This window comes from Bufo bufo, chromosome 7 (assembly GCF_905171765.1).
Source record: "Bufo bufo chromosome 7, aBufBuf1.1, whole genome shotgun sequence".
Classification (NCBI taxonomy): domain Eukaryota; kingdom Metazoa; phylum Chordata; class Amphibia; order Anura; family Bufonidae; genus Bufo; species Bufo bufo.
In genome coordinates this window covers 225327935-225616292 of record NC_053395.1, presented here as the reverse complement: position 1 = coordinate 225616292, position 288358 = coordinate 225327935, and the positions used below count along the sequence as shown (strand labels likewise).

General features: G+C 45.7%; 2 protein-coding genes across 3 annotated transcripts; both read left to right on the top strand.

Moving 5' to 3' along the window:
- Positions 1 to 66048: 66048 nt before the first annotated feature.
- On the top strand, positions 66049 to 212837 carry TNRC18 (trinucleotide repeat containing 18). 2 transcript variants are annotated; one of them, XM_040440936.1, is made up of 29 exons: positions 66049 to 66263; positions 96620 to 96840; positions 98410 to 98535; positions 104602 to 106173; positions 110937 to 111033; positions 116217 to 116416; positions 121589 to 121735; positions 133225 to 133571; positions 135194 to 135485; positions 138148 to 138951; positions 140228 to 140406; positions 145936 to 146072; positions 147353 to 147478; positions 149454 to 149613; positions 151500 to 151608; positions 155133 to 155393; positions 161794 to 161988; positions 171594 to 172006; positions 176095 to 176238; positions 180240 to 180375; positions 180487 to 180604; positions 183107 to 183182; positions 189529 to 189637; positions 191091 to 191207; positions 194929 to 195093; positions 199942 to 201164; positions 204863 to 205099; positions 209923 to 209997; positions 211857 to 212837. In XM_040440936.1, exons 2-29 carry the CDS (start codon positions 96663 to 96665, stop codon positions 212061 to 212063), a joined length of 7950 nt encoding a protein of 2649 aa, XP_040296870.1. In that variant the 5' UTR covers positions 66049 to 66263; positions 96620 to 96662; the 3' UTR covers positions 212064 to 212837. The 2 variants fall into 2 exon arrangements, with proteins under 2 accessions (XP_040296870.1, XP_040296869.1); XM_040440935.1 differs by having other exon boundaries at positions 199939 to 201164.
- Positions 212838 to 221802: 8965 nt separating this feature from the next.
- XRCC5 (X-ray repair cross complementing 5) lies at positions 221803 to 254006 on the top strand. The gene is made up of 21 exons (XM_040440601.1): positions 221803 to 221929; positions 224806 to 224919; positions 228555 to 228738; positions 229019 to 229067; positions 229175 to 229297; positions 230436 to 230624; positions 230890 to 231004; positions 232106 to 232244; positions 232498 to 232610; positions 232933 to 232995; positions 233175 to 233312; positions 233722 to 233812; positions 233896 to 234023; positions 235761 to 235957; positions 245843 to 245927; positions 249171 to 249240; positions 250721 to 250830; positions 251216 to 251312; positions 251930 to 251997; positions 252206 to 252277; positions 253439 to 254006. The coding sequence occupies exons 1-21, from the start codon at positions 221912 to 221914 to the stop codon at positions 253451 to 253453; spliced, it is 2178 nt and encodes a 725-aa protein (XP_040296535.1). The 5' UTR covers positions 221803 to 221911; the 3' UTR covers positions 253454 to 254006.
- The last annotated feature ends 34352 nt before the right edge of the window (positions 254007 to 288358 follow it).

Below are 288358 nucleotides of genomic sequence, written 5' to 3'. Positions count from 1 at the left end.
CCTACAGTCATCCTCTCCCCTGAAATGGCTGATAACAGGAGGCAATAGACTGTATTCTCCTGTCCTACAGTCACCCTCTCCCCTGAAATGGCTGATAACGGGGCAATAGACTGTATTCTCCTGTCCTACAGTCATCCTCTCCCCTGAAATGGCTGATAACAGGGGACAATAGACTGTATTCTCCTGTCCTACAGTCATCCTCTCCCCTGAAATGGCTGATAACAGGGGGCAATAGACTGTATTCTCCTGTCCTACAGTCATCCTCTCCCCTGAAATGTCTGATAACAGGGAGCAATAGACTGTATTCTCCTGTCCTACAGTCATCCTCTCCCCTGAAATGTCTGATAACAGGGGGCAATAGACTGTATTCTCCTGTCCTACAGTCATCCTCTCCCCTGAAATGGCTGATAACAGGGGGCAACAGACTGTATTCTCCTGTCCTACAGTCATCCCCTCCCCTGAAATGGCTGATAACAGGGAGCAATAGATTGTATTCTCCTGTCCTACAGTCATCCTCTCCCCTGAAATGGCTGATAACAGGGGGCAATAGACTGTATTCTCCTGTCCTACAGTCATCCTCTCCCCTGAAATGGCCGATAACAGGGAGCAATAGATTGTATTCTCCTGTCCTACAGTCATCCTCTCCCCTGAAATGGCTGATAACAGGGGGCAATAGACTGTATTCTCCTGTCCTACAGTCATCCTCTCCCCTGAAATGGCTGATAACAGGGGGCAATAGACTGTATTCTCCTGTCCTACAGTCATCCTCTCCCCTGAAATGGCTGATAACAGGGGACAATAGACTGTATTCTCCTGTCCTACAGTCATCCTCTCCCCTGAAATGGCTGATAACAGGGGGCAATAGACTGTATTCTCCTGTCCTACAGTCATCCTCTCCCCTGAAATGGCTGATAACAGGGGGCAATAGATTGTATTCTCCTGTCCTACAGTCATCCTCTCCTCTGAAATGGCTGATAACAGGGAGCAATAGACTGTATTCTCCTGTCCTACAGTCATCCTCTCCCCTGAAATGGCTGATAACAGGGGACAATAGATTGTATTCTCCTGTCCTACAGTCATCCTTTCCTCTGAAATGGCTGATAACAGGAGGCAATAGACTGTATTCTCCTGTCCTACAGTCATCCTCTCCCCTGAAATGGCTGATAACAGGGGGCAATAGATTGTATTCTCCTGTCCTACAGTCATCCTCTCCCCTGACATGGCTGATAACAGGGAGCAATAGACTGTATTCTCCTGTCCTACAGTCATCCTCTCCTCTGAAATGGCTGATAACAGGGAGCAATAGACTGTATTCTCCTGTCCTACAGTCAACCTCTCCCCTGAAATGGCTGATAACAGGGGACAATAGATTGTATTCTCCTGTCCAACAGCCATCCTCTCCCCTGAAATGGCTGATAACAGGGGGCAATAGACTGTATTCTCCTGTCCTCCAGTCATCCTCTCCCCTAAAATGGCTGATAACAGGGAGCAATAGACTGTATTCTCCTGTCCTACAGTCATCCTCTCCCCTGAAATGGCTGATAACAGGGGGCAATAGACTGTATTCTCCTGTCCTACAGTCATCCTCTCCCCTGAAATGGCTGATAACAGGGAGCAATAGATTGTATTCTCCTGTCCTACAGTCATCCTCTCCCCTGAAATGGCTGATAACAGGGGGCAATAGACTGTATTCTCCTGTCCTACAGTCATCCTCTCCCCTGAAATGGCTGATAACAGGGGGCAATAGGCTGTATTCTCCTGTCCTACAGCCATCCTCTCCCCTGAAATGGCTGATAACAGGGGGCAATAGACTGTATTCTCCTGTCCTACAGTCACCCCCCCCCCTGAAATGGCTGATAACAGGGACCAATAGACTGTATTCTCCTGTCCTACAGTCATCCTCTCCCCTGTAATGGCTGATAACAGGGAGCAATAGACTGTATTCTCCTGTCCTACAGTCATCCTCTCCCCTGAAGTGGCTGATAACAGGGGACAATAGATTGTATTCTCCTGTCCTACAGTCATCCTCTCCCCCTGAAATGGCTGATAACAGGGAGCAATAGACTGTATTCTCCTGTCCTACAGTCATCCTCTCCCCTGAAATGGCTGATAACAGGGAGCAATAGACTGTATTCTCCAGTCCTACAGTCATCCTCTCCCCTGAAATGGCTGATAACAGGGGGCAATAGACTGTATTCTCCTGTCCTACAGTCATCCTCTCCCCTGAAATGGCTGATAACAGGGGGCAATAGACTGTATTCTCCTGTCCTACAGTCATCCTCTCCCCTGTAATGGCTGATAACAGGGAGCAATAGACTGTATTCTCCTGTCCTACAGTCATCCTCTCCCCTGAAGTGGCTGATAACAGGGGACAATAGATTGTATTCTCCTGTCCTACAGTCATCCTCTCCCCCTGAAATGGCTGATAACAGCGGGCAATAGATTGTATTCTCCTGTCCTACAGTCATCCTCTCCCCTGAAATGGCTGATAACAGGGAGCAATAGACTGTGTTCTCCTGTCCTACAGTCATCCTCTCCCCTGAAATGGCTGATAACAGGGGGCAATAGACTGTATTCTCCTGTCCTACAGTCATCCTCTCCCCTGAAATGGCTGATAACAGGGGGCAATAGACTGTATTCTCCTGTCCTACAGTCATCCTCTCCCCTGAAATGGCTGATAACAGGGGGCAATAGATTGTATTCTCCTGTCCTACAGTCATCCTCTCCCCTGAAATGGCTGATAACAGGGAGCAATAGACTGTGTTCTCCAGTCCTACAGTCATCCTCTCCCCTGAAATGGCGGATAACAGGGGACAATAGACTGTATTCTCCTGTCCTACAGTCATCCTCTCCCCTGAAATGGCTGATATCAGGGGGCAATAGACTGTATTCTCCTGTCCTACAGTCATCCTCTCCCCTGAAATGGCTGATAACAGGGAGCAATAGATTGTATTCTCCTGTCCTACAGTCATCCTCTCCCCTGAAATGGCTGATAACAGGGGGTAATAGACTGTATTCTCCTGTCCTACAGTCATCCTCTCCTCTGAAATGGCTGATAACAGGGGGCAATAGACTGTATTCTCCTGTCCTACAGTCATCATCTCCCCTGAAATGGCTGATAACAGGGGGCAATAGACTGTATTCTCCTGTCCTACAGTCATCCTCTCCCCTGAAATGCTGATAACAGGGAGCAATAGACTGTATTCTCCTGTCCTACAGTCATCCTCTCCCCTGAAATGGCTGATAACGGGGGGCAATAAACTGTATTCTCCTGTCCTACAGTCATCCTCCCCCCTGAAATGGCTGATAACAGGGGGCAATAGATTGTATTCTCCTGTCCTACAGTCATCCTCTCCCCTGAAATGGCTGATAACAGGGAGCAATAGACTGTATTCTCCTGTCCTACAGTCATCCTCTCCCCTGAAATGGCTGATAACGGGGGGCAATAAACTGTATTCTCCTGTCCTACAGTCATCCTCTCCCCTGAAATGGCTGATAACAGGGGGCAATAGACTGTATTCTCCTGTCCTACAGTCATCCTCCCCCTGAAATGGCTGATAACAGGGAGCAATAGACTGTATTCTCCTGTCCTACAGTCATCCTCCCCCTGAAATGGCTGATAACAGGGAGCAATAGACTGTATTCTCCTGTCCTACAGTCATCCTCTCCCCTGAAATGGCTGATAACAGGGGGCAATAGACTGTATTCTCCTGTCCTACAGTCATCCTCTCCCCTGAAATGGCGGATAACAGGGGGCAATAGACTGTATTCTCCTGTCCTACAGTCATCCTCCCCCCTGAAATGGCTGATAACAAGGAGCAATAGACTGTATTCTCCTGTCCTACAGTCATCCTCTCCCCTGAAATGGCTGATAACAGGGGGCAATAGACTGTATTCTCCTGTCCTACAGTCATCCTCTCCCCTGAAATGGCTGATAACAGGGAGCAATAGACTGTATTCTCCTGTCCTACAGTCACCCTCTCCCCTGAAATGGCTGATAACAGGGGGCAATAGATTGTATTCTCCTGTCCTACAGTCATCCTCCCCCCTGAAATGGCTGATAACAGGGGGCAATAGACTGTATTCTCCTGTCCTACAGTCATCCTCTCCCCTGAAATGGCGGATAACAGGGGGCAATAGATTGTATTTTCCTGTCCTACAGTCATCCTCTACCCTGAAATGGCTGATAACAGGGGGCAATAGACTGTGTTCTCCTGTCCTACAGTCATCCTCTCCCCTGAAATGGCTGATAACAGGAGGCAATAGACTGTATTCTCCTGTCCTACAGTCATCCTCTCCCCTGAAATGGCTGATAACAGCGGGCAATAGACTGTATTCTCCTGTCCTACAGTCATCCTCTCCCCTGAAATGGCTGATAACAGGGGGCAATAGACTGTATTCTCCTGTCCTACAGTCATCCTCTCCCCTGAAATGGCTGTTAACAGGGGGCAATAGACTGTATTCTCCTGTCCTACAGTCATCCTTCCCCCTGAAATGGCTGATAACATGGAGCAATAGACTGTATTCTCCTGTTCTACAGTCATCCTCTCCCCTGAAATGGCTGATAACAGGGGGCAATAGATTGTATTCTCCTGTCCTACAGTCATCCTCTCCCCTGATATGGCTGATAGCAGGGAGCAATAGACTGTATTCTCCTGTCCTACAGTCATCCTCTCCCCTGAAATGGCTGATAACAGGGGGCAATAGACTGTATTCTCCTGTCCTACAGTAATCCTCTCCCCTGAAATGGCTGATAACAGGGGGCAATAGACTGTATTCTCCTGTCCTACAGTCATCCTCTCCTCTGAAATGGCTGATAACAGTGAGCAATAGACTGTATTCTCCTGTCCTACAGTCATCCTCTCCCCTGAAATGGCTGATAACAGGGGGCAATAGACTGTATTCTCCTGTCCTACAGTCATCCTCTCCCCTGAAATGGCTGATAACAGGGGGCAATAGACTGTATTCTCCTGTCCTACAGTCATCCTCTCCCCTGAAATGGCTGATAACAGGGAGCAATAGACTGTATTCTCCTGTCCTACAGTCATCCTCTCCCCTGAAATGGCTGATAACAGGGGGCAATAGACTGTATTCTCCTGTCCTACAGTCATCCTCTCCCCTGAAATGGCTGATAACAGGGGGGCAATAGACTGTATTCTCCTGTCCTACAGTCATCCTCTCCCCTGTAATGGCTGATAACAGGGAGCAATAGATTGTATTCTCCTGTCCTCCAGTCATCCTCTCCTCTGAAATGGCTGATAACAGGGAGCAATAGACTGTATTCTCCTGTCCTACAGTCATCCTCTCCCCTGAAATGGCTGATAACAGGAGGCAATAGACTGTATTCTCCTGTCCTACAGTCACCCTCTCCCCTGAAATGGCTGATAACGGGGCAATAGACTGTATTCTCCTGTCCTACAGTCATCCTCTCCCCTGAAATGGCTGATAACAGGGGACAATAGACTGTATTCTCCTGTCCTACAGTCATCCTCTCCCCTGAAATGGCTGATAACAGGGGGCAATAGACTGTATTCTCCTGTCCTACAGTCATCCTCTCCCCTGAAATGTCTGATAACAGGGAGCAATAGACTGTATTCTCCTGTCCTACAGTCATCCTCTCCCCTGAAATGTCTGATAACAGGGGGCAATAGACTGTATTCTCCTGTCCTACAGTCATCCTCTCCCCTGAAATGGCTGATAACAGGGGGCAACAGACTGTATTCTCCTGTCCTACAGTCATCCCCTCCCCTGAAATGGCTGATAACAGGGAGCAATAGATTGTATTCTCCTGTCCTACAGTCATCCTCTCCCCTGAAATGGCTGATAACAGGGGGCAATAGACTGTATTCTCCTGTCCTACAGTCATCCTCTCCCCTGAAATGGCCGATAACAGGGAGCAATAGATTGTATTCTCCTGTCCTACAGTCATCCTCTCCCCTGAAATGGCTGATAACAGGGGGCAATAGACTGTATTCTCCTGTCCTACAGTCATCCTCTCCCCTGAAATGGCTGATAACAGGGGGCAATAGACTGTATTCTCCTGTCCTACAGTCATCCTCTCCCCTGAAATGGCTGATAACAGGGGACAATAGACTGTATTCTCCTGTCCTACAGTCATCCTCTCCCCTGAAATGGCTGATAACAGGGGGCAATAGACTGTATTCTCCTGTCCTACAGTCATCCTCTCCCCTGAAATGACTGATAACAGGGGGCAATAGATTGTATTCTCCTGTCCTACAGTCATCCTCTCCTCTGAAATGGCTGATAACAGGGAGCAATAGACTGTATTCTCCTGTCCTACAGTCATCCTCTCCCCTGAAATGGCTGATAACAGGGGACAATAGATTGTATTCTCCTGTCCTACAGTCATCCTTTCCTCTGAAATGGCTGATAACAGGAGGCAATAGACTGTATTCTCCTGTCCTACAGTCATCCTCTCCCCTGAAATGGCTGATAACAGGGAGCAATAGACTGTGTTCTCCTGTCCTACAGTCATCCTCTCCCCTGAAATGGCTGATAACAGGGGGCAATAGACTGTATTCTCCTGTCCTACAGTCATCCTCTCCCCCTGAAATGGCTGATAACAGCGGGCAATAGATTGTATTCTCCTGTCCTACAGTCATCCTCTCCCCTGAAATGGCTGATAACAGGGAGCAATAGACTGTGTTCTCCTGTCCTACAGTCATCCTCTCCCCTGAAATGGCTGATAACAGGGGGCAATAGACTGTATTCTCCTGTCCTACAGTCATCCTCTCCCCTGAAATGGCTGATAACAGGGGGCAATAGACTGTATTCTCCTGTCCTACAGTCATCCTCTCCCCTGAAATGGCTGATAACAGGGGGCAATAGATTGTATTCTCCTGTCCTACAGTCATCCTCTCCCCTGAAATGGCTGATAACAGGGAGCAATAGACTGTGTTCTCCAGTCCTACAGTCATCCTCTCCCCTGAAATGGCGGATAACAGGGGACAATAGACTGTATTCTCCTGTCCTACAGTCATCCTCTCCCCTGAAATGGCTGATAACAGGGGGCAATAGACTGTATTCTCCTGTCCTACAGTCATCCTCTCCCCTGAAATGGCTGATAACAGGGAGCAATAGACTGTATTCTCCTGTCCTACAGTCATCGTCTCCCCTGAAATGTCTGATAACAGGGGGCAATAGACTGTATTCTCCTGTCCTACAGTCATCCTCTCCCCTGAAATGGCTGATAACAGGGGGCAATAGACTGTATTCTCCTGTCCTACAGTCATCCTCTCCCCTGAAATGGCTGATAACAGGAGGCAATAGACTGTATTCTCCTGTCCTACAGTCATCCTCTCCCCTGAAATGGCTGATAACAGGGAGCAATAGACTGTATTCTCCTGTCCTACAGTCATCGTCTCCCCTGAAATGTCTGATAACAGGGGGCAATAGACTGTATTCTCCTGTCCTACAGTCATCCTCTCCCCTGAAATGGCTGATAACAGGGGGCAATAGACTGTATTCTCCTGTCCTACAGTCATCCTCTCCTCTGAAATGGCTGATAACAGGGGGCAATAGACTGTATTCTCCTGTCCTACAGTCATCCTCTCCCCTGAAATGGCGGATAACAGGGGGCAATAGACTGTATTCTCCTGTCCTACAGTCATCCTCCCCCCTGAAATGGCTGATAACAAGGAGCAATAGACTGTATTCTCCTGTCCTACAGTCATCCTCTCCCCTGAAATGGCTGATAACAGGGGGCAATAGACTGTATTCTCCTGTCCTACAGTCATCCTCTCCCCTGAAATGGCTGATAACAGGGAGCAATAGACTGTATTCTCCTGTCCTACAGTCACCCTCTCCCCTGAAATGGCTGATAACAGGGGGCAATAGATTGTATTCTCCTGTCCTACAGTCATCCTCCCCCCTGAAATGGCTGATTACAGGGGGCAATAGACTGTATTCTCCTGTCCTACAGTCATCCTCTCCCCTGAAATGGCGGATAACAGGGGGCAATAGATTGTATTTTCCTGTCCTACAGTCATCCTCTACCCTGAAATGGCTGATAACAGGGGGCAATAGACTGTGTTCTCCTGTCCTACAGTCATCCTCTCCCCTGAAATGGCTGATAACAGGAGGCAATAGACTGTATTCTCCTGTCCTACAGTCATCCTCTCCCCTGAAATGGCTGATAACAGCGGGCAATAGACTGTATTCTCCTGTCCTACAGTCATCCTCTCCCCTGAAATGGCTGATAACAGGGGGCAATAGACTGTATTCTCCTGTCCTACAGTCATCCTCTCCCCTGAAATGGCTGTTAACAGGGGGCAATAGACTGTATTCTCCTGTCCTACAGTCATCCTCTCCCCTGAAATGGCTGATAACAGGGGGCAATAGACTGTATTCTCCTGTCCTACAGTCATCCTCTCCCCTGAAATGGCCGATAACAGGGAGCAATAGATTGTATTCTCCTGTCCTACAGTCATCCTCTCCCCTGAAATGGCTGATAACAGGGGGCAATAGACTGTATTCTCCTGTCCTACAGTCATCCTCTCCCCTGAAATGGCTGATAACAGGGGGCAATAGACTGTATTCTCCTGTCCTACAGTCATCCTCTCCCCTGAAATGGCTGATAACAGGGGACAATAGACTGTATTCTCCTGTCCTACAGTCATCCTCTCCCCTGAAATGGCTGATAACAGGGGGCAATAGACTGTATTCTCCTGTCCTACAGTCATCCTCTCCCCTGAAATGGCTGATAACAGGGGGCAATAGATTGTATTCTCCTGTCCTACAGTCATCCTCTCCTCTGAAATGGCTGATAACAGGGAGCAATAGACTGTATTCTCCTGTCCTACAGTCATCCTCTCCCCTGAAATGGCTGATAACAGGGGACAATAGATTGTATTCTCCTGTCCTACAGTCATCCTTTCCTCTGAAATGGCTGATAACAGGAGGCAATAGACTGTATTCTCCTGTCCTACAGTCATCCTCTCCCCTGAAATGGCTGATAACAGGGGGCAATAGATTGTATTCTCCTGTCCTACAGTCATCCTCTCCCCTGACATGGCTGATAACAGGGAGCAATAGACTGTATTCTCCTGTCCTACAGTCATCCTCTCCTCTGAAATGGCTGATAACAGGGAGCAATAGACTGTATTCTCCTGTCCTACAGTCAACCTCTCCCCTGAAATGGCTGATAACAGGGGACAATAGATTGTATTCTCCTGTCCAACAGCCATCCTCTCCCCTGAAATGGCTGATAACAGGGGGCAATAGACTGTATTCTCCTGTCCTCCAGTCATCCTCTCCCCTAAAATGGCTGATAACAGGGAGCAATAGACTGTATTCTCCTGTCCTACAGTCATCCTCTCCCCTGAAATGGCTGATAACAGGGGGCAATAGACTGTATTCTCCTGTCCTACAGTCATCCTCTCCCCTGAAATGGCTGATAACAGGGAGCAATAGATTGTATTCTCCTGTCCTACAGTCATCCTCTCCCCTGAAATGGCTGATAACAGGGGGCAATAGACTGTATTCTCCTGTCCTACAGTCATCCTCTCCCCTGAAATGGCTGATAACAGGGGGCAATAGGCTGTATTCTCCTGTCCTACAGCCATCCTCTCCCCTGAAATGGCTGATAACAGGGGGCAATAGACTGTATTCTCCTGTCCTACAGTCACCCCCCCCCCCCGAAATGGCTGATAACAGGGACCAATAGACTGTATTCTCCTGTCCTACAGTCATCCTCTCCCCTGTAATGGCTGATAACAGGGAGCAATAGACTGTATTCTCCTGTCCTACAGTCATCCTCTCCCCTGAAGTGGCTGATAACAGGGGACAATAGATTGTATTCTCCTGTCCTACAGTCATCCTCTCCCCCTGAAATGGCTGATAACAGGGAGCAATAGACTGTATTCTCCTGTCCTACAGTCATCCTCTCCCCTGAAATGGCTGATAACAGGGAGCAATAGACTGTATTCTCCAGTCCTACAGTCATCCTCTCCCCTGAAATGGCTGATAACAGGGGGCAATAGACTGTATTCTCCTGTCCTACAGTCATCCTCTCCCCTGAAATGGCTGATAACAGGGGGCAATAGACTGTATTCTCCTGTCCTACAGTCATCCTCTCCCCTGTAATGGCTGATAACAGGGAGCAATAGACTGTATTCTCCTGTCCTACAGTCATCCTCTCCCCTGAAGTGGCTGATAACAGGGGACAATAGATTGTATTCTCCTGTCCTACAGTCATCCTCTCCCCCTGAAATGGCTGATAACAGCGGGCAATAGATTGTATTCTCCTGTCCTACAGTCATCCTCTCCCCTGAAATGGCTGATAACAGGGAGCAATAGACTGTGTTCTCCTGTCCTACAGTCATCCTCTCCCCTGAAATGGCTGATAACAGGGGGCAATAGACTGTATTCTCCTGTCCTACAGTCATCCTCTCCCCTGAAATGGCTGATAACAGGGGGCAATAGACTGTATTCTCCTGTCCTACAGTCATCCTCTCCCCTGAAATGGCTGATAACAGGGGGCAATAGATTGTATTCTCCTGTCCTACAGTCATCCTCTCCCCTGAAATGGCTGATAACAGGGAGCAATAGACTGTGTTCTCCAGTCCTACAGTCATCCTCTCCCCTGAAATGGCGGATAACAGGGGACAATAGACTGTATTCTCCTGTCCTACAGTCATCCTCTCCCCTGAAATGGCTGATAACAGGGGGCAATAGACTGTATTCTCCTGTCCTACAGTCATCCTCTCCCCTGAAATGGCTGATAACAGGGAGCAATAGACTGTATTCTCCTGTCCTACAGTCATCGTCTCCCCTGAAATGTCTGATAACAGGGGGCAATAGACTGTATTCTCCTGTCCTACAGTCATCCTCTCCCCTGAAATGGCTGATAACAGGGGGCAATAGACTGTATTCTCCTGTCCTACAGTCATCCTCTCCCCTGAAATGGCTGATAACAGGAGGCAATAGACTGTATTCTCCTGTCCTACAGTCATCCTCTCCCCTGAAATGGCTGATAACAGGGAGCAATAGACTGTATTCTCCTGTCCTACAGTCATCGTCTCCCCTGAAATGTCTGATAACAGGGGGCAATAGACTGTATTCTCCTGTCCTACAGTCATCCTCTCCCCTGAAATGGCTGATAACAGGGGGCAATAGACTGTATTCTCCTGTCCTACAGTCATCCTCTCCTCTGAAATGGCTGATAACAGGGGGCAATAGACTGTATTCTCCTGTCCTACAGTCATCCTCTCCCCTGAAATGGCGGATAACAGGGGGCAATAGACTGTATTCTCCTGTCCTACAGTCATCCTCCCCCCTGAAATGGCTGATAACAAGGAGCAATAGACTGTATTCTCCTGTCCTACAGTCATCCTCTCCCCTGAAATGGCTGATAACAGGGGGCAATAGACTGTATTCTCCTGTCCTACAGTCATCCTCTCCCCTGAAATGGCTGATAACAGGGAGCAATAGACTGTATTCTCCTGTCCTACAGTCACCCTCTCCCCTGAAATGGCTGATAACAGGGGGCAATAGATTGTATTCTCCTGTCCTACAGTCATCCTCCCCCCTGAAATGGCTGATTACAGGGGGCAATAGACTGTATTCTCCTGTCCTACAGTCATCCTCTCCCCTGAAATGGCGGATAACAGGGGGCAATAGATTGTATTTTCCTGTCCTACAGTCATCCTCTACCCTGAAATGGCTGATAACAGGGGGCAATAGACTGTGTTCTCCTGTCCTACAGTCATCCTCTCCCCTGAAATGGCTGATAACAGGAGGCAATAGACTGTATTCTCCTGTCCTACAGTCATCCTCTCCCCTGAAATGGCTGATAACAGCGGGCAATAGACTGTATTCTCCTGTCCTACAGTCATCCTCTCCCCTGAAATGGCTGATAACAGGGGGCAATAGACTGTATTCTCCTGTCCTACAGTCATCCTCTCCCCTGAAATGGCTGTTAACAGGGGGCAATAGACTGTATTCTCCTGTCCTACAGTCATCCTTCCCCCTGAAATGGCTGATAACATGGAGCAATAGACTGTATTCTCCTGTTCTACAGTCATCCTCTCCCCTGAAATGGCTGATAACAGGGGGCAATAGATTGTATTCTCCTGTCCTACAGTCATCCTCTCCCCTGATATGGCTGATAACAGGGAGCAATAGACTGTATTCTCCTGTCCTACAGTCATCCTCTCCCCTGAAATGGCTGATAACAGGGGGCAATAGACTGTATTCTCCTGTCCTACAGTAATCCTCTCCCCTGAAATGGCTGATAACAGGGGGCAATAGACTGTATTCTCCTGTCCTACAGTCATCCTCTCCTCTGAAATGGCTGATAACAGTGAGCAATAGACTGTATTCTCCTGTCCTACAGTCATCCTCTCCCCTGAAATGGCTGATAACAGGGGGCAATAGACTGTATTCTCCTGTCCTACAGTCATCCTCTCCCCTGAAATGGCTGATAACAGGGGGCAATAGACTGTATTCTCCTGTCCTACAGTCATCCTCTCCCCTGAAATGGCTGATAACAGGGAGCAATAGACTGTATTCTCCTGTCCTACAGTCATCCTCTCCCCTGAAATGGCTGATAACAGGGGGCAATAGACTGTATTCTCCTGTCCTACAGTCATCCTCTCCCCTGAAATGGCTGATAACAGGGGGGCAATAGACTGTATTCTCCTGTCCTACAGTCATCCTCTCCCCTGTAATGGCTGATAACAGGGAGCAATAGATTGTATTCTCCTGTCCTCCAGTCATCCTCTCCTCTGAAATGGCTGATAACAGGGAGCAATAGACTGTATTCTCCTGTCCTACAGTCATCCTCTCCCCTGAAATGGCTGATAACAGGGGGCAATAGACTGTATTCTCCTGTCCTACAGTCACCCTCTCCCCTGAAATGGCTGATAACGGGGCAATAGACTGTATTCTCCTGTCCTACAGTCATCCTCTCCCCTGAAATGGCTGATAACAGGGGACAATAGACTGTATTCTCCTGTCCTACAGTCATCCTCTCCCCTGAAATGGCTGATAACAGGGGGCAATAGACTGTATTCTCCTGTCCTACAGTCATCCTCTCCCCTGAAATGTCTGATAACAGGGAGCAATAGACTGTATTCTCCTGTCCTACAGTCATCCTCTCCCCTGAAATGGCTGATAACAGGGGGCAATAGACTGTATTCTCCTGTCCTACAGTCATCCTCTCCCCTGAAATGGCTGATAACAGGGGGCAACAGACTGTATTCTCCTGTCCTACAGTCATCCCCTCCCCTGAAATGGCTGATAACAGGGAGCAATAGATTGTATTCTCCTGTCCTACAGTCATCCTCTCCCCTGAAATGGCTGATAACAGGGGGCAATAGACTGTATTCTCCTGTCCTACAGTCATCCTCTCCCCTGAAATGGCCGATAACAGGGAGCAATAGATTGTATTCTCCTGTCCTACAGTCATCCTCTCCCCTGAAATGGCTGATAACAGGGGGCAATAGACTGTATTCTCCTGTCCTACAGTCATCCTCTCCCCTGAAATGGCTGATAACAGGGGGCAATAGACTGTATTCTCCTGTCCTACAGTCATCCTCTCCCCTGAAATGGCTGATAACAGGGGACAATAGACTGTATTCTCCTGTCCTACAGTCATCCTCTCCCCTGAAATGGCTGATAACAGGGGGCAATAGACTGTATTCTCCTGTCCTACAGTCATCCTCTCCCCTGAAATGGCTGATAACAGGGGGCAATAGATTGTATTCTCCTGTCCTACAGTCATCCTCTCCTCTGAAATGGCTGATAACAGGGAGCAATAGACTGTATTCTCCTGTCCTACAGTCATCCTCTCCCCTGAAATGGCTGATAACAGGGGACAATAGATTGTATTCTCCTGTCCTACAGTCATCCTTTCCTCTGAAATGGCTGATAACAGGAGGCAATAGACTGTATTCTCCTGTCCTACAGTCATCCTCTCCCCTGAAATGGCTGATAACAGGGGGCAATAGATTGTATTCTCCTGTCCTACAGTCATCCTCTCCCCTGAAATGGCTGATAACAGGGAGCAATAGACTGTATTCTCCTGTCCTACAGTCATCCTCTCCTCTGAAATGGCTGATAACAGGGAGCAATAGACTGTATTCTCCTGTCCTACAGTCATCCTCTCCCCTGAAATGGCTGATAACAGGGGACAATAGATTGTATTCTCCTGTCCAACAGCCATCCTCTCCCCTGAAATGGCTGATAACAGGGGGCAATAGACTGTATTCTCCTGTCCTCCAGTCATCCTCTCCCCTAAAATGGCTGATAACAGGGAGCAATAGACTGTATTCTCCTGTCCTACAGTCATCCTCTCCCCTGAAATGGCTGATAACAGGGGGCAATAGACTGTATTCTCCTGTCCTACAGTCATCCTCTCCCCTGAAATGGCTGATAACAGGGAGCAATAGATTGTATTCTCCTGTCCTACAGTCATCCTCTCCCCTGAAATGGCTGATAACAGGGGGCAATAGACTGTATTCTCCTGTCCTACAGTCATCCTCTCCCCTGAAATGGCTGATAACAGGGGGCAATAGGCTGTATTCTCCTGTCCTACAGCCATCCTCTCCCCTGAAATGGCTGATAACAGGGGGCAATAGACTGTATTCTCCTGTCCTACAGTCACCCCCCCCCCCTGAAATGGCTGATAACAGGGACCAATAGACTGTATTCTCCTGTCCTACAGTCATCCTCTCCCCTGTAATGGCTGATAACAGGGAGCAATAGACTGTATTCTCCTGTCCTACAGTCATCCTCTCCCCTGAAATGGCTGATAACAGGGGGCAATAGACTGTATTCTCCTGTCCTACAGTCATCCTCTCCCCTGAAATGGCTGATAACAGAGAGCAATAGACTGTATTCTCCTGTCCTACAGTCATCCTCTCCCCTGAAATGGCTGATAACAGGGAGCAATAGATTGTATTCTCCTGTCCTACAGTCATCCTCTCCCCCTGAAATGGCTGATAACAGGGAGCAATAGACTGTATTCTCCTGTCCTACAGTCATCCTCTCCCCTGAAATGGCTGATAACAGGGAGCAATAGACTGTATTCTCCAGTCCTACAGTCATCCTCTCCCCTGAAATGGCTGATAACAGGGGGCAATAGACTGTATTCTCCTGTCCTACAGTCATCCTCTCCCCTGAAATGGCTGATAACAGGGGGCAATAGACTGTATTCTCCTGTCCTACAGTCATCCTCTCCCCTGAAATGGCTGATAACAGGGAGCAATAGACTGTATTCTCCTGTCCTACAGTCATCCTTTCCCCTGAAATGGCTGATAACAGGGAGCAATAGACTGTATTCTCCTGTCCTACAGTCATCCTCTCCCCCTGAAATGGCTGATAACAGCGGGCAATAGATTGTATTCTCCTGTCCTACAGTCATCCTCTCCCCTGAAATGGCTGATAACAGGGAGCAATAGACTGTGTTCTCCTGTCCTACAGTCATCCTCTCCCCTGAAATGGCTGATAACAGGGGGCAATAGACTGTATTCTCCTGTCCTACAGTCATCCTCTCCCCTGAAATGGCTGATAACAGGGGGCAATAGATTGTATTCTCCTGTCCTACAGTCATCCTCTCCCCTGAAATGGCTGATAACAGGGGGCAATAGACTGTATTCTCCTGTCCTACAGTCATCCTCTCCCCTGAAATGGCTGATAACAGGGGGCAATAGACTGTATTCTCCTGTCCTACAGTCATCCTCTCCCCTGAAATGGCTGATAACAGGGGGCAATAGATTGTATTCTCCTGTCCTACAGTCATCCTCTCCCCTGAAATGGCTGATAACAGGGAGCAATAGACTGTGTTCTCCAGTCCTACAGTCATCCTCTCCCCTGAAATGGCGGATAACAGGGGACAATAGACTGTATTCTCCTGTCCTACAGTCATCCTCTCCCCTGAAATGGCTGATAACAGGGGGCAATAGACTGTATTCTCCTGTCCTACAGTCATCCTCTCCCCTGAAATGGCTGATAACAGGGAGCAATAGACTGTATTCTCCTGTCCTACAGTCATCGTCTCCCCTGAAATGTCTGATAACAGGGGGCAATAGACTGTATTCTCCTGTCCTACAGTCATCCTCTCCCCTGAAATGGCTGATAACAGGGGGCAATAGACTGTATTCTCCTGTCCTACAGTCATCCTCTCCCCTGAAATGGCTGATAACAGGGGGGAATAGATTATATTCTCCTGTCCTACAGTCATCCTCTCCCCTGAAATGGCTGATAACAGGGACCAATAGACTGTATTCTCCTGTCCTACAGTCATCCTCTCCCCTGAAATGGCTGATAACAGGGGGCAATAGACTGTATTTAGTAGCACAGCAATGGGCTCCACATATTACTAATGTCAGATCTGCAGACGAGTCTCTCGATATCCTCCGGGCACACCGCTGTCTGCTCCTCTCAATGTCTCATTGTTCTGCACCTCGCCAGGCTCAGGGCTGCGGATCTGATGACTGCACAATGAGAGCCGCCTCATGACAGATATCACCCCGATGCCTCCTCTCCAGGACATTCCCTCTCATCTCAACATAACTCCGTTTCAGTCTTTTTAAGATGATGGGTATGCGTGCAGACACAGACTTCTGTTTCTTGTCATACTCCACTCACATTTAAAGCTGCATTAAAATTTTGATTATTCTTTTAGAAGCTTTCATGCTGCAAAACGTTGTCTCCTTGCTGCCCTCTGCTGATCTGGAGTGAGGTAAATCATCAAGCAGAGTAGCCGCTGTTGATGGATCCTATATGTTAATGAGTTGCAGATGAGCTCATTATCACATAAACATCTGCAGAATCTGATTAACATATGAAGACTTCTTATAAGCTGCAGGAAACTGTGAGAACCAAAAACGCAACACATTAAGATGGGATGTGAGAACAGAGTCCAATGAATGAGGCTATGAAAGAGTTAACACTACTAAACAGCTCCATTAGCATTTCCAGATAGGAAAAGGAACATTATATACAAAAATAGACAGTTGAAAAGATAAAGATATACGGTATGTGTGTTATATACAGTGCATAGGAATATACAGATGCTACATCCTATAGTTACTGATAGGTAAGCCACTGAAACCGGAGGATCACTTCAAATGCTTTTCCTTTTCTGGAAAAATGATTTGCAGATCTGATGAAACAGAAGTCGCCCCATCCTGACCACAAAGAGAATGCATCGTATGAATGATTGATGGCAAATTAATGTTCCTAATGGACAGAGAAATGTATCTTGTGGTCGTCCACAGCACATATTGTAATACTAAATGGAAATCGTCTGTTATCAGACTGTATAATAAAGATCAGGAGCCAAAATATCACATGAAATGGCTATATCAACGCATAAATCCAATCATCATACTTACCCTGTACTGATCCTGAGTTACATCCTGTATTATACTCCAGAGCTGCACTCACTATTCTGCTGGTGGATTCTTTGTGTGCATACTTTACATTACTTATCCTGTACTGATCCTGAGTTACATCCTGTATTGTACTCCAGAGCTGCACTCACTATTCTGCTGGTGCAGTCACTGTGTACATACATTACTTATCCTGTACTGATCCTGAGTTACATCCTGTATTATACTCCAGAGCTGCACTCAGTATTCTGCTGGTGCAGTCACTATGTACATACATTACGTATCCTGTACTGATCCTGAGTTACATCCTGTATTATACTCCAGAGCTGCACTCACTATTCTGCTGGTGCAGTCACTGTGTGCATACATTACTTATCCTGTACTGATCCTGAGTTACATCCTGTATTATACTCCAGAGCTGCACTCACTATTCTGCTGGTGCAGTCACTGTGTACATACATTACTTATCCTGTACTGATCCTGAGTTACATCCTGTATTATACTCCAGAGCTGCACTCACTATTCTGCTGGTGCAGTCACTGTGTACATACATTACTTATCCTGTACTGATCCTGAGTTACATCCTGTATTATACTCCAGAGCTGCACTCACTATTCTGCTGGTGCAGTCACAGTGTATATACATTACATTACTTATCCTGTACTGATCCTGAGTTACATCCTGTATTATACTCCAGAGCTGCACTCACTATTCTGCTGGTGCAGTCACTGTGTACATACATTACTTATCCTGTACTGATCCTGAGTTACATGCTTTATTATACTCCAGATCTGCACTCACTATTCTGCTGGTGCAGTCACTGTGTACATACATTACGTATCCTGTACTGATCCTGAGTTACATCCTGTATTATACTCCAGAGCTGCACTCACTATTCTGCTGGTGGATTCTTTGTGTGCATACATTACATTACTTATCCTGTACTGATCCTGAGTTACATCCTGTATTGTACTCCAGAGCTGCACTCACTATTCTGCTGGTGCAGTCACTGTGTACATACATTACTTATCCTGTACTGATCCTGAGTTACATCCTGTATTATACTGCAGAGCTGCACTCACTATTCTGCTGGTGCAGTCACTGTGTACATACATTACTTATCCTGCACTGATCCTGAGTTACATCCTGTATTATACTCCAGAGCTGCACTCACTATTCTGCTGGTGCAGTCACTGTGTACATACATTACTTATCCTGTACTGATCCTGAGTTACATCCGGTATTATACTCCAGAGCTGCACTCACTATTCTGCTGGTGCAGTCACTGTGTACATACATTACTTATCCTGTACTGATCCTGAGTAACATCCTGTATTATACTCCAGAGCTGCACTCACTATTCTGCTGGTGCAGTCACTGTGTACATACATTACTTATCCTGTACTGATCCTGAGTTACATCCTGTATTATACTCCAGAGCTGCACTCACTATTCTGCTGGTGCAGTCACAGTGTATATACATTACATTACTTATCCTGTACTGATCCTGAGTTACATCCTGTATTATACTCCAGAGCTGCACTCACTATTCTGCTGGTGGATTCTTTGTGTGCATACATTACATTACTTATCCTGTACTGATCCTGAGTTACATCCTGTATTGTACTCCAGAGCTGCACTCACTATTCTGCTGGTGCAGTCACTGTGTACATACATTACTTATCCTGTACTGATCCTGAGTTACATCCTGTATTATACTGCAGAGCTGCACTCACTATTCTGCTGGTGCAGTCACTGTGTACATACATTACTTATCCTGCACTGATCCTGAGTTACATCCTGTATTATACTCCAGAGCTGCACTCACTATTCTGCTGGTGCAGTCACTGTGTACATACATTACTTATCCTGTACTGATCCTGAGTAACATCCTGTATTATACTCCAGAGCTGCACTCACTATTCTGCTGGTGCAGTCACTGTGTACATACATTACTTATCCTGTACTGATCCTGAGTTACATCCTGTATTATACTCCAGAGCTGCACTCACTATTCTGCTGGTGCAGTCACAGTGTATATACATTACATTACTTATCCTGTACTGATCCTGAGTTACATGCTGTATTATACTCCAGATCTGCACTCACTATCCTGCTGGTGGAATCACTGTGTACATACATTACTTATCCTGCACTGATCCTGAGTTACATCCTGTATTATACTCCAGAGCTGCACTCACTATTCTGCTGGTGGATTCTTTGTGTGCATACATTACATTACTTATCCTGTACTGATCCTGAGTTACATCCTGTATTGTACTCCAGAGCTGCACTCACTATTCTGCTGGTGCAGTCACTGTGTACATACATTACTTATCCTGTACTGATCCTGAGTTACATCCTGTATTATACTGCAGAGCTGCACTCACTATTCTGCTGGTGCAGTCACTGTGTACATACATTACTTATCCTGCACTGATCCTGAGTTACATCCTGTATTATACTCCAGAGCTGCACTCACTATTCTGCTGGTGCAGTCACTGTGTACATACATTACTTATCCTGTACTGATCCTGAGTTACATCCGGTATTATACTCCAGAGCTGCACTCACTATTCTGCTGGTGCAGTCACTGTGTACATACATTACTTATCCTGTACTGATCCTGAGTAACATCCTGTATTATACTCCAGAGCTGCACTCACTATTCTGCTGGTGCAGTCACTGTGTACATACATTACTTATCCTGTACTGATCCTGAGTTACATCCTGTATTATACTCCAGAGCTGCACTCACTATTCTGCTGGTGCAGTCACAGTGTATATACATTACATTACTTATCCTGTACTGATCCTGAGTTACATCCTGTATTATACTCCAGAGCTGCACTCACTATTCTGCTGGTGCAGTCACTGTGTACATACATTACGTATCCTGTACTGATCCTGAGTTACATCCTGTATTATACTCCAGAGCTGCACTCACTATTCTGCTGGTGGATTCTTTGTGTGCATACATTACATTACTTATCCTGTACTGATCCTGAGTTACATCCTGTATTGTACTCCAGAGCTGCACTCACTATTCTGCTGGTGCAGTCACTGTGTACATACATTACTTATCCTGTACTGATCCTGAGTTACATCCTGTATTATACTGCAGAGCTGCACTCACTATTCTGCTGGTGCAGTCACTGTGTACATACATTACTTATCCTGCACTGATCCTGAGTTACATCCTGTATTATACTCCAGAGCTGCACTCACTATTCTGCTGGTGCAGTCACTGTGTACATACATTACTTATCCTGTACTGATCCTGAGTTACATCATGTATTATACTCCAGAGCTGCCCTCACTATTCTGCTGGTGCAGTCACTGTGTACATACATTACTTATCCTGTACTGATCCTGAGTTACATCCTGTATTATACTCCAGAGCTGCACTCACTATTCTGCTGGTGCAGTCACTGTGTACATACATTACTTATCCTGTACTGATCCTGAGTTACATCCTGTATTATACTCCAGAGCTGCACTCACTATTCTGCTGGTGCAGTCACTGTGTACATACATTACTTATCCTGTACTGATCCTGAGTTACATCCTGTATTATACTCCAGAGCTGCACTCACTATTCTGCTGGTGCAGTCACTGTGTACATACATTAGTTATCCTGTACTGATCCTGAGTTACATCCTGTATTATACTCCAGAGCTGCACTCACTATTCTGCTGGTGCAGTCACTGTGTACATACATTAGTTATCCTGTACTGATCCTGAGTTACATCCTGTATTATACTGCAGAGCTGCACTCACTATTCTGCTGGTGGAGTCACTGTGTACATACATTACTTATCCTGTACTGATCCTCAGTTACATCCTGTATTATACTCCAGAGCTGCACTCACTATTCTGCTGGTGCAGTCACTGTGTACATACATTACTTATCCTGTACTGATCCTCAGTTACATCCTGTATTATACTCCAGAGCTGCACTCACTATTCTGCTGGTACAGTCACTGTGTACATACATTAGTTATCCTGTACTGATCCTGAGTTACATCCTGTATTATACTCCAGAGCTGCACTCACTATTCTGCTGGTGCAGTCACTGTGTACATACATTAGTTATCCTGTACTGATCCTGAGTTACATCCTGTATTATACTGCAGAGCTGCACTCACTATTCTGCTGGTGGAGTCACTGTGTACATACATTACTTATCCTGTACTGATCCTCAGTTACATCCTGTATTATACTCCAGAGCTGCACTCACTATTCTGCTGGTGCAGTCACTGTGTACATACATTACTTATCCTGTACTGATCCTCAGTTACATCCTGTATTATACTCCAGAGCTGCACTCACTATTCTGCTGGTACAGTCACTGTGTACATACATTAGTTATCCTGTACTGATCCTGAGTTAGAAACATAGAATGTGTCGGCAGATAAGAACCATTTGGCCCATCTAGTCTGCCCAATATGCTGAGTACTATGGATAGCCCCTGGCCCTATCTTATATGAAGGATGGCCTTATGCCTATCCCATGCATGCTTAACCTCCTTCACTGTACAGGGAGTGCAGAATTATTAGGCAAGTTGTATTTTTGAGGATTAATTTTATTATTGAACAACAACCATGTTCTCAATGAACCCAAAAAACTCATTAATATCAAAGCTGAATATTTTTGGAAGTAGTTTTTAGTTTGTTTTTAGTTTTAGCTATTTTAGGGGGATATCTGTGTGTGCAGGTGACTATTACTGTGCATAATTATTAGGCAACTTAACAAAAAAACAAATATATACCCATTTCAATTATTTATTTTTACCAGTGAAACCAATATAACAGCTCAACATTCACAAATATACATTTCTGACATTCAAAAACAAAACAAAAACAAATCAGTGACCAATATAGCCACCTTTCTTTGCAAGGACACTCAAAAGCCTGCCATCCATGGATTCTGTCAGTGTTTTGATCTGTTCACCATCAACATTGCGTGCAGCAGCAACCACAGCCTCCCAGACACTGTTCAGAGAGGTGTACTGTATTCCCTCCTTGTAAATCTCACATTTGATGATGGACCACAGGTTCTCAATGGGGTTCAGATCAGGTGAACAAGGAGGCCATGTCATTAGATTTTCTTCTTTTATACCCTTTCTTGCCAGCCACGCTGTGGAGTACTTGGACGCGTGTGATGGAGCATTGTCCTGCATGAAAATCATGTTTTTCTTGAAGGATGCAGACTTCTTCCTGTACTACTGCTTGAAGAAGGTGTCTTCCAGAAACTGGCAGTAGGACTGGGAGTTGAGCTTGACTCCATCCTCAACCCGAAAAGGCCCCACAAGCTCATCTTTGATGATACCAGCCCAAACCAGTACTCCACCTCCACCTTGCTGGCGTCTGAGTCGGACTGGAGCTCTCTGCCCTTTACCAATCCAGCCACGGGCCCATCCATCTGGCCTATCAAGACTCACTCTCATTTCATCAGTCCATAAAACCTTAGAAAAATCAGTCTTGAGATATTTCTTGGCCCAGTCTTGACGTTTCAGCTTGTGTGTCTTGTTCAGTGGTGGTCGTCTTTCAGCCTTTCTTACCTTGGCCATGTCTCTGAGTATTGCACACCTTGTGCTTTTGGGCACTCCAGTGATGTTGCAGCTCTGAAATATGGCCAAACTGGTGGCAAGTGGCATCTTGGCAGCTGCAGGCTTGACTTTTCTCAGTTCATGGGCAGTTATTTTGCGCCTTGGTTTTTCCACACGCTTCTTGCGACCCTGTTGACTATTTTGAATGAAACGCTTGATTGTTCGATGATCACACTTCAGAAGCTTTGCAATTTTAAGAGTGCTGCATCCCTCTGCAAGATATCTCACTATTTTTGACTTTTCTGAGCCTGTCAAGTCCTTCTTTTGACCCATTTTACCTTTCCTGGTAAGTTTTATCCTGCAATCCATGGACCAGTTTAGTAGCTCTTCTCTGAACTTTCTCCAAAGTATCAGTATCCTTCTGGAGATATGGTCTCCAGTACTGCGCACAATACTCCAGATGAGGTCTCACTAGTGCTCTGTAGAGCGGCATGAGCACCCCCCCCCCCCCTCTGTCTACTGGTAATGCCTCTCCCTATACACCCCAGCATTCTGCTAGCATCTCCTGCTGCTCTATGACATTGTCTGCCTACCTTTAAGTCTTCTGAAATAATGACCCCTGTATTATACTCCACAGCTGCGCTCACTATTCTGCTGGTGCAGTCACTGTGTACATACATTACTTATCCTGTACTGATCCTGAATTACATCCTGTATTATACTCCAGAGCTGCACTCACTATTCTGCTGAAGGAGTCACTGTGTACATACATTACATTACTTATCCTGTACTGATCCTGAGTTACATCCTGTATTATACTCCAGAGCTGCACTCACTATTCTGCTGGTGCAGTCACTGTGTACATACATTACATTACTTATCCTGTACTGATTCTGAGTTACATCCTGTATTATACTCCAGAGCTGCACTCACTATTCTGCTGGTGCAGTCACTGTGTACATACATTACTTATCCTGTACTGATCCTGAGTAACATCCTGTATTATACTCCAGAGCTGCACTCACTATTCTGCTGGTGGAGTCACTGTGTACATACATTACATTACTTATCCTGTACTGATCCTGAGTTACATCCTGTATTATACTCCAGAGCTGCACTCACTATTCTGCTGGTGGAGTCACTGTGTACATACATTACTGTCACGATCCCTCCCGTGACAGAGGTTAGAAGATCTGAGAGATTGGTTACACGTTAGGTTATCTGACCGCCACTTTGCAGTGTTGTTGGTATGACCACACCTGTTGTTTCAGGTGCAGCTTGTGGTCATTACTGCTACTCTATTTAGTCTGGACTCACACTTCTTACAGTGCAGTTGATATTCTCTGCCTAGAGTTGGAAGATCTGGTGTGCGTTCCTGCTCATCCATTTTCTATTTAAGATAAGTGTACTTCTCTTGGTATTTTGTTGCTCCCATTTGCTTGTTGTTACTAGGCCTCAGGGAGACGCTGGTTCGTTCATCTGGGAAGGAACCAGTAGTTTCGGACCCTGTCACCAATCCTATTGGTTTCTAGGGCCTAGGTTTCCTTCAGGGTCTATTCATACTGACAGGAGTCCCTGTCCCTAGCCTTGAGGCCTAGTTCCTGGTCATTTTCCTTCTGTTGTCTTTCTGGTGTTCCTCCCCTTACATTGTGACAATTACAGAGATCCCTCAGATACAATGGCCTCAGGATACTATATTTCCAGCATATAGGGGTCTTTTCTGACCCATCGTAAGTTGAAACCAGACTCAACATACAAGGTCTCAGACTCGGATCCAACCAATCATGGCCACTTCTCTGGTAACATAGCTGGATTAGATGCTAGTTAGCAGCTATTCCTGACTGTTATATGTAAGGACTAGTTTTATCTATCTTAGTTATCTGCTTATTTTTCTTATCTTCATTTTCTCCTATCTTGGATGACATTTTGGGGCTTTGGAACCAATTACTCAGCTTGTAGATGACATGCCTTATATATACGGCTCTGTGTGTATCTATATACTCTTACATCAGTGCACCGTCAGCAGCGATCTCCTGCATCTTGTGAGCACTGGGCATACGCAGGGCTGTCTTTAACACGGGGCAAAAGGGGCAGCTGCCCCGGGCCCAAGGCAGCTGCCCTTTGAGCCATGCTGGCCACTGGTGACGTGGGGGGCGGCGGCAGGGCACAGGGAGATGAGCGCTTCCATTATGGAAGCGCTCATCTCCATAGTCCTCTGATTATGCGGTTGATAGCTTCATTTGGGTTTGGCTGAGCTGGTGTGAGTTTGTCTCTGGTGTTCCTGTTCTTCCATCTCTACAGAAGTAAAGTGTCACGTTTGTACACTGCGTGCAGAATTATTAGGCAAATGAGTATTTTGACCACATCATCCTCTTTATGCATGTTGTCTTACTCCAAGCTGTATAGGCTCGAAAGCCTACTACCAATTAAGCATATTAGGTGATGTGCATCTCTGTAATGAGAAGGGGTGTGGTCTAATGACATCAACACCCTATATCAGGTGTGCATAATTATTAGGCAACTTCCTTTCCTTTGGCAAAATGGGTCAAAAGAAGGACTTGACAGGCTCAGAAAAGTCAAAAATAGTGAGATATCTTGCAGAGGGATGCAGCACTCTTAAAATTGCAAAGCTTCTGAAGCGTGATCATCGAACAATCAAGCGTTTCATTCAAAATAGTCAACAGGGTCGCAAGAAGCGTGTGGAAAAACCAAGGCGCAAAATAACTGCCCATGAACTTTTTACTAGCACATTATTGGGTGGCACTAAGGGGGTATCTATGGGGGCACTTCTTACTGCCACATTATTGGGGGCACTATGGTGCATCTACTGAGGCCACAAAGAAGGGGCATTTTATATGGGGGGCTATGTATAGGGGTATTTTATACTGGGGCACATTATGGTGGGTACTATGGGGAAGGGAAGAGAGGGGTCCTATGGGCTCATCTATGGGGGGCACCAAGAAGGGGTATTTTTATACTTGCAAATTATGGGGGACACTGAGGGCATCTACTGGGGCAGTATATATGGGAATTTTATACTGGTACATTATGGGGGGCACTAGGAGGGAGGGGGGAGAGGAGCACTATGGGGCATTTACTGGGGGTACTATATAGGGGTATTTGATACTGCCACATTATGGAGGCACTATGGGGACATTAGCTAAACTTGGGGCATTAAAAGGGGGTATTTTTTGCACTGGCACATTATAAGGAGAATTATTACTACTGGGGGGATTCTGATGGGCTTTATTACTACTGGGGGTCTATGAGAAACATGATTACTAGTATGGGCACTATGGGAGCATTATTACTTCTGGGGCACAGTGGGGACATGTTGGGGGCCCTGTAGGAGCACTATTACTACCATGTTTGCTCTAGCAGAGAATTATTCCTATTGGTAGGACTTTTGGGAGCACTATTACTGTGGGGGCACCTTGGCACAGTATCAGCTTACCACAATTATTTTTGGGGGACGTTATGTTTACACTATTAGTGTCAGAGGCACTATTTGCTGGGCGCAGTTATTTTAGGGCACTGTGTGCCAATAAAGGGCACTATCTGCATGGTACTACTATTATCAAGGGATTTATCTGTTTCTGCAGTATAGTATTGGGGGCACAGCGGGACAGTATTGGGGGTGGTAGGATGGTTTGTCCAGAAGATGGGAGGATGATGGAAAAGTAGTAAACTAAGATTTTGTTTGTAAAACTGCAGAGCCGAGAAATGGCTGAAAAAGAGCGTCTGGTCTGAAGGTCTGAAAGGAGAAGATGAGGAAAGAGAACATCTACATCAAAGAGACGTCACTGGATGTAAGAGGTTCGGGGCGCTGTATTATCCTGGATGTAGGAGGTAAGAGGCGCTGTATTACCCTGTATGTAAGAGGCGCTGTATTACCCTGTATGTAAGAGGTATGTGCGCTGTATTACCCTGTATGTAAGAGGTATGGGGCGCTGTATTACCCTGGATGTAAGAGGTATGGGGCGCTGTATTACCCTGTATGTAAGAGGCGCTGTATTACCCTGTATGTAAGAGGTATGTGCGCTGTATTACCCTGTATGTAAGAGGTATGTGGCGCTGTATTACCCTGTATGTAAGAGGTATGGGGCGCTGTATTACCCTGGATGTAAGAGGTATGGGGCACTGTATTACCCTGTATGTAAGAGGTATGGGGCGCTGTATTACCCTGGATGTAAGAGGTATGGGGCGCTGTATTACCCTGTATGTAAGAGGTATGAGGCGCTGTATTACCCTGTATGTAAGAGGCATGGGGCGCTGTATTACCCTGTATGTAAGAGGTATGGGGCTGTATTACCCTGTATGTAAGAGGTAAGAGGCGCTGTATTACCCTGTATGTAAGAGGTAAGAGGCGCTGTATTACCCTGTATGTAAGAGGTATGGGGCGCTGTATTACCCTGTATGTAAGAGGCATGTGCGCTGTATTACCCTGGATGTAAGAGGCATGGGGCGCTGTATTACCCTGTATGTAAGAGGCATGTGCGCTGTATTACCCTGGATGTAAGAGGTATGTGCGCTGTATTACCCTGGATGTAAGAGGTATGAGGCGCTGTATTACCCTGGATGTAAGAGGCATGTGCGCTGTATTACCCTGGATGTAAGAGGTATGAGGCGCTGTATTACCCTGGATGTAAGAGGCATGTGCGCTGTATTACCCTGGATGTAAGAGGTATGAGGCACTGTATTACCCTGTATGTAAGAGGTATGAGGCGCTGTATTACCCTGGATGTAAGAGGCATGTGCGCTGTATTACCCTGGATGTAGGGGTGGATGGAGGGGTTAGTAGAACAGTACTATCTGCACATTGTAAAAAAAGTAATCTGCAAAATACTACCGGATTTTTCTCCATATAAGACGCAACGGCCTATAAGACGCACCTACATTTTAGAGGAAGACAATAAGAAAAAAAAAAATTTCATTTGACCTAAGGTGAAACCAGCAATCAGACCCGTAATATTAATCAGATATCAGCTGACAGCCCCAATCAGATCTCGGCTCAGACCCCATGGTGTACGACCCCCAATCAGACCTCAGATAAGAGCCCCAATATAAATGAGACCCCCATTCAGACCTCAGATCAGCCCCCAGCCTCTCATCATCCCTCACACCTTGTACACGGGAGCAGACAGAGGTGGAGCAGGCACGTGTGGCAGGAAAGCCTCCTCCGCCCCTCATCGGACTCTCCTGCCAACGTTGTCACTGAAATCTGCCGGCCGGTCCCTGTCAACCAGCCCGAGACAGGTCTCTACCAGCGTACACCAGCTGCCCTGCACCCTGCACCCTGCGGGCGCTGTGGGGGGGTATATGCAGAGCAGCCTGCGATGTACTGCGCATAATCAACACGGCGCACATTTGCAATTTGTTTGCCCTGTATTCACCCTATAAGACGCACTAGCGTTTTGGGGGGGGGGGGATGAGTCTTATGGGGTGACAAATACAGTATATACTTGTCTCATAAGTTGTGCTTTTTTAATTTTTAGAATAATGATACAGCCAATTTATTTAAAGGATAACTGTCACATTTAGACCTTAATTTCAATTTTCATATATGTAGTTACTAATAACATGATATTCCAGAATCAGTTACTATTAGACGGACTTACCCCATATTTACCGTATATGCCGGCGTATAAGACGACTTTCTAACACTAAAAATTATTTTCAAAAGTCGGGGGTCGTCTTATACGCCGGGTATACTCAGATCCGATGGTATATTCTAACCCCTAGGCGTTCCCATGGGGACGGGGACGCTTGCCTGGGGGTTAGAATACACAGGGCCCCGCCGCTCAGAGGAGTATACATTTATTAACTGTAATCTGTAACTTTAAATGAACGCTCATCTCTTTACTAGGGTACCTTACTCTCAGCTCCGCTAACAGGCAGTGCAGGCGGCGCTCACTCACTGACGTTACGTGCCTGCTCCTCCCACTTGGCGGCGCAGGCGCGTGACGTCAGTAAGTGAGCGCCGCCCGCACTGCCTGTTAGCGGAGCTGAGAGTAAGGTACCCTAGTAAAGAGATGAGCGTTCATTTAAAGTTACAGATTACAGTTAATAAATGTATACTCCTCTGAGCGTTGGGGAGGGGGATCTGTGGATGGCACTGTCATGGCGGGGTGGGGGGGATCTGTGGATGGCACTGTTATGGGGAGGGAGATCTGTGGATGGAACTGTCATGGGGGGATCTGTGGATGGCACTGTCATGGGGTGGATCTGTGGATGACACATATAGCATAAGATGCTATATAGTGTCATCCATAGATCCCCCCATAAGCAGTGTCATCCACTGATCCCCCTCCCCATAGCAGTGTCATCCACTGATCCCCCTCCCCATAGCAGTGTCATCCACTGATCCCCCTCCCCATAGCAGTGTCATCCACTGATCCCCCTCCCCATATCAGTGCCATCCACAGATCCCAGTCAGTTCCCTGGACTGGAGAAGATCGTCTTGAAGACAGGGAGGGCTGAACATTCAGGGGTAGTCTTATACGGCAAGTATACCCCAAACCCTATATTTTAAATGGAAAAGTTGGGGGTCGTCTTATACGCCGGCATATACGGTAATAAGATTCAGCCCTTAGCAACCAGTCTGCATAAAACTGCAATTTCACTATTCAGTTAAGATGGCCGCCACTGTCCTCACCCTGAGGCTAATCCCGCCTGCCCTCACTAGCCAGTAACAATAGCCCCCCAAAAGTGTCAGTAACCAGAGCCCTCCCCCATAAAGGGTTAATCTCCTGCAGCACAAAGGGGTCCTCTTACCACATGTTGCTTTCATTTATACACTGAGCAGACGGCAGATCTCCCTTCCCTGGTCTGCGCTGCTTCCACTCTGCATCCTTCAGCTCTGCTGAGTGAGGGAACGTCTGCCAAGCGCAGGGACAGGGAGAAGTGCACACAGCCCAGGCACTGTTATCAGCTGCTGGGGAGGACCTGGCTTTAATAATTTACTTACAGTCCCTGGCTGTCAGTAATGTGACCCTGCACGATGCTGCGTGCTCCGTCCTTCAACAGATAGACGGACCGTGCCTAGCAACAGATAGACGGACCATGCCTAGCAACCCTATTTTAAGCACAGGTAAAAATAGGCAGTACAGGGAACAAAAATGTGGAATTAAGGGGTAATTGAATACACAGTGAAAAGTTGAAATAGGGCCACCAAGGTGATATTAATCACCACAATCCAATACTCCCAAAAAAAAAATTCTTGCCCAATGTCCAATCAATATTAAAGATGGCCCTGGGCATACGGATCACGCGGCCACTGCTGACCGTACTGATGACAGACAGGGCAGTACAGAGATATATACATATAGTATTTATGGGCAGCACAGCTCACAGGTAGCGCACTGACAAAATAGGCAGATACACTTCAAGAGGTTTGAAGCTACATTGTATCCACAATATGTGCTACATTGTATCCACAATAACCATCCTCTCGGTAGGGACTGATACACATGTGAAGGGGCTCTGATGCTGTAGGATCAGTAACGGTCAGTAAATCTGACACCCCAGTCTGGGAGCATCATTGTCAGACCCCTGCCCATAGCTGAGAGTTGTCAGTGTGGATCTCAATCTCCTGAATTCTGATATAAATGTAGACATCCCCAGACTGGCCACTAGGGGCTGCTGTTTGAACGCCTTTCATAGAGCCGCAACCTAAATGTCCACTTTCTGTAGACGAAGGGGAAGAATAAGACGAGACACAAGCGGAAAAACGAAGGTTTCCTCTAGAATGAAGTTGGTCCTGGCAGCTCCCCCCTCCAGCCGCTCCATTCTAGCCTCCTCACTACTGGACTGTGTATAGCAGGGATCCGCAACCTCCGGCACTCAGGCTGTTCTGAAACTACAACTCCCAGAATCCTCCGTTCACTTGTATGGGAGTTACAAGAACAGTGCTTTTTCATGCTGGGAGTTGTAGTTTCCCCCTGGATTATAGAGTGGAGCTGCAGTAGGGCGGCGCTGCCAGGAGCAACTTGTTTTTTCCTCCCTGCCTTACAAGACCCATAAGTCTTTAAACTTTTCCGCTCACACAGCCTGAAGGCTTATTTGTTTGCAGGACAAGTTATGTTTTTTTATGCCACTTTTTTTATGTTACGGTGTTCACTGTGCAGGAAAAATATTTTCATAGTAATTTTTGGACATGGCGATACACATTATGTTTTTATTAATGTAATTTTTAGTCCCCTTAGGGGACCTGTACATGTGATTTTCTGATCGTTTGTACCATAGATTCAGGGCTCCAGATGGCGACCAATATGGTTGCCAATGCAACTTAGAATTGCAAAATGGCAACAAGACTTTGTAGTCTTGTCGCCATTTGCGCCTAGACCCTCCGCTGCTCTGCCTCTTTCACACACGAGTTGAACTGACATGGGACGCGCCAGCGCGTGCCATGTTCTCCTACACAGCACCCCTGAGGGGTTAATTGCGGCGGATCGCAGCGCACAGTCATAGAGGCCGGGTATGGGATATGGCCGGCACCAGCAGCCTGGGTTTGTATTCAGGCACAAACTATATTCATTGGTGGCACAGTGCGCCCCCCCCAACCCCAGTATTATAAAGTATAATCATTGGTGGCACAGTGCGCCCACCCCCATCGCCAGTATTATAAAGTATAATCATTGGTGGCACAGTGCGCCCACCCCCATCGCCAGTATTATAAAGTATAATCATTGGTGGCACAGTGCGCCCACCCCCATCGCCAGTATTATAAAGTATAATCATTGGTGGCACAGTGCGCCCACCCCCATCCACAGTATTATAAAGTATAATCATTGGTGGCACAGTGCGCCCCCCCCCATCCCCAGTATTATAAACTATATTCATTGGTGGCACAGTGCGCCCCCCTCAACCCCAGTATTATAAAGTATAATCATTGGTGGCACAGTGCGCCCACCCCCATCCCCAGTATTATAAAGTATAATCATTGGTGGCACAGTGCGCCCACCCCCATCCCCAGTATTATAAAGTATAACCATTGGTGGCACAGTGCGCCCCCCCAACCCCAGTATTATAAATTATAATCATTGGTGGCACAGTGCGCCCCCTCCAACCCCAGTATTATAAAGTATAATCATTGGGGCACAGTGCGCCCCCCTCAACCCCAGTATTATAAACTATATTCATTGGTGGCACAGTGCGCCCACCCCCATTCCCAGTATTATAAACTATATTCATTGGTGGCACAGTGCGCCCACCCCCATTCCCAGTATTATAAACTATATTCATTGGTGGCACAGTGCGCCCCCCCCAACCCCAGAATTATAAAGTATAATCATTGGGGCACAGTGCGCCCCCCTCAACCCCAGTATTATAAACTATATTCATTGGTGGCGCAGTGCGCCCACCCCCATCCCCAGTATTATAAAGTATAATCATTGGTGGCGCCATGCACCCCCCCAACCCCAGTATTATAAAGTATAATCATTGGTGGCACAGTGTGCCCACCCCCATCCCCAGTATTATAAAGTATAATCATTGGTGGCACAGTGCACCCCCCCAACCCCAGTATTATAAAGTATAATCATTGGTGGCACAGTGCGCCCCCCCCCCCAACCCCAGTATTATAAAGTATAATCATTGGTGGCACAGTGCGCCCCCCCCAACCCCAGTATTATAAAGTATAATCATTGGTGGCGCAGTGTTAGCCACCCCTCCCCAACCCCAGTATTATAACTATTATAATCATTGGTGGTAGTGGCCACAGGGTCCCCTCTTCCTCATTGGTGGCAGTGGCCACAGGGTCCCCTCCCCTCCTCCTCATTGGTGGCAGTGGCCACAGGGTCCCCTCTCCCCTCCTCCTCATTGGTGACAGTGGCAGTTCCGATCGGAGCCCCAGCAGTGTAACCCTGGGGCTCCGATCGGTTACCATGGCAGCCAGGATGCTACTGCAGCCCTGGCTGCCATGGTAACCTCCCTGCTGCTGTGTGCACTATGCACAGGGCAGCAGGGACAGTGTGAAGTCCTATTCCCCCTGATAGAGATCTATTAGGGTGAATTGAACAAGGGAAGAAAAGATCCCAGATTCTAGCCCCTAAGGGCAATAGTTAGCAAATAAAAAGTATAAAAAATAACAAAAACACCAAAATACTAAAAGTTTGCCCCCTTTCCCAATTTTACATATAAAATATATAAACAATAAAAAGATTAACATATTACATATCGCCACGCCCGAAAAAGTGCGAACTATCAAAATATTAAAAAATATCTCCTATGCGGTGAACGCCGTAACAGAAAAAAAAAAACATGCAATTTGCCATTTTTTAGTCACCTTGTCCCGACAAAAATTAGGATCAGATTGTTCTATTATGGTCCAGACATTCCATAAAATGCGGAATGCACGCGGCTTTTTTGGTGTTTTATTTTTTTCGTGTGGTATCGAGTATCGCATTACTTTTTTATGGTATCAAAATCAAAATTTTGATATTGTGACTGGGGTTGTTTCGGGTATCGAACTTTCGATACTCAATCGATTCTTTTATGTCAGTATCGATTCGGTATCAGGATGTTCATTTTTCGTGACAACCCTAGGTAAGAAATTTTTTTTTTTTATCATACCGTAATTATATGTATTTTAAATTTGGCGACTAAATTTTTCAGGTTAGGAGCCAATGGCTCCTTGATATTTTTTTTTTTTGTCTGGAGCCCTGAGATTGCAGTCTATGGGATTCTGACAGGTTGTCTGTGAAGCCATGCCTCAGGCTCAGCTTTGCAGGAAGCTCGATATGACAAGCCTGGGAGCTCCTCCATACAGCCCCTCCATTCTAGCTGGTGACTACTGAACTGAATAGAATGGAGTTGCTGCAGAGAGGTTCTACATGTCGGCGCTCTGATGAGTTCCTTCCATACAGCTACTTCGTTAATCACCTGTTGTCTGGTCACGATATTACAGGTAGATATAATCCATTATTTTGGCTTATTGTTTTTGTAGGTGAAGTTTTGGAGTCTGTCATCCCTTTTGCCCACCTACCAGTTACTAGTAGGGTAAAATGTTCCTCCACTTCTGTGAATGGCATCTTCGCTCCAGTAGTCTGGTAGGAGTTATACTCCGGTCACATAAGAGATATGAGAGGGGTAAATCGTCATCTGCTTTTGCCCAAAATAAAGCCCCGTTTCTGATGCCACCAACAGTCTATAGTGGATATTATTGGTTCCTCATGTGTTATGTTCTCCATATTCATGCCCCCCCCCCCATTATAACATGCCGCAATAGTGGTCTTGCTTAAAGGGGTTATCCAGGAATAGATAATGATGACCTAGTCTCATCACCCTGCCGATCAGCTGTTATAGGGAACCTGCCAGGCCCGTCGTACATTGTATGGAGGCTGTGCTCCGTTCAGCTTCATTCATATCAATGGGGGCCGAGCAGCAACCATGTGACTGATGTACTGTGACATCACATGGCCTCAGAAGAGGCTGCTGCGCTCACGGACCTCCGGCCTCTTCTAACAGCTGATCGGCAGGGGTTGGAACCTCACCAACCCGATACTCTTGCAAAACACCAAGCACAGGCAAAATACAGGCGAGAGCCAAAACCAGGAGCACCGGCAGAACAGGAACCCAGGTAGACTTGAGGAACACACCACAGGAACTAGATCAACTTCAGGAACAGACAAAGCCAGCAAACAGACAGGAGGCTCAGTACAGACTCAGGCAAAGCACCGACAGACTCCAAATGGATAAAGACAGACTTCAGGAGATTGTTCAGATACAACAGGAGCCTCAGGAAGCCGCACAGATACGGCAAGAACCTGTTCACACTAAAATAGCACCAAACATTTTTGGTGACCGAAGGGTGGCTGCACATGGACGGTTGCTCTTCATCCCCTCCGGGGGTCCTGTCCCAGAGATGGGGGCCCGCATCTATCTGACATTGAAGGCATATCCTAGTGATATGCCATCAATTTTCCAGATGGAAATAACCCTTTAACATTCACACGTCCGGAATTTCGTTCCGCATTTTGCGGAACGGAATTGCGGACCCATTCATTCCTACCGTGCTGCCCGGACACGGAATTGCGGACCCGCACTTCCGGGTCCGCAATTCCTTTCCCGAAAAAAATAGAACATGTCCTATTCTTGACAAGAATAGGCATATTCTATAGTGCCGGCAATGTGTGGTCCGCAAAATGCGGAACACACATTGCCGCTGCCCGTGGATCCGCAAAACACGTTGCGGACGTGTGAATGGAACCTAAAGGGAACCGGTCACCTAGAAAATGCTTATTAAACCGCCAGCAGTCCCTTATTGCAGCCTGTAGTATGATTATACAGGTGTCTGTGTCTTTTCTGTGCAATGTGGCAAAAGTATGAAAAAAGACTTTTATTCAACGGGTCACGCTATGTAAACGATAGTCTTGAAGTCAAGGGGGCAGCGGCTTTCTCGCCTGATAGGATGCCCGATTCCTTCACTGCCGGTTGCTTGAATGTAGTCTCGCGCATGCGCGAGTGCCTGAGCATTGAGCTTTTGAACAATACCTCATAGCGGAATAGAACAGGCACAGCGCAGGTATTGCAGGGACACAGTACACGCGCAAGACTACATTCAAGCGTCCAGTAGTAAAGGAAATCCTATCAATCAAACGCTATGGGGAGGTAAAGGGGACGGGGGGCGGTTGACTTCAGGACTATCGTTCACAAAGCATGGTCCGTTGAATAAAAGTATTTTTTTTAGACTTTTGCCGCATTGCACAGAAAAGACACCGACACCTGTATAATCATGCTACAGGCTGCAATAAGGTACTGCTGGCGGCTTAATAAGCATTAAAATCAGTTGATCTCACCATTTTCTTAGGTAAAAATTGGCTGTGACCGGCTCTGCTGCGACCGGACAGATAACAGCCAGAGAGGAGGAGACGCCCGCTGAGAAAAGATGGCTTCTCCTCATCCCTGTACCAATGCTGTCTATTAGCATATAGGTCGCAAAACCAGAATGGGGGGCACAGCTGGGCAACAGAGCAGCCGATCTGAAAAAAAATATATATATATGACAGCCATGACATCTAATAGTGCCAGGTACTTATACTGTAATGTCAGGACCCGTAAAAGGTCCTCTTTAAAGGCTATGTACACCTTTGGGGGCAATATATATATTTTATTATTGCATTGTACTCATTTTGAGCTAAAAATTATTATTTCAATTGGTCTTCATTGAAAAATTTGAACCCCTGTCTCTGTGCAGACTTTAGATTCTCTAGTAGCAGGATCTGTATTTTTACTGTGTTCTGTCAGACAGCTCAGCTGATGGCTCCTCATCTCTGATCGTCTAAACACTTATTATAGGTCAATTCTTATCTAACTGATAATAATGTGGCTTCCATAAGTGTTTATGACCTTTTAGTAACTTAGAGATAAGGATTATTAGATGTAAAAGAATCAGTCACACGGCTAGTAAAACAGTTAACCTGGCTTAATATTTTTTATAAAGACCAATTGAAAAAATAGGTTTTAGCCCAAAATGCAATCATAAATAGGTTGCAGGAGGTGACAGATTCCCTTTGACATGTCCTGTGCTGGGCCTACAGCAGTCACGTCCTGTTCATCGGTCCTAGGACGCAACTGAGGCCAGTGATTGCTGGGACTAAGGAACCTGACGTCATCAGTACAAGTCCAACAGGGATCAGAGTGATGACTCTGAAGGTGCGGGATATTTAAAAGGTAAATTTTCTTTTTTTCTTAATTTTAATAAGTCTTGGAGATTTGCGGAGGAAGGGGGCCTATCTCAAGCTCACAGACATCAATACTAAGGTCCCTACTGGAAGTTAAAGGGGTTTTCTGGGATTTTTATACTGATGGCCTGTCCTCAGGATAGAGGTCCAGAACCCCCCGATCAGCTGTATGAAGAGGCCACTGTGCTCCGCGAGTGTTTTGGGCTCTTCCTAAGCATTGTCACGTCAAGTTCATTGGTCATGTGGCCCAGGTGCAGGTCATTCAAGTGAATGGAGCTGAGCGCAATACTGAGCACGACCACTATACAATGTACAGCGCTGTGCTTCGCGGCCTCCTCAAACAGCTGATCAGCGAGGTGCCAGGAGTCAGAATTTCCCCCCTCCACCCCACCAATCTTATCCATCCTGATGATAGGCCATCAATATTAAAATCCCGGAGCACTCATTTAATTTTCATTCCAGTTTTATTGCAAAAAACAAAACAAAACTTTCTCGTCCAACAGTTTTATTGAAATACATTACCACAAACCCCACATTGATAAAAATAGAAACATGTATAAATATCTGTCACCTTGATCAAGCGTATTAAAGCGGGCATACTGCCTGGGAGGGCCGGTCATGGAGAATTAAACGAGCCCTCTATTACTGCAATGTGATGTACGGTTGCAGCAAAATCTTTACTTTTATTTTTGTTCAAATGAGGTGCTCAGAGCACAAGGGGGCTGGCCTAGCACCTTGGAGCACCGCTTTACCTCCTCTTCCCAATTGCCATTCCTCTCATGGCCTGATTAACAGGGCCAGGCATCCTCACTGCTTAGACCCCTGCCCCACAAATCTCACACTTGGATCAGGAAGACTTCTTCGACACTTGCGCAGTTCAGCTTCCTAGGCTCTTTTCGCCGCGATCTATGCTGTGCAAGCGCCTATGACATCATGGGAATGGTGACGGAGCAAGAGGAGGTAAAGTGGTGCTCCGAGGGAATAGGCCAGCCCTCAGTGCTCCGAGCACCTCATCTGAATAAGAATAAAAAATACACATGGCGGTAATAGTGGGCTCATTTAACGCACTATGATCAGCCCTACCAAGCAGTATGCCTGCTGCAAAGGGAACCTGTCAGCACGATCTGGCGCTATTATGTGCAGCACTACATATAATACTGCAGATCACTTTTTTTCCCTAATGCTCTCCTCTCCATTACCCCACTGTCAGCACTCAGAGAGGTGCCGAGATACAGTGTGGCCCTGTGCTTACGTAACGGAGCAGACTCCCATCAGCAGTGCGGGCGGTGCACTCTGAGCGCTGACAGCGGAGGAACAGGGCGCAGTAGGAAAACTAAAAAATTGCCATCACATGGACGGCCCTGTGCTTAGTAAGTAGCGAGGCGGCCACAATGTTGACCAGAGCTCCCCGGACCCCTCAGACTGCTGACTGGCGGGGTGCTGGGAGTCAGACCCCCTCTGATCAGATACTAATGACCTCTCCTGACAATATGAAAATCAATATGAAAATCCCAGAGATCCCTTTAATGGGGAAGATCAGGGCGACAGACGCTGGGGGCGGCCGTCCAGCGAGTACGTCAGGCGCTGATCAGGCTTCTTCAAGTAACGGCGCAGCGGGACGATCGACAGAGCGGGGGATGATCGACAGAGCGGGGGATGATCGACAGAGCGGGGGATGATCGACAGAGCGGGGGATGATCGACAGAGCGGGGGATGATCGACAGAGCGGGCGGAAGAGACAAGAGGGAAGAGAAAACCGGGAAAAGTCAATCATCAGCGACCCTGCGAGCTCGGCATCCGGAGCAACGGACCGACATACATTCTGCAGAACAGCTCCACCCCCAACGTACAGTCCCATGTAAATCACATCACTCCCCTCCATACAGTCCCATGTAAATCACATCACTCCCCTCCATACAGTCCCATGTAAATCACATCACTCCCCTCCATACAGTCCCATGTAAATCACATCACTCGCCTCCCTCCAGTCTTCTCTAACATACAGTCCCATGTAAATAACATCACTCCCCTCCCTTTATCCTCCTTCCACATACAGTCCCATGTAAATAACATCACTCCCCTCCCTTTATCCTCCTTCCACATACAGTCCCATGTAAATAACATCACTCGCCTCCCTTCAGTCTTCTCTAACATACAGTTCCATGTAAAAAGCACCACTCGCCTCCCTCCAGTCTTCTCTAACATACAGTCCCATGTAAATAACATCACTCGCCTCCCTCCAGTCTTCTCTAACATACAGTTCCATGTAAAAAGCACCACTCGCCTCCCTCCAGTCTTCTCTAACATACAGTCCCATGTAATGAAGGCTCCGCTCCGACCTGCAGCGCTGCCCCCTCTTCACCAACCTGAACTCACGTTCCTACGGTAACCTGGGAAGCCCCGCCCATTAGACGGGAATCTCCGCCTCTTCCTGTGACATCATTACCTACCAGGACCATTTCCATTCCAGTCACCGCCCTCCTCAGACGTACACAGTGCAGTCGTCCCACCACTAGGTGCCGCTAGGCTACTGCGCTCTGACGTCTGCTCTGTTCTCTGTGCTGTCTCACTGGTTCAGCGCCATTTTGTGAGCTGTGAAGTGAAGGAAGCTCTTAGGGAAGGTTTTCATGGAGCGTTTTTGAAGAAGGTTTTGAGGCACATTTTCCTGCAGGATTTTTACCTAAAGCCAGAAGTGGGTTAAAAAGGAACTGGAAATATAAAGGCAGGACTTAGACTGCCCCTTCATGTTATATCCACTTCTGGCTTTGGCTGAAAAATCTGCCTCAAAACCTCCTCCAAAAAACTCAGTGTGAACCTTCCCTTAGAACTTTGTGGGTGCTTAGGGTACTTTCACACTTGCGGCAGAGGATTCCGTCAATCCGGACGCAAACGGATGGCATTTGTCAGGCGGATCCGTCTGACAAATGCAGTGAAATACCGGATCCGTCTCTCCGGTGTCATCCGGAAAAACAGATCCGGTATTTTTTTTTTTTACAGATTTAAAGGTCTGCGCATGCGCGGATCGGAAGAACGGATCCGTCAATGCGGAAACTTTAATGGCGGCACTAATACATTTCAATGGTAATTAATGCCGGATCCGGCATTCCGGCAAGTGATCAGAATTTTTGGCCGGAGAGAAAACTGCGGCATGCTGCGGTATTTTCTCCGGCCAAAAAACGTAAGAGGGACTGAACTGATGCATCCTGAACGGATTGCTCTCCATTCAGAATGCATTAGGATAAAACTGATCAGTTTTTTCCCTCGGTATTGAGCCCCTAGTACGGAACTCAATACCGGAAAAGAAAAACGCTAGTGTGAAAGTACCCTTAGCCGGGCAGAAAAACGTGTTATTGTGCATGTGGGCGCCATTACCCAGCAGCAGAATGCTACCTCTGCATTACATTATACATCTTAGTGTAAGAGGCATATTTGTGAGGGAGGCGTTTGCCGTAAATGAGGTTTATCAGGTGAATTTTACCTCACACAATGGGGGTCATTTACTAAGCCTGCTATGCCAGTTTTCTGGTACAAAAAGAAAAAAAGCCATACGACCCCATTTTGCAATTTTTCAAAAGCCCATGTGACAATATGATGTCGCATATGTGTTTTTGCGCTGTGTTCACCAGTTGGGAGTGATGGGAGCGGGACATCGGGCCGGAACTTTTACAGAGAGCAGGTGTAAAAGCGGAGTGACCCCCAATATGTTTTGTATTTTTTTAATAGAATTGCAGGCAAAGCTTTAAGTCCGCAAAAAAACACGGATGATGTCCATTCTTTATTTTCCGGAACGGAACAGCTGGCCCCTAATAGAACAGTCCTATCCTTGTCCGGAATGCAGACAATAATAGGAAATGTTCTATTTTTTTGCGGAACAGACATACTGAAACCAAATGCACACTTCTGTTTTTTTTTTGTGGACCCATTGAAATGAATGGTTCCGTAAACGATCCTCAAAAAAAAGGAATGGACACAGAAAGAAAATATGTTTGCGTGCAGGAGCCTTAAGAGTAAGGCTAAATGCACACGATCAGGATTGCGTGAGGATTTTCTGTGCCGATTTGCGTGCGGAAAATCTGCACCGTAGGTCATGTACATTGTATTCTATGAGAATTTGATATTCTCAATGCACACGATACAGATTTTTTCTGCGCCGATTTTGACCTGCGGTGCGGATTTAAAAATACGCAGCATGTCAATTAATTTTATTTTTTCTGACCGGATTTTCTTCATTCACTTAGTAAAATCCGCATGCAAATCCGCACCAATTGATTGACCGCACAGATTTGCCCGCGAACACCTGCGGATTTCAGTGCGGATTCTCTGCACATGAATCCTGAATGTGTGCATTTACCCTAAGGGTAGTTTATCGGATAGAAATAGGAATGGCTGCAGGGTCTAGGACTGTACCTTAACGCATAATGCTCCCTCATTCGTAAGGGCTGCTGCTGTGATCTTGCTCCATATGTATAAGGCCTCCTGCACACGAACGTATTTTTTTGCGGTCCGCAAAAATGGGTCCCGTTTTTCCGTGATCCGTGACCGTTTTTTCGTCCGTGGGTCTTCCTTGATTTTTGGAGGATCCACGGACATGAAAAAAAAGTCGTTTTGGTGTGCACCTGGCCGTGCGGAGCCAAACGGATCCGTCCTGAATTACAATGCAAGTCAATGGGGACGGATCCGTTTGACGTTGACACAATATGGTGCCATTTCAAACGGATCCGTCCCCATTGACTTTCAATGTAAAGTCTGGAGTCCCTTTTATACCATCGGATCCGAGTTTTCTCCAATCCGATGGTATATTTTAACTTGAAGCGTCCCCATAACCATGGGAACGCCTCTATGTTAGAATATACTGTCGGATATGAGTTAGATCGTGAAACCTCATTTCCGACAGTATATTCTAACACAGAGGCGTTCCTATGGTGATGGGGACGCTTCTAGTTAGAATATACTACAAACTGTGTACATGACTGCCCCCTGCTGCCTAGCAGCATCCGATCTCTTACAGGGGGCTGTGATCAGCACAATTAACCCTTCAGGTGCCGCACCTGAAGGGGTTAATTGTGCTATCATATCCCCCTGTAAGAGATCAGGGCTGCCAGGCAGCAGGGGGCAGACCCCTCCCCCCTCCCCAGTTTGAATATCATTGGTGGCCAGGGCGGCCCCCCCCCCCTTCCTCCCTCTATTGTAATAATTCCTTGGTGGCACAGTGTGCGACCCCCCGCCCCCCCCCCTTCCTCCCTCTATTGTAATAAATCGTTGGTGGCACAGTGTGCGCCCCCCCCCCCTTCCTCCCTCTATTGTAATCGTTGGTGGCACAGTGTGCGCCCCCCATTGGCCCCCCTCCCTCTATAGCATTAACAACATTGGTGGCCAGTGTGCGGCCTCCCATCTACCCCCCCCCCCCCCCGATCATTGGTGGCAGCGGGTTACTAGCAATAGTACAATAGTAAAAGATTCATACTTACCTGGGAGCTGCGATGTCTGCTTCCGGCCGGGAGCTCCTCCTACTGGTAAGTGACAGTTCATTTAGCAATGACACTTACCAGTAGGTGGAGCTCCCGGCCGGACACGAACATCGCAGCAGCCGGTAAGTATGAATCTTCTACTATTGTACTATTGCTAAGTAACCATGGCAACCAGGACTGTAGTAGCGTCCTGGTTGCCATGGTTACCGATCGGAGCCCCAGCGATTAAACTGGGACTCCGATCGGAACTCCGCTGCCACCAATGATGGGGGGGGGGAGATGGGAGGCCGCACACTGGCCACCAATGTTGTTAATGCTATAGAGGGAGGGGGGGCCGATGGGGGGCGCACACTGTGCCACCAACGAATTATTACAATAGAGGGAGGGAGCGGGGGGCGCACACTGTGCCACCAACGAATTATTACAATAGAGGGAGGGGGGGGGCCGCACTGGCCACCAACCTATTATTACAATAGAGGGGGGAGGGCCGCACTGGCCACCAATGATATTCAAACTGGGGAGGGGGGGGAGGGTCTGCCCCCTGCTGCCTGGCAGCCCTGATCTCTTACAGGGGGCCGTGATCAGCACAATTAACCCCTTCAGGTGCGGCACCTGAAGGGGTTAATTGTGCTGATCACGGCCCCCTGTAAGAGATCGGGTGCTGCCAGGCAGCAGGGGGCAGTCTTGTACACAGTTTGTAGTGTATTCTAACTAGAAGCGTCCCCATCACCATGGGAACGCTTCTGTGTTAGAATATACTGTCGGTTCTGAGTTTTCACGAAGTGAAAACTCAGCTTTGAAAAAGCTTTTATACAGACGGATCTTCGGATCCGTCTGTATAAAAACTAACCTACGGCCACGGATGCCAATCTTGTGTGCATCCGTGTTCTTTCACGGACCCATTGACTTGAATGGGTCCGTGAACCGTTGGCCGTGAAAAAAATAGGACAGGTCCTATTTTTTTCACGGCCAGGAAACACGGATCACGGATGCGGCTGCAAAACGGTGCATTTTCCGATTTTTCCACGGACCCATTGAAAGTCAATGGGTCCGCGAAAAAAAAAAGGAAAACGGCACAACGGCCACGGGTGCACACAACGGTCGTGTGCAGGAGGCCTAAGAGTCTCTGAAGTGAAATTGCAGGACATCCTAGACGCTGCTGAAGCCTCCCAGGCCTGCCATGGTAAGACCCCTACTGCTCTGTGCATGAGGCACAGCTCAGCAGGGACAGTGTCAGAATCCTATTCACCCTTATAGATCTCTATTAGGCTATATTCAGACATCTGTAAGTGTTTTGTGGTCCGCAAATACAGATACTAGCCGTGTGTGTTCGGGACACTGTGATCACATCGCGGGGGCCCGATGGGGGAAAGAGGGAGATCGCTTCCTCTGTAAACCCGGGGCAGCTGCCTCGGTCTCTACTGAGCACAGCATCAGAAGGGACTGAGGCAGCTACCCCGGGTTTACAGAGGAAGCGATCTCCCTCTTTCCCCCATCGGGCCCCCGCGATGTGACCACAGTGTCCCGATGTTTGCTATGACAGACGCGGGCCTTATAAAGGCCTGCCATGTTCTGAAACCGACCAGGGCCTGCCAGAGGTGCCACAGAAATTAATGGGTCTGCGTGCAATTTGAAAAAAATGTGGATTGGATGCGGACTGAACATACACTCGTGTGCATGAGGCTTTAAACTGACAGGTCACAATACACTAATAGAACACAGGAGAGCCGGGTGTGTAGGACCGGGGTAACGGGGGGGGCGAGACAGGAAGGGATGAGCGTCTCACCTGGAAACGTTGTGCTCGATGCACAACAACCACAATGGCATGTCGGCGAATGGATGCTTGCCGCTGGGAGCCCTCCTGCCGGTACTCAAGGTTCCGGTAATCGCAGCGGTGCTGCAAGGAGGAGTCGCGAGGAATCCTTGTTCAGAGAAGAACGCAATTTTATTGATGAGACTACAACGTGTTTCGGGGTTGGACCTCTTCCTCAGGTAAGTACATCCAAATGATGACTATTGTACCAGCCGAGTTCAGTTTCAAGTTTTAAAGTGGTTTTCTACTTTTAAAATCAATTACCGAAGTTATTCAACGAAGTCACTCACGACTTTGTGAATAACTAACTTCGACTCATAGGAGCCCATACATTCTAATACTGTACGGAGACGAATCTCCGTACAGTATTATTCCGAAGACTTGAGCAAAGCGACTTCGGATGAAGCATCCTTAGTTCGCTTCGCTCAACACTAGCATCTAGGTTTTAGAAGCGGAGAATAAGAAAAAAACAAATCATTAGACCTCCATATTACAAAATCCAAATCCCTTCTGTGTTCCAATTTTGGAGGTGCTTTTTCATTAACCCCTTCCCGACACATGACGTAATAGTACGTCATGATGGCAAGTGACTTGCCGCATTTTGAAGTACTATTACGTCATGGTAATCGGGCGGGCACCAGAGCGGTGCGTGCCCGATTACTGCAGGGGCCCGGCAGTCCTTGATAGCCAGGTCCCTGCTATACAGTGATGCTGGCGGATTAACCCCTTCTATGCCGCGGTCAGCGGTGACCCTGGCATAGAAGGTGCATACGTCGGGTGAGGGAGCCCATCGGGTCCCCGCGCTGCTGTGGCGGGGACCCGATGGGTGACAAGGCAGCCCGATGCCATGCATAGGCTGCCCAATGCCTTGCACGGCATCAGGACCTGCCTTCTACGGGGGCCGAGGAGATCCAGGCCTGGTCTCCTAGGCAACCTGTTAGGGTCCATTCACACGTCCGCAGAATGGGTCCGCACGTTCTGCGGCCGCGCAAAAAAATAGAACATGTCCTATTCTTTTCAGCAGACACGGCCAAGAAAAGGTATTTTCTATTATAGTGCCTGCCATGTGCGGTCTGCAAAATGCGGATCGCACATGGCCGGTGTCCGTGTTTTGCGGATCCGCAATTTTCGGACTGCAAAACACTTGCGGACGTGTGAATGGACCCTTAGGCTCCATTCACACATCTGTGGTGTGTTGCGGATCCGCAACACACCCGGCCGGCACCCCTATAGAAATGCCTATTCTTGTCCGCAGCTGCGGACAAGAATAGGACATGTTCTATCTTTTGCGTAGCTGCGGACCCGAAGATTGGGGCCGCGCTCCGCAAATGCGGATGCTGACAGCACACTGTGTGCTGTCCGCATCCATTCCGTCCCCATAGAAAATGAATGGGTCCGCACCCATTCTGCAAAATTGCGGAACGGATGCGGACCCATTTGCGGACGTGTGAATGGAGCCTTAGGGCTCATGCGCACAACCGTATGCACTCCGAGACATACAGTCCGTGAGTGGGCCATATGTCCCGGAGCGGTATACATTGTGTGCACGGGAGCGCACAGCATCAAAGGTTACTATGATGCTGTGCGCATGAGGCCGTCCGCGGGACTATTGTCCCGCACTCATAATATCATAGGACGGCGGGACAATAGTCCAGCGGGCAGCCCGATGCGCACAGCATCATAGTAATCTATGATGCTGTGCGCTCCCGTGCGCAAGATGTATGCCGCTTCGGGACATATAGCCCGCTCACAGACCGTATGTCTCGGAGGGCATACGGTCGTGCGCATGAGCCCTTAGTGTATGACTCAGTGTAATACACTAACAGGCAATGCATTACAATACAGATGTATTGTAATGCATTGCAGAGGGGATCAGACCCCCAAAAGTTGAAGTCCTAGAGTGGGACAGAAATAAAGTTTAAACAAAAAAGCAAAAAAAATTGTTTTTAATAAAAAAATAAAGTTTGAAGTAAAAAAAGAAAAAACGCCCTTTCCCCTGATTTTATAATAAAAAAAGGAAAAAACACACATATTAGGTATCACCGCATGATCCACCCCATCCGATAAACACCATAATAAAAGAAAACTTTGTCAAAAAAAGCCATTTTTGTCACCTTACATCACAAAAAGTGCAACACCAAGTGTTCAAAAAGGCATATGTCCCACAAAATGGTACCAATAAAACCGTCACCTCATCCCGTAAAAAATGAGCCCCTACATAAGAAAATCGCTAACAAAATAAAAAAAACTATAGCTCTCAGAACATGGACACTGTTCTATTTTTTTGCGGTGCGGAGGCACGGACTGAAACACCATGGGGTTCTGTGCCTCTGTTCCACACCGGAGTGAATGGGTTCGCATCTGCGATGCAGGGAGCACACACCCGATGCCCGCATATTGCGGATCCGCTGTTTGCGGGCCGCAATGCGGCCACGGCCGGGTGCATAAGGCCTTAGGGCTTTTTCACACGAGCGGATGCCGTGCGTGTCATCCGCAGCGTGAATGACAGCCAAGCTCCGCACTGGACATGATTGATTTTGCTCTTTGCCTCTCTGTGATCTTTTTACTACAAAATCTCAGTGACAACTTTATCTCACTGTGATTTTGTAGTAAAAAGATCACAGAGAGGCGCGGAGCGTTATCAGTCATGTTACTGCTCCGTGTCTCTGCTGTCCAGTGCGGAGCTTAGCTGTCATTCACACTGCGGATGACATGCACGGCATCCACTCGTGTGAAACAGCCCTTAGGTCTCTTTCACATGGGCATCCCAGATCTGCTCTGGATGCATCGCGGGAAACCCGCGCAAGGGCGCACGCAATTTAAGTCAGTTTTGACTGCGATTGCGTTGCGTTCAGTTTTTATCGCGTTGGTGCAATGCGTTGTGTCAGAAAAAACTGATCCGTCCCCATTGACTTACATTCTGTGTCAGCTCTGCACCACATCGCGGACGGAAAAACGCTGCAGGCAGCCTCCAAGGTGGAATGGTGACTGAACGGAGGCGAACTGATCCGTTGTGGACCGCTGAGCCCTGAACGGATCTCAAACGTAAAGCCAAAACACCAGTGTGAAAGTAGCCTTATGTAAAAGTACTCCCAGGCTCTCCTCCGCTTTATCAGCCTTCCTATTCAGTATGGAGGCACTGCTGACACCACTGTGGAGCCCTGCTGCTATGAGAGGAGGACACAACAGGATGCTGCAGCCACAATACACATGCCAGAGAGGGCCACCATATCAAGTAGGTAAGGGAAATCTATACTGTCCAGTATGTAGTGCAGTGTTAAAGGTGCCTTTATATGTACAAGTGTGTATAAAAGCATGCCTTCTTGTGTAAAAGTGTGCGTTAGGGCTTGTGCTACACACCAACTTTGGCTCACAACACACACTGTGCAGCCAAAGATTTTAGCAACACAAAGCTACATTGCAACTAATGAAAGTGAATGGTGTTGTGACTCAACAGTCAGCCCATTCAATGAACTGTAGCACCGCATTGCTGTACAACATGTGTCACAGGCCAATGATGCTGTGTAGCCCAAGCTTTAATGTGGGTCTATGTGGGTAAAAACGCCTGCCTGTGCATGTTGTATATAAAAGTGTGCCTTTATGTGTAGAAACAGAAACATAAATGCATTACCATAAAATAGTAGTACTGTGCTACACTGGTTTTCCAAGTTATATTTCTTTTGGGGGCAATGGAAGGAACATGAATAAAATAATAAAATAAACTCACCCTCCCACTCCTCTCCAATCCAGCACTACCGCGTCCTGTTCTTCCCCAGGCTACAACACTGATATACTGTTGTGGTTGCAGTGGTGATGTCCCATATACCGCTGCAGCCAATCACTGGTCTCAGTGGTGTATGCCATTTGACGGCTGCAACCATTTCAATACGTCACTATTGCAGCCTGAGGAAAAATCCAAATTATTGCATATAAACGTATGCTTGTGTGTAAAAACAGAGCATGAAAGTTGCTTATGTGTGTGTGAAAACATGCATCTTAGGCTCCATTCACACGTTCGCAATTTCGTTCTGCATTTTGCGGAACGGAATTGCGGACCCATTCATTCCTATGGGGCAGCATGATGTGCTGCCCGGACACGGAATTGCGGATCCGCACTTCCGTTCCGCAAAAAAATAGAACATGTCCTATTCTTGTCCGCAATTGCGGACAAGAACAGGCATATTCTATTAGTGCCGGCAATGTCCGGTCGGCAAAATGCGGAACGCACATTGCCGCTTTCCGTGTTTTGCAGATCCGCGGCTCCGTGTATCCGCAAAACACGTTGCGGACGTGTGAAGGGAGCCTTAGACCTCATGCACACGGCTGTTGGGCGGCCGTTCCGTGCATTGGGGACCGCAATTGCGGTCCCCAATGCATAGGCAACATCCGTGCAGCAGGCCAGACCCATTCAACTTGAATGGTTCCGTGGTCTATCCGCACCGCAAAAAAAATATGACGTCATATTTTATTTGCGGTGCGGAACAACGGAAAGAAACACCATGGAAGCACTCCGTAGTGCTTCCTGTGTTCCGTTCCGTGACTCCGTTCCGCATCTCCTGAATTGCGGACCCATTCAAGTGAATGGGTCCGCATCCGTGATGCACACGGCCGGCGGCCGTGGATTGCCGACCCGCCGTTTGCGGGCCACAATATGGCCACGGCCGCCGAACGGCCGTATTTTTCATTCATGTGCTAGCCACATTTCATGCACTCCAGTCCTCCTTTTTATCTAAAAACATTTAAGAGAAAACAATCTCCCAAATGTGATTTCATAAGAAACAATATATGAGTTGTATGGAACAGCTGACAAATTTTGCATCAAAATGAGAAGTTTCTGTGGCAGTTGCATGCAATGTAATAGAACACATGTAATTACTGCAGAATCACTATTTATTATGTGCTGGTTGGTCTGATTGTGTTCATATTTAAGACTTCTGTTGCTTTATCTAAATGAGCTTGGTTCTGTTACTGTATCTATGCACAGAGCTCGGTTCTGTTACTGTATCGAAGAACAAAGCTTCATTCCATTCCATGCATGCACAGAGCTTGATTCTGTTATTGTATCTACAGTCGTGGCCAAAAGTTTTGAGAATTATATAAATATTGGAAATTGGAAAAGTTGCTGCTTAAGTTTTTATAATAGCAATTTGCATATACTCCAGAATGTTGTGAAGAGTGATCAGATGAATTGCACAGTCCTTCTTTGCCATGAAAATTAACTTAAGCCCAAAAAAACCTTTCCACTGCATTTCATTGCTGTCATTAAAGGACCTGCTGAGATCATTTCAGTAATCGTCTTGTTAACTCAGGTGAGAATGTTGACGAGCACAAGGCTGGAGATCATTATGTCAGGCTGATTGGGTTAAAATGGCAGACTTGACATGTGAAAAGGAGGGTGATGCTTGAAATCATTGTTCTTCCATTGTTAACCATGGTGACCTGCAAAGAAACGCATGCAGCCATCATTGCGTTGCATAAAAATGGCTTCACAGGCAAGGATATTGTGGCTACTAAGATTGCACCTCTGTCACGGAACCATGAACCAGACGTACAACAAGAGATAAGTGAAAATAAGAAGGCTTTATTGAAAATAAAGCTGTAAAGCAAAAGTCCAAACGGATGGTGAAACCGAGCAGTCTTTGCGAAGCCAGAGGTCAGGAACCAGAAGGGTAGTCAGACGAAGCCAGGATCAGGAACCAGCAGGGTAGTCAGACGAAGCCAGGATCAGGAACCAGCAGGGTAGTCAGACGAAGCCAGGATCAGGAACCAGCAGGGTAGTCAGACGAAGCCAGGATCAGGAACCAGAAGCAGCAGCAGTCTTAGAAGCATGTGAACACAAGAGGACCAAGCAAGGAACTGAAGCCACAGACCTCCTATATATATGAGCTAGTCATCCAGCTCCTCCCAGGGGAAGGAGGAGCCGCAGGGTGGAAGGCTACAAGAAACCCAGAAACCAAGATGGCCGCCAGCACATGTCAAACGAAGGAGAGCAGCAAGCAGGTAAGACCATGACAGTACCTCCCCCTCAAGGGCCCCTCCTCCGCGGAGCACAAAACGGTTTCTGAGGGAAGCGTGCGTGGAAGGCTCGGAGCAAGGCAGGAGCATGGACATCTGCGGAGGGAACCCAGGAACGCTCCTCTGGACCATAACCACGCCAATGGACCAATAACTGCAACCGACCGCGGACCAGGCGTGAGTCCAGGATATTGCTCACCTCATATTCCTCACGATTGCCCACTTGGACCGGACGAGGCCGAGGAACCGAGGAAGTGAAACGATTACACACCAGAGGCTTCAACAGGGAGACATGAAACACGTTGGAGATCCGCATGCCAGGAGGAAGCGCAAGGGCATAGGCTACCGGGTTTACCCTGCGAAGCACTCGGAAGGGACCAACAAAGCGAGGCGCCAGCTTGGGAGTGGGCACTCGAAGGTTGAGGTTGCGGGTGGACAACCATACACGGTCTCCGACCTGGTAGGAAGGAGCAGGCGCTCGTCTGCGATCAGCCTGGAGTCTCTGGCGCTGCGCAGAGACCTCAAGGGACTTCTGGATCTGTACCCAAGAAGCACGTAGGACGGAAAGGTGATCCTCCACAGCCGGAATATCCTGGGGAGAGAATACCTCCGGTAACACGGCAGGTTGGAACCCATAATTGGCCATGAAGGGAGACGTCCCAGAGGAAGAGTTCACCGCCGTGTTCCTGGCAAACTCAGCCCAAGGCAGGAGGTCAACCCAATTGTCTTGGTGATCGGAGACATAGCAATGAAGGAATTGCTCCAAGGCCTGATTGGATCGTTCTGCGGCCCCATTGGACTGAGGGTGGTAGGCCGAGGAGAAGGAGAGATGAATCCCCAACTGGGAGCAAAAGGCGCGCCAGAACCTGGACACAAACTGACTCCCCCGATCCGACACAATCTCCTTAGGCAAACCGTGCAACCGGAAGACCTCCCTGGCAAAAATCGTGGCCAACTCTTGTGCAGAGGGTAACTTCTTGAGAGGAACACAGTGGCACATTTTGGAAAACCGATCCACAATCATGAGAATGACCGTATGGCCTCGGGATGCAGGGAGGTCCACAATGAAATCCATCCCCAGGTGTGACCATGGGCGCTCCCCGGTGGCTATGGGTTGCAGAAGGCCCAACGGAAGGTGCCGAGGGGACTTACTCTGGGCACAAACGGAGCATGCCGCTACATATGCGGCGATGTCGGAACGTAGGGAAGGCCACCAGAACAGACGTGAAACAGCCCAGGACAGCTGATTCTTTCCAGGATGCCCCGCGGTCTTGGAGTTATGGTAGGTTCGCAACAACCGAGTGCGCAACTCCTCAGGCACAAAACATCTGCCGTTGGGTCTCCCAGAGGGAGCACCAGATTGAGCCGCCAAAATCTGCTCACCCAGGGGAGAGGTCAGGCTAGTGCGAATGGCGGCCAGGATCTGATTCGGAGGTATGACCGAAGTCGGAATCGACTCCTCCCTGGACAGCTCGGAGTACTGCCGTGATAAGGCATCCGCCCTGATGTTCTTGGAACCGGGTAGGTAGGAGACCACGTAATTAAAACGTGACAAGAACAGAGCCCATCTGGCCTGACGTGGTGTCAATCTCTTGGCCACAGAAAGGTAGGTCAGATTCTTGTGGTCCGTCAGGATGAGAACCGGAACCACCGAACCCTCGAGCAAGTGCCTCCATTCTTTAAGGGCCTGCACGATGGCCAATAACTCCCTGTCACCAATCTGATAGTTGCACTCCGCGGAAGACAGTTTCCGGGAGTAAAACCCACAAGGAAGCAGAGGACCCTCTGGTGTTCTACGCTGAGACAGAAGGGCGCCTACTCCCGTCTCAGACGCGTCCACCTCGAGGACAAAGGGCAACCCAGGGTTGGGATGCGACAGAATCGGAGCCGACACAAAGGCGGACTTTAGGGCCTCAAAAGCTCGGATGGCCTCGAGCGGCCAGACCTGGGAATTACTGCCCTTCCTGGTCAGATCCGTGAGAGGCTTGGCTAGCATGGAAAAGTCCTTGATGAACTTCCGATAATAATTGGCGAAGCCCAAAAAGCGCTGCAGGGAACGAAGACCACTGGGCTGGGGCCACTGTAAGACAGCCGAAACCTTCTCAGGATCCATGGAGAACCCCTCAGCGGAAATGATGTAACCTAAGAAGGTTACCTGGGATCGGTGAAATTCGCATTTCTCAAGCTTACCGAACAGCTTGTTCTCTCGTAACCGTTGCAACACTCGTCTGACATCCAGAATGTGGGCCTCCATGGATTCAGAATATACCAAGATGTCATCCAAATAGACTACCACACACTGCTGCAACAGGTCACGGAAAACATCGTTGATGAATTCCTGAAAGACTGCGGGCGCATTGCACAACCCAAAGGGCATAACCAAGGATTCGTAATGACCGGTCCTGGTGTTAAACGCGGTCTTCCACTCATCGCCCGCCTTGATCCTTACCAGGTTATATGCCGCCCTCAGGTCGAGTTTGGTAAAGACCGTGGCCCCTTTAAGGCGATCGAACAGCTCGGAAATCAAGGGTATCGGGTAAGCGTTCTTGATCGTGATGCGATTGAGACCCCTGTAATCGATGCAAGGCCTCAACTCATGGCCCTTCTTTTTCACAAAGAAAAATCCAGCCCCTGCCGGGGACGAAGATTTGCGAATGTGTCCGCGTGAAAGCGCCTCCCTCACGTACTCCTCCATGGCCTCATTCTCCGCTACCGACAGTGGATAGACTTTGCCAGGAGGAGGAACGGCACCAGATTGTAACTCTATGGCACAATCGTATGGGCGGTGCGGAGGTAGGGCAACCGCGCGCACCTTATCTAATACATCCCGGTACTCCTCGTATTCAGGAGGCAACAGAGAGTCCGAGGAAGTACACAGCAACTTGACAGACCCATGGATGCAACTAGCCCCACACTGCGGTGACCACGAGAGGATCTCGACCGATCTCCAATCGAAAGTCGGATTATGCTTCTGGAGCCAGGGGTACCCCAAGACCACCGAGTAGTGTGGAGACGAAATAACCTGGAGGCAGACCGACTCTCTGTGAACGGCACCAATGGCTATCCCCACTGGAAGGGTCTCATGAGTCACGTGTGGCGGCAGAAGGGGTCTGCCGTCTATCGCCTCAAGAGCCAGTGGGGAACCTCGAGCCTGCAGAGGAATGGAATTGGCGGCAGCGAACACACTATCAATGAACAAACCACCAGCACCAGAGTCCACCAACGCCTGGGTCGTCACCGAGCCCCCGACCCAGGAGAGGACAACAGTGATCAGTGGTTTGTCAACACGGGAAACCGGGGACGAGGAGACTCCACCCAAGATCTGCCCCCGACAGGATCTCAAGGTACGAGCATTTCCCGGACGGTTCGGACATGCCAACCGAAAATGCCCACCGAGACCACAGTACATGCATCGGCCCTCGCGTCTCCGGAGTGCCCTCTCCCCCTCGGACAGGCGAGCAAACCCCAGCTGCATGGGTTCACCCCCAGACAAGTCATCCCCAGGAGGCGTGGGAGGAGAGGGAGGCACGGGTGGGACAGCAAACGTAGGCACCAATCTGTTAGAAGACCTCCGCAGGTTCTCCTTAAAGGAAGGTCTCTCCCTGAGTCTGGTGTCAATCAAAATCAGGAAAGAAATAAGAGACTCGAGCTCAACTGGTAGGTCCTTAGCTGCAACCTCATCCTTCAAGGCATCCGAGAGACCATGAGAGAAAGCAGCGACCAGAGCCTCATTATTCCAGCCCACCTCTGCTGCCAGGGTACGAAACTCAATGGCGTATTCAGCTACGGATCGTGAACCCTGTCTGATGGACATAAGGAGCTTCGCAGCAGAGGCAGCACGAGCCGGCACATCGAATACCTTCCGAAGAGAAGCAACAAAACCGGAAAACTCGGCAACCACCGGATTGTTGTTCTCCCATAAAGGGCTGGCCCAGGCCAAGGCCTTGTCCGAGAGCAGCGAGATCAAGAAGCCCACCTTTGATCTCTCAGTAGGAAAGGCATGTGGCAGCAACTCGAAATAAATGCCCACCTGGTTAAGGAAACCTCGGCACTGAGTTGGCTCTCCCCCAAAGCGCTGTGGAAGAGGGGCAGAACCGGTCATACCCCGAAACACCGCAGGCGCAACAACAGGTGTCGGGGTAGACTCTGGCGCAACAACCGGAGCGGCAGTAGGAGCGAGCCCAGGAGCGACAACCGACCCATCGGCAACGGGAGCGAAATGAGCCGTGCGTTCAAGCAGGGTTTGCAACGCCACAGCGAACCGACCCAACAGGTGATCCTGCTGATCAAGTCTGGCAACCAGCGTGGGTAGCGAGGATGGCCCTGTACCGTCAGAATTCATGGCTTGGTCCTAATGTCACGGAACCATGAACCAGACGTACAACAAGAGATAAGTGAAAATAAGAAGGCTTTATTGAAAATAAAGCTGTAAAGCAAAAGTCCAAACGGATGGTGAAACCGAGCAGAGTCTTTGCGAAGCCAGAGGTCAGGAACCAGAAGGGTAGTCAGACGAAGCCAGGATCAGGAACCAGCAGGGTAGTCAGACGAAGCCAGGATCAGGAACCAGCAGGGTAGTCAGACGAAGCCAGGATCAGGAACCAGCAGGGTAGTCAGACGAAGCCAGGATCAGGAACCAGAAGCAGCAGCAGTCTTAGAAGCATGTGAACACAAGAGGACCAAGCAAGGAACTGAAGCCACAGACCTCCTATATATATGAGCTAGGCATCCAGCTCCTCCCAGGGGAAGGAGGAGCCGCAGGGTGGAAGGCTACAAGAAACCCAGAAACCAAGATGGCCGCCAGCACATGTCAAACGAAGGAGAGCAGCAAGCAGGTAAGACCATGACAACCTCAATCAACAATTTATAGGATCATCAAGAACTTCAAGGAAAGAGGTTCAATTCTTGTTAAGAAGGCTTCAGGGCGTCCAAGAAAGTCCAGCAAGCGCCAGGATCGTCTCCTAAAGAGGATTCAGCTGCGGGATCGGAGTGCCACCAGTGCAGAGCTTGCTCAGGAATGGCAGCAGGCAGGTGTGAGCGCATCTGCATGCACAGTGAGGCCAAGACTTTTGGAAGATGGCCTGGTGTCAAGAAGGGCAGCAAAGAAGCCACTTCTCTCCAAAAAAAGCATCAGGGACAGATTGATCTTCTGCAGAAAGTTTGGTGAATGGACTGCTGAGGACTGGGGCAAAGTCATATTCTCCGATGAAGCCTCTTTCCGATTGTTTGGGGCATCTGGAAAAAGGCTTGTCCGGAGAAGAAAAGGTGAGCTCTACCATCAGTCCTGTGTCATGCCAACAGTAAAGCATCCTGAGACCATTCATGTGTGGGGTTGCTTCTCATCCAAGGGAGTGGGCTCACTCACAATTTTGCCCAAAAACACAGCCATGAATAAAGAATGGCACCAAAACACCCTCCAACAGCAACTTCTTCCAACAATCCAACAACAGTTTGGTGAAGAACAATGCATTTTCCAGCACGATGGAGCACCGTGCCATAAGGCAAAAGTGATAACGAAGTGGCTCGGGGACCAAAACGTTGACATTTTGTGTCCATGGCCTGGAAACTCCACAGATCTTAATCCCATTGAGAACTTGTGGTCAATCCTCAAGAGGCGGGTGCAGGGGCGTAGCTAGAAATGCATGGGCCCCATAGCAAAAATAATTTTATGCCCCCCCCACAGTGCCATCCACAGATCCCCCTCCCCTAAACAGTGCCATCCACAGATCCCCCTCCCCTAAACAGTGCCATCCACAGATCCCCCTCCCCTAAACAGTGCCATCCACAGATCCCCCTACCCTAAATAGTGCCATCCACAGATCCCCCTCCCCTAAACAGTGCCATCCACAGATCCCCCTCCCCTAAATAGTGCCATCCACAGATCCCCCTCCCCTAAATAGTGCCATCCACAGATCCCCCTCCCCTAAATAGTGCCATCCACAGATCCCCCTCCCCTAAATAGTGCCATCCACAGATCCCCCTCCCCTAAATAGTGCCATCCACAGATCCCCCTCCCCTAAATAGTGCCATCCACAGATCCCCCTCCCCTAAATAGTGCCATCCACAGATCCCCCTCCCCTAAATAGTGCCATCCACAGATCCCCCTCCCCTAAATAGTGCCATCCACAGATGTCCCTCCCCTAAATAGTGCCATCCACAGATTCCCTCCCCTAAACAGTGCCATCCAGAGATCCCCCTCCCCTAAATAGTGCCATCCACAGATCCCCCTCCCCTAAATAGTGCCATCCACAGATGTCCCTCCCCTAAATAGTGCCATCCACAGATTCCCTTCCCTAAACAGTGCCAAACACAGATCCCCCTCCCCTAAATAGTGCCATCCACAGATCCCTCTCCCCTAAATAGTGCCATCCACAGATCCCTCTCCCCTAAATAGTGCCATCCACAGATCCCTCTCCCCTAAATAGTGCCATCCACAGATCCCTCTCCCCTAAACAGTGCCATCCACAGATCCCTCTCCCCTAAATAGTGCCATCCACAGATCCCCCTCCCCTAAATAGTACCATCCACAGATCCCCCCTCCCCGACGCTCACAGGAGCACATTTATAAACTAATTAGTAACTTGAACTTTAATCATTGACATTGCTGAATGCTGATCTCTTTACTTGGATACCTTACTCTGTCTTAGCTCTGGTAACAGTACAGCAGGCAGTGCGGGCGGCTCTCACTCACTGACGTCACGCGCCTGCGTCGCCTAGTGGGAGGAGCAGGCACGTGACGTCAGTGAGTGAGCGCCGCCCGCACTGCCTGCTGTACCGTTACCAGATCTAAGACAGAGTTAGGGCTCTTTCACACTTGCGTTGTCCGGATCCGGCGTGCACTCCATTTGCCGGAGGTGCCCGCCGGATCCGGAAAAACGCAAGTGAACTGAAAGCATTTGAAGACGGATCCGTCTTCAAAATGCGTTCAGTGTTACTATGGCACCCAGGACGCTATTAAAGTCCTGGCTGCCATAGTAGGAGCGGGGAGCGGGGGAGCGGTATACTTACAGTCCGTGCGGCTCCCGGGGCGCTCCAGAATGACGTCAGAGCGCCCCATGTGCATGGATGACGTGATCCATGCGACACGTCATCCATGAGCGTGGGGCGCCCTGACGTCACTCTGAAGCGCCCGGGGAGCCGCACGGACGGTAAGTATACTGCTCCCCCGCTCCCCACTACACTTTACCATGGCAACCAGGACCTGGCAGCCATGGTAACCATTCAGAAAAAGCTAAACGTCGGATCCGGCAATGCGCCGAAACGACGTTTAGCTTAAGGCCGGATCCGGATTAATGCCTTTCAATGGGCATTAATTCCAGATCCGGCCTTGCGGCAAGTGTTCAGGATTTTTGGCCGGAGCAAAAAGCGCAGCATGATGCGGTATTTTCTCCGGCCAAAAAACGTTCCAGTCCGGAACTGAAGACATCCTGATGCATCCTGAACGGATTTCTCTCCATTCAGAATGCATTAGGATAAAACTGATCAGGATTCTTCCGGCATAGAGCCCCGACGACGGAACTCTATGCCAGAAAAGAACGCAAGTGTGAAAGGGCCCTAAGGTATCCAATGCAAGTAAAGAGATCAGCAATGTCAATGATTAAAGTTCAAGTTACTAATTAGTTTATAAATGTGCTCCTGTGAGCGGCGTGGCCCTGTATATTCTAACCCCCAGGCAAGCGTCCCTGTCACCATGGGAACGCCTGGGGGTTAGAATATACCATCGGATTTGAGTTTTCATGCTCAGAGCGTGAAAACTCAGATCCGATGGTATATTCTAACCCCCAGGCAAGCGTCCCCGTCACCATGGGAACGCCTGGGGGTTAGAATATGATCAGATCTTCCTTACTCAGTGGCCTGGCTGGAGACTCCCCAGCCTCTGTGTTGGCCCGGCCCTGCGTGCGCCCTGCTCCAGTCCTGACTCCTCCCCAGCCAAGCCTGAGCCGCGGACCGCCCGCGCCCCGCCCACTACACTAGTGTAGTGGGCGGGCGGTCCGCGGCTCGGGCATGGCTGCTGTTTGTAGTGTGTGTGTGTGTGTGTGTGTAAAAAAATAAATAAAAAATCAACAGAAGGCGGCCCGGACGGGCCCCCAGTGGCGTAGGGCCCCATAGCCACTGCTATGGTTGCTATGGCGATCCCTACACCACTGGGCGGGTGGACAAACAAAAACCCACTAATTCTGACAAACTCCAAGAAGTGATTATGAAAGAATGGGTTGCTATCAGTCAGGAATTGGCCCAGAAGTTGATTGAGAGCATGCCCAGTCGGATTGCAGAGGTCCTGAAAAAGAAGGGCCAACACTGCAAATACTGACTCTTTGCATAAATGTCATGTACCGTATTTTTAGCCCTATAAGACGCACAGGCCCATAAGACGCACTTAGGTTTTTGGGTAGGAAAATAAGAAAAAAAATATTTTTAACCAAAAGGTGTGCTTTTGGTGGGTTTGGAACTAATGGTGGTCTGTGGATGGCACTATTACTGGGGATCTGTTATGGGGGGATCTGTGGATGACGGACACTGTTATGGGGGGATCTGTGGATGACGGACACTGTTATGGGGGGATCTGTGGATGACGGACACTGTTATGGAGGGATCTGTGGATGACGGACACTGTTATGGGGGGATCTGTGGATGACGGACACTGTTATGGGGGCATCTGTGGATGATGGACACTGTTAAGGGGGGGATCTGTGGATGATGGACACTGTTACAGGGGGGATCTGTGGATGACGGACACTGTTACAGGGGGGATCTGTGGATGACGGACACTGTTACAGGGGGGATCTGTGGATGACGGACACTGTTACAGGGGGGATCTGTGGATGACGGACACTGTTACAGGGGGGATCTGTGGATGACGGACACTGTTACAGGGGGGGATCTGTGGATGACGGACACTGTTACAGGGGGGATCTGTGGATGACGGACACTGTTACAGGGGGGGATCTGTGGCTGGCACTGTTACAGGGGAGGATCTGTGGCTGGCACTGTTACAGGGGGGATCTGTGGATGGCACTGTTATTGTATCTATGCACAGAGCTCGGTTCTGTTACTGTATCTATGCACAGAGCTCGGTTCTGTTACTGTATCTATGCACAGAGCTCGGTTCTGTTACTGTCTCTATGCGCAGAGCTCGGTTCTGTTACTGTATCTATGCACAGAGCTCGGTTCTGTTACTGTATCTATGCACAGAGCTCGGTTCTGTTACTGTATCTATGCACAGAGCTCGGTTCTGTTACCGTCTCTATGCACAGAGCTCGGTTCTGTTACTGTATCTATGCACAGAGCTCGGTTCTGTTACCGTCTCTATGCACAGAGCTCGGTTCTGTTACTGTATCTATGCACAGAGCTCGGTTCTGTTACTGTATCTATGCGCAGAGCTCGGTTCTGTTACTGTATCTATGCACAGAGCTCGGTTCTGTTACTGTATCTATGCGCAGAGCTCGGTTCTGTTACTGTATCTATGCACAGAGCTCGGTTTTGTTACTGTATCTATGCCCAGAGCTCGGTTCTGTTACTGTATCTATGCCCAGAGCTCGGTTCTGTTACTGTATCTATGCACAGAGCTCGGTTCTGTTATTGTATCTATGCACAGAGCTCGGTTCTGTTACTGTATCTATGCACAGAGCTCGGTTCTGTTACTGTATCTATGCACAGAGCTCGGTTCTGTTACTATATCTATGCACAGAGCTCGGTTCTGTTACTGTATCTATGCACAGAGCTCGGTTCTGTTATTGTATCTATGCACAGAGCTCGGTTCTGTTACTATATCTATGCACAGAGCTCGGTTCTGTTACTATATCTATGCACAGAGCTCGGTTCTGTTACTGTATCTATGCACAGAGCTCGGTTCTGTTACTATATCTATGCACAGAGCTCGGTTCTGTTACTATATCTATGCACAGAGCTCGGTTCTGTTACTGTATCTATGCACAGAGCTCGGTTCTGTTACTGTATCTATGCACAGAGCTCGGTTCTGTTACTGTATCTATGCACAGAGCTCGGTTCTGTTACTGTATCTATGCACAGAGCTCTGTTCTGTTACTGTATCTATGCCCAGAGCTCGGTTCTGTTATTGTATCTATGCACAGAGCTCGGTTCTGTTACTGTATCTATGCACAGAGCTCTGTTCTGTTACTGTATCTATGCACAGAGCTCGGTTCTGTTACTGTATCTATGCACAGAGCTCGGTTCTGTTACTGTATCTATGCACAGAGCTCGGTTCTGTTACTGTATCTATGCACAGAGCTCGGTTCTGTTACTGTATCTATGCACAGAGCTCGGTTCTGTTACTATATCTATGCACAGAGCTCGGTTCTGTTACTGTATCTATGCACAGAGCTCGGTTTTGTTACTGTATCTATGCACAGAGCTCGGTTCTGTTACTGTATCTATGTACAGAGCTCGGTTCTGTTACTGTATCTATGCACAGAGCTCGGTTCTGTTACTGTATCTATGCACAGAGCTCTGTTCTGTTACTGTATCTATGCCCAGAGCTCGGTTCTGTTATTGTATCTATGCACAGAGCTCGGTTCTGTTACTGTATCTATGCACAGAGCTCGGTTCTGTTACTGTATCTATGCACAGAGCTCGGTTCTGTTACTGTATCTATGCACAGAGCTCGGTTCTGTTACTGTATCTATGCACAGAGCTCGGTTCTGTTATTGTATCTATGCACAGAGCTCGGTTCTGTTACTGTATCTATGCACAGAGCTCGGTTCTGTTACTGTATCTATGCACAGAGCTCGGTTCTGTTACTGTATCTATGCACAGAGCTCGGTTCTGTTACTGTATCTATGCACAGAGCTCGGTTCTGTTACTGTATCTATGCACAGAGCTCGGTTCTGTTATTGTATCTATGCACAGAGCTCGGTTCTGTTACTGTATCTATGCACAGAGCTCGGTTCTGTTACTATATCTATGCACAGAGCTCGGTTCTGTTATTGTATCTATGCACAGAGCTCGGTTCTGTTACTGTATCTATGCACAGAGCTCGGTTCTGTTATTGTATCTATGCACAGAGCTCGGTTCTGTTACTGTATCTATGCACAGAGCTCGGTTCTGTTACTGTATCTATGCACAGAGCTCGGTTCTGTTACTGTATCTATGCACAGAGCTCGGTTCTGTTATTGTATCTATGCACAGAGCTCGGTTCTGTTACTGTATCTATGCACAGAGCTCGGTTCTGTTACTGTATCTATGCCCAGAGCTCGGTTCTGTTATTGTATCTATGCACAGAGCTCGGTTCTGTTATTGTCTCTATGCACAGAGCTCGGTTCTGTTATTGTCTCTATGCACAGAGCTCGGTTCTGTTACTGTATCTATGCCCAGAGCTCGGTTCTGTTACTGTATCTATGCACAGAGCTCGGTTCTGTTACTGTATCTATGCCCAGAGCTCGGTTCTGTTACTGTATCTATGCACAGAGCTCGGTTCTGTTACTGTATCTATGCACAGAGCTCGGTTCTGTTACTGTATCTATGCACAGAGCTCGGTTCTGTTATTGTATCTATGCCCAGAGCTCGGTTCTGTTACTGTATCTATGCGCAGAGCTCGGTTCTGTTACTGTATCTATGCACAGAGCTCGGTTCTGTTACTGTCTCTATGCACAGAGCTCGGTTCTGTTACTGTATCTATGCACAGAGCTCGGTTCTGTTACTGTATCTATGCACAGAGCTCGGTTCTGTTACTGTATCTATGCACAGAGCTCGGTTCTGTTACTGTATCTATGCACAGAGCTCGGTTCTGTTACTGTATCTATGCACAGAGCTCGGTTCTGTTACTGTATCTATGCACAGAGCTCGGTTCTGTTACTGTATCTATGCACAGAGCTCGGTTCTGTTACTATATCTATGCACAGAGCTCGGTTCTGTTACTGTATCTATGCACAGAGCTCGGTTCTGTTACTGTATCTATGCACAGAGCTCGGTTTTGTTACTGTATCTATGCACAGAGCTCGGTTCTGTTACTGTATCTATGTACAGAGCTCGGTTCTGTTACTGTATCTATGCACAGAGCTCGGTTCTGTTACTGTATCTATGCACAGAGCTCTGTTCTGTTACTGTATCTATGCACAGAGCTCGGTTCTGTTATTGTATCTATGCACAGAGCTCGGTTCTGTTACTGTATCTATGCACAGAGCTCGGTTCTGTTATTGTATCTATGCACAGAGCTCGGTTCTGTTACTGTATCTATGCACAGAGCTCGGTTCTGTTACTGTATCTATGCACAGAGCTCGGTTCTGTTACTGTATCTATGCACAGAGCTCGGTTCTGTTACTGTATCTATGCACAGAGCTCGGTTCTGTTACTGTATCTATGCACAGAGCTCGGTTCTGTTACTGTATCTATGCACAGAGCTCGGTTCTGTTACTGTATCTATGCACAGAGCTCGGTTCTGTTACTGTATCTATGCACAGAGCTCGGTTCTGTTACTGTATCTATGCACAGAGCTCGGTTCTGTTACTGTATCTATGCACAGAGCTCGGTTCTGTTATTGTATCTATGCACAGAGCTCGGTTCTGTTACTGTATCTATGCACAGAGCTCGGTTCTGTTACTGTATCTATGCACAGAGCTCGGTTCTGTTACTGTATCTATGCACAGAGCTCGGTTCTGTTACTGTATCTATGCACAGAGCTCGGTTCTGTTACTGTATCTATGCACAGAGCTCGGTTCTGTTATTGTATCTATGCACAGAGCTCGGTTCTGTTACTGTATCTATGCACAGAGCTCGGTTCTGTTATTGTATCTATGCACAGAGCTTGGTTCTGTTATTGTATCTATGCACAGAGCTCGGTTCTGTTACTGTATCTATGCACAGAGCTCGGTTCTGTTACTGTATCTATGCACAGAGCTCTGTTCTGTTACTGTATCTATGCACAGAGCTCGGTTCTGTTACTGTATCTATGCACAGAGCTCGGTTCTGTTGACTTATCCAAGTACAAAGCTTATTATGATGCCATCTGTTAGTGTATGATAGTTCTGATCATGGTTCTGTTAGCATTTCTTAGGCCTCTTTCACACGAGCGTGTCCGGATGTGTTGTGGCAAACCCGTGCGAGTAGGTACCCAATTGCCGTCAGTTTTGACTGCGATTGCGTTCCGTTGTTCAGTTTTTATTGTGCGGGTGCAATGCATTTTGCACGCGCGTGATAAAAAACTGAATGTGGTACCCAGACCCGAACTTCTTCACAGAAGTTAAGGTTTGGGTTCCAGGTTGTGTAGATTGTATTATTTCCCCTTATAACATGGTTATAGGGGAAATAATAGCATTCAGAATGCTTAGTACAGTAGGGCTGGAGGGGTTAAAAAAAAATAATTTAACTACACCTAGCAACCGTGCGTGAAAATCGCACCGCATCCGCACTTGCTTGCGGTTTTCACGCAACCCCATTAATTTCTATGGGGCCTGCGTTACGTGAAAAACGCACAAAGAGGAGCATGCTGCGATTTTCACGCAACGCACAAGTGATGCGTGAAGATCACAGCTCATGTGCACAGCCCCATAGAAATGAATGGGTCCAGATTCAGTGCGGGTGCAATGCATTCAACTCGCGCATTGCACCCGCGCGGAATACTCGCCCGTGTGAAAGGGGCCTTAGTGTTCATCTTGGTTCTGATATTGTATGTTAGTACTGAGCTTGGTTCTATTACTGGGTCTAAGTACTTGGCTCTTCTGCCATATCTTATTGCTGAGCCTAGTCCGGTTAGCATATCTAAGAAGCAGCTTAGGATAATATAGATAATTTTGTGTATATATCATATGGATATGTTGCCCGGCATTAACTTTACTAACACGTACTCCAAGGACAATAACTTCTATGGACCTCAAAATGGTGGTAACAAAAACTGTAACAAACCTCGTTCAGCTACACTGCTAGAAAAATAAGGTTATGGCTCTTGGAATACAAAGACCTAAAAATGACTCTTTCTCCACAAAACATGCTTTTACAGTCCAAAATTAGTAAAATATGAAATAATCTACACAAATCTTTTTTAATAATGTTATTTATACTGCACTGTTCATGCAATAGAAAAGCCATGTAACGATAGCGGTTTTACGATTTAAAAAGTTATGTGTCCTGGAATTCTGTGTAAAATTCCTGCGTCATAAAGGCCTAACAATGAACTAGCAATATTTGCATGCAAACTGTAGGGTGGGCCCCCAAAGTCACTTCCACTGGTGGGCCCTAGGGTTCCCAGTCCAACACTGCTGTGGCGGCCTCTGTGCGAGCAAATGGATGAGGCGAGTATGTTTTTGGTTTTTCTTTTACTCTCCTTTCAGGGGGGACACTCTTGGGGAGCATTATCACTTGTTGGGGCCCTATTTAGTACTGAGGGTACTCTCGGAGTGAATCATTACTATTGGTGGGGAGCACTGTTTCTATGCGGGGACTATCTGTATGGTACTGTTATTTCTGCAGTATAGTGTCTGGGGACATTCGGGAGCACACTGCGGGCACAGTATTGGGGGTAGCAGCAGGATGACAATATTGGGGCACCAGGATAGGAAGTTTGTATTGAGAAAGTGAGGAGCATGATGAAGGTAAAATGAGGCTTTACCAGAACGGGCGCAGGCAGAGCAACAATGTTGGGGTCCATTCACACGCCCGCAGAATGGGTCCGCAAATTGTGGAATGTGTGTGGACCCATTGATTATGGGGCAGGAATGGATGCGGATATCACACAGTGTGCTGTCCGCATCCGCATTTCCGGAGCGCGCCCCCGGAAAAAATAGAACATGTCCTATTCTTGTCCGGACAAGAATAGGCATTTCTATGGGGGTGCCGGCCGGGTGTATTGCGGATTGTGTATTGGGCAGACTAGATGGACCAAATGGTTCTATCTGCAATACACTACAGATGTGTGAATGGACCCTAATATGGGAGCTCCTGCGCTGCGCTCGCTCTGATAACAGCCTGCATCAGTGCAGTGTATGATCAGCGCAGGCGCTCCCATATCTCTCTGCTAAAGCCTCAGTTGCTATGCTTATCCCCAGGGAGCCGGCGGAGGTGACCGGTCGGACACCTCCAGACCCATCCACGCCAGCGAGCCTTTAGAAGAGCAGCTCTGGTGCAACGGTGTACGACCGTACGGATTCTAAAGTGCAACAAGCACCTAAACTTCAGACCTAGGAAAAAAAAATATATAATATTAATAATGAAAGTATATTACAAAAATCATTTCCATCACATTTAGGACCGGTTTTAATAAAGCGTGTGACGGTCCAGGTTGACCCGTCTCTGCTATTATCTATACAATGGAGTAAGGCCTCGCTCCCACGTATGTGACGTACACGTTGCGCTGACGCATTTCAGGCCCCTGATAGCAGTCCATAGGTGAATCCCCATGCCGGTCTCCAGTTTTTCACCCCCTGCCCTCCAGCTCCGTATTCTAGTTTGACGCTGTTCGTTTGGACACTTTCTTCATATAGAACATTATATTGTATCCCCCAAGACTGAATACGTCCCACCGTAGACGCACTGGGTTCCGGTGTCGCGCCGCACTTCCCTGCACTGCTGTATGTTCTGCATACGTCATACACCCGATATCCTTCCACGTATATATATGACGCGTTTCATGCATCCCCAGCTTTCAGTCCGCAGTCGACTGGGTGTCTTGAAACCGCCATTATGGGTTTGGTCGAGGGGCGACTTGAAACTACTGTTAACTCTAATTCGTTTACTATAAAATAAACGTTACTTTTCGCTCAGGGTGATAATTGGCGACAGAAAATGACGCGGTTTACGCTGAACTGGTGTCGCTGTTTGAGGGACTATTTTGAAGGCCGGTTTTTTTAGGCCCCCTGAGATGCTGTTAGTACCCCCATTAGTTAGCAGAGATCCACACAAAGCTTCCCCCAGGCCCGGAGAGGCGGCAATGCCCACAGAGCCGTGTACAGCCTGACAGCGGGGAAGAATCGCATTTTATCTGACGAGAGCTTGTCCGGGCCCGGGGGGGGGCCTGGAAACCTTCCTCCAGAAATTCTCACCACCCGTTTGAACCATTCAGTCACGTTGGGGGAGCCTTGAAACAGAAGCGGCTCTTACTCCATAACTGGCTTGATGCAAATGGCTGCGAGCCAAAGTGTTGACACGGCGGTGATTGACAGCGGCGCGGACCAATGGCGGGGCGGCTGCGGGCCGCGTCACGGGGCTGCACACAATGCTGGTTTCAGTTCTAGTCAGTCTCCTCAGGGCTTTGGCGCAGGCTCTTGTCGTCGTGCGCAAGATGCGTCTTTTCTGCCTTCGCTCGTCCATTGCGGGGATTTGTGGATTGTAAATGACAATGTGACGCCCTCCGTGTGAGGAGCGGGAGGCCTCGCCGTCAGCCGGGGCGGCGCGTCTAATAACGGGGGAAGAAACCGCAGGAATCATCTGAAGGTAAATGCTCGTCGTCCGTATTATGTCCGTATATGATGGCTGGTGGTGGAGGAGGAGGAAAGCCGCCTCTGCCTGTCCGCGTACGTGCACTGTGGAGGAGAAGCCGTGACAGCGGAGCTTTTTACCGCTTCAAGAAACGCAGCCATTTTTACTCCCTGCTGCCCAGATTGCCATCCCCGAATAGAGCCGCTCACCGTTCAGCCCCAGCCTGTGGGGACTCGGCCAAATACAGGAGGTGTTGTCTTTATAATGTATTCAAAAAATGGATAAATTAAATAAAAAAAATTACAAATAGTTGTCTTTTTAAGCTGGGTCGTACCTGCCGCGGAGGTGGCGGTGCAGTATCCGAGCTCCTTGCGGAATGTTTTTAGTTCTTGTTGCGGCTTCTTTGTCGCTTGTATCTGAATGGGACGTTGTAACGATTGCAAAATGTTCTCTGTTAAAGCGGGAACGTGAAAAGTTCTGTCGGCGACAGTAATGCCTTGGTATCGCTGAGCTGCCCCGGTGTTTAGGATGTTTTTCTGTCAGTTGATCAGGTCCTACTGCTGCCCCCAGCCTGTCTGCTGCCTGAGGCAAAGAGGCAAATGCCCCCAACCCCCCTGCACTAAAAAAAAATAAAAAATTAAAAAAGTGCCACAATTATTATTGTTGCTAGTTTTGCTTTTCTTGGTGACCGCAGTTATTTGTTGGCCCTTTATTTTTCCTAGGTGTTAATAAGTAACACAATTATTAAAGGTGCCCGGCTCTACCCGATTGTGGTGCAGCCTGGCAAGTCCCAGCCTCAGCCCAGAAATCTATGCCAGCTGGCACCGGTCAAGGCAGAATATAGGACAATCTTGTCATGTAAATTCTAGGCCTGACCCTGCACCGACCCGTTCCACACACACACACACAGGAAAAGTGGCAAATATTGTCAAAAAAACCTTTTTTTGACACCGGTGGACTTGCCTGGGTGTCCGATGAAGGTCGGCCTTCGGGCCTGGGGCTTTTTGATAGATTTTTTTAACTATTAAACTGAAGCTGCGTCTAAAATGAATGAATTCAGTTGTGGACTGCCGCTGTCATTCGATAGTTAAAATCAATCAAGTCGCGCGCTACAAAAAGTTAAAAAGGTAATGTTAAAAATTCTGAAGTAAGAAAACTTCTGGTGACACATGGAAGGTTTGAGTGCCGAGGCCCCAGCGCTTACGCAGGGCGCTCTCGCTGCTGAGGATGGGCTCTATAGGAAGTCTACAAGTCTGTCCCCAGCAGCGAGGAGCGACAGAATCGTTGGGGCGGTGGTTATGAAGGTGCCCGTACACGGTCACCCATTTGGCCAGCTGCTATCCTCCGTGGCCCCGCACACATGCATGCCTGGCTCAGTGCAGAGTAAAAAGCTGCTGCTGCTGCCAGACCTCTCTGTGACATTTTTAACCCCTTTCTGACAAAGTTTTGGTGGAGACCTTTTCATATATATATATATTTTTTTTCCCTATCATTCAAGAGCCATCACTTTTTTTTGTGATACTTTTTGTCAACTTGGCTGTATAATGGGCTTGTTTTTTTTGACAAAATTGTCTTTTTTAACGGTGACATGTAATATATTAAGAAACGTAAAAAAATAAAAAATTGTCAAGTTGAATGGTAAAAAATTTAAATTCCGTCATTGTTTTTACAGCATGCTCTGTGCAGTAGCAAATTATGTTTATTCTACAGGTCAGTATGATTACAGCAATAGCAAATGTATATATCATTTTTATGTTTTATTACGTCGTAACCTTTTTATATTTCCATCTGCAGAGCAGTGTGAGGGCTTGTCTTTTTGCAGAGTGAGATGTAGTTTTTATCAGCACGAACTACATACAAGTTCAAATTTTATTTTTTTTATAAAATTTTGAAGCAGATAAGGTGACCAAAAAATTCTGTAATTGTGCTTTTTTTTTTTTACTTTACAGTTTTCATTATGCAACATTAATATTGTGATGTTTTAGTAGTTTGGACTTTTATGGAAATTGCAATATCAGTTATGTTAAATGTTTTTTTTTTACAAAAAAATGGGTAAAACATTTAATAGAAACCTAGAATGTGTCGGCAGATGAGAACCATTTGGCCCATCTAGTCTGCCCAATATACTGAATACTATGGATAGTCCCCGGCCCTATCTTATATGAAGGATGGCCTTATGCCTATCCCATGCATGCTTAAACTCCTCCACTGTATTTGCAGCTACCACTTCTGCAGGAAGGCTATTCCAGGCATCCACTACTCTCTCAGTAAAGTAATACTTCCTGATATTACTGTTAAACCTTTGCCCCTCTAATTTAACACTATGTCCTCTTGTAGCAGTTTTTCTTCTTGTAAATCTTCTCTCCTCTTTTCCCTTGTTGATTCCCTTTATGTATTTAGCAGTTTCTCTCATCTCCCCTCTGTCTCGTCTTTCTTCCAAGCTCTACATGTTAAGGTCCTTTAATCTTTCCTGGTAAGTTTTATCCTGCAATCCATGTACTAGTTTAGTAGCTCTTCTTTGAACTCTTGCCAAAAACTTTGTTTCTACTTATGCTTTTTTAGTCCTACTAGGGAAGTTTACTATGTGATCACTTGTTTGCTTGTATAATACAATATAATAAAGTATAGTATTGTACTGCACTGCAGTGTATTGGGATTTCAGCTTTATCCTATTAAACCTTGCTTCTAGCAGGATGTAATAGGAGGGGTAAAATGGCAGCCCCGGGCTTCAATTACAACCCTTTCTCTTATCTGCTCAGATACTGCAGTCACTATGGACTGTGACATCTATGGGATTAAATGGTCTCTGATTCACACCATAGATGCGCCTAGCCTTTTGCATGAGACGAAAATTGGTGCTTCTTATCCGCCCCCAGCCAAATTCTCATCCCAGCCCTACTCTTACAAACATATGTGGATGGACATAACATACATGTGCTATGAAACATGCAGGAGAATACAGCACTACATGCCTCTTACATCCAGTGATGTCTCCGCTTTCCTTATCTTCTGTATTCGGACCAGACCGCTTTGATCACTTCTTTCAGCCGCATCTCATCCCTGCAGTTTGCCTCACAGACATCTCACTTTTCTGTCATCCTCTCCTCCTGATGCCCAAAATTGTTATCCTGCTGCTACCCCAATATACTACCCATAGTAATAGTGCTCCCAGACTGCCTTCAATAGTAATAGTAAGCCCTAAAGTACTACCAATAGTAATAATTCTCTCCCATAGCGCCTTCTTTAGTAATGGTGCCCCTAAAAGCATAAATGCTCCTCAAAACTACCCCATTAGTAGTAGTAATACCCTCAATTATGTGGCCCATAGTAATAATTCCTCCACAGTACCCCCAGTAGTAATAATGCCTCCATAGTGCCCCCAGTGGAAATAAGGCCCACCTATAGGAACAACCCCCCTATATAGGGCACCCCCCTTTAGAGCCCACAGTAGTAATGAGACCCCCTATAGTGCCCCCTTTAGTTATGCCCCATGTAGTAACTTCAGACCTTTATAATGCCCCCTATAGTAGCTCCAGTATTTATAAAATCCTGCTGTAGAGCCCCCCTGTAGCATAATGCCCCCTGTAGTCCTCTGGCCTTTATTATAATGCTCAACCCTGTAATGCCTGTATTATAATGCCCCCTCTTACCCTGTGTAGTGCCCGTGTGGATAATGTCCCCCCATAGTGCCCCCAGTATTATTTTCCCCCCTGTAGTCCTAGTTTGTAGCATTCTCTCAACTCTATCGCCCCTGTAATATAATGCACCCTGCAGTGCCCCTATATATAATGTGTCCTGTAGTCCCTAATGTAGTTCCCTGTGTAGTATGCTGCATCCCTGTAGTCCCCCACTTAGTATATTGTGCCCCTGTATAATTCTCTCCCTCCCACACTAGTGCCACCAGTAGTTTCAGCATAAATATATAAAATTGTGACCTCCTGCACCAAATCTGGGGTCGTGTGATGAGGTGGTCTCCAGACCCGGTGCAGGAGACATTCTGTGCCATTATACTGCCTCATAGGCTTCAGGCCTAGTGCCCTGCGGCCTATGAGACAGAACAGCGGAGATGGGAGCCATAGGGTCCTCTTGCCACACTGGAAATTGCCGCCCCCTCAGAAGCTGGTCGGCTGCCGCCTGAGGCGAGGGTCTCATCCCGCCTCATGGCTGATGCAGTCCTGATTATACAGCCGGCACCCGCCATGTATGAAGCAAGCTCGGCTCACAAGCCCATTCTATACATTCCCCCTAAATGATAATGATGTACATGCACATGATTTTGCATTAAGGGTTCTTCCAGCTTTGAGCCCTTTTTTAAATTTGAAGCCCCACCTGCTGTACCTAAGGGAAAAAAGCATTCATCTGCCTCCTGTTGCTCTGTTCTGGGTCCCTGGCGGCTGTGCTTGATAAGCTTTGAGGAGGCCACGCGCTCACCAGATTGGCATGGGTGACTCCTGGGCCCCCACCAGTCTCATATTGATGACCTATCCAGAGTACATCAATATTAAAATCATGGAGAACCCCTTTAAATGATGCCATTGGAAAGTACAAATTGTCTTGCAAGAAAACAAGCTATGTGAAGAGAAAAATAAAAAAAAGCTTTGGCTTTTAGAAGACAGAGTAAAAAAAAAAAAACAACTAAAGCACAAAAATGGAAAATGGCTGCATTGGGAATGGGTTAATCAGGGCAATTACTTAATGTTTTTTTTATTGCAGGTGCTTGAAATATAAAAAATAAAAAAAAGTAGGTCACAGAGTTGTAAACAATCGGGCGATTTCTCAAGACTGGGATGTGCTGCACCTCCATTACGTGTATGACGAGGCGCACTCCTCGTCATCCTCTGGTCGTCCATGCTCCAGATTGAAATCTACAGCGGCTTGTAGCTGGCATAGACTTCAGCTAGAAAACTGGTGATAAATGTGCCAGGGCTGATGCCCACGTTCTGCCCTCTCCATACCCACTTATTTGGAATGCCGCAAAAGTGGTGTAGAAACAGCAATTGGGACTACATTTAGCATTTTTTTTTTTTTACCCTGGAAAACTGGTATATGGGGTAGATGAAGCTCCCCCTTTGGTTCATTCAGTAACCCGAGGCTGGAGGGGCTGATATTGATTTAGGTTTCTTAGAGTATACGCAGACAGGCGGTCAAGGGCAGGGAGACATATCATTATGTAATATAGTATTCTGTATGGATAGGACAAAAACCTCTCTGTATGTCTTTGTATAAAACTGACATTATGCAGAGGCGCTGATCGGCCCCATATATACTGTGTGTCCTTACTTAAACTGGCTGTGCGTTTTAGCCTACAGCTGTCTGTTCCGGCGCCCCCCATACACATCGTGTCTACAGAGCCATAATCTGTGCGGCTTATCTCCCTGGGAACAAAAAGACTGTGCATGTTGTAATCCATCTGCCCGATCCTTCTTTCCCTATAGATCTGCTATTGGGGTGAAGTCTGCACCCCTTACACATTAGAAGGGTTCTGGTCTTACTGAAGTCAGCGTGCCTTTCATAATCGCTTAATATATTTTGAGATAAGGCTACTGTCACACTTGCGTTATTCTTTTCCGACATTGAGTTCCGTCCTAGGGGCTCAATACCGGAAAAGAACTGATCAGTCATATCCCCATGCATTCTGAATGGAGAGCGATCCGATCAGGATGTCTTCAGTTCAGTCATTTTGCCTTTTCAGGACGGAGATAATACCGCAGCATGCTCCGGTTTTATCTCTGGCCAAAAATCCAGAACACTTGCCAGACTGTCATTGATATGCATTTGCACAGAAATTTTGGGACTTTTTGGACACCACTCCAGTTTCGGAAAGTGGACATGGTTCTCTATGTTAATGAGTTTCGCTCTAGATCTATCATTGGGACTATTTTGCAACTTTTCAAAAAAAAAATTCAAAGTGTAGAAAACTGGAGCAGCATTTCTAGACAGAAGTGATGGGTTTAAAGAGACTCCAGATTTAACAAACGACGTACACAGTTTGATAAATTTGGCGCAAAGTACCCCAGACTCAGACAAAACTGACTTTAAATATACCCTCCTGGTAAATTTCCCCCCAGTGTCTTCCCCCTGATTCCATACAGTCCAAGATACTTTTCTTTCAATATTTTCTGGAATTTAATGTAGATTGTGGCATAACGTGGGAGATTTATTTGTAGATGCTTTTAGGAGTCATCATGAATGGTGCCAAATTTAGCAGAAGGGGGCATGTGGCATGATAAATGTGGTGCAACTCGTAAGACACATTTCTCCTACTTGTGCTCCCCTTGATAGACACCATACAGTGTATATATGTAGCGATGACACCTGCTCTGTTCATCATGTGGTGCTCTGTTTAGGGCTCGTGACAGTCAAGAGTCGTCAGATGGAATTCACAGCACACAGTAACAATGTGTTATTTATTTACACAAGCGTAAATCGGAGCCGGGAAAGGGCGAGACGTGTTATGTGGACTATAACTGAAGAATAAGCATCAATGACCGTGCATGTCTGTTGTGTGCCGTTGAAGTCAACTGATGATTCTTGACAGTCACAAGTACTTTATATAGCAGAGACCTTATTAACCCATTTTGTGCTTTTTGCATCTCCTCTCAGCTAACCCCATTGTCTTGAATTTCTAAAAACTGTTATCTTACCTGTAGAGGACCCCCACCATACATGTACGGCACTGATGGACTTGACTTAAGGACCAGCGCCGTACAGCTACGGCTCAGTGATCGGGCGAGTGCCGATCAGCAGCACAGACTCGCCAGTCACTGACAGACGGGCCCCTGCTGCATACGCTGGCATCGATGAAAATACAGATGCCGGCATATTAACCCCCTGTATGCCGCGGTCAAAGCTGACCGCGGCATGCAGGGGGTTTGCAGGGGGTGCTTCCTTGTCCACTATTGGGTCCCCGCGCTGCAGTGACGGGGACCCAATGGCTGAAATAGCAGCTCCATGCTACGGAAGCCTGTGACATCCAGCCCCTTAGGCTGGGCCTCATAGGCTCCCTGTCAGTCATGTATTGTAATGCATTGCAGAGGGGATCAGAGACCCCCAAGAAGTTGAAGTCCCAGAGTGGGACAAAAATTAAAAAGTAAGTGTTTTTCACAAAAAATAGTTTCAAGAAAAAAAAGTCTGTATGAGTAATATATATATTTATTCAACCATCCGGTGCAACGTTTCGGGCACATGGGACTAATCGATGCATGTGTCAATGATGCTGGAAGTTCTATTGGTCCCTGATTGGTGTAACGCCGCGCCTGCGTCTTGATGCGCCGAACAGCCGCATGGAATATGCCTCCAGCTGATGTCTGGTATGTCCATACGATTGTCTCCCTGCTCCGCCCTTGTTCTATACACACACCGGATACATGCATCGATTAGTCTTATGTGCCCGATCGATGGGTCTGTCCTTATATTTATATGAAATATGCAATTATGGGACATGTGTGTTCCTTTCTTTTGCTTTATCACTTACTGTTCTGTTCTTATTTGTTTTCACTTGTCATTGCTGCACTGATATTTATTGTAAACACTCCCATTGTGGGGTCTGTCTATATGATCTGTTCACTAATTGACTCACCTATAAAATTGTCCTCATTCACATTGTATCTCTGCTTGAAAAAGGCTCATTCCAGAGCCGAAACGTTGCACCGGATGGTTGAATAAAGGAATCACTATTTTTTTCATCTGACTGGAGTGCCGTCCATTTTCTGTGTGTGTGTGTGTGTGTATATATGTATATTTCTCACATGATCCACCCCCCGAAAAAAAAACTCTGCTAAAACAACCTTTTTTTTTTTTTTGCCACCTTACATCACAAAAATTGTAATACCAATGATCAAATAGTCAATCAAACCATCACCTCATTCTGCAAAATTTTAGTCCCTATATTAGACAATCGCCTGGAAAAAAAAAAAAAAAAAAATGGATTTCAGAAAGTGGAGATATAAAAACATGATTTTTTTTTTTCTTAAAAATGCTTTATTATGTAAAACGGAAACAAAAAAGGAGTCATATTTGGTATTTTTGCGTCCCTATCTGCTCTATAACCTGTCAGGTGAACAGGACAACAGTACCAGAACAGCAATTTTTTTGTTACCTTACCTCACAAAAAGCATAATAAAGAACAATCAAAAATCATATGTACCCCAAAATAGTACCAACAAAACTGCCACAGTATCCCGTAGTTTCCAAAATGGGTTCACTTTTTGGTTGAGTTTCTACCGTAAGGGTGCATCAGGGGGTCTTCGAATGTGACATTGACAGCTTAAAATTATCCCAGTGAAATCTGCCCTCCAAAAAACATATATTACTCCTTCTCTTCTGCGCCCTGCCGTGTGCCCGTACAGCATTTTATGACCACGTTTGGGGTGTTTCTGTAAACTACAGAATTGGGTAATATGGGGTTTTGTTTAGCTGTTAACCCTTGCTGTGTTACAGGAAAAAATTGATTAAAATGGAAAAATATGCCAATAAAGTGAAATTGAAATTTCATATACATTTTCTTTTAATTCTTGTGGAATACCTAAAGGGTTAACAAAGTTTGTAAAATCTGTTTTCAATACCTTGAGGGGTGTAGTTTCTATTATGTAAGCCCAACCGGGACTCCATAACTGTATTGCTTCTAAAATTCTAAGCCCAACTAACGTCAAACAAAAAATAAAATGGTATTTACAAAATTATCCAAACATAAAGTAGACATATGGGAAATGTAAAGTAATAACTATTATATGAGGTATCACTATCTGTTTTAAAAGCACAGAATAAAAAATTTGGAAAGTTGCAAGTTTTTTAAAATTTTGGTAAATTTGGGATTTTTTTAATAGAAATAAGAACAAAATATATTAACTCAAATTTACCACTGTTATAAAGTACAATGTGTCACGAAAAAACTGTCTCAGAATGGCTTGGATAAGTAAAAGCGTTCCAAAGATATTACCACATAAAGTGACACATGACATATTTTCCAAAAAACAGCCTGGTCCTTAAGGGGAAATATGTCAGGGTCCTGAAATAGTTAAAGGGGTTTTTCAGTTTAGGATTGATGTCCTGTCCTGAGGATAGATCATCAATATCTGATCGGTGGGGGTCCAACTCCCAACAACCAGTCTGATCAATTGTTTGAAGAGACTGTGACGCTCCTTGAGTGCCGTGGCCTCTTTCTGGGCCTGTGATGTCACATTCATAGGTCACGTGGCCTAAGTGAACGTGCTTGAGCTGCAATACCAAGCACGGCCACTATACAATAGACAGCGCTGTGCGTGGTAAGCTGCGAGCAGGCCGCAGCTTTTTTTGCAGTGGCAGATCATCAGGGGTGCTGGGTGTTAGACCCCCACCAATTGGATATTGATGACCTAAATTATTTTTTTCGTTTTGGTTGTTTACTTCCTGCCTTCCCAGAGCCATAAAAAAAAATAATAATTCTGTTCACATAGCCATATAAGGGTACTTTCACACTAGAGTTTTTTTCTTTTCCGCCATAGAGTTTCGTCCTAGGGGCTTTATACCGGAAAATAACTGATCAGTTTTATCCCCATGTATTCTGAATGGAGAGCAATCTGTTCAGGATGCATCAGGCAAAAGATAAAACTGCAGCATGCTACGGTTTTATCTCCGGCCCAAAAAAAACTGAAGACTTGCCTGAATGCCGGATCCGTCCTTCCGGTCTGTGCATGCGCAGACCGAAAAAAAGGTGGAAAAAATAATTGCCGGATCCGTTTTTCCGGATGACACCGGAAAGACGGATCCGGCATTTCATTGCATTTTTCGGACTGATCAGGATCCTCATCAGTCTTACAAATGCCATCAGTTGGCATACGTTTGGCCGGATCCGGCAGGCAGTTCTGGCGATGGAACTGCTTGCCGGATCACTCTGCCGCAAGTGTGAAAGTAGCCTAAGGGCTTGTTTTAAAATGTACTTTCTAATGGTCCCATTGCATATACGGTAATGTAGTGGGAAGCTGTAAAGAAAATTCCAAATGGGGTGGAACTGGCTAAAAAGCAATTCCGCCATGGGTTTCGTTTTTACAGTGTTCCCTGTGCGGTAAAACTGACTTGTTAACTATCAAATTTTTATAGTGTGTGTGTGTGTGTGTGTGTGTATATATGTATACATACAGTGGATATAAAAAGTCTACACACCCCTGTTAAAATGTCGGGTTTCTGTGCTGTAAAAAAAATGAGACAAAGATAAGACACTTTTTTTACCTTTTTAATGTGACCTATAAACTGTACAACTCAATTAAAAAAACTGATAACCTTTGTGCTGTCCGCATCAGTTTGTCTGTTTCGTTGCTCCGCAAAAAAAAGTGCATGTCCTATTTTTTTCCAGTTTACGGACAAGGATAGGCATTATTACAATGGATCCGCAAAAAAAAAAAAAACGGATCCGCAAAAAAAACTGATGCCATACGGAAAGTCATCCTTTTTTTTGCGGATCAGCAATTTGCGGACCGCAAAACACCATACGGTCTTGTGCATGTAGCCTTAGAAGGTATCAGTCAGGAGAAGGGGACAAAAGAATTTCCAAGGCATTAGATCTACCATGGAACACAGTGGAGACCGTCATCATCAAGTGGAGGAAATATGGCACAACAGTGACATTACCAAGAACTGGACGTCCCTCCAAAACTGATGAAAAGACGAGAAGAAAACTGATCTGGGAGGCGACCAAGAGGCCTACAGCAACATTAAAGGAGCTGCAGGAATATCTGGCAAGTCCTGGCCGTGTGGTCCATGTGACAACAATCTCCCGTATTCTTCATATGTCTGGGCTATGGGGTAGAGGGGCAAGACGAAAGCCTTATCTTACCAAGAAAAACATCCAAGCCAGGCGACATTTAGCAAAAACACATCTGAAGTCTCCCAAAAGCCTGTGGGAAAAGGTGTTATGGTCTGATGAAACCAAGGTTGAACTTTTTGGCCATAATTCCAAAAGATATGTTTGGTTCAAAAACAACACTGCACATCACCAGAAGAACGCCATCCCCACAGTGAAGCATGGTGGTGGCAGCATCATGCCAAGGGGCTGTTCTTCTTCAGCTGGAACTGGGGCCTTAGTTAAGCTAGAGGGAATTATGAACAGTTCCAAATACCAGTCAATATTGGCCCAAAACCTTCAGGCTTCTGCTAGAAAGCTGAACATGAAGAGGAACTTTATCTTTCAGCAGGACAACGACCCAAAGCATACATCCAAATCAACAAAGGAATGGCTTCACCAGAAGAAGATTAAAGCTTTGGAATGGCCCAGCCAGAGCCCAGACCTGAGTCCGATTGAAAATCTGTGGGGTGATCTGAAGAGGGCTGTGCCCAGGAGATGCCCTCGCAATCGGACAGATTTGGAGTGTTTGTGCAGAGAAGAGTCAAAATGTGCCATGCTGATAGACTCCTACCCAAAAAGAGTGCTGTAATATCATCAAAAGGTGCCTTAACAAAGTATTAGTTTAAGGGTGCACACACTTATGCAACCATATTATTTTATTTTAATATTTTTCTTCCCTCTACCTAAAATATTTCAGTTTGTTTTTCAATTGAGTTGTACATTTTATATGTCACATTAAAGATGGGAAAAGTTCTGAAATTATTTATCTTTGTCTTATTTTTTTTATTTTATTTTTTACATCACAGAAACCTAACATTTTAACAGGGGTGTGTAGACTTTTTATATCCTGTGTGTGTGTGTATATATATATATATATATATATATATATATATATATATATATATATATATATATTTTTTTTTTTTTGTTGCATTTCCATATTCTGACCACCACACAGAGCTGTGTAAGGGGTTGATAGGTACTTTGCTATGACAGGCCCCGGAGCCTTCAGAGCCCTGAGGTTGTCATAGCAACCGAAGTATCCCGCCATTTTGGCACAAGAAGCTGTTTGGTCCCTGGCAGCGCAGCTGTACTGGGAAATGACAGTGCCCGCTCATTTCCTGTTGGGAAGTGGTTAAACACCTGGAAAGCCCCTTTAACCACTCCGAGACCTATCAAATTTTGGCCTTGTGGACCCAGCCGGATTGAACTTTTTTGCAAGTGTCACTTTATGTGGGAATAACTTAGTAATGCTTTAGTGCATACAAGTAATCCTGATGTATTTTTTGTGGAAATACAGTACTTTCTGGTGCTGTTAAATTCTGGTTGATTTGGTTTGTTTAGTTTTAAAAAAAAAATGTGAAAATTGTCTGACTAATTTTTCCATACATAATATGTAAAATACTCCAACAAATGTTACAAATTATGTAACTAAATATAGTGTACCTTTTTATTTAGGCAAGCGTTAACCCCTTCCCAACACATGCTGTGCATGTATCACAAGCATGGAGGTCCCGCATTCCACTGTACATGTATAGTGCTCGCTAGATCAGGACAAGAGCTGGCAATTACTGACAGCATCGACAAAAACACTCTGCCAGCAGATTAACCCCTTAGACGCAGTGTTCAATGCTGAACTTCGCATCTAAGTGATTTCCAGAGGGGGGGGGGGATGTCCCTCACTCCATCGGCTCCCTGCAGTGTGATGGGGTGCGATGGTTGCTGTGGCAGCTGGAGGCCTTATAAAGGCAGGGTCTGATGGGCGTGAGTGCCAGTCACTACAATACAGTGTGGATTGTAGAAGCGCCTAGTAGGACTAAAGGAAAAAGTAATAAAAAAAGTCTTTCCCCTCCAAGCCATTTACTATTGTAAAAAGACATGTTAGGTATTGCTGCGTCTAAAACGACCGGCACTATAAAAATGTCACATTACCTACCCTGTCAGGTGAACAAGATTAAAAAAAATGCCAGAACAGCCATTTTTTGGGGTAATTTTGCCTCCCAAAAATCATATCAAGCAATCAAAACGTTGTATGTACCCCAAAATAGTACCAATTAAAACATCAACTGATCCTGCAAAAAAAGAGCCCTCACACAAGACAATACAAGGGGCATAACGTATTGGGCACCGAAATGGCAGATCTGTGGAAAAATATAAATTTTCACTTTGCTCCATCTTCTGTGCATTCATTTATGGAAAAGACTTGTGGGGTCAAAATGCTCACTACTCTCCTTGGTATATTCTGTGAAGGGTGTGATTATAAAATGGGGGTGGGGGGGTTATTTTTCGTTATTTAACCTCAGAGCCTCAGCAGCAGTTGTCGGCCAGTGCTGTAGAAATCCCCACACTAGGCCTGAATGCACGTGGTGCGCTTTCTCTTCTGCCCATACATGTTTATCACCACATTTTTTGTTTGTTAAAAAAAAAAAAAAAGATCTTAAGACATGATGCTAACCGTGACGCCAACCCTGTCCTAAATAAAAAAAAATATGAAATGACCTCTGGACCTTTTATCTGCTTATTGTAATTGGGATAATGAGGGAATAACACACACCTGGCCATGGAACAGCCGAGAAGACAATTGTCCCATTACTTTTGGTCCCTTAACAAGTGGGAGGCACATATGCAAACTGCTGTAATTCCTGCACCGTTCACCTGATTTGGATGCAAATTAAGGCCGGGTTCACACGAACGTGTGTGACCCGTGCCTGTGCAGCGGCCCGCAAATAGCGGGCCGTAATGCACGATCGCCGGCCCTAGGTCAGCCGCATCGGATCGCGGACCCATTCACTTTAATGGGTCCGCGATCCGCCCATTCCGCTAAAAGATAGGACTTGTTCTATCTTTTAGCGGAACGGAAGTACGGGACGTAACCCCACGGAGGCACTCCGTAGTGCTTCCGAGGGGTCCCGTCCCGTGCGGCCGTTCCGCGATTCCGGATTAGCGGACCCATTGAAGTGAATGGGTCCGCATCCGTGATGTGGAATTCACACGGAACTATGGCCGTGTATTGCGGCCCGCGATTTACGGGCCGCAATACGGCCACAGATCACACACGTTCGTGTGAACCCGGCCTAAAGCTGACAGTCTGCAGGTAAAGCACATCTTGTTTGGTTCAGTTCAAATCCATTGTGGTGGTGTATAGAGCCAAAAATGTTACAATTGTGTCGATGTCCCTATATATATATATATATATATATATATATATATATATATATATATATATATATATATATATATATATATATATATATATATATATATATATATATATATATATATATATATATATCTATATCTATATTTCAGAAAATGGACAAAAAAAATATTTAAAAAAAAATTTGTGTAAATCTAAAATAAAATTATAATAGAATTATTAGGTATCGCCGCATCGTTACGACCTGCTCTGTCAGGTGAACATTGTAAACAAACAAATAATAAAAACTGTGCCAGAACAGCCATTTTTTTGGTTACTTTCCTCATAAAAAGAGGAGTAATGTGTGTAAAATATAATATATATATTTATATTTTTATATATTTTTTTTTTTTTGTTTGGGTGATTGTCTTAGGTAGGGTCTAATTTTTTTTGCTGGAAGAGATGATGGTTGGATTGGTACCATTTTGGGGCATAAGAATTTTTGATCACTTTTTGTGATGTAAGGTGATAAAAAATGGCTTTTTTGGCAGATACATATATATATATTTTTTTTTACGGCGTTCACCAGACAGGTTGGATCACATACTATTTTTATAGAGCAGGTTGTTACGGACACAGTGATGCCTAATATGTGCATTTGTTTTATTTTATTTTACACAATAAAAGCATATTTGAAAGAAATTATGTTTTTGTGTCTATTTTCTGAGAGCCATTTTTTTAATTATTTAATTTTTTGGGCGATTGTCTTATGTAGGGGCTCATATTTTTTTTTTGTGGGATGAGGCCATTGTTTGGTGCTAATTTTGGATCGTGCGGTGGGCAAAATTGCAATTCCATCATTAGTGTTTTTTTTTGTTTTTTTTTATGGTGTTCACATGTGGTAAAAGTAACATGATTCTTTTATAGATCAGGTCCTTATAGACGCGGTGATACCAAAAATGTTTAGTGTCTTTTTTTATTTTTTACATTTTTAACTAATTAGGTGTGGATATAGGAATTATAAATTTTTTTATATTTTTTTTTTTTACTTTTTTTCCACTCTGTATTTTTTACTTTTTTTTTTTTGGACCCAGACCCACTTGGTTCTTGAGGATCCAGTGGGTCTGATGGCTTACAATACACTGAAGTACACTATATAGTGTACTGCAGTGTATTGAACTCACACTAAGGGCCCATTCAGACGGCCGTAGTGCTTTGCGAATCCGCAATTTGCCATAATAGAAAATGCTTATTCTTGTCTGCGATTGCGGACAAGAATAGGACATGTTCTATCTTTTCTGCGGAGCCGCGGTACGGAATAACTGATGCAGACAGCACACGGTGTGCTGTCCGCATGTTTTGAGGGCCCATAGAAATTAATGGATCCGCAGACCTTCCGCAAAATTGCCAAACGTGTGCGGATCCATTCATACGGCCGTGTGAATGAGCCCTTAGCCTGATCAGTCTCCTGCCTTTAGCAGGAGCCTGATCAGGCTTAGATATACCACGGCAAGCCGGATGCCTGTGAAGGCGTCCGGTTGCCATAGTAACCATCGGGCCGCTGACACAGCGCAGCGGCCCGATGGGGGAGCTCCCTCCCTCAGTTTACCCTTCATGCATCGGCCGCTGCCACAGCAGAGCAGCAGCCCGATGGTTAATCTCTCCATACAGCGGTCCCTAAGGACCACTATCGTCAGGCCCCAGAGCGGAATGGAGGCGGAACGGAGCCAAACTGATGAATTCTGAACTGATCCTTATCCATTCAGAATGCATTGGGGCTGAACTGATCCGTTTTGGGCCGCTTGTGAGAACCCTGAACTGATCTCACAGGCGGACCCAGAAACGCCAGTGTGAAAGTAGCCTAACACTCTACCCCCCTGTGCAGCTCTGCCATTCTGAAGGGGGTGGGGGGGGGTGCTGCGTGCTCTGCCATTCTGAAAGGGGGGGGGAGTGCTGCACGCTCTGCATCTTGAAAGGGGGGGCATTAACTATTAAAGCATCAGGCCACTGCCAGCACAAACCAGCGGCCCTGATGGTTCGCCCCTTCCAGACAGCGGTCCCTAAGGACTGCGGCATGGAAGGGGTTAAACTGTTATTTGAGTGTCAGCGCCATGACCTGATTAGATATATAAATTGGGGTTGGCATGTCGGTTGGCACTGTCATTTTCTTTTCTGGTCATGTGTCCGTTTTTAATGTCCATTTTGCATCCGTTTTGCATGTCCTTTTTTTAATCCCTCCTGGGTAAAGTGTACCCGTTTTTTAACAGCCGTTAGACGGGTGCACTCCTGTCAATCGGCCGTTTCAATGGGTTTGTCTGACAGTGAAAATGGCCAAAAATAGGACATGTCCTATTTTTGGACGGACGCTATTCACTGGCCGTTAAAAGAACGGTCATGTGAATAGCCCCATAGACTTTCATTGGTGCTAAAAGGCCGTCTGACGGCCATTATTCACTGTCGTGTGCATGAGGCCTAACGGTGCCAACAGACATGCCAACCCTAACCTAACTCCTAAATTGCTAACTAAAAATTTTTTTTTTCAGCGCCAACCGCCATGCAACGCTTATGTGCCAATCTAAATTACAAACTAACTATTTTTTTAACTTTATTTTTTGTATTTTTTCAAATGAGATCCGAGCTGTTAAGTGAGGAATCTCCCCGGCTCCCGCCTCTTCTAGGCTGCGATTGCTCAGTCTGCAAAGGTCAATTGCCAGCAAGGAGACGCTGTACGCTGTAAAGCTGAAAGCCATAAAATATGCTGGAGAGCCGGATGCCATTATAGTGAATGGGGATCCAGCGGCTCAAAGTGGTATCCGGCTATGCTGAACAGACGCAACGCAACGCAGATGTGAATGTGGCCTAACAGAGATGGTCAGCTGGCAATGTAATGTACTATTTCACCCTAGCTCTAGAGATCCGACGAACAGCCTGCTGGATCTCTCTGCATTGCCGGAAGCTTGAATGTCTCCGTCCAGCCCCTTTAACTATAATGGGGATCGGCAGAGATCCGGCCGTGACCCGGCAAAAATGCAGAGAATCGGCCAGAAGAACACCACTAGCCTTACAGTGCAGGTCCTCAACAGGTTAGGCATAAAAATTGGTAAATCACACAACAAATAACATACAAATGACAGTCCTGCTACATTTTGCTTGTTACATAATTTTTTTATCTCTTTATTAAAGTAAAAAAATATAAAAATTTACAATATAGTAAAATACAATACATAAGAATTATCCCTTATCCCCATCCTAAACCCAAAAGCCGCGCTGGAGGAAAACGAAACAAAACAGAAAAAGCCTTATCCTTCTCACTTACTCCATTCTTCACAGTTCCAAGAGGCTGAGGGATTTATCTTTACGTGATGTATTTTCACATTGCATCAGTCTACCATCCGTCAGCAGATTTCCCTATCGCACTGGCTGACCTGTGACTCTGAGGCCCCTTTTACACGGGCGAGTATTCCGCGCAGATGCGATGCGTGAGTTGAACGCATTGCACCCGAACTGAATCCCGACCCATTCATTTCTATGGGGCTGTCCACATGAGCGGTGATTTTCACGCATCACTTTTGCGTTGTGTGAAAATCGCAGCATGCTCTATATTGTGCGTTTTTCACGTAACGCAGGCCCTATAGAAATTAATTGGGTTGCGTGAAATTCGCAAGCATCCGCAAGCAAGTGCGGATGCGGTGTGATTTTCACGCACGGTTGCTAGGAGACGATCGGGATGGAGACCCGATCATTATTATTTTCCCTTATAACATGGTTATAAGGGAAAATAATAGCATTCTGAATACAGAATGCATAGTAAACTAGCGCTGGAGGGGTTAAAAATAATAATCACCTTAATCCACTTGATCGCGCAGCCGGCATCTCTTCTGACTTCTTTCTTTGCTGTGTGCAGCAACAGGACCTGTGGTGACGTCACTCCGGTCATCACATGGTAAAAGATCATGTGACGGACCATGGTGATGGATCATGTGATGACCGGAGTGACGTCGCCACAGGTCCTGTTGCTGCACACAGCAAAAAAAGAAGTCAGAAGAGATGCCGGCTTCACGATCAAGTGGATTAAGGTGAGTTACATTTTTTATATATATTTTTTTTTTAACCCCTCCAGCGCTATTTTACTATGCATTCTGTATTCAGAATGTATTATTTTTCCTTATAACATGGTTATAAGGGAAAATAATAGCAATCTACAGAACACCGATCCCAAGCCCGAACTTCTGTGAAGAAGTTCGGATTTGGGTCCTAAACATGCGCGATTTTTCTCACGCGAGTGCAAAACGCATTACAATGTTTTGCACTCGCGCGGAAAAATCGCGCATGTTCCCGCAACGCACCCGCACCTTTTCATGCAACGCCCGTGTGAAAGAGGCCTGACCGGCAATGAAAACGTTCTCACACCTGACCCTGTCAATAAAGTGCAGAGGGCGCAGCAGTTGCAGAGAGAGCAGAGCCTCTAAGTGTAATGACAACGCCCCCGTTGCTCCTAGAGGCTCATTTGCATACAATAAAAACATTATTTTTCTCAGTAATGCGGGCACATATGTACATGGGACTAACACAGAGGCCTTCCGCTGCCAAGCGCACATGTAACAGGTCAGTCGGTGTCATAGGGACAGATCTGCTGACAGATGCCCTTTAAACACCCCAGATTCCAATAAAGTAAAAAAAAATTATTATATTATTCCCATTCCTTCAACCTATGAGAAAGATCTATTTATGTCCATGGCATGCCGATCAACAAAGTGCTGCAATTGTGACACGTGAAAAAAATGCCCTAAGGTCAGGAAGTTTAAAACCACACTTGCTTGTTACAACATTTTATCATATGTTCACAGAAAACGCCATACTCCGTGCGCTGCAGGGATCTGGTCGGCACAGCTGTGCTTGCATGAACACTGCAGGGGACTTGCTGTGACTGACAACCAGGCTTCTGTCTGAATAACTCACATCCTGGCTTTTTAACCCCTTAGGCTACTTTCACACTAGCGTTTTGCTTTTTCGGCGCTGAGTTCCGTCCTAGGGGCTCAATACCGGAAAATAACTGATCAGTTTTATCCCCATGCATTCTGAATGGAGAGCGATCCGTTGGTCTTCAGTTCAGTCTTTTTGACTGTTCAGGACGGAGATAATACCGCAGCATGCTCCGGTTTTATCTCCGGCCAAAAATCCGGAACACTTGCCAGAATGCCGGATGCAGCATATTTGTTTTTACATAGGTACATATTAGTGCAGGATCCAGCATTAAAAATACCGGAATGCTGGATCCGTCCATGCGCAGACCGAAAAAAAATGTGAAAAAAATAAATGCTGGATCCGTTTTTCCGGATGACACCGGAAAGACTGATCCGGCATTTCGATGCATTTGTAAGACGGATCAGGATCTTGATCAGTCTTACAAATGCCTTCAGTTGGCATACGTTTTGACGGATCTGGTAGGCAGTTCCGGCAGATTCCTCTGCCGCAAGTGTGAAAGTACCCTTAGATGCCACGTTCAGTGCTGATCGCTGCATCTAAGTGGTTCACAAGTGGGAGGGGGCTTCCCGGCAATGCAATTGCTGGTTGCTATGACAGTCTAAGGGTCCATTCACACGGCCGTTGTTTCTTTCCTGATCTGTTCCGTTTTTTGCGGAACAGATCTGGACCAGATCTGGACCCATTCATTTTCAATGGGTCCTGAAAAAAAATCAGACATTGAGCTGTCCGATTTTTTTCAGGACCCATTGAAAATGAATGGGTCCAGATCTGGTCCAGATCTGTTCCGCAAAAAACGGAACAGATCAGGAAAGAAACAACGGACGTGTGAATGGACCCTAAGGCCTCTCGGTCTGCCATGTTTGGGTGACAGAGGCAGGGTCTAACACTCAAAATTCACACGAACATGTGCTGCCCGTTGCCGTATTGCGGACCGCATTTGCGGATCCGCAATACACGGGCACTGTTTCGTGTGAATTCCGATGCGGAATGAAAGTACGGAACGGAAACACTACGGAGTGCTTTCTGGGGTTCTGTTCCGTGCCTCTGCACCGCAAAAAGATAGAACGTGCTCTATCTTTTTACTGAATGGAGGGATAGCGGACCCATTCAAGTGAATGGGTCTGCGATCCCCATTTGACTGCCCCACGGATGGTGCCTATGCATTGCGGACTGCAATTTGCGGTCCACAGCACAGTCTTCACACGTTCGTGTGAACAAGCCCTAACTCCGCAAATTCTGCAACCAGTATTGATTGCAGCATCTCAGCCCTGTGCCCTGACATCATGGACTCTGCTCTCTGAAATCCCGTGACAGCTCGCGTCAGTGCTGGGCCCAGGCATGCGCAGTCAGTTTACTGATGACTATGTGTGCCCTCATGTGAGGGGTGATGGCGGCGTGTGCCCTCATGTGAGGGGTGATGGCGGTGTGTGCCCTCATGTGAGGGGTGATGGCGGCGTGTGCCCTCATGTGAGGGGTGATGGCGGCGTGTGCCCTCATGTGAGGGGTGATGGCGGCGTGTGCCCTCATGTGAGGGGTGATGGCGGAGCGTACCCTCATGTGAGGGGTGATGGCGGTGCGTACCCTCATGTGAGGGGTGATGGCGGTGCGTACCCTCATGTGAGGGGTGATGGCGGTGCGTACCCTCATGTGAGGGGTGATGGCGGTGCGTACCCTCATGTGAGGGGTGATGGCGGTGCGTACCCTCATGTGAGGGGTGATGGCGGTGCGTACCCTCATGTGAGGGGTGATGGCGGTGCGTACCCTCATGTGAGGGGTGATGGCGGTGCGTACCCTCATGTGAGGGGTGATGGCGGTGCGTACCCTCATGTGAGGGGTGATGGCGGTGCGTACCCTCATGTGAGGGGTGATGGCGGTGCGTACCCTCATGTGAGGGGTGATGGCGGTGCGTACCCTCATGTGAGGGGTGATGGCGGTGCGTACCCTCATGTGAGGGGTGATGGCGGTGCGTACCCTCATGTGAGGGGTGATGGCAGCATAGGGCCAGCATGAGAAGTATATGCATGACCTCCCATAGATGCTCCAACATTTTGACCATAAATGATGTTCTTGGTTTGGTCCTCTATTACACTTGGAAGCAGTGGAGCAGAAGGTGAATGAGATGGTGGTATCACTGGTCTGGTAAGAGCATCAACCACATCTTCTGAACTTTGACATTTTACTCTGTTTGAGCTTGATGCTCAAGAGTCCTGACATTCTGGATGTCCGAGTCCTGAATGTACGCTGACTTTCTCAATTTGGTAACATATTATGTTATATTTGCCTCGTCTTGAGTTGTACCATGACTTGTGGACAGTGTCACAATCGGTGTAGCTTGCCTGGTAACACGAGTTAACATGGAACCAGAGACATTTGGGCAGATTTACTAAGATTGGTTCGAGCCTCTTAATACATTTGCCGCATCTTCTGGCTTTCAGTGTGCAAGAAACTGAAATCTACACGAGCTAGGAGCCAGCTCCTGACCTAAATTATAGTAAGGGTGCTCTCGCATGTGGCAGAAACGTCTGCAACACCAAGACATTCCTCATGTTCTCCTAGGGGCGGACATTTCTCTCTCCCTGTATTGTGTTCCGCTGCGGAATTTACATTCTACATTGTAAATAATGCTGTGTCGTGAATTTCCTGTATGACAGTCTCTCCATTCACTTCAATGGGAAATTGATTCTGCAGTGGAAAACGCTGCAGAAAGATCCATGTGGACTTTGTTGCAGATTTTTCTGCAGCATTTTCCACGGCAGAGTCCATTTCCCATCAAATTTAATGGAGAGATTCTCCTAAAGAAAGTCTCAACAAAATCCGCACCATAATTCACACCAAAAAATCTGCAACTACCACCTGTCAGGGTACCCTAAATCTGATGGACTGTATGAGACCACACTCCTCCCGCTAAATCTGCCCCTTTTCTCACCACTTTTGAAGCCTTGTTTTGGTCCTCAGGATGCAGCCCCAATTTTCAATTCTGACGTGTCACTTTATGTGCTAATCACTTTGGAATGCTTTTACTTCATATCCAAGCGATTTTTAAAATTTATTTTTGGGACATATTCTGCAATCCAGAATTCTGTATTCAAATAGTCGAAAAGCACAGTCATTTGCACAAAACTTTTGTGGCTCTTTTTTTTGTATTTTTACACCACTCACTCCTGTTCTGAAAAGTGGGTGTTGTTAGCTATGTTATTAAAGGGGTTCTGCACTTTCATTTAACTGATGATCTATCCTCTGGATAGATCATCAGCTTCTGATCGGCGGGGGTCCGACACCCGGGACCCCCGCCGATCAGCTGTTTGAGAAGGCAGCGGCGCTCCAGCAGCGCTGCGGCCTTCTCACTGTTTACTGCCGGCCCACTGACGTCACGACTAGTATGGGCGGGGCTAAGCTCCTTTCACTTGAATGGTCACAGCTGATCGGCGGGGGTCCCGGGTGTCGGACCCCCGCCGATCAGAAGCTGATGATCTATCCAGAGGATAGATCATCAGTTAAATTAAAGTGCAGAACCCCTTTTAATATGCAAAAAAAGTCTCAAATCTACTCCAATAGGGGGTGGTGTAGAAAACTGGCCTAGCATTTCTAGAAATAAGTGTTAAAGGTTATGTACACCTTTTTGGGGAAATTATTATTATTTTTTTCCCCTATGATTGCATTTTAATCATTTTGGGCTAAAAACAGTTTTTTCAATTGGTGTTTCACTTTTACTTTGCGCCGGTCATCTAATAAACCTTATCTCTAAATTGCTAAAAGGTCATAAACACTTATTTAAGCCACATTCGTATAAGGCCGCCTGCACACGAACACCGACCGTGGGGCAGCCACACTTTAATGGGTCCGCGATCCGGCCGTTCCGCAAAAAGATAGGACATGTTCTATCTTTTTGCGGAACGGAAGTACGGGACGAAACTCTCACGGAAGCACTCCGTAGTTCTTCCGTGGGTTTCCGTTCTGTGCTTCCTTTCGGCACCATTCCGCATCTCTGGATTTGCGGACCCATTGAAGTGAATTGGTCCTCATCCGTGATGCGGAATGCCCACGGAACTGTGCCCATGTATTGCGGATCCGCAAATGCGGTCTGCAATACGGCAACGGGCAGCACACGTTCGTGTGACGGAGGCGTAAGTAAGATAAGGACTGAGCTATAATGAGTGTTTATAAGGTCAGAGAGCAGAGATAAGGAGCCCGTCAGCTCCCTGCCTGACAGAGCAGAGAGAAAATACAGATGCTGCTAGCAGATAAACTCAAAGCTGTGCAGGGAAAACGGCTCATCATTTTTAATAAAGACCAACTGAAAAAAAGATTTTTAGCTCAAAATGAGTATAATGCAATAATAAAAAGAAATGCCACCAAAGGTTTAAATAGCCTTTAAGTTTAAAGCTAAGCCAAATTTAATCAACCACGTGCACCATTTGATAAATTTGGCGCAGAGTATTCCAATGCAGATTCAAGGAAAATTTAATTAAAAAATTACCCTTATAATAAATTCCCCCCATAGTAGTCCAAAGGGTAGTTTGTTAGTGGTAAATCCAAAATTGAATTAAAATTTGGAAAATGTCCAAATTAGAATTTACCATATGTCCACTTTGTGTTGGCCTCATTTTTCAATCGTGTTTTTTATTTTTTGGAGAGGTTAAAAGGCTTACAAGGTTAGCAGCAATTTTATACATTTTCAAAATGGCTTTTAGGAAGTTTGTTAACCCTTTGGGTCACAGATTTTAAGCTCGTTACAAAACCACAACTTTCAGCATGCCCTGATAGCTGTAGGACAGGGATGGCCAACCTCCAGCTGTTGTAAAACTACAACTCCCATCATGCCCTGTTGTAAGCTGATAGGTGTAGGCTGTCCGAGCATGCTGGGAGTTGTAGTTTTACAACAGCTGGAGGGCCACAGGTTGAGCATCCCTGCTGTAGGGTGTCCGGGCATGATGGGAGTTGTAGTTTTGCAACAGGTGGAGGAGCCGCTAGTTTGACTTTTATATATATATATTTTTTTTAGATGTTGAGGTCTCCGTTTTTAGGGAGTTTTTCCTGCACCATTTTAGGTTTGCAGAGGCCTTTTGGTGCCAGAACGTAAGAAACACCCCCAAAAAGTCCCATTTTGGAAACTATACCCCTCAAGGAAGTAATATAGAGGTGCAGTCCGCATTTCGACCCTACTGGTGTTTCATAGTTTACTAGGGTTGGGGCATGAAAAACAAAAATGGCATGTAAATATTGATATGTAGTTTTAGCTCAAAGTTTCTTTTACAAGGGTTAACATGAGAAACAACGGGGCTCAGAAGGGAAGTAGCATTTGGATTTTCCTGGTATGGGTTTCGGTGCCATGTCACCCCTGAGGTACCAATGCAACAGAAACCCTAAGGCCCCTTTCACACGGGCGTTGCGGAAAAATGTGCGGGTGCGTTGCGGGTACACCCGCGATTTTTCCGCGCGAGTGCAAAACATTGTAATGCGTTTTGCACTCGCGTGAGAAAAATCGCGCGTGTTTGGTACCCAAACCCGAACTTCTTCACAGAAGTTCGGGCTTGGGATCGGTGTTCTGTAAATAGTATTATTTTCCCTTATAACATGGTTATAAGGGGAAATAATAGCATTCTGAATACAGAATGCTAAGTAAAACAGGGCTGGAGGGGGTTAAAAAAAATAAAAAATCATTTAACTCACCTTAATCCACTTGCTCGCGATGCCCGGCATCTGCGTCTGACTCTTTTACTGTATAGGACCTTTGGAGAGCATTAACTATAGTTTAAGGACCTGGGATGACGTCACTCCGGTCATCACATGGTACGTCACATGATCTTTTACCATGGTGATTCACCATGGTAAAAGATCATGTGACGTACCATGTGATGACCGGAGTGACGTCATCAAAGGTCCTTAAACTATAGTTAATGCTCTCCACAGGTCCTATACAGTAAAAGAGTCAGACGCAGATGCCGGGCATCGCGAGCAAGTGGATTAAGGTGAGTTAAATGATTTTTTTATTTTTTTTAACCCCCTCCAGCCCTGTTTTACTTAGCATTCTGTATTCAGAATGCTATTATTTTCCCTTTATAACCATGTTATAAGGGAAAATAATAAGGTTCGGGTCTCCATCCCGATCGTCTCCTAGCAACCGTGCGTGAAAATCGCACCGCATCCGCACTTGCTTGCGGATGCTTGCGATTTTCACGCAACCCCATTCATTTCTATGGGGCCTGCGTTACGTGAAAAACGCACAAAGAGGAGCATGCTGCGATTTTCACGCAACGCAAAAGTGATGCGTGAAAATCACCGCTCGTGTGCACAGCCCCATAGAAATGAATGGGTCAGTATTCAGTGCGGGTGCAATGCGTTCACCTCCCGCATCGCATCCGCGCGGAATACTCGCTCGTGTGAAAGGGGCCTAAGGGCTGTTTCACACGAGCGAGTCCATTGCGGGAATCATGCTCCGTGTGCGATCCTCCGCTCTGGACTTGCAGGAGCGGGCGGCATTATCATGATTTATAATGCTATGTGCCTCTGTTTGACCTTATTTCTACAGAATCCTACTGACAGCTTTATGTCACTATGATTCTGTGGAAATAAGGCCATGCAGAGACACACAGCATTATAAATCATGATGATGCCGTGCGCTCCTGCAAGTCCAGAGCGGAGGCTCACACCCGCAATGGACTAGACTCGCTAGTGTGAAACAGCCCTAAGGCCTCATGCACACACTGCAGTCCTGACATGCATTCAGGATGCGATTTTCAATTTAGTCAGTTTAGCAGTCTCGTTTAACCCCTAATGTTCTGCATAGTGGAAATGATTTAATTAATGTCAGCTAGCTACAGTAAAAAACTGCATGTTAGTCTAACCGTGGTTTTGACCCACAGGTGTTTCATAGAATTTATTAACATTGAAAAATTCCATTTTTTTTCCAACAATACGTTGCTTTAGCACCAAACTTTTCTTTTTTTGCAAGGTCTAAAAGGAGAAAAAGCACCACACAATTTTTTATGCTGTTTCTCCGGAGTACGGAAATACCCTAAATATGGTCATAACTGCTGTTTGGGAACTCGGCAGCGCTCAGAGGGGAAGGAACCGCATCTGGGTATTTGTAACATGGAATTTGCTGAAATGGATTTAGGAGCCATAACTTTTTGACTTTTTTCGTTGAGTTCTGTGAGAGCTTGCTTTTTTTTGCAGGACAAACTGTTGTTTTTATTGGTATCGTTTTAGAGTACATTTGGCTTTTTGATTGCTTTTTATGAAATTTTTTTGGGAGGTGAATTCTGTAAATGTTTTTTATTTTTGGCGTTCACTACCACACCTCCATCCCAGTCGCTGGACACTGTGAGTGGCTCTGCTATGAGCCGTTTGATTGTGATCACATCTTCAGCATGCCCTTCCTGCTGTTATGTTTTTGATATTATCTGTTGACTTTGGGTATTGGTCCCTGTTGCCTACATGGATATGGATTATGAATTGCTTATCATTAGTGGTACTTACACCCTAGGGGTATTAGCTGCAGTTTTCTATTTCGGCTATTGTAACATTTTATATTCCTTGGGTATCTTCCTGAGTTGGGCAGTGTTTCCTATATAAGATGTCGACTTGGGACTTATTAATCTTGACCCCTTTAATCCTCTGTTGTTTTCCTGAGGAACCGGAATAGGAGAGTGTCGTGGTGGGGCCTGATGAGGGAGAGAGGGAGCCCATTCCCTCTGTAAACCCCATAGATTCCGCAGTCACTACTGACAGTGGCATCTAAGGCGTTAATCAGTTGGGATTGACACTAGCTCCGATCTCGGCCATTGCAGCAGGGTGTCTGCTGTATGTTACAGCTGATACCCATTGCTGATGGCTGCAGCTCAGTCCCTGAGTCGGCACCATCGCTATGTCGTGAATGTATTGCATGGTGTGGGAAAGTAATACTTGCCATGCTGTGCATTTATGGCATGGTGTGGGAAGGGGTTAAAACGTGGTGAGCTCGTAAAATAGAGTGCGCCATGTCACAATAGTGGAGTAAAACAGTTGATAAATGTCCCGAATTGTGTGCCTTGCAGTCAGATTCACTGGAGTCTTCTGGATCATAGTCCTTTCCAGCAAAGTGTATTTGGTCATTGCTAGACACAGCATTGGTTGTCATTTCACAATCGGCATGTGCATCATCTACAGTAAAATCCAAATTTGATTGGACGCTGAAAAATTACATCAATAGGTTTAAAAAGATTATTTTAAAAAGGTTATTGTCTCAAATTTCTGGAAGGTGCTAAAAACATCAGCTGGCCATAGTATTTATATTTTTGGGGTTTGGATGTAGACAAACCACTTACATGAGAGCGGTTTCAGTCCTTGGGAAACCAGTGCCTTATTGAGCGCCATCTGGTCCTGATATTTGTCTCCAGAACTGCACAAGAATGAAAGTCAGATATTTATTATGCAAAGATTTTACAACCTGTCAGTGCTTGGCACATGTAAGACTGTGTACAGATAGTGACCAAATGTGACTTCTGCATTGCTGGCTCTCTATGTAAAAATAAACATGTGGGCAGATTAACCCCTTCTTTATGCAGCACATTCTATTTTTATTTTTTTTATTTTTCATTTTTTTACTCCAGGATACATAACTGTTTATGTTTTTCTGTTCACATAGCTGTATGAGGGTTAGCTGTTTGTGGGACAAGTTGTACTGTAGTTGGGAAAACTTTCTAAATGGTGGGGAATTGAAATAAAATAAAAATTCCACCACAGTTTTATGGGTTTCATTTTTATGGTATTCCCTATGCAGTAAAAATGTTAACCTCATTCTGTAGGTCAGTACGATTACAGAGATACCACATTTTTCATTTAAACCATTTTCGGGTGTGTGACTTTTTGATCACCTTTTTTATAAATTTTTTTTGGGGGAAGTGATTTATTTTTTTCCATTACTCTAGCGACCGTTCAAAACACTTTCATATTTTAATAACTTGGCCGTTTTGGATATGGTGATACCAGCGATGTTTATTTTTTATTATTTAAGTTTTTTTTATGGGGAAGGGGTGATACATTTATTTTTAATCCCCCTAGGGGACTGTAACATGTGATCGTCTGATCGGTTCTACCATAGACTGCAATGATTTACCACTGCAGCCTATAGAAGAAGCAAGTCTTGTGATGGGCACTTTGTTATGGCAGGCCACAGAGCCTTCAGAAGGCATCAGGCAGCGCTTCTGCCCGACAACGCTATCTGAGGGGTTAAGTCAGTGCTCAGCGGTGTCTCCAATCATGGACTCTGCCTCATGGTGTCTGCAGTGTAAAACATTTAGCACCAGGGGCGTAACTATTGCCGTCGCAGAGGGTGCGACCGGTGGGGGGGGGGGGCGCAGCCCCGCAGGTGCTTTTAATGGCCAGACCCATACCGTCCTGAGCCCACCCATACCCTCTCCACCCGGCGCTGCGCCACCAGACTCACACACACTGTCACACACACACAGCAAAGGGGCAGGGAAGGGGGCGTGGTTATCTTGACTTGAAGCATGACTAGAGAAGCGCGCCGGCAGGTGATAAAAAGTTTTCTGAACTTTAGCCGCATCGGTCTTCAAGAAAAAAAATTATAGTCGGGAAAAACTCTGCTGGCTACTGTCAGGTACTGCTGGCGGCTTGGGATGGTTTTTGGAGGTGACGGGTTCCCTTTAAGTTATTGAAAAAATAATATCCCCAAGTTCATCATCTCCACCTGTATCCTGTACTGCTATAAGATAGCATAAATGCCCTGACAAGGCTTTAAAGCATACCTGATAAAAAAAAAAAAAATTGCAGAATGGCTGTGCTTCTTTGTATAGTTATTAATGGGAAGGTATGTGTCCTTTTTGGGATTCCATAATGTCTTTTTGTTTATTTTATTTTACTTACCTGTTTAGCACTGACTTATTTTGCAGTGCTTTACAGAGATTAGCGTTGAGCTGTCCCCAATGGGGCTCACAATCTAAGTTTCAGCCATATTATTCACTTTCAGCTGCACAGCTAAATGCATTTCTCAAAGCAGGGGGCATCTCCCTTCAGAGAAACACTGTACTGCTGTGACATTCTGTCCTTTACTTCCCACTATGCTTGTCTTCAGCTCTGGAGCTCAGAACAGATGAGGAGGGAGAAATCGCACTTAGAGACACGCAGGAAACTCCTATAATCTTCGGTGTAGAAGCAGTTCTCCGGCTCAGGTTCTCGGTGAGCTCTGACATGCCCCCCCTTCCTCTCTGCCGTCTTCGGAGTCTCTGTTAGGGCTATGTTACACCAGCAGATTATTTGACCAGTTTCTGTCCAATGGGACCAATAGTTGGTGTATATAACAAAAGATCTGTGTGTGTAAATGGCCATGTGACCAATGATTGGTCAGAAAATCTGTTGGTGTAATACAGCCCTTAATTGGGACGAATCTTGCCTGACAACAGGCTGCGGACTGCAAATTAGGGGGAAGTGAGACCCCTAGTGGCCAGGACTTTACAGCTTTTTTTTTTTAAGGTGGACACAGGCAGATTTTTGCTAATAACACCATTCTCTCTATTAAATGAAACGAGATTATATGAAAGTACAGTGATTCTTTAACCCTTTTCTGACCTCCGCTGTACATGTACAGTGGAAATCCGGTCTTTATCTTCCAGATACAAATTTAATCTATATGCAGATTAGGCACAAAGTGCGCATGTGAACAGGTTTGAGCTTCCGAAGTGCTCACACCCCGCTGCTTCAAGCCGATTCCAGCGCCTCCCCCATCCTCTCCCTCGATGTCAGTCGTGTTCTGCACTCCAGCCTTTCTGGCACCTGCGCATTATATTCCATACACCTGGGGCTAATGTCTGAGATTGGCGATAACACCAACTGCAAACTTTTAACCCCTCATGCTGTGGTCCGTTGTGACCACAGCATTTGAGGCGGCTTTCCCCTAGAGCACTGCACCCCCGAGTCCTGAACCCCGCGCCGAGATTGGGGCGCCATTCATTTGTGGTAATAGCCTGGGTCTGTCTGAAGAAACCCAGCCATTAGAAAATGCAACCAGTTCTACAAAAAACAAGCCCTCAATCATCTATGTGAACTGAAAAATAAAAAGGTTATGGCTCCGGGAAGGCAGAGAGTCGAAAATAAAAACAAAAAATCGCCTGGGGTAGAAGGGGTTTATTTAATATATTACTAGTGTTTATAAAATAGTGTTGTTGTTTTTTACACTACATGGCTGCTGTCTTTATATTTTCTGTGTATTCCTTATGTTTTTTATGTCTGGTGATATATTTTACTTTATTTTTTATATGATAGTTTTGTCATAAAATATGTCTAAGTGCTTGTGGCATTGTCATGTGATGTAGACACATTGTTTCACACACCCATATTGCTGTGTAGTAATAACCTTAGCTGGCACCTTTACCTCTATTATACTGAAATGGCTTAATATTGTGTTTTTTTTCCCCCCTTTTTTCCCCTCAGTGGGTCTCTGGACTATGGTGCCATACAAGTATCCTGTATAAAGATGGATGGCCGTGAATTTGTAAATATGCCACCCTTGGGGTTGTCGGGTCTGACCCTGGACGCTGGGCGTATTTCGACTAGAAATACTGGTGGGCGCCTTATGCCATCTACAGGGCAGTTGCCACCATTCTGCACAGCAAAGTGTTACCCGTCGCCTCTAGGACTGCATTCACAGTCAGGTAAAACATTTTTGAGGATTTATGGGAGTTGGCACAATTACACTTGGTAATTCCGTAATCTCTCAGTGCAGAAGGAAGAAGAAGAATAGAATATTTATCTCTAGGCAAAGGTCAACCTTTACTGGAAGATTGAGGTTTGGACAAATGTGCTGCTGAATATCAGTTCAGTTGCTATACATATGATAATAAGTAACCTCAAGTACTCCAGCAGGGTCCCCTCCTCTGCCCACCTAGGAGTTCGCCCTATAAAAAGCTAAAATAAGCGCTTGCCTAGGTATCCCCTCATTGCTGTTGCAGTCTTGCCGTCTCTATTCATTGGATGTGGCAGAGCTTTTGATGCATTTCAGTATATACCACTTGCATTACGCTGATCATATGTGAAACAACCAGCCTGCAGCACCTCGAATCACTAAGCAGTTGCACAGAAATGTTCAGAAATCCTTTTAACAGACGACCAGAGCAAGCAATTGTTATGACGGAGGAACGTAGATGAGGAAGGTTTACTCACCAAGATCAACTCTACCAGGACTTATGCCTGGTTTAATAGGGTCAATCCTACAGACAGATGTTCTTTAAAGGGGTTATCCACCTATAATGCCCCCCCAAAATGCCTGGGCCCTCATATAGGTTATACTTACCCCGTTCCCAGGCACCCGCGTCGCTTATAATACCCGCATGTCCGCCGCTGCATCTCCCCATCGCACAGATCAAAACATCCGGCGACTGGGGGAGCAGCCAATAGCAGGCGGCAACTGGGGCGAGCCTCCCTAGTCTCACTCGTGACACTAGGGAGGCTCGTCCCCGTTATGCCCTGCTATTGGCTGCCCCCCCCCCCCCCTTCCTTCCCAATCGCTGGATGTTTTGATCCGCGTGACGGGGAGATGCAGTGGCGGGCATCAGGAGCGACGCGGGTGCCTGGGAACGGGGTAAGTATAACCTATATGAGTGGCCTGGGCATTATAGGGATTGGATAACTCCTTTAACACTCTGATACTGGAAATTGTACACTGTATGCCAGCTATGGAGTGTGGCTTATCTCTGTATTGCTTTTATAAACTAATGGCATGTATCGTTAGAACAGGCCAATAGTGTAAGAAAATGGCAGTTTCTATACAAGTATACAGTGACATGAAAATGTTTGGGCACCCCTGGTCAAAATTACTGTTACTGTGAACAGTTAAGCAAGTTGAAGATGAAATGATCTCCAAAAGGCATAAAGTTTAAAGATGACTCGTTTCCTTTTGTATTTTAAGAAAAGACTATTTTTTATTTTCATCCATTACTTTTTTGTTATTTTGAAATTGTAAGAGGTCCCGAAGCAAAAGTTTGGGCACCCTGCATGATTAGTACCTAGTAGCACCCCCTTTGGCAACTATCACAGCTTGTAAATAAGTGGAAGAAGATGGGCCCCGACGTGCTGCCACCGTATCTGCCACGTTGTACATGATTTATCAGTGTAATGCCTTTTTTTTTTCTGTTCAATATTTCCTGCTCTTTTAAATTATATATTATTATTATTCATATTTTAATTATGGTGCAGTAAAACAATTCTTTATTGTCTGTTCTTAGGCTTTCCCCATCTGTCCAGAAGTGTCTATCATTCCTATATTCCAGTGAGTCACCTGGAGCCCAGTGGTGGTGTTACCCCATTGTTAACACGTATGGGACAACATAGTGTGATTGACCCTCAGAAAGGTACATTCTTCTTTTTCTTGTAATTTGTTCTTTACACCTGCAGGAAACAGAATCATGTAAAAACCACCCTTAAATTGCTTGTCAAAATGACCATGGAGCATTTGGGCTAATACAGAAGGGAAGAGTTACACGGTTTAAACCATCCCTTTGACCCCTGTGTCCCTTTAATTGTATTGTTGTCGAGTATGATGTGAACACAGCTGAGTACTATGGTGGATGGGGATCTGCTCCAGCATAGCCTCCTGTAGACTGCAGGTCACTGATAGGCCTACAAGGCTCTGGGAACTGAATTCAGATTGGTTTGGTGCAGTGACAGTGGCTTTGAGATTAGGGCACTTAGGGGAGGTTTTTGCTGTGTGTGGACACAGAAGAGGGCACTGTTAATTAGTTGATGCTACTAAGGGAGCAATATAACTGATGGGGGCACTATGACAGTATAGGTCACAAAGGGTTTCTCTGTGGTGTAGGGCACTAACTTACAGGGACAGTAGGTACAGCAACAGGCACAGTATTAGAGGATGCACTAGAGACTGCACAGTAAGCGATCAATTTGGTAGACAATACTAAACTGTGTAACTAACACAAAGTTAGTGAGTACTGCTACTCCCTTAGAGCCAAACGCTATGAGTGTTATTCTGTTGCCTCCTTGGTATTTACCCTATACAGGAATGTAGACTTCGTTGTGGGTTAGCGACCAGACTGCTACCTCCCTGGGATAGTCCAAGTGTACTTAGCAGATGACCCTAGGACTCAGAAACACAAGCGGGATCAGAAAGTGCATGAAACCTCAGGCATAGTCTGAACTGGAACGAAGACTAGAACAGAGGGCTCTGCAACACCACAACAGGCAGACTGAAACAGGAGCAAAACACCGGACTGGATGACAACACATGGAGAGAAATAAACTGAGACCAAACAAACAGGGAGACGCAGACAGATCACGGCAGGAACAAGTCAGACATGACAACGGACACAGGTCAGACATACAGACTGGCAAAGACTGGACAGAGAACAGAGCAACAGAAGCAGATGCAGGAACTATTGCTGTTGCTCAGCCAAGGAGTGGGATACACACACAGAACATGTAGCGGAGCTCATTAGCCCAAAGCTTCAACATGTGCAAACAAACAGAAAAGGGGAATTAACCTCTACATGGAACAGAATACACTGCAAACAAGGGCAATTAACCCCTGCCTCACTGAATAGAGAGGAGAGACATACACAGTGGTCATGTTCACACCACAGAGTATCCATGACCAGTACGCACAACACAGCGGCAGATGCGCTCTGCCACACCGACACATGGCCCTAGATACACACCACCAGTATCTCAGAACCAGCCCACACAGCATACAATGGAACACATGAACAGATATCACCATAATATGTCACCAGATCTGGGAATAAGATAGGTTTAACCATGCTTAGATGCATAAAAAGTTTACGAAACTACAGTAGAATACATAAAATATATGTACAGAAAATAACATATGGAGTGAAGTAAGTAACAGCCACCTAGGCCGTGAACAAATGAGCGAGCTCCTCATTGACCAGTTTCCAACATGGTATCTGGCTGATGCCTGTATGACCCAAAGAGAGGTGGTAATCACACGACACATCTCACCCTGTTCATGTCCTCAGTGGAGCAGAGCTCTTTGATACATGCCTAGAAGTTTTCTAGTTTCCTGGCCTCTCTTAGCCCGTCTTAAAGGTCTTCAGTGTGCAATACACACACAATGGTACATACTAAGTGGACAACACTGGGTAAAACTGACAAGGAAAAGGACCCAGGAATTTTAGTTGACAGTAAATGTAACTTTAGCAAGTTAGACTGCTGCAGCCAAGGCTAACAAGATCATGATGTGCATTAAACGGAGTGCACGTGGAGTATTTACAGTTCTGTACATCAGTGCACAAGAAAGAGGTTGAGCGGGTTCAAAGACGGGCAACTAAAGTGATTTATGGCTTGGGTGGACTACAGTACCCAGAAAGACTATCAAAATTAGGGTCATGTAGTGTAGAAAAAAAAGATGAGGGGTGGCCTGATAGCTAGATAGATATATTATTTATCCCACATGCAAAAGCAGAGAAGTAAGGAGGTAAATATAGAACTACAGTACAGACCAAAAGTTTGGACACACCTTCGCATTCAAAGAGTTTTCTTTATTTTCATGACTATGAAGTTATCAAAACTATGAATTAACACATGTGGAATTATATACATAACAAACAAGTGTGAAACAACTGAAAATATGTCATATTCTAGGTTCTTCAAAGTAGCCACCTTTTGCTTTGATTACTGCTTTGCACACTCTTGGCATTCTCTTGATGAGCTTCAAGAGGTAGTCCCCTGAAATGGTCTTCCAACAGTCTTGAAGGAGTTCCCAGAGATACTTAGCACTTGTTGGCCCTTTTGCCTTCACTCTGCAGTCCAGCTCACCCCAAACCATCTCGATTGGGTTCAGGTCCGGTGACTGTGGAGGCCAGGTCATCTGGCGCAGCACCCCATCACTCTCCTGCATGGTCAAATAGCCCTTACTTTCAAAGTTTTCCCAATTTTTTGGCTGACTGACTGACCTTCATTTCTTAAAGTAATGATGGCCACTCGTTTTTCTTTACTTAGCTGCTTTTTTCTTGCCATAATACAAATTCTAACAGTCTATTCAGTAGGACTATCAGGTGTGTATCCACCTGAATTCTCTTCAACGCAACTGATGGTCCCAACCCCATTTATAAGGCAAGAAATCCCACTTATTAAACCTGACAGGGCACACCTGTGAAGTGAAAACCATTTCAGGGGACTACCTCTTGAAGCTCATCAAGAGAATGCCAAGAGTGTGCAAAGCAGTAATCAAAGCAAAAGGTGGCTACTTTGAAGAACCTAGAATATGACATATTTTCAGTTGTTTCACACTTGTTTGTTATGTATATAATTCCACATGTGTTAATTCATAGTTTTGATGCCTTCAGTGTGAATCTACAATTTTCATAGTCATGAAAATAAAGAAAACTCTTTGAATGAGTAGGTGTGTCCAAACTTTTGGTCTGTACTGTATATATGGAGGTGAATACAGAACTATTTCATATACCCTCATCAGAACCTCTGAGTAACTGGCAGGAATGAGTTAATGGGCATGGAGAAAGGAGGAGGTACTTCATTCAAAGGGGAGGCAATCATAACATTGTATCTACCTGCGACAGACCCACAGAACAAGGAGCGCAGAATACACACGTAAGATGACGCGCCCTGGTCTGATAGGATCTGCGATGGTCCTACAGTGTAAGGAGCGCACCGTACACACGCAGGATGACGCGCTCCTCTCTGATAGGTCCTGTAACATGCCAGTCAGAGGCAGCGGAACATTTAGTGGCTACAGCGGAGGGATGGGTGTGACTTCCCGTGATATAAAAAGAGGACATTGTGAGCACGCGCGCACCTATACCCCACTTTCCCTGACGAAGCCACGCATGTGGCGAAACATGTCAGGAGGGGTGTATTAGTGTAGCGCCAAGTTTTAGACCGAGTCAATGAGCAGATCCAGGAGCATTACGAGCGGCATAGGTAGCCACAGGTAGCACGTAGTGAGGGACAATCTCCATTGAGAAAACAATAGCAGTTACCAGTAGGAGACTGATGCACGCCCCAGTGTTATCTATCAGCCTATAGGGCACCAGCACAAGCCCGAGGAGTAGCGAATAGTTGCCAATTTTGGAACCTCCTCCCAGGTCTTGAAAAATTCATAGTGTGTGATCGAACAGGCAGATGGTGGGCGCATTTCAGTGTCAGGACTCTGAAGGACGATTACCCTAATCGATCAAGGTGGCCCCGGAGAGTGGCAAAAGTAATGCACCTCACAGGCATCAATATATATAAATATAAGGTTGCTTCAGCAACCAGGACTTACAAAGTATAGCCCATCTCATACCTCACTATACTCTGATAATTTTAACAATAGGTTTTTCTTGTTGTGTGTTTGTTTTAAATGAATCAAATAAAGATAAGACTTTACTATTATTATTAGTTAGGGACCCCTAAAGGGATGTTTGGTCCCACAGACCGCATCCAAATCACTGATAGCTATGTATATCAACAGTCAATATAGAAATCTCTCCCATGATCTATTGATACCTAGGTCTGTAACAAGGAGACATCATGCCTCTAGAGGGAAGAAGGTTTCTATACAAACATAGAAGAGGATTCTTTACTGTAAGAGCAGTGAGACTGTGGCATTCTCTGCCTGAGGAGGTGGTGATGGTGGATTCACTAAAAGAGATGGGTTGTTGATCCAGGGAGTTATTCTGATTTGGAGTCGGGAAAGATTTTTCCCCTAAGATGAGAAAAAAACTGGCTTCTTCCTCGTGTGTTTTTGCCGCCTTCTGGATAACTTTGCAGGGTAATAGGCTGAACATGACAGACATATAGGATCTCACAATCGTGGGTGGAATGGTGCTCGCCTTCAGTGATTGTGCTAACCATATGCACAACACTAGTGAAAGCAGGGATAAGTCAACCGAGCTGCTGCGTGACTTTCCAAGCATTGGGGACGGTGAGAGGGAGAGGGATTTGACCGGGCGGCTGTAAGAGAGCAGTCTTCAGATGGTGTGCTGCCTGTTGGATGTACACCATCTGAAGACTTCTCTTTTCCATCAGCGCCGCCACATCTCTCTCCTTTACTTGGTATTCATGGTTCCCAATCTGTGTTACTAGGGTGGTACAGTTATTGAGGCTGAAATATGGGATGTTTGTGTAGAGGGTGGGTATAGGTGGGGAAGGTGCTGGAAAATTGAGAAGTCACATATGTCCGGACAGCGAACTCTGCAAAGATGAGTGATGTTTGGGGGAAGTCATCACTTACCATCAAGCTTGTTGGAGGATCTGCATTGCTGAATTTGGGGATCAGTAATTTTATGTATAAACAGAACAGATCTTATCTTAAAATATATGGAGGAAATGCAGACAGCAAGTATGATGATATAAAGAAGCCCTGCATATGTGCATCCCAGTCCTGGCTAAATAATGGGGGTCTTTCTGATGTAGTCAATGGCCCATGTAATGTGGCAAGTTGACCACAATTTTGTACACTACTTAATTTTCTTTCTCTCCCCATATCTGTTTCTATAGATGTACTATTTTTGGCCCATTCAGGATTTGGTGATTGAAGATTTTTCATGTGGATTCAGCTCTGAAATCCTGAAAAAAATTAGCTAAAAATCCACATCTAAGGCTACTTTCACACCTGCGTTCAGGTGTCCGCTCGTGAGCTCCGTTTGAAGGGGCTCACAAGCGGTCCCGAACGCAGCCGTCCAGCCCTGATGCATTCTCAATGGAGGCGGATCCACTGAGAATGCATCCGCCTGCCAGCGCTCAGCCTCCGCTCCGCTCAGCGAGCGGACACCTGAATGCTGCTTGCAGCGTTCGGGTGTCCGCCTGGCCGCGCGGAGGCGAGCGGATCCGTCCAGACTTATAATGGAAGTCAATGGGGACGGATCCGTTTGAAGATGACACAGTATGGCTCAATTTTCAAACGGATCCGTCCCCCATTGACTTTCAATGTAAAGTCTGAACGGATCCGTTTGCATTATAATGAAAAAAAAAAAAAAGAAAATTTTTTTTTTTTTTTTTTTTTTTGTTCATGGTTATGCAAACGGATCCGTTCTGAACGGATGCAAGCGTTTGCATTATAGGAGCGGATCCGTCTGTGCAGACACCAGACGGATCCGCTCCTAACGCAAGTGTGAAAGTAGCCTAATGCATGTGGATGCGGTTTTTGTATTCCCATTCACAAGCACTTCAAAAGGAAGTTTTGTGAAAATATGTAGCATGCTAGCTACTTTTTTTTTCTCCAGGATCCTGAACGGAAAAGTCAATGGATTAGCCCCATAGAATTTGGTGGATCTTTGATAGTCTGCACATTGTGACACACGTGAACATGCCGTTACCACCTTGCTGATGTGGGTGCTGGATCACTTTGTTTGCAGACATACTCAAAGACTATTTAGACTATCTAAATAAACATAAAGTGTAATATATTGCAATCCTGCTTACATCTCCCTTCTTTTTTCCAGATGGATATTGCTATGTCGGTCAACAGTCAGCATATTATCCACAGACATCAGCTTTAAAGACATCAGCTAACCAGCAACACAGCTTGCATGAAAATGATCCGGTGTGTCATTCATTTAAGAATTCCAAAGAGACTTCCAAAGACTCTAAGGAAAAAGTTTTCAGAAGTGAAATCTTGCTTACGCCTTCCTTTCTGAGCACAGCCAAAAAAGATAGGAGGTTTTCAGAAGAGACACATTCTGTTGACTTAAGTGACCGTGAGCTGGACAGTAAAGCTGAAAAGGAGAGGAAGAAAATCGGCCTTTATAGGGTACCTAAACAGGGGCAACATCACTCGTCTTTTATGTCATCTGAGTTTATGCCAAACCGCTGGTCGGGAAACATTGAAACAAAGTCCAAACATCTACAGACCTCTCTTCTGAGTAATCATGGGTGTAATAAACAACCAAGTAGACATGAGGAGAATGTAAGGCCTTTGTGCCACACAAACTCAACTCAAAATAAACTTGGGGATTCTGTTGTGTCACAACAAAAAAATTTGACTACACAATGCACATGTCCGTCCTCTCACCCTGTAAACTTTTTCTGTAAAGTAGCCTCCACATCGCCCAATTCTACACAGCCTCTCCACTCTTCCATGTACAGCATCGCCCAACAATCCAAGGAACGTACCAATGACATAAAAACGTTAGCACCAAATTTTGTGTCGACTATCGAAACTTCTGATGAACACCGAGACCATGTTAAAGTTGGTTCTCAAGCAGGTAATCTGAATGGCAAAGAATTGAGGAGGCCTGAAGAAAAGGCACAGTTTTCTCATTCTCTTGGTCCTCAGGAATTTTCAGTAAATGAAACAAAACGTGAGGTAACCCGAGAGCAAGGATCTGTAATCTGTTGTAATTCCTCCCTAAAAGGCCAAGGTGTATCCGACTCTTTCTTGAACAATCATGACCACGTACCTACAGAGAAAAAGATCTTTTCTTCTAGTGCCGAGCCTATCCATCGTGCGCAGGAAGACTGTGTCAAAGAGACATGCAAGATGTCTGGATTAATTGATTTTCATCGACAAAACCCAGGGAATAACTTTGTAAAGCACCCGGAAGAGAAACCTATACAATTTGAAAACAAATCGCAGATACCTGTTTTAGCGACACAACACTCCCAAATCCCTGAGGAAGAGGAAGGATCTAAAAATGTGGGTTCTAGAAAAAACAACATGGAATCCAAACCTCCATCCGGCCATTGTGAGCGCTCTGCCATGCAGAATCTTCTTAAGTATAGTGGAAACTTTGAGAAGGAGACGACTGCTTGGCAAAGTAGCGGCAAAAAGAGTCCTTTTGGTGGTCTTGGCAACATGAGGTTGGATGAGGCTTCGTTAAAAGATGCTAAAGTCCATGGTTTGTCACAGGCAGAGGTCAAAAGAGATCCTGATACACCCGATAGTGCCAAAACAGTGGCTAAAGATTCCTTAAGCTTTCAGGGGGAAATGGAAGTCAGGAATCCACCAGTTGGCATAGCTGTGGCTGTGGCTCGACAAAAGGACAGTGGTGGAAATAAAATGCTCTCCTCTAAAGGTAAGTGTAGGAAAGAGAGGCCTGCAGAAGAGCAGCACGATTGTCTTTCAATTAGATACAAGTTGGTTGATGGTTGAACACTAGTTGAACAAACCTCTTCCTTTTGCAGACACATGTCAGTTCATATCGGCCGTTACCTTTTATTCAAACTGCTCATACACGTTCGGTGAAGCCGGACGATGAAGGAAAGATCTTTCTGGGAATGTTCTTTCAAAGAAAGATATTTCATTCATGAATAATCCTTCTTTGAAAGAAGGATCTTTTGTCCGACGCAAATATTAAACATGGCCGACTCTTTTTCAAACGATAATGGTCTATCATCTGTCGGCCAAAACTATTGCTTGTTTTTAAATTTCAGCTTTTCATTGAAATTATCCACTTTGATCAACTATCATGTATGGCCACCTTAAAGGGGTTATCCAAGACTAAACAGACCCCTTCAGAGTGGCTGGAGGTCCCTGCCGCTGGATTACAGCTGCATCCTGCCTCCGCAGGTCCTGGTTCTCTGGGAATCAACAACCCGTTGACCGGCATGATCGCTGTGGCCAGTCACTGATCTCAGCGGTGACCTGCCGCCGTCCAGCACATGGTCCAGTGACTACGTAGAGATGTTTTCAGCTGCAGTTCTCTGGAATCTGCTGCACTTTGTTGCTGCTTTGTACAATCTTTTCCCAGAGATTGGACGTAGCTGAGAGCATCTCTGGGAAAGGATTGGGCTCCGCTGCCTCCACTGCTACGTTTATTTTTTTATAGTTCTGTGTTCATCCGAGTTAACTTTGGATTATTTTCTCTCTAGCTCCAATTCCACTTAATTTAAAGGGGTTCTTCGGGCTCTTCTATACTGATGACCTATCGTCAGGATAGGTCATCAATATTCGATCTGCAGGGGTCCGACATCTGATCAGCTATATGAGGAGACGGCGCGCGCAGTATGCACGTAGCGTCCCCATTCTCGATAGACGCTGTGCCGTCAGACGCCCGCCGATCTGATATTGATGACCTATCCTGAGGAGCCTGGAGAACCCCTTTAATTATTTGCTCTCTTTATCCATAACTACCGGAGAGGATAAGAAACTTGGAATAGCTCATTTTAGAGTCTGCTCGTGTGCTCTGTACTGGTGGTGTGTTTTTTTTTTTTTTTTTTTTTTTTATACCCAGTACTATAACTAATTTTTGGATTTTTTTTCCTCTATGACTTCTATACAAAGCAGGCACAATTACATTGATAAATATGCCCAATTCTGTTCTATGAAGAAGCACAAAAATAAAACTTGAAATGGCGCATGTTTGGTATTATGTGATGGTAGTTACATTAGGAAGGCGATTCATTTTACCATATTCATCTATTAAGCCTGTGCAAATTGAGCCACAAGTCCTATAAGCACTTGTCAAGAATTTGTGCTTGAGATTACAGGCCTCCAATCTTTTCTGATTGACACATGTGGGTCAAAACTTAGTCTCTTCAGTCACTGGGGGACACGGCAGACCATTCTGCCACTAGGAGGCGACGTTAAGACAAAAAAGAAAGTGTTAGCTCCTCCTATCAGCTATACCCCTCCTGCAGATACTGAGCTCATCAGTTTTAGCTTAGTGTCTGTAGGAGGCAGACATTTGTGCTTTTATCTTTATTTCCTGTTTTTACTGGGTATACAGGAGGCAGAAGCCCCCATGGTGAGGAGGCAGACCAGCGGGTCACCAAACCCACTGCTTATTCCCATCCTCCAGAAGGCAGTACAGTAAACCACAAAATCTGCGTTAACCCACTTATTGTACGATCGGCACTTATTACGTGCACCACCTATGCAGTTTGCCTCCCCCCCTCTGTGGCATAGTTGCACTATTGTTATTTTAAATTGTGTATTCTGCATTTTTGTCACTGGTTTTTAGTAGGCGCCTTGTCTGACAGTCCAGGAGTTGTTCTACTGTAATAACATATTTTTTATTTTACAATTGCATATGATTTATTGTCTCTCAATGTGTTGTGTGGGTGCTGCATATTTGCAGCCAATGTGATGACTGCCACATTAAAGAAAAACGTAAGTCTAACCATAACCAATGTGTAGTAAATGCAATGGTATAGGCCCTGTGCAGGACGATTTTATGGTGTCCTCCGTCACGAAAACGTCAGTATAGAAGGTGGAAAGAAGATGTATCTGAACAGTTATTCTAGCACGCAAGTTAAGGTGATAGCCGTGCCAATGTAAAAAGTTATTTGTTGCCAAAGGTTTGCAATATATTTCTGTATGGACACCGCTGCTAGGCTCCAATGAAATCATTAAATCAAGAAAAGTAATAGTGGTGAGGCCAAAGGTGACGGGCATATCTCCATCCCACAGGATTAGAATATAATCAATGTATCTGTCCCAAAACAAAATGTGACTAGTACAAAGACAAAGGACTTCTGAAATAACACATCTCCCTAAAAATAAATGGGTGCACAAACGGTTAACTTGATGCTCAAATTTGCCATTAAAGGGGTTGTTTTTAGACCTGCGAAAGGAACCATACCTACCTGCTTCCTGACGCCGGCTCCTGTGCTCTCTGGCCGCTCAGGTCCCTGGATGTAAACTTCCAGTTTGACCCTTCTGCAGCCTATTGCTGGTTGCAGCATTGACCTGCTCCCCTTGCGTCATGTCAAATGGTCACGAGATGCAAGGGGAACAGGTCACCGCCAGCAATTGGCTGCAGTGGCATCACCCCTCCCCCAAACATGCAAGGAGAGACTAAAAGGTGTCAATGTTTCATGCTTATAGTCTGTGTGAGACTTTCATCGCCTGGCACAATAGGGTCGGCCGGGCACAGAGTGACTCTTTTTATATGAATCTTTGGTAGGTTGGGGGTTGTAGTATAATTTTTAGTTCAGAGAGATGTTGCTCTGTGGAACTTCTATCCTATATTTTTTATACGTATTTAGATCATCTGGTAATCTCATCACCCTCTGGATGCATTCCTTACAATCCTTTACAACCACTTTGCCCCCATTTTCCAAGGATTTCACAATGATATGAACATAATTGATCTAAGGCAATTTTGTCTATGGATGTAAGTTTACTGTGAACTAATGAATTATTGCCAGGGGCGTAGCTATCGGGGAAGCATGGAGGTCTCAGCGGGCTAAAGGGAGGGGCACACCTCCTTATTACACTTGCTTCATTCTCTTATAGTTATTCCAAAAAATGAATGGCATTCTGCTCATGTCGCTGAACCTGCCCAACGTCCTGATTAGTATGTTTATGAAGCGCCAATTCCGGAGCAAAGAGATTAACCCCTTTCCGACATCTGCAGAACATGTATGGCTGATCTCGGGTCATGAAAAATGGTGCCCTCTAAGGAGTCGAGCGGGCACCATAGCCGCAAAGTGCAAAGAGTCCATGATCTGCGACATCGCTCATCAATGACTTTTAACCTCTCAGAGGCTGTGGTCAATTACCAGGAGATTGCAGGAACAGTTCACTTTGGTATGGTAGCCTGGGGCCTTCTGAAGGCTTCGAGGCCTGCTATATAGAAGTTCCTATCAAGGTTTGCCCCTGGCTGTGCTTGATTAAGTAGTAATTCTCCCATACACTGCAGTGGTAAATCATTGATGTCTATGGTAGATGTGATAAGATGAAGTCCACTAAGGGAACTAAAAATAAAAGTTAAAAAAAAAAGTTTTTAAAAGTATAAAAATTCAGATCACCCCCCGTTTCCACATTTTACAAATAAATAAACAAAAAATATACATAATTGGTATCCAAGTAGAGCAGTATCTGCTTTCTCACATTCACTCATAAGCCAGGTTAGGATCATGAAGGACATGGCGGAGAAGTATTTACTTGTAAGGATATGAATAAAACACTTGGGCTCGGATATAAACTTCCTATTTTAGCAGCAGTCTCTTTGGTGTTTCTGGTTGATTGCTGTCTCGCTCATCTCTTGCTCCCTCCTCCCATCCCCATACACTTGTATGGGATGATGTAACATGATCCTTCAGTGAGCAGACAGCTGTCCTGGTCTCACCAAGGTAAATGTTTCAGACATCTTAAGGGCTTCTGTCACCCCCAAAACCCTTGTTTTTTGGGCTTGTTAAAATCCTTATTTAACTACTATTCCCTATATAGGGATCTTACCTTTGTCTGTGGCTTCTTTTCCTTAAAAAACGATCTTTTAAAATATGCAAATCGCTTCACTACCAGCAAGTAGGGCGTCTACTTGCTGGTAGCCACCGCAAAAATCCACCCCCCCTCCTTCTGTTGATTGACAGGGCCAGCGAGCGCTCTCCTCCTCCGGCTGGTCCTGTCATCATTTCAAATCCCGCGCCTGTCTTCATTCGGCGCAGGCGCTCTGAGAGAAGGGGGCTCGTCGCCTCAGCACTCCCTCAGTGTGCCTGCGCCGATTACGTCACCGAAAGAGATGGGGCGGATTTTTGCGGCGGCTTCCAGCAAGTAGACGCCCTACTTGCTGGTAGTGAAGCGATTTGCATATTTTAAAAGATATTTTTTTAAGGAAAAGAAGCCACAGACAAAGGTAAGAGCCCTAAGTAGGGAATAGTAGTTAGATAAGGATTTTAACAAGCCCAAAAAAAAAAAGGGTTTTGGGGGGTGACAGAAGCCCTTTATAAAACAAAATCCTAAAAAAAAAAGAGGGTGAAGGGAAGAATAAGGCATTTTTCTCTGCTAAAAAGTTTCTTACAGTCGCTTGTAAATACTTGACTTTGTAAACCGGAAGAAACATAAAAAAAAAATGTATTTACCATGAATATTTCACCTTATTTTAATTAATAGGTCACACAAGGGAGGAGAGTGTGGATGAAAGGATCCGACATTGCAATGAGAGATTGCTGTTGGAGAGACTTGACAGGGAGCATGCAAAGCTTCTTCGGTGAGCTTTTGAAACAGATTTTTTGTAAAATGTCTCTATAGAATTACGACGCCTGTTTTATCCTTTGGTATTCGTGTCCTTCATTTGTACTGTGCACCTTCATTATGATGCTGCCTGAATCTTCAATAAGGCAATGTTCTGATGGCAGTTAAAGGGGTTGTCCCATTTAGGCTAGGGCTACATAGTGACATATGTCCGCAGCAGCACAAAACTATGTGCGACTTGTCTGCAACTTTTTGTTGCGTGACAGTTTGAGCCATGACAGCCAAGTCGGAAGTGAGTCGTGTGTTGTGTGCAACTTATATTGAAGGCAGAATAGGGCTACGCTGCGACTATCTGTAGCACAACTGATTGACTTTAACTATTGAACTACAGCTGCAGTCCAAATGAAAGTATTCAGCTGAATGCAAACCCGTGGACTACAAAAATTCACAGCGTAGCCCAGGCCCCAATGGAGAAAACGTGGCATGCGACTAGCAAAGCAAAATCCAACATTACTGTATTTTTTGCAATTGTTGCATTGCAGTCACCGCATGTCACACTGCGACACCATAGACATACGTTACGTGAAATGTTGTGCGACACATGTCGCCATGTAGCCCTAGCCTAAGACAACTTATCCCCTATCCACAGGAAGTTTATTATCGGTGGGGGTCCGACCAATGGAGGCCATGTTTGAATGAAGCACCAGACAAGCAAGGCTTAGCTCTCCAGCAGCCCCATACAGCTGAATGGAGCGGCAGCGCGCATGCGTTACAACTGCTCCATTCAAACGGAATCAATGGCCCCTGTTTTTGCGATTGGCAGACTGAGCCCCGCCGTTCAGATGTTTATCCCCTATCCTTTGGATTGGAGATAAGGTGTCTTAATGGGGCAACCTCTTTAAAGGAGTTGTCCAGGATATTTTTTAAATAGTCTGAAAGCAGAGAATGTAATAAAGTAACAAAGTAACAATTACTCGCCTGGTAAGTACTGTATGTTACACCCCAGTAGTTTTGTGCAGGCATCAACACTTAGGGCAGTGCTTGACTGCTTCAGCCATGTAAGTATAGACTGGTGGAGCCACCGAAGCAGCCGTGGTGGGGGGTTTACTAGGTAAGTAATAGTTATTTTAACATGTTATCTGCTTTCAGACTAATTTTAAAAAGCCATTTTAAAGATTGTAAAAACATTTGTAAAAAGATATGATTGCCATTCGCTTTCCCTTGAAGGAATATGAAACAGAACATTCTCAAAATTAACAATCCTATCAGTTCCTCCGCCAGTTACTTTCGTCAGGGCTGCACCTTGCTTTTCTGCTGCCTGAGGCCAGAGTCTCAACTGGCCTCATGGTTGATGCGGCCCTGCCTCACATTGCAAGCAAAATGAAAATATATGTAGAATTATCTGTGTCCCAGGAGATCATCGTCTCCTTTCCATTCTTCCTTTTCCCAGTCTTGTGTCTGGCTGTAAGGAAATTGGCTGCAAAAACGTAGATTGTTAAGTCCTGTTCCCTTGGTTAAGGCAGAAGTCTGGCAGCAGCTTATTCCCCTCTCCCCATTGCAATACATATGCACTCTCAGCCAATGCAGTCTTCATGTTTATGGTTGATTCATACGGGTAATATAGCTGTCGGCCAAACAAGGCATTGGCTGTGTATATCCAGCTTAAGGGCTCATTCAGACGGCCGTATGCTGTCCGCAAAAATACTGAATGCTATCCGTTTTTTTGCGGATCCGCAAAAAAACGGATAGCATTCAGTATTTTTGCGGACCCATAGACTTCAATGGGGCCATGTCCTGATTTTCACGGACAAGTATAGGACATGTTTAATTTTTTTTGCGGATCCGCAAAAAAACGGATAGCATTCAGTATTTTTGCGGACAGCATACGGCCGTCTGAATGAGCCCTAAGGCTGAGTTTTCCAGTGTGTCTGGATATCTTCGTTAAAGGGGTTGTCCGGGTTCAGAGCTGAACCCGGACATCCCTCCATTTTCCCCCCGGCAGCCCCCCTGACTTGGACATCGGAGCAGTTCATGCTCCGATGCTCTCCTTTGCCCTGCGCTAAATTGGCAGGTCAAGAGCGGTTTTGTTTATAATTGCACACTGCCTGGCAGAAGCTTCCACCTGGCAGTGTGTTCGGTGACGTCACCGGCTCTAATGGGCGTGCTTTAGCGCTGCCCTAGCCATTTTGTACTGGCTAGGGCAGCTCTAGAGCCTGCCCATCAGTGCCGGTGACATCACCGGGCTTCCTGGCAGCCCCATGGAGAACCCCGGTACGTCACCGGAACTCCAAAAAATGCCTTTGCCCTGCGCGATTTAGCGCAGTGCAAAGGAGAGCATCGGAGCATGAACTGCTCCGATGCTCAAGTTAGGGGGGCTGCCGGGGGGAAAATGGGGGGATGTCCAGGTTCAGCTCTGACCCCAGACAACCATTTTAACTATATACAATAGTGCTAGAAAGTTTATGAATTCTTAAAATTGTTCTATATTTCTGCATAAATTTTACCTAAAATGACAGATTGTCACCCAAGTCCTAAAAATCAAACAAACGAGTAAAAAATGTTAGACTTGGTCTTTTTTTTTATTGAGGAAAATGATCCAATATCACATGTCTGTGAGTGGTAAAAGTATGTGAACCCTTGCATTCAGTATCTGGTGCGACGCCTGCAGCTAAACCTTTCCGGTCGTTGTTGCTTGGTCCTGCACGTCGGCCTGGAGGGTCTGTTATAAGGAAAGATTAAAAGAATGACATTTATTTAGTCTTAAGAAGAGGCTCTAAAGGGGTCCGTGATTAACCTGTGTAAATATATAAATCGGCCGTACAAAAAAATATGGTGAAAACCTGTTCCATGAGAAATCCCCTCAAAAGACAAGGGGGCGCTGCCTCCGACTGGAGAAGAAAAAGTTCAGTCTCCTCAAAGCTTTTACTGTAAGGCCACAATCGTCACACAACCGCTTTTAGAACCAATTGAAGTCAATGGGGCTATTCAAATGGCTGTTTTTCTAATGGCCCGTGAATAGGGGCTGTCAAAAAATAGGACATGTTCTATTTTTGTCCATTTTCACAGCCAGACCGACCTCACTAAAATAAATGGCACCGGTTATAACGGCTGTTAGGCATGATTGAACTCGTCTAATGGGCTTTAAAAATAGGTACACTAGTGGACAATGGCTGCTTCGGGGTTAAAAAAAAAATTAACTCACCTCATTCACTTGCACAGGCAGTGCTCCCCTTAAATCCTAGAGGACCTGCATGAGCGCAGTTTGCACGTTATTAATGCTGGGGGCCACTATGGGGACATTAATAATGCTGGGGACCACTATGGGGGACATTATTAATGCTGGGGACCACTATGGGGGACATTATTAATGCTGGGGGCCACTATGGGGGACATTATTAATGCTGGGGGCCACTATGGGGGACATTATTAATGCTGGGGGCCACTATGGGGGACATTATTAATGCTGGGGGCCACTATGGGGGACATTATTAATGCTGGGGGCCACTATGGGGGACATTATTAATGCTGGGGGCCACTATGGGGACATTAATAATGCTGGGGGCCACTATGGGGGACATTATTAATGCTGGGGGCCACTATGGGGGACATTATTAATGCTGGGGGCCACTATGGGGGACATTATTAATGCTGGGGGCCACTATGGGGGACATTATTAATGCTGGGGGCCACTATGGGGGACATTATTAATGCTGGGGGCCACTATGGGGGACATTATTAATGCTGGGGGCCACTATGGGGGACATTATTAATGCTGGGGGCCGCTGTGGGGGGCATTATTAATGCTGGGGGCTGCTGTGGGGGGCATTATTAATGCTGGAGGCTGCTATGGGGGGGCATTATTAATGCTGGAGGCTGCTGTGGGGGCATTATTAATGCTGGAGGCTGCTGTGGGGGCATTATTAATGCTGGAGGCCGCTGTGGGGGCATTATTAATGCTGGGGGCCGCTGTGGGGGGCATTATTAATGCTGGAGGCCGCTGTGGGGGGCATTATTAATGCTGGAGGCCGCTGTGGGGGGCATTATTAATGCTGGAGGCCGCTGTGGGGGGCATTATTAATGCTGGAGGCTGCTATGGGGGGGCATTATTAATGCTGTGGGGGACATTATTAATGCTGGGGGCCGCTGTGGGGGGCATTATTAATGCTGGAGGCTGCTGTGGGGGGGCATTAATGCTGGGGGCTGCTGTGGGGGGGCATTATTAATGCTGGAGGCTGCTGTGGGGGGGCATTATTAATGCTGGAGGCCGCTGTGGGGGGCATTATTAATGCTGGAGGCCGCTGTGGGGGGCATTATTAATGCTGGAGGCTGCTATGGGGGGGCATTATTAATGCTGTGGGGGACATTATTAATGCTGGGGGCCGCTGTGGGGGGCATTATTAATGCTGGAGGCTGCTGTGGGGGGGCATTATTAATGCTGGAGGCTGCTGTGGGGGGGCATTATTAATGCTGGAGGCTGCTGTGGGGGGGCATTATTAATGCTGGAGGCTGCTGTGGGGGGGCATTATTAATGCTGGAGGCTGCTGTGGGGGGGCATTATTAATGCTGGAGGCTGCTGTGGGGGGGCATTATTAATGCTGGAGGCTGCTGTGGGGGGGCATTATTAATGCTGGAGGCTGCTGTGGGGGGGCATTATTAATGCTGGAGGCTGCTGTGGGGGGCATTATTAATGCTGTGGGCTGCTGTGGGGGGCATTATTAATGCTGTGGGGGACATTATTAATGCTGGGGGCCGCTGTGGGGGGCATTATTAATGCTGGAGGCCGCTGTGGGGGGCATTATTAATGCTGTGGGGGACATTATTAATGCTGGAGGCCGCTGTGGGGGACATTGTGTGAGGAATGATCTATTTTTAATGGCCATTAAAAACAGCCAGACGACCAGAAAATGGACGCAAAATGGTTGTGAAAAGAGCGTTTCATGGCCATGTAGCCTAAGAGCTGGTAATCTGTGGCATAGTCGCCTCAGGACGTGGTCACAGCAGGAACTGGGAACGTTATTTAACAAAGACTTAGATGAAAGGCTTAAAATTAAATAGGATTAATGTAAATGTGTAGAAGTCTCGCCCTCCTTCTCAAAAATTCACATCCCCGTCTATCTCTTGGTTGAACGTCATGGACTTGTGTCTTTTTTTTCAACTGTATTACGGTCCCAGTGTAATTATATCACGTTTGTCTTTCAGAGAAAACAAAGAACTTGCTGATCTCTCTCAGATGCACTCGTCGGGATGTGCGGCCATTGGATTGAGCCCTAACCTGATGGTAACTGGAGGGACTGCACTGTCCAGACCTTGGGTTCCAGACTCCACTTCACATTTGGCTGCACATCCCTGGTTATCTAGTGGAATTATGCCTTGTATGTGGCATGCTGATCACCCCTATGGTAAGTTAAAGAGCATCTGTCGCCAAATGTGGAGCAATCATTCTAGAGTCATGTTATAAATACAGTATATAGTGCACTGGACGGCTGTGATTTCCGTCCAAGTATTATAGCAAAATTGTTGCTTAGTAATATTTTTCAGAGGTTTCACCTTTTAATAAAGGAACAGACATATGTATGCGGAAAGCACATGGATGATTTGTGTCCTTTCCACATCCATATGTCCTTTCTGCAAAAAGATAGAACCGTGGACCCATTGTAAATGGGTCAGGCAAAAATGCAGAAGCAACGACGACGGTGTCCGTATTTTGTGGATACACAATTTCCTGACCGCAAAATGCATACGGTCATGTGCGTGAGGCCTAAGCGTGTATACATAGATAGCGGTCAGTCAGTGATGAGACCTCCCGCTGCTGAGCTCAGAATCTGCTGAGATTTTAGTGAATAAAATACAAGTTGCACTGAATCTTTTCTCACAAAACTGTGGTGCGTTTGCTGCCTGCAGATTGCATTGCAGTTTTTTCAACGTTTAGGGGGTCATTTATTAGGACCGGCGTTTTAGATGCCGGTCTGAATATCCCCTATAGCTAGCGTTGGATACGCCAGAGTTATGAAGAGGCACCATTTTCTACGCCTAAAACAGGCATAGAAAATGGTAAATGAGACAGGCCTGCTGGCCCGTCCCCGCCTACGCCATACCCCCTTTTTTACATCTGACGTGAGTGGGGAAAAGTCGCAGATTACGGCGCAGAGGACCATTGCGCCACAATCTGCGCCAGAAATAAGCCGTATTTCTGGTTAGTAAATGACCCCCTTAGTCTTTAATTGTCACACTCTTAAGAGTCATAACGTCTGTATTTTCCCATCGATGTAGCTTTGTGAGGGCTTGTTTTTATGGGACAAGTAATATTTTTTAATGGCACCATTTTTTTTTGTGTGGTATGGAAAAAAAAACTAATTCTGATGTTATATTTTTATGCCATATGATGTGCACTATAAATAAAATGTTATGTTCATTGTACAGATCATTACAAATGTGTATATATATATTTTTATGTACTGGTGAACTGTTTTAAAATAAATAAAATTATACATTTTTAATGAAAATGGGTTTTACTGTATTTTTTTTTTTTTCTATTCACTTGCTGCAGCTCTTTTTTTTTCTAGCACATGTAATGCATAATCCTATAATACATAGTATTTAATAGTACTCGATTAAAGATGCCGCTGATCATCCGATGAAGAAGCAAAATGTGGTGAAATGATCGTTAGTGCAGATTCCCCAGTCATTGTTACTGGGCAGAAACAATGCAGATGTATGGCTGCGTTCACACGGGCGAGATTTCCGCGCGGGTGCAATGCGGTAGGTGAACGTATTGCACCCGGACTGAATCCCGACCCATTCATTTCTATGGGGCTGTTCAGATGAGTGGTGATTTTCACGCATCACTTGTGCGTTGCGTGAAAATCGCAGCATGCTCTATATTCTGCGTTTTTCACGCAACGCAGGCCCCATAGAAGTGAATGGGGCTGTGTGAAAATCGCAAGCATCCGCAAGCAAGTGCGGATGCGGTGCGATTTTCACGCACGGTTGTTAGGAGACGATCGGGATGGAGAGCCAATCATTATTATTTTCCCTTATAACATGGTTATAAGGGAAAATAATAGCATTCTGAATACAGAATGCATAGTAAACTAGCGCTGGAGGGGTTAATTTTTTTTTAAACTCACCACTTGATCGCGAAGCCCGGCATCTCCTTCTGTCTCCTTTGCTGAACAGGACCTGTGGTGGGCATTAATTACAGGTAAAGGACCTTTGGTGACGTCACTCCGGTCATCACATGATCCATCACATGATCTTTTACCATGGTGATGGATCATGTGATGACCGGAGTGACGTCACCAAAGGTCCTTTACCTGTAATTAATGCCCACCACAGGTCCTGTTCAGCAAAGGAGACAGAAGGAGATGCCAAGCTACGCGATCAAGTGGACTAAGGTGAGTTAAATTATTTATTTTTATTTTTTTAACCCTTCCAGCGCTAGTTTACTATGCATTCTGTATTCAGAATGTATTATTTCCCCTTATAACCATGTTATAAGGGGAAATAATACAATCTACAGAACACCGATCCCAAGCCCGAACTTCTGTGAAGAAGTTCGGGTTTGGGTACCAAACATGCGCGATTTTTCTCACGCGAGTGCAAAACGCATTACAATGTTTTGCACTCGCGCGGAAAAATCGCGGGTGTTCCCGCAACGCACCCGCACATTTTCCCGCAACGCCTGTGTGAACCCAGCCTATGAGGACGAGGGATCATATTAGCCATCGCTCATCCTCATACTGTGGAGGAGATCGGTGCATGTAAGAGCTGCCCTTCACCTCCACTAATGAGCAGGCAATTATCGGGAAAAACACTTCCTTCCCAATAATTAGCTGCAGGTCAGAGAGTGTAAATCTGTCATTATGGGAAGATTATTGATGGCAAACATGGTAACCCTTTGGAACCCTGCGATCACGGGTAAACAAAAAAGACAATGACATAAATTATAAAGATGTCAAACACAATAGCTAAGTGATTAATAATGTAACTTTATTATATGTAAAAATAAAGCAGAACATAAAATACAGAAGTAGCACAGCGCGGCAAAGTACAATGAACAGATAAAGTAATTGCCCAGCTGTCCTGAAGAAGGGTAAGGAGAGCAGTATGGTTCTACAACATCTGTTCAGATGAGCTTCCCTCCTGGTTTGTTCCTAATGGTCTCTTATGTTTAATTATATATCACAATCCTTGAAGAGTAAGAGTCTTATCAATCATTGTGTCTTATCCATCCCTCCAAGATATGTGTACCTGAAAGACTGGGGGTGGCTGTTTGCTGTCAGTTTCTGCTCACCTCTCATAATTTAATGGTTCACATTTGAATATATTGAGACATGAATTACAGTGTTAAAGTTTTCAGTTAAGAGCTTCTCACTGCCTCTTGTTACGAAGCGGATATGGAGCCACTGTGTCACTTCAATAGATTTGGCTTCGGGCTACTCCTGAGGTCATTTTCTAATTGCCTTTCTCCCGTTTTCTTTATCCTTTAACCCCTATACAGGGATCAGGACTCTGGTGCAGGGGAACCACCAGACCACTACCCCTTATAGTAATCTCTGTTCAAGTGACACTGGTGTGGAGCACAGAGCGATCCAAAAAACTGTCCGAGGTCAGAATAGGCAGTTCAGGATCAGAACTATGATCAGGCAGAGTTCAGGTCAGACAGCGAAGGTTCAAGTCTGGGAAACAGGTAGAAGTCAGTACACGGGCAGGCAAAAGTAGAAACTGTAGAACTTTGCAGATTGCTTGCAAACTGGAACCTATTACTCAGGCACATTCCCACAGGGGAAGGTGCCTTAAGTACCCCAAGGTGGCCATCCATTGGCTGGGAAAGATTGGGGTGTATGCACGCCCTGTGAGCATAGCAGAAGCAGGCCTAAGCCTGCATGGAGGAGAGGGAAGCTGGCAGCAATATTCCAGCGGCCAGACCCTCAAGTTAGGAGGAGGGAAACGCCGAATGGTCCGAGCTGCTGGGACACCGGAGCAGGAAGGAGATAAACCAGCCATTCGCACCAGGAGGAGAGCAGCAATGGTGGGCACAGAATACTGACAGAACATAAACTTATTATCCTCTCAATGTGAATTTGGTAGAACTGAAATTCAAGCGACCATTATACACCAAGCCTAGCCTCAGATAATTTTCAAGGATGACCACCTCCCACCAGATCATTACGTGGGACGTCAAGGGATTGTTTCACTTCAGCAAATGGCATCTATTATGGAGAGAAAGTTACTACAAGGCACTTCCTAATGTATTGTGATTCTCCATATTGCTTCCTTTACTGGCTTGATTAATTTTTCCATCACATTATACACTGCTCTTTTCCAGGGGATACGGCCTGTAATCCAGCAGCGGTGGTTGTGCTTACACACTATAGGAAAAGGCCTCTCTGGTGGTCGGGACTGCGGGAGAGTGCATAGGGAAAATTAATCCTGCCAGCAAAGGAAGCAATATGGACAATCACAATACATTAGGAAGTAGTAACTTTCTCTACACGATAAATGCTATTTTCTGAAGTGAGACAACCCCTTTTATGTAATTGGTGAAATGCACTTATCAGTCTAGTATATAGGAACTTCAAAGTCTGGGAAAGGGAATTAAAGTAGTTTTTTTTTTTTGGGGGGGGTGGGATAAAAACCCTGCCATTTACATGCTAATAATAGGAACTGCTAAGTCTATGAAATCTTGCAATGCTTACTTGGAAAGAGAATAGTTGGCCTCTTTTTGGGGGCTTGCTGCTGAGGACGAGCATACTCGTCCCATGTCATCACCAGATTAATCATACACCATGTGGGTACTTTTATCAAGTTCTGCGCTCCAGAATAATGGCTTCAAAAAGTTGCAACTTTTATTTTGTCCTTTTGACATCATTTGCAACCAAAAAAATTGCTAAATTTTGCATTTTTACACCAATCTCTCTAGTTTTGAAAAGTAGAAGAGACTGTTGAGCTGATTAAAGCAAGATTTGTTAACGGCTATTTTTTAAAAAGTCGCCAAAAGTTGTGATTTGTGCTCTAGTAAAGGGTTGTATATAGTGACATCTCAGGACAGAAGCTTTAGACTTAAAGGGATTGTACAAGAATGGAGGGGGAGGGGGAGGGGGGGGGGGTGAAACTCGTCTCCTCCATTCTGCCAGACTTGCAAAGGGAAGACAACTTACCTGCTGTGTGGCGGTGTCTGGCTCCCCTTGCATCATGTTACCATTTGTCATGATGCAAGGGGAGCTGGACTCTGCTGCAGCCAGTGATTTGCTATGGCAATGTCTAACCGGCTGCTGACATCGCTGGAGCCCAGCGAGCATTGCAGGTCTGTAGGAGGAGGAGGAGGAGTGGTGAGCCGGCACCCAGAAGTATGTTATTGTCCCTTTGCAGGTCCAGCCGAATGGGGGGTTTGCGAAACCCCCCTCATTCTTCCACATCCCCTTTAAACATTGTGCAACATTTGATACATTTTGCGCAAATTATGGCAAAGGAGACTCCAATCGTGTCGTTCACAGGTAATTAATCTGTGTAGTATTCAGTAGTATGATGTTCTAAACAATTGACTTTCTTCTGTTTTTTTTTTTCCCCAGGTTTAGCTCATCCCACTCTTCATGAGGGAATAAACCCTTCAATTCCACCAGGAATAGCTGCATCATTGCCATCCGCTTACAGTTTTGCAAGAGAACCCCGCAGTGGACAAATTGTGGTCATTCCAGCCGAACATATATCACATTTTGGTATGTAAAAGAAGAAAACTGTGAAGCGACACGTTTGACTGTTGTACCCATATTCTATTTTCCGAAATACACTTCTCCTTGTTATTTTCTTAAAAAGCAAATCTTTAGATTGAAGCAAATCTTTTGTTTTGTCTTTTTAAGGGGTTTCTGAGATCTAAAACATTTTAGGGGTGGCTGGGCATGGGTTGGGGAAAAAAAAAACTTGATTACTCTTAATGATACTGTTCATGAGTCCTCCATGATGTTGCTGTGCTGAGATAACCCTCCTCCAACCAAGTAGGGAGAGGAAGAATAAACTGTAGCCTCCTCCAGCTCTTCTTAAGTCTCTTACTGGATGCAGACAGCCTAGAGAGTCAACCGCATCGGGTGGGAATTAGGCCATGACTTTGTGGAGGAGAAGGAAATTACTGGTAAGTGTAATCCAGTTTTCCCTGTTTTCCTCCATGACGGCACTATGCTGAGATATACCAAAAAAAATAATTGGTATAAGTTTTTTGTATTTTTTACCGAGGCGAACAAATCTATCTGCAGGACGCCCCACTTGTCTGTTGGCTGACTGAATACTTGAGGATTTAGACTCCACTCACCTGGGCATAACGTCGCTCTGTTGAGGAAGTCCGCTTTTTTTTTCACACCTCATTTTAAATGAACAGCAGACAGAGACCTTACATGATTCCCTGCCCAGGGAACAGAAGATTCATTGCCTCCCTGTGGTGGTTCAAATATGCAACTGCCGTCATATTCTCTGACTTTACTTGAACATTCTTCCCTGTCAATTCTGCCAATAAAGATTTTAGGGCTTCCCAGACTGCGGTTAGTTCTCTCCGATTCGAGAACATTATTGTGTGGATTTTTGACCATTCTCCATGAAACAAGAGATGATGCCAGTTGGCATCCAACCTCAAAAATGCACATCCATGGTGACTATGTCCAGGTCTTTAATCACCCTGGTTACTTAACAATCGAGCCCACTTCACTGCCAGGATAAAAGGGACCAGAGGCGGCTCTAGACTTTGTGAGGCTTTAGGCGAAACTCAAACATGAGGCCCCCACGAAGATCGTTGAAATGCCCGTGATCTCCCGTACGGCGCCCCAGCTCAGTCCTCAAGAAATAAGCTGTGTCAACACTCCCCCTCCAGGTATCTCTATGGAAGACTCTGAGATACACAAGTGCTGTATCTGCGGCTCTCCCATAGATACATGAAGGGGGAGTGTTGACCACCGCTCCGGGCACAAGGATATCCGGAGTACCTTACAGGAGATTGTGGGGGATCCCAACGGCCAGACCCCTATTTTCCTTATTTTCCTATCCCGGAGTACCCCTTTAATATGCAGTGACATCACAGTAAAGGGTTAATATGCACAGTGACAACACAGTACAGGGCTTATATTCACAGTGCATATTAAGACTTTGCATTAACCCTGGCCCAGTCATTTTGCTGTACTTGCTTTACAGCAGCACATACCTCTCACATCCAGGGCCTCCCAGGTGACGTCTCCTCCGATGTAGATCTTCTCTGTCATCATCTTCTCCATTCAGTCCGGACTCTTCTCTCAGCCGCCTCATCTCTGCAGAGTGTGACACACAGACATCTTAGCTTCCTCACATTTCCAACCTGGAGTCCCCACAGTGTTATCCTGACGCTCGCTGTGCCCCCCAATACCCCCAAATACTATCCTGAAGAAATAATAGTGCCCCCATAGTAATAGTGCTCCTCATAGTCCCACCAATAATAATTCCCTTCTAGAATGCCCCTATTAGTAATACTGCCCCCTACAATGCTCCCATTATGTAATCCACCCCACACTATGTAATTTGCCCCCATTAAGTAATTTGTCCGCCACACTGCCCCCATTAAGTAATTTGCCCCCCACACTGCCCCCATTAAGTAATTTGCCCCCCACACTGCCCCCATTAAGTAACTTGCCCCCCACACTGCCCCCAATCATTTGTCCGCCACACTGCCCCCATTAAGTAATTTGCCCGCCACACTGCCCCCATTAAGTAATTTGCCCGCCACACTGCCCCCATTAAGTAATTTGCCCGCCACACTGCCCCCATTAAGTAATTTGCCCGCCACACTGCCCCCATTAAGTAATTTTCCCCCACACTGCCCCCATTAAGTAATTTGCCTGCCACACTGCCCCATTAAGTAATTTGCCCCCCACACTGCCAGGGAGGGGGGACTTGGAGGGTGGTACAGCAGCCAGCAGGATAAGGACACACACCTGAACACCTTGGAGGATTCTTCTTCGGTTCGGTGGCACCAGTCCACACTCCACAGTGACAGTCCACCACCACTGACACTGTCTTCAGGGCGGCGCTGGCGGCAGCCAGAACGGTCTGGTCGGGTCACTGGACAACAGACACAGCCGGTGAGGTGAGCAGGGACCTGGCGGCTGGCGCCCCTTCTTTCCCTGCCTGGGCAGCGCTCTGAGGGCGGGGCGCGTCTGCCGTTGCATTTAGAGACGTGCCTGTGTGGCGGCACACTCTGAGCCCCAGCAGCCTCTGCTCTCTCAAAGAGGCAGAGAGCAGAGGGGCTCGAGCGGCCTGGCCGCGGCGGCTCGTCTTAAGTTATTGTCTTTACTTAACTAGCACTAGGTCCAGAGAAGCAGACAATTAAATTGCGGCGGTGTCAGGTGCTGGTGGGAGCAAAAGCGAGGCCCCCACCAGCGCGAGGCCTTAGGCGGCGGCCTAAGTGGCCTAATGGAAGAGCCGCCTCTGAAAGGGACATTGCCTGTCTGATTGAACAAGACTGCTGGCCCAAAAAACTTCTTCACCTGACTCAGAACTTTTGTCACTTTCTGCAGGTAGAAAACATTTTTGACAATTGGAATCCAAGAGGATTGCTAGGAACACAATCTCTCAAGAGGGTTAAGGACTGGAATTTTTCTCGTTTTTTATTATCCTTCCCAGATGCTATAATAACTGGCAGGTCTGAAGCACATTGTTTTTTAGAGTTGCCCACTATGAGGAGATTATCTAAGTAGGGAATTATAACTACATTCAGTCTCCAAGTCAGCCACCACTTCCAGAATAACTTTTGTATATACCCTGGGTTTTGAAGTGACCTGAAACTGGAAGTGATGAACCACAAACGTCAGGAATGTCTGGTCTCTCTGGCAAACGGGAACATGACGGCATCCTGTAAATCCAGAGATGTCATGAAATCTCCTTTCTCTAACAGTCGTTGATTTCACTGACTCCATCTTGAACCTTTCGTATTATATGGATTTGTTTAGTTCTTTCAGATTTATTATTTATTTATTTATTACACCAGAGAGTAATAACCCTGTCCCCATTGATCTCGCAGGACTTGAGTTATTGCCATCATTGACAATAAATCCAAAATGCCCCTTTCTAGTGCCTGCAGTTAGAGAACTGGAGAACTCTGCAGTGGTTGGGGAGGACAGATCTTATAGTGCAGCCTGATCTTAGAATCAACCGATTTAATGTGATTTTCCCCATTGTACAATGACATTTCTGATCCTTCCTACCACTTGAATTTTGCTGCCATTGTTTAGGGGTTTCAAAGGTCTTTGTGTTGAGCAAAAACCTTCTACTTTTCCCTTCTTTCTAGGATTTTCCTCTGTCTGCCTTTTTGGATGGAAAGAAACCCCCCTTTTTATATTTCTGAAAAGGAAATTTTCTCTTTCTGTCTACCGGAAAATACTTTTTTGAATCGGAGGTTGTTTTCAAGATCCATTGGGTCTTTTAAAGACCCCCATAACCTCAAAAGGAAGAGCATTATAACTCTTGACTCTGCAAGAGATAAATCAACTTTAGGACAACTAATAAGAAAAGAGTCGTCCCCACCGTCTGCGCTTTATAGCTTTCTGTCTGGAACCTTGCATTCCCTTTTAATGGAAAAAAAAATCCAGGTTTTTCCTCTACATAAAAAAAAAAAAATCAATCTCTTTCTCTTTTCTAGGCCACTAAACCTTTCATCCAATAAATCCATAGCAGTATGTACAGCTTTAATTAACTCTTTCGTGTCCATGGATGAAACTATGTAGAGATAAAAATAGGAAGAGTGGGACGCCACATGTCTGGTATCAGTTGTTTAGATGTTAGTTTAAGAGGCAAGAGTTACCCGATCGTGTTGTGAGGAGTCACAACAACTGTAAATTGCACTGCTGGTTATTTAAAATCCCGACCAGTGGGCGGTTGTCCAGGGCTGCGGCCGCGGTCCTCTGCGATGCTTGGAGCGATCGACAGGTTAAATAGCTGGTTGTAAATAGTTGGTTCAGGATCTTTGAAGGCGCTGCCGGCACTTAGATAAGTAAAACATCAGGAGTGATGCCAGTAATAAAGGATGATATTTTATTTTAGTTTAGTCTACGCGTTTTGTATCAAGTCCTGACGAAGAGGGTAATCCAGCCCTCGAAACGCGTAGACTAAACTGCAATAAAAGATCATCCTTTATTACTGGCCTCACTCCTGATGTTTTACTTATCTGAGTCCCGGCAGCGCCTTCAAAGATCCTGAACCAACTTTTTACAACCAGCCATGGATGAAACTAAATATTTTTTATATTCAGAGTCAGAATGTGACTCCTGAAGCAAAAGTTTAGAATCGGAGTCTGAGAAAAAAGATGCAGAACTACTTTGCTCCCCTTACATTTAGAGGTAGATGGTATAGACTCAGAGATTGCAAAATCTGCCAATGCTGACCGCATCTCCTGCCTAGTTGCATCTTTCATCTGTTCCTTCAAGGAAGGAACCAAATCTGTGACAATTTTTGCGGTACATTTTTGACAAAGCTCAGGGTACTTTCACACTAGCGTTTTTCTTTTCCAGTATTGAGTTCCGTCATAATGGACAATATTTATTCGGCCCACCAGTGACAGTGGCAGGTTTTCCCAGGCCTCGATTTTACGGGTGATATACTCCATGGTAGGAACCACATTCAATGGATAAAACTGACTGGGGTCTCTGTGTATCTGAATCCCCAAGTATACGAAGCTATCAACCACCTCTAATCGAGAAAGTGGAGACACGTCTGTTCTTTCCACTTTGTCGACAAGGCACAGGCTGGACTTCGCCCAATTAACCCGGAGTCCCGAGTAGGTTCCAAAGCGGTCTACCGTAACCAGGAGCGTCTGCATACAGCGATAACTTCTCTTGTATTCCTGCTATTCTCCATCTATTTATCAGCATACTGTCATTGATCAATTGGGCAAGAGGTTCCATGATTAGGGCAAACAGCATAGGTGACGGGGGGGAAACCTTGTCTGGTACCCCTATGTAGCCTAAAGGGACTTGACAGGTAGCCATTCACCCTTACACTCGCCTTTGGGGCCTGATATAGTAACTGCACCCACCGTATAAAACACAGGGGGAATTTTAAACAGTTCAGTGTCTCCCACATGAACTGGGACACGTATAAAAAAGAGGTTATCTGAATTCTTCTAAGGGCTCAAAAGAGTGCCCCTGGAGAAGTGAAAAGAGTCGCCAACAGGACTGTGACTGGGACCGTGTGTAGATATATGAAAGATGTGGAGACAAATCAAAGTAGGCTTAGTGTTAGCGATGCTTAACACTCGATCATGGAAGTGAATAAAAGGTATATCAAATACCAGTCGGAGTAATGATGTCCAGACAAGTGGACGAAACCACACTGATATGAGTGAAAGAGAGGAGCGCCAAACTTCTAGTCATATAACGAGTGGTGCTGATGATCAATAAGTAATGATATGATGATAAAACCCTTAACAGGAGGAAAACAAAACTCTTACAATATTGTTAGAATGGATAAACCCAGGTAGTCACCGTGACCAAAAGTAAAGGTTATATAAACTAGACAAGCAGTGTATTGATGTGCCCAGTTGGGATTGAGCAACGAGATAAGCTCAGGACACTTGGGCTGGGTCCCCCCCGGCCGGGATCGCTCGTAGAATGGTCGAGATCCAGGTAAGTATGCCAGGTCTGCAATCAAGGTGGAAAATAGCAGCCGGATCCTCAACTTCATGGAAAATCTCTCTTTATTGTGCAATAGATATACGTCGCAACGCGTTTCGGGGGTCTTTATAATACCCCCTTCATCAGGAGCAGATATATCCCACATGAACTGCTTTCTCATTGTCAAGGGAGGCTATCGCCCCGGCTCCCGCATTCTCGTGTCTAACCTGCAGGTTTGTGAATAACCTCCTGAGATTTATATCCAGGGTCTTAGCCGGCATGAAGCCGGATTGATCGGGGTATAACATCGCTACGACCTCTAGCCAGAACTTTCGCTAAAATTTTAGTATCAATGTTCAGAAGGGAAATTGGTCTATATGACCTGCACTGGTCCGGGGGGCTTCCCAGGTTTGTGGATAACTACAATAGTCGCCTCCATAAAAAGATGGGGGGGGGAGTCTATTGTATTCAAAAGCATATTCAAACAGCTTAATGAGCGCGCACATTGCATGTCCTCATCTAGCTTGTACCACTCCAGAGGGAAGCCGTCCGGACCATGGGATCTCCCGACTGCCATGCTCTCTATTGCCGTCTTCATCTCTCCCACCGTCACTGGGGAGGCCAAGTAGTTCCTGTCCGACTGGGAATAGCGGTGTGAGCGGAATGGCCTTCAGGAAACTCTACAGGTCACTAATAATAGTAGGGGATGTTTTGGATTCATATAGATCAGAGTAATATCGGGCAAACTGATCACATATTTCCCCGGGCTCCTTTATCTGAATTCTCTCTATACCAGTAATGTATGAAACAACTGTTTGCGGCATTTCAGTTTTTGCTAAATAGGCTAGTGCTCTCCCATTCTTGTCACCCTCCAAGAAAACCACCTGTTTTTGGAATAAAAGCTTTTTCTGCGTATATTCCACTAAATGGAGGTTGAGGCGTCTTTGTGCTTCCACCCAATCCCTGCGTGTATCATCGCTCGGGTTCTGAGTGTAAACTTCGTCCGCAAGCACTAGTTCTGCTTCCAATCTAGCTCTAGTAATCCCAAGTTCTTTTCTATGTGTCGCTATAGCGTGAATAAGGTGCCCCGCAAAACCGCCTTGAAAGCCTCCCATTCAACACTAGGGTCTGAGGATCCCTCATTACCAGCCCAGTAGTCGGTAAACACGATGTCGTGCTGCGTTAGCCACAGGCAATACCTCCAACCACTTACAGTTAAGGCGCCACTGTCTATTTGGGGGTACAATCGGTTGGGTCAGGATCACAAGCAAGGGGGCATGATCCGAAATACCCCTTGGCAGGTATTCCACCTTAGTCATCATTGGCAAGAGGTCTCTACTAACAAAGACAAGGTCTATACGAGAGAGTGTAACAAATGATGCTGAGTAACATGAATATTGGCGATCCCTAGGATGTAGGTGTCTCCAACCCTCCATGGGCCTCTGCCCAGCTATTGAGCGATCTATTATGGGTTGCCTGGGGTTGGAGTTTATCTGCAATCGGATCTAAGACAGCGTTATAATCGCCCAACATTATTAGCGGGGCAGTCGGTAGGATCGCCACTTTTCCCATTATGTCGTCTAATACGCCTCGCTGAAATGGGGATATCTAGCCCCACTATAACATAATCTATTCCCCGCACCGCAGCAGAAACAATGACGTATCGGCCAGAGGAGGAACTGGAAAGGGAGCACTTTAGCTGTAATCCCGGAGACCCCTCTAGCATAGTTACTATATACTTTGTGGTAGGCAGACCTCTCAGGTGAGTCTCCTGCAGGATAACCACATCTGGGTTGTATCCCTTCAGATAGTTGAAGACCAGGGATCTTTTCACTTTGTCATTAAGCCCCCGGACATTCCAGGAGACAAACCTACAGGTGGCCATTCCAAAAGCGGAACCCTATGAAGCGACACAAGAGGACCCCAGAGTGCCCAGGCCAATCATACCCACATTCACACCGCAAGACACAGGACATAGACGAACATAACAGATTAACCCATATCAGTATTTGAAATAACCCCCACCCTGCCCAGACCCCCCCCCCCCCCCCCAACTTATCTGAGCCTAGCATCCCAAACCGTCCATACGCTAACCTTCTCTTAGAAACACAGGAAGACACATAGAACATGGACAGTCACCAATTCCTCGGTATTGTCGAACGAATCGAAGGGTCAACGAAGGTGTCCAGTCCATCTGAAGCTCCTCGCCCATAAATCGGCCATCCGTAGGGTGTGTAGTCACAGGTACTTGGGAACCCACGGATAATCGGCCTCTCCCGTCCAGCCAGTTGGATGCCGCTTCAGGGGTAGAAAATAATTTTGCAGATTCCCCATCCTGAACTCTGAGACGCGAAGGATATAGCATAGCATACTTGGAGCCCTTCTCTCGTAGACGTGATCTCACCGCTGTAAACTGCCGCCTCTGGACCTCTGATGAGAAATCTGGGTAGAATGAGATTCTAGTGTTTTCAAACTTTTCTCTTTCATCTGGCGAGCTGCTGCTAGTATAGTGTCTCCATCCCGATAATTCAGAACCTTCAGAATAAACAGTCGTGCAGGAGCCCCTGGTGGTAAGGGTCTGGTGGGTATTCTGTGTGCCCGCTCCACAACGAAATTGGGGGACGGGTTGATGGGGGCCAGACTTTGTTTAATGAGTTGCTTCGCAAAGTCCTGAGGTGATTGACCCTCAGCCCTTTCCGGAAGACCCAAAATGCGTATGTTATTACGCCTATTTCGGTTTTCTGCATCTTCCACCTTCGCCTGCAATGTTTTCACCTGCTGGCCCTCCCCTTACATGGTTTTCTACTACGTGCGCCACCTCTCCCACCTCTCCCAGTCGCCTCTCCACCTCTGCTGTTCTGCCTCGTATCTGATCAGTATCATGGCGGAGGCAGGTTAGATCTCGTTGAAGGTGATCTATTTTAGCTGTAAGTGCGGACTGGCAATTCGCAATGGCCGACATTATTTTACTCGGATCTATCTCCACTTGGTCAGGAGAACCACCCTCCCCTATCTCTTCTGTTTGGCTCATGACATCCACCAGCTCACAGGTGGTGCGCCCCTTCTTGCAGTCGCAGGAAGCGCAGGGCCGGCCTGATCTTTTTGACAAAGCTCAGGGTACTTTCACACTAGTGTTTTTCTTTTCCGGCATTGAGTTCCGTCCTAGAGGCTCAATACCGGAAGAGAACTTATCAGGCATATCCCCATGCATGCTGAATGGAGAGTAATCCGTTCAGGATGTCTTCAGTTCAGTCTTTTTGCCTTTTCAGGACGGAGATAATACCGCAGCATGCTGCGGTTTTATCTCCGTCTAAAATTCCGGAACACTTGCCGTTGCGTTCCCATTGAAATGCATTAATGCTGGATCTGGCCCAGACCGCAAAAAAATGTAAAAAAAATAAATGCCGCATCCGTTTTTCCGGATGACACCGGAGGGACGAATCCGACATTTCAATGCATTTGTCAGATGGATCAGGATCCTGATCCGTCTGACAAATGCCATCAGTTTGCATACGTTTTGACTTATCCCGCGAGGGAACTGCCTGCTGGAATCCTCTGCCGCAAATGTGAAAGTACCCGAATAAATTTAGTGTACACTGTATGTGGTAAAAAATGGTTTAAGACCACTTGAAAAATGGCAAAAAATCCTATTTAGCATGGCTGGATCTTAACAAGTTTCCAAGTAGAGCTTCAACATGCAACAAGAAGTAATGGGAGTGAGACAAAACATTTTTTGAGCATTCAATTTAATGAAAATAACGATTAAACTGAAACAGGCTGTTTTTCAGCTGATCAAAAGTTTAGGACCACATGCCTTTTTAAAAGGCCAAATCTGTGCAAAGATGTGGATTCATTGTCATCTTCTGTCAGGTAGTCACACGCTGTGATGGCAAAGGCAAAAAAACTCTCCCTTTTTTGAACGTGGTTGTGTTGATGAACTGCATAAGCAGGATCTCTCACAGCCGCCATCGCTGCTGAGGTGGGACGCAGTAAGACAGTCATTTGGAATTTCTTAAATGATCCTGAGGGTTATGGAACAAAAAAGTCAAGTGGAAGATCCCAAAAAATGTCCTCAGCACTGAGCCGGAGGATCCAATTGGCTGTCCGTCAAGACACTGGACGATCCTCGACCCAAATTAAGGCCCTTACTGGTGCTGACTGCGGCCCCATAACCATCAGACGACATCTGAGACTGAAGGGCTTCAAAAACAAAAAACGTCTTCAAAGACCTCGTCTCCTTGAACGCCACAGAACTGCTCGTTTGGACTTTGCAAGAGAGCACCAAACATGGGACATTCAAAGGTGGAAGAAAGTGTTATTCTCTGATGAGAAAACATTTAACCTTGATGGTCCTGATGGTTTCCAACGTTACTGGCCTGACAAGCAGATCCCACCTGAGATGTTTTCTACGCGCCACAGTGGAGGGGGCACCATAATGGTCTGGGGGGCTTTTTCCTTTAGTGGAACAATGGAGCTTCAGGAAGTGCAGGGGCGTCAAAGGGCCGCCGGCTATGTCCAGATGTTGCAGAGAGCATTCCTCATGACGGAGGGCCCTCGTCTGTGTGGTAACAGGACAACGCTACAGTACACAATGGCCGCAGGACAAGGGACTTCTTCCAGGAGAATAACATCACTCTTTTGGCCCATCCTGCGTGTACCCCTGATCTAAGTCCAATTGAGAACCTTTGGGGATGGATGGCAAGGGAAGTTTACAAAAATGGACAACAGTTCCAGACAGTAGATGGCCTTCGTGCGGCCGTCTTCACCACTTGGAGAAATGTTCCCACTCACCTCATGGAAACGATTGCATCAAGCATGCCGAAACAATAACGGCGGAGCTACTCATTACTGAGCTCATGTTGGAAGTTGTATTTCTGTTTTGGGGGGGTTTAGGTTTTTTTTTTGGAGCTGTGGTCCTAAACTTTTGATCAGCTGAAAAACAGCCTTTTTCAGTTTATTCGTTGTTTTCATTAAATTGCTCAAAAAATGTTTTGTCTCCCTCCCATTTCTTCTTGTTGCATGTTGAAGCTCCACTTGGAACCTTGTTAAGATCCAGCCATGATACATAGGATTGTTTGCCGTTTTTCAAGTGGTCTTAAACTTTTGATCAGGACTGTGTGTGTGTGTGTATATGTGTGTGTATGTATATGTATATGTGTATATATATGTGTGTGTATATATGTATGTGTGTGTGTGTGTGTGTGTGTGTATGTGTGTGTATATGTATATGTGTATATATATATATATATATATGTGTGTGTGTATATATATATATAATATATATATATATATATATATATATATATATATATATGTGTATATATATAATATATATATATATATATATACACAAAAATGATATAGGATTAGGTGTGATCAATTATGTGTCTGTAGATCTATGAGGCCCATCATAGCAAAAATTTATTAAAAGTCGTTTAGTGTACAGTTATAATGTTAAAATAATTTGTAATTTATGGTTTTGATAGATTTTAGTCAGATTGTATAGCAATGACAAGAGCACATTTACTGCATTCTGTGTTTAATTGCTGTGAAGTGTGTTCAGACTTAGTTTTTTTGGTGGTTCACAGCAGAATTACTGGACCTGACGTCTCCCCTCTGGCCTTCCATGTATTCTTCGGCACATACTCCGATGCAGCACGCACACCAGCTTCAGCTGTTCTCTCAGCAGCATTTAATGCGACAACATGAACTATATATGTTACTGCAACAGGAAGCCGCACATTCTACAAATCTACATAGGGGCGCACACCTAGATGGTGCTGAGCCACCGAGAACTGAACAGCCAGATCTTCTAGATTTACAGAGAAATGTTGACATCTTGGAACTACAGAGAACTGCTCAACTGGAAGCGAAAGAATTCCAAAGGAAAACCCAGCACCAGACCCAAGAATGTCACAGAAATGAACGGCGTCTGGTGAGGCCTTAGATATTTATATATATATTTTTTCCATTCATGTACTGTCAGGATTTTGTAGTTGCATAGTAATATATATGTATATATTAGTATCTGTATTTAAACGTTTATAATTGTGCAATTTTCACACTGGCCGCTAGCCCTAATAACGGGTCATGACTTCCTGATCTGTACAGGTAACTTTTCAGCAGCCATTATCATCACAACCACCGGCTACAATGACAACAAACACCTATATATAGATAACACAGGTTCCACCTTCCAATACAACAAAAGGAAAAAGAAAGGATGGAGGGGGCAATGTGTGGGATTGCCAGTAATACAGAATACACTGATGCTCACCTTATTCTGTTATGCACCAGGGCACAACATACATACATACATACATACATACATACATACATGTAAAATGATTAGGTGGGTCCTACTGGAGTTGGGCACCAAGATAAATTGAAGGGTCTGTTGCTCGATGCAAATGGAAAAAAGAGTAAAGGTCACGTTCAAAGCTCTTTTGACAGAGCCAACGAAAGAGGCCTTTTTCTCTCAGAGTAGGTGATATCACAGCTTATCAGCTCCCTTCTGACGTCTTCAATGAGTCCAGTTAATGGGGTCATCCAATATCTAAAATCCCCCCCCCCCCCCCCAAATGCCCGGGCCCCTTGTATGGATTATACTTACCTGCTCCCCAGCACCTGCGTGGCTCCGGATCCCTGCATAGCCGCAGATGCATCCCCCTTGAGGCTCGTCCCCATCACGGCCTGCTATTGGCTGCTCCTCCGTCGCCGGATATTTTGATCCAAGCGACGGGGAGATGCAGCGGCAGGGATCCGGAGCCACGCAGATGCCGGGAAGCAGGTAAGTAATCCATACAAGGGGCACGGGCATTGGGGGGATATTTTAGATATTTGGTAACACCTTTAAACTCCATTGTGTCCAGGGGCAGCATTGCACTTTCTTGTTAGATTACAATGTAATAAATTGCAGTCTTCAATGCAGTTGGAATATTTGGACCGAGGGGAACCCCGGCTGCTTTCATCCATTCCGGACAAGCTCTAGTCGCCCTATGTGCCCCCACACAACATGGGCTCTTACATCAGTGGATATTCCCTGAGAAGATAGAAAGCCGCCCAGTAGCCGCCTTTCGAGAGCTACTATGAAGACTGCAATTTATTACAATTCAGTCTAACAAGAAAACGCAATACGTCACAATCTGGCCACAAGCGGATGACTAGCAGGCCCCGGTGAAGACCATGGGGAAAGAAGCTGTTTGCAGCCTTCTGTATGAGGTAGGCCTTAGGAGTCCTCTCGGCATATGCCTCCGACGTGGGGCTCATAACGTGATGTAAGCCTAAGGCTGATTTCACATCACCGTTTAGCTTTCTATTCTCCTGATCCATCAGAAAAACAGAAAAAAAAAAAATCATTTATTTTGAGCTTCAGTAATGATCAGTTTGCGTCAGTTTTTGTCACTTCTGTCTGAGATCAGAAAAAGTACTACCTGCAGGATTTTCATTGCTCTTTTAGAATTATAGAACTGCTTTAAACGTTTTTGTCTTTTCAGCATTACTATTATATTTTTTCTAATCTGAAGACCTTGTGTCTGTTTATGTCTTTAGGAGCAGATAAAACAAGGGCAAGAAAAAGTTGTGCGTCTGTCTCCACATTTGTATAAGGAAAGCTCTCTGTGCAGCTCGCCATCCGACTCCTGCAGTAAAGGGTTCGGCTCTTCGCCTCTCCATCTCAACTCCTTCTCTGCAACAAACAAATTGGAGGAGGAGTCCGATAAGCGCGCCTCCGAGGAGCCATCGTTCAGCAGCGTGACACCTGCCTCAGCGTTACCAGCAAAAGTAGAAGTTATTGTGGGGTCTGTGAAAGATGCAGACATGATGGAGGGCGACGCGTCTCCACTTCAAGGTTGGTGTCTAGATATTGAGCTTTGCTGTAAATAGCGGAGTGCTAATGTATTAAAGGGAACCTGTCAGCGGGCAATTCACTTACACCAGACATAGTGTCCTGTAGCACAAGCTCATCTGAATGTAATGATACCTTTCACTTAGTGATCCATTGCTTCATTCTGGAGAAAAAGTGTTTTAAGTCCATGTGCAAATAAACAGTTAAGTGCACTGAAGGCGGGCCCAAGTCACTGCTGTTTTCTGTGAAGTACAGGAAACATTTCTTTACTCCTTCCAGAGAGGTGAATAAAATCACCTGACAACTTTTGGGATAAACCCATATATCCACCTACATAATATTAACCCCTTCCCATACAAGTCAGGTGCCTGCTGTCTTACACGGCAAATATCTGTCTGCAATGGCAGGGGTCAGAGATAAATCTGATCCCAGTATTTAACTCCTTAGATGACCCAGTCAATAGTGACTGCGGCATCTAAGCAGGTAGACAGAGGAAGGGGGCTCCCCCTGTCAACCGATTTCCCCCCCCCCCCCCCTCGTTCTTCCAGCAATGTAGTTGACAGTTGTCATGGCACCAAGGGGCTTAGAAAAGTCCCCCATGATTGTCAACTTACTGTTCCAGAGGCGAGGTGCCAGCACAGTACAGAAGTATTGCAGTGTATTATTCAAGCAATCATGTCATCAAATATTCAAATTTAGTAACATTCTTAAAAAAAATAAAAATTTAAAATTTAAAGTTTGACGCCCTTTTTTCCATTTGCTACATGAAAAATGTAAACAATTAAAACAATTGAGAATTGGTACTGCTGCATCTGTAAAAGTCAAACAATTTAGGGCTCTTTCACACTTGCGTTCTTTTCTTCCGGCATAGAGTTCCGTCGTCGGGGCTCTATGCCGGAAGAATCCTGATCAGTTTTATCCCCATGCATCCTGAATGGAGAGAAATCCGTTCAGGATGCATCAGGATGTCTTCAGTTCCGGACCGGAACGTTTTTTGGTTGGAGAATATACCGCAGCATGCTGCGCTTTTTGCTCCGGCCAAAAATCCGGAACACTTGCCGCAAGGCCGGATCCGGAATTAATGCCCATTGAAAGGCATTAATCCGGATCCGGCCTTAAGCTAAACGTCGTTTCGGCGCATTGCCGGATCCGACGTTTAGCTTTTTCTGAATGGTTACCATGGATGCCAAGATGCTAAAGTCCTGTCAGCCATGGTAAAGTGTAGTGGGGAGCGGGGGAGCAGTATACTTGCCGTCCGTGCGGCTCCCGGGGCGCTCCAGAGTGACGTCAGGGCGCCCCACGCTCATGGATGACGTGATCGCATGGACACGTAATCCATGCGCATGGGGCGCTCTGACGTCATTCTGGAGCGCCCCAGGAGCCGCACGGACGGTAAGTATACTGCTCCCCGCTCCCCACTACTACTATGGCAGCCAGGACTTTAATAGCGTCCTGGGTGCCATAGTAACACTGAAAGCATTTTGAAGACGGATCCGTCTTCAAATGCTTTCAGTTCACTTGCGTTTTTCCGGATCCGGCATGTAATTCCGGCAAATGGAGTACACGCCGGATCCGGACAACGCAAGTGTGAAAGAGCCCTTAAATATCACGTTATTTATCCTGCATGGTCTTCGCTGAATTTTTTTTTTTATTTCTTTCACTATGGCTTTAGAAAAATTTAATAACATTTGTTCAAAAAGTCATATGTACCTCAAAATTGTACCTGTAAAAGCAATGGCTCATCCTACAAAAAAAAAATATAAAAAAAAATGGAAAAACAAAAAAAAGTTATGGGTGGAAGAATATGGTGACACAAAGTATTGTTAAAGGAGTAAAACAAGACAAAAACTATTCTGTCCTACAGAATAAAGTTAAACATCATTTTTACTGTAAAAATGAAACCCAAAAAACAACGGCAGAATTTTTATTTTTCCATTCCACCCCTCCAAAAATGTTGTGAAAATGAAATTTATTATATTTACCCCAAAATGGTGTCATTAAACTATACAACTTGTCCTGGAAAAAAAGAATAAGCCCTCATATGGTTTCATAGACAGAAAAATAAGAAGCCCTTAAGAAGGCAAGGATAAAAAAAAAATCTAGCACAAAAAGTTGCTGCAATGAGGAGCTAAAGGGGATTTCTGTGAATTAAAGGGGTTTTATGAGACTTTTATACTAATGACCTATTCTATGGATAGGTCATCAGTATCTGATTATTGGAGGTCCGACACCCAGAACCCCCGCTGATCAGCTGTTTGAGAAGGTACCGACGCCCCTGTGAGCACCGCTGCCTTCTCGCAGCTTACCGAGCACAGCCCCGTACATTGTATAGTGGCCATGCTTGGTATCAGAGCTCAGCCCCATTCACTGAGCTGTGCCTAGGCCACATCTGACGTCAGGCTAAGCTGCGAGAAAGCACCAGTGCCTACCTAAACAGCTGATCGGCAAGGGTCCTGGGTGTTGGACCCTCACCAATCAGATGTTGACAACCCATCCTGAGGTTATGCCATCAGTTAAAAAAAATCTCTGAGAACCTCTTTAACTATAGATGACAGATCCTTGGATGGGTCATCAATACTAGATCGGTGGTGTTCCCACTTCTGCCACCACTGCTGGTCATCTGTTGGACGGGTCCATGCTGATCACAGTGTATTTCTCATTTTAGATCCCGCACATGGATACTCCATGCAGTGTCTCTCGCCCTCGGTGCAGCACCAGCTCTCTTATGTGACTCAATCAACAAAAGTTGAAAATGCAGACAGGCTTGTTTCTGAATCAAAGGCTTGTCACATTGAAGCCCCCTTGAACCTTAAATCCGTCCATGTATCTGAGGAACTCGAGGCTGCGGAATCGCCGACTGACGCAATTAAAACGGAAAATGTACCAATCGTTGCAAGTTGTAAGATCTCTAATGCCCGAGACGTTTGTACAGCGCCGGTGGAATGCCAACATTTTTTGTTTCCAGAAACAGAACCTCCAAATGTAGGTGAGATAGAAAATGAAGGAGAAATGGAAAGTCTTTCCCCTTGCATTTCTGAAATTAATCTCTGCTTTGGAAAAGGAACATGTTCAACTCAGACAGACTTCAACACGTTCGAGTCTCAAAATAATGAAATTGATTTGGTAACAAAACCTCAAGACGTTGAGCGATCCCCCAGAACAGACGAAGTACAGGATTTAAGTATGATGACTAGACGAGCATGCGCAGGCAGTGCACCTTCTGGACCTGCTACCTGTAAGGAGGAGGACATGTCTTCTCAACCGTCTGATGTCCGATTCATTAATGACCCACTGGCTGGGATGAATGTGTTAATTGCCGCATCGGAAATGCCTCAAGCTTACTGTCTGCCGCCCAGAGGCAGCTCAGTCCTCGTGCCTGATATAGCAGCGGACGGCTCACTATTCCAAGGAATTGTGCTGCTGAGTGAAATGGCTGAGACCGAGCTCGAGAGAAGAACGCAGACGGACAGTGAGTTTCTGTGTGTTTAATATGTTTGGATAAAGGCTGCAATGACCGGTGACTCTCACACACACTGCATTCACACAAACGGGAAAAATGGCCATGCGAGGACCAGTTAAGTAACAGCCGTCAGGCGGCCATTTTTAGGACCAACTGAAGTCTATGGGGATATTCATGTGGCAGTTTTTAATGGCCTATTTTTGGCTGTTTTCATGGCCAGACAGGCCCCATTGAAAGCAGAAGGGACAGGAGTGCGGCCATTGAAAACTGGTACACTGGGGACATTTATTAAGACCGACAATTTATACACCAGTCTTAATCTCTCTGTGCTGCCGGCAGATGTGCCAAAGTTATGTAGAAGTTCAGGCCGTATTATACACTTTAATCTACACCGGCTTCCTTGCTGGCGCAGTTTAAGTCAATTTTTACGCCATAAACTGGCGTGGAAAATGATGACTGAAATGTGTCGGTCGTCCTGCCCTCTTCCCCACTCACGCTATGCCCCCTTTTTCTGCCACTTCAGAAAAGTGGAGCGACTGGGGTAAAGGCACCGATTTTGTCGCAAAACACCTTTGCAACAAAATCTGCGACCTTAATTCGCCACAAAGCGGCGTAGAAAATAATAAATGGCTGCCACAGTTTTTTTTGTTTTTTTTAAAGGCATTCAGTGGTTAAAATAATAAAAATAAAATATTCACCTCAACCACTTGAACGAGCGGGACACTCACTCCTCATTAAATGCAGCAGGACCTGCATACCCAGTGTGATGACATCACCACGCTGGGTGCACAGGTCCTGCTGCATTCAATGTGGGGCTAATGTCCCAAACGTGCAGGTGGTTCAGGTGAGTATTATTTTTTTATTTTTTTTTATACCAGCAGAATGGGTGCCAAAGGGGAGCATTCTTGGGAGCCACTAATGGGGGCATTAATCATACTGGCAGCCACTAATGGAGGTATTAATAATATTGGTGGGCAATAATGGGGGCATTAATTACACTGGGAGCACGGTGGGGAGGAATTTGATGTCCGGGGGCACTATGGGGGGGCACTATGAATACTGAGGGCACTGCAGGGGTTGGGATAAAAAAAAAAAAAAAAGCTGTCATCAAATTCATCAATTATTAATGTCCATTTTTAACAGCCAGACGGCCAGAAAATAGATGTACAAATGGTTGAAAAATGGCCATGAAGACCTGACAGTGCGCCCGTCGTGTGAATGTGGCCTAAAGATAAGACTTGGAAGCATATGTCAATGTCAGTCTTTCTTTGTCTTCACTCACCAGATTTGCAGAGCTGCCACATTAGACCTTCCCTTGAAAGCCTGTTGGCTGCTAGCTCTCAAATGTTAATGGAGGTGCTTTCTTCACCAACTTTGGATCGCCTGAAAGCCGAATCTATTAAACTTCCGCGAGAACTAACCCCGAATAAAAAATATAGCTGGAAACTGGACGCAAGCGCACAGGTGAGTGGGTATTTGTAGGATACAGCAATGGTTAAATGGTCATATATATGGTGTGAGCACAATAACCAGCATATTCCTATCTTATAAATTATTAAAGTATTTACAATCGTAATTTACAAATCTTGTTATAATGTTTGTTTTTGGTAATTGCTGCTTAAAGCGATTGTCTCACAAAGACATCCACCATCTATATGCTTTATTATTGCCTATGACATAATAGAAAATTGTCCCCCGCCGGGTACGTCCTCTGTGTGCCACCATGGAGAGCCTCTAACAAAGAGCATCTGTTGCTCAGGCGGACACAGCCTGGGCCAATATTATCATGACATATGGTTGTATTACAGCAGGGTGAATTGGTGACCGGAAAATGTTACTTGCACAATATATTGCCTTGTGCTGGGAAAGAACGCTATGACATTCTAGATGTTACGTTATTTTACTTCTGTATTTAGAGCTTCCCTGTTATTTCAAGGGATTTTTCAGAATAAGCTTTTTGTATGTGAGCAGTAGCACTATTTGTGGCCATCATATGTCTTGTAGTGTATATGACATTTATAATCCGTTTTCCCTTCTGAAAGTTCCATCTCTAGCTGTCAGTTTTCCCAGGGGAAGGGTGGAGGCTGGCTGTTACGATGTCTCCCCTAAACAGCACACAGAGAAACCAGGAGATTCTGCTCCATTATCTTAGCAAACAGTGAGAATAGAGGACATTATATAACAGAAATGAGCAGTGTAGTTGTAAATCAAGCATTGGGGTGAGGCAGAAAACTTACAGTAGCCTTCAGCCTTGTCTGTGTGTGTTTCTCTGCCTTTCTCTCTCTAAAGTTGCTTCCTCATACCCCTCTCCTCTCCATAGGCTTCTGTGTCCTGCATGTAACCTGATCACTCAGTGAGTTCATAATCCATCTCCTCTCTCAAGATGGATTTTAGCAGTGAATTGAGGGTGAGTGATCAGGGCAGGGGGAGAAGTAGAAAAGGCTCGTAAGTGGAGAAAGGCATTTTTCTTTAATAAGATATATTACAATGTTTCTTATATTCACATGTAGTGTTGACCTATGCAGTTTTTTTTTTTAAAAGACAGTGCCCATCTATTGCAGGGTTAACGCCAAATGGTGAATTTGTCACTCACTGAAAATTCAATGCAATACACGTGAAAAAAATCAGTGCACAGTTTTTGGCATATCAGTTATCTTGTGGAAAGGCCAGAATTGGATAAGTTTTAGAGACAGAGATTTGTGAACATTTACACATAGGCTGCAGGCAGGGAGAGGAGAGAAGAACTACAAACTGTCCTACTTATGAATTGATTTTTTGCCGATAGCAACCACGGCACCTAGGCACTTAGAGGGTTGTCGCGATCGGCCTCCTGCTAACAAGTTCACACCGTGCCGATGCATTGCCATAGCAGTCTTAGGAGCTGTGCCACAAGCATGGCCTGATAAATTGCCTGACTAGAAACGGCAATCTGATTGCATGTTGTTAGGCCGCTGCCTCAACAAAGAGCATAAAAAAGTTTAAAAAAAAATCTAAAAATTCCAAACCTACCCCCTTTCCCCCAAATCAATAAAAATAAACATCATTGGCGTCGCCGTGTCCGAAAATGCCCATACTATTAAAATATAAAAATATTTATCCCATAGAACAAATGACCTAACAGAAAAAAAAAATGATTAAAAAATCATACACATCCCATGGTATCAGTAAAAACTACAAATCGTCCCGCAAAAAAAATGAGCCCTCAGTTACACAGATGTAAATACTAAAAAGTTAGAGATAAAAAGAAAAAATGTATTTCTTCCAAAGTTATTTATTTTTCAGTATTAAACACAAGAGAAACTATACAAATGTGGTATTGCTGTAATCGTACTGATCCAGAGAATGAAGGGCAAGGATCAGTTTTACTACATAAGGAACCTGGTGAAAACAAAACCCATAAAACTGTGGCGGAATTGAGTTATTTTTCCAATTTGGATTTTTTTTTCCAGCTTCCCACTACATTGGCACAGAGGGGATTTTTATTTTCTGGAATAAAAGACCCACTGATTACGGATCAAGACGGATCAGTGGTAATGTGGAACCACTGTGCCCAGCAACCAGTTTGCCGTTAGGCCAAACCCTAAGGGTGTTATTCTGGCGCCTCCCTGGTATTCACCCTTTAACCCCTATACAGGGATGTGGACTTTGCTGCGGTTTGGCGACCAGACCACTAACTCCTGGGATGGTCCTGGTGTACTTGGCAGCTGACCCTCGGACTCAGGAACACGGGCAGGATCAGGAAATGCACAAAACCACAGGCACAGTCTGAACAGGAACGAAGACTCAAACACAGGTCTCTGGACAACACAACAGGCAAACTGGAACAAGAGCATAAACACCAAACGGGATAATAAAACATGGAGAGAAGTAAACTGAGACCGGTCGAGCAGGGAACACAGACGGATCACGGCAGGAACAGGTCAGACATACAGACTGGACAGAAAACAGAACTACAGACTCGGATACAGGAACTATTGCTCAGCCAAGGAGTGGGATACACACACAGAACATGTAGCGGAGCTCATTAGCCCAAAACACACAGCAAACAAGGGCAATTAACCCTGTTCACCCCACAAAGTATCTGCGGCCATTTTGCACCAGAGAGAGGCAGCAGCGCACTGCCGCACCGACACATGGCCCCAGATACACACCACCAGCATCTGGCAACCAGCCCACACGGCATACAATAAAACACAAGAACAGAAAATGTAACACCGACACACGTGACAATTGGAGAGCAATTATGCTCTCTAATTAATGGGTCAGAGGTTAAGTTACAAAAGAGGAACCGTGTTCCAGCCACTGTCACCATAGAGTCAAAGTCGGGCATATATCTAAAAAAAAGAATCCTTTATTTATGTCATATACTGTGAAAGCTGAAGAGGGCTATCTGCCCTTGAAATGCGTTGCATAAATAAAGGATTTGTTGTTTAGATGTATGGTGATAGCGCCTGGAACATGGCTCTTCTTTTGTAACTTAAACCCTGTCCTTGAATTCCCAGCTGATTACTCCTGTAACTCGGTCAGTGTAGGCTAGTCTAGGCTGCAGCCCCGAACGCGCACTTGCTGTGCGGTGGAGAAGCCTCACGCCATTAAGGTGTTGTGACATTCACAACAACAAAAGGTAAACTCATTACCAACTAATATACAAACAGTTTTACCCTTATGATAATACACATGAGGCGCTGCCTCCCTCTTTTTCTCTCTTACCTATGATTGATGGGAGGATTGATAACATGCACATAAGTCCATGTTACCTCTCCACCTGAAGTCATGTACACTTATACGCGGACAGGATGATCTATACCTCGCCTCTCCCTGCAGCCTGTCAGCACGTCCCCCACTGCCCTCCTCATAGCCATACTTCAACCTGCTCTATCTTAGGGCTCATTCAGACTGCCGTATGCTGTCCGCAAAAATACTGAATGCTATCCGTTTTTTTGCGGATCCGCAAAAAAAGGATGGCATTCAGTATTTTTGCCGACCCATAGACTTCAATGGGGCCATGTTCTGATTTTCACGGACAAGTATAGGACATGTTTCATTTGTTTTGCGGCACCATGGAATAGAAAAGGGGCCCCATGAATGGGTCAGCATCTAATCTGCAAAAAAACTGATCTACATTTTTGCGGATAGCATACGGCCATCTGAATGAGCCCTTAGGCTGTAGAGGAATGAGATCTGCAGGTAATACCATTCCAATTGTATGGCAACAATCACTGCAATCCTGGTCTTGTTTTAACTCCCATATCGGCTTTAAAACAAGACATCATACAGTCTGAGAGCCATTTGTAGCAAGGAAATATTTCATACATGCTTGGCTACTGGAGGGAATATTACTGGCAGTTAATGTAGCTGGTAGAAATTAAACACCAGCATCAGCCTCCTGATGGGAATACCAGCTAGGTCGGTGGTTTACCAGGCAGGGGGCAACCCTATGCTCATTGCAGATTTTATCGTAGGAATTAAAAACCTGCAGCCTACCCTGTTAATTGCAAAGTTGGCACAATTGTGTGACTTGTTTAGCTGATGCCATAACACTCCTTTTTTTTCTTTTTTTTTTTTTCTTTTCTTTATTATTATTCCAATATTAACAAACAATTTTATAAACACATATCAATATAGCCATAACACTGCTAGGGCGAATTCAGATGAACGTGGTTTTGTTCCACATCCGAGCCGCATATTTTGCCGCTCTGATGCGGACCCGCATCTGTTGCTCTGTTCCGTGGCCCCACAAAAATTATAGATCATGTCCTATTCTTGTCGATTTTGCAGACAAGAATAGGCACTTTTATAATGGGCCGCCCGTTCTGCAATTTGCTGACCACAAAACACAGCTTGTTCGTATGCATGAGCCCTTAAAGGGAGTGTGTCATGAGAAAATGCCCTATTGTTTAAATCATATTTTTGTTAAATATATTTTTCAAAAATTTTGGGTAATTTATAATTGTTTAATTTTCCATGTCATTATCTATATAAAAAAATAAAATCCTACAATTTTCACACTGCACTCTTGGTCTTTGCAGATCACTTTCCTGCAGTCATCTGCTTATCATTACAGACAGGATTATTATGACAGATATCACCTATATGTGAAGATAACACAGGGTCCGCCATTCACAGTCTGCTCCCTCCTGACCTCAGCACAGGCCACAGTCATGCCTAGAAAGCTTTCAAAGAAGTCAATGAGGTCCCCTCCTGTCCATTGTGTCTATGGCCCATGGGGCTGCTGTCGAGCATATATCTAAATGCCGTTAGGCCTCTTTCACACGAACCATACGGATCGGCTCCGGATGCGTCCAGTGAAACTCGCACCGTTTTGCAAGCAAGTTCAGTCAGTTTTGTCTGCGATTGCGTTCAGTTGTTCAGTTTTTTTCAGCGCGGGTGCAATCCGTTTTGATGCGTTTTTCTCTTGCGTGATAAATAACTGAAGGTTTACAAACAACATCTAGCAACCATCAGTGAAAAACGCATTGCATCCGCACTTGCTTCCGGATGCAATGCATTTTTCACTGAAGCCCCATTCACTTCTATGGGGCCAGGGCTGCGTGAAAAACGCTGAATATAGAACGTGCTGCATTTTTCACGCAACGCAGAACTGATATATGAAAAAAAAAACAGTCATGAACACCCATTGAAATGAATGGGTTAGGATTCAGTGCGGATGCTATGCGTTCACGTCGCGCATTGTGCCCGCGCGGGAAAACTTGTGTGAAAGGGGCCTTAAGAACAGTTCAGGTGAGATGGCTGCCCCCATAATCATTTACAGGAAAAATAATAAAAAAAATCTACTATTAGAAAAAACAGATGTGTCACTGTCTGGTGTGAACTGGCAGAAAAATGTGTTTTTGTGACACATTTCCCTTAAAATACACAAATAAATAAACTATTGTATAGTACGGCTGTTATAAGCACCTTTTTTATTTCTATTTAAATTTGTTAGTATTTTTCTCAGTTTGAAAAACAAAGTTTCTGAATTTTTTTGTGCAGCATTTTTCAATCGCGTCTGCCCTTGAGGACATGGACTCGGTGGAGCTGGACTGTAGGGTAAGACTTGCCGAGCTGCAGAGACGATACAAAGAAAAGCAAAAGGAGCTGGCAAAGCTACAGAGGAAGAGGGACTCTGAGTGAGTATTTATTCATTATACTCCCTTCTATAGCGCTGACATATTCCGCAGCGCTTTACAGACATTAGTATCGGGCTGTCACCAATGGGGATCAGACGCGCGCTTACTTTTCTTCCCGCTCCGAACTCTGACAGGAATAAGCCGGTTGTAGAGACAGTCGGAGCAGGGAGCGCGCCAGTGGCAGGGGCAGACTGGGCATGCGCTGCTCTTATTAGGAAACGCAGCGCATGTGCAGTTAGAACAAAGCCATGGACAAATCGGCTGCACGCGGAGGGGGCGGGGCTCATTATAAAAACATTATTATTCAGATTTTTTAAATAAACTATATTAGGAAACTCTTTTTTTTACCCTACCTCCCACTATATAGTGGAAAGTACTTATATAGTGGCCAACCCCTTTAAATATCTGTCTGATAATTTTGAGAGTGAAACTGCCCATATACTGTACATTTCTTGGCACATTTGACTTGTTTCTTTTATATATAAAGAACATTTGTTCACTCCGATGGGATGGTGCATGATGTATCATCTGTTTAATGTCTGTCAGAGATCCTGAAAGGAGCCTCCAAGGCAGATGTGAACATGCCCTGATTTTACAGTTTTTAGTTTTTTTTACTTTGTCCACGCCTGTCCACGCCTGTTTTTACAACGTTCACACCCCTGTTTATTTGTTCTAATTGATTTCACATATGTAATGTACATAATGTAACCTCGTCCCTTGGGGTGGCTTAAGTGTGCTTTTGGCACCGTTTGTTGCACTTTTGAGTGTCAGCTCTGAACCAGCAGGCTCTGTCTTGCCAACTTAAAATTGGAGTCTGAGTGCTCCATAACACCTTGTTTCTGCAAAACTTAAATAAAGGATACAGTTCTCTTCATCTTTCCATTGTGATGGTTCTTGCGCCACCACGATTGCCCCTCATATGCACATATCCTACATTGAGTTTCTGTACTTCCAAGTTGTCTGTACAGGACATTCCCTCCAAGCAGCTGGCACCATCCCAAAGAGGGTCTCCGGACATCATGTTCATGGGTCTCCAGACACTAGTGTTGTGCCTGAGCTTGCACTACTATTCGAGGAGAGCATCGGTTCACCAGATATCACCATGTACCTATTGTTCTGATATTATTACCCTATGAGCATCCTCTCGCTTTGGTTGCCCTCTAATTTTTGCCATTTTCTGCTCTCTAACATACAAAGTATTTTCATTGTGTCCTATTATTGCATTCCTATTAATATAATCTGCTAACAGATTCATGTTACGTTCATTATATTCTTGGTAGAGAAAAATCTGATGAGAAAATGAAGACCTTAATAAGAAGGGGTCCTGGTCGACCGAAGAAGAGGAAACATGCAATACAACCTCCTTTTCATCACCAAGAAAGGATGAAAAACAGTAACAACAGGAAGTAAGGATGTAACGTAAAGTACAGAAGCTAGAAAGAATATAGAAGTAAATCTGGCCGTGTACATGTCAGGCACCGCCGATCCCACTAACATCTTAGGGCGTTAATCAGTTGTTGCTGATCTGACTTGCACTTTGTTTTATTTTACCATCGATGAAGCTGTGTAGGTTTTTTTTTTTTTTTTTAACGAGATGGGTTGACTTTTGGTACCATTCTAGGGTACATATGTCATTTTGATCACATTTATTTGGGATGCTAAATGAACAAAAAGCCTTTTTTTTTCTCGAACGTAGTGTTCATAATTTTTATCATGATAATTTATCATCATAATTTTATATTCACGATCATCATGGACATGGTAAAATACCAGTTTTTAATTTTTTTTTAATTACATATAGTAAAAACATATACATATAGTAAAAAATTTTCATGGGGAAAAGAGATTTTTGGTGTCTTTTTGTATTCTGATTATAATGACAGATATCATTAACCTACACCTCATAGCTGCTGTAGATTTGAAAGTCTTGCACACGGACTGCCTGGAAATGCACCACATTTAGTAAGAGGCGAGTTGCTCTTAATAAATTTGGCACTTGGACTGTATACTAAGATTGGTGTTTATAACTCAAGGGTAGATTTTTCTGGAATAGTCGCCATGTCACATTTAAAGAGATCATGAGATACCCCTACAGTGGAAACCCCAAAAAGTGACCCCATTTTGGAAACTACACCCCTCAAGGAATTTTACAAGAGGTGTAGTGAGCACTTTGACCCCAAAGACTCTTCATATCATTTAGAAACCTTCTTTTTTTTTTTTTTTTTTTAAAGAAAATGTTGCTTTAACCCAATTTTTTTCATTTTCACGAGGGGTAACAGGAGAAAAATCACCACACAACTTCTTTTTACCTGTTTTCTCCTGAATATGGCAACACCCTGTAAGTGGTCATAAACTGCTGTATGGGCACACCACAGGGTTCAGAAGGGAAGGAGCGCCATATGGCTTTTGGAGGGCACAGTTTGTGGAAATGGTTTACAGGTGCTATGTTGCATTTGAAGAGACAAATTAAGTGGTAACCCCCAAGAAATTACCCCATTTTGGAAACTAATCAAGAAATTTTGACCCCACATGTTTTTTTTCCAGAAATGAATGTGTAGTAGATGGTGAACACACAAGCTACAGTACCTCTGGAAATTAGGGACTTAAATAGTGGTGTACTGGTGTAATAGTTATCCACAGAGGGGTGGTAACCCTGGTCCAGCAGTGGGTGCACCAAGTCCCATGCTATTTTCCCACTAACTCCTAGAATAGGGACATTCAGGGGGTTCAATCTGGGTGTCCTTCCCTTCGTAATCTCGGAACCTGTGGGTCTAACCAGAGGTACCTTTTCCACAGCAAGTACATGAGAATTAATAATATCATACGTTGCCCTTTTGCTGGACAGGTATTGGGTGAATTTTACTCGCAGGACTTTTTTGGGCTGTACACCTTAGCAAACTTGGTGCTAAATTGGTTGAGTAGTGAATTAATTTTAATTAGATGATGTATTGCTATTAATTGTTCAGTATCACGGTTCAATAGGCATATAGGGTGATATGAATCTGCCAGGGATGACTTTCCCGTCTAAGACACGTGAAATAAGCTTATTCTGTCAATTCTGGTCAAGTAGTTGGACTTTCCAGCTTCCATATTCGATATCTGCTCTGTCGCTTGGGTCTCATGCACACGACTGTAGACTGTTTTGCTGTCTGCTAATTGCCGATCTGCAAAGCACGGATAGCAGCCGTGTGCGTTCCGCATTTTGCGGAACGGAACATCCTGCCCTCTATAGAACAGTTCTATCCTGTATCTATTTCTTTGTGGAACGAACATATGGATGCGTCCTTATGGAAGTGAATGGGTCCGCATCTATGTCTCAGTTATTGAGCAGTCACCACAACTTGCCATTTATTTTCTTGTTTTTTGGTTTACCCTTTGCAGGCTTAGCAAGTGTATTTTACTCTCTGAGAAGACTAAGGCGGGTGACTGTCTACAAACGACACTACTCAACATATCAGAAGCTGAGGAGTTGGCGAATGAAAGAAAAAGTGGAATAGATGATTGGGGGGATCACAGCAGTGCATCGAGTTACTTGCATGAGGTAAATGAAATGTCCTATATCAAATAAATACATTGTATCATTCATTATATAACAGTGAGGATCTATCAAGGATAGATTTCTAACATAATAAGGAGAAGGCACTGATAGTTTCTAGTTTCTTGATAAAAAAAGCATTTGAATTATTTCTCACAGGCTAAAAGTAATTTTGGAAAGAAAAAAAATAATGGCTATGCACATTTTGCAGTAATTTTAGGTAATAAATAGACTTTGCAGTAGGTGTTGATCAAAAACAAATCCTCCCATTTTTTTCCGCAGCTTCTATGTAACAAACCCTGTGTGGTCTGATGCTACAGTCATACGCCCTTCTATCTGTCCACTACATACATTCATTAGGTAAGCAAGAAATGGGGGACAGATAGAAACGGAGTATGACGTTCACAGCTCTGGATTTTCTGCAGCAAAAAATTGCATCACATGGTGCATTTTTGTTGCTGATTTTGTTGCAGGAATGTTGCAGATTAGACAAAGATTTCATTCTTTGCATTGGAAATTGTGAAATCCGCAATGAAATCTGTGGTGTAAATGGACTTACTATTGATGTGAGATCTGCACCACAGCTTGGTTTCTGCTGCAAATTTTTTTTCTGCCTTTTGTGACTGAGAATTGCTAAAAGCTCATTCATTTTGCTGGTGCTGTTCAACGCTGCAGATTTTCTGCACGGAAATCCGAACTAATCGGTGGCTTCTGAATTCGGCCTAAGGGCACATTCACGTTAGCACTAGTTATTTCTGTGAGAGTGGCTGAACAATGAAAAAAACTGAAGTGCCGACACATAACGGACGCAAATGGAGTCAAACAGACCTCACTGACTGTAGGTACCCACTTTTTTGGCATTAAAAAAAGTCCTGCATGCAGGACTTTTTTATCCACTCTTTTTGGTGGAATCTGCGATGGAGACCCTGAACGGAGCCTCCAATGCAGATTTGAACATACCCTAACCTATGAGATACCTGGGTCTGCATAGGAGCTGTAGAAATAAAAACTGTAGAACAAGTAAATCAAATCTATTTGCAAAGTTGCTTCATTTGTTGTTTTTTTTAGATACTTTGGGTCACTAAAAATGAAAATTTGGTTGTTGACATGTATAATCTTTAAAGAGGACCTATCACCACAAAATGCAATGCAATGCAGACACCATGTTATAGAGCAGGAGGAGCTGAGCAGATTGATATATAGTTTTGTGGGAAAAGAGTCAGTAAAACTAATACATTTATACCTTTGCTTTTCCCACTTCCCGTGTAGATCTATCGGTACAGGGAGGAGGTGTTATCAGCGACAGCTATCCCTGTATACAGGAGCATAACCACCATAGCGGCAGACCAGGCGAATGCTATGGGGCCCAGAGCAAGAGGGGGCCCAGTCTTAGTTTAGATTATCTCCTCTTCTACTGGAGGGGAAAACTTGGTCAGGACTCCACCCTCTAAAGGAACAACTTTTAGCAAATGAGGCAGTGGAAAAATGGTCCAAGGTTTATTGAAAGGGTTTTAGGCGGAAACCCTTCTGTCCTGTGTGGGGGGCCTGGTTTGATCCTTGCCATGGGGCCCTTCTCTATGTACGCCACTGCCTGTATACCTACTTATACACACAGTGCTATCAGTCGCTGATAACACATCCTCCCTGTACCAATAGCTGTTCACAGGAGGTAGTAAAAGGAAAGATATAAATGTATAATTTACAGGTTTTACTGAATCTTTTCCCACAAAACTATATATTAATCTGCCCCGCTCCTCCTGCTCTCTAACATGGTGATTTCAGATTGCATTGCATCTTGTGGTGGCCGGTTCTTTTTAAGAACTGTTTGATAGCCAACCTTTATCAATTACAAAACCAACTATCATATTATTATTATTTTTTTTTTTTGTAAGTTCACAGACCATTGTCGAGAAAAGCAGAGAAATGTAAGAAGCAGAAGAAGAAAATCTGATTTCCGGCAGATGCATAGAATTCAGCTTTCCCGGATTGTTTCCAAAGAAGGTAGATCAAAATGTTGTGCAAAGTAGCTAAACAAAAAAAAAATGTGGCTTTCAGAGTCCCCAGAAAGCTGGGTCAAAACAGAGGCTGAGGAATACTAAATCTACCAAGATAAAGTCCACGTCTGACTTCTAGTGTCATAGCTAGGCAGATTTGCCTTTCACAACCCTGGGAAAGCTGGGTTAAAACCAAGTGGAACTATAAAAGATGAGAATGTGGAATACTAAATCTACGAAGATAAATCCCCCTCACCACTCCTAAATAGTGTCATACGTAGGCAGATATGCCTTTTAGGAATCTAGGAAAGGTAACCTGCACAATGTAAGGGTAACATTATATGGACTGTGTGTATGGCTACAGTAATCCGGCTTTCCCAAACTGATGAGAGCCATAGTTGCCTAACCAGACAGTGAGAAATCCCTCCTGGTTATATAGGCAAACTTGACATTCAGGCACCTGGAAAATCTGGGCAGCACTTTCTTTAGTGTCAGTGCCCTGGTACTGAATAAATAGCATCACACTTTCTGGGGAGTGTTTGAAAGAAGCTTTTGAAATCTTGCAGTTTCAAAGAGCTCTGGGCGTCTATTTGAAGTCATCCCTCTGGACAGCCATTGGAGTCCCGGACACAGCCCCCAAAAACTGTCACAGTAGAATTTTTGTATGATCCCTGAACAAGGGATCTAACCATGTTGTCTGCAGTGCTTCACATCAGTCTAGGGGTAAAAGAATGAGAAGACAGGACTCATGGTGGTATTTACCGTATTTATCGGCGTATAACACGCACCTTCATTTTAAGAGGGAAATTTCAGGAAAAAAATTAAAATCTCAAATAAAGAACTTTGAAGCATGTATGGGGCGGGGGCCACAAGGAGATGTCATGCTGTATGGGGGTGGGGGCCACAGGGAGACGTTATACTGTATGGGGGCGGGGGCCACAGGGTGACATTATACTGTGCCGGGGCAGCCGCTTGGTGATGTTATACTGTATGGGGCACTAGGGCAGCCCCAAGGTGACGGTATACTGTATGGGGGCAAGAGGGAGACGTTAGTATGGGGAAGTCCCCGTCCACCCCCTATTCATGGAGGGTGAGTGGCTGGAAGTTGGAACCTGGCAGCACTCCTATTGACACTTCAATGCCAGGGAGAAGAAGCAGAGCGGCAGCCTGACAGCAGAGCAGTCACCACACACACTACCTGCTGGGCTATCTATCACGGCACAGGCTGCCATCATGTCAGGAGCTCCTACTACAGCCGCTGACTAACTTGTGCCTCCGCTGGGAGCTGACTTCCAGCCCGCGGCGCCCGACTTCCGGCCTGCACAGGAGCGCTGATAACACTGCGGTAAGCAGCCCGGACTTGCTGCACCGGGCTGTGTATTAGAGGAAAACCCGGCGCAACCCTAGCCCTGCTACTTGCCCGCAGGGCTAAGCTGCCTGCACAAACTACCTGCCCGGTGCCCGGAACTGCATGTCCCGGGCGTCGGGCGATAGGAATTCCACACCCCTGTAACATTATATCGGCATTATATCGGCGTATAACACGCATACATCATTTGCCCCCTATTTTCAGGGTGAAAAAGTGCGTGTTATACGCCGATAAATACGGTAAGTCTTCAAACGCCGAACTGCAGAAGACCCTCTTTATTAGCAAAGCCCTGGGTGTCGCCCTTGCAACCGAAAAATAAAAAGGAGCCAATAGGATTGTGACGTGTTTTAGCAAAGAGTGACTTGTATATCCTCATAGTATGCATCTGGACGCAATCCGCATACTCCAGGTGGGAAAACCAAAACAGAGGAAAGCCTTTGTCTAAATGCATGACATCCCCTGTGTAGCCATCTAATTTTTATACCAAATATTGCACCCCAGGTATATTCAAGATTTAATTATATTTAAATAATCTCACTATATAAAAGTGAATGGGCATTAAAGAGGTTGTGCACCATTGGGGGGCGTTTTAGCAAACCCCCTCTCTTTGGCAGACCTTTTAAGGGAAGCATACTTGGGCTAGTCTCACACATCCACTGTAGATTCCGTCGGGCTGTTCTGGCAGATGATGCTGGCAATCGCCCGTACACAAATCGCAGCATACAGCGGTTTGTGTCCAGCCAATCCTCCACATTGTCTGCCAGAATGTGGCCGGATCTCCTCCTGACCCCATTATACTTAATAGGGCCGGTGGGCATTCCCTCAGCATCTGTCAGTGCGGGATCCCATGAAACCGCAGGTGTGAAGCTAGCCTTACCCGCTTCCAGGTGCTGGCTCCTGGTTCCTTCTCTTCCTGGCCTGGACTTCCCTGCTCCCATGATGTAAACGTCCATTTTTACACAGCTTCAGCTAATCGCTGGCCACAATGATGACCTGCCACCCTTGCATCACGTGACCATTTGACATGACGCAAGGGGAGCAGGTCACCAATGCGACCACAGCACGGGGGCTCAGTGGTCAGCACAGCGGCTTCGTAGCACAGAGGTCCTGGGTCTAAATCTGGCCAATGGCAATATCATCTGCATGGAGTCTTTATGTTTGCATGATTTCCTCTGGGTACTCCACTTTCCTCCCACACAATTTGGAATTTAGATTATGAGCCCCCAATACAGACAAGGTGAATGATGACATTCTATGTCTGAGTTAAAAGGGTTTTCCAGGGCTTTTTTTTTTTTTACTGATGACCTATTCTCTCAATAAGTCATCAGTATATGATTGGTGGGGGTCTGACACCCGGGTCTTCTGCCGGTCAGCTGTGAGCGCTGCGCCCTTCTCCATGTTTTATAGCGGCTGTGCTTGGTATCGCAGCTCAGCCACATTCTCTTCAATAGGGCTGAGCTGCTCCTAGACCATGTGACTGATGAATGTGATGTCACACGGCGTAGGAAAAGCTGGAGAATGCCGCAGCGGTACTGTGAGCACCCGTGCCATGTCAAGCAGCTGATCGACAGGGGTCATGGGCGTTGGTCCCCCACTGATCGGATACTGATGACCTATCCAGATTATAGATGAAAAAAAGCAAATTGATGGCAGCATCTCCCGAAGTGAAATTTATTCACAGTGGGTCCATAAAAAACATGTGCAAAAATTGCCAAAAAGGTGCAACGTTTCGACTAGCAAGTAGTCTTTATCAAGCATGATAAAGACTACTTGCTAGTTGAAACGTTGCACCTTTTTGGCGATGTTTGCACATGTTTTTTTACGGACCCACTGTGAATCAATTTTACTTCTGGAGATGCTGCTGTCAATTTGCTTTTTTTCATTGATCGGAGGACCATATTGGATCTGAGGTCGTGATGTGCTGATGCATTCCAGCTTATGTCTCCACGATATTGAGTGCTGCTCTGAATATTACTATTACCTATCCAGAATATAGGTCATCAGTATTAAAGTTTTGAAAAACCCCTTTAAGTAATTATTATTAATACCTTGGGTTTTCTTTTTAGGGAAAACATGAGCCAGTAGAATTGTAGAGGAAACCTCATCCTGTACAACTAGAGAAAGTACAATGTTTTTTACCTCCTGATGTGTTTTAATTACAGATACAGACTCGGAAGATGACGACAACATAATAAGAAATGAGTGGCTGTCCCAACCCAAACCATTGCATTACAGCATGTGCAATATGCTGACACAAAAAATGAAGACCCTTGGAAGATCCCCGTCGCCTCATCACATGTCTTCATTCTATAGGACTCCCAAACCTAAGCAGACACACAGAAATAGACACCTCTGTTTACTGCTACCTGATCAAGAGGCCGAGTCTTCTTTCAGTGATTCAACGGAGGACTCAATGGACCAAGGTTACTAGTTTTACAAAGCAAACGTTCAGCCCCAGACAGGGAATTCCGCTGTTCACGGTGATCTCTTTTTGGCTATCTGTCTGTTCAGCAGTTTCAACTATTTTCCTTTGCAGTTGATAGTGTTTCTCTATTTGGCTCGTTGTGTGAGCTCTTTTAGTCTTCATCAGTCCGCCTTTTCCTTTTAATCTTGGCATGAAGGTTCCATCTGAGAAACAGTCTTTGTATTTGGAGAAAGTGTGAGTGTGTGATTTGTTTGTATTATAACGTCTTATTAAACATACCAATTTTATTTTTTAATAATGCCAGTGTACTTTGTGTCTCTTGCAATGCATTCTAAATTGTTAATATAGTTTTCGCTTTCTTTTTTTCTTTGTTCTGCCTCTTTTCCGTTTCCTCCTTCCCTCTGCATCACTCCAAGGATAATCACGTTGCTTACAAGGTCCTGCAGTGTTCATGTTTCAAATATCCCTCCTTGCTACAAGGGTACAAGAAAACATATCTTATCGTATAGTTGATTCTAATAATCAAATTTATAGGGTATGTCAACCATTGCTGTAATGCATCTAAAATGAGACTGATTACTGCTTTTCATCTACAGCTCCTATGCAGACTTGTCTATGGTCACAGATCCCAACAAGCCTTGTACAGTATGTGGTCAGGTCCTGCAGTCATACCGTATGTTGCTCAAGTCCATTTTCCCTTTGTCTGTAAGGCTACCACGGCCTTATCCATTTTGCGGTCTGTACAATGTGGATACTGGCCGCGTGCGTCCTGCATCCCATTGTCAAAACGCTTGTCCGCAAAACGTACAAGAATGGATAACACAGCACGCGGATAATGTCCATGGGCTATCCGCATCTTAGAAATTAAAGTGTCTGCGTACAATCAGCAAACAATGCGGATCGGACACAGATAATTAATTTAAAGATCAGGCAGAAGTGCAGATGAAAATCGACACCTACTCAATTGTGACCTTTAATGTACTTGGAGTAGTTTATTGTTATTTGTTACTAAAAAAAATAAAAATAAAGATTTGACAAAAAAAAAAAAGATCAGGCAGAAGGAGTGGAGAAACACACGACTGCAGGAAACGATTACACACGGAGTTAGTTTCTACTATGTAATCTTGGGAACACAAGTCCGTATAGAAACCGTAGACTGAAAAAAAAGTAATGGCCCATATTTACTGATATCTAGACGTTGTTGTAAACTGCTCAAAAATTTGGTCCAATTTGGCGCATTTTGGGCATATGCGGTTACTGAGAAATCCGGCAAGAGGGTGTGGCTTATGGGAAAGGAGGCGTGGCCTAATAGGCAACATATAGTGGATATAGTGCCCAAAGTGAGCCACAATTCTGGTGTAAACACGAACATGTTGTTTTTCTGTTTCCGCTCAGTTTTTTTTTTTGCGGCCCATGTGCAGAACCATTCACTTTAATGGGACCGCAAAAACATTGAATGTGTGCATTCCATGTCGATATGTCTGCACGGCCGTTCTGCAAAAAAATAGAATATCCTATTATTGTCTGCATTACGGACAAGATTGGACTGTTCTGTAGAGGCCAGGACCTTCTGTTCTGCTAAATGCAGAATTCACGCGATCATTATCCGTGTTTTGCGGATCCGCAAATCAGGCAACGGTCTTGTGCATGAGCCCTAAGCCAAACACCCCTTGGAATAGAGTCGGACAGAGGTGTCTAGCCCTGCAGTAAATTTATCATCCAGCATGAGCCACTGTGATAAATCTGGTTCAGGGCTAGACAGCCGGGCTATGTTTACAGCAACTATAGGATTAGTAAATCTGATCCAGTGTTTTCAGATGAAGACTGTTTGTAAAGCTGTTCTTTAGTTTATATTTCTGTAAGGACTGATTGCACTGTTGCATGTTTCCTTTAAAGGGCAACTAACCCTTTAGACAAGTTTTATAAAAAAATATTCTAAATGCCCTGAAATTATTTTTTCTAATATACTTTTACTGTAGATTTTACTGTATTACTAAACAAATAAGCACCTGACGTTCTGTGTGTCTATGGTGCTTTGGAATCAGTACATTCGTGCACCGCTGACTGCTGGAATAGGGGGTGCAGCAAGCGCTGAACCGGCAGGAGCACAAATCACGGGTACAGGCCGGACCCCGCTACGTTCAACTAAACCAGAGACTATGGCATCTGCAACAATGTGCTATGCAGAGCATTGAGTGAAGCGGGCACAGGCAGGACCCTGCTCCGTTTAGCTACATCCTGGTATGACCCATCAGTACAGGAGACCATGGCACTTGCACCGATGTGCTATGCAGAGCATTGAACGGAGCGGGCACAGGCAGGACACCCCTATCTTCAGCTAACTCCTGGCACAGCACATCAGTACAGGGGACCATGGCAATTGCAATGATGTGCTATGCAGAGCATTGAGCGGGCACACGTGGGACCCCACTATGTTCACCTAAATCCTGGCACAGCACATCAGTACAGGGGACCCTGCACGGATGTGTTATACAGAGGTTTTAGCTGAGCGCAGCGGGCACAGCGATGCGCTGCAGCCCCTATTCCAGCAGTACAGTGGGATCTGTATACCTGTACACCACTGACATGTACGACTGTACTGATTCCAAAGGGTGATACACATCCAGATCGTTGGATGTAAAACAGTAAAATCCATAAAAGTATATTAGAACAATTAATTTCAGGGCATTTAGAACACTTTTAAATAAACTTGTCTTAAGGGTTAGTTGCCCTTTAACTCATTCTGAAAAACATATAATATAGAGAAATATGAACCTATCCAATATTCTTTATACAGCGCATGATAAAACAATGACAAGATACTATTACCAGAGAGCAGTAAACTTCCTGGACTCATACGTTTTTACTAAACCTGGGGGATATTTGAGAAGTGGATAGTGCTAAGACTCGCTGTAATACTAAAAATGTGCAGAAATTAACCAAACTTTTCTAGAATGCTTGCTTTTTCCTTGCAGCTGCTTGAGCATTCCTTCACCCCTGACCCTTACCCATGATGCTTTGAATGTCTGTATCGGTTTCTTGCATTTGCTCTTACGCTGCTCTAAGGAAGCAAAGTGATTGGCTGGAGTAGGGCAGACAACGCACAGCGTGGGTCAGATTGCAAGCCATCAGAACCTTGGTCTCTGTAAAGTAGGTAACTTCCGAACATCCACCTCTTTATCAGTAAACCTTCCAGCCTTACCGTTAATCCTCTGTTCCGTTAGCATATCGCTGGATTAAGTAGTATCTGCGTCTCTGAATATGATTCATTGCATTCAGTCCAGTAGCTGAACGACCAGCCATAAGCATCGACCTCTGAGACAATTATCAAGGCAAGAACAATGGAAAAATACATTTATTTTTTAAGTTCCACAATTTCAAGATTATTGTCCCCCTAGAATAGCATCTGTTTTTTTTTTAAAAGGTCCTGTGTACAGTAATTACAGCATCTGAATTTAGATATAAAATGCAGGTTTTTTTAAAATTAGTAATGGCAGGAGTCTTTGGTAAGTCAAAAGAAAACACTAGATAATGAAAAATGTGAGCATTCTTAAAGGGGCTGTCAGTTACTTTTTTATTGATGATATATTCTCAGGATAGGTCATCAATATCAGATCGGCGGGGGTCTGACTCCCAGCACCCTTGCCGATTGAAGAGAAGGTGTGCTCCATGCCAGCGCTGCCTTCTCTTCATTGTTCACCTGCTCACCATCGCATTTACAGCAGTCACCATAGACAATAGACTGGAGGGGACCTCCTTTAATTCTCTAGGCATGTTTTGTAATCTGTGCAATCACTTATTGTGAAAGGTGGCTCCCATGTTATCAATATAAATATAGGTGTTACCTGTCATTGTAATCTTGCCTATGATGATAATGATGAATAGTGATCTTTACAGACCAAGAAGTGGCACCTATTATTAAACTTAGCGCAAAAACTGCAGGATTTTAGGACTTTTTAAAATGTACAGTAGACAGCGACATGGAAAGATTTTAAGATAAATTCACCAACAATTCTTTAAAAATATTTTTAACCATAAAAAAAACCTTGATTTAAACAATAGGCAATCTTCTGATGACCCCTTCCTATTAACGAGAGAGATGCTTATATTCAGAAACAGTTAATTCTGTTACAACCAATTACGTTAAGTAGGAAAAGGGAAGGCATGGATATACTCAATGCAGAAGGTCAGCGGTAAGGAGCACTTTCAGATTCCTGTGTAGTATATAGTTCCTGTTTTAGCGCCGTCGGTGTACCTTCCGTGGGCTTGAGCTGTTTCTTATGATGAAGGGTAGGGATATGAGAGACGACCCTGCAGCTGTCTATGGTCTGCCTTCATCTAGCCTGCTTTGTATGCTCTGCCTGACATTGTGATAGAACATGTACCACGGTTTTTAATGGGTCTGTGTGCTCATTGTCTGTATATCTATGATTCCCTTGCTAGAGCGCTTCAAAAATCATCCTGTTTGTCAGTCTTTGATAACTTATTACATTCTGATAATTCCATCGTTTAGCACATAACATCCTCACCGCTTGTATTGATTAACTGTGCTACAATTCAGCATGAGCTAACCTTTTTTGTCTCTTTTTTTTTTTTTGTTCCTGGCAAGCTCTCATTTCTTTGGATACCTTTAGTACGCTGACAGATCCTTCACATATAAACTATTTCCCATATGTACACTTATGTGTGGCTGCTAAATTGCTAGCTATCCGTGCACATTCGGTCCCTGTTAAAGCAGGAACAATCAATGCATTATTGTCAGAGATATGAACGTTCTTCTTTTTAATTTTTGCTAAAAGCAGAAAACTGTGCTCCCAGGGAGTGATTGAAACTGATAACAGAATATAGCCTTCATGTGCGACCTCAGTCGGGCATCGTGGAAATCACCATTTTGCAGGCCTGTATTGTGAGGAGACAGCATGATCATGTTCTATAGCACGTATCGTAGCTTATACAGTCATTTTTTAACTTTCACATACTTGTATGCCCTAGGCCTGTGCAATACTATATATGCACCATTGTGCGATTTACTCATTTATTTTTTAAGTTTTAAAATTCAAAATAATTCACCAGTTAAGATATAGAACTGGTCCCGTTCAGCTTTGTTTATTTTTGGTCATATTATGCCTTAATAATTATTTAGTCCTTTAAAGGCTATGGACACCTTTTATGATTTGCATTTTACTCACTTTGGTTTAAAAATCATTTTTTTCAATTGGTCTTTATTAAAAATTTGCAGCAGGTTTTGGGATACATGTGGTTAAAATTCTGTCTATTTGCAGACTGTCCCTCCTGAGTTCCTTCAGCTGGCTTATGTGAAGCCTTATCTCTGATCTCCTGACCTCCCTAAACTATTATCAAACTGATAAGAATATGGCAAATAAGGACAGGAGACCAGAGATAAGGCTTTACATAAGCCAGCTGAAGGAACCCGAAAGGACAGTCTGCAAATAGACTGATTTTTAACCCCATAGATCACAAAAACTGCTGAAAATGTTTTAAAGGGGTTCTGCACTTTGTTTAAACTGATGATCTATCCTCTGGATAGATCATCAGCATCTGATTGGCGGGGGTCCGACACCCGGGACCCCGCCGATCAGCTGTTTGAGAAGGCAGCGGCGCTCCAGCAGCCAGCGGTAAACAGTGAGAAGGCCACAGCGCTGCTGGAGCGCCACTGCCTTCACAAACAGCTGATCGGCGTGGGTCCTGGGTGTCGGACCCCCACCGATCAGAAGCTGATGATCTATCCAGAGGATAGATCATCAGCTTAAGGCTACATTCACACTACTGTATGTGTTTTGCGGTCCGCAAATTGCGGATCTGCAAAACACGGATACCGGCCGTGTGAATGTAGCCGGCCCTATGATAGATATGCCTATTCTTGTCCACGATTGCGGACAAGGATAGGACATGCTCTATCTTTTTTGCGGGGCCGCGGAACGGATCTACGGATGCGGACAGCACATTGTGTGCTGTCCGCATCTTTTGCAGCCCCATTGAAATGAATAGGTCCGCACCTATTTTTTTTTTACTAATTTGCGGAGCCAAAAATACAGTCTGGTTCTGTGCGATGCCTTGGAGCCTAAACAAAGTGTAGATCCCCTTTAATAAAGACCAATAAAGACGAAATGAAAAAATATATATTTTTAGCCCCAAATTAGTAAAATGCAATCATAAAAAATGACCCTGAAGGAGGTCCATAGCCTTTAAGCCTATTTCACGCTAAGCCCTTAGACGCCTGTAACTGCTGACCCCTGCCCTTCGTATACAACATTCCCTTTTTCCACCAGTAGAAATAGTGAATAGGTGGTAATAATATATAATTTCTATCTGTTATATTAAAATGCTGGAAGCAGCGTAATCTTCCATGTCATCTCTTTATTTACTTCCATTTTTAGATGTTAGCTCTGAAGACGAGGAAGATTATATCCGCTATGATCTCCATCGCCTGCCTTGTCCGTATGTAGAAGATAGCGGGCTGGGTCTTCTTGCGCGCTTCGCAGCCAATGAACCGTCCAATCCTATCTTGTCTCCACCTTTAGCCACCGTTCATTTGGATGAAAAACAAATGGAGGATAAAGAAAATCTAATGGGTGAGTTGTGATTCTATTTAATTGCTGGTGTGTGGAGATTTTAAAGATGAAAGGCTTTTATCTAGGCTCCCATGTGGAATTACTGTACTGGTGTTTAGGTCACTCATCCTGCTCACGTAACGTTCATTCAAGTATTCATACTCCGATATTTCCAGTCCTCTGACCAGTCATTCACTTAAGACAATGCTGTGTGCAGATACACAGGTGAAACTCGGAAAATTAGAATATCGTGCTAAGTTCATTTATTTCAGTAATGCAACTTAAAAGGTGAAACTAACACATGAGACTCATTACATGCAGAGCGAGATATTTCAAGCCTTTATTTGTTATAATTTGGATGATTATGGCTTACAGCTTATGAAACCCCAAAGTCACAATCTCAGGTCCCCTTTGCTCAGGGGGTATGGATTCATTAGCTGACTAGAGGGCGACACTTTGAGCCGAGAATATTCAACCTTTTCGCAATATTCAAATTTTAAGTTGCATTAGTGAAATAAATGAACTTTTGCACGATATTCTAATTTTTTCGAGTTTCACCTGTAGTCATAACCTCCTGCATGCAGCACATTTCCTCAGGCAATGTACAGAATAGTGATCTGACTCTCAGACAGGGTTTTGGCTACCAGTAAATATTACTATGGAATCCATAATCAGCTGGGTTAGTTCTATACAGAATTTCAGGAAGGAACAAGAAGTTACAATTTATTAACCAGTGCCATCACCCATCGTGGAGTAGTCCGGACTGTCATTCATCAAGCAACGTATTCTTATTTCAGCAAGAGTAGATAAACCAGACTTGTAAATTCATGATTTGGATATGACTGGTGCTAGAACAGGTAAGCATGTCTCCCATTTCACTAGCTCCACCTTGTGGAAATGGCTCCCTATGAGTCCAAGTCTGACTTATTAACTAGGGACATGACAAGGAAGGATAGCCAAGTCAGATATTCATCCGTAGACAGCGTTTTCAGACAGTAGGATTCTGGCTGGTTCAGTGCGATGCCTTGGAGGCAGCAGATGTAGAGTTTATGCCTCTTTTTAAAGCTTTTCTTGGGAGATACCTCTTTGTATATTTGTTTCCCATGGAGCATTGCCAATAGGGCTGGTCTGTTCAGCTCTGAACCCGGACATATCCCCTTCTTCCCCCACTCGGCCCCTCAGACATGAGCATTGCAGAATTTCATGCTCCAATGCTCTCCCTTGCCATGCGCTGAATCACTGTTTGTTTATATATTTACACTGCTAGGCGGAGGTTCCCAGTTATGTCACCGGCACTAATGGGTGGGCTTTAGCGCTGCCCGGTCCATTTTACAGGCTAGGGCAGTGCTAAACCCTGGCCATTAGTGCCTAGCAGAGACCCGGATCTGCTGAAAAAGCCCTTGCCCTACATGATTCAGCACGGGGCAAGGTAGAGCCAGATGGGCTGAGTGGTGGAAGGAGGTGATAGGTTCAGGTCTGGACATGGACAACCCCTTTAAGGAGAGGCAGCCCCCTACCTAAGCTGTGAAATAAGGAGGAAGTAGATCCAACCTTCTAAAACTTAATTGTATAAAAAAACAACAGATCCTAAAAAAAAAAAAGATTAAAGGTCCCAGAATCAACGTGTTTCGCATAATCGGCGCTCAATCATGGCATACAATTTATATGGAACACCAGAGGCATTTATTTGATTTTTACTCCCATAGCTAATCTGTTGGGCTATGCAAGTTTCAGTTGGTAAAACCCACATTAAAAAAAGAGAACATTTTGTACAGTAAACAATAATCTTCCTAATTAGAGTCCCAGTTAATAAATCATTTGATTGTATATGTTTTATGTAAATTTGTTTAAACAAAATCAGATTTTTTTAAATATATTTACAAACATTGCAGCGTCTGTCACCGCAAGGAGAAAATCCGGTCTGCGATAACCATGTTTAGTTCTGTTGTTGTGACGATCTGAACAGACAAGGTGATAAAACCCTGCCCAAGGGCTTTCCTTTTTTTAGCTACACATTCACACCCTTCCTCCAAAACGTACCGTAATTTCTCATCTCAGTACAGCACTGGAAGATATTTAAAGAAATATATTATGCTCTTTCGGGGATTCATTTCTTGTAGTTCCTCTTGTGTAATGTCTCTGACGTTTTGCATGCTTGATCGTCCGAACAAGTTCTTTTCATTCTTTGGCATAAACATTTTTGTATCCTTGTAGAATTTGAAAACAGATCTATTGGATACAACATGTTACTAGGACAGATCTATAGACATGATGGTTCATGGAGGTTGATACAAGTGAAAGTAGCAGTCTTTGTATTTTGTGTAAACCCGTTCAGTCATTCTGACAAGAGCAAGGGATTAAACATATTTACTTGTAGCCACCAAGTTCCTTTTAAGTGAAATTGGCATTAAAGGGGTTTTCTGAGTGTTTTATACTGATGACCTATCCTCAGGATAGGTCATTAGTTTGTGATCAGTGGGGGTCCGATTCTTGACCCTCCCACCGATCATCTGTGTGAAAAGGCCACGGTGCTCTGGTGAGCTCTGCAGCCTCCTCTTAGTTTACCCAGCACAGTGCCGTACATTGTATAGCGGTTGTGCTTGGTACCATAGCTCAGCCCCATCACTTCAGGACTGAGCTGCGCCTAGGTCAGTGGTGGGCAACCTTTTTTTTCAACTGAGCCAAATCTCGCCAAAACCACGATTGAAATTTATTTTGAGAGCCACATTTTTAAAACCGAAAATACATAGGATGGTACACTGTTTTTAGTTTCAATAAGTTTTTATTGAGAATATTCTGCATGCAAGTATCCACATAGGTCGGGTACTGTGGGACTCTTTGCACTGGCCCTGTCACGTGGACGTGACCAGAGCCTGTGCAAGGATTTTTTGGCAACACAAGCGAAGCTACATCTCGGTGACCCAGCCCCCCCCCCCCCCCCCCTCCCCGCCCGCAGCTCACCTGGTCCTGGTTCTGTCTGCAGCAGCTGGCTTCTCCTCTGTGTGGTCCTGATATCTTCGATCTGCTTCAATCTGGTTTGAGGACTGTACTTTTCGCCCTATAAGATGCACATAGGTTTTAGAGGAGTATAAAAGGAAACAATATTTTCCATTATACCTCAGGTCAGACCACCAATCAGACCCCCAATGTTAATCATACCTCAGATCAGCCCCCCATGTCAGCCGTCATGCCCCTATGTCAGCCTTCAGCCATCAGCCCCCCATGTCAGCACCCCATCCATCATGCCCATGTCAGCCGTCAGCACCCCATCCATCATGCCCATGTCAGCCCCCATCCATCATTACCCCCCCATGTCAGCCGTCAGCCCCCCATGTCAGCCGTCAGCACCCCATCCATCATGCCCATGTCAGCCCCCATCCATCATGCCCCCCATGTCAGCACCCCATCCATCATGCCCATGTCAGCCGTCAGCACCCCATCCATCATGCCCATGTCAGCCCCCATCCATCATTACCCCCCATGTCAGCCGTCAGCCCCCCATGTCAGCCGTCAGCACCCCATCCATCATGCCCATGTCAGCCCCCATCCATCATGCCCCCCATGTCAGCACTCCATCCATCATGCCCATGTCAGCCCCCATCCATCATGCCCCCCATGTCAGCCATCATGACCTTATGTCAGCCGTCAGCACCCCATGTCAGCAGTCAGCCATCAGCCCCCCATGTCAGCACCCCATCCATCATGCCCATGTCAGCCGTCAGCACCCATCCATCATTACTCCCATGTCAGCCATCATGCCCCCCATGACAGCCGTCAGCCCCCATCCATTATGCTCCCTAATGGGGGACAATGTTGGAGTCTGCACCATCAGGGGGGGTGACATGATGAGGGACAATGTTGGAGTCGGTACCTGATATATCACTGGGGTCTGGCTGGAGTGGGGTCGGTCTGGTCCTGGCTCCAATCTCAGCTGGCTCTGCCTTAAGGTGTCTTCTCCAGAGTCCAGACTAGAGTCCAGCAGGGTCGGCCAAGTTCCAACAAGTCGTGCCTCAGTGTTACTCTGTGACTGTGTTCTTCTGCTGCCAGCCTGGAGGGGCAGCTTTTACAGGCCACAGCAGACAGAGCAGCTCCGCCTCCTCGCCTCCCTCCGCCGCGGCCCCACTGACAGTCAGTGACGCCTCCTTTGGCCTGAGCGCCGCACGGCACACATGTAGGCAGGACAGCCGCGGGCCGCCGCCCCCGAGAGGAGGGAGGGGAGCGGGCGCCCGGCACACAGAAGAGCCGCATTAAAGTGTGTAAAGAGCCGCGGCTTGCCGACCACTGGCCTAGGTCATGTAATGGATTAATGTGATATTACTGATCTAGGACAGCTGATCTGCCAGGTGTTGGACCCCCAACAATCAGGTCCTGGGGCTAGGTCATCAGTATAAAACACTCGGACAACCCCTTTAACATTTCACTTATAAATAATCTGGATTTTTTCTATTCAGTTTTAAAAAAATCCACATATTGTAGAAAATTGTGTGGAATTTAGAGTATTTTCTGAAGAGTTTGTAATGGACTATAAACTATATGCGTGAATTCTAGAGGAAACAAGGATGTGTTATAGGGCTTTCCCAGGTTTACAATATTCACGGGATTCAGACAACGCTGCCATACCTTGCAGAGCCGCTACAGAGCACCTTCAATCAGCTGTTCGGCAGGGGTGCCCAGAGTCAGACCCTCACCAATGTATTGATGGCCTATCCTGAGGATAAGTTAGCAATATTGTGACCCTACAAAATCCCTTTGAAGGAGTTGTCCTATATATATATATATATATATATATATATATATATATATACACACACACACACATAACCTGCAGGGACATTGGACTAAAGGACGGCACTGGAGAAAAGGAGTGAGTATAACAAGATTTTTTAGATAATTAGGCGGCTTGTCCGAATTTTTTTTATCATCTCAGACAACCCCTTTAAATATCTTAAGTAATTTCATTAGACACTATATGGTTGTAGTTTTTCATTCCAAGTTAGAAACATTTTTGAAGTCGTATTTTAGTGATCTGGATAAGTTAAAACTTAGCTTTTAATATAGCTCTTGTAAGATAAATGAGATTTTGTTCCTCAAAATGAAAAGTAAAGAGGTAGGTAATCGTAGATTGCTGACAGTGTCCTATGATATAACAGGACTTGTACTGAGGGCAATACTAGAATGTCCACAAAGGCAAGAAGTGAAATGACTGATGTATTCCAAGCATGATGTTTCCAGGTCTAGACAGTTAGGGTGGTGCACATCAGTATTCAAGCCACAGGTGGTCGGGTTTGGCACTTGTAGGCGCCAATATCCGACACGTCAAGGTGGACATACAACAAGTATTAAACAACAAAAAATCTATATACACAACGACAAACACAACACAAAAATGACATGGATGTTCCTTTTCTGAATTTGTCCGTGGACTCAATACTAACACGGTGGGACTACGCTTTACCTCTGAGGCCAATTCTGATAGTTTGGCATTCCTAGATATTAAGATATCTAGGGGGGGTTCTAATGAACTCGACACCACTATATACAGGAAGCCGACGTCGACGAACTCTGTCCTGCACTGGGACAGTGGCCATCCCTTCTCCCAAAAAAGAGGGATTCCAAAGAGTCAGTATTTGCGCCTCAGACGCAACTGTTCCAGCAGGTCAGAGTTCGTCGAACAGGCTAAGGCCTTACAAAATCGGTTTTTGGACAGGGGATATCCCAATAAGGTTCTCAAACAAGCTTATCAAACTGCATTAACAGCAAGTCGCCCCGACCTCCTAGTACCTAAAATTAGAAAGGAGGAGATGGAAAAGAAGATCCGCCTTATTGCGACCTATGACGACGCGTCAGGACAAATTAGGGATGTCCTCCGGAAACACTGGCCTGTCCTATTGATGGACCCTGAGATCAACAAAGTCATCTTTGATTACCCACAAATTACCTTCAGGAGAGGGAGCAGCCTAAAAGATATGCTGGTGCACAGCCACTACACCCCGGTGACCCAAGCAGCGACGTGGCTGGATCGCAAGATCAATGGCTGCTATAGGTGTAGTGGCTGTGTAGCCTGCAAAATCCTACAGAGCAGTAAGACCTTCCATAGCTCGAATTTAGATAAGTCCTTTATTATTAAGGATTTTATCAACTGCCGCACACGCGGTGTCATCTACAAGATCACATGCGTGTGCGGACTCGAATACGTCGGCAAAACCAAGAGGGAGTTGCGTAGACGTCTAGGAGAACATCTGGGCGATATCACGAATGAACGCGACACCCCAGTGGCCCGACATGTTAATGAACACCATGGTGGAGACTCGAACTGCATCCGAGCCATCGGAATTGACAAAATCCCACCACCAATACGTGGTGGCGATTGGGACCGTCTCCTGCTTCAACGAGAAGCACGTTGGACTTTCCAACTGGACACGGTATCCCCCAAAGGTTTGAATGAGTCTCTCCACTTTGGCTGCTTCCTTTAAGAATACCCCCTCAAGGTCTCTGTCTCTCATACAGATTTAATTAAAATAAAGACCTAAAACTGCCTCATCCTGCCTTATTAAATCTCGGCTACCTGGGAGACATGGCATGTAATACCTACTAATTACCAGGTGTCACTTTTTGTTGACTACTGTTGAAAAATGAAATTAACAAGACCGCAAAAAATACCACTAAATAATCTATGTTATATACCCACATCAGGGTAAGCTGTATACCCACATCAGGGCTGCTGAGTGAATCTGTTGGACACATGTTCCGCTGCCCACAGATCCACTTTTATACGGAGCTTACATATCAATATGCCCGTATATACGGGCAAAAAAATATATATATATTTATGCTTTGTCCGTTTTTTTTTAAATATATTTGTAGGCTTATATTGTGCGCCTGTACAACATACATTAATTTGTCCGACGCCCGATGTATACTCTATCTTCCTTTTTTTGCATGTCGCTAGTAACAGTATCTGACTGACGACATGCAAATAAAACAACAGCACCTTTTTGATTGCAGCCCCATTATGGGAGTGAAGTTACCAGCACGAGGGTTTGCTGGCACAACATAGATATAAATATTGACCTATGGAGGCTGTACACTGGAGTCCAATAACTATCTTTGCGCATCGTGGCCTGGACATATCATTTCAGGCATTAACGCGATGATATTGGAAATATAATGTGTGCGCACTACTGCGCATGCCCAGCGACCATTCGGCGTATGGGCATGACACGCAAAGTAAGGGCAAAACGCCATCACCGCCTGCCGCTGTACTAGGGGAAGGGCTGACGTCCTCATGGCGTGCGACGCGCCGATATCCCGGCGCGAACTTTTAAAAGAGAGGACGCGTACACTTCCAGATCAGGTAAGACATATGCCTGCGGCACCAACCTGTGCACCACAAGAGGACAAGGGGCGCTTGTATCTGTCCCCCCTTCTCTATCTTCACTGCGGCTGTGCACCTATCTGTGCGCTCCACTTTAGTGACAAAAGGGAGGGAACTTTATTTTATCTGTCCCCTCTCTTTCATTCCCGTTGCCGGTCGCACATCCACCTGTGCGCCTTGTTTTATAGGAGAGCCACCATTTTTGGCCCTTAGAAATTATATCCCCTGATGAGGGGAGGGGTTCTTCCCCCTACCCCAGAAACGTGCATGTAGGGATCCTTGTAGGGCCTTTTTAGGGACCACAATTCCAGGGCTAGGTTCCGGACGGGAGCCCAAATAGTGGGACACCCCGTGGCTAGTTTTTGGAGGCTTATTGTAGGGCTGTGAGGGCCAATTAGGGATAGAAAAGGAAAACATTGTTTCCATTCCCTTTAAATATCCTCCAACTGCCCGAAAAGGACCACCCTGCCTGATAAAGACTCAAGAACACAGGTGCCTGGAGTACATCTAACCTGTACGGTAGGACACCTGGTGGTGTGTCTTTCTCTTAAGCGGTGCCGCCGTGCACCTAATTGCTGTGGATGTATTAGTGTACAATATTTAACACGGATATCTAAACATCCATGTCATTTTTGTGTTGTGTTTGTCGTTGTGTATATAGATTTTTTGTTGTTTAATACTTGTTGTATGTCCACCTTGACGTGTCGGATATTGGCGCCTACAAGTGCCAAACCCGACCACCTGTGGCTTGAATACTGATGTGCACCACCCTAACTGTCTAGACCTGGAAACATCATGCTTGGAATACATCAGTCATTTCACTTCTTGCCTTTGTGGACATTCTAGTATTGCCCTCAGTACAAGTCCTGTTATATCATAGGACACTGTCAGCAATCTACGATTACCTACCTCTTTTCTTTTCATTTTGAGGAACAAAATCTCATTTATCTTACAAGAGCTATATTAAAAGCTAAGTTTTAACTTATCCAGATCACTAAAATACGACTTCAAAGATTCATGCGAGTGATTATATGTGAATAATCCATATTTAAGTTCATTTGACCAAGTTAGAAACATGTTCTTGCTTACCTTGAATTTCTAAGGCTACTTTCACACCTGCGTTAGGTGTGCGGATCCGTCTGGTATCTGCACAGACGGATCCGCACCTATAATGCAAACGATTGTATCTGATCAGAACGGATCCGTTTGCATTATGAAGAACAAAGTCAAAACTGATCCGTCCTGACTTACATTGAAAGTCAATGGGGGATGGATCCGTCTTCGATTGCACCATATTGTGTCAGAGAAAACGGATCCGCTCCCATTGACTTACATTGTAAGTCAGGACGGATCCGTTTGGCTCCGCGTCATCAGGTGGACACCAAAACGCTGCTCCGCATCCAGAGCGGAATGGAGGCGGAACGCAGCCAAACTGATGCATTCTGAGCGGATCCTTATCCATTCAGAATGCATTGGGGCTGAACTGATCTGTTTTGAACCGTTTGTGAGAGCCCTGAAACGGATCTCACAAACGGAATATAAAAAGGCCAGCGTGAAAGTAGCCTAATTTTAAACATAGGAAGTCATTTATGATGCGAAGTACGCTGCTTCTTGACATACTTTTTTCGCAGATTCGGTCACATTTGTGGGCAAATCTTTGACTTTTTCCTGCTTGCAACACTTTTCCAAGGTGGTGGTAAGAGGGGGCTGGTCGGCCAACCCGTCTCCTTTATCACTCTCCATGCCTGTTTTTAGAAAATGACTTAAAAGGGTATTCCGGTTACGATAAATATAACTTATGCTTTAGACTACTTCATCGTCAATAATTACCTAATATAATGTAAATTTCACATATTTACCGTTCAGTAGTTATAAAAGTAGTTTTCTTCCTCTGCCACGACCTGTAGTTCGGAGCCTCTGTCAGGTCGAGCATGCTCAGTGTGCTGCTGATTACGGAGTAGAGGCGGCATGGCCGGACTGTATATCAGGCAGCCAATCAATAAACATCAACACTCACAGCAGGAAAGCGAGGGATGGTGGGGATTGTAGTCTTTGAAGTTTTGTGAGGGAAGATCAGGCGCCATGATACTCTGAGTGTTGCAGGCTCACATAGGAGCTAGACAAATGGATTGCAAGGTAAACTGATAGTCTGGTTATATCGCCAGTCTTCGTAAATGTCCCCCATAATTTTTATGTGCAACTAATGCTACATGTATGTAATGTGTTCCTTTGCATGTTTTCCTATATGAAGGTACAGAGTCTGAGGAAACAGAATCGGAAATGGAAGAAAATGATCAAGCCATGTCTTTACTTGACCGAAAATTCACGAACTCCAAGAAAGTAGGGAATTCTAAACTGGCCGTAGATACGATGGACGTGGACACTATTCTTGTTCAGTCAGAAAGTGAAAAAATAATGGACCAAGCACAGAAATTAAATAAAACTAAGCCAACAAAAGACCACATCCAAGAATATGAAGCAGAAGTAAGCGATGACGACCTCTGGAGTCGGCGCAGAAGCGAACGGATCTTTCTCCATGGGGCGATCACTTCTCCATCCGCATTGACTGATGTCACCACAAGTAAAACCTCTGTGTCTAAAACTGTTCGCTACAGCAAGATGACAAGTCCCAAGAAGGGAAGGGAACCAAGAGATAACTGTAAGGTACGTTCACCTACTAAAGCTGTCCATGCACATCACTGAATCCTGCCAGTATCACCGGTCTGTGGTGCCCGCGGGCGGTCCCGGTCAACGCCTCGTCTTAGTGTTTCTCCAAATGAAGAACCAATAAATACAGCATAACTGGACCAGTCAGGCAATGGTTAAAGGGGTTGTGCCACTAATATAAATGTATCCTGCCCAGCAGATATCACGGCTATATCCCTTTCCTTAAGTACCACCATTTATCAAAACTCTCTTATTCTATTAAGTTATTCGCCGACCATTGCACATATATCAGGGGGCAGGACAGAGATCTCTCCCATCATCTACTGAAAACTGTTTCCAGGTATTGCCTAAGGGAGATGGTGGCTTTCCTTAAGGCTACTTTCACACTTGCGTTGTTGTTTTCCGGTATTGAGATCCAGCAGAGGAACCTTAATACCGGAAAAAATATTTTTTTTTAGTCCTCTTTCACACGAGCGTGACGGATTGGCTCCGGATGCGTTCAGCGAAACTCGCACCACTTTGCAAGCAAGTTCAGTCAGTTTTGTTTGCAATTGTGTTCAGTTGTTCACTTTTGATAAAAAAAACTGAAGGTTTACAAACAACATCTTAACAACCATCAGTGAAAAACGCATCGCACCTGCACTTGCTTCCGGATGCAGTGCATTTTTCACTGAAGCCCCATTCACTTCAATGGGGCCAGGGCTGCGTGAAAAACGCAGATTATAGAACATGCTGCGTTTTTCACGCAACGCCCATTGAAATTAATGGGTCAGGAGTCAGTGCGGGTGCTATGCGTTCACGTCACGCATTGCACCCGCGCGGAAAACTCTCTCGTGTGAAAGGGGCCTTAGCATTCTGAATGGAAAGAGATACGTACAGGATGTCTTGCGTTCCATCAGCATTCAGTTTTGTGACCGGAAACAAAACCACTGCAAACTGCGGTTTTGTGTCCGGTCATAAAAATGAATCAGTCACTGAAAATAATGTAAGTCAATGGTGACGGATCCTTTTTTTTAGGAGCCTATTTTGTGACTTTTTGAAGCCAGAATTTTGGAATGCAGGGCTTGATAAATTCCCCCCTTTTTTTGCACTTCCGCATATCTCCTAACCATCCTGGATTTGGTGGGACAATCATGGATTTCCGCATTTGTCCTGGGAGGGCTGCGGTATGTCCTGATTTCAACTGTATCTGCATCCTGAGGACACAGATGTACTGAATACAATGGTAAAGCAGGGAGCAGTCAGCTCCACCATCCCCAGCCTGTGCTCTCCCTCGCTGGTGGAATGCAGTAACATCTTCACGCCTTCTGCACTCACCACCAGCGCACACAGGCCATGAAGTAATGTGCCCCATTTATCAACAGTATTACTATTTCATTGTATTTAAACTACAGAGGGTTCACTATTGTAATGGGGCAGCACTATTGTACTATTTTGAGGAGGCACTAAGGGAGCAGCGCTATTATGAGCGGAGCACGAAGGGGGCAGCATTGTTGTGAGGGGAGCACTAAGGGGGCAGCACTGTTGTGAGGGGAGCACTAAGGGGGCAGCATTGTTGTGAGGGGAGCACTAAGGGGGCAGCACTGTTGTGAGGGGAGCACTAAGGGGGCAGCACAGTTGTGAGGGGAGCACTAAGGGGGCAGCACAGTTGTGAGGGGAGCACTAAGGGGGCAGCACAGTTGTGAGGGGAGCACTAAGGGGGCAGCACTGTTGTGAGGGGAGCACTAAGGGGGCAGCACTGTTGTGAGGGGAGCACTAAGGGGGCAGCACTGTTGTGAGGGGAGCACTAAGGGGGCAGCACTGTTATGAGCGGCGCACGAAGGGGGCAGCATTGTTGTGAGGGGAGCACTAAGGGGGCAGCACTGTTATGAGCGGCGCACGAAGGGGGCAGCATTGTTGTGAGGGGAGCACTAAGGGGGCAGCACTGTTATGAGGGGAGCACTAAGGGGGCAGCACTGTTGTGAGGGGAGCACTAAGGGGGCAGCACTGTTGTGAGGGGAGCACTAAGGGGGCAGCACTGTTGTGAGGGGAGCACTAAGGGGGCAGCACTGTTGTGAGGGGAGCACTAAGGGGGCAGCACTGTTGTGAGGGGAGCACTAAGGGGGCAGCACTGTTGTGAGGGGAGCACTAAGGGGGCAGCACTGTTGTGAGGGGAGCACTAAGGGGGCAGCACTGTTGTGAGGGGAGCACTAAGGGGGCAGCACTGTTGTGAGGGGAGCACTAAGGGGGCAGCACTGTTGTGAGGGGAGCACTAAGGGGGCAGCACAGTTGTGAGGGGAGCACTAAGGGGGCAGCACTGTTGTGAGGGGAGCACTAAGGGGGCAGCACTGTTGTGAGGGGAGCACTAAGGGGGCAGCACTGTTGTGAGGGGAGCACTAAGGGGGCAGCACTGTTGTGAGGGGAGCACTAAGGGGGCAGCACTGTTGTGAGGGGAGCACTGTTGTGAGGGGAGCACTAAGGGGGCAGCACTGTTGTGAGGGGAGCACTGTTGTGAGGGGAGCACTAAGGGGGCTTAACTACTGTGTGGGGACTAGGTGTGTATAGATAGAGGCTTAGTTTAAAATTGACACATCTCTGATATTGTCCCTATTGCGCTTTTCAGAAGTTGGGGGGGGTGTATGACAACAGTATTAGGCTACATTCACACGTCAGTATTTTTCTATATCCCGATTTTCGGTCCGTTTTTTGCGGATCCGCAAAAAACGGAAACGTATAAATTTCAATAAGCAAATAAAGTTGTTTGGATTTCTTTGAAAAAATAAAAATAAAAAATTAAAATGTAATTTCCAGGAACGGAATTCGCATAAAACGGATGACATACGTAATGACATCCGAATGTCTTCCGTTTTTTGCGGATCCATTGACTTTGTATTGTACCAGGATCCGAATTTTGCGGAAAAGAATAGGACATGTTTTATATTTAAACGGACATGCGGAACGGAACAACGGAAACTGACAGCACACATTGTGCTGTCCGATATTTTTCCAGGACCCATTGAAAATGAATGGGTTCGGATCTGGTCCAGATCTGTTCCGCAAAAAACGGAACAGATCAGGAAAGAAAAAACGGACGTGTGAATGGACCCTTAAACTGTAGACAAAAGGCCATGGATCACATATCTTTTATACTTTTATCAAAAAAAAAAAAAAACAAATATGATGTTATAAGTATTCATTTTGATTGAGGTTTATAAATCCATTTGCCAAGTTTGCGGCAACTTTAAGTGGGTCCCTGTGCCATATGGTGTGCCACTGCATCCGTTGGCAGGTTGGGACACAGCCCCAACCCCTTTTGCTTGGCAGTGGGTATAAAGAAAGTCTATAACAAGGGAAATGTATTGTTAAACTATGTAACAATTGCTATTTAGCTGGATAAAGAAATCACAGTAGAAGTGGCTGTGCCAGAACAAACATGAAAAAACTCACTGTGATGCAATGTCAACTTAAAGGGATTCTGTCATCAGAATTAACCCTATTAAGCTAGCAGACATTAGCGATGTGCGAATGTCGGCTGAACCTAACTAGCCTATTCCTACTTGTATCTATGCCCACGTTACACCAGAAATCGAACTTTTATAATATGCTAATTATCCTCTGGGTGGGGGGTGGGGGGGGGGGCGTTGTTCCTGCTCCTATATACTCCGTTCTTTCACCTCTGGACGCGCCCCGCTGCACTTGATTGACAGGGATAGCCAGCCTTGGTCTCCACCTGCCAGCCCTGTCTGCCATGTATCTCGCGCCTGCGCCGTCCTGTTTAGTTTTCGGCGCAGTGAGTGAAGGACGAGCTGCCTGGCCCTGTCAATCAAGTGCAGCGGGGCGCGTCCAGTCCAGAGGTGAGAGAACGGAGCCTCTAGGAACAACGCCCCCCCCGCTCCTAGAGGCTAATTAGCATATTATAAAAGTTAGATTTCTGGCGTAACCGGGGCATAGATACAAGTAGTAATAGGCTAGTTGGGTTCAGCCGACATTAGCACATCGCTAATGTCAGCTAGTTTAATTGGGTTTATTCTGATGACAGAATCCCTTTAACTGATGGTCTGAGTGAGTATGTAACTAATGTAGCGTTTTCTCCAATTATTCTTCAGAAGAAAAACTTTAAGGAGACTTCCATCTTGGCCTCCTCAGATACAGGTGGTTCTATGTCTCAGAATCAGCTCGGTGGAAACAACTCCATGTCTTATAGTCCAAAAAATAAACTGAAGCTGAAGCCTAAAGGTTTGAAAGAAGAGGTAAGAATACAAATAAATACATTAGGAAGAGGAAATGAAAGGTGTGGGGAAGGCAAATATTATTTTCAGCTACTGATTGAATTGGGTAGGATTTGTGTAAAATCAATTGTGGTTACGTAGTTTGGGGAAATTACAGATGTCCATCAAATTCTAATTTTATCAGTCCTAGGGGTGAAAGCAACAAACAGCTGCAACCAAATCACATACAGGAGATCCAATCTCTTCTATATCTTTTTAGATCATAATTGAAAGATGGATGAAAGGAAAGTGCCTAAGATATTAGTTTAGGGAATATTTCCCTCCCCCACCCCTGTGCCATGCTTTGATCCCTTTGATCTGGAAAGATAGACAGAGGGCAGATATGTCATATAACTAGTGCCTAAAGGCCCATTAATACAGGGAAATTTTTGGGAAAGAACATTTGTATGAAGACTCAATTCTGTTCTTGCTTGCCACTGACAAAAAACTATTTTGGGACGAACAACTGTAGTAACAATTTTTCATCCCCATAAGGGTACTTTCACACTGGCGTTTTTATTTTCCGGCATAGAGTTCCGTCCTAGGGGCTCAATACCGGAAAATAACTGATCAGTTTTATCCTAATGCATTCTGAATGGAGAGAAATCCGTTCAGGATGCATCAGGATGTCTTCAGTTCAGACACTGAACGGCATTTTGGACGGAGAGAATACCTCCGCATGCTGCGGTATTCTCTCCGTCCAAAATTCCGGATCAGTTGCTGGAATGCCGGATCCGGCATTAATTTACATTGAAATGTATTAGTGCCGGATCTGACATAAAAAAATACCGGAATGCCAGATTCGTCCTTCCGGTCTGCGCATGCGCACACTGATACAAATTTTTTCCCCACATTTTTAACGGTTCCGTTTGTCTGTATGAAAAACGGAGAGACGGATCCGTTCTTGCAATGCATTTGTGAGACGGATTCGCGTCCTGATCCGTCTACAACAAATGCTGTCAGTTTGCATGCAGATTGTCTGATCCGGCAGGCAGTTCCGGCGACGGAACTGCTTGCCGAATCACTCTGCCACAAGTGTGAAAGTAGCCTAAAGGCCCAATGATCACTGTACATAGATACAACTAACGAGCAGGCAATGATCAGGAGTGAACCTCTATATCAGCACTCCCAATGCCCAATGATCATAACTCCCTCCAAGGAGGGAGGACAGCAGTTGCACGCATAGCGCTCAATGCCTGTCTATACACACCCAATCCTTCCAAGTCCTCCTTGTGCCCCCACATGGTAGTTATGCCCCCTTAGCGCCCCCACACAGTAAAATTCCCTATACAGCTCCTACACAGTGAATCACATCTGTACTGGAGGATCCATTTTATAGTCAGTGCGGTCCGTCAGGAGGAGATCATTTTATAGTCAGTGCGGTCCGTCAGGAGGAGATCATTTTATAGTCAGTGCGGTCCGTCAGGAGGAGATCATTTTATAGTCAGTGCGGTCCGTCAGGAGAAGATAATTTTATAGTCAGTGTGGTCCGTCAGGAGGAGATCATTTTATAGTCAGTGTGGTCCGTCAGGAGGAGATCATTTTATAGTCAGTGCGGTCCGTCAGGAGGAGATCATTTTATAGTCAGTGCGGTCCGTCAGGAGGAGATTATTTTATAGTCCGTGCGGTCCGTCAGGAGGAGATCATTTTATAGTCAGTGCGGTCCGTCAGGAGGAGATCATTTTATAGTCAGTGCGGTCCGTCAGGAGGAGATTATTTTATAGTCAGTGCGGTCCGTCAGGAGGAGATCATTTTATAGTCAGTGCGGTCCGTCAGGAGGAGATCATTTTATAGTCAGTGCGGTCCGTCAGGAGAAGATAATTTTATAGTCAGTGTGGTCCGTCAGGAGGAGATCATTTTATAGTCAGTGCGGTCCGTCAGGAGAAGATAATTTTATAGTCAGTGCGGTCCGTCAGGAGGAGATCATTTTATAGTCAGTGCGGTCCGTCAGGAGGAGATCATTTTATAGTCAGTGCGGTCCGTCAGGAGGAGATTATTTTATAGTCAGTGCGGTCCGTCAGGAGGAGATCATTTTATAGTCAGTGCGGTCCGTCAGGAGGAGATCATTTTATAGTAAGTGCGGTCCGTCAGGAGGAGATCATTTTATAGTCAGTGCGGTCCGTCAGGAGAAGATCATTTTATAGGCAGTGCGGTCCGTCAGGAGGAGATCATTTTATAGTCAGTGCGGTCCGTCAGGAGGAGATCATTTTATAGTCCGTGCGGTCCGTCAGGAGGAGATCATTTTATAGTCAGTGCGGTCCGTCAGGAGGAGATAATTTTATAGTCAGTGCGGTCCGTCAGGAGGAGATCATTTTATAGTCAGTGCGGTCCGTCAGGAGGAGATCATTTTATAGTAAGTGCGGTCCGTCAGGAGGAGATCATTTTATAGTCAGTGCGGTCCGTCAGGAGAAGATCATTTTATAGGCAGTGCGGTCCGTCAGGAGGAGATCATTTTATAGTCCGTGCGGTCCGTCAGGAGGAGATCACTTTATAGTCCGTGCGGTCCGTCAGGAGGAGATCATTTTATAGTCCGTGCGGTCCGTCAGGAGAAGATCATTTTATAGTTAGGATCTTTCAGTTACTAATTGGAGCTCGCCTGCTTCTAATGCCAGCATTTAGACTATGAGACGCATCAGAAGATGGTAGCACAGTTTCTAACTGAAAAAAGTACACTGCTCAAAAAAATAAAGGGAACACAAAAATAACATCCTAGATCTGAATTAATTAAATATTCTTTTGAAATACTTTGTTCTTTACATAGTTGAATGTGCTGACAACAAAATCACACAAAAATAAAAAAAGCATCTGCCAACTCCTGGACAGTCTGTGGTGCAACGTGACGTTGGTGGATAGAGCGAGACATGATGTCCCAGATGTGCTCAATTGTGTGAACCTGCTTTCATCTGTGAAGAGCACAGGGCGCCAGTGGCGAATTTGCCAATCTTGGTGTTCTCTGGCAAATGCCAAACGTCCTGCACGGTGTTGGGCTGTAAGCACAACCCCCACCTGTGGACGTCGGGCCCTCATATCACCCTCATGGAGTCTGTTTCTGACCGTTTGAGCAGACACATGCACATTTGTGGCCTGCTGGAGGTCATTTTGCAGGGCTCTGGCAGTGCTCCTCCTGTTCCTCCTTGCACAAAGGTGGAGGTAGCGGTCCTGCTGATGGGTTGTTGCCCTCCTACGGCCTCCTCCACGTCTCCTGATGTACTGGCCTGTCTCCTGGTAGCGCCTCCATGCTCTGGACACTACGCTGACAGACACAGCAAACCTTCTTGCCACAGCTCACATTGATGTGCCATCCTGGATAAGCTGCACTACCTGAGCCACTTGTGTGGGTTGTAGACTCCGTCTCATGCTACCACTAGAGTGAAAACACCGCCAGCATTCAAAAGTGACCAAAACATCAGCCAGGAAGCATAGGAACTGAGAAGTGGTCTGTGGTCACCACCTGCAGAACCACTCCTTTATTGGGGGTGTCTTGCTAATTGCCTATAATTTCCACCTGTTGTCTATCCCATTTGCACAACAGCATGTGAAATTGATTGTCACTCAGTGTTGCTTCCTAAGTGGACAGTTTGATTTCACAGAAGTGTGATTGACTTGGAGTTACATTGTGTTGTTTAAGTGTTCCCTTTATTTTTTTGAGCAGTGTATATAATAGTCCAAAAAAATACTGTAATTGTCATAGATACTGGCAAAATGAAAGAGAAGCACAGACAAATATTGTTTGCTATTTTTAAAAATATCCCTTTCTCATGGAAGCGTCCCTTTAAATTTCAAGACTCAGTAATTCCTAGACAATTGTCTGGCATGCGGCTTGGTAGTCAGTCCCCAAACACAATACGCCTTTTCTGGAATTCGGAAATGGCGAGGACACAAAAACAATATAAGGTGTAAAGTAATAAGTGATAAAAGTCTGCTGGGCCCTTAACACCAAAAAATGATTGCTTAAATATTGTTTATTAATACTTTAATATCAGACTAAGTGTGGAGCTGTCAGCAAGCTGATGGAGAGTATGGCTGCTGAAGAAGACTTTGAACCTAGTCAGGACAGCAGTTTCTCGGAGGATGAGAATTTTTCCCTTCCTGTGAACCCAGAAAGACCGCTTACACCAGGTGAGTATCCAGGTCCTATCATAATCTAGTCCATTTAATGCTTTGTATGTAATGATTCTTACAAGGCTTTTGTTTACTGACTGGTCATACATTTTTCCCTTTTATTTTCAGCACCTCGTTCTTGTATAATTGACAAGGATGAATTAAAAGATGGCCTCCGCGTTCTGATTCCAATGGATGACAAACTACTGTATGCGGGCCATGTACAAACCGTTCACTCCCCAGATATGTGAGTCAGTGTTCTTACATTCTTAAGTTAAAGGGGTATCCCGTCATGGTAATCCTAGGTAAATAGCCTGATTAATGTAAATATATGGATTTTTGCAAATGCCTTTAGGTTACAGCTACACGGTGACATGTGTCATGTGACAGCAAGTCGGAGAAAAGTCGCATGATACAAAAGGGTACAGCTACATGGTGACATTTCATGTAATGTATTTTAGTGGGGTCACAATGTGACATGCTGTGACTGCGACACGGCCGTCGCTAAAAAAATAAAAATAAATCTGACCTGTGGTATTGCAACACCATTGAAATACATTACACTAAATGTTGTGCAATTTTCTTGTCGCTGTGTAGCCAGACCCTTATTTTACGTTTGTGTACTGTTATGGAGATCTTGGATTCAGTCCCCCCTTGTCCCCACTCTTTAGATATCCACTGTCTTCTATGGTTACAGCCACTACCGCAGTCCAGCAGTGGTGGCCGCGCTTGCGCACTGCTCTGTGCATTTTACTATGAGGATGGCCGGGATCTTGGGACTGCGCATTGCTAGGACATGTGCAGTAGCTCCCTGCCCAGCCACTTGTCTCTAGCTCTGTGCCTGTGAGCAGGACGGCTCCCAGGAACACGCATGACCTCATCTGTTTTGCAGTCCGCAAATCACGGATCTGCAAAATATGGATGTGGTCCGTGTGCATCCCGCAATTTTACACAGGACCCATTGTAAAAAGCCCCTTCTTGTTCGCAAAACAGACACGAATAGGTTTTTTAATTTGCATGGTTTAGTTTTTTTATTTGGGGGGGGGGGTCCCATAGAAATGAGTGGGTCTGTGTGGAATCTGCAAAAAAGGTGTATTTACACTGCGCTGATCAGCAGACGATTGTTGGGAGGGAAACGTTCTTTCCTGACAATTGCCTGCTCGTTAGTGGAGGTGAATTGATAAACATGCAGCAATCACCTCCACAGTATGATGACGAACGATGGCTACTGTGATCGCTCATCCTCATACAGCTGCATTGTTTCTGGGCAGCAGAGCGCTGTTCACACTGCATGATCTGCTGCCCAGAAATGATGATTGAGCTGCCAGCACAAAAAGTTGAGGTGCCCGTGCAAAATGATCTGCGGCACCTTTAGATGGGCAGATTATCAGGAACAAATGTTCGTAGGAATGTTCATCCTGATAATTGGATTGAAAATTGGGCCATGTAAACAGGGTTGGACTGGCGAACCAGAGGATCCTCCGATGGGTCCAAACTCTGAGAGTATTGGACCCCTAATAAAACAGGCCCCTTAAGGTCCTATGTACTCAGAGGGTGGAACCTCAGAATCGGGGTCCATTCACACATCCGCAAAACGGTTCCGCATCCGCATCCAATTTTGCGGAACGGGTGCAGACCAATTAATTTTCAATGGGGCCACAAAAGATGCGGACAGCTGTCCGCATCCACACTTACGTTCCGCGGCCCCACAAAAAAATTCAACATGTCCTATTCTTGTCCGCAGACACGGACAAGAAAATGCATTTCTATTATAGTGCCGGCCATGTGCGGTCAAAAAATTCAGAACGCACATATGTCCGTGTTTTGCGGACCTGTGAATGGACCCTTAATCATCTGGTGGGCCCAACGGACTTCAGTCCGACACTGTGTGTAAGTCCAGCATTAGCGTTCCTGCTCATTTTACACCGGAGTCTGGCTGGAGTCGTAACAAGGAGTCAATTGTCCAATTTACAAAATACCTTATCATGCGCCCTGTTCAACCAGTTTCACACATGTGCGGTCCAGGAAATGTGGTCCTGATGTGATGATTGCTATGATGCAAGGAACTGAAGTCTGAACTCTGGTCAATCCAGGAAATGCGGTCGTAACACAGACCAGGCATGGTCAACCTGCGGCCCTCCAGCTGTTGTAAAACTACAACTCCCACAATGCCCTGCTGTAGGCTGATAGCTGTAGGCTATTCGGGCATGCTGGGAGTTGTCGTTTTTCAACAGCTGGAGGGCCGCAGGTTGAGCATGCCTGACACAGACCATATCTACCCGACCGCCCATGCTCGTGTTATTCCAGTTAATGAAGGTCAAATGCCCATTCCTTACCCACAGCACAGTGTTGTGTCTATATAAATATAAGACCACTAAAGCCAGTCACTGGCGGCAGTCGTGTGCCATATATCACTTAGGTCAGTGTTTGGCTGCAACAGTCATGTTTATATACAGATGTGTCACTGCTGAAGCCAGGTAAAGAAAGACAGCAGGGAGGCAGAGGAGTGGGGTCTCTAGCAGGGTGTCCAGCGAGTGAGTATTGGTTCCTTCATTACATTAATACAGACCAGTCCTGCCTTTGCCACATTTCTCCAGGACTCACATAACCCCATTAATATGATGATTTATGGCAGCATGAATAATTAGCATCAGGATTTTTAAAGCTAATGCAGGTAATAAAGAATCCAGTTATATAATCCACCTTTACATGTTCTTAATCCTATTTCTCTCTCTGTATAATTTTCAAGATATCGTGTGATTATAGAGGGCGAGCGAGGAAACCGTCCGCATATCTACAGCCAGGAGCAACTTCTACAAGAAGCTGTAAGTTCACCATAAAGAAGTGCAACGGGCGCCTCCTCCTGGGGCCCTCTATGTAATGCGACCCAGGTATAGGAATGCCGAGTGGTATAGTGCAGCCTAAAATGTCTCTCTGTGTGTCACGGTGCTCCTACCTGCATACGGCTGGACCCCAGGCTTTGGCTCCGAAGCAATAAATAGGGGGAATAATTGAGGGATAGTAGAATAACTCGAGTCCAGACATTGAGATAATGTTGAACAGCAGCTTTACTTGAATAAACGTTCATCAGAAACAGTCTTCAAACTTTGTCTTGGTCCCTGCAGGCTTTAGCATTTAACTGGCAGGCTTCTTCAATAACTCTGCTTGCTTTCTCTCTCTCTGCTGTACTGATAAGCTGAATAGGTAACTTGGCTTCCTCTGTATGCTGCACTTTCTCTCTGTAGTCTGACTCTGTTATGCCAGGGAACTTTCCTCCTGGCTCCTGAGGCTTCAGGCTTTGGCCTCCATGGCCCTGCAGAGCTTGGGGTGCTCTGGCTGGCTTGTGCATGTCCAGCAGAGACGTGGCCCGATACACCCTTCCCCTAGCAGGGGGTAAGCTAGACTAAACTAGAAACTGGTCCCCACCCTTCCTGCAGGAAGTGGGTCTAGCCCACTTCTCCACAGAGGGGGGGGGGGGGGGGGTTAGAATGGAATGGTAAGTTCCATTCTATCTAAGTATAGCTCTGCCGGGTTTGCTGCCACCTGAACCAGGCACATTACATTTGAACAGTTACATAACATTAGAAATGCACAGTGTGGAGAACCTAGAATAAATACATAAGATGACTGAGGTTAGACCAATAAAGACGGTAGCAAGGTGCAGAAGTGGTAACACCACTCTGGGGTGTTACACAAGAAGTAGCAACTGAACAGATGATTAACAATTTTGTGAAGATGCCTTAAATGGGTTGTTCTGAAACGAAAACTTACCACTTCTCCACAGGATAGGTGACAAGTGTTTGATCGGTGTAGGTCTGACCGCTGGGACTGCCACTTGTCATGGAGGATGAGGGCCCATGTCTCCTGTTTGAATGGAGAGGCGGGCATGATGGCAGATGTGCCCTGCAGCTTTCCTTTTCTCATGATCGCTGGGGGTCCCAAAAGTCAGACCACCGCCAATCAGACGCTTATCACATATCCAGTGGGTAGTTGTCACTCTGGGAATGTGTAAGGAATGTCAGCAGCAAAGCTATTGCCAGTTTTGAACAATTGAATGGGTATGCACAAGTCTCTGAAGGCCTTTGATATTAGCCAAATTGTAACATCTAGACAACTGCGTGAGAGCATCTCCAAAACTGCAGATCTTGTGCAGTGCTCTCAGTATACAGTGGTCAAAGGAAGGACAGCCAGCAGGGCCATGGGTGCCCCATACTTACTGATGCACATAGAGAGTGAAGGCTAGCCCATCTGGTCTGAAACCCATAGAAGAGCTGCTGTAGCACAAGGTTAGCTGTGAGAGAAAGATGCAGCCGTTCCTCTGTACAGACGTCTACTCACCTCACTACATCCACAGCCACCTGTATGTCCAGGCTACTACTTACCTCACTACATCCACAGCCACCTGTATGTCCAGGCTTCTACTCACCTCACTACATCCACAGCCACCTGTATGTCCAGGCTTCTACTCGCCTTACTACATCCACAGCCACCCTTCTGTCCAGGCTACTACTTACCTCACTACATCCACAGCCACCCTTCTGCCCAGTTTTCTACTCACCTCACTACATCCACAGCAACCCTTCTGTCCAGGCTACTACTTACCTTACTACATCCACAGCCACCCTTCTGTCCAGTCTTCTACTCACCTCACTACATCCACAGCCACCCTTCTGTCCAGGCTACTACTTACCTCACTACATCCACAGCCACCCTTCTGTCCAGGCTACTACTTACCTCACTACATCCACAGCCACCCTTCTGTCCAGGCTTCTACTCACCTCACTACATCCACAGCCGCCCCTCTGTACAGGCTTCTACTCACCTCACTACATCCACAGCCGCCCTTCTGTCCAGGCTTCTACTAACCTCACTACATCCACAGCCGCCCCTCTGTCCAGGCTACTACTCACCTCACTTCATCCACAGCCGCCCCTCTGTCCAGGCTTTTACATACCTCACTGTATCCACAGCCACCCTTCTGTCCAGGCTACTACTCACCTCACTATATCCACAGCCGCCCCTCTGTCCAGGCTTTTACATACCTCACTTCATCCACAGCCACCCTTCTGTCCAGGCTACTACTCACCTCACTATATCCACAGCCGCCCCTCTGTCCAGGGTTTTACATACCTCACTTCATCCACAGCCACCCTTCTGTCCAGGCTACTACTCACCTCACTATATCCACAGCCACCCTTCTGTCCAGGCTTCTACTAACCTCACTACATCCACAGCCGCCCCTCTGTCCAGGCTACTACTTACCTCACTACATCCACAGCCGCCCCTCTGTCCAGGCTACTAGTCACCTCACTACATCCACAGCCGCCCTTCTGTCCAGGCTACTACTTACCTCACTACATCCACAGCCGTCCTTCTGTCCAGGCTACTACTTAATTCACTACATCCACAGCCGCCCCTCTGTCCAGGCTACTACTCATCTCACTACATCCACAGCCGACCCTCTGTCCAGGCTACTACTCACCTCACTACATCCACAGCTGCCCCTCTGTCCAGGCTACTACTCACCTCACGACATCCACAGCCTCCCCTCTGTCCAGGCTACTACTCACCTCACTACATCCTTCCTCTGGATCAACTTGCAGGATAACAGGCCGAACTGGATGGACAAATGTCTTTTTTCGGCCTTATGTACTATGTTACTATCCACAGCCGCCCTTCTGTCCAGGCTACTACTCATCTCACTACATCCACAGCCGACCCTCTGTCCAGGCTACTACTCATCTCACTACATCCACAGCCGACCCTCTGTCCAGGCTACTACTCGCCTCACTACATCCACAGCCGCCCCTCTGTCCAGGCTACTACTCGCCTCACTACATCCACAGCCGACCCTCTGTCCAGGCTACTACTTACCTCACTACATCCACAGCCGCCCCTCTGTCCAGGCTACTACTCATCTCACTACATCCACAGCCGCCCCTCTGTCCAGGCTACTACTCACCTCACTACATCCACAGCCGCCCCTCTGTCCAGGCTACTACTCACCTCACTACATCCACAGCCGCCCCTCTGTCCAGGCTTCTATTTCTCACTATATCTCCTCTTTCCAGGATTTTACTCACCTCCTCATTAGAACAAATCAGCTTATTCCGACAACTTCTGTTCTTGCTAAGCCAGTGCTGCCTATCACTTAGTCCATCAAACATTTTTCCCAAAACGGAAGTTAAGGTTACTGGTCTATAATTACTCGAGGAAGACCTATAGCCCTTTCTGAATATGGGAACCACATTTGCCTTGTGCCAGTCCCTAGAGAATCTGTAAACATTATGAACATAAGCACAATAATAACTGAACTGAATTCTTAAAGAATTTGGGTCTAATCCATCTAGACCCAGAGCCTTGTTCACATTACTTTATTTAACTTAGCTTGGACCATATCTACATTCTGGTAATTTAGGATATTACTGGCACCACTTCCTACACCATCTCTTCAGCACTGGCACACTGGCACTACCTACACCATCTCCTCAACACTGGCACCACCTACATCAGCTCCTCAGAACTGGCACCACCTACACCATCTCCTCAGCACTGGCACCCCCTACACCATCTCTTCAGCACTGACACCCCCTACACCATCTCCTCAGCACTGGCACCCCCTACACCATCTCCTCAGCACTGGCACCCCCTATACCATCTCCTCAGCACTGGCACCCCCTACATCAGCTCCTTAGCACTGGCACCTCCTACATCAGCTCCTCAGCACTGGCACCCCCTACATCAGCTCCTCAGCACTGGCACCCCCTACATCAGCTCCTCAGCACTGGCACCCCCTACATCAGCTCCTCAGCACTGGCACCCCCTACATCAGCTCCTCAGCACTGGCACCCCCTACATCAGCTCCTCAGCACTGGCACCACCTACATCAGCTCCTCAGCACTGGCACCCCCTACACCAGCTCCTCAGCACTGGCACCTCCTACATCAGCTCCTCAGCACTGGCACCCCCTACATCAGCTCCTCAGCACTGGCACCCCCTACATCAGCTCCTCAGCACTGGCACCTCCTACATCAGCTCCTCAGCACTGGCACCCCCTACACCATCTCCTCAGCACTAGCACCCCCCTACACCATCTCCTCAGCACTAGCACCCCCCTACACCAGCTCCTCATCACTAGCAACCCCCTACACCATCTCCTCAGCACTAGCACCCCCCTACACCATCTCCTCAGCACTAGCACCCCCCTACACCATCTCCTCAGCACTAGCACACCCTACACCATCTCCTCAGCACTGGCACCCCCTACACATCTCCTCAGCACTGGCACCCCCCTACACCATCTCCTCAGCACTAGCACCCCCCTACACCATCTCCTCAGCACTGGCACCCCCTACACATCTCCTCAGCACTGGCACCCCCCTACACCAGCTCCTCAGCACTGGCAACCCCCTACACCATCTCCTCAGCACTAGCACCCCCCTACACCATCTCCTCAGCACTAGCACCCCCCTACACCATCTCCTCAGCACTAGCACCCCCCTACACCATCTCCTCAGCACTGGCACCCCCTACACATCTCCTCAGCACTGACACCCCCTACACCAGCTCCTCAGCACTAGCACCCCCCTACACCATCTCCTCAGCACTAGCACCCCCCTACACCAGCTCCTCAGCACTAGCAACCCCCTACACCATCTCCTCAGCACTAGCACCCCCCTACACCATCTCCTCAGCACTAGCACCCCCCTACACCATCTCCTCAGCACTGGCACCCCCTACACATCTCCTCAGCACTGGCACCCCCCTACACCATCTCCTCAGCACTAGCACCCCCCTACACCATCTCCTCAGCACTAGCACCCCCCTACACCAGCTCCTCAGCACTAGCAACCCCCTACACCATCTCCTCAGCACTAGCACCCCCCTACACCAGCTCCTCAGCACTAGCACCCCCCTACACCATCTCCTCAGCACTAGCACCCCCCTACACCAGCTCCTCAGCACTGACATTACCTACATCCGCTCCTCAGCACTGGCTACATCAGCTTCTTTCTCTTTTTTTCTTGTTAGGCGCAGTCCATGCTCTTAACCAGAAATCTAGGAAAGCTCAGAGCTGCCATAGATCTCTGGTTCCTTTGCACCAGAAAACTCCTGTAAATGAAGATAAATGTGTCTTGGGTGTCGTCCGTGCTTTTTTCCCACAAGCACAGTTATATATCAGTTATAGCACCACCTGCGTTTTTTTTTTTCTTATTTCTCTGTCCAACTCGTTGATGTGGACGAACATCCTCAGTTCCATCCTTTAACTGCCACCAGCCTTATCTTCTGTTAAAAGCTGTGACAGTTATAGGGGGAGAGAGCTGCAGCAGAAAGGACGTGTCATCTGAGGTGTCCATATTTCAGTCTTAGTCACCTTCTGTTCCTCACTGATTGACAAGGCCTGGCATCATCAACGCCACCATACACTGTACATATAACTACCACCACCATATACTGTACATATAACGCCTCCATACACTGTACATATAACTACCACCACCATATACTGTACGTATAATGCCGCCATACACTGTACATATAATTAACACCACCATACACTGTACATATAACTACCACCACCATATACTGTACGTATAATTAACACCACCATGCACTGTACGTATAACTGACGCCACCACCATGCACTGTACGTATAACTGACGCCACCACCAAGCACTGTACGTATAACTGACGCCACCACCATGCACTGTACGTATAACTGACGCCACCACCATGCACTGTACGTATAACTGACGCCACCACCATGCACTGTACGTATAACTGACGCCACCCTACGCTGTAGGTTTAGCGCCACCCTATGCTGTAGGTGTAGCGCCATCAGATACTGTGGCCGATGACTGTGAAGTTAGCATTAGTACAATCATTCATACCCAATCAGCACATGTAAATGGACCTTTCTATGGAGCAGCTCTTCAGTCACATGACCAGCTGAAAATTTGTTACATTAACAGATACATTGTGTATAAAGAGTATTATCCAGTTTGCATGGCATCCAGTTTTTGGCCCACATACTTCTGAAATAAGAAGTGATATAGTACAGGTAACGTAGAAGTATTAAAATTACAAAAGGTAAAACATTAGAAAGTTCTGGATTCTGATTGCTCACATGCGGAGACTGATATTATTATTGCTGTTTTTGGTTATTACTAGATCATAGATGTAAGGCCGCCCTCTGTCCGCTATCTTTCTGAAGGAACAAGAATTGCAGCGTACTGGAGTCAGCAATATCGCTGTTTGTATCCAGGCACCATCGTGCAAGGTAAATGGAGGGACACATCGGTGTAAATTACATCTGTTTCATCCTTCTACAGGATTTCTTACCAAATAAGAGATCTGATAACTGCAGAGCAAGGGTTTGCAGCCTTTTTTTTTTAATAGAATGCATTTTTGATATTAGAAAAAATATGAGGCTGAAACTAATGACGTGGCTCAGTGAAAGGCACCCAAAGGTCCTGACATTTTTATACTTGTAAGAAAAAATGTAATTTTTTTTTTAATCAAATCGTTTTTATTGATCAAATAAAGTTAACTTATTGTATGACAGTACATGTCCTCGTCTTTTCATTCACAAATGCAGAGTCAGAATAAAGCAGTAGCATATGACAATATCATGGGAAAATCATCATATAGCTGTATACAATGTAAGCATACAAGAAAAGAAAAAATGTAATTAGTAGTAATGTCAATCTTCAGGTAGATAATACTGCTAGGCTACATTCACACAACCGTTTTTCATGGCCATATTGTAACCGTGTGTGCATCCCCTTTCCTGTTGTCTATCTATTTTTAATGGCCTTTTATATCCATGTTTACGTCTGTTAAAAACAGCAATTAAAAACGTATTAGTTTCATTGTTTGTTTGTTCTTTAACATCCCAACCCTTGCAGTAACCTCACAGTATACATAATGCCCCCCAACATCAAATGACCCCCACAGTGCCCCCAGTATGATCACTGGCCATTAATAAATAGCCATGTGAATAGCACCATAGATTTTAATTAATTTCTAAAAATGGCCGTACGAGATGGGCGTTACCAAACAGCCATCAAATGGCAGTTTTTCACTTAGATACCATAGTCAATGTTAACCATGGCATCCGAGTGATAAGACGTTGCCTCTTCCTCTTGCAATGCGATTGCAGGTTGCTGATGGGTTGGCAATGCATCCAAGGGTGTAATGAAGGCCCCTAAGTCTACAATCTTTATACACCTATTAAGTCCTACCAGAAAGCCCAATAAGATGCATATCAGCATCAAGCCGACTGGCATAATACACTGCAATACAGAATTATTGCAGTGTATTATATGAGCGATCAGGCTCATACATGGTCAAGTCCTCTAATGGACTGCACATGTAGAACAAAATGTGAAATAAAATAACTCAAAAGTTTAAAAATTATTATTGTAAAAAAGAATAAACATTTATAATTTGTATCATTATGTTCATAACAACAAAACAGCCCCCCCCCCCCCAAAAAAAAAAGAAAAGAAAATGTGTTTCGGTACAATATATTTTATGTACCCCAGGATGGGGCCATTAAAAAATACAACTCAAAACAAGGCCTCGTGACTATCTGTACGTTGACGCAAAAGAAAGAGAATAAATGGATGAAAAAAACATGCTTTGGCCTGAAAGCCAAAATAGGCTGCAACAAAGGGTTAATGCCTGAGGAAAGAAAATTTTTATCTAAAGGGTTGTTTTCTTTTTTTCAGGAAATTTAGATGAGGATGACGATACGGATCTTGTGTCTGTAGAGTTTGATGATGGTGATACCGGGCGAATTCCATTGTCTCATATCAGGCTGTTACCTCCAGATTATACAATACAGTGTAAGTAAGGCTCATGCTTATAGGGAAGCTGTCATCATGAAAACACCAAATAATCTGCAGGCAGCATGTTAGAGAGCAGGAGGAGCGGAGCAGATCGATATATAGTTAGTGGGAAAAGATTCAGTAAAACTTGTATTTTATTAATTTATATCTGTGCTGATTTGGGGATTTGAGGTCCAGGAGGGTCCTATCAGTGATTGACAGCTCTCTCTTTTTTTTACACACTTATAGAGGGAAGATTGTCAATCACTCATAGGACCTCCTCATAGAGGGAAGGCTGTCAATCATTTATGGGACCTCCTCCTCATAGAGAGAAGGCTGTCAATCACTGATAGGACCTCCTCCTCATAGAGGGAAGGCTGTCAGTCACTGATAGGACCTCCTCCTCATACAGGGAAGGCTGTCAATCACTGATAGGACCTCCTCCTCATAGAGGGAAGGCTGTCAGTCACTGATAGGACCTCCTCCTCATAGAGGGAAGGCTGTCAGTCACTGATAGGACCTCCTCCTCATAGAGGGAAGGCTGTCAGTCACTGATAGGACCTCCTCCTCATAGAGGGAAGGCTGTCAGTCACTGATAGGACCTCCTTATAGAGGGAAGGCTGTCAGTCACTGATAGGACCTCCTCCTCATAGAGGGAAGGCTGTCAGTCACTGATAGGACCTCCTCCTCATAGAGGGAAGGCTGTCGGTCACTGATAGGACCTCCTCCTCATAGAGGGAAGGCTGTCAGTCACTGATGGGACCGTCTCCTCATAGAGGGAAGGCTGTCAGTCACTGATAGGACCTCATAGAGGGAAGGCTGTCAGTCTCTGATAGGACCTCCTCCTCATAGAGGGAAGGCTGTCAGTCTCTGATAGGACCTCCTCCTCATAGAGGGAAGGCAGTCAGTCACTGATAGGACCTCCTCCTCATAGAGGGAAGGCTGTCAGTCACTGATAGGACCTCCTCCTCATAGAGGGAAGGCTGTCAGTCACTGATAGGACCTCCTCCTCATAGAGGGAAGGCTGTCAGTCACTGATAGGACCTCCTCCTCATAGAGGGAAGGCTGTCAGTCACTGATAGGACCTCCTCCTCATAGAGGGAAGGCTGTCAGTCACTGATAGGACCTCCTCCTCATAGAGGGAAGGCTGTCAGTCACTAATAGGACCTCCTCATAGAGGGAAGGCTGTCAGTCACTGATAGGACCTCCTCCTCCTCATAGAGGGAAGGCTGTCAGTCACTGATAGGACCATCTCCTCTTAGAGGGAAGGCTGTCAGTCACTGGTAGGACCTCCTCCTCATAGAGGGAAGGCTGTCAATCACTGATAGGACCTCCTCATAGAGGGAAGGCTGTCAATCACTGATAGGACCTCCTCATAGAGGGAAGGCTGTCAGTACCTGATAGGACCATCTCCTCATAGAGGGAAGGCTGTCAGTCACTGATAGGACCTCCTCCTTATAGAGGGAAGGCTGTCAGTCTCTGATAGGACCTCCTCCTCATAGAGGGAAGGCTGTCAGTCACTGATAGGACCGCCTCATAAAGGGAAGATTGTCAATCACTGATAGGACCTCCTCCTTATAGAGGGAAGGCTGTCAGTCTCTGATAGGACCTCCTCCTCATAGAGGGAAGGCTGTCAGTCACTGATAGGACCTCCTCCTCATAGAGGGAAGGCTGTCAATCACTGATAGGACCTCCTCATAGAGGGAAGGCTGTCAATCACTGATAGGACCGTCTCCTCATAGAGGGAAGGCTGTCAGTACCTGATAGGACCTCCTCCTTATAGAGGGAAGGCTGTCAGTCTCTGATAGGACCTCCTCCTCATAGAGGGAAGGCTGTCAGTCACTGATAGGACCTCCTCCCCATAGAGGGAAGGCTGTCAGTCACTGATGGGACCATCTCCTCATAGAGGGAAGGCTGTCAGTCACTGATGGGACCGTCTCCTCATAGAGGGAAGCCTGTCAATCACTGATGGGACCATCTCCTCATAGAGGGAAGGCTGTCAGTCACTGATGGGACCGTCTCCTCATAGAGGGAAGGCTGTCAATCACTGATAGGACCGCCTCATAAAGGGAAGATTGTCAATCACTGATAGGACCGTCTCCTCATAGAGGGAAGACTGTCAGTCGCTAATAGGACCTCCTCCTCATAGAGGGAAGGCTGTCAGTCACTGATAGGACCTCCTCCCCATAGAGGGAAGGCTGTCAGTCACTGATAGGACCTCCTCCTCCTCATAGAGGGAAGGCTGTCAGTCTCTGATAGGACCTCCTCCTCATAGAGGGAAGCCTGTCAATCACTGATGGGACCATCTCCTCATAGAGGGAAGGCTGTCAGTCACTGATGGGACCGTCTCCTCATAGAGGGAAGGCTGTCAATCACTGATAGGACCGCCTCATAAAGGGAAGATTGTCAATCACTGATAGGACCTCCTCCTCATAGAGGGAAGGCTGTCAGTCTCTGATAGGACCTCCTCCTCATAGAGGGAAGGCTGTCAGTCACTCATAGGACCTCCTCCTCCATAGAGGGAAGGCTGTCAGTCACTGATAGGACCTCCTCCTCATAGAGGGAAGGCTGTCAGTCTCTGATAGGACCTCCTCCTCATAGAGGGAAGGCTGTCAGTCACTGATAGGACCTCCTCCTCATAGAGGGAAGGCTGTCAGTCACTGATAGGACCGCCTCCTTATAGAGGGAAGGCTGTCAGTCTCTGATAGGACCTCCTCCTCATAGAGGGAAGGCTGTCAGTCACTCATAGGACCTCCTCCTCCATAGAGGGAAGGCTGTCAGTCACTGATAGGACCTCCTCCTCCATAGAGGAAAGGCTGTCAGTCACTGATAGGACCTCCTCCTCCATAGAAGGAAGGCTGTCAGTCACTGATAGGACCTCCTCCTCATAGAGGGAAGGCTGTCAGTCACTGATAGGACCTCCTCCTCATAGAGGGAAGGCTGTCAGTACCTGATAGGACCATCTCCTCATAGAGGGAAGGCTGTCAGTCACTGATAGGACCATCTCCTCATAGAGGGAAGGCTGTCAGTCTCTGATAGGACCTCCTCCTCATAGAGGGAAGGCTGTCAGTCACTGATAGGACCTCCTCCTCATACAGGGAAGGCTGTCAGTCACTGATAGGACCATCTCCTCATAGAGGGAAGGCTGTCAGTCTCTGATAGGACCTCCTCCTCATAGAGGGAAGGCTGTCAGTCACTGATAGGACCTCCTCCTCATAGAGGGAAGGCTGTCAGTCACTAATAGGACCTCCTCCTCATAGAGGGAAGGCTGTCAGTCTCTGATAGGACCTCCTCCTCATAGAGGGAAGGCTGTCAGTCACTGATAGGACCTCCTCCTCATAGAGGGAAGGCTGTCAGTCACTAATAGGACCTCCTCCTCATAGAGGGAAGGCTGTCAGTCTCTGATAGGACCGTCTCCTCATAGAGGGAAGGCTGTCAGTCACTGATAGGACCTCCTCCTCATAGAGGGAAGGCTGTCAGTCACTGATTGGACCGCCTCCTGGACCTCATATTCCAAAATGAGCACAAATCTAAATTAACAAAATAGGTTTTACTGAATCTTTTCCCACTAACTATATATCGATCTGCTCTATAACATGCTGCCTGAATCTGAGACACCATGTTCATTGTGACAGGTTCCCTTTAAAGTCAGTGCAGTGATTGCTTTGAATATTTAAAATATATATATACACACACACACACAAAACAAGACATAATTATGCCTTTTGTAATCTTTCAGGTGCAGAACCTTCGCCTGCTTTGTTGGTGCCTAGTGTGAAAAGAAAAATTCGTAAGCCAAGCAAAGAGAAAAATGGTGTAAAGGAAGACTGTAAACCTGTTTGTGAAGAAATTATAGTAAACAGAAAACCCAGGGGGCGTAAACCGAGTATCAAGCAGATTTCAGGTAAATGCCGTTCATTAGACTCAGCTTATTGGCCGCCTATATTGTGAATCCAGTACTGCATTAGCATTGTTAGAATTCACGCCCAATTTTTGTAGAATTTCCTTAAAAATAGCCTTCCAGATTTTATTACAGTTCTCTAATATATGTAAAGATCCCACCTCACTCTGCCCACCGAATCACTACATTGTATAGTACAATCTGTGAATAGTATTGAATTGTATATGACAAGAGTTAGAATTAATTGGAGTACAACGTTTGACATTTCCATAAATGCTATCCCACTGTGATTCAGATATACATTTAAACTTTTAATAACTTTTCAAACTTATTCCCACTGGTCACTTACTTTATGTGATCCTGAACAAATCTGCAGGTTACATTGACTTAACATTTTTTTAGGTAATACACCCTAAAATCCTTTTTGAAATCCCTGCTACTAGGGGTCTCCATTCTAGGTATTTTGCAGTCAACTCACTGTTACTAAGTAAAGGTCCCCTTACATAGGACGACAGAGCAGAAGATCGTCGGGAAGGAAGCGTTCCTTCCCGACAATCTGCTGATCGCTTGCAGAGTAGACCGCTGTGTTTACATCCACAGTATGGGGAGTAGTGATTGCTAATGCAATGTCTCTTCCCCATACTGACTAGTTGTTTGCCGGCAGCAGATCGCTATATTTACACCGCCAGATAGTTGTCAACGAGCGTTCCTATTATAGGATTCTCGGCCCGAGTAAAAGGGCCTTTAAGTAAATCTCATCCTTAACAGCAAGGAGACACTGAAGGCAGCTCCTGAGCTCAGTGAAATTCGGCTTATGTGCAGGCCCCTCTCCCATCCAGAACTTAGACTCCTAGGCTTCTCAGACTGTGGATTTATGTCCATGTCTGCTCAGTCATCCCCATGTGCAGGGCCATTTTAACACATTGGTGGGCCTAGTGCAAAGGTCTCATGAGTGGGCCCTGTTGCAGTTACCCCTCCCCCTGAGTCAGTGCAGTGACGTTCAGTGCAGCCACCCTCCTGGGACTCCCTTTCTTCCTATATCAGGGGGACGTCAGGCCTGCCTCTTCCTACTGTTCCCCAGGCGTGCCCCTGAAAGTAACTCTGGAGAAGGGAGCTATAGAAGCCTCTGAGCATGGATAGTCCTGAGTGCGGACTGGCTGCTAGAGAGCGGACTGCTGAGACCCTCATGTGATCATCTGCCCCAGAGCTGTGTGCAGGAACTATCCTGAAGCCCTGAGGATTAGTAGTGCGAAGCTGCACCTGAGGATGGACAGTGGCGAGTACCTGCTGCTCAGCCAGAGTACTGGCTGCACTCCTGACCTTTCTCTGGGTCTGGAATCACCACTGCTCTCATAAACTTTTGTGAAACTGGGTCTCAATGGGTCTCGATTCACCCTGTTGCTCCTGCCTGTGTCCCTCCATAGACCACTCCGCCTGCCTCCTCCCCACGTTCCTGGCTTACCAGCACCGCTGTCCGCTAGCCCATGACTTTTCTTTTTGGGGAAGGTCATGGGATTGGCTATTGCCTGCTGCATCCCTCATTCTTCCTGACACTGTAGCACAAGCAGTGATGATCCCAAGCTCTAAATGTTCAATATATTCAGAGAGGACAGAAATACGGTTAAAAATGGCACTGCCACATTTTTACAAGGCATTAACCTTCCCAATATCTCTCCCACTCATTTACAATCTCTTTCCTCTCCTATCGCTTTCTCAGAAGTGCTTAAGGCTATTGCTTCCTTGAAACCTTATAAGGCACCAGGTCCCGACGGATTTACGAATTTCTATTCTAATTCTGCTATTCTTGCACCCTATGTCGCAGACGTATTTAACAGAGCGAAACAGGGTAGTAGTTTCCCATGTGCACTTGGCAGCTGAAGGCATCTGTGTTGGTCCCATGTTCATATGTGCCCACGTTGCTGAGGAAAATTGTTTTGTATATGCAAATGAGCCTTTAGGAGCAACGGGGGTGTTGCCATTACTCCCAGAGGCTATGCTCTCTCTGCAACTACCACATCCTCTCCTCTCGACCAGGCAGTGAAAATGTGATGGAGGGGCTGATCTGTTGGCACTGGGGGACATGGAGGGGCTGATCTGATGGCACTGGGGGAGTGGGGGACATGGCAATGGATGGCATGGAGGGGCTGATGGCACTGGGAGAGTGGAGCTGAAGGCACTGGGGTGGTGGGGGGGGATGGGTGCTGATGGCACTGAGGGGAACTGATGCACTTGGGCTGATCACACATGGGGGAACGAAGGGTGTTTGGGACTGATGGCAGGGGGTCTGATGAGTTTTTTTTAAAGGAAAACAGTCTAGTAATTCATTTTTTCTTATTGATTACTCGATTTATCGTAAAAAATAATCGATAGAATACTCGATTACTGAAATAATCGGTTACTGCAGCCCTACATGGGACCAACACAGATGCCTTCAGCTGCTGAGCACACATGTAACATGTCAGGGTACTTTCACACTTGCGGCAGAGTGATCCGGCAAGCAGTTCCGTCGCCGGAACTGCCTGCCAGATCCGTCAAAACGTATGCCAACTGATGGCATTGGTAAGACTGATCAGGATCCTGATCCGTCTTACAAATGCATTGAAATGCCGGATCCGTCTTTCCGGTGTCATCTGGAAAAACAGATCCGGCATTTTTTTTTTTCACATTATTTTCGGTCAGACCGGAAGGACGGATCCGGCATTGCGGTATTTTGAATGCCGGATCCGGCACTAATATATTCCTATGAAAAAAAATGCCGGATCGGTCATTCAGGCAAGTGTTCAGTTTTTTTGGCCGGAGATAAAACCATAGCATGCTGCGGTATTATCTCCGTCCTGAAAAGTCAAAAAGACTGAACCGAAGACATCCTGATGCATCCTGAACGGATCGCTCTCCATTGAGAATGCATGGGGATAAAACCGATCAGTTCTTTTCCGGTATAGAGCCCCTAAGACAGAACTCATTGCCGGAAAGGAAAAACGCCAGTGTGAAAGTAACCTTAGCCTGTGTCATAGGGACAAAACTGCTGACAGATGCCCATTAATCAGCTGATCGGTTGGAGAGCTGGGAGTTGGATCCCCACTTTCCTGATATGATGACAATCTAGAGGTTCACTTACATTTTGTATCTGCACTGTGGATGTTTACTCAGTGTGAATAATGAAAGGCATGAAGAGTACAGCTGTTTGCATTCACCTATAATGCTTGGGCTACACGGCGACATGTGTCGCATGACTTAAAGGGCACAACTACATTGCGACATACAGTGCTGCCCATAATTATTCATACCCCAGGCAAATTTTGACTTAAAGTTATTTTTATTCAACCAGCAAGTAATTTTTTGATGGGAAATTACATAGGTGTCTCCCAAAAGATAATAAGGCGATGTACAAGAGGCATTATTGTGGGAAAAAAAAAACATTTCTCAGCTTTTATTTACAATTGAGCAAAAAATACAAGATGTTCCGCACTGTGGAAAATCTCAGATGACGTGGTCGGAAGCCAAAAGTGACACCTGTGCTGCCAGGAGGATAGTTAGAGAGGTGAAAACGAATCCAAGGATCACCACCAAGGCCATCCTGGTGAATCTGGGCTCTGCTGGTGGAAATGTCTCAAGGCAGACAATCCAACGAACACTGCACACTGCAGACCAAAGAGGACGCCACTTCTCCAGATAAGGCACACAAAAGCTCGCTTGGCCTTTGCAAAAGCTCATCTGGACAAAGAGGAAGACTTTTGGTCTTCTGTGTTATGGTCAGATGAAACAAAAATTTAATTGTTTGGTCACAATGATGTTTCCTTCATTTGGCGTAAAAAAGGAGAAGCCTTCAACCCAAAGAACACCATCTCCACTGTCAAACATGGTGGTGGGAACCTAATGCTTTGGGGGTGTTTTTTAGCCAATGGACCAGGGAACCTAATCACAGTAAACGGCACCATGAAAAAGAGCAATACATGAGGATTCTCAGCAACAACATCCGGCCGTCTGCAGAGAAACGTGGCCTTGGGCACCAGTGGACATTTCCGCATGACAATGACCCAAAACAGACAGCAAAAGTGGTGAAGGAATGGTTAGCAGACAACAACATTAATGTTTTGGAGCGGCCCAGCCAGAGTCCAGACTGGAATCCAATTGGGAATCTGTGGAGGGAGCTAAAGATCAGGGTGACGGCAAGAAGACCCTCCAACCTGAAAGATTTGGAGCTCATTGCTAAAGATGAATGGGCAAAAATACCTGTGGAGACCTGCAAAAAGCTGGTCTGCAAGTATAGGAAGCGTCTGATTGCTGTAATAGCCAATAAAGGCTTTTCTGTTGATTATTGAGAAGGGTAGGAATAATTTGGGACTGGACACTTTTTGCTCAAATGTAAATAAAAGCTGAGAAATGTTTTTTTCCACAATAATGCCTCTTGTGCATCGTCTTATTATCTTTTGGGAGACACCTATGTCATTTCCCGTCAAAAAATTACTTGCTGGTTGAAAAAAATTAACTAAGTCAATATTTGCCAGGGGTATGAATAATTATGGGCAGCACTGCATGTGGCATGACGCTTTTTGTAATGATAGTCAATGGTGTCGCACTGCGACATGACAGTCGCATACAAATCCAACTTGGATGGATTATTTTCAACTGTGTCTCAGTCGCAGCAGCACCATTGACTATAATAATAAAAAAAAGTTGCACGACTTCTCTGCGACAAGAAGTGGCGCGACACATGTTACCGTGTAGCCCTAATAGTGACTTGGGCAAGAACCAGACCACATTTTATTATTAATCAATTAAGAAATTCAGGCAATACCAGAGGGTTCGCTTATGATATCACAAATCACTTTTTTTTTTTTTTAGCAGAAGAAGTATCGGCACAAGAAAAGACAAAAGAAGAGACTGTGGAGACAGCTAACGCTATTGATGACAACCACGTGGATGTGACATATGCAAACAAAATAACAGATCGAGATAGTAGTCAAACTGAGTCAGAGGTGTCTACATCCGCAAATGTAAGAAAGCAGCAAACACTGACAATTACAAAAAAACTTTACCCTAATCCCCCTTTTAGAAATGCGGGAAGTGGGGATCTATATGGTGAACCAGCTGATAATGGAATCAACCAAACTACCTTAAAAAGGAAAATAAAAGAAAAGCCGAGACAGAAGCAAGAAGAAAAGAAAGAGTCTATGCCAATGGATGACGTTTTTCGGAAAAATGATGGACAGCTGATGGTAAAATTGGACCATGAAGGTGTTATGTCTCCAAAGACTAAGGAAACGAAAGAGGCAATGCTGAGACTTGAATCTTCTAAGAATACAGGAAGGAAAGTTCGCAAGAAAACTACTGGTGGATGTTACTCTAAGAGAGGTCCCAGCAGGCAGAAAGAGAAACGTTCTGGACTGAAGTCTGAGACTAGCGAGACGTTTTATAGCTCTGACTCAATGAAACTTGCAGGCAATGCCTCAAAAATAATTTCTAAACAGAAACAGGGAAGGAAAAAAAATGAAGGTCAGACAGAGACCAACAACAGCACTTCAGAGTCAGAGGAAGATGTGGAGACGAAGGAAAGGAAGAACAAAGCACAACACGGTTCTAATAGTTCAAGATCTTCAAAATCTAAGTCTTCAGCCTCTACCAGCAGCAGTAGCAGCAGCTCTTCTTCTTCTTCTGGTTCATCATCTTCTTCCTCTTCGTCCTCATCTTCCTCACATTCTTCATCCTCAACATCTTCCTCTTCTAGTTCCAGCTCCTCCTCGTCATCTTCTTCCTTAACAGATGATGCCTCCTCAAGCAGCTCAGAAGATGATGCTCCAAATGTTGCTTCCATCCCTACAGACACTCAAAAGAAGCTGCGCAAATGTGTGAAATCTTGCAGTACAACGAAGCCTATGATGCAGGTTAAACAACAAAAGCAAGAGCAGCAAAGAGGCAGTAAATGCAAACCAAAAAAGAGAGAGGGCATTCATCTGCCTACAACCAAGGAACTAGCCAAAAGGCAAAGGCTACCTTCTGTGGAGAATAGGCCAAAAATTGCTGCGTTCCTGCATGCCAGACAGCTCTGGAAGTGGTTTGGTAAACCTACACAGGTAACTATTTTATATACTTTGACTTCGTCTACTTTCACACCTGTGGCTGGACCCCAATGACTATAATGGGAACCAGTGTCGATCCGGCCACTCCCCGGCATAAATGCTGGGTATCAGCCAGATAAAAACTGCTGCGTGCATTTATGCCAGGGGAGCAGCCGGATCCCATTATAGCGGGCATGTGGCACTATCCAGCTATGCCGGATTCAGAGAACTCTGCCGGGACAGCCTGACAAATTGCTGTGCTGCATGTTTGAAACTAGCCTTAAAGGGGTTGTGTAACCTCAGACAGTGGTGGCATATTCCTAGGATATGCTACTAATGTCAGATACGTGTGGGCCCCACCTCTGGGACCCACTGCTATCTAGAGAATCAGAGTAAGGGCTCATTCACACGACCGCAAACAGTGGGTCCACAATATACGGGCACTGGTGGTGTGCAATCCGGAAGGCCGATGCAGAACGGAGGCACGGAAGCACTATGGGGTTTCTCTCCGTGCCTCCGCACCGCAATGTAGTACTACTCATGTAGTACTGCAGATAATAGTCCAAGAACATGATGACCGGTTCCCTTTAAGGCTGAGTTCATATCGGCGTCTAGCTTTCCGTTCTTCTGAACATAAAAATAAAGAAAAAAACTGATCTGTTGTTTTGAGCATCAGTTATGCTGAGTTAGCTTCAGTTTGCCTTTAAAATAACTGATCCGTCTCTTTTTGAGCATCAGTTATGATCAGTTTGTGTCACTTCCATCAAAGATTAGTTATTTTAGACAGAAGAAAAAGTCCTGCATGCTTTTCTCCCGTCAAAAATAACAGATTTCTGACGGAAGTGACGCAAACAAAAATACCCCCTTATGTGTGGCAATACAAAAAATGCTCCCTTATAATGTGTGCCAGTACAGAAGAAAAAAAACTTTTAGTGCCCCCTGTAGAACAAATGTCCCCATAGTGGCCCCCTTAGAATGTATGCCACATTGTCCCCATCTTCAGTGCTTTCTTCAGTTACAAAATAATGACCCCCAGCCCATTGTGGCCCAACGGCATGCTTCCAAATAAAAATAATAAACTCAAATCCTTACCTCCATTCTGCTGTCAGCGATGCAGTGCAAGACACGGACCTCTTCTAGTCTGTGCCCCGAGCTCTATACAGCGCGGTAATGATGACACCGGCCTCTGATAGGCTGCAGGAACTAGGACTAAAGCCTATTAGAGGAATCGGTGGGCCAGGGAGACATCGCTCCGGTGCCCGGTCGCAGCATTCAACTGTATTGCTGTCCCGAGTACAGAGATGCAGATGAATATGTAGAGATGAGCATTTCCACAATGAAAGCGCTCATTGCCCATGACCTTTCTACTGCCCCCCTATCGCCCCTACCTGATGCCTCACCTCGCTTCCTAGGCGGTGCGCCCCTGCCTTCACTACAATTTACATCATGTAATCTAACAGGTCAGAGAATAAAAACGTTTGTGGGAGTGCTTCTTTAACATGATTTTCTAATTAGTTTTTAATTTAAATAAATGTATTCAATACAGGCTATAAATAATAATAATAATATATAATCCTATAATGTGATAATAATAATACTTATAATAAATAACACAACAATAAAGAACTTTAAAAAGCAAGCAGAGACAGAGATATCTTTAGTAGGAGAGACAGGCCGCTGCATCCAGAGGAATCATCCCTCAAGATGTCGGTATAAAATATACGGTCTGTTATCACCTGTTCCCTTGGGGTGACATCACATTTGCCACAACTTTCTTTTTGAATTTGCTGCAGACTGAAAGTGTGACATTTGTGGGAAACCTGCAGCAGGTCAGGCACGCCAAGGATTGCAAAATGTGCAGCTTGTGTTTTAGACCCAGAACGAAAAGACTGCTACATGTGAATGAGGTTTTTAAAACTAGTTTTAAATTGCACTGAAAAATCATCCAGTTCCTTCAATTGTCCTTTCCTTAAAATTGTCCCCTTTGGGCAATACCATTGTTAAGAAGGGTATGGGGGCCCTTTTGATTAACATAACACAGGTTGTTGGCTGCTGGAACCCCCAGTAATCAGCTGTTTTCTGCTGGGGAAACTGCCAGCAAGGCCGCCATTCTCCAGCAGAGTTTCCACAGGAGAAATAACCTAGAACGTCCACGTGTAACCATGTCCTTCAGAGCAAGAGCCACCGTTTGTACTGACACATGGGGGTCTTAAATGATGGACCCCTTTCATTCATCTCAGAATACCATAATATCCTACCTGAATACTGGTAACTCCTTTAAAGGTGTTAATTATAGGGTTGATATTTTAGTTAAATGGTTTTTTTTGACCCCTTAGAGTCCACATGTTATCGTGCTATGATAACAAGACACGGTCAGAGATCACAATACCTACAATGGCGTAATAGTGCCGAAGTTTAAAGGGAGAGGACATTAAAATGTTTTTTATTATTATTTTTTTTTTTTCATTTGACATGGATTTTCCCATCAGTTTTATGGCATATCAACTAGCAGGGCCAAATTGGGAACTTAAAGTGGCCCTGGAAAAAAAACTTAAAGTGGCCCCATGTTGTAGGTGGGTCCAAAATGACAGAAGACGGGAGAAAACAAATAGACAGGGACAACAGAAGTAGGCGTGGCCTGCAATACCGTAGTGCAGCACAGAATACCGCCCCCGCAGAACCAAATACCAAGGAACAGCACAAAATACTGCCGCCCCAACCACAGTATTCAACTGTATCGCAGTTGAGTTCAGGAGGGCAGCTGTGGCTGTTGAGCATCAGATCATGATGTACCTGGTCTGCGGACATCAAGGAGCCTTGAGTGGCCTCCTGGTCAGCGGCCCACCGGGAAATTTCCCTGTAGGGTCTATGGCCAATCTGCCCCTGTTAACTAGTTCCTGAGAAGGTGGGTGGTCTCTGCTGGGACTGAGAAGTGGCAATGTATGCCTGGCCATTCTCTGTTAGGACAAACAGCCAGGTGCACATCTTGGAGTCAAGATTCATTTCACTGATAAGAGGACAGTCCTAATGAAGTTTAATGACTTAAAGGGGTTCTCTTATGATTAATGTATAAAATGAAAATCAGACATTGTATAGGACATGGCTATCTCTTTCTAACAAAGCCAGAACCAGCCCTGCACCTCACATGGATCCAGAGATCTCCCCATTCATTGCTCTGCTAGATTTATATCGAGCTGACAGCTCAAGGGGAGTGTCCTTTCTGCTGCAGCTCAGGGGGCGTGTCAGTGCTCTCCCTATCACAGCTCAGGGGTGTGTCCATTCTGCTGAAGCTCTGGGGGGCATGTCTCAACCCTCCCTATCACAGCTCAAGGGGTGTGTCATTCCTGCTGCAGCTCAGGGGGTGTGTCCATGCTCTCCCTATCACAGCTCAGGGGGCGTGTCTTTTCTCCTGGAGTTCTCTCCCTATCACAGCTCAGCAGGCATTTGAAGAATGAAACTGAGCATGTGCGACCATCTCAGTGAGGCGGACAAAGAAATAAGAAAAAGAACAAACAGCAGGTGGCGCTATACGGATACATTATATTGAATAACTCACTGGCTATGCAATTATAAAAGTATCCAGATCCGGCTGCTGGTTTGAAACCTGTAGAATATTTTTGGTGCAACAACCCCTTTAACAGAATACATTTTGTATGTATGTATATTTGCTTTGGGGAGTAGTTACATAATAGTTTTTTTTATTGTTTTTTCAGAGAAGAGGAATGAAAGGTAAAGCCCGAAAGCTATTTTACAAAGCAATTGTCCGTGGAAAAGAAATAATACGGATTGGAGACTGCGCAGTGTTCTTGTCAGCAGGACGCCCAAATTTACCATACATTGGATGCATTCAGAGCATGTGGGAGTCCTGGGGAAACAACATGGTTGTGAGAGTCAAATGGTTTTACCATCCAGAGGAGACCAGTCCAGGAAAGAAGCTTAATGAGCCCAGGGTAAGCTGCGCCAGAATCTCACAATTACAATCCTGTATATTAATCCAAACTGAAAAGAATGGCGTGGTATTAAACAAGCAGGAGGTGCTCAAACCCACGTGCAGCTGTGCATATATATATAGGGGAGCAAATCCTGCACTTGTGGCCCGTTGCTAACGACGATCCCCAGCAAAAATGCATACAGTGGAGGATGGCCGCAGCGAACCACAATAGACATCCCACACAAGATAGCATTTATGTGGAAGTGATAATCAATATAGCAATATATAGCAATGTATATTAATCCACCACAAGCTTATTTGTTGTACCATGACAGCAGAAAACCCTGCGCGGTCCGTCTCGTCTGCCCTTATATTGCAGGATTTTATTTTTATTTTTACCTTAGAATGTAAACCTGCCCTCGTATTTATCGCAGGCAGGTTTACATTCCCTTACTGTAGATACTTCCCAACCATATCTGATGAGCTTGTTCCAACCCTCAACTACTTTCAGTGTAAAAATATTTCCTGACACTGTATACACTGTACATTGTACTCATTTTGAGCTAAAAATCTTTTTTTTTTCAATTTGGTCTTTATTAAAGGGTTTCTATCACTTCGTTTCACCTATTTAGCTTTCAGACACTAGCGATCCACTAGTGTCTGCTTTATCTAACCATCCTAATATAACAGCTTATTGTCCTGCCGTTTAGCTAAAAAAATAACTTATATAGATATGCAAATGAGCCTCTAGGTGCTATGGGGGCGTGATTAGCACCTAGAGGCTCCGTCTACCTTAACAAACTGCCGCCGCCCAGCGCGTCCCTTCAGCCCGCCCATCTCCAGCTGAAGCGATCCACTCCGTGCGCGTCTCTGTTTTGCGCATGCGCAGTGAATGTCTGATGCTTCCCTGCTCAGACATCTCCACTGCGCCTGTTTCTCGGAGCACTATGACGTCATCGGCGCAGGCGCAGTGGAGATGTCTGAGCAGGGAAGCGATCAGACATTCACTGCGCATGCGCCGAATACGAGGAGCATCGCATTCCGGAGGAGATGGGCGGGCTGGAGGGACGCGCTGGGCGGCGGCAGTTTGTTAAGGTAGACGGAGCCTCTAGGTGCTAATCACGCCCCCATAGCACCTAGAGGCTCATTTGCATATCTATATAAGTTATTTTTTTAGCTAAACGGCAGGACAATAAGCTCTTATATTAGGATGGTTAGATAAAGCAGACACTAGCGGATCGCTAGTGTCTGAAAGCTAAATAGGTGAAACAAAGTGATAGAAACCCTTTAAAATTTGAAAATCGCATATGTGAAAGTAGCCAAGCACTGTCAACAAGTTGGGCGGCTCATAAATAGTCCTGTTTGGATCTTTCTGGTCCTAGTAGGCCACAATATGACTACAACAACTTACCTAAGCAAAGAAAGAAAACCGTGCATCACTATTGTAAGAGATGCGGCTCATAGAGTCTGGAAAACTGCAACCGCTGTGGCGATCAGGCAAAAGTCAGTACACGGGCAGACCAATGTAGAAACGGCACACTAGCGAGCTAGAACCTCCCGCTCAGGCACCTTCCCTCAAGGTAGCCAGTCATTGGCTGGAGAAGATTAGGACACGCCTGCTGGCCTTTTAACCCCTTCAAGCAAAAGCCAGTTTGGAACAAATGCCGGAGCCCCATTTTTCAAATCTGCTGTGTCACTTTATCTGGTAATAACTCTGGAAGGATTTTACTGATCCGAACGATCTGAACGTTTTCTCATGACACATCATACTTCATGTTAGAGGTGACTTTGAGTTGATATGTTTTTATCTTTGTCTAAAAAAAAAAATCCAAAATTTTCAGAAAACTTGGAAAAATGATCAATTTTCAAAATTTGAATTTCTCTGATTGTAAGGCCTCATGCATATGACCGTATGTATTTTGCGGTCCGCAAAAAAACGGATCCCCCAAAAATACGCATGACGTCCATGTGCATTCCGTATTTTGCAGAACGGAACAGCTGGCCCCTAATAGAACAGTCCTATCCTTGTCCGTAATGCGGACAATAATAGGACATGTTCTATTTTGTTGCGGAACGGAAATTCGGACAAACGGAAACGGAATGCACATGGAGTAACTTCCGTTTTTTTGTGTACCCATTGAAATGAATGGTTCCTTATACGGTCCGCAAAAAAAAACCGGAACTGACACGAAAAAAAGAAAATACGTTTGTGTGCATGAGGCCTAAGACAAATACTAATTCCTCGCAAAATAGTTATTAATTAACATTCCCCATATGTCTACTCTGTTGGCATCATTTTGTAAATGTCATTTAAATTTTTTTTTAATTTTGGAACCAATTTTTGAAACGTTTAAGAAATTTTTCAAAACCTACAGTACAGGCCAAAAGTTTGGACACACCTTCTCATTCAAAGAGTTTTCTTTATTTTCATGACTATGAAAATTGTAGATTCACACTGAAGGCATCAAAACTATGAATTAACACATGTGGAATTATATACATAACAAACAAGTGTGAAACAACTGAAAATATGTCATATTCTAGGTTCTTCAAAGTAGCCACCTTTTGCTTTGATTACTGCTTTGCACACTCTTGGCATTCTCTTGATGAGCTTCAAGAGGTAGTCCCCTGAAATGGTTTTCACTTCACAGGTGTGTTAATAAGTGGGATTTCTTGCCTTATAAATGGGGTTGGGACCATCAGTGGCGTTGAGGAGAAGTCAGGTGGATACACAGCTGATAGTCCTACTGAATAGACTGTTAGAATTTGTATTATGGCAAGAAAAAAGCAGCTAAGTAAAGAAAAACGAGTGGCCATCATTACTTTAAGAAATGAAGGTCAGTCAGTCAGCCGAAAAATTGGGAAAACTTTGAAAGTAAGGGCTATTTGACCATGAAGGAGAGTGATGGGTGCTGCGCCAGATGACCTGGCCTCCACAGTAACCGGACCTGAACCCAATCGAGATGGTTTGGGGTGAGCTGGACCGCAGAGTGAAGGCAAAAGGGCCAACAAGTGCTAAGCATCTCTGGGAACTCCTTCAAGACTGTTGGAAGACCATTTCAGGGGACTACCTCTTGAAGCTCATCAAGAGAATGCCAAGAGTGTGCAAAGCAGTAATCAAAGCAAAAGGTGGCTACTTTGAAGAACCTAGAATATGACATATTTTCAGTTGTTTCACACTTGTTTGTTATGTATATAATTCCACATGTGTTAATTCATAGTTTTGATGCCTTCATAGTCATGAAAATAAAGAAGACTCTTTGAATGAGAAGGTGTGTCCAAACTTTTGGTCTGTACTGTATGTTTTTCATGACCAATTTAGTTCTGAAGTGACTTTAAGGGGTTTACATAATAGAAACCACTCAAAAATGCCCACATTTTAGGAACTACACGCCTCAAACTGTTCAAAACTGATTTTACAAACTTTGTGAACCCTTTAGGTGTTCCACAGGAATTAAAGGGCTCATGCACACAAACTTATTTTTTGACCGAGTCTGTTCCTTTTTTTTTTGCGGCCTTAAAGAAATGGAAATGACTCTGTGTCCATTCACTATTTGTATATCCGCAAGTCCATTCCAAAAAAAACTAGAACATGTCCTATTCTTGTCTGTTTTGTAGACAATGACAGGCATTGTTACAATGGATAAACAAAAAATAAAACTGATGTAACATGGATGTCACCCGTTTTTTTTTTTGTTTGTTTTTTGCGGACCGCAAAATACATACGATCATGTACATGTGCCCTTAAATATATGGCAAACATGGATGCCTTTGAAAATCGCCCGGTTGCCATAGTAACCATTAGGCGCTGCCATAAGGGGAGAGAGGGAGCCCCTCTATTAACCCCATGGATGCCGTGGGTGGGGGTTAAATGGCTGAGATCGGTTTCAGCACTGAATTTGCCCGTTGCAGCAGAGTGTCAGCTGTATGTTACAGCTGACACTCGCTGCTGATGGCTGTGGCTCAGTTTCTGAGCCGCTGTCACCAAATTAAAGTAAAGGAGCAGAGAGGAGGGACTGTGCAAAGGGCTGCAGGGGGCACAATTGGGGCATCAGAGGCACAGAGTGGGTCATGCCTTATTTCAGGCTCTGATCTCCAGAGCCTGAAAAAATGTGTGACGGTGTCAAGAACCAGAGGGAGCATGCGCACACCCACCCCATGGGCATTGAGAGGCACTGCCGTCAGGAAGCGGGCAGCAGCCTGCATGCGAGGAACAGACAGCTACTCCGGCAGGTGGGCCCGCTGGACAGTAGGGAAGGGAAGCTAGAAGGTACGGACCGTGGAGGAGCGGAAGAGAAAAGTAGTGGCTGTATCTGCTGCGAAAAGTGGAGTGGTGGCATGCACGGACCACCACCATGACAGTACCCCCCTTATGCCCTATCTTATTTGGTCCAGACAGCTGCAAAGAGCAAGATGGGCACTGGCCCTTTAAGCAGGGAGGACAGCGGGTCCCAAACCACTGGACCCCATGAGTGGAGGAGCAGGTGAGAAGAGCGGCAGTGGGCATAGGCCGTAGCCATAGGTGAGGATTTCCACAGAAACGCCAGACCAAGAGTTTCCTCTACTGCATAGGCAATGTGTATTGTCTCCTGCTTCAGAATTAATAAATTAACAGCCCGGGTGTCGGCCGCCCACCGATCACCTATCCTGAGGATAGTTCATCAGTATAAAAATCCCGGAAAACCCCTCTAAATGACATATTCAGCTCTGTACGTCTCTGTGCTGTAATACAGTGTTGGTCGTCAAACCACAAACCACATCTGGTATATTCAAACACTTTGTCATAAAAATACATTGACCGCTAAATAAACCTAAATTGTCATTTTTTTTTTTTCTCCATAGAATTGGGATCCGCAACTAAGTAAAAATAGAACGCCTTGTCTGCAGATCTCCGTCCAGAGGAAAGATTTTATGGAGGTAAGATATAGATGAGAAATAAAATGGTTTTCATCATTCACATTATACACTGCTCCGACCTATGGTTACGACCACCCTGTAATTCAGCAGAGGTGGTCATGTCTGCGCACTGTAGGAAAAAGTGAGAGCGTGCATAGGTAAGCGGCTGCTGTCCCGACCACCTCGTAACTGCACTGCAGTGGCGTCCATAACCCCTGGAAAAGAGCCGTGTATAATGTGATGGAAAAATGAATCCAGCCAGCAAAGGAGGCAATATGGACAATCACAATACATTAGTAAGTGTCTTGTAAATGCCACTTGCTGGTGAGACAACCCCTTTAAATGTTGCCACATGTGTCCATATTAAATGTGATCATGACTGGCCCTGTCAAAGTGCAGAGGATGCAGCAGTTGCAGAGAGAGCAGAGCCTCTAAGTGTAACAGTAACGCCCTCGTTGCTCCTAGAGACTCATTTGCATATATTAAAACATCACAGCTGCCAAGTGCACATGTAACAGGTCAGCCAGTGTCATAGGAACAAAACTGTACCCTCCCCCCATGAGCGGTCCGGCAATCAGCAGCATGGATTCGGCTGTTACTGACAACCGGATCCCTGCTGCATCCACCAGCATCGGTGATAATGCCGATGCCGGTGCATTAACCCCTCATATGCACTCCCTCTCCTTAGCCATCGGGTCCCCGCGTTGCGGTGGCGGGGACCCGATGGTTGCCATGGCAGCCCCAAGCCATTTCAAGTAATACACTGTGTAATACACTGATAGTCAATGCAGTACAATACAGATGTATTGTGCTGCATTGAAACAGGGATCAGACCCTGTAATGTTGAATTCCCATAGTGGGACAAATATAAAGTGAAATAAAAGTGTTTTTAACAGTAAAAAATAAATTAAAGTTTCAATTTGAAAAAAAAAGCTCCTTTCCCATAAAATTGGAAAAAAATAGAAAAAAAAATAAAATCAGACATATTAGGCATCACCACGTGCGTAACAACCTGTTCTATAGAAATATCACATGATCCACCCCGTCTGGTCAACACAGTAATTTTTTTAAAATAAAAACTGTGCTAAAAAAAAGGCATTTTTTTTGTCACCTTTCATCACAAAAAGTGTAATACCAAGTGATCAAAAAGTAGTATGTACCCTAAGATAAGACCAATCAAACCGTCATCTCACCCCGCAAAAAATGAGCCCCTACCTAAGATAATCGTCCAAGAAATAAACAAACTATGGCTCTCAGACACTAAAACATGATTTTTTTTGTTTAAAAAATGCTTCTATTGTGTTAAATGTAAAAAAAATAAAAAAGTATACATATTAGGTATTGCCGTGTCCGTAACAACCTGCTCTATAAAAATATCACATGACCTAACCGCTCAGATGAACACCGTAAAAAAAAAAATTAAGTGTCAAAAAAGCCATTTTTCTTCTAAACTTCTAAGCCTTGTAACGTCCCCAAAAAAAGAAAATGTCATTTACAAAATGATCCAAACATGAAGTAGACATATGGGGAATGTAAAGTAATAACTATTTTAGGAAGTATCACTATATGTTTTAAAAGCAGAGACATTGAAATTTTGAAAATTGCGAATTTTTTCAAATTTTTGGTAAATTTGGTATTTTTTAATAAATAAAAATGAAATATTTTGACTCCATTTTACCAGTGTCATGAAGTACAATATGTGACGAGAAAACAGTCTCAGAATGGCTTGGATAAGTAAAAGCATTTTAAAGTTATCGCCACATAAAGTGACACATGTCAGATTTGCAAAAAATGGCCGGGTCCTTAAGGTGAAAAATGGCAGGGTCCTGAAGGGGTTAAATTCTAAAACCTAACACAATCTTGTCTATCTTTTGCGGCAGCGTGCTTTGTACCAGTCCTCGCATGTGGATGAAAACGATGTGCAGACTGTTTCTCACAAGTGTCTGGTTGTAGCTCTCGATCAGTATGAACAGATGCTAAAGAGAAAGAAGTATCAGGACAGCGAAGATCTCTACTACCTGGCAGGGACCTATGAACCGACCACAGGAATGATCTTCAATACCGATGGAGTACCCGTTATCTGCTAAATACACTCAGATCCGAAGCAAACTGTCTGACAATCATTGATACACTATATATAGTTAATAATGAGAGCAGGCTTTGTTATAACCTGCTATAAAACAAAGTAACACTATAAAATCTTTACAAAAGGAAATATGTTTAGGAGAGAAAAAAGAAAATCAATGTTTTAAAAAAAAATATTTCACCCTGCTAAGAGTCAGCGTTGAAAATTTAATTTTTTAATTTTGTTTATAAATGCAATGCAGTATTCATTAGAAGTCCGATATCCTTTATATTTTCTAGAATTCATCAGTAGCAAATATGTATTAAATGGAAATATATGTAAATACAGTAGAACGACACTTTAGAAAAGCTGCGGGAGTGCCTAACAGAATAATATAAAGGAATACATTTCTGCAAGCATAACTGTGTTAACTATAAGCAAACATGAAGCACTTAAGGCAATGTATAAGCTGAATATATATGTATATATACAACTCCTATTCCAAAAAAGTTGGGGCACCGTGTAAAATGTAAATAAGAACAGAATTCAGAGATCTGCAAATCTCATAGTTAGACCCATATTTGATTCACATATCAGATGTTGAAAGTGAGACATTTCATGAAAAAAATTAACTCCTTTTGATCTTGATGGCAACAAAGCATCCCAAAAAATTGGGACTGAGGCAACAAAAAGGTTGAAAAGTAAGTGGTACTAATAAAAATAAACAGCTGGAAGAGCAACTTGCAGAGGAAGAATTTTTCAGAAGCAAAGATGGGCAGAGGTTCACCAACCTATGGAGCAATTTCAGAAAGATGTTCCTCAAAGTAAAAGTGTGACTGCTTTGAATATCCCACCATCTACAGGACATAATATCATCAAAAGATTCAGAGAATCTGGAGAAATCCATGTGCGCAAGGGACAAGGCAGACGGTCAATACTGGATGCTCGTGATCTACAGGCCCTCGGGGCACTGCATTATAAACAGGCTGATTCTGTACTGGAAATCACTGCATGGGCTGAGGAAAACTTCCAGAAACAAGTGTTTGTATGTTTCATCTGTATCATGCAGAGAAGCCATATGGCAAGAGGATCCAGAAATGCCACCATCCTCTCTGGGTGAAAACTTATTTCAAATGGACAGAGGCAAAATGGAAAACTGTTCTGTGTTCAAAATTTGAAATTCTTTTTGAAAACCATCAAGAGGAGAGGAACCATCCAGCGTACAGCTCAAAAGCCTGGGGCTGCATTAGTGCCCATAGCGTGGGCAGCTTACACATCTGGAAAGCCTCTATGAAGGCTGAGCAGTATCTAGAGGATATGCTGCATCCAGACTTTCAGGGAAGGCCTTGCATATTTCAGCAAGACTAAACTACATACTGCAACCATCACCGCAGCATGGCTTCACAGAAAGAGTCCAGGTGGTGAACCGGCCGCCTGCATCCAGACATTTCATCAATAGAAAATCTGGCAAAGAAGACCTCTGACCATGGAGCATCGAGAACCCTACTTCACAGAAGAATGGAGCAACATTCCTCTCCCAAAACTCCAGCACTTGGTCTCCCTAGTTCCCAGACATTTACAGACTGTTGTTAGAAGAAGAGGGGACAATGGGAGACAAGGCCCTGGCCCAGCTTTCTTGGGATGCGTTGCTGCCATCAAGTTCTAACTAAAGTTATTTTTTTTTTATGAAATGGTAAAATGTTTCACTTTCATCATGTGATCTATGAATAAAATATGGGTCTATGAGATTTACAAATCATCGCAATCAGTTTCATTTTACATTTATGTATATTTTGCACAGTGTTTCAACTTCTTTTTGGAAGTCGAGTTGTGTGTATATATATGTGTGTATATATATAGAGAGAGAGAGAGGGAGAGAGACTTGAGCTAAAGCCTTCCATATATCGATGGTAATACCTGGACCAAACCTGGCTCTAACAGCTAGATGGTTTATACATAAATATATATAAATATTATTTTTTAGATTTTAACTGGGATCACATGCACAGATAAAACATTTCACACCAATGTATTTGTACTATACGTATTATGTAATGTATGAAGAAATTTCATCCTGATATGCTGCCACATAATGCATAACTGCATTCCAGATACTTTGAACCATGCCAATCCTTTCAGACAATCTTGGGATGAACACAGTTGTCTTTTTATGTTATTTCTTAAACATATATATATATTTTTCTTGTTTTACTTTTCTTCACATTTCTGTGTTTCCTTTTCATAAAATTTATTGTAGCTTCCATGTGTGTGTGATATACTTTCTTAACACAGTAGATCCTTTCCATACCTAACATTTAGTTAAAGGGGTTGTCCGGCCTAGGAACCGACATCCTCAGTGCTCCAGTCCTAACCTTCGCCCCATTACAAATCTGATGTCTCGGAATACAGCACAAGACCGCAGAAGACGTTCTAACCATTCCTGAGGCAGCAGAGAAGCCCCTTCATGGGTGTCTTCCAGTCCGAGATCAGCTCACATCCCAAACTTGCTGCAATATTTGAAAGTATTCAGAAAGTTACTTCATCTTCCAACCTGAAATCAACAGACACAAGTTAAAGAGGGTCTCCGGCCACGTAACTTAATTAGCACTTCGTAATAACCTGCGGAAGGAAGATGTTTTACACAGTCTAGTACTAACCCGTCCGTCGCTTCCGTGATGCCGTCGTCTCCGTTGCACTGACACAGGCTGCGGGCTCCTGACCTGCCACGTTTGGCTAAATTCCATAGTTGCTTTTTGTAGCTTTCATTCGACCATTTTAAAGATGCTGATAAATTAGAATATGATATGTATAAAATTCCTTTTCCGCATCCATTTTTTACGATTCAAACTGTTAAAATGGACCATGAACACATTTTTATTTCCCTTTTTTACGTACTATTCTACTTAGGCCTCATGCACACGAACGTATTTTCTTTCCGTGTCTGTTCTGTTTTTTTTTTTTTTGTTTTGTTTTTTTGCGGACCGCATGCGGAACCATTCATTTCAATGGGTCTGCTAAGAAAAAAAAAAAAGGTTGTTACCCCATGTGCATTCTGTTTCCGTATGGCTGTTCCGCCAAAAAATAGAACATGTCCTAATATTGTCCACATTGCGGACAAGGACAGTACTGTTCTATTAGGGGCCAGCTGTTCCGTTTCTGCAAAATATGGAATGCACACGGACGTCATCCGTATTTTTTGCAGACCGCAAAATACATATGGTCGTGTGCATGAGGCCTTATCCTGTACTGATCCTGAGTTACATCCTGTATTATACTCCAGAGCTGCACTCACTATTCTGCTGGTGCAGTCACTGTGTACATACATTACTGATCCTGAATTACATCCTGTATTATACTCCAGAGCTGCACTCACTATTCTGCTGGTGCAGTCACTGTGTACATACATTACTTATCCTGTACTGATCCTGAGTTACATCCTGTATTATACTTGTAACGGATCTCCTGCCACCCCGACTGGGTACCTCCGTTGATGGATGCTCCTAGTGCTTCCTGAGGGCTCCAAGCACTCCACTTGACACCGTAAGCACTGCCGACCCTACAAACCGCCACAGCTTGGTTGAGGTCTCGCCGTCTTCCACCCTGGGCCCGAGACCAGGATCCAGCTTCCAGTGGGTAGAACCGTGTTGTAATCCCAGGGGAGTATAATACCGATAGCAATGCCCAGAGTAAATATAGCTGTTCCCCCACACATGAGACGAGGCTCTATGTTGAAGGTAAAACAGGAACTTCCTTTATTGAAGACCAACTCAGTATATATACAGTTCAAGAAGTCTAACAACATAAATCAATCAACCATGAACAACATGCAAAGAGACCTCTTCCCCCCTCCATAATTAATGAATAGGGAGAGAGGAGACACATGTGATGGGATTATCTCCTGAGTGTATCATAGGGTGATCTACTCCTCTTCACTGGAGTCGGCTACTCCTAGAGTCAGCTATCTTAATCCCATCACTAACACAATCAGTGGGAGTCTCAGTGTAGAGTTAACCCTTTTTGTATTGCTGGATTCACACCCTGCACCCTGTTGAGTGGGCGTCTGCTTCTTGCTGCATTGTTGTTCTCTAGCTTGGATCTGTGGGTACTTGGTGGGCAGAGGCCGACTGCGCTCTGCCCAGATGCCAGCTCTTCCGCTGGGGTAGCCAGTGGGGAGTCAGGTTCTGGAAAAGAGGATAGGGGAGGGCAGAGGTCGACTGCGCTCTTCCCTGGTGCCAGCGCTTCTGCTATGACAACCTGTAAGCAGTCAGGCTCTGGATCAAGGGAATGGGTAGGGCAGAGGCTAGCAGCGCTCTGCCCGGATGCCAGCTCTTCTGCTGGAAGGGGGTCAGTGGGTATTAACGTCTCCTCCAGAACACCCAGGACTCGATTGAGAAGCTGCTTCTGGAGAGGGGGACCGGTTGTCCCCTCTCTCTGTAATGTACACGGCCGTTGGGGCATGGGACCAGGAGTCTCCACTCCCTGTAGGCCACACTGCCGCTGGGGAGAGAGACCGGTTGTCATCTCTCCCTGTAAGGTAAGCTGCCGCTGGGGAGAGAGACCGACTGTCTGGACTCTGGGTAATGTTGGCTGTAGTTGGGGATCTGGGCCAGCTGCCCAGCATCCCTGTAGGGCCGATGGAGAGACTTCGGTCCCATCTCTACCTGCCGTCGGGACGTCTTCTCAGAACCAGTCCATGAAGTTCCCTACTTTGGGAGCTGGTAGGGAAGCAGGGGGTATCGCCGCCCAGTCTTCCCAGTTGTTGGATTGCAGATCTGGCTCTGCTTGTCGGGTAGGTTGGGGCTGAACGGAGCTGAGCAGGTGTTGGTAAGTCTGCTCCAGCTCCCACTCCCTTGTTACCAGATGGGTCATATCTGCTCACCTCCCATCCGTCAGCATAAACATGCATGCCCATCCTGTAGTCGTAGATGTCCCAAAACCTAGACTCCTCCGTGCTGCCAAGATAAATGTCCCCCTCCAAGGCCTCCCTTAGTAACCCAGGTCCATCATAATCCTTCCCTTCGGGTAAGTCATGCTCGGCCGTCCAGGGGGTAGGTTGAATGACATGCCACCTTAGGGCTCGGTAAGTGTCCTCTAGCCAAAGCTCCTTACATACCAGGCTCTGGAGCTCTGTTACCCACTAGTTCCTTGTAACCCCAAAAGGTCTGAGGGGGTCTCCATAGTTCAGGGTCCATAGTCCGTAGGAAGGAGGCTGACCCTCAGCCCCAGTGACGGTTCAGTCCGTCACAATACTCCAGAGCTGCACTCACTATTCTGCTGGTGCAGTCAGTGTGTACATACATTACTTATCCTGTACTGATCCTGAGTTGCATCCTGTATTATACTCCAGAGCTGCACTCACTATTCTGCTGGTGCAGTCACTTTGTACATACATTACATAACTTATCCTGTACTGATCCTGAGTTACATCCTGTATTATACTTCAGAGCTGCACTCCCTATTCTGCTGGTGCAGTCACTGTGTACATACATTACTTATCCTGTACTGATCCTGAGCTACATCCTGTATTATACTCCAGAGCTGCACTCACTATTCTGCTGGTGCAGTCACTGTGTACATTACATTACTTATCCTGTACTGATCCTGAGTTACATCCTGTATTATACTCCAGAGCTGCACTCACTATTCTGCTGGTGCAGTCACTGCGTACATACATTACTTATCCTGTACTGATCCTGAGTTACATCCTGTATTATACTCCAGAGCTGCACTCACTATTCTGCTGGTGCAGTCACTGTGTACATTACATTACTTATACTGTACTGATCCTGAGTTACATCCTGTATTATACTCCAGAGCTGCACTCACTATTCTGCTGGTGCAGTCACTGAGTACATACATACATACATTACTTATCCTGTACTGATCCTGAGTTGCATCCTGTATTATACTCCAGAGCTGTACTCACTATTCTGCTGGTGCAGTCACTGTGTACATTACTTATACTGTACTGATCCTGGGTTACATCCTGTATTATGCTCCAGAGCTGCACTCACTATTCTGCTGGTGCAGTCACTGTGTACATACATTACATTACTTATCCTATACTGATCCTGAGTTACATCCTGTATTATACTCCAGAGCTGCACTCACTATTCTGCTGGTGCAGTCACTGTGTACATTACATTACTTATCCTGTACTGATCCTGAGTTACATCCTGCATTATACTCCAGAGCTGCACTCACTATTCTGCTGGTGCAGTCACTGTGTACATACATTACTTATCCTGTACTGATCCTGAGTTACATCCTGTATTATACTCCAGAGCTGCACTCACTATTCTGCTGATAAAGCCACATGATTGGCAGTTGTTGCTGGAAACAGTCAGCAAGCTTGTTTCCAGACACATACAAAGCACTTTCAGTGAAGACAAAACTTCCAAAGCCAATTACCGGAGCAAGCTTTGGGCAGACACTAAACCTATTAGGAATGCTTGGAGAGGGAGGAATTTTGAATTCAGCTCTGGAGGTGATTAGAGTATACGGGTACAGCCGCACAGGGGAACCGCTATGAACCTTGTAAAGAAACCAAGACAATGGGGACATAGCTATCTGTAGCAGTTACATCTGACTCCGGTCCCCGAGGGGCCCAAAGGCACCAGCATCATAGATGGCACATGGTAGAGAGTTTACATTGGTGCTCGAGGTTGTGCTTATGTAAGGCTACTTTCACACTTGCGTCAGAGGATTCCGTCAATCTGGACGCAAACGGATGCATTTGTCAGGCGGATCCGTCTGACAAATGCATTGAAATACCGGATCCGTCTCTCCGGTGTCATCTGGAAAAACGGATCCGGTGTTTATTTTTTTCACTGATTTAAAGGTCTGCGCATGCGCGGATCGGAAGAACGGATCCGTCAATGCAGCAATTTTAATGCCGGATCCGGCACTAATACATTTCAATGAAAGTTTAAAGGGTTTCTATCACTTCGTTTCACCTATTTAGCTTTCAGACACTAGCGATCAGCTAGTGTCTGCTTTATCTAACCATCCTAATATAAGAGCTTATTGTCCTGCCGTTTAGCTAAAAAAATAACTTATATAGATATGCAAATGAGCCTCTAGGTGCTATGGGGGCGTGATTAGCACCTAGAGGCTCCGTCTACCTTAACAAACTGCCGCCGCCCAGCGCGTCCCTCCAGCCCGCCCATCTCCTCCGGAATGCGATGCTCCTCGTATTCGGCGCATGCGCAGTGAATATCTGATCGCTTCCCTGCTCAGACATCTCCACTGCGCCTGCGCCGATGACGTCATAGTGCTCCGAGGAACAGGCGCAGTGGAGATGTCTGAGCAGGGAAGCGATCAGACATTCACTGCGCATGCGCAGAACAGAGACGCGCACGGAGAGGATCGCTTCAGCTGGAGATGGGCGGGCTGGAGGGACGCGCTGGGCGGCGGCAGTTTGTTAAGGTAGACGGAGCCTCTAGGTGCTAATCACGCCCCCATAGCACCTAGAGGCTCATTTGCATATCTATATAAGTTATTTTTTTAGCTAAACGGCAGGACAATAAGCTCTTATATTAGGATGGTTAGATAAAGCAGACACTAGCGGATCGCTAGTGTCTGAAAGCTAAATAGGTGAAACGAAGTGATAGAAACCCTTTAAAGCTGGATCCGGCAAGTGTTCAGGATTTTTGGCCGGAGAGAAAACTGCGGCATGCTGCGGTGTTTTCTCCGGCCAAAAAAACGTAAGAGGGACTGAACTGATGCATCCTGAACGGATTTCTCTCCATTCAGAATGCATTAGGATTAAACTGATCAGTTTTTTTCCGGTATTGAGCCCCTAGGACGGAACTCAGCGCTGGAAACGCTAGTGTAAATGTACCTGAGAGACCATCAGTATGTTGGTCCTGGAAACCCCCTTTAAGAGGTTTCAGGTTGATAGATCCCGTGTATGCTACATTGTATCCACCATAACCATCCTCTCGGTAGGGACTGATACACATGTGAAGGGGCTCTGATGGTGCAGGATCAGTAACTGGCAGTAAATCTGACACCCCAGCAGTTTCAGATCCCTGCCCTTAGCTGAGAGTTGTCAGTGTGGATCAGTGGCGTAGGGATCGCCATAGCAACCATAGCAGTGGCTATGGGGCCCTACGCCACTGGGGGCCCGTCCGGATCGCATTCATTTTTTTTTTTTTTTTTTTTTTTTTTTTTTTTATTAACACACACAGTGACACTGGCAGCCAGGCCCGACCGCCCGCCCAGTGTAGTGGGTGGGGCGTGGGCGGTCCGCGGCTCAGGCCTGGCTGGGGGGAAGCCGCGTCAAGTCAGGACTCAGGACTGGAGCAGGCGGGCCCGGGGCAGAAGATGAGGTAGGTGGTGGAGGGGGCCGGAACAGGGGCGTACCCATAGGCGTGCGCACGAGGTGTGCCTGGGCACAGCCTAATCACACGCCTGTGCTCCGCCTCCTGCACTGCCAGCCATGCACGTGCGGCGTGACGGAGTGAAGTGACGTCACGTTACGCTGCCGCCGGCTGCCTATTTTGAATGTGAAGAGCGGGAGCCTGCCTGCCCCCCCGCGCCCAGTGTGCCTAATTGATCTTCAGGATCAGTCATCAATACAAAAGTGAATGGATTCTGATCTTTTGTGCACTGCCAGCAGTCTGGCGTGGAGAGGAGTCCTGACTGTCCCCAGTAAGTTAGTGAAGTGTCAAGTGATAGATAAGGATTATTAGATAGTAGTATACATACTAGTACATACTTTGCACAAGTTTATTATTTACAACTTAAAGGGAACCTGTCACCAAAAAATACTATTAACAGCTTAATAAGCGATTTTTTTGGTGACAGGTTCCCTTTAAGTTGTAAATAATAAACTTGTGCAAAGTATGTACTAGTATGTAGTACCTTTATAGTGCTGCAGAGTAGTTTCCTAATGCACTTTTTCTTCATTTAGCCTCCTTGAGAAATCGATGTTTTATTCAGCCGCTGCCCCTTGCTTCAAGTCAGGTTTGAAGTCAAGGGGGCAGCGGCCTAGGCGTCTCCAATCCTGCTCTCCCCGCCGCCTTTATTGACACGCCGGATCTCAGTGCCGGGACCGCGCTCCCAGCCTGCATGCGCAGTAAAGGGCTGCTGTAGCCTGTAGCGCAATCCCGGCTCCGGCTCGTACACTCAGCCGGCTTCAGTTTCGCTACTGCGCATGCACCCAGCATCTTCTGTAACTGCGCTAGTATGTAAGGCTGGCGGGCGCATGCGCAGTAGCGAAACTGAAGCCGGCTGAGTGTACGAGCCGGAGCCGGGATCGCGCTACAGGCTACAGCAGCCCTTTACTGCGCATGCAGGCTGGGAGCGTGGTCCCGGCACTGAGATCCGGCGTGTCAATAAAGGCGGCGGGAGGCGGGGAGAGCAGGATTGGAGACGCCTAGGCCGCTGCCCCCTTGACTTCAAACCTGACTTGAAGCACGGGGCAGCGGCTGAATAAAACATCGATTTCTCAAGGAGGCTAAATGAAGAAAAAGTGCATTAGGAAACTACTCTGCAGCACTAAAAGGTACTATTAACAGCTTAATAAGTGATTTTTTTGGTGACAGGTTCCCTTTAAGCTCACTTACATAAGGAACGCGGGGTCCGTCTTACAATAGTTGTCGGCCTCCACCCCCTGTTGGGGGTCAGTCACTGTCAGGGACACTGTTATGGGGGGGGGGGATGCTATGGGGCCCATGCATTTCTAGCTACGCCCCCCTGGTGTGGATCACCTCCTGCTGGGAGCAATAAATGTAGACATCCCCAGACTGACCACTAGGGGCCGCTGTTTGACCGCCTTTCATAGACCCGGAACCTAAAGTTCTGTCCACTGTAGACGGAGGGGAAGAATAAGAAGAGACACACCCGGAAAAATAAAGAAGAAACATGGCGCGGGCGGCAAAGGTATGAGAAGAAGCGGCAATATGAGCTTACCGGCTGCAGAGGGCGCGGAGTCGCTTCTCGTGCGCGGAGCACAGCCCGACTATGCATTATCGCACGTAACACAGCGCCGTATTCACACGGTGTATTATTGTTATACGTGTGGAACAGGTCACACCTCCACATATAATACTGATATACATGTATGACAAGGCTGATCATGCTGTGTAGGTGGCAGGCGCTTTGGAGGTAGATATTACATAGGTGCCATGGACAAGTCCGGGCAGTTCTCTCAGGGTGCAGTTCCGCTTTTCTCCACTAGATGGCTAGTGTGTCTGATTTCCATTATAAGTTCTCTCAGGATGCAGTTCCTGATACTCGCCACTAGATGGGGCTCAACATGTAAGGCTACTTTCACACTGGCGTTTTTCTTTTCCGGTATTGAGTTCCGTCCTTGGGGCTCTATACCGGAAAAGAACTGATCAGTTTTATCCTAATGCATTCTGAATGGAGAGCGATCCGTTCAGAATGCATCGGTTCAGTCCCTCTTACGTTTTTTGGACTGAGAAAATACCGCAGCATGCCGCAGTTTTCTCTCTGGCCAAAAATACTGATCACTTGCCAGATCCGGAATTAATTTAGGCTACTTTCACACTTGTGTTTGGTGCGGATCCGTCATGGATCTGCACAAACGCAACCGTTCAGATAATACAGCCGCATGCATCTGTTCAGAACGGATCCGGTTGTATTTTCTGTAACATAGCCGAGACGGATCCGTCTTGAACACCATTGAAGGTCAATGGGGGACGGATCCGTTTTCTATCGTGCTATATTGTGTCAGTGAAAACGGATCCGTCCCCTTTGACTTACATTGTGTGTCAGGCCGGATCAGTTTGGCTCAGTTTCGTCAGACGGACACCAAAACGCTGAGTCCGCCTCCAGAGCGGAATGGAGACGGAACGGAGGCAAACTGATGCATCTGAGCGGATTCTTATCCATTCACAATGTATTAGGGCAAAACTGATGCGTTTTGGACCGCTGAGCCCTGAACGGATCTCAGAAACGAAAAGTCAAAACGCCAGTGTGAAAGTCGCCTTACATTGAAGTGTATTAATGCCAGATCTGGCATTAAGTGTTCCGGCAAAACTGATCCGGCTTTCCGGTCTGCGCATGTGCAGACCTTTAAAAATATTAATACTGGATCCGTTTTTCCGGATGACACCGGAGAGACGGATCCGGTATTTCAATGCATTTGTCAGACAGATCCGGATCCGTCTGAGAAATGCCATCAGTTTGCGTCCGGATTGCCGGAACCCTCTGCCTCAAGTGTGAAAGTACCCTTATCCTTATGTGGTAAAGCTGGGTGACAACCGCCATGGCCAGCGCCGCGGCTTCCTGTCACTAAAAGGCTGCGTTCACACTCATGTTTTTTTTTTCTTTTTATCCATTGTCATCTTAAAATTGAATATGAAAAATAAAATCCGGGGCCATGAAGTTGTCTTAGAACTGCTTTACTCTGTGAAGTTTCTAAAATTCCCTTTGGAGACTATTGTCACTTGCGTTGGGCAGGAAGACGCTACGTGGAGGCTGCAGTCGCTGTAACATTGATGGACGCACTAGTAGAGCTTTCTCTACGAAGGAAATCTGCCAGATCCATCTTCACGTTTCAGGTCATTAAAGATGACCTCTCCCCTCTCCGGACATTCCAGTGTTAATAGCTTCATGCATTCCCCACGTATTAACAATTCTGGAGCCTCTATTCTTATGGCTCTATGTTGTGCCGTTCCTCTATTATTCCTACTAGAAGTTATGAATGAATTGCTAGCAGTCTTCAGTAAGGGTACAGAGGGGCGGTAACCAGTTGGGGGCGTGTCCCTGCACAGTCTGGCTCTATCCAATCAGTGCTGACATTTTCAGTCTGTGCAGGGACACCCCCCCACGTGGTTACCTCCCCTCTGTGCCCTTACTGCAGACTGCTAGCAATTCATTCATCACTTCTAGTGCTAATAAGGCTACTTTTACATATCTTCTGTTAGAAGCTCTGGCAGTTACATGGAGAGAGCTGCAGCAGAAAGGACCCGTCCCCTGAGCTGCAGCAGAAAGGACCCGTCCCCTGGGCTATTACAGCAATGAATGTGGGGATCTTTGGATCCACGTGAGGCACAGGGCTGGTTCTAGCTTTGTTAGAGATGATGTACTGTACAATGTCTGTTTTTCAATTTTTACATCAATCATGCAAAATCCCTTTAATATCTGCTCGCTGAGGGTCTGAGCCCCTCCCCCACCGACCAGCTGTTCCCTGGGGCCTCCAATGCTGGAGCTAGCACTGTGAATGATCAGGAAGCACAGCGCCGTTCAGAGTGTAGTGGCCGTGCTGGGTTACTGCAGCTCAGGAGCCATTCACTTCAGTGGGAGCTGAGCTGCAGTAACCCAGCGCGACCACTACACTCTGAACGGCGCTGTGCTTCCTGCTCCATTCAAAGTGCTAGTTCCAGCTCTGGAGGCTGCAGGGAAGAGCAGATCGGTGGGGGTTGTGGGGTGTCAGACCCTCACTGATCAGATGATAAAGGGGTTTTTGAGGATTTTCATATTGATGGCCTCTCCTAAGGATAGATTAACAGGGGTCTGACTCCCGGGACCCCCACGATCAGCTATTTCAGGAAGCCACGGCGCTGTGGTGCTCCCCTCGATCCTCCCAGCACCGAACATTGTATGGCGGCCGGGCTTGGTATAGAAGCTCAGCAAACTCAATGGAATGGGACTGAGCTGCGCCTAGATCATGTGACCAACAAACGGGACGTCACTGGCTTACAGAGCGCCGCCAGCTCTTCATACCGCCGATCGACGGGGATTGAGAGCAATCTGAGGGTTTTCAGTCTTACATCCTGTTGTCTCTGCAGACTGCGGTCGTCCTGTGTATGGACGTAGGGTTTGCCATGAGTCACTCCAATCAGGGCGAGGAGAGTCCGTACGAACAGGCGAAGAAAGTCTTGACGCTCTTCGTGCAAAGACAGGTATTGTGGGGGGGCCCCGATGTGACTGACTACAAGGAGGGGGGGGAATCAATTAAAGAGATCTACTTCCAGAGCCTGAAGGCAGGAGACGTCTGGAGCCCGAGCAGCAGAGGTCACCAGAGAAGAGGCTGCAGAAGAGGCGACACTTTGTGTCTTCGTTTTTCACAGTTTTCCATCGTTAGTTTTAATGGGAAGATTCTTCTTCCAGCTGAGGGTTTGTTACAATTGTATCTAGTGTAGAGAATCCCTTCTGAGTTAAAGGGGTATTCCAGTTGGTTAACATTATTATTATAGATTGGTGGGGTCCTATCGCTAGGACCACCGCAATCACAAGAACAGGGGAATCGGAATACCTGCAGCGTTCCTGAAATGACGGGGGCGGCCGCTCACACAGGCGCACGGCCGCTCCATTCACTTCTTTGGGAGCTCCAGAGATATCAGAGTACAGCGCTCACCTATCTCCGGAACTCCCATAGAAATGAATGTGGCGGCTGTGCAATTGCGACCTGCCACCCTGGTCATTTCAGGGGGGTACGGGGCCCTGTGATCGTGGGGGTCCCAGATGTAGGTCCCCCACCGATCTGATAGTTATCCCCTATCCGTGGATAGGAGATAACTTTAAACAGCCAGAATACCCCTTTAAACATCATCCTGTATTCCAGACTGATACTTTTTACCTGCGCTGATACATTGTAACAATCTATCAGGGCAGGAGTGAGTTTTTTGCTGCTGATGTGTTTAAATACAGAGGATTCTTTGCACTGGATACAACTGTAACAAACCCTCACCTCTGGTTTTTGAGCCTCTGGGTGTCAACTAGAACATTCGTTTTGACTGACAGCCAGCAGAGATCTTGAAACGATGAGGAACTGAAACACAAAGTGTATTAGACAGTTGCAGATTCTGGGAACCTCCTCCCTTTTCCTCTAAAAATAAGTATAAGAGCACATATAATACAAGAAATAGTAGGCGCCCCCCACCCGGAGTAACCGGATCCAAACACCAGTGGAGTATTGGGAACAATATATTTAATGGTCGCTAAAATAACTGTAAGAGGAGGGCCCTTGCTGTACCACAAAAGTAAGAAATATGTAAAATAAAAAGTGAAAATATCAAGTAAAAAATGTATAATGACACCCCAATCAATTGGAGTATCGAAGGAGTTAAAAACGATCAGTGTCCTTCATATGAGAGCATACAATCTCCACTGTGCACATCATTCCTATCAGTGAATCCTCACGAGGAATCTATATTTGTGACAAACCGCGGCTAATACCGGACCACTTACCGTCTGCCACGCAGCAGAGGGACTAACGGACATAAAGTGGACATACAAGTTGGATCGTGACAGTGATCTCTCCTAAGTCCAAGTGCACGAGTAGGGTGGTAAGAATCGGCACTAGTTTGCTGGCACTGATACATTTGGCAACATTATGACTGTTTATGATTCAACGACATCGATCTTATATGAATGCGCTGAGGACTGATGTGCACATAGTGAGATTATATGGTCTCGATTGTTTGTAACTCCTTCTATACTCCAATTTATTGCGGTGTTATTGTACATTTTTTACTTGTTATTTTCGCTTTTTATTTTATATATTTTTTACTTTTGAGGTAGAGCAAGGGCCCTCCTCTTACAGTTATTTTAGTGACTAGTAAATATATGGTTCAAAATACTCCACTGGTGTTTGCATCTGGTTACTGGAGGTGGTGGTGGTGGGGGGGGTGTCTACTATTTCTTGTATTATATATGCTCTCCGACACTGGGTAGGTCACTAGTAGAGCACCCCTATTCTATTATTATAGGTTGAGGTGAGCCACTGGACATTGATGTATGTATGAGTACGTTCGTATCTGCAGCATCTCTGTTCCGGCACGTACAGTGGGGGAAATAATTATTTGACCCCTCACTGATTTTGTAAGTTTGTCCAATGACAAAGAAATGAAAAGTCTCAGAACAGTATCATTTCAATGGTAGGTTTATTGTAACAGTGGCAGATAGCACATCAAAAGGAAAATCGAAAAAATAACTTTAAATAAAAGATAGCAACTGATTTGCATTTCATTGAGTGAAATAAGTATTTGAACCCCTACCAACCATTAAGAGTTCTGGCTCCCACAGAGTGGTTAGACACTTCTACTCAATTAGTCACCCTCATTAAGGACACCTGTCTTAACTAGTCACCTGTATAAAAGACACCTGTCCACAGAATCAATCAATCAAGCAGACTCCAAACTCTCCAACATGGGAAAGACCAAAGAGCTGTCCAAGGATGTCAGAGACACAATTGTAGACCTGCACAAGGCTGGAATGGGCTACAAAACCATTAGCAAGAAGCTGGGAGAGAAGGTGACAACTGTTGGTGCGATTGTTCGAAAATGGAAGGAGCACAAAATGACCATCAATCGACCTCGCTCTGGGGCTCCACGCAAGATCTCACCTCGTGGGGTGTCAATGGTTCTGAGAAAGGTGAAAAAGCATCCTAGAACTACACGGGAGGAGTTAGTTAATGACCTCAAATTAGCAGGGACCACAGTCACCAAGAAAACCATTGGAAACACATTACACCGCAATGGATTAAAATCCTGCAGGGCTCGCAAGGTCCCCCTGCTCAGGAAGGCACATGTGCAGGCCCGTCTGAAGTTTGCCAATGAACACCTGAATGATTCAGAGAGTGACTGGGAGAAGGTGCTGTGGTCTGATGAGACCAAAATAGAGCTCTTTGGCATTAACTCAACTCGCTGTGTTTGGAGGAAGAAAAATGCTGCCTATGACCCCCAAAACACCGTCCCCACCGTCAAGCATGGGGGTGGAAACATTTTGCTTTGGGGGTGTTTTTCTGCTAAGGGCACAGGACAACTTATTCGCATAAACGGGAAAATGGACGGAGCCATGTATCGTGAAATCCTGAGCGACAACCTCCTTCCCTCTGCCAGGAAACTGAAAATGGGTCGTGGATGGGTGTTCCAGCACGACAATGACCCAAAACATACAGCAAAGGCAACAAAGGAGTGGCTCAAGAAGAAGCACATTAAGGTCATGGAGTGGCCTAGTCAGTCTCCGGACCTTAATCCAATCGAAAACCTATGGAGGGAGCTCAAGCTCAGAGTTGCACAGAGACAGCCTCGAAACCTTAGGGATTTAGAGATGATCTGCAAAGAGGAGTGGACCAACATTCCTCCTAAAATGTGCGCAAACTTGGTCATCAATTACAAGAAACGTTTGACCTCTGTGCTTGCAAACAAGGGTTTTTCCACCAAGTATTAAGTCTTTTTTTGTTAGAGGGTTCAAATACTTATTTCACTCAATGAAATGCAAATCAGTTGCTATCTTTTATTTAAAGTTATTTTTTCGATTTTCCTTTTGATGTGCTATCTGCCACTGTTACAATAAACCTACCATTGAAATGATACTGTTCTGAGACTTTTCATTTCTTTGTCATTGGACAAACTTACAAAATCAGTGAGGGGTCAAATAATTATTTCCCCCACTGTATGCAGGAAAGCAGCCGGATCACCACATGCCCCCATTATAGTCAATGGGGATCTGGCGATGAATTGTTGAATCTGTTAATGCCGGATCTTCTGCCGCACATGCACACGTACCCTAACCCGATGTTTCACTGTTTCAGGTGTTTGCCGAATCCAAGGATGAGATTGCGGTGGTTTTGTTTGGCACAGACGGCACAGACAATGCCCTGGCTTCTAAGGACCAGTATCAGAACATCACGGTGCAGAGACATCTCATGCTCCCAGACTTCCAGCTGCTGGAGGAGATTCAGAGTGTTATTCAGCCCGGTGCCCAGCAAGCCGACTGTATCCTTTCATCTGCCTGCCTCTCCCCTCCTGTGCGGGGCGGCGTGGGGCTGTTCCCTCCTGTGCGGGGCGGCGTGGGGCTGTGCCCTCCTGTGCGGGGCGGCGTGGGGCCGTGCCCTCCTGTGCGGGGCGGCGTGGGGCCGTGCCCTCTTGTGCGGGGCGGCGTGGGGCCGTGCCCTCTTGTGCGGGGCGGCGTGGGGCCGTGCCCTCTTGTGCGGGGCGGCGTGGGGCTGTGCCTTCCTGTGACCACTCTCCTCCATGTTTTCCTTATCTGCCCCAGTCCTGGATGCCCTGATCGTCTGCATGGATATCCTCCAGAAGGAGACGCTGTAAGTGACCAGTACATGTATATGACGGTATTACCCACCCCTTCTGTGTATATGTATGTATATAATGACCTTCAGGAGTCTTAGAAATCACCTTCTTTTTATCATAGAGGGAAGAAATACGAGAAGCTGCACATCGCGGTGCTGACAGACCTGAGCAGCCCCTTCACCGAGGACCAGCTGGAGATCATCATCGCCAACCTGAAGAAAGCCGGCATCACTCTGCAGTTCTTGTACGTCCCCCAGAGACTCTGCTGATGCTGGGGAACTACATCTCCCAGCACTTCCATACACAAAACATTAGCAGGCGTTGTTTCCATCTAAGGATACCTTCACACTAGCGTTATTCTTTTCCGGTATTAAGTTCCGTCCTAGGAGCTCAATACCGGAAAAGAACTGATCAGTTTTATCATAATGCATTCTGAATGGAGAGCAATCCGTTCAGGATGCATCAGTTCAGTTCCTCTTATGGTATTTGGCCGGAGAAAATACTGAAGTATTTTCTGCGTCCAAAATTCCGGAACACTTGCCGGAATGCCGGATACGGCATTAATTTCCATTGAAATGTATTAGTTTAAATTGCCGCATTGACAGATCCGGTCTGCGTATGTGCAGACCTTTAAAAAAGTAAAAATAATAAATACCAGATGACACCGGAGAGACGCATCCGGTATTTCAATGCATTTGTCAGATGGATCCGCATCTGGATCAGTCTACAAATGATATCCGTTTGCATACGGATTTCCGTCGCCAGAACTGCCTGCCGGATCCTCACAACGCAAGTGTGAAAGTACCCTGAATCATCCTACAATGAAAATTCTGCACCTGTGAATGGAAAGTTCTTTATATGCTGAATAACCATCCTGAAAGAAAATCCGCATAGTTTTGCAATGTAGCCGAGGTCAGCAACCTCAGGCACTCCAGCTGTGGTGAAACTACAACTCCAAGCATGTTCTATTCACTTCTATGGGAGTTCCGAGAAGAGCCAAGCAAGCGTGCATGCTGAGAGTTGTAGTTTCACCAAAGCTGGAGTGTTGGAGGTTGCTGATCCCTGCAGTATAGGAACCTTTTGATGCAGTTTCCACTTTGAATGGCGCATGCTGGCCCACAGCAATTACACGTGCAAATCAGTGGCACACGGGTCACTCTCAGATTTCTACATTGTAGAAACCCTAGCACCTGCATGTAAAGACCAGTTTTTAAGCCCGCAAAGTTTCCATTCACTGACAGCAAGCATTTGCAGATTTTATTTTTTATGGGAACCAAAAAGTGTATGGCTCGTCAGATCAGCGCACGGCTATGACAGAAGCTAATAATAATTATGTACATTATAAAGAATGATACATTGTAATCCCATCTCACTGTCTGCAGTTTGCCCTTTCCTGTTGATGATGATGATGATGATGATGAGGGCGGAGCCGGAGATAGACAAGATGGTGGAAGAGGGCATGGCCTGGGCAAAGGACTCTCGGATCAGCAGAAGGCTGGCGTCCAGATGGTGAGGCAGATCATGGTCTCTCTGGAGGGTGAAGACGGCCTGGACGAAGTCTACACATTCAGGTAATGACACATTGTAGTCACTGATCTCCGAGCTCCTCCTCTTTATTGAGGCCCCGCCCACAGTATGTGTGTAGCCGTTTTGAGACTCGCTGCTTGTGCTTACACACAGCAGTCAATCTGATCAAGCAGTGCTGCAGTGTAAAGCATAATGGACAGAGCCGCAGCCTGAAGCTCTGATGAGACTGCTGAGCTGGAGTCACCGAGCTTGAAGGAGACATCACGTACAGTTCAGTGATGTTTCTCTGTCTCTTGTTTTGGGCTTCAGGGACAGTCTGGAGAAGCTCTCCATGTTTAAGAAGATTGAGAGGAGACCCATGGCCTGGCCGTGCATGCTGACCATCGGGTCTAACATTTCCATACGCATCGTGGGATACAAGTCTGTAAGTATCGGCTCCTTTCCAGCGCCATAGACGGGTTCTGGGTGTGAACGGCGCCCGTCTGTTAACCACCCTCTAGGAAGGGTCAAAATCCACCCTGTTTCCCTCAACGGCAGCGTTCATGGCATGCTGGGACTTATAGTTCTACAGAATCACTGCCCATGTGGAACGCGCCATGGCTGTGAAAATAAAGAACTTTAACGGTTTTCAAGATCTCTGTTTGCTGTGAGTGAATAGGTGCACTCTTACATCCAGATACCGATTCCCTGCACAGAACTAATGTTTATAAAACTGGTTTGTTACAATTGTATCCAAATTATGCAAATTCCTGTAAGATAAACATCCTGTTACAGACTGATACATTGTAACAAACTATTGGGACAGGCTGTGTGCTGATGATGTGTTTAGCTCACCGAGGACTGTCTGGACTGGAGACAATTGTAACAAACCCTCAGCTGTGAGAAGTACTAGTTCTGTTTTCAATCAATAATTGTGTATATAATGTTTCCTTTTATTGACAGCAAGCAGAGATCCTCAAAGGGGTTGTCTCACTTCAGCAAGTGGCATTTATCTTGTAGAGAAAGTTAATACAAGCCACTTACTAATGTATTGTGATTCTCCATGTTGCTTCCTTTGCTGTCTGGATTCATTTTTCCATCGTATTATACACTGCTCGTTTCCATGGTTACAGACCACCCTGCAATCCATCAGTGGTGTTCGTGCTTGCACAATATAAGACAAAGCACTGGTCTATGTGCGCTCCCGTGGTCCTGGCCACTAGAGAGGCCGTTGCTTTTTCCTATAGTGTGAAAGCACGACCTCCACTGATGGATTACAGGGTGGTTGTAACCATGGAAACGAGCAGTGTATAATACGATGGAAAAATGAATCCAGACAGCAAAGGAAGCAACATGGAGAATCACAATACATTAGTAAGTGGCTTGTATTAACTTTCTCTACAGGATAAATGCCACTTGCTGAAGTGAGACGACCTCTTTAAAAGGATGAGGAATAGTAACACAAAGTATGTCAGTAAGTTCCAGAGCTTCCTCCCCGTTGACCCTTTGTCACGTGAATGATTTAACCCGTTACATGCCGTCTCAGGTCACGGAGGAGAAGGTGAAGAAGACCTGGACGACCGTGGACTCCAAATCTCTGAAAAAGGACGACGTTCAGAAAGAAACGGTTTTCTGCCTGAATAACGACGAGGAAACTGAAGTTGAGAAAGACGACACCATACAAGGTGAGGGGAGGAAGGCGGCCATCTGTAATGACAATTAAAGGGCCATACACGCTCTAAGATATCTGCAGCTATAGAAACAGGGTGCCGTTGCTTTAAATAGAGGTGGCACCTCTTTACTTTAAAGGAGGTCACACCCAGCAATGGTGGGCTCCACCTGACTGCCGCTGGCAGAGCATGCGGGGGGTGATAGTTCGACACAGCTTTCCACCTCCGTTATATCTCGTAACACGTGTTCTCCCTTTTCCCGGAACAGGTTTCCGATACGGAAGTGACATTATTCCATTCTCAAAAGTGGATCAGGATCAGATGAAATACAAAACAGAGTCCAAATGTTTCTCCGTTCTGGGGTTCACAAAGGCGTCGCAGGTGCGTCTGTTGTTACAGTCACTTTAATGGACGCCTGACCTTATCCAATGTACTCCAATCACATCCAGAGCTGCATTTAATCTCATATCTCACAATACACTGCTCTGAAGGGGCTATTTTGAAACCTTCCACACATTGTGCGCAGGACACAGGCAGAGCCAGAGATACGAGGTCCTGCAGCCTGAGTGCCAATCAGCAGAATTCTGAATACAGCTCTGGATGTTAGTGGAGGATGAGAGAGATCAGTCCAGGACCTTATAACGTCCTGTAGGCTCCATGTGGTCTGTAGTCGATAATCACCTATCTGAGATGTTACTTTCAGATTGAGAGGACTCACTTCATGGGGACCCAGGTTCTGAAGGTCTTTGCTCCAAAAGATGATGAAGTAAGTGTCCAGCTGCTTAAAGGGGAAGTAAACTTAAAGCGGGCAGATTATAATAGTGCAGGAGCTGGCAGCAATTGGGCATGAGATATAATGGTGCAGCCCGAAGCTTTCCTCCGCAGCAGCTGAGCTCCCCTGTACTGAAACCACTTCTCTTACACATTTCTGGCTCTGTCCTCTAGTCTGCCGCCATTGCGCTCTCTGCATTAATCCACGCACTTAACGACATGGAAATGGTCGCCATTGTGCGGTACGCCTACGACAGACGGTCCAATCCTCAGGTTGGGGTGGCATTCCCACACATCAAGGAAAAATACGAGGTAAGCAATGTATGTACACAGTGACTGCACCAGCAGAATAGTGAGTGCAGCTCTGGAGTATAATACAGGATGTAACTCAGGATCAGTACAGGATAAGTAGTGTATGTACACAGTGACTGCACCAGCAGAATAGTGAGTGCAGCTCTGGGGTATAATGCAGGATGTTACTCAGGATCAGTACAGGATAAGTAATGTATGTACACAGTGACTGCACCAGCAGAATAGTGAGTGCAGCTCTGGAGTATAATACAGGATGTAACTCAGGATCAGTACAGGATAAGTAATGTAATGTATGTACACAGTGACTCCACCAGCAGAATAGTGAGTGCAGCTCTGGAGTATAAAACAGTCTCTTATGTTATGTCTTCTCTGCGCTTACACACTGTTACAGACTCTCTTCTCCTTCCAGTGTCTGGTTTACGTGCAGCTGCCGTACATGGAGGATTTGCGGCAATATCTCTTCTCCTCACTCAACAACAATAAGAAGTTCAGGCCCACCGGTAGGGCGTTTCTTACCCCTGGACGCCCCTGTCTGTCATGCTGTTGTATGCACTGCTCATATTCCTGCTTCCTTTCTTTGCAGACACCCAGCTGTCAGCGGTGGACTCTTTGATTGACAGCATGAGTTTGGTTCATGAAGATGACGAGGGCGTCGAAGATTTATTCAAACCAAGCAAAATCCCAAATCCTCAGTTCCAAAGGTTATTCCAGGTAAAATCTATGGCACAAAAATCTATTATCCTTTTATTTAAGGAGTTTTCCAGGACTTTGGTCCTGATGACCTACCCTCAGGATAGGTGGTCAAAATGTAAGTCCTGGAAAACTGCAGCCACCACTAGGGGGAGCTCTCAGTATCCAGCTGTGTGCAGTTCCCATTGATGTCGGTGAATCCATCTTCAGTTTTTTCCTTGACTTCTCCTAGTGGTTTATTATTTATTTCTCAGATTGTGTGAAGGGAAGTGAGGGATTCGGAGCAATAGGGTGAAGGGTTAAACTGGTAATGTGTGTAGTTGAAGGGGGGAACTGAATGATATATGGGAATTATGTGGGATTGATACGAGTCACATGACACAGGACGGATGATGAATATCTGCTGAGAGGTAGGTATTTGATGCAGATGAGCCAGTCTGCAGATCAGATCTGCTGCGCAGCTATGTGCCTGACCCCAGTCTACAGAACAGATCTACCACCCAGCTGTGTGCCTGACCCCAGTCTACAGAACAGATCTGCCGCACAGCTGTGTGCCTGACCCCAGTCTGCAGATCAGATCTGCCGCGCAGCTGTGTGCCTGACCCCAGTCTACAGAACAGATCTGCTGCGCAGCTGTGTGCCTGACCCCATTCTACAGAACAGATCTGCCGCGCAGCTGTGTGCCTGACCCCAGTCTACAGATCAGATCTGCTGCGCAGCTGTGTGCCTGACCCCAGTCTACAGAACAGATCTGCTGCGCAGCTGTGTGCCTGACCCCAGTCTACAGAACAGATCTGCTGCGCAGCTGTGTGCCTGACCCCAGTCTACAGACCAGATCTGCTGCGCAGCTGTGTGCCTGACCCCAGTCTACAGAACAGATCTGCCGCGCAGCTGTGTGCCTGACCCCAGTCTACAGACCAGATCTGCTGCGCAGCTGTGTGCCTGACCCCAGTCTACAGAACAGATCTGCCGCGCAGCTGTGTGCCTGACCCCAGTCTACAGACCAGATCTGCTGCGCAGCTGTGTGCCTGACCCCAGTCTACAGACCAGATCTGCTGCGCAGCTGTGTGCCTGACCCCAGTCTACAGAACAGATCTGCTGCGCAGCTGTGTGCCTGACCCTAGTCTGCAGATCAGATCTGCTGCGCAGCTGTGTGCCTGACCCCAGTCTACAGAACAGATCTGCTGCGCAGCTGTGTGCCTGACCCTAGTCTGCAGATCAGATCTGCTGCGCAGCTGTGTGCCTGACCCCAGTCTACAGAACAGATCTGCTGCGCAGCTGTGTGCCTGACCCTAGTCTGCAGATCAGATCTGCTGCGCAGCTGTGTGCCTGACCCCAGTCTACAGAACAGATCTGCTGCGCAGCTGTGTGCCTGACCCTAGTCTGCAGATCAGATCTGCTGCGCAGCTGTGTGCCTGACCCTAGTCTGCAGATCAGATCTGCTGCGCAGCTATGTGCCTGACCCCAGTCTACAGACCAGATCTGCTGCGCAGCTGTGTGCCTGACCCTAGTCTGCAGATCAGATCTGCTGCGCAGCTGTGTGCCTGACCCTATGTTACAGACACAGTGTGATCTACCACAAGGCGTACTTAATATTTTAGGCATCTTTGAGGGGTAGATATTTGCGGCGGTGTATGAGGAGAGGTGACAGTGCCCCCTGCTGGCTGTCACAGGTATTACACTAAGTGGAGCTGCCTTTCTATTGTTTCTACACCTGTAGTAGCTGCAGCGCCTGATCTGTCTCCTCCTGTATGACAGTGCCTACAACACAAGGCCTTCCATCCGGATGACCCCCTCCCAGCCATAGAGCAGCACTTCCTGGAGCTGCTGCAGACCCCGGCACCAGTGAAGGCCCGCTGTCAAGCCGCACTAGCGAAGGTGAAGGGCTGCTTCACACTGCAGGAGTCCAGCAAGAAGAAGGAGCAGATAACAGCCCAGCATGTCTTCACAGACAAGTAAGTCCTCGCCTCCGACACCCTTCTTGTTTTTTCTGGATGATTGGCAGGTTGTCACAGCCACGTCCCTTTTACTGAAGGTCTCTATTCAGATTATACTGGGTTCACTGCACTGCGGGGAGATCTGATTGAAGAGAGGATAGAACAGGAGTCGTCAAGGCGGCCAAAACTTCAGAGGAGTGATAGAACAATTCTATAACATATAATGTGTACTGTCCCTTTAAGGGGGCTCTGTACATCTTCTATCACATCATAGGTCAGTGCCCGAGATTAGACCTTGTAGGCCGGATCTGTGCTTAGGCTCTGGTCACGTTCCCTCGTCATAAACCTCAGACATATGCCACCATATAGGTGTACAGCGGTATAAGCTGGGAACTACAAAGCGCCATGTGATCCGAGCCTTAGTGCGTCCCGTTAGCGCTGGTGCGTGAGATCTGCAGGGTGCTCTTTCTTCGGCAGCTCCAGATGATCCGTCTCTGGCGTTCTGCAGCCGCTGTTGACATCCAGGCATTTGGCAGCGTGAGCGGCGGGCGTATAATTAGCTGCCACTTGGGAAAATGTCACAGACCAATTACACGGGTCTGGCACTTGTATTACAAAACGCTGCTCGCTGTCTCTTGTTAATCTCAGTGACGTCCGTCTCCGAGATGAAAAGTCACAGTAATCGGCAGGCGAGACGCGTCCCAGGCATCAGCCATACGTGCCGCTCCAGCAGATGACGGGTTAATGGTGCTCTGCCACTGAGGCCAGGCTCGTCCATTACGCGGCGGGCTGTATTTCTCATTTGCAGCCGTCCCTGTTTGATTACAGCCCAGCTCCCTGACAAGCGCTGTGATTAGCTGATTGCAAATTATTGATTTCTGCCCTGGAGCACAAAGGAGGATCCTGCTGCTGTCTGACTTGTGCCGTGAGCGCCCCCCTCCCCTCCAGACCGCGGCCAGCAGCGCGGCCAGATACCGGGAGACCGCACATTACTGTGGTTCAAGTGGCGGCTGCGTTCAGGAAGATTGATACCTGCAGATGAGGAGATAATAGGAACCTGTGGAATACAATAGAAGTGACAGTGTGCGGTACCCCCCAAAATAGTACCCCGAATAACCGGGGGAGGGGAGTGTAATAATTATATTATCTACCTGAGAACAGCCACCGAAACACTGAAATCTCCAGGAAAGATTAATATCCGATATTCCTGCCAATAGGGGGCAGTATTATAGTAGTTATATTCTTGTACATAGGAGCAGTATTATAGTAATTATATTCTTGTACATAGGAGGTAGTATTATAGTAGTTATATTCTTGTACATAGGAGCAGTATTATAGTAGTTATATTCTTGTACATAGGAGCAGTATTATAGTAGTTATATTCTTGTACATTGGAGCAGTATTATAGTAGTTATATTCTTGTACATAGGAGCAGTATTATAGTAGTTATATTCTTGTACATAGGAGCAGTATTATAGTAGTTATATTCCTGTACATAGGAGGCAGTATTATAGTAGTTATATTCTTGTACATAGGAGCAGTATTATAGTAGTTATATTCTTGTACATAGGAGCAGTATTATAGTAGTTATATTCTTGTACATAGGAGCAGTATTATAGTAGTTATATTCCTGTACATAGGAGGCAGTATTATAGTAGTTATATTCTTGTACATAGGAGCAGTATTATAGTAGTTATATTCTTGTACATAGGAGCAGTATTATAGTAGTTATATTCTTGTACATAGGAGGCAGTATTATAGTAGTTATATTCTTGTACATAGGAGCAGTATTATAGTAGTTATATTCTTGTACATAGGAGCAGTATTATAGTAGTTATATTCCTGTACATAGGAGGCAGTATTATAGTAGTTATATTCTTGTACATAGGAGCAGTATTATAGTAATTATATTCTTGTACATAGGAGGCAGTATTATAGTAGTTATATTCTTGTATATAGGAGGCAGTATTATAGTAGTTATATTCTTGTACATAGGAGCAGTATTATAGCAGTTATATTCTTGTATATAGGAGGCAGTATTATAGTAGTTATATTCTTGTACATAGGAGGCAGTATTATAGTAGTTATATTCTTGTACATAGGAGCAGTATTATAGTAGTTATATTCCTGTACATAGGAACAGTATTATAATAGTTATATACTCTGTACATGGGAGCAGTATTATAGTAGTTATATTCTTGTACATAGGAGCAGTATTATAGTAGTTATATTCTTGTACATAGGAACAGTATTATAGTAGTTATATTCTTGTACATAGGAGCAGTATTATAGTAATTATATTCTTGTACATAGGAGGCAGTATTATAGTAGTTATATTCTTGTATATAGGAGGCAGTATTATAGTAGTTATATTCTTGTACATATGAGCAGTATTATAGTAGTTATATTCTTAACCATATTTCTTTTTATTGAGGTAAGAAAACAAGGCCACACGCCTACATAAGACATCAGTATCATAACATTAAAAGTTACAGTAGTTATCCAGCATACAAGTCATGAGTAGGCAATACTAGCGATTATCATCATCATCATCACCATAAAACAAACATCAAAAGGAGGAAAAAAAAAAAGGGGAGGAGGGGGAGACAATGGGTTAGGTGGGGGAGGGGGCAGAGAAGTGAGGGAATCCTGCTCTATCATGTGAAATTCCTGTGTGATTTCCACGGGGACCATAGCTTTAGGAAACAATGGCGAGAGTTTGTTTCCCAATGCGCCAGTTCCTCAAAGCGGTAGATATGATCTACCTTGTCCGTCCACATATCTAGATTTGGAGGGGAATCATTTTTCCACAAAAGGGGAACTAGTAATCTCGCAGCTGTGATCAGCATTGTAGGTAGATTATTCTTAGCAGGGGTTATCGTGCTATTAGGGCACCACAGTAGGATAAGTTTGGCATCTAATAGGACTTTAGTTTTGCAAACGCTATTAATCATTGATTCTATCAATTTCCAAAATGGTTGAATCTTATGGCAGAACCACCAGATATGTGATAATGAACCGGTTTCTATGCCACATCTCCAGCACACCTCAGGTACCTCAGGATTAAGTTTGTGCAAGAATTCAGGAGTTTTGTACCATCTACTTAGTAGCTTAAAAGAATTCTCCTGAATTCTTACACAGCGACCAAAGCCATGAGAGTGGGCTAAAACAAAGGCCCTCTCTGGTTCCGTCAGGATCATAGAAAGCTCTCGCTCCCATGAAGTCACATAACCGAGCTCTGGAGGTAAAGAGGAAAGCAATTCCTTATACATCTGGGATAATGGCCTAAGAGGAGGCCTAGGGGCCAAGACTTTCTTTTCAAGCCAGGAAGGGGAGCTATTACTAGCAAAGTTCACTACGCATAACTTAGTATCTCTCTTAAAGTCTGCTAAGTGGAAAAAAGGAGCTGACTTTATTTCGGGGCGATCCATTATTAAATCCCATTGCAAACTACCATCTGGGAGAAGGACATCCCGCAGGGACAAACCAGCGAGCCTTGACCAAATCCCGGAGGGGTTTGACACAGAAGGATGAATATAGCTCTGTAACAATTTAAGAGGCATACAGGGGTTAGGAAAGTTAAACTGCTGGGATTTGACCATTTTAGACCATTCTACTAGCATTCCTTTCCAAACCGGGGAAGAGGCGTAGTGATTGGCTGAAAAGGGTCTAACACCCCATAGAGTGAGCTGATCTTGGCTGGTGAGTAGTACAGATTCGAGCCGTGAGCAAAGAGAGTTAGATTTGTGGGTCAGGGCAGATATACATCTACATAACTGAACAGCAGTGTAATATGACTTTACATCAGGCATCCCAAAGCCTCCAAACTTCTTGTCCCTTGTAAGGACAGAATAGGCAATGCGTGGAGACTTACCATTCCAGAGGAAGCGCGTGAACACTCGGCGGACTTCTGAGAAGTATGAGTTTGGCAGCCATATGGGAATGGCTTGCAGCAAATAAAGAAATTTGGGGAGAATGAAAGTTTTCAGATAGTTTTTCCTCCCTATCCACGAAACAAAAGGGAGTTTCAGATTCTGTAGGTGAGTGCGAACCTCTTGCAGGAGTGGAGCATAGTTAAGGGAGGCTAGGTCTTGAATATTGGCCGAAACACGTGTTCCTAAAAATGTAATGTCTCTGGAGGCCCAGGTAAATGGGGTGGCACGTTTTAGACTATTGACTACAGATTGGGGACATGAAATATTAAGTGCCATGGATTTCCCATAATTTATTTTAAAATTGGATACAAATCCAAAATCCTCAAAAGTATTCAACAACTTGGGCAAGGCCTCTGCAGGGTTGGAGGTCATGACTAAAAGGTCATCCGCGAATGCTGCAGTAACATGGGTTTGCGAGCCAATCTGAAGGCCTTTGATAGCAGGATCTGACCTAATTTTACACAAAAGGGTCTCCATGACCAGTACAAACAGTGCCGGGGAGAGGGGGCACCCTTGTCTTGTCCCGTTGGTGATGCGAAATGGTGGGGACAATGCTCCATTGACTTTGACCATGGCAGAGGGGGCCGAATAAAGGGTGTTAACAGCACTAATAAACTGGTCCGGGAGGCCAAACTTCGACAGGGTCCGCGACATAAAGAGCCAGCTGACCCTGTCGAAGGCTTTTTCCGCATCCGTACTCACCAGGACTAAAGGCTTAGAGGATCTCTTGGCCCAATTCACAAGATGTAGAAGCCGCACCGTATTCTCCGACCCCTGTCTGCCATGGACAAAACCTACTTGTTCCTCATGTACAATGTCAGGGAGGACATCCTGAAGCCTGGTAGCCAGAATCTTCGCCCACCACTTCACATCATTATTGAGTAAAGATATTGGCCTATAGTTACTGCAGCATGATGGATCTTTGTTTTCCTTATGGAGGACAGTGATGTGCGCCAATAAGGAATGAGGAGCAAGAGACCCCCCTGTCAGAAGGTAGTTGCACAAGTTCCTGAAACGTGGGATTAACACATCCTGAAAGGATTTATAGTATGCAATGGAAAATCCATCCGGTCCGGGGCTTTTGCCCGATGGGATAGACATAAGGACCTTGCGCACCTCCGAGTCTGAAATAGGCTTAGTCAGGAGGGAAGTTTTTAATGGGGATACAGAGGGAAGATCTAGAGACTGCAAGAATTTGTCAGTAGCCTCGGATAAATCTCCTGGTGTAGTCCCATTAGGGGGCGGCAAATTATATAAGGCCTCATAGAAGGCACAAAATGCTTTAGCAACATCTGGAGTGGACTTATGTATTTTGCCCTTGGAGTCTTTAATAGAGGAAACAAAGGAGTCAGAAAACTGCTTCTTGGCAATTGCCGACATCAGTCTGTTTCCTCTATCCCCATGTGCATAGGCCTTAAATCGGGAACGAAGTACCAACTTTGCTGAGGTGACATTCAATAGATTTTTTAGTTTTGTTTTGGCTTCAGTTAGTTCTGCTAGGGTGCTTATAGCCCGAGATTCCTTATGGGAGGATTCTAAACGGGTTATGTTCGCCAATAAGGCGTCCAGGGCTAGTGTCCTTTGTTTTTTCAAAAAAGCTCCCAAAGCTATAAGCTCCCCCCTGAGGACCACCTTATGGGATTCCCATAATATAGAAGGAGAAGGAGGCGACTCTGGGGTATCATTAAGCGTGAAAAATTCAGATATTGAGGCCTTAATTTTATCTGCATGTCTGGGGTCTAGAATCAGGGTATCATTGAGACGCCACAAGCGCTCCCTTCTCTGTGGTCCAAACAGGGAAAAATTAACAATGACAGGGGCATGGTCGGATAATGTTATATTACCTATCCGGGCTCCAGAGACATTACGCACGTGAGAACTGGACAGGAAAATGTAATCCAATCTGTGGAAAGATAGTTTGGCATGTGAATAAAAAGTATAATCTCGGCCATTGGGGTTTAGGGCCCGCCAGACATCTAATACTTTAAGTTTCCTCAAGGAAATTTTTAATCTTCTCAGGAGCCTGTAAGATACTGAAGGTCTGCCCGCCGAGGTGTCCACCGCTGGCTCCAGGGCAACATTGAAGTCGCCCCCCAAAACTAGTAAGCCCTCTGAGAAGGAGGACAACGCATTAAGGGTCTGAACGAGCCATGGTACTTGGCCTTTATTGGGAGCGTATAAGTTAGCAAAGGTCACTGGAGATTCGCCCAGTAAACCCTTTACAAAGATGTACCTGCCCTCAGGGTCCGCTGAGATAGCTGAGTGCTTAAAGGGGAGGCATTTATGCACAGCTATACTAACCCCTCTACTGGTGGAATCATGAGTACTGTGAAACCACTGGACAAATTTCTTGGGGGGAAGTTTAGGAACTTTGCCTGTTCTAAAATGGGTCTCTTGCAAAAAGGCCACAGAGACCTTATCTTTCAGAAGGAGAGATAGAGTTTGAGACCTTTTACATGGCTCGTTCAGCCCGTGCGCGTTTAGTGAGGCGACTATTATAGAAGACATTTCTGCATACATTCAGGTGAGTAAATGCATAATACATCCATGGAAGTATGGAAGAGCACACAGATGATATGAGCAGGAGAAGGGAAAGAAGGTAGGGGAAGTACAAAAGAACAAAAAATGAGTAAGAGAACATTAAACATGTCAAGTTGACAAGTAAGTAACTCAGACTAGATACCCGTCCGAGGAGGGTTAGGCACTCTACCTATCACCAGCCAAGACAGGATTGGACTGGCGAGGGGGCAAGTAAAGCACCTGTGGTCTAAACAAAAGAGACCAAAAACAGAAAAAGTGTCCAGCATCTTAATCCGTCCGGTCATCACCCTGCAATGAGGAACGAAGTGTAATACTCTAGAGGTAGTATCCTTTAGCGACATAGACAAGGTGCAAAAACATTCAAATATGACACAATAATAAGCCCAATTAAAAGGTAGGCCATAAAAATAAAACCGTAAAAATGCTGAAAACATAGAAAATGTAAAGAGGCTAAGTCTGCCTTTAGAACCTGTATATCGTAGAGGTGAGCAACAGTCATCTCCAATTCTGGGGAGGTAGAAATATCAGCAAGGAATGCTTCTAAGTGCTTCTAATCAGGTGGGATCTCTGTCAATCCTGCTGCGGCCCGAGCGATCCGACTTGCCTGTAGACGCCGTCTGCCATGCGGATACGCGAGGTGGTGTGGGAAGAGCGCCATCTTGGTCAGCTGGCAGCCATGAGGGAATTTCCACCGGAGGAACGTCCAGAGACCGCCAGACAGAATCCAGGTCTGCAGGTGAACGCACGGTGAGTAGCTTGCCATTTCTGGAAATTGCCAACCCAAAGGGGTATAGCCAGCGGAATGGGGTCGAGGTTTTCCTTAGGATTTCCAGGAGAGGTCTGAGGAGACGTCTTTTGGTCAGAGTGGATGGCGCAATGTCCTGGAACATCTGAATCGGGGTATTTTCATACTCCAACACTTCCATCTCTCGTTGCCTTTTTAGGAGGGCCGCGGTGTCTACATAGCTCAGTAGGCCGCAAATTACGTCACGTGGTGGCTCTTGTGGTTTAGGCCTAGGGCGCAGCGCCCTGTGTATGCGCTCCACCACGATCCCCTCCGCTCTGTCTGGCCCAAGCATTTTGGAGAACAGCTCACGCGCCACAGTCGGTAAGGCCTCCGTCGCAATCGACTCAGGTAGGCCGCGTATGCGTATGTTGCGCCGGCGACTCCGGTTCTCCTGGTCTTCTAGTTTCAGGAAGGCCTCATTCAGTAGGGCTTTGTGGGATGCCAATACTTCTGATGCTTTGCCTTGATAGGCTATAATGGCGTCCTGCGTACCCTCTAGCGTGACCACTCTCTGGCCTAGGTGCTTCATATCGTCTTTGATGTCCGCCAGATCTTGTTTAAGAGGTGTAAGGGCCGATTCAAGGACCCGGCGAAGGGTCCGCTCTGATAAAGGCGGATCTCTGGGCCTCCTGTCTGAAACATCAGAGCCGCTACCCGCATCAGATAGCTCTCCTGCGTCAGAGTCCTGGGCAATAGACGCCGCCATATTGGCGCCTTTCTGCGCGGCAGCTCTCGGTGCTTTTCGTAGGAACTTCTCCATCTCAGGCTGTCTGGAGCGCAGTGGGGTAGACTCTGAGCTTCCTCTGTTCTTTTCTTTGCCAGGTTTCCCCATAATCAGGTAAAATATAGGCTTTTATAGGGTAAATGAGCCGGAATGCTGGAGGAGCTCAAGCTCGTGCGGCCATTCAGCTGCGTGGCTAGGCTCCGCCCCCAGTAGTTATATTCTTGTACATAGGAGGCAGTTATATAGTAGTTATATTCTTGTGCATAGGAGCAGTATTATAGTAGTTATATTCTTGTACATAGGAGCAGTATATTAGTAGTTATATTCTTGTACATAGGAGGCAGTATTATAGTAGTTATATTCTTGTATATAGGAGGCAGTATTATAGTAGTTATATTCTTGTACATAGGGGGCAGTATTATAGTAGTTATATTCTTGTACATAGGAGGCAGTATTATAGTAGTTATATTCTTGTATATAGGAGCAGTATTATAGTAGTTATATTCTTGTACATAGGGGCAGTATTATAGTAGTTATATTCTTGTACATAGGAGCAGTATTATAGTAGTTATATTCTTGTACATAGGAGGCAGTATTATAGTAGTTATATTCTTGTATATAGGAGGCAGTATTATAGTAGTTATATTCTTGTACATAGGGGGCAGTATTATAGTAGTTATATTCTTGTACATAGGAGCAGTATTATAGTAGTTATATTCTTGTACATAGGAGCAGTATTATAGTAGTTATATTCTTGTACATAGGAGCAGTATTATAGTAGTTATATTCTTGTACATAGGAGCAGTATTATAGTAGTTATATTCTTGTACATAGGAGGCAGTATTATAGCAGTTATATTCTTGTACATAGGAGCAGTATTATAGTAGTTATATTCTTGTATATAGGAGCAGTATTATAGTAGTTATATTCTTGTATATAGGAGCAGTATTATAGTAGTTATATTCTTGTACATAGGAGCAGTATTATAGTAGTTATATTCTTGTACATAGGAGGCAGTATTATAGTAGTTATATTCTTGTACATAGGAGGCAGTATTATAGTAGTTATATTCTTATACATAGGAGCAGTATTATAGTAATTATATTCTTATACATAGGAGGCAGTATTATAGTAGTTATATTCTTGTACATAGGAGCAGTATTATAGTAGTTATATTCTTGTACATAGGAGCAGTATTATAGTAGTTATATTCTTGTACATAGGAGCAGTATTATAGTAGTTATAGTCTTGTACATAGGAGGCAGTATTATAGTAGTTATATTCTTGTACATAGGAGCAGTATTATAGTAGTTATATTCTTGTACATAGGAGCAGTATTATAGTAGTTATATTCTTGTACATAGGGGCAGTATTATAGTATTATTGGAAGAATTGGCATAGCGAAGTTATTCTGCTTTGTTGAATGGTGTTGGTGAGTGAACACCTGTTTGGATGCTTTGACGAAGTGACTGGACTGTGGTTCATCATCAGGTTTCTTTGGTTTTATCCTCTGCTTCCTGGTTCTTTTATTAGGTATATTGATGACATTCTTTCCGTTCTCCGGTCGAGCAGTGTTCACGGCAGTGGAGATGGTTTTTAGTTACTGTTTGTGCGTCCAGATGATCTTTCTGGCTCCTGCAGGTTCCGCTCCGGTGTCTGCCTTTCTCCAGAAGGGGCGACGTGGTCATGGCTTGTGATCAGGAGCAGCAATGTCTGAATGAATGGTTCACACTTTATTAAGCTCCGAGTTTTATGTCAGGAAGAGCTATTGGGTCTTTTCATGCGGAGAAAGCTGATGCCGCCGCTTTACTCTGTGTGTTCTGGTCTCTTGAGATTTAAGGACTTTTTATATTTTGCCTCTTCTTGGAGTCCGATCTTTGCACTTTAGTTCTTTCTTTTCTTCTCTTGTGTTTCAGTAACCAGGAACCCGAGTCCAAGAGAATGAAGACGGAGGCCGAGGATTTCAGCATCTCGCAGTTGGCTGATGGGAACATCACATCTGTAAGCGCCAGTGTTTGCACAATACATAGGAGTTTGTATTTTCAATTCCTAAAAATGTTCAATATGTTTTCTGTCAGTGAATGGAAATATTTTTTCCCCCCTGATTTAGTCTTGCTAATACAGCTGTCCTCATTAACCTGCATGCATCAATAGAAATACCTTCCTCTTATGAGGGTTTGCTGCAGTGTATCAGCACAGACAAAATATGTCATCCTGGAGTCCAGAACAGGAGCGAGGTCCGGCTGCTGAAGGCTGGCCTGCTGAAGTTATTGTAAAAATGTCAAATCTGAATTAGTTCCCACTTTGTTCTCATCTTAATAACAGCGTTTCCATTCACTGATATCAAGAAGTGAAACAGGAAACTGGTGTACGTGAAATCTCTGCAGCTCCTTCAGCTTCCGGTGCGCAGACCTTTTACGTTGCTCCAGAATGATTGAGGCGTGCTTAGCTTTATCATTTTGCCACATATTACGCCATCAAACTTAATACTAAGAGCTGAGTATGAAATTAAGTCTTTGCAAATTATCCCCTAAATATGGTAAAATGTTGCAGAACTTTATATGACACATTGATTAACATTCAGTGACAGAACATAATAAGCCTCGTAACCGCTACAACCTGACGTTGTACATGATTGCTGTCATTTTCTTGGTCTGATTTCCCGTCATTTTCTACACGATCGGAGTCTAGTCCAGGGATCAGCAACCTTCAGCACTTAAGTTGCTTTTAAAATACAACTCCCAGCATGCACATTTACTCAGCTGTTCTCAAAGGAGTATTCTGGGAGTTGTAGTTTCAGAATGTCTGGAGTAAATGAGGTTGCTGATCCCTGGTCTAGTCACTGGCAGTAATTTATATTGAGGCCAGCAGATACTGAGTGGGGAGGCTGTGCCCCGGTGAAGAGTGTGGGGCGGGGAGGCTGCGCCCCGGTGAAGAGTGTGGGGCGGGGAGGCTGCGCCCCGGTGAAGAGTGTGGGGCGGGGAGGCTGCGCCCCCGTGAAGAGTGTGGGGCGGGGAGGCTGCGCCCCGGTGAAGAGTGTGGGGCGGGGAGGCTGCGCCCCCGTGAAGAGTGTGGGGCGGGGAGGCTGCGCCCCCGTGAAGAGTGTGGGGCGGGGAGGCTGCGCCCCCGTGAAGAGTGTGGGGCGGGGAGGCTGCGCCCCCGTGAAGAGTGTGGGGCGGGGAGGCTGCGCCCCCGTGAAGAGTGTGGGGCGGGGAGGCTGCGCCCCCGTGAAGAGTGTGGGGCGGGGAGGCTGCGCCCCCGTGAAGAGTGTGGGGCGGGGAGGCTGCGCCCCCGTGAAGAGTGTGGGGCGGGGAGGCTGCGCCCCCGTGAAGAGTGTGGGGCGGGGAGGCTGCGCCCCCGTGAAGAGTGTGGGGCGGGGAGGCTGCGCCCCGGTGAAGAGCTTGGGGCGGGGAGGCTGCGCCCGTGAAGGCGTGGTAGGTAGTGTTGTGGTATCCACCAATGAATACATTCTGTATACTGTACACCCCTGAAGAGAACAGGGCAGAGCGGCTCCAGCTATGAAGCCAGAAGCAGTTCTGGACAATGCATAGACCTGGGGGTTGGGTTGGTAGAGGTTAGTTTCTTTGTCTCCAGGGACTGTGCTGTCTATGGCAGCCTGTACTGTGTGAATAGACCTCTTACAGAGTGCGAGCTGTTATAGGCTCCTCCTGTGTGTGACAGGATCTGATGATGAATCGCTCATTGTGCAATTCCCTAATATAATGATGTTCGTTTCACTTTACGTGAGAGCTTTCCTCACATGTGGGCCTCTCCTTTCCTATGTCTCCCTGTCCTATGTGGAGCCAGCATGGGATCAGTGAATGGGTTTTCTGCATTGAATAGACGGCTCTCCTAATGAGCATAACGAGTCGCTTAATATCCGTAAGGGGTGTCATTAATGAGGTGGAAATGCTGAGACCTCCAGATAACCGACGCTCGGAAATCCCGCAAATGTGTTTTATAGGAATGTGGATGTGAAGATCCTGCCGTAAAAGGCTCCTCTAGACCGGTGTGAATGACGCTCGGTCACTGAACTGAAAAGTTCTGCAGCTTTCTAATATTTCATGTGTTCACGTTCTCTGCTTGCAGTCAGTAAATTGAAGCAGTCAAATTAATTTTAAGGGTTAAAACCTGCCCTTATCTAGTACACACAGCTGATGTTTCTCCCAGTCCTGGACCTTAAAGGGAACCTGTCACCAGTTTTATGGTGTCCTAACTAAGGGCAACATAAATAAGTGACTGATTCTCTGAGCACAATGCTGGGTCACTTTCTTTAATTGACCCAGTCAATCTGCCAACATCTTGTATTGAAAAGCTCCAGCTGATAATGATGAGTCCTGAATATTCATGAGCTCCTGACTCTCCCCGCCCACCTGCTGCTGATTGACAGTTATTTTCCATATGAATCAGCAGCAGGTGGGCAGGGGAGTGGCTATAGCTCTGAATTAAAAATACGCTGGACTCACTGACTCAAATCAGCTCATTAGCATGTGGCATCTTTGTGTGTATATTATGAGGTAATCATCTGTCACACCAGTAAGGCTCCATTCACACGTCCGTGGTGTGTTGCGGACCCACAAATTGCAGATCCGCAACACACCCGCCCGGCACCCCTATAGAAATGCCTATTCTTGTCCGCAAGCTGCGGACAAGAATAGGACATGTTCTATCTTTTGCGGAGCTGCGGACCTGAAGATCGGGGCGGCGCTCCGCAAATGCGGCTGCAGACAGCACCCTGTGTGCTGTCCGCATCCATTCCGTCCCCATAGAAAATGAATGGGTCCGCACCCGTTCCGCAAAATTGCGGAACGGATGCGGACCCATTTGCGGACGTGTTAATGGAACCTAAGTGAATACATCTAAGGTATTTTTAGTAGTTAATGATTGTATATAATTAGTTAGATTATAATCAAATATCCACATGACAGGTTCCCTTTAAGGCTGCATTACACTGGTTTTCAGGAGGTAAGCGTTCCCTCCCGGCAATGGCCTGCTCAGGATCCTCATCATCTCCGCAGACACAGCGGCCTGAGGCTCACAAGTGACGTTCCCTTTGTGCAGATAATAAAGATACTTTATGTGTGCTCCAAAAAAGGGAAAGGAGCCCCAAGAAAGATGAGTGAGACCCCAAAAATGCCTTCACAGGAGTATCACCCAGCTTTCTCAGAGCCCTGAGCAGCGAACCTGTGCATGCAGTGTTGCTGTGCCCTGTCCTGTGTGACCAGCGATGTGACCTTGTTTCAGGTGGGAAGCGTGAGCCCGGCCGAGGACTTCCGTGTGCTGGTCAGGAAGAAAACCGCAAACTTCCAGGATTGTAAGTTCATAGTTATCTGTGTGTCAGGATGTGCGACCCCCGTATACTGCTACCTCACATCTGTCCATTATAAGGCCCCATTCACACGTCCGCAATTTCGTTCCACATTTTGCGGAACAGAATTGCGGGCCCATTCATTTCTATGGGGCCGCATTTCCGTTCCCGAAAAAAAATAGAACATGTCCTTTTCTTGTCCGCAATTGCGGACAAGAATAGGCATATTCTATTAGTGCCGTCAATGTGCGGTCCGCAAATTGCCGGTGTCCGTGGATCCGCAAAACACACTACGGCTGTGTGAATGGACCCTAACTGTATATCAGTCCATGTCCAGTAACCTCAGTGCATAACTCTGCAACCAGGAAGGGTGCTATATTGTTAAAAGAAGTTTACATCCAAACTTGCAAAGCTTCTCTTATACCAGTCCTCAGTTACATCCTGTATTATACTCCAGAGCTGCACTCACTATTCTGCTGGTGCAGTCATTGTGTACATACATTACATTACTTTTCCTGTACTGATCCTGAGTTACATCCTGTATTATACTCCAGAGCTGCACTCACTATTCTGCTGGTGCAGTCACTGTGTACATACATTACTTATCCTGTACTGATCCTGAGTTACATCCTGTATTATACTCCAGAGCTGCACTCACTATTCTGCTGGTGCAGTCACTGTATACATACATTACTTATCCTGTACTGATCCCGAGTTACATCCTGTATTATACTGCAGAGCTGCACTCACTATTCTGCTGGTGCAGTCACTGTGTACATACATTACATTACTTATCCTGTACTGATCCTGAGTTACATCCTGTATTATACTCCAGAGCTGCACTCACTATTCTGCTGGTGGAGTCACTGTGTACATACATTACTTATCCTGTACTGATCCTGAGTTACATCCTGTATTATACTCCAGAGCTGCACTCACTATTCTGCTGGTGCAGTCACTGTATACATACATTACTTATCCTGTACTGATCCCGAGTTACATCCTGTATTATACTGCAGAGCTGCACTCACTATTCTGCTGGTGCAGTCACTGTGTACATACATTACATTACTTATCCTGTACTGATCCTGAGTTACATCCTGTATTATACTCCAGAGCTGCACTCACTATTCTGCTGCTGCAGTCACTGTGTACATACATTACATTACTTATCCTGTACTGATCCTGAGTTACATCCTGTATTATACTCCAGAGCTGCACTCACTATTCTGCTTGTCACTTACATCATATTTTCCCTGATGTTTGGGAATGCCACTTCAACTTGAGGATGGAGAGGAAAACAGAATGCCCTTTGAATTATAATTAAGAGTTTATGTGCTGACTGTTTCCAGTAGCAGCCCGGAGGGTTGTGACCTGCAGTGTAGGATATAACTCTGTGACTTTTTATCCAGGTTTCACGGACTGTTATTTTATTTCGCCCCCTCCAGCATCTGTCCCTCACCCCCCATTTCTCCTCCTTTTTCAGTGAGTAAACAGCTGATTCAGCGAATCCACGAATGTCTGGACATCAAACAAACCTCGTATTACATGAAGAGCATGGACTGCATTAAGTGTTTCCGAGCCGAAGCTATTCGGGTAGGTGCTACCTCTTTAAGGCCACTTTCTGACGAGTGAATGTCACTCTCCGGACTCGCAGTGTGAGTATGCAGCAGCCCCCGTCCTGACCACCCAGCACTGACGGGGTCGCATAACATTATATTGATGTATGATGCTATGTAACCCTTAGAGGTCTGGAATGTATTGGATAACACTGACAGCATTATGTCAGTATTCTACAATAATTTCCAGAACTGTAAGGGTTACAGAGCATCATAAATCAATTTAATGCTATGTGACCCCGTCAGTGCTGGGAGGTCAGGACGGGGGCTGCCGCACACACACTCGCTTGTGTGAAAGGGGCTTAACACTCCATTGTCAGTGATGGATGTGGGGGTCTCACCCTCTGTTATTTTACCTGCAGCTGTCTCATGCCCGAGACTTCAATGACTTCCTCCAGTCTTTGAAAGAGAGGACGGCGAGTAGCGTGTTCAAGGAATTTTGGGAAATCGTGGTTCAGGGTACGTTTACGTTTGTAATAGGTTCATTGTGAATAGGGGGCTCTCATGAACCATCATAGCCGGCACACGACCCCCCCCCCCCCCCCCTCATAATAATTTGGTCAACTCGTCATTCCGGTCGGTCTCGTTCAGTCCGCAGCGCTCGTCCAGTCCTATCTAAATAAAGTTTAGTAATCAAAAGTTCTGTAACTTTTTTTCATTTTCAAGACCTCTGCTTGCTTTAGGTGGCCGGGAACATTCATATTTGCTTCCATAGGCTGAATCTGTACAGATCTAATGCTTCCCACAGCTGAGGGTTTGTTACTATTTCATCCAGACAGGGAGTTGAACAACCTGATACATTTTTCCTGTACGGATACATTGTATCAGACTTTGATAGTGTCCCCTGCACACTGAATCAGCCCCTCAGCTCTGAGAAGTATTAGGTGCTTTAGATCTCAGTGAGAATGTTCTATTCAGTAATAGCAAGCAGAGGTCTTGGTCAGGAAACACAAAGTGTATAATAAAGTGGCAGAACTTTGTATTCTATGATTCCATACGACTGACCCTGTTATTCTCATGCCTCTGCTGTGGTCGCTGCTTCGGGCGCCCTGTCATCTGTATTTTATATTTTGCAGATGACGTCTCCCTGATCACCGGTGACGAGTCTGCAGACAGCGCCGTCACCTCTGCTGAGGCCAAACAGGTACGAGCGCCGGCAGCGGCTGTAACACACAGGTCTCCCCCACGTCCTCTCTGACAACCAAGAGTGACATCCCAGAACGTGCGGGGGAGGGAAGCATAAGCTGGTTACACTGTATATACCTTCACTTCCTCTGTGCTGTGGTCAGTTTAACCCATCGCCTGCTGTGCTGAACCTGCATGACCTCTAATGACCTATTCATCTCGTGCAGTTCTTGGCCCCAAGTGAGGAGAAGGTGGAGGACACGTCCATGACGGATGAGGGCGGCGATGTCGATGATCTGGTAAGACACTGGATGATACCAGAGATGAGCAGAGGGAGTAATGGCTTCTGTAAGTCAGGCTTGTAAAATATGAAGTTCTACCACCTGGTTATCTACCCAGTTCCTTCGTATCTTCTCCTGTCAGTGAATGGAAACCTTATTGTTTCCGTTGACTGAAAGCTGTTGTGATCTAATATTTCTCAGCTGTTTGATGCATTAGAGCCCAACTTATTATGAAGCAAGCTGCAGTCACAATGTTGCTGGTTAGTATAGGAAACCGTCAGCAAGCTTGTGGATTTACATCCCCTGACAGCTTAGCAGAGCTCCTATAATGCAGAGAGGACTGTAACGTCACGAGAGCGGGCACTGAGCAAGCAGGGAATGCCGAGCCATTTCAGCTCTGAAGCCAGCTGTGTCTGTAGCTCTGCAGTATGAGACATCGGGATCAGTACAGGATAAGTAATGTATGTACACAGTGACTGCACCAGCAGAATAGTGAGTGCAGCTCTGGAGGATAATACAGGATGTAACTCAGGATCAGTAATGTATGTACACAGTGGCTGCACCAGCAGATTAGTGAGTGCAGCTCTGGAGTATAATACAGGATGTAACTCAGGATCAGTACAGGATAAGTAATGTATGTACACAGTGACTGCACCAGCAGAATAGTGAGTGCAGCTCTGGAGTATAATACAGGATGTAACTCAGGATCAGTAATGTATGTACACAGTGACTGCACCAGCAGATTAGTGAGTGCAGCTCTGGAGTATAATACAGGATGTAACTCAGGATCAGTACAGGATAAGTAATGTATGTACACAGTGACTGCACCAGCAGAATAGTGAGTGCAGCTCTGGAGTATAATACAGGATGTAACTCAGGATCAGTACAGGATAAGTAATGTATGTACACAGTGACTGCACCAGCAGAATAGTGAGTGCAGCTCTGGAGTATAATACAGGATGTAACTCAGGATCAGTACAGGATAAGTAATGTATGTACATAGTGACTGCACCAGCAGAATAGTGAGTGCAGCTCTGGAGTATAATACAGGCTATAACTCAGGATAAGTAATGTATGTACACAGTGACTGCACCAGCAGAATAGTGAGTGCAGCTCTGGAGTATAATACAAGATGTAACTCAGGATCAGTGATTATAACCCATTTCCTTTTCCCTGCAGCTGGATATGATATAATGGAGAAGTGTCCCCGAACATCAGAAGTAAAGACCAACGTTTCCGGTGTATATTGCATCTTCTTCTGTTCTCGGGATCTTTCTATCCATTGAGAAGATTTTTGGAGGTTATATCCCGCGCGGTCGTCGGCTGCTGACAAGTGACTGTTCCGATATCGATAGAAATGTAATTTGGTTAGATCTCCGCTGTCTTCGCCCTGTGTGCAGGTTATGGCACTTATGGAGAGGGGGTGCCGCTACCTTCCGCCTCTCAGACCCGCCACCCCACTACTTGCGGGGTTTCACTAGTAGCAGTGTAGACATGAGATGATGGGGGTAGTTAGATTTCAGAGCACTTTTGTTTTCTCATGTCGCACTCCTCGTCCATTAGTTACATTCAGAGCTGTGCTCACAATCCTGACCTCTTCTTGCACTGCAGCAGTTTACATAGTGCCTTATAAGATCTCATGTCTTGCAGCACCGGCTCACAGACCTGTATGCATCATTTAGCAGAATTGTGAATGCAGCTGTGGATGTGACTAGAGTAGAATACATTGTTCTGCCTGTTGGTCAGTACTGAGCAATATTTATGATGTTACTTGTGTGAGTGATGAGAGGACGGACGTGCACTGGGGGTGGGGTGGGGGGGGGTTGTGGGAACAGACATATTGCATTCTCTGTTATCGCCCATTTTTCGGCCCGGCTGATGCTGACATCACCCGTTTTTTACAGTTAAACCAAACCCATTCCCGTACTGAGAGCTGTTGTCTTCAGTTATCAGCCGCTGCCCTTACATTTCGGGGAATTTTTCCAGTTTTGTGCCTTTTGATTAATAATAATGTGATTTTTCTACTACAATGAGATATAAATAATCACAATCAACAGTGACGTCGCCCTTGTGATTGTTGCTCCCGCCGGTGACGCTTGCGCAGTCAGCGTTTCATTTCTCCTCTATGTTTATGGGGTGACATCGCTGCCATAGACTTCTGTGTATACAGCCCTGGTGCAGATCTATGTGTCTCCAGGGATGTAGGCAGCGCTTGAGTTCAGCACAGTATCAAATGGTGGGCCTAACATTGACTCAGCAGGCAGTACCACACAGGATTAGATACAGTGCCTCAGACAGTATAAGGTATGATAGGATTAGATACGCGGTCTCATCAGGCAGCATCACACATGATAGGATTAGATACGCTGTCTCATCAGACAGTATCACACATGATAGAATTGGATAAACAGCTCTTCAGACAGTATCACACATGAGAGGATTAGATACGTAACTGAGCAGACAGTATCACACATAGGATTAGATACAGTGACTAGGGATGAGCGAATTTCATATTTTGAAATTATTTTTCGGTTCGAGTTAATAGAAGTCTACGGCCGGCATTACAGATCCGGTTATGCAGGAGAGGATTCCATCATAACGTAAACCAGACTCCTCAGATAGTATCACAGATTGAGCTTAGATACAGGGGTTCAGCAGCCAGGCAAATTATGAGCTTAGATACACTGTCTTGGGTGTTCTGCCTTGGTTTGGAGCTATGGCTGCTGTTAGTTCAGGTACGGGGTTCACATACTTTACGTACCCAGAGTGACGCTTCTCCCGGAGGTACTGCACATGAACCGCGCGCGGGTGGCGTGCAGCCAGAGAGCGGAGGATGGCGCGGGGGGCGTCTGCCAGGTTTACAGTGACAGATGGAGGATCAGGACATGGAGTCTTGTTCCCCATGTTACTGTCACATCTGCCAGAGCGCAATTCTCCATTGTCCGCGGACGGATTGTACCGCGCGGCTGCCGCTCCTGACCGCCTGTGAGTTACAGGAGCTTATCGGGGTCACGAATGTTGGGACTGTACCCCAACTCTCCGCCCACAGCCTTGATGACACGGGGGGGGGGGGGGTGCTTAGACCTAAGGGCCGATATTAGTTCATGTAAGGCTGAATGCAGTCTGCTGCTCGCTGTTATCAGCCATATCACGTGAAACATCTTTGGCTGAATGCAGATTTTCAAAATGTCACCAGATTTTTACTCTGCAGCTTAAGAGCAGCCACGAATAAACATCAGTGGGGTCCGGGCTGGGGGCTGATGACATCGCTCTGCCGGCTGCTATAGGTCGTGTTTACTGAAATGACGCACACAGAACGGCCTGGAGGAGCGCGAATCCAAATGTGTAAGAAAGAACTGCAGCTGATGTGCAGAAGACATGTTTGTTTTCCATGTCTCCGGAGGTTGTATCAGCGCTGGAGCATTATAAGCAGTGCTGATATCAGTCACATGTGATGTAATGTCTCTGGAGGTTATATCAGGACTGGAGCGTTATAAGAGGAGCGGCTGATATCAGTCACATATGATGTAATGTCTGGAGGTTACATCAGCGCTGGAGCGTTATAAGCAGTGCTGATATCAGTCACATATGATGTAATGTCTGGAGGTTATATCAGTGCTGGAGCGTTATAAGAGGAGCTGCTGATATCAGTCATATGTGATGTAATGTCTGGAGGTTATATCAGCGCTGGAGCGTTATAAGAGGAGCGGCTGATATCAGTCACATATGATGTAATGTCTCTGGAGGTTTTATCAGCACTGGAGCATTATAAGAGGAGGGGCTGATATCAGTCACATATGATGTAATGTCTCTGGAGGTTATATCAGCGCTGGAGAGTTATAAGAGGAGCGGCTGATATCAGTCACATAGGATGTAATGTCTGGAGGTTATATCAGTGCTGGAGCGTTATAAGAGGAGCGGCTGATATCAGTCACATATGATGTAATGTCTGGAGGTTATATCAGTGCTGGAGCGTTATAAGAGGAGAGGAGCGGCTGATATCAGTCACATATGATGTAATGTCTCTGGAGGTTATATCAGCGCTGGAGCGTTATAAGAGGAGCGGCTGATATCAGTCACATGTGATGTAATGTCTCTGGAGGTTATATCAGTGCTGGAGCGTTATAAGAGGAGCGGCTGATATCAGTCACATAGGATGTAATGTCTGGAGGTTATATCAGCGCTGGAGCGTTATAAGAGGAGCGGCTGATATCAGTCACATATGATGTAATGTCTGGAGGTTATATCAGTGCTGGAGCGTTATAAGAGGAGCGGCTGATATCAGTCACATAGGATGTAATGTCTGGAGGTTATATCAGTGCTGGAGCGTTATAAGCAGTGCTGATATCAGTCACATATGATGTAATGTCTCTGGAGGTTATATCAGTGCTGGAGCGTTATAAGAGGAGCGGCTGATATCAGTCACACATGATCAGCTTAGATACACCAGCCAGTATAATATGATCAGTTTAGATACACAGTCTCTGCAGCAGTGTTGCTGGATTAGCTTTGATTCCAGACTATCAGATGCCTGTTGAAAGGATTGTCTTGATGCGCATCTAGCCGTACGTTTGTGGCTCCGTGGAAGCCGTGTTTCATCTTCCTCTCGTTGGGGGCTTGTGCGCTGCCGCTGGGTAATTGGGCCGTTTGGGTCACTTGTAATGATTTGCTTTTCACAGCGAGATGAACGCGGGAAGAAAAGAATCGTTTCCGTAGCGAATTATGAGCGTAAACACAGACAAAGCCTATTATAATTACTGAGCCGATCCTGGCAGATGTGATTACTGTTCACGAGCGCAGCAGAATCCTAATCAGCTCCGAGCCTCGGTGCAAAATGTAAGATTTTAATTCACGGCATCTTTTGAAAGCGTTCAGTGACCAGGAGGTCCCAGCGCAGCGGCGAATACAGGCGAGCGACAGGCGCGTTCACTACTGACGAGTGGAAGTTTTGGTGCAGTTTTCTACACACATTTAGGGGCGTTATACACAAAACACAGCTTTCTTGCAGCCAAAAACATTTGTGGCCAGATACTAGCTTTATGTGTTTTTACTGTGGGGATTTTTTTTTCTTTAGTTGCATTTTTTTGCGTCCTGCATACAGATTATACAGCCACCACTAGAGGGAGCTCACTACATACAGATCATACAGCCACCACTAGAGGGAGCTCACTACATACAGATCATACAGCCACCACTAGGTGGAGCTCACTACATACAGATCATACAGCCACCACTAGGGGGAGCTCACTACATACAGATCATACAGCCACCACTAGGTGGAGCTCACTACATACAGATTATACAGCCGCCACTAGGGGGCGCTCACTACATACAGATTATACAGCCACCACTAGGTGGCGCTCACTACATACAGATTATACAGCCACCACTAGAGGGAGCTCACTACATACAGATTATACAGCCGCCACTAGGGGGAGCTCACTACATACAGATTATACAGCCACCACTAGGTGGCGCTCACTACATACAGATTATACAGCCACCACTAGGGGGAGCTCACTACATACAGATTATACAGTCACCACTAGAGGGAGCTCACTACATGCAGATTATACAGCCACCACTAGGGGGAGCTCACTACATACAGATTATACAGCCACCACTAGGGGGAGCTCACTACATACAGATTATACAGCCACCACTAGAGGGAGCTCACTACATACAGATTATACAGCCGCCACTAGGGGGAGCTCACTACATACAGATTATACAGTCACCACTGGAGGGAGCTCACTACATACAGATTATACAGCCACCACTAGGGGGAGCTCACTACATACAGATTATACAGCCACCACTAGAGGGAGCTCACTACATACAGATTATACAGCCGCCACTAGAGGGAGATCACTACATACAGATTATACAGCCGCCACTAGAGGGAGCTCACTACTTACAGATTATACAGCCACCACTAGGGGGAGCTCACTACATACAGATTATACAGCCACCACTAGGTGGCGCTCACTACATACAGATTATACAGCCACCGCTAGGGAGAGCTCACTACATACAGATTATATAGCCACCACTAGAGGGAGCTCACTACATACAGATTATACAGCCACCACTAGAGGGAGCTCACTACATACAGATTATACAGCCGCCACTAGAGGGAGATCACTACATACAGATTATACAGCCACCACTAGAGGGAGCTCACTACTTACAGATTATACAGCCACCACTAGGGGGAGCTCACTACATACAGATTATACAGCCACCACTAGGGAGAGCTCACTGCATACAGATTATACAGTCTCCACTAGAGGGAGCTCAATATATCCAGATAATACAACCACCACTAGAGGGAGCTCACTGCATACAGATTATACAGTCACCACTAGGGGTGGCTCACTACATACAGATTATATTTATTGTATGCACTTATATAGCGGTGACATATTCCGCAGCGCTTTACAGACATTAGCATCAAACTGTCCCCAATGGGGCTCACCATCGAAGTTCCCTATCAGGATGTCTTTGGAGTGTGGGAGATACCTGGAGAACCTGGAGGAAACCCATGCAAACAAGGGGAGAACATACAAACTCAATGCAGATGTTGTCCTTGGTCGGATTTAAACCTAGGACCCAGCGCTGCAAAGAACCAGTGCTAAGCACTGAGCCAGCGCTAACTACTGAATCACCACTAATCACTGAGCCACCAGTAATCACTGAGCCACTATGCTACCACTAGAGGGAGCTCTCTATATAAAGATTATACAGCCACCACTGATGGGTGGGGCTATAACTACATGCTTATTAATATATTGCACACCTACCACTGTATAACAATGTGTAAGCCACCACTAGGGGGCACTGTTATTTATACAGCTCCTGTTGTCTTCAGGAAGCTCCTCAGCTCCCCCTAGGGGTGACTGCAGGCGTAGAGAATTAAAGCATGTACTCCAGGTCTAGGGGATTGGGAGCTCTGGATCAGAAAAAATAAGCTGTGCTCTTATACAGATATATTATGAAATTAAACAGCACATAATTTTAGACCTAAAACGGTCATAAAACAAGTACACAGACGATTGATATCCTGTTTTACATTCCAGTCGCATCCAGAGCTGCAGTCACAGTTCTGCTGATGTCCAGGGCCTTGCTGTCGGATCCCCCTGCTGTAGACAGATATGACAGTATAGGTACTGAGGGTAAAGGGAGAGAGGCCATTGCCCACTGAAAATCAACTACCACAATTGAATGCAGCTTTGGATGTGACTGGAGCATAAGACAGAACTCAGAAGCGCACTTTTTACAATGTTGCTGAGATTTTGATGCAGATTTAACCTATTATTAAAAGTGGTTGAACATCCCCCCGGCGGTCGCATCCTTCATACACACAAGAGGTTAAATGGCAGATATTACCTTCACATCCAGCCCAATGTTCTTCCCGGCAGGCATGGCAGTGACAGTGGCCCCAGACTCATGTCATCTGAGTGGAGCAATGATCGGGGGCGGGGGAGACACGGTAGACGGCAGAATGAATCATCCAGCAAATGGCCTAAGGTGAGAAGCGAAATGAACTTGCGGAGGCGACACGTTATTTACTGCAGCAGCCGCTGGGCGCATCCCATAAACCGCGGCGGAAATGTCTCCTCTTAACGAAGAAATCAGAAAATCATTATGTTAAAAATTCAGGTAACCTTTGGCCCTGCCATTATTGCGATACTACAACTCCCAGCATGTCCAGTCAGCCGCAGGCCCAGAGGTAGTAAATGAACCTAAAGTGAACGAGTGGATCAGCGGTGACATCACTGAGAATGCAGCCTAGCCGTACACTAGAGATCAGCGGTGACATCACTGAGAATACAGCCTAGCCGTACACTAGAGATCAGCGGTGACATCACTGAGAATGCAGCCTAGCCGTACACTAGAGATCAGCGGTGACATCACTGAGAATACAGCCTAGCCATACACTAGAGATCAGCGGTGACATCACTGAGAATGCAGCCTAGCCATACACTAGAGATCAGCGATGACATCACTGAGAATACAGCCTAGCCGTACAAAAGAGATCAGCGGTGATATCACTGAGAATGCAGCCTATCCATTCACTAGAGAGCAGCGGTGACATCACTGAGAATGCAGCCTATTCATTCACTAGAGATCAGCGGTGACATCACTGAGAATGCAGCCTATCCATTCACTAGAGATCAGCGGTGACATCACTGAGAATGCAGCCTATCCATTCACTAGAGATCAGCGGTGACATCACTGAGAATGCAGCCTAGCCGTACACTAGAGATCAGCGGTGACATCACTGAGAATGCAGCCTATCCATTCACTAGAGATCAGCGGTGACATCACTGAGAATGCAGCCTATCCATTCACTAGAGATCAGCGGTGACATCACTGAGAATGCCGCCTATCCCTTTACTAGAGATCAGCGGTGACATCACTGAGAATGCAGCCTATCCATCACTAGAGATCAGCGGTGACATCACTGAGAATGCCGCCTATCCCTTTACTAGAGATCAGCGGTGACATCACTGAGAATGCAGCCTAGTCGTACACTAGAGATCAGTGGTGACATCACTGAGAATGCAGCCTATCCATTCACTAGAGATCAGTGGTGACATCACTGAGAATGCAGCCTATCCATTCACTAGAGATCAGCGGTGACATCACTGAGAATGCCGCCTATCCATTCACTAGAGATCAGCGGTGACATCACTGAGAATGCCGCCTATCCATTTACTAGAGATCAGCGGTGACATCACTGAGAATGCAGCCTAGCCGTACACTAGAGATCAGCGGTGACATCACTGAGAATGCCGATTATCCATTCACTAGAGATCAGCGGTGACATCACTGAGAATGCCGCCTAGCCGTACACTAGAGATCAGCGGTGACATCACTGAGAATGCCGCCTAGCCGTACACTAGAGATCAGCGGTGACATCACTGAGAATGCAGCCTAGCTGTGCACTAGAGATCAGCGGTGACATCACTGAGAATGCAGTCAAAGGAATTTTTCAATATTTAACTTGAACTTTAAAAAAATTGACAAAATCTAATGATATAGTCGTGCAAGGATGTAACAGAAGGGTTAAGGGGGACCCCAATATTCTCCCCCTGACCCCCGAGCCTCCTGTTATATTGGTGGACACAGCCTGTAGATTGATGTCATGTATGAAGTCAGCTCCAGATTACAGGCTATAAATCCTCTTTAATCAACTCTCTGTGACAATGAGTGCGCCGGCCCTTTAACAAGCGAGCAGCCAGATACTTATTACACGTCAGTGCTCTCTGTACATTGTCAATCCGAATCAGCCAATTGCTCTCATCCCGGCTATTGATGCCTGTGGAGCCGCTGATTACTCATCTGGGCATGTAACAGATCCATCCCATCATTCCGCCGCGCTGGGCACATGAATCCATCATGGCCGCACTGACAGATCGAATCATTTGTCGCACATGGGCTGAGATGTCTCAGTTCTTTCTTTTCTTCCCCAGGACATAGAAATAATGTACACAGTGACATCACAACACAAAAATAATACACAGCTGTCACTACATAGAAATAACGCACACAGTGATGTCACCACAAAAAATGCACACAGTGACATCACTGCATAGAACTAATGCACACAGTGACATCACTGCATAGAACTAATACACACTGATGTTATAGCATGGAGCTAATGCACATACTGATGTCACTGCATATAAATAATGCACACAGTGATGTTATAGCATGGAGCTAATGCGCATACCAATGTCACTGCATAGAAATAATGCACACCGTGTCATTACAGCATAGAAATAATGCACACAGTGACATCACTGCCTAGAACTAATGCACACAGTGATGTTATAGCATGGAGCTAATGCACATACTGATGTCACTGCATATAAATAACGCACACAGTGATGTCACCACAAAAAATGCACACAGTGACATCACTGCAAAGAACTAATACACACAGTGATGTTATAGCATGGAGCTAATGCACATACCAATGTCACTGCATAGAAATAATGCACAGCTATCACTGCATAGAACTAATGCACACAGTGACATCACTGCCTAGAACTAATGCACACAGTGATGTTATAGCATGGAGCTAATGCACATACTGATGTCACTGCATAGAAATAGCGCACACAGTGGCATCACAGCATAGAAAAATGCACACATTAGCCACTGCATTCAAAAATTGTACACAGTGATGTCACATCAATCATGCACATAGTGATGTCACAGTACAAGCATACTTTACATAGTGATGTCAGAGTTCCAACAATAAGGCACACAGTGACATCACAGTAGAGGAAAAACCAATTGCTATGTTACAGTACAGGAATAATAAATACATACAGCAGGGACGGGACAGGCTTCATGAGCAATCTTGGATTGGGGTCCTTCAATAGACCATAGATTAGTGTCGGGCCCCATAGCAGCTGTGATGTCTTCTGCCCTGTATTACACCTACGCTGGGGCAGCACACTGCGACCAGGGGTGCACCTAGCCTTTCTACTGCCTGAGGTGGAAACTGAAACGGCGCTCCGACCCCCCAATGACAATTTCTTAACCTAACCCCTTCCCTCCGGCAGTACTGGAAAACATTACCTACAGCGTTAGAAAACATCCAGGAGATTACAGCGCCACATACTGTGCCCATACCATACTGCAGATAAGGCAGAGAATCCCCCTTCCGCTGCCCCCCTCCTGCCCCTACCTGGTGCTGCCTGAGGCAATCGCCTCACCTGGCCTCATTGGCGGTGCGCCCCTGACCCCTGTGACCCATGGAGGAGATCAGATACACAAGAGAGCGGCAGCAGCACGAAAACTACCAAATAATGTAATATTCTCCCAAAACTAGGACTGGAAACCAGAGCAGAGGCTTCTCACACCAAGACAGAGATGATGTATGTACACAGTTATTAGGGCCATGTGCACTCCATATCTCGGTGCGGACCCCTTGACGCGAATGAAATCCTGTCTTTGGTTGTATCTGGCGGATGAAGACCCATTTAAGTCACTGAGCAAACATATATAATTTATAAAAGAAAAGGAGGGGCGCTCAAATATCAAGGAGCTCTGGACAACATATGTATATAAGTACAAGATTTATTAAACACCAATGTATCTCATGAGACACCATTTAGCTAAAATAAATAATATAACATAAAATACCATAAAATGCACATAAGGGGTAAATGCAACGTGAATACTACGCCGTACTGGTGAACAAAGTCTCTGGCTCCAATGGTGACCAGATGAAGTCTTTTGTATACTTCAATGGAACCAAATGTACAATGTGTCAGCGTTCCTAGTAGGGATGGTAAACTGTACGTGTGGGTAATACAGCTCTTGTAGATAAAGGAAAACGCTCATGGAATATTATCCATGCATCAACTGGAGCAATATAAAAAGGAACCATATACGTTACCACCAGATGGTAGGCCGATCCTGGTTAGCGCTGTTCATTTTAATCTTACCGCCGAGAGGCAGATTGGTTGCTCAGGATCCTCTCTGTTTTACCGCCGAGACTGACTAGCGGCGTCCCGTGTAGTCTCGCGGTGATCTCGTGGCGTCCCACGTGACTTGGCGGTGATTCCACGTGACTGATGGCCCGTGCACATAACCAGGCAGTCGTGTATTACAACGGTAGCGCTCGTTGGTTCCGCTTTTCTAAAGAGATGGTTTGATATGGAGTTAAGTCGATATTCCTATGCGAATTCAAGAGTTATAGACTACCCTAGACGAGGAAGTCACTTGCGCCAATGTCCATGTAAGTCCTGGCTTGCTACTCCGTTCAAACTGACCAAACGCGTTTCAGGGTACCTCCCCTTCTTCAGTGGTAGTAGGCAAGCAGGAGGTGCAATATATATATACACTCAAAAAGTTAATTGGATAATAGAGGAAGGGTCTGTCCAAAGTTCCGGCATGGAGTAATAAGGTGATACTAGAGTGGAAAACGCACTTGCGTTTGTGGTGCGTTTGTGTATAAGAATCCCATCAATTTAAATATAAAATATAGAGGATCGGGGCCCGTATATTAGGTGCCGATACGAACTCATAAACAATTATATATATATATATTACACTTCAGACAAATACATACTAGAAACATAAAATACTGATAATGGAATAAAAACGAGATGCTGGTGATAAAAACCATCTCAGTGGGTATAAAATTGCAAAGACAAAAATATATTGCAAATAACGCATCTGCGTTTTTGATGCGTTTTGACATTATGATCACTTCAATAGAGAAGGGTAATATAGTAGATCAGAGTCTCCATCATAGAGATCAGTAGAGACTCTCATATAGTTATTTCCATATAGAGAACCATCTATTAATGAATGTGAGAAATACATTGCTGGATAGGATATCATAATTGCATACTGTTCAATTGATAGAAGAGATGAAGGGGAGGTACCCCGAAACGCGTTTGGCCAGTTTGAACAGAGTAGCAAACCAGGAATTACAAGGACATTGCCGAAAGTGACTTCCTCGTCTAGGGTAGTCTATAGCTCTTGAATTCGCATAGGAATATCGACTTAACTCCATATCACACCAGCTCTTTGGAAAAGCGAAACCAACGAGCGCTACCTTTGTATTACACGACTGCCTGGTTATGTGCACGGGCCATCAGTCACGTGGAATCACCGCCAAGTCACGTGGGACGCCACGAGAACACCGCGAGACTACACGGGACGCCGCTAGTCAGTCTCGGCAGTGAAACAGAGAGGATCCTGAGCAACCAATTTGCCTCTCGGCGGTAAGATTAAAATGAACAGCGCTAACGCTGGACGCTGACACATTGTACCAAAATTGAAATATACAAAAGACTTCATCTGGTCACCATTAGAGCCAGAGACTTTGTTCAACAGTACGGCGTAGTATTCACGTTGCATTTACCCCCTATGTGCATTTTATGCTATTTTATTTATTTTAGCTAAATGGTGTCTCATGAGATACATTGGTGTTTAATAAATATTGTACACTGCTCAAAAAAATAAAGGGAAGACTTAAACAACACAATGTAACTCCAAGTCAATCACACTTCTGTGAAATCAAACTGTCCACTTAGGAAGCAACACTGAGTGACAATCAATTTCACATGCTGTTGTGCAAATGGGATAGACAGCAGGTGGAAATTATAGGCAATTAGCAAGACACCCCCAATAAAGGAGTGGTTCTGCAGGTGGTGACCACAGACCACTTCTCAGTTCCTATGCTTCCTGGCTGATGTTTTGGTCACTTTTGAATGCTGGCGGTGCTTTCACTCTAGTGGTAGCATGAGACAGAGTCTACAACCCACACAAGTGGCTCAGGTAGTGCAGCTTATCCAGGATGGCACATCAATGCGAGCTGTGGCAAGAAGGTTTGCTGTGTCTGTCAGCGTAGTGTCCAGAGCATGGAGGCGCTACCAGGAGACAGGCCAGTACATCAGGAGATGTGGAGGAGGCCGTAGGGGGGCAACAACCCAGCAGCAGGACCGCTACCTCCGTCTTTGTGCAAGGAGGAACAGGAGGAGCACTGCCAGAGCCCTGCAAAATGACCTCCAGCAGGCCACAAATGTGCATGTGTCTGCTCAAACGGTCAGAAACAGACTCCATGAAGGTGATATGAGGGCCCGACGTCCACAGGTGGGGGTTGTGCTTACAGCCCAACACCGTGCAGGACGTTTGGCATTTGCCAGAGAACACCAAGATTGGCAAATTTGCCACTGGCGCCCTGTGCTCTTCACAGATGAAAGCAGGTTCACACTGAGCACATGTGACAGACGTGACAGAGTCTTGAGACGCCGTGGAGAACGTTCTGCTGCCTGCAACATCCTCCAGCATGACCGGTTTGGCATTGGGTCAGTAATGGTGTGGGGTGGCATTTCTTTGGAGGGCCGCACAGCCCAGCTCGCCAGAGGTAGCCTGACTGCCATTAGGTACCGAGATGAGATCCTCAGACCCCTTGTGAGACCATATGCTGGTGCGGTTGGCCCTGGGTTCCTCCTAATGCAAGACAATGCTAGACCTCATGTGGCTGGGGTGTGTCAGCAGTTCCTGCAAGACGAAGGCATTGATGCTATGGACTGGCCGCCCGTTCCCCAAACCTGAATCCAATTGAGCACATCTGGGACATCATGTCTCGCTCTATCCACCAACGTCACGTTGCACCACAGACTGTCCAGGAGTTGGCAGATGCTTTAGTCCAGGTCTGGGAGGAGATCCCTCAGGAGACCGTCCGCCACCTCATCAGGAGCATGCACAGGCGTTGTAGGGAGGTCATACAGGCACGTGGAGGCCACACACACTACTGAGCCTCATTTTGACTTGTTTTAAGGACATTACATCAACGTTGGATCAGCCTGTAGTGTGTTTTTCCACTTTAATTTTGAGTGTGACTCCAAATCCAGACCTCCATGGGTTAAAAAAAATTGATTTCCATTTTTTTATTTTTGTGTGATTTTGTTGTCAGCACATTCAACTATGTAAAGAACAAAGTATTTCAGAAGAATATTTAATTAATTCAGATCTAGGATGTGTTATTTTTGTGTTCCCTTTATTTTTTTGAGCAGTGTACTTATATACAGTACAGACCAGAAGTTTGGACACGCCTTCTCATTCAAAGAGTTTTCTTTATTTTCATGACTATGAAAATTGTAGATTCACACTGAAGGCATCAAAACTATGAATTAACACATGTGGAATTATATACATAACAAACAAGTGTGAAACAACTGAAAATATGTCATATTCTAGGTTCTTCAAAGTAGCCACCTTTTGCTTTGATTACTGCTTTGCACACTCTTGGCATTCTCTTGATGAGCTTCAAGAGGTAGTCCCCTGAAATGGTTTTCACTTCACAGGTGTGCCCTGTCAGGTTTAATAAGTGGGATTTCTTGCCTTATAAATGGGGTTGGGACCATCAGTGGCGTTGAGGAGAAGTCAGGTGGATACACAGCTGATAGTCCTACTGAATAGACTGTTAGAATTTGTATTATGGCAAGAAAAAAGCAGCTAAGTAAAGAAAAACGAGTGGCCATCATTACTTTAAGAAATGAAGGTCAGTCAGTCAGCCGAAAAATTGGGAAAACTTTGAAAGTAAGGGCTATTTGACCATGAAGGAGAGTGATGGGGTGCTGCGCCAGATGACCTGGGCTCCTCAGTCACCGGACCTGAACCCAATCGAGATGGTTTGGGGTGAGCTGGACCGCAGAGTGAAGGCAAAAGGGCCAACAAGTGCTAAGCATCTCTGGGAACTCCTTCAAGACTGTTGGAAGACCATTTCAGGGGACTACCTCTTGAAGCTCATCAAGAGAATGCCAAGAGTGTGCAAAGCAGTAATCAAAGCAAAAGGTGGCTACTTTGAAGAACCTAGAATATGACATATTTTCAGTTGTTTCACACTTGTTTGTTTTGTATATAATTCCACATGTGTTAATTCATAGTTTTGATGCCTTCATAGTCATGAAAATAAAGAAAACTCTTTGAATGAGAAGGTGTGTCCAAACTTTTTGTCTGTACTGTACATATGTTGTCCAGAGCTCCTTGATATTTTTCTTTTATCTGCTATCACTTTTGGAATTGGGTGAACCTTAATCCTGTAGTGATCTCCCAGGTGAGCCGCCATACTCTTGGTATTTTCTTATATATAATTTACTACTATTTGAGTTTGTTACAATGTATCAATGTATTGTAAACAATCGTCTGTGAGCCAATCAGAGCAGCCGCACACATCTCTCTCCTGTCCTGCAATCCAGATAGCACTGACCAACCTGACACATTGTAACATATGGGAATAGAGTTTTCAGCCTCCGAATGCAAACTAGAATGTCCACATTTGCTGACAGCCAGCAGAGATCTTGAAAATAGTGAAAAATTGAGAATCAAAGTATATTCGAACTGTTCAGAATGTTGCATGCAATATTTCCAGCTTGGGGGCAGATTTCTGGAGCAGGGCCCCCCTTACGCCCATTGAAGGTGAAGAGCCACCAGGAATTTGCAAACTGAGATCACATGTTTTCCTCCTCTTTTATTTCCAGTGGCAATTTCCCTTTAAGACGCCATGCTTTACATTTCCTCCAGACCCAGTTCATTAGCAGAAGCTGTAACCCCTCAGTGTCAGGATTTATCTCCCTCTCTGGATGTATCTTCGTCTGGGTTGTGTATTTTCTCTCTGTGTAATTTATGTTCTGGCCGAGATCATAAATCGCATTAAATAAGAGAGTTTACTGGATGTGCTGTGTATAAATCTGCTCTGTGCATGAGGCGCTGGGATATATCGGTGGCGGTGTGTGGAGAAATCCAATTTATACTCGATTTAAGGGCGTCATTGCAATTTACGGCCATAGATCAGCACAAAACACAATAACAAACAGTCTCTTTGTATCTCCTCTGTGATGTGACAGGGCCTTATGTAAAAAGTGGTCTTTAATCATTGGGGGTCCTCAAGGTCACTTCAACATCTCCAGATCCTCCATCTCCAAAATTGCATGGTAACATTCTATCTTCCTGCAGTCACCACCAGGGGGAGCTCAGGAGCTTAGGTGCTAAAGCACAGGAGAGGCTGCAGACTGTGCCCTGTGCAGCATCATGCACGTCACATGCAACTTCAGCCCAGATGATGATTGGATAGGCATTAGTATTAGACCACCAACAGAAAATGAGAAGCAGCCAGGAGGAGATACAAGGACCACAGCAGAATATAAAGGGTTTGTGGTTGTCACCCGTTCATTCCTGGATGGTTACTAGGCAGCTGCCCGCATTCTACCTCATTATTCAGAAACCTGCAAATGGCAAACAGACACATTGCCTAGGTCCCTCTTCCTAAGTGCTCACGCACAAGAACGTGTGCCGCCCATGCCATGCATTGAGGACCGCAGAGTTCTAAGGACCCCAAGGACTGGACCAGTAGCAGCAATAGTCTTTTGCATTGCCCTCTTCACTTTTTAGGAATTGTATGGCGACATTATTTGGAAAGTGAATGGCAGGATACTATGAAATACAGGCAGACACTATATTGCAGTAGTATTATTACTATACTTTGTGGAAGTAGTACTTCAGCATTATATTTGGCCTTTGATTGGTGGTCTTGGAAGGGGCTTGTGTTATTTGGCATTGTATGGCGGTATTTAGGTATCTTTCAGTGTATTATACACTTAGCACTGGAGTTCCCTTTAGAAGTATTGGCAGCAGTTATGTGTCTTATTGGGTCTGCGGCACGGGACAGCAACCTCCGGCACTCCAGGTGTGGTGAAACTACATCTCCCATCATGCACCCTTGCTTGGCTGTTGTCTGAACTCCCAGAGAAGTGAGAGGAGCATGCTGGGAGTTGTAGTTTCACAACAGCTGGAGTGCCAAAGGTTGCTGATCCCTGGTCTACGGTAAAGAAAGGAGCGACGGCGGACAGTAAATACTGACACTACTAATTAATGGTATTTTTACATACAATTAACCTTAAGAAAGGCGAACACAGAGAATCAGTCCCTGGAATCCATTGTCCTCCAATCCTCATCACCTTCATGAGGACCAGTCACCAACTCAATAGTAATTAACTGGTTTATTAACTGTGTCAAGTGGAAGGAGAGCAGATACAATGTAACAAGTCACAGTCATCAGGTCCTAGCAGATGTGTTCTGTCATTGTGTTCATTATAGAGCCCCCCTCCCCTATTATACTGCCGCCCGCCCTTGATCCCCTTCCCAGTATAGAGCACCTTCCTACTAGGGTGCCTTCCCTAAATCTAAACCCCCACTCCTTTATAGACGCCTCTCCCATGATAGAATCATATCCAGAGAAGGAGCCACTCCGTTATAGACCCCTTTCCATTATAGACCCCCTACCGGATTATCGAGCCCCCCCCCCCCCTTATATTATTGACCCTTATGCCATTATCAAGCGATTTTTCTATTATAGACCCAACTCTCATTTAAAAGCCCCTCCCCTATTATAGACCCCTACCCCATTATACAGCCCCTCTCCATCCTCGTTCATCATTGGAGATGATGACATTATAGACCCCGGTCCTACGATAGACCCCCTCCCCTATTATAGAATCCCTCTCCCTCCTCATGTATTGGGGATGATGACATTATAGATCCCGGTCCTATGATAGACCCCCCCCTCCCCTATTATAGACCCCCTCCCCTATAATAGAATCCCTCTCCCTCCTCATGTATTGGGGATGATGACATTATAACTTTACCGCAAGTAAATTTAACTAGCACATCCATAGTCCCAGGTGCACATCCATAAAGCTAGCATGCAGACAGCAAACAAAACGTATGGCAGCACGCCATTACACATGCAAACAATAGAACTAAGGATTAGGGATTATTCTGGATTAAAGTGGTAAAGCGCTGGCTGCCGGTAGATGGGCCCGACACACATTTGATCAAAAATGTGCCCAAAGAGCTTCCATGTTTTATTTCTGGTAGGTATCGTAGCACTTTAATCCAGAATAATCCCAAATCCTTAGTTCTATTGTTTGCATGTGTCATGGTGTGCTGCCATACGTTTTTGTTTGCTGTCTGCATTATAACGATATCACTATTATAAGATATAATTAGTATGAGAGATTCGGGGGACACTATATCTCCTTATGGAAATCCCTTTATAGATCACTACAGTGTAAAGGTGGGTTTACACGGCCAGAGAATTGGGAAGATTGTCGGGAACGACCGTTCCTGCAAATGGTCATTCCCAACAATCTTCCCATGTAAATGTGCTGCAGATCCCCTGATGAGCGAGTGAAACGCTTGTTCTTCGGGTGATCCTGTCGTACATGCAGGCACCACCAATCGTGGCTTCTGGGCAGCAGATCGTGCCCTCTAAAAAGTGATCTGCCCAGAAACCATGAATCTGAGATGGCTGCATGTAAAATCGTCTCCTTCATTGAACGAGCAGCTGACTGTCAGAAAGAAACACGTCTTTCCCGACAATCGGCCGTTCAGTAGGCCGATGTAAATAGAGCTTCACTGTATTATTATATCCTATTACAGGACTCTCTTCCTGCGCCTGTTCTCATAGTACAGTTTAATTTTCCTAGCGCCCACTTGCACTACCTGTCTGGGTGACCACTACTTATATCCAGCTACATGTACAGATGTAGTGAGCTCCCACTAGTGGTGGTTGTGTAATCTGTATGTAGTGAGATCCGTCTATTCGTGGCTGTATAATCTGTATGTAGTGAGCTCCCTCTAGCGATGGCTGTATAATCTGTATGTAGTGAGCTCCCTCTAGTGGTGGCTGTATAATCTGTATGTAGTGAGCTCCCCCTAGTGGTGGCTGTATAATCTGTATGTAGTGAGCTCCCTCTAGTGGTGGCTGTATAATCTGTATGTAGTGAGCTCCCTCTAGTGGTGGCTGTATAATCTGTATGTAGTGAGCTCCCTCTAGTGGTGGCTGTATAATCTGTATGTAGTGAGCTCCCTCTAGTGGAGACTGTATAATCTGTATGTAGTGAGCTCCCCCTAGTGGTGGCTGTATAATCTATATGTAGTGAGCTCCCTCTAGTGATGGCTGTATAATCTATATGTAGTGATCTCCCTCTAGTGGTGGCTGTATAATCTGTATGTTGTGAGCTCCCTCTAGTGGAGACTGTATAATCTGTATGTAGTGAGCTCCCTCTAGTGGTGGCTGTATAATCTGTATGTAGTGAGCTCCCTCTAGTGGTGGCTGTATAATCTATATGTAGTGAGCTCCCCCTTGTGGTGACTGTATAATCTGTATGTAGTGAGCTCCCTCTAGTGGCTGTATAATCTGTATGTAGTGAGCTCCCTCTAGTGGTGGCTGTATAATCTGTATATAGTGAGATCCCTCTAGTGGTGGCTGTATAATCTGTATATAGTGAGATCCCTCTATTCGTGGCTGTATAATCTGTATGTAGTGAGCTCCCCCTAGTGGTGGCTGTATAATTTGTATGTTGTGAGCTCCCTTTAGTGGTGGCTGTATAATCTGTATGTAGTGAGCTCCCTCTAGTGGTGGCTGTATAATCTGTATATAGTGAGATCCCTCTAGTGGTGGCTGTATAATCTGTATATAGTGAGATCCCTCTATTCGTGGCTGTATAATCTGTATGTAGTGAGCTCCCCCTAGTGGTGGCTGTATAATTTGTATGTTGTGAGCTCCCTTTAGTGGTGGCTGTATAATCTTTATGTAGTGAGCTCCTAATAGTGGTTGCTGTATAATCTGTATGTAGTTAGCTCCCTCTAGTGGTGGCTGCATAATCTGTATGTAGTGAGATCCCCCTAGTAGTGGCTGTATAATCTGTATGTAGTGAGCTCTCTCTAGTGGTGACTGTATAATCTGTATGTAGTGAGCTCCCTCTAGTGGTGGTTGTATAATCTGTATGTAGTGAGCTCCCTCTAGTGGTGACTGTATAATCTGTATGTAGTGAGATCCCTCTAGTGGTGATTGTATAATCTGTATGTAGTGAGCTCCCTCTAGTGGTGACTGTATAATCTTTATGTAGTGAGCTCCCTCTAGTGGTGGCTGTATAATCTGTATGTAGTGAGCTCCCTCTAGTGGTGGCTGTATAATCTGTATGTAGCGAGCTCCTCCAAGAGGTAGCTGTATAATCTGTATGTAGTGAGCTCCCTCTAGCGGTGGCTGTATAATCTGTATGTAGTGAGCTCCCCCTAGTGGTGGCTGTATAATCTGTATGTAGTGAGCTCCCCCTAGTGGTGGCTGTATAATCTGTATGTAGTGAGCTCCCTCTAGTGGTGGCTGTATAACCTGTATGTAGTGAGCTCCCTCTAGTGGTGGCTGTATAATCTGTATGTAGTGAGCTCCCTCTACTGGTGGCTGTATAATCTGTATGTAGTGAGCTCCCTCTAGTGGTGGCTGTATAATCTGTATGTAGTGAGCTCCCTCTAGTGGTGGCTGTATAATCTGTATGTAGTGAGCTCCCTCTAGTGGTGGCTGTATAATCTGTATGTAGTGAGCTCCCTCTAGTGGTGACTGTATAATCTGTATGTAGTGAGATCCCTCTAGTGGTGATTGTATGATCTGTATGTGTGAGCTCCCTCTAGTGGTGACTGTATAATCTTTATGTAGTGAGCTCCCTCTAGTGGTGGCTGTATAATCTGTATGTAGTGAGCTCCCTCTAGTGGTGGCTGTATAATCTGTATGTAGTGAGCTCCCTCTAGTGGTGGCTGTATAATCTGTATGTATTGAGCTCCCCATGGTGGTGGCTGGAGATATCAGCTACCACTGTTTGGTGCTGGCCCCCTGTAACCATGGGTCCCATAGCGATCTATGGAAAGTAGTCCAGGGGCACCTACCAGCCAGCACCTCTGAAGGGCAGAAAAGACACTATGACTGGGTGGAGTCTTATTTATGCCTATTGACTGTTATAGGTAAAGATGTGAGCTGGAGACACCCGGTGCTACCATATGGAAGGCATAGGATGTAACAGGATAGCACATGTTGAAGCTGTATTGTAACAATAGAGTACATGGTGGTGGTGTTTAATGTTCATTTGATGGTTAACTCCTTACATGCCGCAGGTATAACTGTGTGTATTAGCGCAGTATACGTGACTTCGGCTGACTGCGCTCTGTGTCTCATGGGGGAGGCGATCAGGATAATGCTAGATGTGCTCATTAGTGGAGGTGACACTATTACCGGCTCATTAATGACTCATCCTTAGGTCTGATGACCTGACGCTCGTTATTGTCACATCCCGGCTCGTGTTAACCCTTCCCGTATACAGATCATGGACACTGATGGGCTTATATTTAATTCTACTAGAAAACGTCCCCATTAAGGAGCAGATATTAGCAAAGAAACGGGTAGATCTTCTAGCTGCTCAGACGATCGTCTCTGGGAACTTATTAAACCCCCTAAGTGACAAAGAGCTTCATGTAGGCTGCGATAGCTGTTCATTTCATCAGCCCGGAGCGGCTGCCATTTGGCGCTCTGCATCCATCCTCATGATTAGCAGGATACGTGGATGCATCAAGCAGATGGGGAGCGTCATGGATTCTGTGCAACAAGCAAATGGGGGATTTACTCTGTAAAGCTTTGTATGTTAGAATTTCATCTAATCTCATCTCAAAGACAGAAAAATGAAAAGAAATTCCTGAGTTTATTTTCCTTGGCTGAAAATGTAAATCAGATACAATTGTAGCAAAATCTCAGCTGTGAAAATTGTCTATGGCGTTAATGGAAAGAGATGAGCGCTGTACTCAGGTTATAGAGATAAATGGAAATGCTGCTTCAGTTGTACTGGGACACAGATACCCCACCGTCAGATACTTATCCCCTATCCTGTGTAACACAGTTGTAGGAAGGTGTAGTGCAGCAGTAAGGTGTAGAGTTGTAGGAAGGTGTAGATTAGCAGTAAGGTGTAGGGTTATATTAAGGTGTAGTGCAGCAGTAAAGTGTACAGTTGTAGTAAGCAGCGATGGCCAGTTTGCAGTGTTCGCCCGCGAACACATGCGGGCTGCCATCTTAAATCACAAGTCCGGCGAGGCACAGGTAAGTCCTTACCTGTGCCTGCGCCGCGAGCCGGTCTGAAACAAATGCGGTCACCGGGAGCATGCAGTTCCGAGAACAGCCGCCGGGGGCCTTCAGCAGGGCTGTTCTCGGAACTGCATGCTCCCGGTGACCGCAATTGTTTCAGACCGGCTCGCGGCGCAGGCACAGGTAAGGACTTACCTGTGCCTCGCCGGACTTGTGATTTAAGATGGCAGGTGTAATACAAGGTGTAGTGCAGTAGTAAGATGTAGGGTTGTAGGAAGGTGCAGCGTAGTAGTAAGGTGTGAAGTAATAGTAAAGTGTAAAGTAGTAGTAAGGTGTAAAATTGTAGTTGTAAAGTTATAGGAAGGTTTACAGTTGTAGGAAGGTGTAGAGTTGTAGGAAGGTGTAGGGTTGTAATAAGGTGTAGGGTTGCAGTAAAGTGTAGAGTTGTAGGAAGGTGTAGTGAATCAGTAAGGTGTAGAGTTGTATTAAGATGTAGTGCATCAGTAAGGTGTAGGGTTGTAGTAAGGTGTAGGGTTGTAGTAAGGTGTAGGGTTATATTAAGGTGTAGTGCAGCAGTAAGGTGTAGTGTAGCAGTAAGGTGTAGGGTTGTAGTAAGGTGTAGTGCAGCAGTAAGGTGTAGTGTTGTAGTAAGGTGTAGTGCAGCAGTAAGGTGTAGCGTTGTAGTAAGATGTAGTGCATCAGTAAGGTGTAGTGCAGCAGTAAGGTGTAGAGTTGTATTAAGATGTAGTGCATCAGTAAGGTGTAGGGTTGTAGTAAGGTGTAGGGTTGTAGTAAGGTGTAGGGTTATATTAAGGTGTAGTGCAGCAGTAAGGTGTAGTGTAGCAGTAAGGTGTAGGGTTGTAGTAAGGTGTAGTGCAGCAGTAAGGTGTAGTGTTGTAGTAAGGTGTAGTGCAGCAGTAAGGTGTAGCGTTGTAGTAAGATGTAGTGCATCAGTAAGGTGTAGTGCAGCAGTAAGGTGTAGAGTTGTATTAAGATGTAGTGCATCAGTAAGGTGTAGGGTTGTAGTAAGGTGTAGGGTTGTAGTAAGGTGTAGGGTTATATTAAGGTGTAGTGCAGCAGTAAGGTGTAGTGTAGCAGTAAGGTGTAGGGTTGTAGTAAGGTGTAGTGTTGTAGTAAGGTGTAGTGCAGCAGTAAGGTGTAGCGTTGTAGTAAGATGTAGTGCATCAGTAAGGTGTAGGGTTGTAGTAAGGTGTAGGGTTATATTAAGGTGTAGTGCAGCAGTAAGGTGTAGTGTAGCAGTAAGGTGTAGGGTTGTAGTAAGGTGTAGTGCAGCAGTAAGGTGTAGTGTTGTAGTAAGGTGTAGTGCAGCAGTAAGGTGTAGCGTTGTAGTAAGATGTAGTGCATCAGTAAGGTGTAGGGTTGTAGTAAGGTGTAGGGTTATATTAAGGTGTAGTGCAGCAGTAAGGTGTAGTGTAGCAGTAAGGTGTAGGGTTGTAGTAAGGTGTAGTGCAGCAGTAAGGTGTAGGGTTGTAGTAAGGTGTAGTGCAGCAGTAAGGTGTAGTGTTGCAGTAAGGTGTAGAGTTGTAGTAAGGTGTAGTGTAGTAGTAAGGTGTAGGGCTGTAGTAAGGTGTAGGGTTGCAGTAAGGTGTAGGGTTGCATTAAGGTGTAGGGTTATATTAAGGTGTAGTGTAGCAGTAAGGTGTAGAGTTGTAGGAAGGTGTAGTGCAGCAGTAAGGTGTAGGGTTGTAGTAAGGTGTAGTGCAGCAGTAAGGTGTAGGGTTGTAGTAAGGTGTAGTGCAGCAGTAAGGTGTAGAGTTGTAGGAAGGTGTAGTGCAACAGTAAGGTGTAGTGCAGCAGTAAGGTGTAGTGTAGCAGTAAGGTGTAGGGTTGTAGTAAGGTGTAGTGCAGCAGTAAGGTGTAGGGTTGTAGTAAGGTGTAGTGCAGCAGTAAGGTGTAGTGTTGCAGTAAGGTGTAGAGTTGTAGTAAGGTGTAGTGTAGTAGTAAGGTGTAGGGCTGTAGTAAGGTGTAGGGTTGCAGTAAGGTGTAGGGTTGCATTAAGGTGTAGGGTTATATTAAGGTGTAGTGTAGCAGTAAGGTGTAGAGTTGTAGGAAGGTGTAGTGCAGCAGTAAGGTGTAGGGTTGTAGTAAGGTGTAGTGCAGCAGTAAGGTGTAGGGTTGTAGTAAGGTGTAGTGCAGCAGTAAGGTGTAGAGTTGTAGGAAGGTGTAGTGCAACAGTAAGGTGTAGTGCAGCAGTAAGGTGTAGTGTAGCAGTAAGGTGTAGGGTTGTAGGAAGGCGTAGTGCAGCAGTAAGGTGTAGAGTTGTAGGAAGGTGTAGGGTTGCGGTAAGGTGTAGCGTTGTAGTAAGGTGTAGTTCAGCAGAAAGGAGTAGAGTTGTAGGAAGGTGTAGATTTGTAAGGTTTAGTGCAGCAGTAAGGTGTAGGATTATATTAAGGTGTAGTGCAGCAGTAAGGTGTAGGGTTATATTAAGGTGTAGTGCAGCAGTAAGGTGTAGTGCAGCAGTAAAGTGTAGAGTTGTAGGAAGGTGTAGTGCAGCAGTAAGGTGTAGTGTAGCAGTAAGGTGTAGAGTTGTAGGAAGGTGTAGATTTGTAAGGTTTAGTGCAGCAGTAAGGTGTAGGATTATATTAAGGTGTAGTGCAGCAGTAAGGTGTAGGGTTATATTAAGGTGTAGTGCAGCAGTAAGGTGTAGTGCAGCAGTAAAGTGTAGAGTTGTAGGAAGGTGTAGTGCAGCAGTAAGGTGTAGTGTAGCAGTAAGGTGTAGAGTTGTAGGAAGGTGTAGGGTTGTAGTAAGGTGTAGGGTTGTAGGAAGGTGTTGTGAATCAGTAAGGTATAGAGTTGTACTAAGGTGTAGTGTTGTAAGGTGTAGTGCAGCAGTAAGGTGTAGTGTTGCAGTAAGGTGTAGGGTTGTAGTAAGGTCAGGGGCGGACTGACCGGTTGGGCACTTCGGACATGGTCCGAGGGCCCGGCCGGGATGGGGGCCCGCCGCACTCACTGTATGCTGGCCTGGTAATGGTGGTAATGGCACCGGGCCCCGCTCACTGTAATACTCATTTTCATATGTGAACAAGAAGAGAAATCCTCTGCGATCCTCTCCCTCTCTGTACTCACAAACTCAGTAACAGGCCGGGCGGCAGCGCAACTCACTGACGTCACGCGCCTGCTCCGCCTGCTTCATTCATAAAGTGGGAGGAGCGGGCGCGTGACATCAGTGAGTTGCGCTGCCGCCCGGCCTGTTACTGAGTTTGTGAGTACAGAAAGGGAGAGGATCGCAGAGGATTTATCTTGTTCTTGTTCACATATGAAATTTAGTATTACAGTGAGCGGGGCCCGGTGTAATAGAATACAGTGAGTGCACCGGGCCCCGCTGCCATTACAACACCAGATGCCGGCCCCCAGACCCTGTATTGGGGGTCATTCACTCACAGGGACACTGTTATGGGGGCATCTGTGGATGACACATATATAGCATAAGGTGCTATATATGTGTCACCCACAGTGCTATCCACAGAGCCCCCACGACAGTGCCATCCACAGAGCCCCCACGACAGTGCCATCCACAGAGCCCCCACGACAGTGCCATCCACAGAGCCCCCACGACAGTGCCATCCACAGAGCCCCCACGACAGTGCCATCCACAGAGCCCCCACGACAGTGCCATCCACAGAGCCCCCACGACAGTGCCATCCACAGAGCCCCTACGACAGTGCCATCCACAGAGCCCCCACGACAGTGCCATCCACAGAGCCCCCACAACAGTGTCATCCACAGAGCCCCCACAACAGTGCCATCCACAGAGCCCCCACAACAGTGCCATCCACAGAGCCCCCACAACAGTGCTATCCACAGAGCCCCCACAACAGTGCCATCCACAGAGCCCCCACGACAGTGCCATCCACAGAGCCCCCACGACAGTGCCATCCACAGAGCCCCCACGACAGTGCCATCCACAGAGCCCCCACGACAGTGCCATCCACAGAGCCCCCACGACAGTGCCATCCACAGAGCCCCCACGACAGTGCCATCCACAGAGCCCCCACGACAGTGCCATCCACAGAGCCCCCACAACAGTGCTATCCACAGAGCCCCCACAACAGTGCCATCCACAGAGCCCCCACAACAGTGCCATCCACAGAGCCCCCACAACAGTGCCATCCACAGAGCCCCCACAACAGTGCCATCCACAGAGCCCCCATAACAGTGCCATCCACAGACCACCATTAGTTCAAAACCCACCAAAAGCACACCTTTTGGTTCAAAATATTTTTTATTTGGCTATTCCCCACCCCTCTTGTAATTGTTCCGCTACTTGTGGGCTGCGCGGGCATGAGTTCAGTCACTTTGGTGCGCAATCCCGTCCTGCAGTGCGTGATCCTGCGAGACCCGCCGCTGTAGGTCACGGGTCTCGCGGGATCACGCGCCAAAGTGACTGAACTCATGCCCACGTAGCCCGCAAGTAGCAGATCAGTGGAACAAGTACAAGGTGGAGGGGACTGTTTCTAACAGAGGCTCACTAATGGACGCTGAGATTAGATCACCCCATATGAAAGCATTGAACCAAAGGTCTGTTTTACTCCAGGAAGCCCTCAGGTGGCGGCCAGCGACTAGAGGCCGACTTATTGCTGGAACGTAAACAATGCAGTTTCTCTAGAACATTGCAGCTCGATTTGCAAAAGGGACACTGTACCCAGACCACGTCAATGAGCTGAAGTGGTCTGGGTGCCTTTTGTGTCGCTTTAACTTTGAAATCTTATTAAAGATTGTGTAGGGTGTGACTGGAGGCGGGGCATGGAGGCAGGACAAGGGTGGGGCTTGCAGCAGAACATGGGTGGGGCCTGTAAGGGGGCCCTTGATTTATTTTGCCCGGGGGCCCTGAGGGTTCTCAGTCCGCCCCTGAGTAAGGTGTAGGGTTGCAGTAAGGTGTAGGGTTGCATTAAGATGTAGGGTTATATTAAGGTGTAGTGTAGCAGTAAGGTGTAGGGTTGTAGTAAGGTGTAGTGGAGCAGTAAGGTGTAGAGTTTTATTAAGGTTTAGTGCAGCAGTAAGGTGTAGAGTTGTAAGAAGGTGTAGAGTTGTAGGAAGGTGTAGAGTTGTAAGGTTTAGTGCAGCAGTAAGGTGTAGAGTTGTAAGGTTTAGTGCAGCAGTAAGGTGTAGAGTTGTAAGGTTTAGTGCAGCAGTAAGGTGTAGGGTTATATTAAGGTGTAGTGCAGCAGTAAAGTGTAGAGTTGTAGGAAGGTGTAGTGCAGCAGTAAGGTGTAGTGCAGCAGTAAGGTGTAGGGTTGTAGGAAGGCGTAGTGTAGCAGTAAGGTGTAGAGTTGTAGTAAGGTGTAGTGTAGCAGTAAGGTGTAGGGTTGTAGGAAGGTGTAGTGCAGCAGTAAGGTGTAGAGTTGTAGGAAGGTGTAGAGTTGTAGGAAGGTGTAGTGCATCAGTAAGGTATAGAGTTGTACTAAGATGTAGAGTTGTAAGGTGTAGTGCATCAGTAAGGTATAGAGTTGTACTAAGATGTAGAGTTGTAAGGTGTAGTGCAGCAGTAAGGTGTAGCGTTGTAGTAAGATGTAGTGCAGCAGTAAGGTGTAGTGTTGCAGTAAGGTGTAGAGTTGTAGTAAGGTGTAGTGTAGCAGTAAGGTGTAGGGTTGTAGTAAGGTGTAGGGTTGCAGTAAGGTGTAGGGTTGCATTAAGGTGTAGGGTTATATTAAGGTGTAGTTCTGCAGTAAGGTGTAGTGTAGCAGTAAGGTGTAGTGCAGCAGTAAGGTGTAGAGTTGTAGGAAGGTGTAGTGCAGCAGTAAGGTGTAGTGTAGCAGTAATGTGTAGGGTTGTAGGAAGGTGTAGTGCATCAGTAAGGTGTAGAGTTTTAGTAAGGTGTAGTGCAGCAGTAAGGTGTAGTGCAGCAGTAAGGTGTAGAGTTGTAGGAAGGTGTAGATTTGTAAGGTTTAGTGCAGCAGTAAGGTGTAGAGTTGTAGGAAGGTGTAGATTTGTAATGTTTAGTGCAGCAGTAAAGTGTAGAGTTGTAGGAAGGTGTAGTGCAGCAGTAAGGTCTAGTGCAGCAGTAAGGTGTTGTGTAGCAGTAAGGTGTAGTGTAGCAGTAAGGTGTAGGGTTGTAGGAAGGTGTAGTGCAGCAGTAAGGTGTAGAGTTGAAGGAAGTTGTAGTGCAGAAGTAAGGTGTAGAGTTGTAGGAAGGTGTAGGGTTGTAGTAAAGTGTAGGGTTGCAGTAAGGTATAGAGTTGTAGGAAGGTGTAGTGAATCAGTATGGTGTAGAGTTGTAGGAAGGTGTAGTGCATCAGTAAGGTAAAGAGTTGTATTAAGGTGTAGAGTTGTAAGGTGTAGTGCAGCAGTAAGGTATAGTTCAGCAGTAAGGTGTAGTGTTGTAGTAGGATGTAGTGCATCAGTAAGGTGTAGGGTTGTAGTAAGGTGTAGGGTTATATTAAGGTGTAGTGCAGCAGTAAGGTGTAGGGTTGTAGTAAGGTGTAGTGCTGCAGTAAGGTGTAGCGTTGTAGTAAGATGTAGTGCATCATTAAGGTGTAGTGTTGCAGTAAGGTGTAGAGTTGTAGTATGGTGTAGTGTAGCAGTAAGGTGTAGGGTTGTAGTAAGGTGTAGGGTTGCAGTAAGGTGTAGGGTTGCAGTAAGGTGTAGTGTTGCATTAAGGTGTAGGGTTATATTAAGGTGTAGTGCAGCAGTAAGGTGTAGTGTAGCAGTAAGGTGTAGGGTTGTAGTAAGGTGTAGTGGAGCAGTAAGGTGTAGGGTTGTAGTAAGGTGTAGGGTTGTAGTAAGGTGTAGTGTTGCATTAAGGTGTAGGGTTATATTAAGGTGTAGTGCAGCAGTAAGGTGTATTGCATCAGTAAGGTGTAGGGTTGTAGTAAGGTGTAGGGTTGTAGTAAGGTGTAGTGCAGCAGTAAGGTGTAGGGTTGTAGTAAGGTGTAGGGTTGTAGGAAGGTGTAGAGTTGTAGGAAGGTGTAGTGCAGCAGTAAGGTGTAGAGTTGTAGGAAGGTGTAGGGTTATATTAAGGTGTAGTGCAGCAGTAAAGTGTAGTGTAGCAGTAAGGTGTAGGGTTGTAGTAAGGTGTAGTGCAGCAGTAAGGTGTAGGGTTGCAGTAAGGTGTAGGGTTGTAGTAAGGTGTAGGGTTGTAGTAAGGTGTAGAGTTGTAGTAAGGTGTAGGGTTGTAGTAAGGTGTAGGGTTGTAGTAAGGTGTATTGCAGCAGTAAGGTGTAGAGTTGTAGGAAGGTGTAGGGTTATATTAAGGTGTAGTTCAGCAGTAAGGTGTAGGGTTGCAGTAAGGTGTAGGGTTGTAGTAAGGTGTAGGGTTGTAGTAAGGTGTAAGGTTGTAGTAAGGTGTAGGGTTATATTAAGGTGTAGTTCAGCAGTAAGGTGTAGGGTTGCAGTAAGGTGTAGGGTTGTAGTAAGGTGTAGGGTTGCAGTAAAGTGTAGGGTTGTAGTAAGGTGTAGGGTTGTAGTAAGGTGTAGTGTAGCAGTAAGGTGTAGTGTAGCAGTAAGGTGTAGGGTTGTAGTAAGGTGTAGGGTTGTAGTAAGGTGTAGGGTTGTAGTAAGGTGTAGGGTTGCAGTAAGGTGTAGGGTTGCAGTAAGGTGTAGGGTTGTAGTAAGGTGTAGGGTTGTAGTAAGGTGTAGGGTTATAGTAAGGTGTAGGGTTGTAGTAAGGTGTAGTGTTGCATTAAGGTGTAGGGTTATATTAAGGTGTAGTGCAGCAGTAAGGTGTATTGCATCAGTAAGGTGTAGGGTTGTAGTAAGGTGTAGGGTTGTAGTAAGGTGTAGTGCAGCAGTAAGGTGTAGGGTTGTAGTAAGGTGTAGGGTTGTAGGAAGGTGTAGAGTTGTAGGAAGGTGTAGTGCAGCAGTAAGGTGTAGAGTTGTAGGAAGGTGTAGGGTTATATTAAGGTGTAGTGCAGCAGTAAAGTGTAGTGTAGCAGTAAGGTGTAGGGTTGTAGTAAGGTGTAGTGCAGCAGTAAGGTGTAGGGTTGCAGTAAGGTGTAGGGTTGTAGTAAGGTGTAGGGTTGTAGTAAGGTGTAGAGTTGTAGTAAGGTGTAGGGTTGTAGTAAGGTGTAGGGTTGTAGTAAGGTGTATTGCAGCAGTAAGGTGTAGAGTTGTAGGAAGGTGTAGGGTTATATTAAGGTGTAGTTCAGCAGTAAGGTGTAGGGTTGCAGTAAGGTGTAGGGTTGTAGTAAGGTGTAGGGTTGTAGTAAGGTGTAAGGTTGTAGTAAGGTGTAGGGTTATATTAAGGTGTAGTTCAGCAGTAAGGTGTAGGGTTGCAGTAAGGTGTAGGGTTGTAGTAAGGTGTAGGGTTGCAGTAAAGTGTAGGGTTGTAGTAAGGTGTAGGGTTGTAGTAAGGTGTAGTGTAGCAGTAAGGTGTAGTGTAGCAGTAAGGTGTAGGGTTGTAGTAAGGTGTAGGGTTGTAGTAAGGTGTAGGGTTGTAGTAAGGTGTAGGGTTGCAGTAAGGTGTAGGGTTGCAGTAAGGTGTAGGGTTGTAGTAAGGTGTAGGGTTGTAGTAAGGTGTATTGCAGCAGTAAGGTGCAGTGTAGCAGTAAGGTGTAGAGTTGTAGGAAGGTGTAGGGTTATATTAAGGTGTAGTTCAGCAGTAAGGTGTAGGGTTGCAGTAAGGTGTAGGGTTGTAGTAAGGTGTAGGGTTGTAGTAAGGTGTAGGGTTGTAGTAAGGTGTAGTGTAGCAGTAATGTGTAGGGTTGTAGTAAGGTGTAGGGTTGTAGTAAGGTGTAGGGTTGCAGTAAAGTGTAGGGTTGCAGTAAGGTGTAGGGTTATATTAAGGTGTAGTTCAGCAGTAAGGTGTAGGGTTGCAGTAAGGTGTAGTTCAGCAGTAAGGTGTAGGGTTGTAGTAAGGTGTAGGGTTGTAGTAAGGTGTAGGGTTGTAGTAAGGTGTAGGGTTGCAGTAAGGTGTAGGGTTGCAGTAAGGTGTAGGGTTGTAGTAAGGTGTAGGGTTGTAGTAAGGTGTATTGCAGCAGTAAGGTGCAGTGTAGCAGTAAGGTGTAGAGTTGTAGGAAGGTGTAGGGTTATATTAAGGTGTAGTTCAGCAGTAAGGTGTAGGGTTGCAGTAAGGTGTAGGGTTGTAGTAAGGTGTAGGGTTGTAGTAAGGTGTAGGGTTGTAGTAAGGTGTAGTGTAGCAGTAAGGTGTAGGGTTGTAGTAAGGTGTAGGGTTGTAGTAAGGTGTAGTGTAGCAGTAAGGTGTAGGGTTGTAGTAAGGTGTAGTGTAGCAGTAAGTTGTAGTGTAGCAGTAAGGTGTAGGGTTGTAGTAAGGTGTAGGGTTGTAGTAAGGTGTAGGGTTGCAGTAAGGTGTAGGGTTGCATTAAGGTGTAGGGTTATATTAAGGTGTAGTGTAGCAGTAAGGTGTAGGGTTGTAGTAAGGTGTAGGGTTGTAGTAAGGTGTAGTGTAGCAGTAAGTTGTAGTGTAGCAGTAAGGTGTAGGTTTGTAGTAAGGTGTAGGTTTGTAGTAAGGTGTAGGGTTGCAGTAAGGTGTAGGGTTGCAGTAAGGTGTAGCACTTTAGTTTCTCTAGGTGTTTTGTTTCCTTCAGTGCCAATATTTACATACATTTTTCTCTCATTGATGAGGATATCGGCTCGCTCTGCATATTGAGTGGCTGCTGATTATTATCTGCACTCCGGAGATTGTTCAAGGTTCAGGATCCACATTTCAGCCTTTGATAAGTTGCTGTCAAGGAGAAAGTCTTAAAGACTCTTATAGTCCCCAGGCCCCCCCCCCCCCTTCTCAATTTCTTCTCCGACAGATAACAGAATACTCGCTATTCCTTCTGTTATGGACTATTAATACAAAATGGACACTTGCTTGTTGAGGACTATGTTTAGCTAAGATGGCGGCCAGGCATTCAGCCAACACCTATAAACTAGAATCTTACTTTGTGTTTTATCATGTGTTTCAATGTGGTTTCCGTTCAGCTCAAGCAAGCAGTTACAAAGAGGTTTCCGTTCAGCTCAAGCAAGCAGTTACAAAGAATAAGAAGTAACGGTATCTCCCACGAGCAAGGGGGGAGGGTGGAGGAATTTCTTCTTCTGGCCGTCAAGGTTACAGAGAAGCATAGAGTGTTTGTAGCCAATAGAAAAGATATACTTTATCTTTCACCCCCCTTCCCTGTCGTAAAACTTATGTATTGTGTGTTGTTTTACGAAATAAACTAGAGATCCTGTTTAACTCCTTGCTGTGAGTTGTCTCAGTCTGATCTCTCCGTGCACATACATTAATTAATTAATTTGGAGCAGTACATCAACCGAACTGGCAGCTTGGCCAGAACCAGAACACTTCTAATTTCACTTCCAGACTCTTTTCTTCTGCCTAAAAAGTCGTCAGCTCCTTCTTCTGTTCTGCTGCCTTCAGATGGGGCAGATTTGTGGCAGAATTTTTCTGTGACTCAAGAATCAGTTCCATTCATCTGGATAGGGTTGGTTTGGCGGAGACCACGTGAATTTCTGCACGTCCCATTCAGATGAATGGAACTGAATTTCACATGCAGAAAATTTTTGCAACAAAATCTGCTGCATCTGAAGCTGCTTTTTCACTGTGATTGTTCCCTTTCTTTTCCATTAATCACCAAGTCCAGTAATCCGCCATCCTCAGGACCAGGTGGTGAGTTTACAGATTATCAGATTCATATCTTCTCACACCTTGTCCATGCACTTACCCTGGCAGTGATCCCCTGAGCTGTAACTGAGGAATGATGGGGGTTTGCATTCTATACTATGATTAATATACACTTCCACCTTCATAGGGCTCCTGGCGGGGGAAGGGGGGTTGCTTCCTAACTTTGTTGTATATTTCAATATCTGTGCTAATGTCTATCAATTATCATCACCATCCACCGCGTCCTCTGCCCATACACTTAATCAGTCACCATTATCTGCAATGCAAACTCCCATTAGGTAATCAGTCACCCATCGGATCACCCACATCTTTACCATTTATATAGCAATTATTATACCAAGTAACTCCAGTCACATTCAGAGCTGCATTCACAATTCTGCTGCCTGACATTGGAAGTCTGTCAGCACTGTGCAACACTCCCCTTTCTTGCGAGAACCCATGACGCTCTGTGTTCTGCTGCATTGCATGGTCGGGGATACACTTTTTTTTGCTTCCTTCCAATATTAATCTATTGACTGATCTAACAGTATGAACACCGTCTATAATGTGAACAGAGCCATACAGAGAGCTGAGTTTCTCCTTATTTCTATCCAAATGCAGCTCTGGGTGTGTTTGGAGTATAATATGTGTTGCAGTTCATTATTAGGGTTTAAAATTGGAGGGGCGCATGCGCGCGGCTCACCAGGAGGTCATGCTTCTGTGAGCTCCGCTCCGCACACCGAAGTAACCCCGTTCTTAGCGCCGTTTTCACGGATCCACCCCTTTCTTACTCAGGGGACCCTGAGGATGAGCCGCACCAAGGGCAAGACAAAAGCTACGGGCTACCGGAGATTTCCGACTCACCAGGCACCCCATCATGGCGGACCCCGTGGCGTCTCCTGCAAGCTCTGCCTCTTCCACTGAAAGTGGTCTCCGGTCTGACTCAGCCGTTCCAGACCAAGGTCAGGCAGATTTGTACAAGAACATCGCCTCTCTGTTCCGTACTGAACTGTCGCCGCCAAATCCAAGATTTAGGAAACAGAGGGTCTGACCTGGAGACGCGGACAGATGATATCTCAGAAGCCATTGGTGCAGACAGGGAGGACATCAACTCCCACGCGGCCCAGTTGGTTGCTCTTGAGGTGAAAATTGAAGACCTAGAAAGTAGGTCACGCAGAGGCAATTTGAGGGTCAGGGGCCTCCCAGAGACTTTCTCTGTCTGCTACCCCGCTCACTTTGTTTGCGGCCCGGCTTCCTCAAGCGGATACGAGCCAGCTCCGAATGGACAGAATTCAGAGGGCCTTGGGAAAACCCCGAGCTTCGGAGCTCCCAAGAGATGTTGTACTTAAGTTTCACTATCCGGAGGCGAGAGACCAGATCCTGGCGGCAGCCCGGAACTTGACCACCTTACCCGGGCTCCTCTCCTCATTCATTTATATGCTAACCTGGCACCGTCTACACTCCGCAGAAGGAGGGAGATGAGGCTGGTAACACGAGACTTAAAAAAGGTGCAGGTGCGCTATAGATGGGGGTTCCCTTTTGCCCTCTCCTTCCAACTGAACTCCTGTACCCACATGGTGCACTCACCGTCTGAAGGCTGTGAGGTTCTACACCGTGCCGGGATATTGGAGCAGTCACCAACACCTACCACACCACCGAAACCACAGCGACCGGCCAGGGTCTGCACCAAGGTGCCAGCTGCCTCTTCCTCTACACCTCGTTCACCTGCCCCCTGAGGCATAACCATCGAGGATCATCTACTACCTCTTCATGACTACAAGGACGGCGGGACTGCTCTGCAACGCCCGTTGCAAGTGTTTGCTTTTCCTTTTTATTACTGGGTTTTGTTTTTTTCTTTCTCCCCTTCTTTTCCTTTTTCTCTTTAGACTCATCCCCAATTTTTCACAGGGATTTGGCGTGATGGACTTTCATGTTGGGCTATCTGGGGTGGAGCCGGTGACAGGTGAAGCCCTCGGCCTCCCCCCATCTGGCCCATGTCCTATATTCTGCCAGACTTTGGGCACTACTTTTTTCTATGTTTTGTGCTTTCGAGCACTATGTTAACTTTTTCTTATTTTACTGTTCCCCTGGAGTTTTTTCTGTTACTCTATTGGGTAGTCACAACTTTCCTTATTATTCTATCATGTGTAAGATCCTAACCCATAATGTAAGGGGATTTAACTCCCCGCAGGAGCGCAAAATGGCTTTTTCCACTTACGTGAAACATGCGCCTGACGTCGTCTGCCTCCAGGAGTCGCACTTCACTCATAATTCTCACCCGAAATACCTTCCCCCGCAGTACACCAGATTTTCTCCCTCCACATACCGTTCTACATGCCGGGGTTTGGTTACTATGCTTAGAAACTCATTCCAGTTCTCTATATCTCAGTCTATTATTGACCCTGATGGTAGATATGTGATTTATGTGGGTACCTATAGGGATGGTATCTCCAGAGGTAGACCCCACGTTAATATGGCTCACTCATAAGGCTTTCATATGAGGGAAACGTATAGGAGTGGCGTCCCGATTTAAGAAGGAACGGAATTCCACTCAGATTGCTTTGGAATCTAAACTGTGTAGACTGGTCTATCACGCTACCTTCACTAAGCAGCAGCTGAACATGGAAACATGGACGGCCTCCAACTATTAGAAGTCTGCCAACAAACCAGATAAAATGCTGGCCCGTCAGGTGAACGCTAGGCAGAAGATAAATCAGGTTTTCCGAATCCTCTACCCGATCAGGACATACTACCTCTAATCCTGATTCTATTTATGACACCTTCCAGGAGTTCTATCAGAAGCTATATACCAGGCCTTCGGTGGTCCCTGGGACCGTGGAGGGCGACTTTTTAACATCTATCCCACTCCCCCAGGTATCTCCTGACACGCTAGTCTTAACGGAGTGGTCACCGCAGAGGAGGTGAAATACACCATCAAAGCCTTGAAGGTGGGGAGGCCCCTGGACCTGATGGTCTGTCAGCACTTTATTATAAAAAATGTGCCCCCCTATAGATCCCACATATTGTCCATTACTGCAACCATCTTTTACAAGGAGCTATGCGCCCCCCCCCCCCCCCCCCCAGTGTTCCT

Coding starts and splice junctions, on each gene's coding strand:
- TNRC18 (XM_040440935.1), top strand. CDS start 96,663: ATGGATGGCCGTGAATTTGTAAATATGCCACCCTTGGGGTTGTCGGGT. Junction 172,007..176,094: donor AACCAAGAGATAACTGTAAG/GTACGTTCACCT, acceptor ATTATTCTTCAG/AAGAAAAACTTTAAGGAGAC. Junction 180,605..183,106: donor ACCGTTCACTCCCCAGATAT/GTGAGTCAGTGT, acceptor ATAATTTTCAAG/ATATCGTGTGATTATAGAGG.
- XRCC5 (XM_040440601.1), top strand. Junction 232,245..232,497: donor GAAAGACGACACCATACAAG/GTGAGGGGAGGA, acceptor TTCCCGGAACAG/GTTTCCGATACGGAAGTGAC. Junction 245,928..249,170: donor CTGATGGGAACATCACATCT/GTAAGCGCCAGT, acceptor ACCTTGTTTCAG/GTGGGAAGCGTGAGCCCGGC.